Genomic DNA, 278,115 nt, shown 5'->3' with positions numbered 1-278,115 from the left:
AGCAGTATTTCTTGAGAACGTGTGTGCGCGCACGTGCGTGTGTAAATCACCCTGTGAGTCACCCCGGAAGTACCGAGAATAGTTCCTGCTTTATACCACAGCGGAAGAAATGTCCCTGTATTGAAGTCTGCAGATACTTTATTAACCTCCTTTTTCTCGCACCACAGGGCTTGCGGTCCCCATCCTGAGAGGTCTAGTAGGGTAGGTAAGACAAAGCACACAAGCAAGCAGATCTCCAAGGCGGAACATACCACTGCCCCAGCAGATGTAAAAAGAACACGTTGTGGGAGCTGAAAGGTCTTCTGATGGCAGTAATGCGTGACCTGGAGAACTCAGGAAAGCGTTGGTGGCATGTGAGATGTAGAACGTTCCCCTGGGGGCGCCTGGGTGGCTCAGTCGGTTAAGCATCTGCCTTCAGCTCCTGTCGTGATCCTGGGGTCTTGGGATCGAGCTCCCTGTTCAGCAGGGACCCTGCTTCCCCCCCTCTCTCCCTGCTGCTCCCTCTGCTGTTCTCTCTCTCTCTCTCTCTCAAATGAATTAATTAATTAAACACATTAGAATGTTCCCCAGAACTCTGTGAGCTGTGCTCTACACGCCATGTACCACAGACTAGAGAAGCCACACACTGGGTCTACTCTCAGCTTCTCTTCACCACAACAGGGTCCCTGGCTCTGGTCCCATCTGCATTCTTCTTTCCTTGAGTGGGAGCTGCCCCCTAACCACTCTGGGCTGTCCCTCCCTTACTGTGGGAGCCTGGTGGCTGCTGGTGATGGCTCTCGAGGGGTTGCTTGCTGACCCCAGAAGGCGGGGTGATGCTGTAGCTCTCTGTGTCTCCAGTACGGGCTTTGCTCACCAGACCATTGGTTTTCTGCACACCGTGAGGATGACAGGGGTCTGAAGCACCAAGGGAGGAGAGCTATGCCTCCTGGAGTCAGGGCTGAAAACAGACCCATGGTTAGGATTTTTACAGGCGGAGGTGATGGGGGAATAGAGCTATAAGCAGAGAGGCACAGAGGCAGGAACAGATCGCTTTCCGAGAACCCCACCCAGAGGGAGGGCTATAGGGGAAGACAGACCACGGGGATGCATCTGGAGGCAAAGGCTGGGTGCCTGATGAATATCCATAAGTACACGCTGAGGACAAATACAGACAGTGGAGAGCTAATGAAGGGACCTGGCAGAGTTGTCACCGTACCTTAGGAATGTTCCTCTGGCACGGCAAGTATCATGGACTGGGATGGAGGGAACAAACAGAGGCCAGGAGACCCGCTAGAAGGCCCAGGGTGTACACTCTTCTGCTTGCTTATCATGGCCGGGCTAGAACAGGGGCCTCTTGAAATAAGCCGTATCTTGGGAAGTGGGCCTGCACTGCATTCTTTGTTTTCCCAGGGCCTGGCACATAGTAGGTGCTCATTAAATATTTGTGCCTGGCACATAGTAGGTGCTCAATAAATATCTGTTGAAAGAAACAAATGGAGAGGGAGAAGGAATGGAGAGGGGGAAGGAAGGAAGGAAGAAAAAGTCCAAACCCGTGCTATGCTATGAAGATAGCTTGGGGAGAGGCCATGGAGGACTTTCTGCAGCAGTGGAGGAGTTAGAAGTGGGAAGGTGGGGGTTTGGGGGAGCCACAGATATGCCAGTAAGAGCATCTGGGGCCTGGCGAGTGGGAGGAAAGCAAAAAGGAGGAACCTAGGATGACCAGGAGAATGATGGGGCCATTAAGAGAAATAAGACAACCAGGAGAAGAAGCAGGATGGCGGGAAAAGGCAGTAAAAGGATGATTTTTCACTTTGGACACTTGGGAGTTTCAGGCGTCCCCCAAAGCTGTCCCATCTGCATGGAAAGAAAGCTCCAGAAGGAGCTAGGTATGCAAAATACAGGCTGGCGAGGCATCCGCAGAGAGGATCCAGTGGTAACCGTGGGAGTGGGTGAGATCGCGGGGCTGGGAAGGGAGAAGACCAGAGACCCGGGGGCAGAGGCTCAAGGAATGCCAGCACCGCGGGAAGGGAACAAGCAAGTGCTGGAGACACAAAAGGGAAACCGGGAAGTGCAGCTTGTGCTGACGAGGGGGCGTTTCAAGGGGGAGGTGATCAACAGGACCAGATGCTTCAGGGGTCCGGTGGGATGAGGTCTGAAAACCAGCCTGCGGGATTTGGCAACAGGAGGTCACAAGAGCCCTCCTAGGGGCGAGGGTGAGGCGACAATGACGCTGCTGCCATGGGATCCAGATGGCGCCTCATAAGAAGGGAGTAGGCGGTGAGAGCCCGGAGGCGGCCAGCGATAGCGCTCCTGGAAGGGCCCTGGCAGCCAAGGGGAGAAGAAAGGAAGGACCAAGGCGGGGAGGGAGGAGGGCTGGAGGAAGACGGGCTTTGGGAATGGGTGAGATGAGAACAGACTTGTAGGCGGGAGAGAAAGGAGAAGTGAGGTGTACAGGAAGGTGACAGAGGGCATTTGGGGGAGCAGAGCAAAGCCTGAGAGGAGGGGGAAAATCAAGAGAGTTGGTATTTTGAAAAAGACTACCAATCAAAGCAGCACAGAAGTGAAAACGGTAAGTCCTTACACTGAAAAGCAATGAAATGCCATCTACAGAGCATTTTAATGTGTTTTATCTCATTTAATCCTTGTGAGGGGCCTATGATTTTCTCTACTAAAACACGAGGAGGTTAAATGACTCACGTAAGATCACACATCTAATCAACAGAAGAACTCAGGATCAGAAAGGCCACCATGAGACACTTATCGATCAAATATGGGCTGGGCCAACACTGTTTGGTGTCAAAGATCCCAAAGAGAATGCAAAGGGCTCCTGCCCCTCAGGGAGCTCACAACCCAGGAGACTGACCTCCACGTTACTGACCAATATGCTCCATGACGTAACTGTGCTCAGACTGAGAAAAGGAGAGGACCCAAGGGAGGGGTAGGACCCAAGGGGGTCCTTCCCGAATTGGTGATGTTGAGCTGGGCATGGAAGTTTAAACAGGAATGAGCCGGCGCACAAGCAGGCAGGCAAGGGGAAAGACATTCCCAGCAGAGGAGATCAGTCTTGCAAGAGCCTGGAGCCTTTGGAAGCTGAGAGCAATTCACTCTGCAGGAACGCGGAGGTGGTGTGGCAAGGTGGGGGAGCAGGGCATGCTACCTGAGGACGTCTAGTCATACCCTTAAGGTGAGAGCACCTCCAAAGGGTTTTAAGCAAGGGAAGGAGATTAGATTTGCATTCTAACACAATCACTCGGGAAGACCCCTGGAGGCAGCGTGGAGGATGGATTAGAGCAAGATATTATGGGAAGCAGGGACACAGTTAAAATGTACACGTAGTGGGCTAGGCAAGGAAGGATGAAGCCAGCCTGGAAGGGGCTGTGGCACCTTTGTAATGGACTAGAGGGAGGAATATTCCCATGTGTGTGATAAAAAAGCTGGCCAGCCTTAGAGGAGGAAGGGGAGGAGGAAATAAGGAAATGGGAGGGTCTAGGATGACTCCCAGCTTCCAGCTTGAACACAAGCAGGAAGAGAAGCAGATTTTGGTTGGAAGTGGGGAGTTGAGTTCAGGACATACTGGGTTGAGAAGCCCATGGATATCCAGGTGGAGATGCTCCGTAGGTGGTTGGATAGGGGATCCAGGGCTCCTGGGGAGGCTGACCTGAAGATCTAGCTTTGTGCGTCACAACATAAGGGAGTGGTTCAAACCACAGATTGGGGTATTTGGCTGGGGGAGAAAAAATGGTCTCTTACACAGCCAACAGGAACATCGGCACTTAAGGAGTGAGAGGATGAGAAGGGGTCCCTGAGAAGGAGGTCAGAAGGAGAGGCCAGAGAGGTAGCAGAGAACAAAAGGAGAAAAGGATGTTCCAGAAGATGCTGATTTTCCCAGCGGCTATTCTGGGAAAATGCTATGGAGGACTAGAATACCACTGTCATTCCCTTTCAGGGGGAGAGGAGATCCCCCTGGGCTGGTCAGAGAAGCTTTTAGGAAACAGAAGGAGGGCACCTGGGTGGCTCAGTGGGTTAAGTCTCTGCCTTTGGGTCAGGTCATGATCTCAGGGTCCTCGGATCGAGTCCCGCATCGGGCTCCCTGCTCAGCGGGGAGCCTGCTTCCTCCTCTCTCTCTCTCTCTCTCTCTCTCTCTCTGCCTGCCTCTCTCCTTACTTGTGATCTCTCTCTGTCAAATAAATAAATAAATTCTTAAAAAAAAAAAGGAAACAGAAGGAAAGTGAGAAAAAGAAAGTGGAAAGAGAGAGGGTTATGCCATCTCTTCTCCTCTTTAACATGTTTTCTTGACTCCGGCTGCAATAATCAGTGCATTTGTAGAAAATAAAGCACGTTATTTGATGAAAGGTGGAGAATCAGATGTTCAAAATGTTTCAGTGACGTGCTTTGAAACCAGACATGCTAAAAATGGAGACCATCCAATGTGATCATGCTGTCCTTCAAAATATTCCTTTGATAAACATTAAACTGTTCTTTTTACCAGAAACGTTAACAAGGAAAATAAACAACAGGTCTATTTAGGAGTATTTCAAAATTGAACTTGAAACCAAAAAGAAAACAAAAGGAAACAAAAACAAAGCAAAATCCAAAACTGAGTGACCATTTCGGACTTCAGCTGCCCTTAAAATCTTTTTCTCCTTCTAATGCTACCTAATTCTTCATGAGCCCAAGCTATCAGGTTCACATGCTAAAACTCAGGGAGTAGGTGTCATACTCAAAGGACAGGGTATTGAGAGGGGAAAATGATATAGAGATGAGAGAAGGTTTGACACATAAAGGTCTGAGGAACCTTTTCTAGAGGAACTTTAAGAATATTATTGATGCACATTCCACAGAGACCATACTTCAAATTTTGCATTTTTGGGTGTTTTCCCAGGCCAGCAGTGTGCAGTAGGATGCTTTCTCATGAGGCTGGGCAGGGCAAGCAGGCATGGAAACAACGGACAGACTAACAACCATCCCGTACCATACCACCGTCTTACACTTTGAGTTCAGTATTCAGTAAATCATGAGATATTCGACACTTTATTATAAAATAATGGGCTTTGTGTTTTGCCCGGTTGCAGGCTAATGTAAATATTCTGAGTACATTTAAGGTAGGCTAGGCTGAACTATGATGATCTGTAGGTTGGATGTATTAAATGCATTTTCGACTTAATATTTTCAACTTACCAGGGGTTTATCGCGAAGTTTACCCCATTGTAAATCAAGGAAGATCTGGAAATCTCATGCTTCCACCTGGAGGGTTTGCAACCAGAATGGGCTATCTTGGTTCCTGGTATCCCAGGAAAGCAAAACTAACTCTTGAGGATATATACCCCAAGCTAGCCCCCGCACAAGTTCGCAGCCCATGTGAGTGTTAGTTGTTTGGTCAGAAAAGCCTTCAGCAGAAAATTTAATGGAAAGAGGTCCCAAGTGCCTGAAGTGCCGGAAGAAGCAAATGCAGATCCTCTCTAGATGAACTCCCCTTTATCTCAGGGTCCCCCAAAGTCCCACAGGTAAAGTTTTAAGAAATGTAAGCTCCCAGTGAAAATCATAAAACCCAAGGAAACTAGGCAGCACGAGAAAAAAAAAGCTGAAACACAGACAGCAGAATCAGATTTACATATTTAGATGTAAGAATTATCAGAAACCTAGGGGGACCTGGGTGGCTCAGTGGGTTAAAGCCTCTGCCTTCAGCTCAGGTCATGATATCAGGGTCCTGGGATGAGCACCCCCCCACCCCCCCACATTGGGCTCTCTGCTCAGCAGGGAGCCTGCTTCCTCCTCTCTCTTTGCCTGCCTCTCTGCCTACTTGAGATCTCTCTCTGTCAAATTAATAAATGAAATCTAAAAAAAAAAAGTTAAAAAAATTATCAGAAACCTGATATAAAATAACTATTTTAGAGCTTTTAAGAACTAAAAAAGGCATTCAGAGGAGTAAATAATGAGACTGAAAAAATGATAAAGCAGTTTGCAAAAAGCAAATAACATTCTGGAAATGAGGGGCACTTGGGTGGCTCAGTCTCTCTCTCTCTCTCAAATAAATAAGTAAAATCTTTTTTAAAATTCTGGAAGTGAGAAATGTAATAATTAAAACATAAAACTCAGTGGACAGATTTAATAGCAGACAGACACAATGAAGAGGGAATTCGAGAGCTAGAAGACATCTGAAGAAATGATTCAGGCTGAGTACAGTGTGACAAGGAACTGGGAAATGGAAGGATACTCAGGTTCAAGAATCACAGTGAATCTCTACTAGAAATAAAAGGATATTTGCATTCCGACACATCATAATAAAATTGCAGAACACCACATTCAGACTCTAGACCATAAATGCAGAAAGAAAAGTCAGATAACTTCAAAGCTGCAGCAATTAGACTGATAGCTGTTATCCTAAAAGCAACAATAAAAGTAAAGAGATAATGGGGGCGCCTGGGTGACTCAGTGGGTTAAAGCCTCCACCTCCGCCTTCGGCTCAGGTCAGGGTCCCAGGGTCCTGGGATCGAGCCCCGCATCAGGCTCTCTGCTCAGCGGGGAGCCTGTTTCCTCCTCTCTCTCTGCCTGCCTCTCTGCCTACTTGTGATCTCTCTGTCAAATAAATAAATGAAATCTTAAAAAAAAAAAAAAAAGGTAAAGAGATAATGGAATCCACTGTGCTAAGAAGACATTGCAATCAACCTAGAATTCTATACCCACTGAAACCTATAAAGAAAAAAGGTGAAGGGTGCTGGACTAGCTCAGTCAATAAAGCACAGGACTTTTAATCTCTGGGGTCGTGATTTTAGGCCCCATGTTGGGTGTGACCATAGTTTTAAAAAAAAAATGAACAAAAGTGAAAAGAAGGAATTTCAAACAAAAACTAAAAACATTTTCTACCAAAGAGCATCACCTAAGGAAATTTCAAAGTATGTTTTTGGGGTTTTTTTGGGGGGGGTAGTTTTTGGAGAGAGAGAAAAATGTGTGAACAGATGCGTGCAATCTGGTGGGGGGCGAAGGGCAGAGGGAGAAGGAGAGAATCTTAAGCAGGCTCCACGCTCAGCATGGATCCCAAGGTGGGGCTCAGTCTCACCACTCTGAGATCATGACCTGACCTGAGCCAAAATCAAGAGTCAGATGCCCAACAAAATGAGCCTCCTGGGCAGCCCTCAAAATATGTATTTCAAGCAGCAGAAAAGTAATCTCAGATGGAAGGAATGAGATGAAGGAGTGAAAAGAGACAGAAGTGGTAAAACAATGAATCAAATATGGAATGATCTATTTTACCGATCGACCATTGACTGTATAAAACTATAATAAAGCCCCATAACATTGAAAACTTAACAGAAGGCTATCTGCTGTCCTCTGGCCCCCGGGGCTGCAGTATAGGTCCAGCCATGGTTCTGAGCTATTCCACGGCCATGGACCTCCAGCAGGGGCATGAGACAACCAAGAGCATGAGCAAGCCAACACACCGCGGTGGCCTCGGGCGCCTCAAAGGGCATACCACGTTCCCCTGGGACGTCATCCAAGTGCAGTGTTGCTGGAAATAGTACATGAACTGCATGCCATGGAGCTGCCCAAGGTCTCCAGAGACAGGTAGGCCTTCAAGTTCAAGAAAACAGTAGAAGCACATATCTGTGAAAAGGGGAAGCAAGAGACCTGAGCGGTGTCCCGGCTACCAGGAAGAAAACAGCTGCTGACAGGACCAAGCCCACTCCCCGCTGCGCGTGATAAAAACTTTACAGAAAAAACGAAGTGGCAAGAAGGAACTCAAACACACGGCCTAGTAACACAGAAGTCAGAAGATGGGTGATGGAAATTATGGTGTTTTAACATCCTTACAGTGTTTGGAAGAAGGCGAAAGAATGAAGATACACTTTGGATGAGTTAATGAGGCAAGATACATTTTTAGATCAACTACTCGAAGTCTAAGAATAGAATATGTAGCTTCCATCCTAATAGAGGAAGAAACATGAAGTGAACCAAATACAGTTGACCCTTGAACAACACAGGACTTAGGGGTGCTGACCCCCTCCCCATGCAGTCAAAAATCCACGTGTAATTTAAACTCCTCAAAAACTCAACTACTAATAGTCTACTGTTGACTGGAAACCCGAGTGATAACATAAACAGTCGATTAACACTTTTTTTTTTTGACTTGTGTCACTTCTACGCTAGAATATTTAATTTCCAGCGTGAGACCATCCAGTGCTCACTTCTGCTGTGATGGTCGTGGAAGGATGTGTTGAGAAGGAGCCTCTACCTGCCAGGGTCCCTGAGTCACTAAATGAGCAACTGGCATTGGACATATATAATGTGACCAAGAAATAAACTTTTGTTGCTTAAAAAAAAAAAAACAAAACTTATTTTTATATGTATTATATACTGTATTCTTACAATAAAGTAAACTAGAGAAAAGAAAATATTATTAAGAAAATAATGAAGGGTGCCTGGCTCAGTAATTAGGTGTCTGCCTTTGGCTCGGGTCATGGTCCTAGGGTACTGGGATGGAGCCCTGCATCGGGCTCTCTGCTAGCTGGGAAGCCCGCTTCTCCCTCTCCCACTCGCCCTGCTTGTGGTCCCTCTCTTGCTGTGTCTCTCTCTGTCAAATGAATAAATAAAATCTTAAAAAAAGGGAAAGAAAGAGAGAGAGAGAAAGAAAGAAAATAATAAGGAAGAGAAAATAATATTTACAGGACTGTACTGTAAGAAAAAAAATGCGTGTAAGTGGAATCACATAGTTCAAACCCACGTTGTTGGAGGGTCAACTGTAGACAACAATTTAAAAGAGAAAACTAGGGGTACCTGGCAGGCTCGGTCAGGAAAGCATGTGACTCTTGATCTCAGAGTCATGAGTTCGAGCCCCACTTCGGGTGTAGTGATTACATAAATAAACTTTAAAAAATAATAAAATAAAGAAAAAATAATTTATTAGCAATGTGCCATGCAATAGATGCTACAAATTAAAGGATTGTCAGAGTAGAGAAAAACCCAGCTCTATCCAGTTCATTAAAAAACCCACCTAACATAAGGATACAAAAAGACTGAAATCAAAAGAATGGGAAAGACGCACTAGGCAAATGCTAAGTCAAAGAAAGCTGATATAACTCTGTAAGTATCAGACAAAATGTACTTGAAAGGAAAAAATATATATTATTAGGTAAAAATATTATTAGATCACTATACATATAATGATAAAAAAATACATTGCAGAAACTGACAGACCAAAAGTCGAGGCTGAAATCTACCATGATCATGGGAGATAGTAAGTAATACCACCGTTCAATGACCAATGCACCAAGCAGGCAAAAAAAAAAAAAAAATCCATAAGTATTTATGAAATTTGAATAGTGCAATCACCAAGCTTAATTTAATGGACATCCATAGAAAAATGCCAAAGTTGGGGCCCCTGGGTGGCTCAGTGGGTTGAGCCGCTGCCTTCGGCTCGGGTCATGATCTCAGGGTCCTGGGATCGAGTCCCGCGTCGGGCTCTCTGCTCGACAGGGAGCCTGCTTCCCTCTCTCTCTCTCTCTCTCTGCCTGCCTCTCCGTCTACTTGTGATCTCTCTCTGTCAAATAAATAAATAAAATCTTTAAAAAAAAAAAAAAAGAAAAATGCCAAAGCAACATTCCCAAACCGTACAAGGACAGGATGGGGAAAGAATATGATATACCAAGTTCACTCACAAATATAGATGCAAATATGATAAGTGAACTACTAACAAACCGAAGTCAGCAGTGTTTAAAAAGATAATAGGTTATTACCAAGTTGGATTTATCCCAGGAAGGTGGAATAGATTTAATATTAAGAAATCAACTAATTATTTATTTTTTTCAGGTGTGATAATATATTGTGTTTTTGAAGGAAAATGTCCGTACACTTAGGACCTGCATGCTGAAGTATGACATGAGGAACCTATGGTGGTCAAATTCATAGAGAAAGAAAATAGAATGGTGGTTGCCAGGAGCTGAGAGGAGAGGGGAATGGAGAATTAATATTTAATGGGGACAGAGTTTCAGCTGAGAAGACGAAAAAGTTCTGGAGATGGGTAATGGTGACGGTTGCACAACAGTGTGAATGTACTTAATGCAATGGACGCTTACAGATGGTTAAAATGGTAAATGTAATGTATACTCCACCATAATAAAAAATGGTTAACACAAAATTCCAGGTAATACTAGTGTCTGGGATAAAAACAGGAGATGCAGCTGGAGAGGTACACACATGAGTCTTCTGGGACGTGATAATGTTCTTTCTTGGCTTGGAAATAGATTCCCAAGTGTTCATTTTATTGTTGCTTTTTTATTTTTTTTTTGAAGTTTTTTTTTTTTTTATATTTTATTTATTTATTCGACACAGATATCACAAGTAGGCAGAGAGGCAGGCAGAGAGAGAAAGGGGGAAGCAGGCTCCCCGGTGAGCAGAGAGCCCGACATGGGGCTCGATCCCAGGAACATGGGGCTCGATCCCAGGAACATGGGGCTCGATCCCAGGAACATGGGGCTCGATCCCAGGAACCGGGATCATGACCTGAGCCGAAGGCAGAGGCTTAACCCACTGAACCACCCAGGCGCCCCTATTGTTGCTTTTTTAAAGAAACATAGGTTTCCATGCATGATTTTGTACGCATGCCGTATTTCTCTTAAAAGTTTAAGCACATATAAACGCATGCTAAAACAATAATGAAAAGCAAGTAGATATATAAGCACAAATTCAGGATAATGGTTACCTCTGAGGGGGGAGGGAAGGGAGGGGACTTAGAAGGGGATCCTAGGGAACTTCAGAGGTCATGCTGGTTTTTATTTTCTAAAACTGAGTGGTGGGACAGACACAGGAATCCCTTACATCACCATTCTTAACTCCTCACATGTATTTTACAAATATACCTAGTATAGGTGTGGATTTTTAAAGTTCGGCTTTCCGGGGCACCTGAGTGGCTCAGACAGTTAAGCATCTGCCTTCTGCTCGGGTCATGATCCCAGGGTTCTGGGGTCCAGTCCTGCATCAGGCGCCTTGCTCAGCCAAGAGTCTGCTTCTTCTCCCTTTGCTGCTCCCCCTGCTTTCTCTCTCTCACTCTCTCCCTCTGTGTCAAATAAATGAATAAAATCTTTAAAAAAAAAAGAGAGAGAGAGAGAAAATAAAGTTCAGCTTTATTTGTAAATCTGGCATGTGTCAAACCCTGAGGCCAGCTACTTCATTGGGCTATTTGTCTAGGCTATATCTTCCCTAACACCTCTGTGTGCCATGGGATAACCACCGTGGTCTTGTGATGTGATGAACGGACAGCTTCAGAGCTTAATAAATGAGCACTCTCCTTTATGCAGGCGGTTAAAAGGAGAACGCGTCCTCCTTTGGGCTGTATTAAAGTTCTGCTGCAGCTCCAGTTCCTTACAGGGTGGAAACTGGGCCACTATGTCCCTTGGCTGTGTCCAGCCCATTAACTTCCTCTGCCTTTTTCCCAGCACCAACAAAGAAAAAACACGGAAAATACAACCACATAAAAGATCCTGTCATATTTGACAAAGGAAACATTTTTCTAGGATAAAGTACCAAGTATCTCTATTCTATCAGAAAGTGAGTAGGGTTTATCATGGGAGGGTCAGAGGGCTGTTTGGCTGAGCCCTCACAGCCCTAAAAGACCTCAAACTTAGCTCTTTGACCTCGTCTCCCCATGAGATTACAATACAGCCACAAAGACATACAAGAAAGATGGAAACATTTGTTATGCTGTTTTAAATGTGTGTCTCCATATCAGCCTGCACTTCCTGTAGGTGTTCTGAGAATGAACAGTTGTTATGAGTCCTGTCGTTATCTTGGGACCAGCAGTTATATGGCAAAGTGGTTTCTGCTTGGAATTCTAATTTATTAAATATAAGTGTTTAAAAATTGAGTGCAAATTTAACACCGATTTGGCATTTCTTCATTTTGTAATAAATCAGGAGATTTTAAAACTCAGGGCTGCCAGATTTAGCAAGGAAAAATACAGAACACCCAGTTAAATTTTAATTTCAGATAAGTAACGAGTGATTTTTTAGGATGAGTATGTAGCATACAGAATCAGGGACGTATTTACACTAAGAAAAAAAAAGTGTTTATTGTTTATCTGAGATTAAAATATAACTGGTGTCCTGTATTTTATCTGGCAGGCCTAGTAATGACGTAGTCAGTCTTACCATCTCTGTGTACCCTGGCATGGGTAGAAAAAGCAAATAACATTCACTGAATGTTTGCTACAGATCAGCCACATACATTACAAATGAGATCTCATTTAAACCTTGCCACAGTCCTATGGCACAGTCCTGTCTTATTACTTCATTTTATAAGTAAACACAAAGCTCGAGTAATTTACTCAAGGTTAGACGGCAGACATGGGATGGATGAAGAATCAAATTCAAATCTGCTTCCCCAATCTGTGCTTTCTCCCTCTCAGTGCACTTTCTACCAGAAAGCTTTCACATGGCTTTTTAAAAAGATTTTAATCAAAAAGAGATAGAGTTCTCTTGCCATTTGCAACGACACGGATGGAGCTAGAGTGTATAATGTTAAGCCAAATAAGTCAGACAGAGAAAGACAAATACCAAATGATTTCATTCATAGATGGAATTTAAGAAACAAAACAAACAAGCAAAGGAAAAAAATAAGAGAGAGTCAAAGCAAGAAACAGCCTTCTAATCATAGACAGCAATCTAATGGTTATCAGAGGGGAGATGGGTGGGAGGGATGGGTTAGATGGGTGATGGGGATTAAGGACTGCCTTTGGCCTGAGCACAGGGTGTTGTACGGAAGTGTTGGATCACTACATTGCACACCTGAAACTAATGTAATACTGTATGTTAACTAACTGGAATGAAAATAAAAACTTTAAAAAAAAGAGAGTTCTAGAAATATTCCAAAGCCTTTTTTATCAAAAGTTAATATATCATGTGAAATATTTTATTATATCTAATTATATGTGTTTGCATGGCATGGAATGTAATTACAAATGAAATCTGTATAGCCTGACAGGTTTCAAGGAATTTTAATGCAGAGTTTTGCCTTAGGAAGGTCAGATAATCTTTCTGGAGCTCGGTTTCCTCATCTGTGAAAAGAAGGTGTTTTGTGACAACTGACATACCTTTGGGATTTCCAGGCCCGGGGGCGGGGGGCGGGTGGGGGGGGGGGGGGGGGCGGGAGGCGGTAGCGGTGGGAGGAGAGACGTAGTAAAATCTTATACAGCTCTCTGCTGCCACCTGCTGGAAAAATTACAGCGCCCATTTCTGCTTGAAATGCGCTCTGTTCAGTAACCAGCCAGTACCCTTGATCCCAGGCTTGTTTACTTAGTAATTTCAGTCAATTAATGAGAATTATAGTTTTCTGAGTTTTCTCAGCTTCAGTGTTCTCAATTTGTAAAACAGTCCAAATGAGTCAAGCCTGAACTTTGACCATCTGGAAATTAATTTCTTAGGTTTTCCCACAGGGACGTATTTTTTCTACTTGTCCAGTGTTTTGCAATGACTGTCCTGCCAAATCTGCTCACATGGAATTCACTTTAATACTAGCCGTTAGTAAAAACAAAACAAAACATTGCCGTTAGTGTTGCATTCGTGAGGTCTGATAAAAAGTATTTAACAGAACAGAAAAAAGACATTTTTCTTCAAGTATCTTTTAAAGATTTCTGAAACATTTAATTTTTCTGCTCAGGAAGACAGATACAGTTCTCACCTACATTCCTACAAGCACACACAATTCGGAATACATTTTTTTAAAATCTGACTGCTTAACATCTGAAATCTAGTTGTTTCTTCTTTTCTTAAGATTTTATTTGACAGAGATTGAGAGCACAAGCAGCGGGGAGTGGCTGGCAGAGGGAGAAGAAGAAGCAGGCTCCCCTCTGAGCAGGGACCCTGATGTGGGGCTCAATCCCAGGACTCTGGGATCATGACCTGAGCCAAAGGCAGATGCCTAACGAACCAAGCCACCCAGGCACCCCTGGAATCTAGTTTTTTTAACTGGGAAAAAAAATTCCTAAATTAAAGGCTGAGTTGTATATTCACTATACTGGAATTAAAATAAAAAACTTTAAAAAAAAAATAAGGACTCAGTGCTGGCCTTAACATTTTTTTACATATAGACTATTTTTTGGAGCAGTTTTAGGATCCCAGCAAAATTGAGTGGAAGTCATTATGCCCATGTGCCCATGCCCCACCCCCACACAGCCTTCCCCCACCAGAGTGGTACACTTTTTAAAATGGATGGGCTTATACAGCTACATCTTTGCCCCCAAAGCCCACAGTTCACATGAGGTGTTGTACATACTCTCGGTGTTGCACGTTCTACGGGTTTTGACAAATGCATCCTATGTATCCATCATGATAATATCATACGAAATATTTTCAGTACCCTAAAAATCCTTTCTGCCTCTTCCATCCTCCCTCCTTCCCAACCCTTGGCAATCCTTGGTCCTTTCACTGTCTCCATCGCTTTTGCCTTTCCCCCATGTTACATAATTGGAGTCATACAATAGGCTGCCTTTTCAGACTCCCTTCTTTCACTCGGGAGTATGCATTTAAGTTTTCTGTGTCTTTTCACGGTTTGATAGCTCATTTCTTTGTAGCACTGAAAACTACTCCATTGACTAGATGTACCATAGTTTATCTGTTCACCTACCGAAAGACATCTTGGTTGCTTGCAAGCTTTGGCAGTTACGAATAAAGCTGCTATAAACATCGTGTGCAGGTTTTTGCGTGACATAAGCTTTCAGCTCCTTTGGGTAAATACCAGGGAGCATGATTCCTGGATCATCTGGTAAGAATATGTTCGGGTTTGTAAGAAATCACCAAACTGCTTTCCAGGATGGCTGTACCATTTTGCCTTCCCACGAGCAATAAATCACGGGTCCTACTGCTCCACATACCGACCAGCATCTGGTGTTGTCAGAGTTTGGGACTTGGGCCATTCTAATAGGTGTGTCCTGGGAAGGTTGTTGAAATTTGCAATTCCTTGATGACAACACGATGATGTGGAGCGTATTTTCATCTGCTTACTTGCTATTTGTGTATCTTCCTCCATGAGCTCTCTCTTTAGGTCTTGTTGTTCATTGTTCAATCGGGTTGTTAGTATTCTTAGAGTTGAGTTTTAGAAGTTCTTTGTATATTTCAGATAACAGTCTTTTATAAGGTATGTCTTTTGTAGGTATTTGCTCTCAGCCCATGTCTCATTGGTCTTCATTTTTAAAACAAAACTGCTTTCCAGAATTCCCATCATAACGCTAAAAGGGCAGTCTGAATAATTCAATCATAAAATATAAAATATAGGACTAAATATATTGCCAGCTGGGCTTGAGTCAGCTTCACAGGGTGGGAGCTAAAAGCCAGTCCCTTCGTATGTGAATTCACATTATCTCAGGGTTTTGTTGTATACCTGCCAGAAGCTTGATGTAATCTGAAGGGCAAAAAAAGCAGAATCTCACTCCTTTCTAAAAATTAACCTTGAGGTAGGGCTTATTTTGAAAGGAGATCAGGAAAAGATCTGGGGGAAAAAGAGGTGATGCCCATTAATGGTTGTGCCATTTGCTCCTTCTGCCTCGTGACTTCCCAGACAGAACTATCAACAGGCCTAGATAGTTGAATACATTTATTTATGACCATCTTTCAGTTTATGATGATACTCATTAAAACGTTAAAACTCATTAAAACCCAAACTATTGGGATGCCTGGGTGGCTCAGTTGGTTAAACATCTGCCTTCGGCTCAGGTCATGATTCCAGGGTCCTGGGATCGAGTCCCGCATCAGGCTCCTTGCTCAGTGGAGAGTCTGCTGCTTGTCCCTCTCCCTCTGCCTCTACCCTCTGCTCGAGCACGCTCTCTCTCATTCTCTCTCTCTCACTCTGTGCATCTCAAATAAATAAATAGAATCTTTAAAAAAAATAAAATAAAATAAAACCCAAACTATTTTCCAATCCTTCCATTTATGGTAGCGTAATAGACAAGAGTGCATATTATTAATATTTTTTCTAATAAAACAAGTAACACAGGCTCCATATACAGAGCTTGGAAAACTCAGAAATGCAGAAAAGAAAAAATAACTTAATTCCAGCTCCCTTTATATTGCCATGCAAAAATGACTATGGCCAACATATTAATGGACAAGATCCCATGTGATTCCTCTAACTGGCTTCATGCCAGGATGCTGGCATTGAAAATCTTGGGTAAGACAGTTAATTCCTTGGACCTTGGTGTCCTTGTCTGGAAAGTGAAGAATTTCTTGCCATTCTCCTGCCAAAGCCTATTTTGGGGTGATGTTTTATCACTATGACACATCTCGAGGACTCCATATAACAGCCCCCAGTTCCACATATCCTCAGTTTAAATGGAGTTTTATTTTTTGTTAGTCTGTATTTTCAACGGCCCTATGCAAATCATTGGGATGTGCCTTATTATTTTTGCTAGCAATTTTTGTGATTCAGCTGACTAGTCTTTAAAAATAAGTAAAAATAAAATATCCATCTTTTTTTTTTTTTTAAGATTTTTTATTTATTTATTTGACAGACAAAGATCACAGTAGGCAGAGAAGTAGGCAGAGAGAGAGGAAGGGAAGCAGGCTCCCTGCTGAGCAGAGAGCCGGATGCGGGGCTTGATCCCAGAGTCCTGGGATCATGATCTGAGCCGAAGGCAGAGGCTTTAACCCACTGAGCCACCCAGGCGCCCCTAAAATATCCATCTTTTTAATAAAAAAGGATGACAAGGGATGCCTGGGTGGCTCAGTTGGTTGGGCAGCTGCCTTCGGCTCAGGTCATGATCCCGGCGTCCTGGGATCGAGTCCCGCATCGGGCTCCTTGCTCATCGGGGAGCCTGCTTCTCTCTCTCCCTCTGCCTATGCCTGCCGTTCTGTCTGCGTGTGCTTGCTCTCTCTCCCTCTCTCTCTCTGACAAATAAATAAATAAAATCTTTAAAAAAAAAAAAAAAAGGATGACAAAAGCTAAAAAGAATCCATCATTGGGCTTTACTCTTGGTGTATAAAGAAATAAATGTATAAAAGTAGAGGATGAAAATCACTATATTTCGATTCAATTCAGACAAGTATGATTTACTTCTTAGTAAATCTTTTTTCTTTTTTTTTTAAGATTTTATTTATTTATTAGACAGACAGACAGAGATCACAAGTAGGCAGAGAGGCAAGCAGAGAGAGAGGAGGAAGCAGGCTCCCTGCTGAGCAGAAAGCCCGATGCGGGGCTTGATCCCAGGACCTTGGAATCATGACCTGAGCCTTGATCCCAGGACCCTGGAATCATGACCTGAGCCGAAGGCAGAGGCTTCAACCCACTGAGCCACCCAGGCGCCCCTGTAAATCTTTTTTCTTAAAAAGGGTAGAAACTTAGGGACCAAAATAAACCAATGTCAATAGAACACAAAAAATATTTCAGAAGGATGGAATAGGATTTGGAAACTCGAAGGAAATCCAACTAGAAAGGAAAATTACTTACTCTAAGGAAGGGAAGTTAGAGGTGGCTTTAATTACATTCAATTATATAGAAGACATAAGCCAATTATGTGTCTTCTCTATCAAGAACCAACAGGAAATTGGCTTAGGCTGTTGTTAGATTAACTTATATATTAAAAACTGTTGATAAAGGGATGGAAAAGGCGGCGAAAATGTACCAAAAATGGAAAATGTGGGGCGCCTAGGTGGCTCAGTGGGTTAAGCCGCTGCCTTCGGCTCGGGTCATGATCTCAGGGTCCTGGGATCGAGTCCCGCATCGGGCTCTCTGCTCGGCGGGGAGCCTGCTTCCCTCTCTCTCTCTCTCTCTCCCTGCCTCTCTGTCTATTTGTGAGCTCTCTCTGTCAAATAAATAAATAAAATCTTAAAAAAAAAAAGATTTAAAAAAAAATAAATAAATAAATGGAAAATGTGCTAACCTTTTGTACAGGGACTGCTGTTTTTACACTGATATCTGCTCTTTCCTTTTTTATTTATTTATTTTTTTTTACTTCAAGAGATTTTGGGGGGGCAGAGGCAGAGGGAGAGGAGAGAGAAAATTTCCAGCAGATGCCATGCCCAGGATCCTGAGATCATGACCTGAGCAGAAACCAAGGGTCCAACATGCAAACTGACTGAGCCACCCAGATGCTCCCTGCTCTCCCCTTCTTATGTAGTAATGGAATGTCCTATTTTTCATAGGGCACAGGGCCCTGTGAAATATTTTCTTTTCTTTTTTTTTTTTTTAAGATTTTATTTATTTATTTGACAGACAGAGATCACAAGTAGGCAGGGAGGCCGGCAGAGAGAGAGAGGAGGAAGCAGGCTCCCCGCTGAGCAGAGAGCCCGATGCAGGGCTTGATCCCAGGACCCTGAGATCATGACCTGAGCTGGAGGCAGAGGCTTAACCCACTGAGCCACTCAGGTGTCCCTGTGAAATATTTTCCAGTTAAGTATGACCATGTTACTAAGTTTTGGCCAAATGCATGTCAAGGAAAGAGTCTTTAAAGGGTCAAAAAGGGACACCTGGGTGGCTCAGTCAATTAAGCATCTGACTCTTGGTTTCCCCTTAGGTCATGATCTTAGGTGCATTGGATTGAGGCCCATGTCAGGCTCTGTGCTCAGTGAGAAGTCTGCTTCTCTCCCTCTGCCCCTCCCTACACATGCATGTGCTCTCTCTCTCTCAAATAAATAAACTTTAAAAATAATAATAAAATAAAGGGTCGGAGAGAAGTCTCTTCTTCCCCTTTCTTCGTTTCTGCAGGCTGAAATGTGAGTATGATGCTTTGCGTTCAAGCCGCCATCTTGGGCCATGAGGTGGAAGCCACAGGGTGAGGATGGAAAGCAAGAAGACAGAAAGCGCCTGGATTCCAGATGATTGGTAAGTGCCTCGCCAGCCCTGAGTGCTCATCTCTAGACCGACCTTGTTTAGATGAGAAAAACACATTTTATCTTGCTTCAGCTACAGTGGTTAAGAGTTCTCTATCACTTCCAGCCTAACCTAATTTTAAGCGGTATCACTCTTACAGCCAGAAATGAATTTTAAAAATTTTACCCTAAGATGAATATACAAAGTGCTCCTTGCAGCATTAAGTAGCAAAATATTGAAAACAATCTAATGAGGCAGAACCAATTAAGCAAATTTGTATGATATATCTTTGTAGTGAAATACTGTATAACTAGTAAAAAGAAATGATACAGATTTATATTTTTGACCAGGAAAGATCCCCATCAGGAAGGAAATGTACCCAAGTGTCATCAGTAGTTATCACCAGGTAGAAAGATTAGGTTGGTTTTGGTGGTGGGAGTTGGGGTGGGGGAAGAGGTAGAAATTGTGCATATTTTTACTTTTGTTTTTTTGCAGTGAATACTGATTTTTTGTAGGAATTTTCAATTAATATATTTTTAAAATATTTTATTTATTTATTTGACAGACAGAGATCACAAGCAGGCAGAGAGACAGGCAGAGAGAGAGGAGGAAGCAGGCTCCCTGCTGAGCAGAGAGCCCGATGTGGGACTCAATCCCAAGACCCTGAGATCATGACCTGAGCGGAAGGCAGAGGCTTTAACCCACTGAGCCACCCAGGCACCCCTTCAATTAATATTTTTAAGAAGAAAACCAGCATATTGTTTTAACCAATAAAAATTTGGGGGAATTTCCTTCCCCCAAATTTTTATGGAATGTTACAGGTAACCAGCTATTTTGGAATAATTTTGGCCAGCTTTCCACCTACTTTGAAATTCAAGGATGAAGATATAATTTTATCACATGGTATCAATCAAAGGTAAAGGGAATGATATTCAAGACTTTTGTTGGGCGCCTGGGTGGCTCAGGGAGTTGAGACTCTGCCTTCAACTCAGGTCATGGTCTCAGGGTCCTGGGATTGAGCCCCACATGGAGCTCTCTGCTCAGTGGGGAGCCGGCTTCTCCCTCTCCCTCTACTTGCCTCTCTGCCTATTTGTGATCTCTCTCTCTCTCTGTCAAAAAAAAAAAAAAGACTGTCGTGACATACTGGTGAGATGCTCATTTCCTTAATAAAAATAATTGCAAATGATTTCCCTGCCCACACGTGGCATATCTGGGAGTCAATTTATATCTGGATCCTGGCAAAATTCTGAGTATCAAGTAAAACAACATGTAGGTTTGGGTAGGTATACATGTGTATACAGGATGTAGCAGAAGCAGAGAGAGAAATACCGAGGGAACTAACTCATCTCTAAGTGGAGACTCTATTGTTAGTGCTTTCAAAGAGCTCACGGAATTAACATTGACTCAAAGGCAAAATGAAACGCCCAGAGAGGAAAAACATTTCTCATTATAGGGATTTTTTTTTTCAAACTTAAAACTTTTATTTTACCAATGGAAATGATAAAATGAATTAGTGACATTCTTTGGTTTCATATTCTATCTGAGCAGGTTTTCATTTACCCAGATCCTCAATGACTAGAATATCCCTTATGAGGATCAACTCTTCCCTCAGAAATTCTGAGAATTTCTAAGGATTCATTTAATAAAATTCATACTATTATTCTATCAAACACCATGTTCACAAACTAAAAAGCGTCATTTACTCAGAATCTTCACTCCGAATCCCCCAAGTACAAACGCTCCTCTAGCTTGCCGTGGAATGACCGCAGGAGTTTAAAAGGATACAAACAATCTAATACAGTAAGCTCAACTAAACTTTGAAACTTGCTGGCTTAGAATTTTGATCTATGCTGCTCATACATTTTTAAACTATGGGAATTTATAAAATTTCAATAAAAAGTAAAAGATAACACTAGCATTAACTGTTTGTTAACTGCCCAGGGAAATATGCTGAAGATGCAGAAGGGAGCACTGCAGGTTTGGAAGATGTCTATAATGCTCCTAAAGTGCCATCTTTTTGATGGTCTGGATTATTGAATAGGTTTTGGCTGAGCCCACGTAAAGGAATGCTGTCTTCCCTTTTCTTCAGGTATTTGGATTCCAGCCCTACATTTGCACCATTTTCTCATTATAGGGATTTTTAAAGGTTTAAGACACTTAGAGGAAGTAGCCTGAGAAATGGCCAAAGTCCATACATCTCAAACTAGACTGTGGATTCTGTTAAAATGCAGGTTCTGATTCGGGATGCCTGGAGCAGCGTCTGAGAGTCTGCATTTCTAAGAAGCTCTCAGGTCATGCTCTTGGTCCTGGGACTCCTTCCAGAAGCAACTGTCTAAAGTCTATTCTTAGGATGTCAAAAGGTAGAGCTCGAAGATGGAGATTTCTTAGCAGAGAAATCAGCACGAACCATACCACTATGGGGACAGCAAGAGGGTCAGTGTTGGGGAAGTAAGGAGAGTTTGAGGAGTGACCTAGAGACATAAAATTCAGCCTCATTGTGACAGGCCTTGAAGACCAGGTTGAGAAGCTTCTACTTAATTAGAGGCAATAAGGAACCACTGAAGGCTTTTGGGAAAGGGAATGATACAGTCAGTAACTAAAATCTTCATAGAAATCCCAATGAATAAAACAAGCTTAGGAAATCAATAAATATTTGAAGTTAGTTAATTTGGAGTCCATCAGCAAACATGTATTCAATGTTTCTTGCTCTTTATGACTACGAAATCAAGTGCAGGATCTTGGAAGGGGTCTGTGCAAGTAGGAGGCTCATGGTAGATTCATCCCTGTATCCATTGTTCTTCTATATATGAAGGATACAAAAGAGACATAAGGCATCTTAAGGAGTTCACAGTTTCGTTTAGGAGGGAAAGCATACTTACTGAAGAAACAAGCTTCATGCAAGGTGCAAATCTTAAAGTAGGACCAGAGGAAGATTTAGAAAGGAGGGAAATCATTTTTTAAAAGTTTATTTAATTTTTTTTTTTTTTTTTTAGTAATCTCTATACCCAACATAGGCCTGGAACTCACAACCTTGAGATCGAGAGTCACATGCTCTACTGACTGAGCCAGCCGGCCAATGATTTATCCTGGTAAATCTTTTTTTTAAAGATTTTATTTATTTGACAGATATCACAAGTAAGCAGAAAGGTAGGCAGAAGCAGGCTCCCCGCTGAGCAGAGAGCCCGACTCGGAGCTCGATCCCAGAACCCCAGGATCATAACCTGAGCCGAAGGCAGAAGCTTTAACCCACCGAGCCACCTAGGCACCCCTTGATAAATCATGTTTGATGGAAGTTTCAACTCAAGAAGGTGGGGGTAAATCTGCTAAGGACAAACCTCTCCCATCCATTCTCCCCAACCCCTCATCTGCACAGAAGAAGCAGGTCTGTCTCCTTGGGAAGGAGCAGAATACAAGTTAGACCAGGTCAGGTGCTTGTGACCCTTAGCCACTAGAAGGCAGAAACTCTATTTACCCTGCAATTACCAATGGATTTGGCAGAAAGTAGGCTTGGGTCAAATGTAATGAATGAACAAGAAGAGGGAAAGAGATAATAGAGAACACTGAAGAAATGGCAGAGAGTTGAATGTGATGTGGCTGGCAAGGCAAAGTCACTATACATTCTTGAGATAGGAAATGACAACATAGACCCAAAGTACTTCTCCCTCAACTGGACTGCCAATCCAGTGGACACGGGTAGGACTCATCTAACAGACAACTCGTGGAACTCAGCAGCACTCAACACTACCGACCCTGCCTCACTCTTGAAACACTTCATTTCCAGCTTCCATGATTCCATTCTCTCCTGGCTTTCTGCTGTTTACTCTACCAGAGGCTCCTTTTTAACTTCCTCTAAGAACTTGTCCTACTTTTCCCAATCTTTCAATGTCCATAAATGTGTATCCCCAGCCCAGAGTTTTTCTTCCAACCTCCCGATTCGTAAATTCAACGACTTTCTTGATAGCTTTACTTGGATGTTTCCTAGACACATCAAATTTACTATCTGCAAAATTAAGCTCTGAATTTTCTGCTAGAAACACTCCTCTCCACTTGCATATCTCAATAAATGGGATTAACATCTACCCACTCATTAAAATCCAAAGCCTAGGAATCATTCATATCTTCTTCCTTTCTCTCACACAATGTCTAATCCATCAGCAAATTCAGCTACTTCTATGCCCCAAAATATATCTTAAACCTATCTTTCCAGGGCCACTACTCTCTAGTCAGGCATCAACATCCTAACAGATCTCCCCTCTTCTACTTCTACTAGCTTCAGTTATTCTCCACATAAAAGCCAGAGAAATCTTTCAATGATATAAATCAGATTATATCACTCTGATGACTTTCCATGACACTTTGAATAAAATGTAAACTGCTTACCACTCAGAATCTTTATATTCATTAGATGCTCCTGGCTCCTGGGGCTAAGATCTTCATGAACCTATAAAAAATGTTTGAGATGGGGAAAAAAAAGAACTAGCTCCAAAAAACTAAAAAATCAAAAATCAATGTGACTACATGATATAACAATATGTCAACTAATCCTAAATGTAAAGTTAATCATTATGTAGTCATTTATGTATTTTATTTTAATAAATGATGTGGATATAAAGTAGAGTGGGTCCCCCAAAGCTCGAATATATAGAGCCTACAGGGGTTCTAAAATGAGCCTCTTTTAAGGCCTTTATATAAGGTCCTGCATACCCCATCTGTGCCTACCTCTCCATAGTCTCCATGATGCTACTCTCCTACTTACTCACTAAACTCAGCCAGGCAGCCTTACAAATCCCTACAATGTACCAAAATCTTTTCTACTGTTCCCTTTGTCCCAAGCTCTTTCCTGACTGGTTCCTTTTCCTCCACTAGTTCTCGAATTAAGTGTAATCTCCTTAAAGAGACCTTCCCGACCAGTCCATTTAAAGTAGGCACCCCCCCTTCCATACTATCTTTTTCTCTGTTGCCTTATTTCCTCCATAACACTGTGTGTTTTATGCTATCTTTCCCATTAGACTAATAAGCCCCATTAAGGCAGGGAAATACATGCGCCTTGTTCTCTCTTGTGTCCTTAGGGCCCACTCCAGTAGCTGGCCCAGAGCAGGCTTTAATAAATAGCTACTGAATGAATGAATAAATGCGTAAGAACCTCATTTTCAAGGGAAGAGGGCCAAGCTAGCAAGTTCTGTCTTGGAATCCATCTTGGGAGGCTGGAGGTACAAATGCTCGTCTGATTCTAGGAACCCAGATAGGTTTAAAAAAGAATGTTTGGAGGTTTCCTCCAACAGAAGTTTTGATGAAAGCTCTCTAATTTACCCTTCTGGGGTGGGGGCAAGGGGAACTAAAAATGGGCTCAAAACTAGGTTGAAGGGAGAGGAAGTGGTTTGGAGCAGACGCCGGGAGCGTCAAGTACCGGCTCTTCCTTTGCACCCACCCCTCCCCCTAGACTCTAACGGCTCCACCCCTTCCTGTCTTCAACTTGGAGCAAAGGGTCGCGTTCATCTCTGTTTGGGCTCCGAGGACCTCATCCTCGTTCATTATTCATGGTGTAGGAGGGCACTATGGGTGCTCATATTTTTTACTATTCATGAGGAGGCGGGGTCTCTTTCCCGTGTGGATGTGGTGCTCCTGAGAGGGTTCTAAAATATTCATGAGAGAGGAGGGCACTATGGGAGCCGGCGTGGGCGGCTTACTATTTATGAGGGGGCGGGGCTTCCTTCCCGCTGGGGCTCCTGGGAGGATTCTAAAATATTCTTGAGGCCACGGGGACGCTTGGGAGGCGGGAACACAGCTCCGGAGCCGACCGGAGCTGGACCCGCCCTCAACCCGGCGGGAAAACCTTGAGGAGAAATTTTCTTTTTTAAACATTAAGAAATTTGAGGATGGTGGGGCAGAACAGCTAAGTCCCATTTGCCTGTGATTCCTTAGGCGGAAAACTCAAAATCTGTGGTAAAAAGAGATTTTTTTCCCCAGTACTTTCTTGAGATAGTTTCATCTTTTCCTTGACTGAAGGGGGTAAAAAAATGCATCACCATGTGGTTTGATTCTTATATCGGCCAGTTTCTGCTTTATGGTGTCCCTGGTTTAGCTCTTTGGAGGTGTTTGGGGCCAATACCCTAGCAGGAGTGGGTCTCTTCTAGGGTTTTCTTAGGTTGAGACAAAATAGAAATTGCGGTGAATTGCTGTTGGACGGTTTTCTCTGAAAGGGGGGGAAGTTCAGCCAAGAAGGCCTTCAAACCCTTTCCCAGTCAACAACGAATGGGGTGGAACGGAGGCATGGAAACTTTATTAGTATTATTTTGGTCAGTGATTCTCATTCTCTTTGGGGAGGAGGGAGAAAACCGGAAATAGTTTGGGATTACACCTTCGGGATTTTCAGAAAAGCCTGTATTCCCTCCGAAATCGTCCAGCTCTCCTCCAGTGAGAAAAATAAGGAATTGTAAGAGGAGACTTCGGTGTTAAAAGAAGGGGCCCATTGAGTTTTAATCCTCAGAGGTTTAAATATATACGCTTAGTGGTTGACACTGAAGTCCCCGGGGCTCCCAGGGGTCAGTGAGTCTCTGAAGAGCCCAAAGGCCCCATCTAAGTCCCACTTTACATGTTCTTCACAGACCGGACAAATCCTAGGCCCGATTTATAATTTTATCACAATGAAAATGCTTCAAAGTGCCTACTGTGAAAGTTAAAAACCACCTCATGGATCAACATTCTTCCATTTATTTACATGCAGCCTTTAAAATATATATATACTTGCAGAAGTATCTATTGGCATGGAATGAAGTTAGTTTTCCTTATCATTGAAAAAAGCGGATTACAAAATAGTATGAACAGTGATCTTTTTTGTCAGAAGATATATATATATATATATTTTATATATAGTTGTATGTGATATATATAATTCTGGAGTGATATAAACCAAAGTTTCTAAGTGAATTTAAGTGTCTTCTTTTTGTCTTGCTGTACTTTGTAAACTTTTTTGACAATGCAATATGTTACTTGTGTAATTTTTTTTTAATTTTATTTTTTATAAACATATAATATATTTTTATCCCCAGGGGTACAGGTACTTGTGTAATTTTAATGATTATTTTAAAATAGCTTCTAATTGAAGTGCTCATGGAATGCTTAAGCAAAGTGCTATGGTATGGTTTTAAAGGAGGTTCACAGTATGTTTTTCACTAAGAACTAAATTTCTTGGCCATGTTTTCAAAGTATAACTGATTTTAAGTTGATATGTAACGTTTTAGATGAGTAAGTAACAATGTGATTTTAGCAAGTTTGTGACAAAAGGAGAATATGCATTTGGGTCAGATATATTTGTAACTCTTTGATGAAATGTCTTAGTTGTTACTTCAGAAACAAAGGCTTAGAGTTGTTGTTATGTACATGTATGGGTATATGTACAAAAGACAATGTCTTCTGAATTGGCGTAATAGTGACACAAAGTCACCTATTATGAATATTTTTTTAAGAATTATTTTTTGGTGTAAGTAAATTATCAGAGTTTTTAATAAGTTCTAAGAAATGTTCATTTCAAAATCAAGTTGTGTAGGCCCTTCTTAAGAATTGTAAGTGACCAAAAGTGGAATTAGGAGGAAAATTATTGTTCATTTATTTATTCTAATATTTTTAATTTTACAGGACTTTAATTTTGCTGTTTATTTGTGTTATACAGCCCAGCACGTAATTGGTAATAGTAATGCAAGCTTCTTAATCTGTTAGAACTTGTAAATTTTAAATGTTCTAAAGTTAGAATTTCTATTTCTTGTCTCTATTTTTACTGCTTCCAACAAAGAAAATATCAGTACTCAGTTTGAAAGAAATGGAAAAACTTCACTACAAAATTTTAAAGCTACAATGATATTTTGATTTTTTTTAAATGTAAAGATTATAAAAGCAACATACTAATTGACAGATCTTGAATGTTTTGAATTTGTTATATTCGTTTTTTTCTGTCAAATCTTTTACTTTTTAAAGATTTTGCATATTTTCTTAGACTATATCTCATCCAAATACATGTCTCTTATTCTACTAAAATTCTTTTTCTAGAATATTTGGCTAAGAGGGAAAAGACTTAAAACATTTCATATCATTTGAGATGAATAGATACACTCTTAATTGGTGGGAGCTCCGTAAATTAGACATTATATTAAAGGTTTTGTTAATAGAGGTGTTCCTAGTTGACTGAGTCAGTAGAGCATGTGACTCTTGATTTTGGGGTCCTAAGTTTGAGCCCCACGATGTGGGTAGAAATCACTTTAAAAAAAAAGTTTTGTAAATAGATAGATAGCTATTTACCAACAAGGTATCAGTTTCTCCATTTTAAAAAAACAGCTCTTTGTTGTTATAATTTCCTTCTCCTTTGTCTCTTGTATTTTATTTTTCTAACCAGGATAAATTCATGAGATAAGAAAAAGGATGGCATCTAGAATAAATACCAGTTTCACTTTGATTCCCAACCAGAAATATAGACGTAGTAATCGTCGATCCAGCAGCTATTTTTCCAACATCCTTGGCTCAGATTCTCAGCCCTTATCAACGCTTGGAAATTTTAAAGCCTTGCCATTGGAAATATTCCAAATAATCTTAAGATATTTATCAGGTGAGGTCTGGGAACTATGAGTAGGCTATATAGATGCTTGATTTTTTTTTTTTTCCCCCGCAAGAACTACTTTGTCATCTTGGGCCCTGCTAGAATGTTAATGGTATTTACATTATGTTTGTTTTCTGGTTTCATCATTATTAGGTAAGGGATATGATGAAGAAAGTGTGGCATTCAAACTCTTTAAAGTATGCCTCTAATTATAACTTAACTGTTACATCCCTAAGTATTTCCAACTTATTGAACAGGAGATTTAAAACAATTTAAAATTTTCCCCTTTTCCTCCACTTTTTTATATATTTTATTATTTAGTATATTGTTGATGAGCTAACTTATAAATTCATAGATTGTACTAATAATGATGTTCTTGTAATTAAGCTATTTATATATATATGTGTATGTATTTCTTTTGGTAGTGAAGGATATCAGCATGCTAAGCATGGTGTCCAAAACAGTCAGCCAGCACATTATTAATTATATTTCAACCTCGTCAGGAAGCAAAAGACTTTTACTACAGGATTTTCATAACCTTGAGCTGCCTAGCAAGAGACAAGACTCTGCCATACTGGAACATTACAGATCTCTAGGTAATTTATGTAATAAGAATTGTAACAAGTAAAGAACTACACTTAATTAAGGGGATTTTATTAAAGAATTCCGTAGGGCCTGTGGGAAATGGGGGATATTTCTTAAAATGTGCCTATTTCTATGATGCTTTTATTCTTCAGTGTGAAGACTTTTCCATAATAGTCCCTTATACTTATCTTTAAAGATGAGAGAATGCGCTTTAGTGTAAAGAATCAGTCCTTGTGGTTTCATGTGCATACAGTGTCACCTTTCCTTATTGTTTAAGTGACTTTCCAGTGAAATTGATGTACTTCCTATACTTCCTGGGGATCTAAAGATTTTTATTTCTAAACTTCTTTTCTCTTTCAACCATAATCTAGTCCTTAAAATAGAAAAGAAATGTAAACACATTATTGTGGAAGATCACTTATTCTCTTATCAGAAACAATTTTTTAAAAGTACTCCACACATTTATTAATAAATCATTACACTATAATAAATTAATCTTATCAAAGGAAATTCCATATAATCCATTCCCTTGATTTAAAATCATCTATGTCTTTTACCCCATTCATTGATGTACTCAAATAAAATTCTAATTTTGACTTGACTAGTGACACCAATTTAATTATGAAACTACCTTATAATTAACCAAAACATGGCAATAAAGCCTAAAATTAAGGTGATGTTTTCAATTTTTAAATAAAGTCATAATAGTTAAGTTAAATGATTATTACCTTTTAGTAGCGCAAGGAAGCCTAGCTTTAAGATAATAAAATAAGACTATATACATGTATGTAAATACATAAAAGTATATTTAATAAATTAATAAGATTACTATTAATTAGATTTAGTTTCATAAGAGTAAATGAAAGGTGTGTAATATGATTACAGTGTTATGTGTTTCAGTATTTGTAGCTGGACTTAGTAAAGCCTGTAACAGAATATAGCAATGACTTTTTGCTACTTGTCATTGTAAATATCTTTTTTCAAACATCCTTAGTTGTAGAATAAGTGGTACAGTAAAAGAGCTTATTTTATGGTTTTGATCTGAAAGAATTTTTTTTCTCCCTAACCAAGATTCAATCACTTAAAGAAGCAAAAAAACATTAAGATAATTATATGGATAATTCAGTGAAAAATACAAATATGTATTGATCTTAATAGCCAGCTTTTATTTATTTATTTATTTATTTATTTTTAAAGTCAGCATTCCAGCTCTGTTTCTTTCTTTCTTTTTTTTTTTTTAAGATTTATTTATTTATTTATTTGACAGAGATCACAAGTAGGCAGAGAGGCAGGCAGAGAGAGAGAGAGAGGAAGAAGCAGGCTCCCTGCTGAGCAGAGAGCCCCATGAGGGGCTCGATTCCAGGACCCTGGGATCATGACCTGAGCGGAAGGCAGAGGCTTTAACCCACTGAGCCACCCAGACACCCCAATAGCCAGCTTTTAAACACAGTTTTATTCACGTAATGATTTCAACCTTCCACTTAGTTTTGGTGCAGACACCTGGCTTATGACTGATTCTTTTTTTTTTTTTTTTATGACTGATTCTTTAGGTAAATGTTTGATGTACTTACTGTTTTCTCATGTTGCCTTTCTTATCTGATCTGTTCTTGTTTTCAGACATTAAAATAACATTTTCAGAATTCTGTGCTCTGAAGATTATAAATTTTAATTTGCTTCTTCATATAAGACAGAGCAGATGGCCAGTGTGAAAAGAACATTACATCTGACTCTATTTTAGTGGGAAGAAATTTTAAAAGTTAGTCTATAAAGAGTATAGCAGAGCACCTGTGTTAAAAAAATAAATAAGTCAGCCAGTATTGGTTTTTATGGTAAATTGCAATCCTCAAAAATAGGAGTTTTACATTAGAAAAAGCAACCAGCATACAATTATAGCTTACACTTCCCCAGCTATGATCTGCCATGGGACTGGATGCCAGAACATGAAAGGGAAAGAACTCAGCTTAAAAACCAAACATTGAAAATGTCTTTTTATGTACAAAAATACAGAGGGTTTATATTTCAGACTCAGTTCTGGTCATGTGTTGTCCAAACATAGCAACTTCTAAAAATAAATTGGATTCCCATAGATTCTATAGAATTATCTGAAGTAGCTATCATATACGTTAAAAAAAAAAAGTAAATGCAAGGAAGATAAAGATGGAGAAATTCATGATATTCAGGTATTTATTTTCCTACCATATATCTTATTTTTAGTAACATTGCCCTTATAGGAATGTTAACAATTTATTGCCATTTTAGGAAAACAGACACATAAAGTTAGAGGAAACAGATCATACACTTCTGTCACTGTAGTTCAAGTTACATGTCTCACTGGGAAATTGAAGGGTTTTTTTTTTTCTTTTTTAAAATATCTGAACACAAAATTCTATACATTCTTAACATGTAAGCCCCATAAAAGGATATCTTTGAAGGAAGAAATGGATATTTCATCCAAACTGAATACTTTCTGTGAGTGAAAATAACTTCTAACCTCTGAAATTTTAAGTACTTACGATTCAAAAATTTTTTATATGGAGAAGGGAATACAAAATCGCTTTTCTCATTCTTTCCATGTTTTACATTAACAACTCTTAAAGCATTTTCCTTTGTGAACATGTTAATTTCAAGAAATATTGGAATCTGTTTTCTGTAGAATAAAGATACAGTTCCACTAGTGCATCTTTGTGTCTGTTGTTATATCTTTTTTAATCTAAATATTTTCTATATCTATTTTATAATACCAATTTCATCATTTTTATAAGATTTTTATACCACTTAGTAGACATCACAGTTACTTGGTAAACACCATATATTGTAAGTATTTGGTACCCTTGCTTCCAAACTTCCTCTTCAGATGATCATATCAGCTCACAGTCCACTGTGATTTACTGTACTTGACTTTCAAGGAAATGTTATGCTGTGCTTTACAGGTACTTTTACATTAATTGTATCGTTGTCATTTTTTTCATGTGTCTCTTTATGTTTTCAGGTCTGCTGTTTAAAAGATGTACGTTGCTGCTACCCACAAGGGAAAGACTAAAGTATATTCACAAAACACTGGCAGAAGTAAGATCACACTTCTCAACTGGTTCATAATCTTGATTTCTAGTAAAGCTATTTGTTATAGCTTTTTAACAAGCTATGGATGGACCATTTTAGATCCATCTTCAATTAGTAGAATTTTGTGAATTAGTACTAATAACTGATTGATGATAATCTAATACTATATCAAGTATCCAGAGATTATAAAACACCAAAATGTAGTAGTCTTTTACTTATCATAAAATAATTTTTATGTATAACTAAGAATATCATTCAAGTTTATTAGAGTTATCAGAGTATAAAAGTATTTTTTAACCTACATGAGAATCCTGAGGCTGTTTTAAAGTGGTGATTTAGATTTTTATTAAAATGAAATAATTTCTGAATGTTTACTCTTACTGTTTATGAATGTATGAAAACAAGGAAAGTATTTTTTTAAGATTTTATTTATTTATTTGACAGATAGAGATCACAAGTAAGCAGAGAGGCAGGCAGAGAGAGAGAGAGAGGAGGAAGCAGGTTCCCAACTGAGCAGAGAGCCTGATGCGGGGCTCGATCCTAGGACCCTGGGATCATGACCTGAGCCAAAGGCAGAGGTTTTAACCCATTGAGCCACCCAGGTGCCCCAGGAAGTTTTTTTTAATATTAAAATAACAGAACTTCTGAGGGTGCCTGGGTGGCTTAGTTGGTTAAGCGTCCGACTCTTGGTTTCAGCTCAGGTCATAATCTCAGGGTTGTGGGATTGAGCCCCATATTAGGCTCAGGCCTCAATGGGGGATTTTCTTGAGGTTCTCTCTCCCTCTCCCTCTCCCTTTGCCCCTAGCACCCCCTCCCCATGCACACAAGCACACTCTCTCTAACTCTCTCTAAAATAAATAAATCTTTAAAACATTAAAAAAAATAAAACTTTTTATTTTTTTTATTTTTTTATAAACATATGATGTATTTTTATCCCCAGGGGTACAGGTCTGTGAATTGCCAGGTTTACACACTTCACAGCACTCACCATAGCACGTACCCTCCCCAATGTCCATAACCCCACCCCCCTCTTCCAACCCCCCTCCTCCCAGCAACCTAAAAATATAAAACTTTTATGGTAATTTATGACTTGAATGTGTATCCATGTGTTTAGGCATAATCTCTGTATAAGTGTTGATTTTCAATATACAAACTCAAACATACATCCAACACTGATGGTTCAGTTCTACACTCAATAGTATGCAGACTGGGGCGCCTGGGTGGCTCAGTGGGTTAAAGCCTCTGCCTTCGGCTCAGGTCATGATCCCAGGGTCATGGGATCGAGCCCCGCATCGGGCTGTCTGCTCAGCGGGGAACCTGCTTCCTCCTCTCTCTCTCTGCCCACCTCTCCACCTACTTGTGATCTCTCTCTCTGTCAAATGAATAAATAAAATCTTAAAAAAAAAAAAATAGTATGCAGACTGTTTCTGATGCATTTGCTTTTTTTCATGTCAGTATTTGCACTGAGTTCAGGTCTATATTATTAGAGCAGCTTCTCAGATAATCATTCTGCCATCTCTTTCTTTACTTTGCAAGACATTCTGTGTGCTGAATCAAGGTTATTCTTCCCAAAGCATCCCTTTCATTGAGTTAATTTTCTTACTTAAAAATCTTTCAGTGGCTACTTAATTTCGGCAAGATAAGGTCCAAAGTCTGTAGCTGCTATTTAGGGCTCTTCCTGACAGTGCAACCTTACTCCCTGCTACACTGAGCCCGGTTAAGTATGTCATATCTTTCTTCCCACATAAAGCTTTTCATTCCTACCACTGTAAAATGTTATCCTTATTTTTTCCCTCACCTATCTTTCTTATCTTTTTCATTCCTTATATTTGAATCCTACTTTAAGACAATGCTTTTTTCACATGCTTCAGAAGCTGTTTTGATCATTCCCAAATTTCTCTTTTTTGCTTTCACAGTGTCTAATAGAGTGTGTATTTAGTCATTTTCACATCTATGTATATTCTAACCTGAATTATCAAAATAATTTCACATGTGTCTATTTTATTCTTCTAAATAAATTATGAACTCCTTTAAGACACTCGGTTTTATACTTCTTTTGTGACCTTACTTATGTAACACAATGCTAGTTATTTAGCCTTTTCATTATTTTCAATTAATAGTGAAAAATATTCCTGCATATTTCCATTAAATTTGAATGTCCAATCATTGTACAGTTCCATTGTAAAAGAGGAATTAATAGTTGTTCTCTTTACAGGTTTCCTGTTTTAAATTCAATGGCTGTGCAACTCCTATCCAATGTTTAGGATTATCATGTTATGGCATATTTTTACAGGTACATTTTTTTTTAAATGAAAGAGGAAAAGGCATGTTTTTTGAAGTGTTAACAGGTAGAGCATGTAGTCTACATTTCCATAGGTTAATAAAAATAATAATAATCTAAAAAGAGAACAAAATAAAATTATTAAGATTTGGGGCGCCTGGGTGGCTCAGTGGGTTAAGCCGCTGCCTTCGGCTCAGGTCGTGATCTCGGGGTCCTGGGATCGAGTCCCACATCGGGCTCTCTGCTCGGCAGGAAGCCTGCTTCCCTCTCTCTCTCTCTGCCTGCCTCTCCGTCTACTTGTGATCTCTCTCTGTCAAATAAATTTAAAAAAAAATTATTAAGATTTGAGGAAGTGTTAATCTAACAGTGTATTTGCCACCTCAGATTTTTTTCTTGAATTTCTCGAAACATTTATTTGCTCAATACCAATATACTTGAAGTTTTCAGCCAGTTGTAAAGACTAGAAATCTTGTGGGGTGGTGTGCGCGGGTGCGCGCACATGTGTGTGTGTATGTAATGAATTTTTAGTTTTTTGCTAGTTATTTAAGATGTGATTTTTAGAAGTGAAAAAAAATTAAAGCTTTGGAAGATGGTAGATGTGTTAACTAACCTTACTGTGGTAATTATTTTGCAGTATGTATTAATTTTAAAATCACTGCATTATATACTTTAAGTTACACAATGTTATATGTCAATTAGATCTCAAGCTGATAAAAAAGAAATCAACTACCTGATTTTTTAAAAGTTTTTGACTAATCTTTTATTATAAACAAAGAAGATTAATACTATTATTTAGTGTTACTCAATATTAATGGTATATTATTAATCTATTATATTGTTTTAAGCAGTTTAAATGTTAAAGGTAGGGCGCCTGGGTGGCTCAGTGGGTTAAGCCACTGCCTTCGGCTCAGGTCATGATCTCAGGGTCCTGGGATCGAGTCCCGCATCGGGCTCTCTGCTCAGCAGGGAGCCTGCTTCCCTTCCTAGCTCTCTGCCTGCCTCTCTGCCTACTTGTGATCTCTGTCTGTCAAATAAATAAATAAAGTCTTTAAAAAAAAAATAAATGTTAAAGGTATAGTTTACCTTTGAAGAACATGGGTTTGAACTGTCCAGGTTCACTTATACACAGATTTTTTTCAATAAATACAGTACAGTGCTATAAGTGTATTACCTCTTCCTTATGATTTTCTTTTTTTATGATTTTCTTAATAACATTTTCTTTTCTCTCACTTTATTATAAGAATACAGTAGACAATACATATAACATACAAAATATATGTCAATTGACTATGTTATTGGGAAGGCTTGCAGTCAGCAGCAGGCTATTATTAATAGTTAAGTTTTGGGTAAGCCAAAATTGACTGGGGTGGTGTAAGTGCCCTAATCCCTGTCTTTTTCTTTTCTTTTTTTTAAGATTTTTATTAATTTGACAGAGAGAGATAGAGAGAGGGAACACAAGCAGGGGGTGGTGCGAGAGGGAGAAATAGGCTTCCCGCAGAGCAGGGAACCTGATGTGGGACTTGATCCCAGAACCCTGGGATCATGACCTGAGCCAAAGGCAGACGCTTAATGAATGAGCCACCCAGGCGCTCACCCCTGCCTTTCTCAAGGATCAACTGTAAGAACTTATTTAAAACTTAACCTTACAGGGGTGCCTGGGTGGCTCAGTGGGTTAAGCCTCTGCCTTTGGTTCAGGTCCTGATCTTGGGCTCCTGGGATTGAGCCCCACATCGGGCTCTCTGCTCCACGGTGAGCCTCTTCCCCTTCTCTCTCTGCCTGCCTCTCTGCCTACTTATGATCTCTCTCTCTATCAAATAAATAAATAAAATCTTAAAAAAAAAAAAACCTTGCAAAGTTTACAACAATTTTGCTCTATATGCCAGCCTGCCAGCCACCATCTGCATGCCCAGATTCCAGTAGCGTAGGCCCTCCTACCATCTCTCTTCTAAGATATGTTTTTGCTTTTGGGGGAAGAAGGATGGGTAATATAAACACATATATTTATATAAAATTCAAAAGGTGCAAACCTGTATAAAATGAAAAGGAAGTCTACCATCAGGGCCTGTAAGTGGTCCACCGAGTTGCCTTCAACAAAAGTAACTGTTGTTAGCAGTTTCTTCTATGTGCTTGCACAGGGAATGTGATTAATTCATAAACTATTAAAATCCAGTTCAACTTTTTTTTTTTTTAAATATTTTATTTATTTATTTGACAGACAGAGATCACAAGTAGGCAGAGAGGCAGGCAGAGAGAGAGGAGGAAGCAGGCTCCCTGCTGAGCAGAGAGCCTGATATGGGGCTCGATCCCAGGACCCTGGGACCATGACCTGAGCCGAAGGCAAGAGGCTTTAACCCACTGAGCCACCCAGGTGCCCCCAGTTCAACTATTTTAAGAAAAATTGATATGATTAATCAACCTTTTCAAAATCTAACTATAGATTAGCATGCCATTTGAATTTCCTTTTCATGTATGTTTAACTGTACATTCTGGTTGGGTCAAAGATAAGTATTAAACTTTGTCCTAACAAAAAATGTTCGCTCACTCGCATCAGTTATTAGTTATTATCAGTTATTACTAATGTTATTAGTAAGTGCTCATAATTGTCACATTAAGATGAGGTCATTCTCATTTGTAAGCAGTATCATAAATGATAACTAGAGGAAGTCAAAGGGATTCTGTTGAAAACTAAGACACGGTATGGCTGTGCCACGTATCTAATGTTGTGCTCTAGGATTTTGGTCTTTGTTACTTTGCCCATACTGTCAGGGTTCAGGATTCAGCACCATTTGAAAGTGTTCTGAAAGGATACTCCCTTGACAACCAAAAAGAAACTGGGTTTGGGGGCATTTCTAGGATTTGTTTATGTATATTTTCTTATTAATTTGAATCTTCCATTGTGGATAAAAATTGCACATCACTGTGATCATGCTCATAAGCTAGCAGTGACTTATATTTTGATTTGATGGTCAGGACATCTGTAATATTTCCTTCATTTTATTATTCTCAGACCTTAACGGCAGGTTGGGATGGACTCGAGTGCCATCGCGTGTATAACTTCTTATGTGAGCTGACTAATCTCTCCCGCAAGATGCAGGCCGTTGTCTGCAGCAAACCAGGTAAAAAAAACTACAATGCACAGCTAATGTTATACAGATACTAAAATAGAAAAAAAAAAAAATAGCAGAGTTCGAAAGTATGTTTAAAAGAAAATCATGACATCCATATGTAGTAAAAGGACAAAGGAATGTAAGGAGAAGATAAACACTGAATTAGATTGTGAGGCACATGATTACAGAAAGAAGTATTCAGAGGGCTCAACTGTATGAATAATATTTTATTAATTAAGACTGGATGGAGGATACAAAGGTGTTCATTATAGTATTCTTTAAACCTTTATGTATATGAGATATTTCATAGTTTTAAAATTAAGGAATCCTACAGTCTAGCAGTTTCACTCTGAGATACTCCTACAGTGTGCATAAGGAGACCCGTGTAAGAATGAGCATTACAGCACGTAAGCATGAAAAACTGCAAACAATCCAAATGCCCCTCATCAGGAGAATGGAAAAATGAATTACGTATCCATACAGTTGGGGCGCCTGGGTGGCTCAGTGGGTTAAAGCCTCTGCCTTTGGCTCGGGTCATGATCCCAGGGTCCTGGGATCAAGCTCTGCATCGGGCCCTCTGCTCAGCGGGGAGCCTGCTTCCTCCTCTCTCTCTCTCTCTCTCTTTGCCTGCCTCTCTGCTTCCTTGTGATCTCTCTCTCTGCCAAATAAAAAATAAAATCTTAAAAAAAAAAAGTATCCAGGGACGCCTGGGTGGCTCAGTTGGTTAAGCAGCTGCCTTCGGCTCAGGTCATGATCCCAGCGTCCTGGGATCGAGTCCCACATCGGGCTCCTTGCTCGGCAGGGAGCCTGCTTCTCCCTCTGCCTCTGCCTGCCATTCTGTCTGCCTGTGCTCGCTCGCTCTCCCTCTCTCTCTCTGACAAATAAATAAATAAAATCTTAAAAAAAAAAAAAGTATCCATACAGTTAAAACCATTGTAGTTAATATGTATGAACTAAAGCCACATGTATTAATATGGATAAATCTCAAAATGTAAGTTGAGAGAAAGATAACCAAAGGATATTTTGAACATGTTACTATTTATATACAAATTAAAAACATGTAAAATAATTCTATATATTCTTTATGGTAATATACCTGTATTAAATATAAGACCATAGTTAGGAGATGTGATGTTCAGTTTGTATGTCAGCTTGGCTGGGTCAATACCCAGCACTCAGATATTTGGTCAAACATTATTCTAGATGTTTCTCTGAAGTTATTTCTTAGATGAGATTAACATTTAAATCAGTAGACTTTAAGTAAAGCAGATTACCCTCCATAATAAGGGTAGGTCTCATCAATCACTTGAAGGACTTAGTAGAAAAAGACTGACCTCCCAAGCAAGAAAAAATTCTACCAAGCAGACTGCCTTTGGATTTGAACTGAAACTCTTCTCTGGTCTCTAGTCTGCCAGCATACCCTGCAGATTTTGGATTGCCAAACCTCCATAATCTCGTGAGCTAATTCCTCAAAATAAATTATTCTCCATATATATATAAGGAGAAGAATTTATACACACACATCCTGTTTATTCTATTTTTTCTGGAGAACCCTGACTAGTACAAGAGGGTCAATATCCAAATTCAAGGTGGTGATTACCTCTAAGGATGAAGGGGAAGAGGATCGGGAGTGATATACAAGAAGCTGTAACCACACCTATGTTTTATTTATTTTTTAAAAATCTGAAGCAAAATAGGAAAAAGTTAAGCCTTGACAAAGCTAAGTGACCGGTATCCAATATTTGTTATGGTATCTCTGCTTTTCTGATGGCTTGAGATATTTCCTTTTTTTTTTTTTTTTTAAAGATTTTATTTATTTATTTGACAGAGCGATCACAAGTAGGCAGGGAGGCAGACAGAGAGAGGGGAAGCAGGCTCCCTGCTGAGCAGAGAGCCTGATGCGGGGCTTGATTCCAGGACCCTGGGATCATGACCCGAGCTGAAGGCAGAGGCTTTAACCCACTGAGCCACCCAGGCGCCCCGGCTTGAGATATTTCATTATGAAACAAATTATGGATCAAAAAGGCGGATTCGAAGTCTAATGAAACAATAACAAAATTACTTTATCATATTCTCCCTGGACGAAAAACTTTTATTGGCTCCCCAGTGTCATCAAAATAAAGTCCAAACTGTTTATACTGGCTTTCTCATTCTGATCCCAGTCTACTTTTTCAAATTTATTCCCCACTATTCTCTGTATCTGCTTGACATAGAATAGTCTTTACCTCTTCCCTCACTGTCTCGCATATCTCTTACACATTTCTACCTCATATCTTTTATTCATTCTCTCTCTCTCTCTTTTTTTTTCCCTAAAATACCATCTCTCCTCATCTTTTAAGATCCAGTTTGCCAGACTTCCTCTGTAAAGCCTTTCCTGATGCTGTGTTACCTGGCTTAATACATCAAGGGGTACTTATTTCATATGGCCTTAGATCAATAGACTTTTCATTTACTCTTGTCTTATCAACAAGTGAGTAGAACATAAATGGTATAAAAGTGTAAAATGGTGCCACAACTATGGAAAAAACTTAACCATTTCTCAAAAACCTAAACACAGAATTATCATATGGCCAAGCAATTCCACTCCTAGGTATTCCTAAGGGAATTGAGAGCTGGGACTTGGGAGGATACTCATATGCCAGTGTTCACCACAGCGTTATTCACAATAGCCAAAAAGTGGGAACAACCCAGGTGTTCATAAACAGAGGAAGGGATCAACAAACGTTGGCTCTTCATACAATGGAATATTTTTCTGCCATAAAACTAATGAAGTTTTAATGCATGCTAAAATGGATGAACTTGGAAAACGTGCTAAGTGAAATAAGTCAGACACAAAAGGACAAATATTGTGTTTCCACTTAACTGAGGTACCTCAAACAGGCAAATTCATAAAAACAGCAGATTTGCGGTTATCGGGAACTGGGGGCAGAGGGAAATGGAGAGTTATTGCTTAATAACTTAATAACCTCTATTTGAGGTAATAAAGAGTTTTGGAAATAAATAGTTGTGATGGTTGAACCACAAATTGAATGTAAGTGATGCTACTGTATTGTGCATTTTAAAAATGGTTAGGATGGCAAACTTTGTGTTTTATATATTTATATACGTATAAATAAATTTATATTTTTACCACATTTTAAAAAATTAATAATATAATAGGTTTTTTAAAAAGATTTTGTTTGTTTGACAGACAGAGATCACAAGTAGCAGAGAGCAGGCAGAGAGAGATAGGGAAGCAGGCTCCCTTCTGAGCAGAGAGCCCAATGCGGGGCTCAATCTCAGGACCCTAGAATCGTGACCTGATCCAAAGGCAGAAGCTTTAACCCACTGAGCCACCCAGGCACCCCAATATAATAGATTTTTTTAAGTTTAGTTATTTAAGTAATCTCTACATCTAACATGGGGCATGAACCCACAACTTCAACTTCAAGAGTCTCATGCTCTTCCGACTGAGTCAGCCAGGCACCCCAATATTATTATAGATTGTAAACTATTGAATTATACACTTTATTTTTTTAAAGATTTTATTTATTTATTTAATTGACAGAGAGAGAGACAGGGAGAGAGGGAACAGAATTAGGGGAAATGGGAGAGGGAGAAGCAGGCTTCCTGTGGAGCAGGGAGCCCGACGCAGGGCTCAATCCCAGGACCCTGGGATCATGACCTGAGCAGAAGGCAGACGCTTAATGACTGAGCCACCCAGGTGCCCCCGAATTATACACTTTAAATGAGTGAATTTCTTGACATGTAAATCACATATATTTTGATAAGTCTTTTTAAAAAGACAAACCCAAGATACTACTTCATACCCACTAGAACAGCTAGAATCAAAAAGTCATATAACTGGGACGCCTGGGTGGCTCAGTTGGTTGGGCGGCTGCCTTCGGCTCAGGTCATGATCCCAGCGTCCTGGGATCAAGTCCCGCATCGGGCTCCTTGCTCAGCGGGGAGCCTGCTTCTCCCTCTGCCTCTGCCTGCCATTCTCTCTGCCTGCACTCGCTCTCTCTCCCTCTCTCTCTCTCTGACAAATAAATAAAATCTTTAAAAAAAAAAAAGTCATATAACAACAAGTGTTGGTAAGAATATGGAGAGATTGGAACCTTCATACATTGCTTGTCCAGATATAAGATAGTGCAGCCATTTTGGAAAGCAGTCTGGCAATTCCTCAAATGACTAAACTTAGAGTTACTATATGACCCAGAAATTCCACTCCTAGGTATATCCACAAGAGAAATGAAAAACATACGTCCACACAGAAACTGGTACACCAGTGTTAATAGCAGCATTGTTTGTAATAGCCATTTTTTGTAATAGACCTTTGGATACAACCCCAAATGTCCATCAGCAGGTGAATGGATAAACAAAATGAGATATATCTATGCAATGAAATATTATTTGGCCATAAAAATGAAGGAAGTACTGATAGATTCCATAACATGGATGCTTGAAAACATGCTAAAGGAAAGAAGCCAGTCACAAAAGACCACATACTACGTGATTTCACTCCTATGAAGTCCAGAAAAAGCAAATCTTTAGAGACAGAGGATAGATTAAGCGACCAATGTTACTTAAGTCTAGGGGGAGTAAAGAAAGGAGGGATGGGGGTAAGAGCTACAAAAACGGGATTTCTAGGGCGCCTGGGTGGCTCAGTCGTTAAGTGTCTGCCTTCGGCTCAGGTTCTGATCCCAGGGTCCTGGGAATGAGTCCCGTTTTGGTCTCCTAGCTCAGCAGGGAGCCTCCTTATCCCTCTCCCATTCCCCCCACTTGGCTGTCTCTCTCTCTGTCAAATAAATAAAACCTTAAAAAAAAAAAATAAAATCTTTAAAAAAAAAAAAAAAAGAATGGGATTTCTTTTTGACGTGATAAAAATGTTCTAAAATTGACTTGGTGCTGGCTGTATATATCTGTGAATACACTAAAACCACTGAATTTATGATATATAAAGTTTATCTCAATAGAATTGTTTAAAAAATAGTCCCTTGATAACCTAAAATTTTATAAAGGAAAATGAAGTAACACTTCAGTACAAAGTATATTACGGATGTCTATCACTGACCATATCCACTGTGTGCATATCCAATATGCACATCAGCCTTTCTAGGAAGAATGGTTTACAATTTTTTTGTTTTCATAGGAAGTGCCCGAAAACTGGAGTTAAGGATAAGACTGTTCTGTAGGAACGTCCTGCTTGATCATTGGATACATCGGAGTGATTCTGCTTTTTGGTTGACACGTATATTAAAACCATGGCCAATGGTAAATCAGGCAAGATTATTATATATCATCTTCGGACCAGTATCTCCTCAAGATGGTGAGCATCCATTTTTTTAGGGATGTATGTTTCAAAAATGTTAATTACTTCTACTTTAGGAAGCATATCTTTTTATACCTCCTTAGTTTCCTTATTCCTAATGATTAAACTGTGTTTCATGATTTCACAGATATATACTACATTAGCTTATGCATAGCTTAAGCTTCAAGATTACAGGCCATTACCAAATATATTCCTGTCATCTCTGGTGTACCTAAAAATCACTACTTTTCATTTCTAAACATTACCTTACCTCAAGATTATGTTTCTGCTGGAAGGGAATAATACTATCTGTAAAACACAGTAGAAGTTAAATTGATGTTCTATCTAATTTGGGGTGCATAATATGATTATGCACATTTTTTTGCCTTTTTAATTAAGTTTGGCTTAGATTAATGTTAAAATTAGCGTGCAGTTCTTTGGTTCACATTACCTATATCAGGAGGTAACCAGTTTAAAGTAGCAGCAGGAAGCCAATCTGGGATTAAATTTTATGTGTAATTCACAAGGAGAATTGCTCATAGGTAAAGATTCAAAAATTGACTGGATTACTATGTTTTGATATATTTAATGTTTGGAAGACACTCAAGTACAGCATGCTCTCTTTTTGAAGGATATCAGATTTCATTTGATTTTAGTAAGATTACATTAATTGTTTATTATAACTTTTTTGAAGATTTTATTTATTTATTTGACAGAGAGAGAGAAGGCACAAGCAGGGGAAATGGGAGAGGGAGAAGCAGACTCCCCGCTGAGCAAAGAGCCTGATCATGACCTGAGCCGAAGGCAGACACACTTAACCTACTGAGCCACCCAGGCGTCCCATTATAATTTTTGTTATAGGAGTAGCATTATCTTTGAACTAGAAGCACTATTTTCTTGGTGAAACTACCTTTTCTTTACTTCATGTAGCAATTGTTGCTAAACTTCGTCACATCAGTCAGAGACGTTCACACTTATACTGTTGTCAGAATTGACTTTTCATTATGAAAGTAGCATATATAAGCAATGGGATTCTGTAATGCCATCCGATTTCCTTTTTTTTTTTTTTAAAGATTTATTTATTTATTTATTTGACAGACAGAGATCACAAGTAGGCAGAGAGGCAGGCAGAGAGAGAGAGAGAAGATGAAGCAGGTTCCCTGCAGAGCAGACAGCCCGATGCGGGGCTCGATCCCAGAACCCCGGGATCATGACCTGGGCCGAAGGCAGAGGCTTTAACCCACCGAGCCACCGAGGCGCCCCCCAATTTCCTTTTTAAACAATCCATGAATCTTTATCACAAAGCCAACTATTCTGTCATAGCCTAGTTTTTGTTTCAATTATCCAGGACAGGTGGTTTGGCAGAAAATGATAGAAGGACCTACAGATGAATCCAGTCTGAAAGGTTTGGCTGATGCTATTAAATTACTGTATGACACAGGCACCAAAGAGTGGACAGCAGATGATGTTATCAGTCTTGTAGATGAACTATCAGGTAAACGTACATATTTGCCACACAGAGTAGTAGAAATGTATTCTTAGAATACAGTTATAAAATTGTAAGGATAATCCTACAGGTAACAAATGAATTGCCTATTCAAAATCAATAAATGTTCTAAAATATTTGAAGAATTTGGTATATGTTTGAAGAGAATGCATATAATCAATTTCCTTTTCTCCAATTGCCAATAAATATATATTTATTATTATTTGAAAGTTTCATAATTTAATCAGCTCAGTTATTCCCATTTTGCAAATTCCAAATTCTCACAATCTCCTAGGTTGTGTAAGAAGAGAGCCCTCTCCTATTGGCTCAAAAGGAAAACAGTTTTTTCTATTCCTGCAGAATCCTTTAGATTCTAAAGGCTATAAGTTTTCTTTGCTTACACAGAATTAGATCACCTTGCCTTTTGATCTGCGTGTGGGGGAAATGCTTTGACTACATTGCTAGGACATTTGTAAAAGCCACTATAACTTGGCAATAATCTCTGTTTCTGGTTGAATGCAGTAATTGCAAAACTACAGCATTTTTTTTCTATGCTTTTCCCTTGGCTCTAGTTGTATTTCCAAAAAGGTAATATAATATTGCATGTATTTAATGATGTTTACTAGAGCTATTATGTAATTTCTCACTAAATAACTGTTCTTCCTCTAATAAAAGTGGTTCCCCGTGAGTGGCTCCTAGAGAATAATGCACGTCTCCTAATCCTAAGTGGAAACAACATCTGTTTCACTTTCATGGCGAGTAAAGCTGTGAATGGACGGGCCATTGAACTGGCAAAGCTGATAGTCTTTTTGGCTTTGGTAAGTAAAAAACAAGCTTTTCTCTAGCAAGTCATTTAACATTATAGTTGACTTACCAGGGAGCTGCTTGAAGGAACTGAAATATGTTCAGAACATTTTGAATGAATAAGTACTTAAGCATCTTTTTTTTTTTTAAGATTTTATTTATTTATGTGAGAGAGAGAATGAGAGAGAAAGCATGAGAAGGGAGAAGGTCAGAGGGAGAAGCGGACTCCCCATAGAGCTGGGAGCCCTATGGGGGCTCGGGACTCGATCCCGGGACTCCGAGATCATGACTTGAGCTGAAGGCAGCCGCTCAACCAACTGAGCCACCCAGCCGCCCTTAAACATCTATTTTATGTATATTGAAATTTTAAAAAATATATATAATATAATATATTTGGAATCATTCCTTATATTAATCTCACCCCACTTAATGTCCATATTTTCATTATACAGCTCTGCCTGAGTTATATTCTTTTTTAAAGATTCCACTTAAAAACAGCTTTTAGGGGCACCTGGGTGGCTCAGTGGGTTAAACCTCTGCCTTCGGCTCAGGTCATGATCTCACAGTCATGGGATCGAGCCCCACATCGGGCTCTTTGCTCGGCAGGGAGCCTGCTTCCTCTCTCTCTCTCTGCCTGTCTCTCTGCCTACTTGTGATTTCTGTCTGTCAGATAAATAAATAAAATAAAAAAAAAAGCTATAAAAAAATAAAATAAAAACAGCTTTTATGATTTGCTTCAAAATAATCATTGGGGAGCAGGAGAGGATGTGAAAGTAAATGGTAGTAGAGAGGAGACAAGATTGGTAATTGCTGAAGCTAAGGAATGGATATTGGGGGTTCACTATGCTACTATCTCCACTTTTGTATAATTAAAATGTTTTTCAAAATAAAACATTAGGGGTGCTTGAGTGGCTCAGTTGGTTAAGCAGCTGCCTTCAGCTCGGGTCATGATCCTGCGGTCCTGGGATCAAGCCCTGCACTGGGCTCCCTGCTCATCAGGGATTCTGCTTCTCTCTCTCCCTCTGTCTCCCGGCTTGTGCTCTCACTCTCTCTGTGTCAAATAAATAAATAAAATCTTTTTAAAAAGAAAAAAAAACACATTAAAGGGGGCCTCCTGGGTGGCTCAGCCGGTTGAGTATCCAACACTTGATTTTGGCTCATGTCAGGATCTCAGGGTCATGAGATCGAGCCCAGCATCAGGAGTCACACTGGATGTGGAGCCTGTTTAAGATTTTCTCTTTCCTTCTCCCTCTGCCTTGCCCTCCACGCCGCTCTCTCTCTCTCTCAAAAACAAACAAACAAACATTAGATATATTTAATATTCATTCATTTAAACACATTGAATGTTTTACTGTGGGCCTAACACTGTGTGAGATTCTAAGAGTATGGAAATTAATGGAACAAATCTCCGACCAAAAGCTGCTTAAGGTCTTTTTTTTTTTTTAAAGATTTTATTTATTTATTTGACAGACAGAGATCACAAGTAGGCAGAGAGGCAGGCAGAGAGAGAGAGGGGAGGAAGCAGGCTCCCTGCTGAGCAGAGAGCCCGACCTGGGATCATGACCTGAACCGAAGGCAGAGGCTTTAACCCCCTGAGCCACCCAGGTGCCCTCCTTAAGATCTCTTTTGAGATCTATCAAGGTATATATAAATAAATTCAGTGTGATAAGTACAAATATATGTGTGTTAAAAAGATACAAACAGATGTAGCAGAGGGGAGCCAATACTGGGTGAATATAGCACAGACAAGGCTTCCCCAGCCCCAGCAGAAATAGGTTTTTAAAAATGAATGGGAGGAGTTTAGTTTGCAGGGAGATGAGGGGTGGGTGTGTGTGTGCAAATTATTCTAATGTGTACCTGCATACGTTACATAGAAATCTCACTGATTTGCCTACTGTCACAGATGCCACCCCAGCCAGGGCTTCAGAAGCACTAGAATAGTCTTCCAGGTGACTGTTGTGAGGAATGAGTGATGTAATGCATTTCCTATGGAATAGATACAAGAATCTTTACCAAAGCAACAGCTTAAAACATGAATAAAACCTCTGTGGCTTTTCTTAAAATGCGAAACTGAAGAAAGCTATCAAATTAACTACATTCACAGCGTAAATATTTATTTTAGTAATTAAGCAGATTGCCTCTGAGAGAGAGAGAGAGAGAGAGATGGAACTGCATGTGTTTGCAGGACTGTAAGCCGCTCAGTATTATTTCAGGAGTAGAATCTGCAGAGGAGGAGGAGGTGAGGAAGGGTGGTAAGAAGGGAGAGGCTAGGTAAGGAAGGCTTTGCCAGCCATTCTGCGGGTCTTGAACACATCCTCTAATAGGGAGCTGCTGAAACGTTTTAGGAAGATGAGAGCCATGGTAAGTTTTAAGCGTTTGGAAGCTTACTTTGGCGGCACCGTAGCAAGTCACCTTTATTGACTCCCTAGAAAACCTCTGATAAACACCTCAGCGCTGATATTCATTTTCTCTAAGTGGCCTCAGTTTTGTCTTCTCTTCATCTTCAACTACTACTAGTGTTCTTTTTTTTTTTTTTAAGATTTTATTTATTTATTTGACAGATCACAAGCAGGCAGAGAGGCAGGCAGAGAGAGAGGAGGAAGCAGGCTCTCTGCTGAGCAGAGAGCAGGATGCAGGACTCGATCCCAGGACCCTGGGATCATGACCTGAGCTGAAGGCAGAGGCTTTAACCCACTGAGCCCCCCAGGCGCCCCGACTACTAGTGTTCTTAAACCATTTTATGTGTGGGGTAAATCGTCTCCCAGAAGAGACTGAGAGCTCTTTGACATTCAGGACTAGGTGACTTATTTGTTTCATAGTGCCTGGAACAGTGCCTTACACATAATACATAGTCAACAAATCTTTCCTGTTAAGTTTACATTATAACTAAATGTTGCACTACTATATATGGTTTATTTATTTATATATATGGTTTGTTTTCATACTGGATATTATTTGGCTATGTGAATTAAATTGGCCATTTAGAATGTTAGTAAATAAACCTTTTTCCTTTTGGCCAGCTTTAACTATTAACATGTATTCTTTAAATATTTTTATCCTTGGGGTGCCTGGGTGGCTCAGTGGGTTAAAGCCTCTGCCTTCAGCTCAGGTCATGATCTCGGGGTCCTGGGATCGAGCCCCACATCAGGCTCCCTGCTCAGCGGGGAGCCTGCTTCCTCCTCTCTCTCTCTCTGCCTGCCTTTCTGCCTGCTTGTGATTTCTGTCAAATAAATAAATAAAATATTAATAAATAAATAAATATTTCTATCTTTTATTTTTAAAAGATCTTATTTATTTATTTGTGAGAGAGAGTGAGCAAGAGAGAGGAGAGAGAGAGCATGAGCAGTGGGAGAGGCAGAGGGAGAGGGAGAAGCAGATTCCCTGCTGAGCAGAGAGCCCAGACAGAGGGCTCCAACCAAGGATCCTGGGATCGTGACCCAAGCCAAAGGCAGATGCCCAACCGACTGAGCCAACTAGGTGTCCCTTAAATATTTTATCTTTTAAGTAATGGATAAATATTCTGTACAACTCTCAAGGTGGAGAATTGATAAGATCATAGTTCTCTTGCCTATTAAAATTGCCTGTTTGTCATCCTTACTAGATTCCTGGAAAATAGAGGCCCTGTCTTTATGGCTTAACCATTGTATCTCCAGCTCTTAGCATCTGCTCAATAAATAATAACTGCATGAATGAATGAGCAGAAGTCTTATTTTTGGTATGTTTAACAATTATTTGTAATATTAGTTCTCACCTTAATGAATAATATGCTGTGATAATCTTGGACAAAGCTTTTATTTACATCACACTTTTTTCCACTAAAATTGTACCATTTGAAAGGAAAGGAAAATCAAATGTAGGAGCATTTCCCACTTACAAACTCAATATGATGTCATGTGTAATAAATTATATAAAGTCATAAACCATCATTGTCAATACCATTTTCAAATTCCAGTGTTTTCTTCACATGAAGCTTTACCATTACTCTTTTTATATCAAAATCAGGTTTGTGAGAAAGAACTATACTGCATGGATTGGGCAGTTAAAATGATGCAAAAAGTCTGTAAAGTCTTTAGCACTCCCATGGAAAGAAATAACTTCCTGCAGAGTGTGGCGAATGCATTCGCGTGTGTTATAATGGAAATGCTTCAGTCGATTATGTCCGGTGAGTGAGTGTGCTTGTAGACAGTGCACAGGTGTGACTACAATGCATTCTAGTCTCCACTTGAAACAGCGAATTCCATGTAGACTTTCATTTGTAAACCAAGAATAGAATAAGCATTTTTTGTTTATTTTTCCACAAGATATATTTAGCTCTTGGTTTTGCTACTTTTTAAATCTTGCATGGATTTTAATAGAAAACCTAAAGTTGAGGAGTCTGTTCTGAAAGGAGCTAGTTCCAGTTTTGCACAGCAAAACATTCACTTGCTCACTTCCCAACCATCCTAATCATCATAATAATGCCCTATATTGTTTAGTTTCAACACATATGATTATATAGTTCTATTAAGTAGCTAACATGATAATCACCCCTATTTTACAGATGAGAAACTAAGGCTTAGAGAAATTACTTGACTTGCCCAAGGTCATAGAGTTAGAGGCAGTAAAGCATGGAGCAGCATCCTTTTCTTCTGACTCCTTATTCAGTGCTCTTTTTTTTTTTTTTTAAAGATTTTATTTATTTATTTGACAGAGAGAGATCACAAGTAGACGGAGAGGCAGGCAGAGAGAGAGAGAGAGAGAGAGGGAAGCAGGCACCCTGCTGAGCAGAGAGCCCGATGCGGGACTCTATCCCAGGGCCCTGAGATCATGACCTGAGCCGAAGGCAGCGGCTTAATCCACTGAGCCACCCAGGTGCCCCCTTATTCAGTGCTCTTATACAGTTCCCTGACTTAGTAAAGATCACTGACTAGTCCTCTGTTACCTATTATTAGGGAAAATTGGAACATCTTATTCCAAATAAATCATTTATTTAAAAATTTAACTGTCATTTTCTTTTCCCTACTATCCATTCCTGTGTGTGGCATACAGGAGACCGTGACGAAGATGACAGAAGCTTTCTGAATTTGTTCCATCTTGTGCATGCTCAGGCAAACTTCCATAAGGAGGTCTTGTATTTGACCATGAATACTCTTTCTACCTAAATACTCAGGAAGTCTTGCATTTCGAGAATACCTCGCCGAAGAAACAATCAGAAGAGTGCTACTTTTCCACACTCAAAGAATAACATCCATGGGACTTTTTATGGCCTAAGTAACCTAAAAACTTAAGAAAAAAAATTTAGAAGCAACTGCTTGTACCATTATTAGTATAAAAATTACAGGCAAACCCAAGAGTGTATTGAGATTTCTCCAGAAAACAAGCTGTGCCTTTCCAGATTTTGGTAAACATAACCCCCAACTAGATAGAGCATTAGTGCCCAATTGGGGGCCAACCTGTATGTATTGGATGTTGGAAGCAAGGGAAAATTCTATTTTGTAAGTAGAGGTGACTCAAATTCATTAAGTGGCTTCTATATGTTCACTTTGCTTAGGTCGTGTAGACATAACCTAGTATGCTTTATAAAGAACTGTAATATGATGCTTTGGAATGTGCAGATAGAAATCACATTTTTTACCACCTTATGGCATAGAACATATTTCGTTGATGTTTTACATGAACTAACAGATCAAAAACTAAAGGAAGTGTGTGTATATATATATTCATACGTATATACATATGTCTGTATATTTCTATACATACAAACACACACACACACACACACACACACACACATTTCCTTCTTTAAGACAAAAGTCTATAAATAGAGGAAAGTATATGTTGTCTTAATACAATTAAGTCATCTTTTATTCCTTCCTGGAGATTAGAGTAAAATGTTGCAAATAAGGGAGAATATAAAATGAAAGAAAGTACCCATTCTGCTGCCAGAATAATCTTCACAAATAATTTGCACTTCTTCCTAAAGCTTTCCTCTCTCTCTTCAAGAGTGGGGTTTGAGGGAACCTGGAAGCAGTGTGCATGGGGAGGGCAGCCCTGAGAGAGAGGGGTTTCACTCCAGTAAATGCATTCCAAAGATGCTCCAGGACTATTTCAGTCTGACTAGCATTTACCCACCACTTTTACTATTAAAATAGAAACGAACACTGTCTCATGGGGTTGAAATCATGCTGGGGCCCTCGTGGATCTCCCATTTTCTTCTCCTTGGGTTTGACCATTTTATTTCTGCTGAAGATATACTCATTCCTACTGGACTTCTTAGAGGATGGCTTTCTTTTTCTAAGCCTTTGACTTAACTCACCTCTGCAGCTGAGGAAGGAAAGGAACACTAGAAAATACGGAAATTACCCATAGAAGTGGGGTGTAAATTGTGTAATTTGTGGAAAATTCTCAAGTGTTTGGCAAGAGTTTAATAAGATAGAGGAAGAGTGAAAATTTGGGGAAAAATATAAATTGTGATAAAAGATTTTACTATATTTCAGTAACAAAGGTACTTACCTTCATTTTTGAAATATTGGAAGTTAACTACCTTTCTGTGATGAATCGTCCAACTATAATTTCATCAATGGCAGAAATTTTTTTCTCCAGGGTTTAGTATTTGCATATTCATGCAGAAACAAAGTTCGTGCTTTTCTCCTGGTTTCATTTTCTTCCTCTCATTTTAAGAATTCACCCACAACTAAATTATAAGGATTAAAAATTGGCAAAGACCAGAATACAAAATAATACCTTGATTTTTAGCATTTTCTTCCCCCCCTCACTCTTTTTCCTGTACATGCTCTGGAAAGCCTAATCCATATATTTATCAAAACACTGGTGATTCCAAATCGACAGTATACCCATTAGATTATTTGGGGCAGGGAAAGAAGAGTAGAGGAAAAAGTAAAAATTTTAATATATACTGAATATTTTTAGTATTTTACTCAATAGATATTTTCATTCTCTTAGAGAAAGAAATTTGGCTTTGTGAAGTTTCCTTGAATTATCCAAGTCCCCACAGTGGTTTTCGAAAGAAGCATGGTTTAACTTTACATGTTTTGGACCCAGGTTTTAAATCTCCTGTACACTTGAACTGACGTGACTACTACTATAAAATTTTTTTACACGTATTATTATATTATCCTGGATAAATGTGAGATTATTATGTCACCCTCCTCCAAAATTTGGAATATAAAAAAATCGAATTCATCTTTGGGTGCAGTAGATAAATGATATTGTCTCACTACCAATAAAAAGTAAACTGACTTCATTCAGTTATCAATAGATAAAAACACTGAAACCAAACTTGCAATTTCCTCAATTTAGCAGCCTGGTTTTTTTGTTTTGTTTTTGTTTTTGTTTTCCAAGCGGAGTCAGGAATAAAGTGTGATATCAAATGTTTAATTGGGAGGTTGATTTGCAAAAGTGCATGTTGTTGTCACTGGTGTCAATGTTTAATTGACAGAATAGACACTTAGTACCACCAAACAAGGAGTATTAGCAAAACGCGTAGCCTGAAATTACTAAGAACTTGTCCACTTATGACTAACTTTAGAACAGTCATAACGTAACAATGTGAGCTGCTAACAGGTCAGATAATTTATCCTATATCTTTTCCTAAATTAGAAGATGGACCTGAAAAAAAAAAAAAAAAAAGAAGATGGACCTGGTTGTCTAGCTCTTTTATTCCTTTTAAAAGTGATTCCCTCAATCTCCTTTCAGTTGAAGCTGATTTTTACCTCTCTTAGAAAGCGAGCCCATGGCTACATCATTATATTTATCATACTGTTGTTTCTAGACACATACACACCATACTAATAAACTGAGGACACGTCTTTTCTTAGAAACTAATTTAAAGTTTATATCTTGTGATAAATACTCTATGCCTTAAGAAACCATGGAACATCTATCCTTAACACTTTTTTTTTTTTTTTGATAATTCCTTCTCATGCCCTTCTGATCCCTCAACTTTTTTATCATATTCACAATGCAGGCCGTAAATTACTGTATTGGGGAAGCAGCTTAATCATTCCAGAAGTTCAAGTGGTTGCTTATCAGGCTGCTCTCCACAGCATGAACAATAGACACCTGACTTCACACTTTCCCTGTCCTTTGATGACTTAGTTCATGCTTCCCGTTCTTCCAACAAGAACAAAGATTTTTATTGCCAGGATAGTCATCCACCTTAAGTGGAGATTAGAGCAAGCCCACCCTGAGGTGTGCAGGGAAAGATGCAACTGGAAGAACCATCTTATATTAATAAAAACAAACCTTTATCTCTTTGTGTGATTATTACTTGAGAGTCAATCTCTTTAAGTGAATAGGACAGTACTCAATTATATGATTACAGATTTCTTTTCAGTTCTACTAGCAGGTAGCAGTGAAACCTGTAGGAAATCAGGTCATGGACATATGCTCCTTGGTTTATTGAAACATCACTAAGATAGGAAAGATGACCCAAAAGACATCTGTATTTGATAGTCTTCTCTAAATTAAAATAAAAAGTGATGAAGTACCAAGAACACAGTTTTTTTTCCATCAAGAGAGCAAATATAATTCCAGAATATTCTTCAAGTAAACAGAGACCAAAAAAAAAAAAAGTTTAGCTCTCAAAAGGCTTTCTTACAGATATGTATAAAATTGAAAAATATGTATTGTTATTTTTAAAGTATTTATGGCAAAATGTCTTTGATACCTTAATATTTGCTAAATTTTATTTAATTTGTTATTTATTCATATTAATAAAATTTAAATTAGAAACATTCTGACTTGTATAGTGTTTGTTATTATGCCAGTCATTGAGTATAATTCCTTTATTTCTTATGGAGGAAATTTTTTTTTTTAAGATTTTTTAAAACTTATTTATTTCACAGACAGAGATCACAAGTAGGTAGAGAGGCAGGCAGAGAGAGGGAAGGAAGCAGGCTCCCTGCTAAGCAGAGAGCCCAGGGCTGAATCCCACGACCCTGGGATCATGACCTGACTGAAGATAGAGGCTTTAACCCACTGAGCCACCTAGGGGCCCCAGGAACTTATTTTTATTTAAGCTGTTAGTTGTAGCTCTACCATGATCAAAACACAAAACATCCTAATAAAATGTTGCAGGTAGCCATATATCTATGTTTATTTATGCTTAGTATTACAGTACATAAGTTAATTAGTTAAATAATTTCATTTACTAGCAACAACTCGTAAATTGAACAATAATCTATAAGTAGAACAGTGTTTTGTACTATTCTCCTATTTAATTCAGAGACCAAATTCCCAAGCAATTAATGTTCCAAATACTACAGTTACCATTGTTTAACATCAATTTCAAAAAACAAAGTGTGTAGTAAGTATTGTGGATTACCTGCAATTTCCCATGATCACAAGCTCTCTTTTTCTAAGAAAAAAGAAGTTCTTAAATATGTCTAAAGGGGGGGCGCCTGGGTGGCTCAGTGGGTTAAGCCGCTGCCTTCGGCTCAGGTCATGATCCCAGGGTCCTGGGATTGAGTCCCGCGTCGGGCTTTCTGCTCAGCAGGGAGCCTGCTTTGCTTCCCTTCCTCTCTCTCTGCCTGCCTCTCTGCCTACTTGTGATCTCTCTCTGTCAAATAAATAAATAAAATCTTTAAAAAAAAAAATATGTCTAAAGGTATCCGCCTTTGCATCTTTGAGTTCATAATGGAAGTGTGTCAATAGTTTTTTCTGTTTCCTCTTTTATAAATGATTTTGGTTTTTTGTTTAAAATAGATGGGACAAAACTAACTTAGAATAGGTCATTCTAGGTTTAGCAAAATTTGGAGTGTCATAATGCCAAATCATGTAATTTACAATTTTCCACCTCAACTATGCTAAGTCTTTTCTTAAAGGAAATTCCTTTTTTTTGAGTAATTTAAAATTAAAATGATACTTTTAGGGGATTTGAAGTCTGAATAATGCTAATTTTAAGCCCTTTAAAAGCAAACACATTTTCTGGAATTTAATAAATCATGTCATGCCAAGTTGCAAACTCAGAAAGTTTGGATTTGATTCTGTATACCCAGAACAATGAGTCTTAGGTGGCTCAAAACTTAGTAACATTTATCTTTCCATTATTTAAACGTTTCCCAAAATATATCTTCTTTCTCCTGAAATAAAATATGTCACTTCCCCATAAAAATCTCTATTTCTTGTCGGGAAAGCAGGAATTAATGTAATGCCACATTAATTTTTTCTAAGTAACCTACAATTATTCAGAGATGTTTTTATTGCATTGATGTGGGCCAAGTACAATATCTACTCTATAGTACAGGACATATGTACTTGCCATATGACAGATTCGTAAAAACTTCATATTACAGAAGTAACTTTCTTCTGTGTTTTATTATGTATGAGAATGCTAATATACGCCAGTATACAAATAGTTTAAATGTGAAATTTAAAAAAATATCAAAATGATGAACACCATAAAACTCTGTTATAAACTGGCATATTATAGCATGGATATGGGCACAAAGTCCTAAAATTTCTTCCAAAACATAATCACTTACTTTTTTAAACCATAATATTTCACAAGTAATATGGGCACTCTTTCTACGTCCTTTCATTACATGCAATACCAGTGATATGTATCAATGGGGTATAACTGAAACTGCCTGCTTGTTTTCACTGAATGTTTGTTTAGTGGTTTCAGCTATGCATGTGTACAGGCTGAAGAGCCTTGACCTCATAAAAGTCTTCAGAGCGAACTTGGTTAGAGACTAAACCTTGAAGATCCATACTACTATAATTAACTGTGTAACTTGGACCCCTCCAAGACACTGACATTCGCCTTGAAGTAGAGAAAATTTTAGTTTGAAACACGAAGTTACGCCAAAGAGTCAGAGGAATGTTTTAGTGTCATGTCAAGGACTCCCCAGATAACTGGAGATCATCCCTAAATATATATATATATATATTTTTTTAAAGATTTTATTTATTTATTTGACAGACAGAGATCACAAGTAGGCAGAGAGGCAGGCAGAGAGAGGGGGAAGCAGACTCCCCACTGAGCAGAGAGCCTGATGCGGGGCTGGATCCCAGGACCCGGAGATCATGAGCAGAAGGAAGAGGGTCAACCCACTGAGCCACCCAGGTGCCCCCATCCCTGAATATATTAATGTTCAGACCCATGCCTCCTACATCAGTGTAGCGTTTGTCAAATCGCCTCTTGCTGTTACATACCACCACATAGCATTGTTTTTGTTAATATCCCCTAAACAACTTAGGCAAATTGTCACAGCCAAATGTTTGGAATAAGTAAATACTGTCATTTTCTCCTGGCAGTGTGGTTGGTGGTGCCAAAAAAAAAAAGTTTTGCAGTTGAGTTTTTATTATAAAATGTCATGTGGAGAGAGCAGAAAAGCGAACTACTGGTAAACTGTTAAAAGTTTGTTCCATAAGAATTCTGCTCTCAAAGGTGTGGTTTCCAACGATAATGCATCCTAGAATTGTAGAATTTTAAATGGAAAGGGAAATTTCAAAATTAAAACTAAGTTAAAATTTAATAAATAATAGCATAATAAATAAGTAACAATTTTCTAGTCCAACTCTTTCATTTGTCAGAATAAACAGAAGCCCTGAAAGTTAAGTGACTTATTGAAGGTCATTCATAACCAAGACAATGCTTGTAGAGCAGTGTTTTTCCTTGGCCAGAATTTTAAAATGCAAGTTTCCATTTTAATTGGATCATATGTTGTAGTGCCTCCATTTTACTTTTTTTTTAAGACATGGAAATTGAATACAATATCATAAATCAAAACTCTTAAGTTAATCTTTCTCCTTGTTTATTTGTAAGCTAGAAAGGAAAATCAAACGTAGAACAATTATGATGGACTTTTCAAGGGAACAGGAACCACAGATTTGGGGCCCACATCTACTCTGGATTCCAAAATATATGGTTCCTTCAACCCTAATCAGACCCCCTCAAAAAAAAAAAAAAAAAATATATATATATATATATATATTGAAAGTTTTGTGGTTTTTTTTCCCCAGACGAGGAACATTTGACAATATAAAAGACATTTATTTGGGAGTAAGAGACAGATTCCCCCTCCCCAATAACAAATAAGATGAGGTATAGCTATCCTATTTCAACAATTTATAATTCAGCAGTCACAAAGAATGAGGACTATATATATAACCATTTCTCTCTTGAAATGAGAAGCTGGGCCATAAATGGTATGGAGTGGGGAAAAAAAATATGATAAATCTTAAAAATTCAAACGACAATTTCCTTCTTGCTGGGGAGCAAGACAAGGGCCACCACACAAGCTCACACTGCGGTCTTTAAAGACAGTGTCAAAGTGACTACTTCAGAGATGAAGATAGACGATGCGCTCTTGAACTTACAAGGGGCCCCCTGCCTTTGAGAGGGAAAAGAAAGAACATATTTTAGCATCATCTGTTGCATTTACACCTAAAGAAAGGCTGTCACGATGAGTATCTGAGCAGTTCTCCATGGTAACTTTAATGAGTCTACATTTCAGCTCGGTGTCCTCAATACCCTCTATCCACAGCTCGAACGCACACAGCATCTGCCAGGCGTGCCCACGAATTCCTGAGGTCCCCGCGGAGGGCCTCTGCCTCGGAGCTCAAAAAGCCCCTTGCTCGACAGTGGTTAACCATATCCGGAAGGCTCTGGAAGAGGTCTGCCGGGTAGCAGGACCGGTGCTGCTGCTAAGAGGCCTCTGGTTGGACTGGAAACCAGGAGCTGCAGGAAACCCAGAAACAGGGCTCAGATGGGAATACCCAGGACTCTCTCAACAACCCCGTATTGGCTACGGATGAACAAATGGATGCGTTCCTCTCTCCTCGACACCAAACCCCACAGCTGGGAACGAATGGACGTCTTCCCCCAGACCCCACGCCCAAGAACATTTCATTAGCTACTTCATCTTCCGGTGAAAATGAGTCACTAATTAATTAACGCAACTATGAGAGCTTAATTGCAAACCACTCTGCCGACATATAAAGATGTGTTTTACCTTTAATTACCAAGGGGGATGGGGTGGGAACAACAGACAACTTCAAGTCCGAGCACCTACTAGGAGATAATAGTCCCCCCCCCCGCACCCCCCTCCCAACCCATTCTCTCTAAAAATGCTTTGCATTGTGGGCTTTATGTTTCATTGTAAAAGCTCATTATTTTAAATTAGGTCTCAAAGAAAGAAGTTGGCATTTCTTATTCTTTGCAGAGTGGTCTGAGAAAGGCTATAGGAATGCATCGGAGGGGGGGGGGGAATAGGATAACAAGATCTCTTTCAATTTTGTTTTTGAATCAATACCCGGAATAACGACCAGAAGCAAATATCCACCGGTGCGTCAGCAAAGCAGGATGCTCGGGCGGTCAGCTTCATCCTGAGCTGGGTTCAGAGGGCTCTCCGCCGCAGCTGCAGGCCCCTAGAGCAGATAGATAATGTAGGACAGAATGACCAGGCCTATGATGGCAAAGAACATCAGGATGAAAATATCCAGCATTATGGAGTCCTTGGCTGGGGAAGCCTCAGGATTCCGGGCAAACGTGAGCTGTGAGCACGCAGTTTGCAGCCCGGGGAGAGAAATGGCTCCCTCTTCCCTCCACGGCTCCGTCTTTTCCCTTCCCCCTCCCAGGGCCGGAGACTAAGGGATGCTGCCGCTCCATCAGCAGCCCTCCCCCCCCCCCCCCCCCCCCCCCCCCCCCACCCCCCCCCCCCCCCCCCCCCCCCCCCCCCCCCCCGGCTCCGCCAACTCCCCGCCGCCCCCCAGCCAACCAATCACGAAGCCCGGCAGCGGGTAACCAAGGTACTGCTCGATTTAGAGCCGGCAGAAGCGAAGAGGCTCAATTTCTCCCCAGGAACCCAATCCCAGCCCTTCGTATCTAAATGGAGCCGGCATGATAGGGACGGAGGAGGAGATCTGATCTCTATCCGGATCCCCCAGGAATGAATCCTCCTGGCTGCTTTCCTTCTGCCTTTGTCCTCTAACACGTTGGTGGCCAATTATCTCGGAAAAATAATGGCTGGACGTCGGGTGGGCCATGGGCGGGTTGTAAAGGTCGCGGTGTGAAGGGACATAGACAGGGGTCTGGTGGGAGTCCCAGTTGGCCTCTCTGGGATTGGAATCCTTTACCGCACACCGGTTTTAAGTTCAGCCTCCCTACAAGTCTTGTACAGATGAGGCTCAGAGCCGGTCAGGAACTTGCCTGATGTTTCACTGAGTTGGGGGGCGGGGTCCAAGATGGCAAAGGAGGCTTACACACTCTGGAGTCCATATTCCTCTCTCGCCTCCGCCCCCTTCCCGCACTGGCCCACCCTTGGTATCCGAAATGCCCCTCGGCCCTCCCGACACTGCTCAAATCCCTCCGTGCACAGTGGGAGCCCCGGAGTCTCTCCTCCAGATACTCCGTCTCTCTTCATGGTCCTGACCCGCGTTCTTGTTCTCGTCTGTGTCCTTTTCCGAGAGCTCGGAGCAGTGGTCTACCCAAAGAGCGCGGGGGTCGACTCCCAGGCAGGTCCCTGTGCGGGAAGAGAGTCTAGGTAGGCAAATCAAGTGATGCCTTCTGAGGGGAGAGTGGAACGAATGTTTTATTTTTTTTAAACTGGATGGTGGGTACTCAGTTCTGTCTTGTGTTGTTTTTGTCTTTTATATCTTAATTATTCCCTAGTAAATTAAAAACACTCCCCGTGTTATCTCTGAGGCCTGGTGTCCTCAGTTCCACCCTAAAGAGTTGTTTTGAAGGCCCCCGGGGTGGGGTCAGGGGAATGAGGGCATTAGGGACCCCTTTCCACAGGCTCTGCCAAGGGAACTGAGGCCCCTTCTGGAAGGGGATCTAGAAACTGCTCTCACCGGCCCGTGCCCAGAAGGTAGAGTCCAGAGCTTTCTGTGAGCAGGGAGTGGGGTCGCCCCTTCCAGGCAGACTGCCCCCTCCGATGGCTCTGGTGAATGAAGCCTCCTGGAAGGGAGGACTGCAGCTCCGCAGACAAGAGGGGGCAGGCCAACAGGAATCCAGATTTGCCAACTCATGCCCCTCTGCTGGGAGAATATTACTCGGCCTGCTCCTTTGGAGAGGGAGTGGGTGTCCATCTGGTATTTAACTAGCCCACCTCCCCTCCAACGCTCCCTACACCCCTCCAGCCCTGCAGACCCACTTCTGTCCTTCTCCCTGTGACCAAGGCTCAAGAAGGGTCCCTTCCAACTCCGCCATGGCTCTCCCAAAGCCAGAGCACCCTCCTGCGGAGCCCGCAGTGAGAAATGCCCCTCTCCACAAGGTAGCAGGATGGCTTCCTTCTCTACCACGGTCCCCTTCTCAACGCCACAGAAGGGAGGCCACTGGGCCTTCGTCTGATGGGGGGTCAGACCCAGGGCACCTGGAGCAAAGGACAGAATGGTACAAAGGTGTGAGGTGCGAAGGGCAGGGGCGCAAGGCCCACTGTGGCAAGGCAGAATGGAGTGAGGCTGCAGGTCCTGAGACCTCGGGCCCAGCCACGTGCTGGACAACTTATGCCGAATCACAGCCCCCCTGGGCTTCAGAACCCCATCTGTGAGATGGATAGGATGGTTGGTACTCCGCTGATGAATACTGCTTTGTGCTGGTTAAGATGGCTTCATCCCGTCTTATCCCGCCCAGATGGTCCCTCCATCATTTCCATCCTCACAGCACCAAGCTCTTTCCAGATGCCAGGCAGCAGCAGAGGGCACAGTGCTGCAGGGCCGAGCTGCTGCGTTAGGGCACACACAGATTTGTTGAGCAACAATGGGCCTGGCCCAGGACAGACCCTGGGGCTTTAGAGGAATTAGATCCATCCCCTGCCCCAGGAGGGCACTGGCTCGTGCAGAGACAGGTGCGTAACTCAGGAGGTCAGACAGGAAGAGGGAAATAACAGCTCAGAGATGTTTCGGGAGTGTCACCAAGCTGGGCAGAGAGATGCGGCCAGGAGCAGACTGGCTGGAAAATTCTGCACAAGAAGCAAGTGCCAAGTCCCCATCGCAGAACCGACTGCGGCTCCAGGCCGACAGCTTTCAAACCAGTCATCCTCTCCCTGAAGGGCATCAGGGCTGTCAGGAGGGTGCCAGGCTAAGGCCCTGAACACTTGGCACGCGTGCACATGCACACATGCACGCACACACAGCAACACTTCAGAGCCAGAGAGAAAACCAAGTCCACAGGTAAAAATTATACTTTTATTATTTGAGTCACCAGGAGAAAGATTCACTTGTGGTCCAAGTCAAATATTGAGAGTCGTTAACAGGCCAGAAAGAGTTGATCCCAAGCACAAGCCCACAAGGGAGGGGACCAGAACAGACCAAGAAAAGACAACCACCCCATATAAAAAGATGAACGGACGGCTTCACACACATACACACACATACACACACACACACACACACGGATGAAATGTTTGGACAGAGGCAAATTTCACATGGTCATTTGTTTCTTTTTAAATACAGGCTTGTGGGGTGGTATTTTTTTTTTTTTCCAGCTATTAAAAAAAAAAAAAAAAGGCCCAAAAGTGCATATGTGAGAGGATAAAGGCAGAAATGAAGCAATAAAGTCGTTTTCCCTGGAGGGACATGAGGAAGAAAATAGGAAGCAGTATGACAGAATTCACTTTTCTCACCAGTGGACTTCTTGCATTTTCTTATTGGTCCACTACAGTTATAGTCACATTCCAGCTTTGATGCATCTTCTTTCCTGGGATTAGGTTGGCCAAAGACCTTTGGAAACTGTACGAAAAGGCCAGGGACTCGACCCAGCCACCGGCTCTGTGCTCTTGTAGGGATGGATGGTTCTGGAAAGGAGCAAGGATGCCTTAGCAGCCCCTGGGTCCCTCAGCACCAGTATGACAGTCCTTCTCTCTGGGGGTGTATAAGACAAGGTCCCCTATTTTTAGGGCGGGGGGAGCAGGGGGGCCGGCAGCAAGATTCCAGTGGCTGGCCTGCCTTGTGGAAGGAAAACGAAGCGAAGGGAGAACAGGCTCCTTCTTGCTCCTCTAGGCTTTCCTCCCCTCTCTCCCCGCACAGGTCCTCCAACGACAGGACGCGTCTCTGACCTTGGTCCCCAAATCCAAGTTGTGCTTTGAGATCAAGAGGAAAGGTAACGGATGGCTCCCTCATCCCCCAGATCGTCCAACACAGACCCTCCACCTGCCTTCACCTCTGCCGGGGCCAGAGATAGAGAGAAACGGATAAGGCAGGGCTCTCCCCACCCACAATGGTCGTTTCTTCATTCTTCTGATTTGGGGAAGATATTCCAACATCAACCCCCACGCACTGAGGACCTGACGGCTGAAATTTGCCTGTAGGGTCCCCCCTCCCCTGAAGGAACAAGGAGGCAAAGATGTCAACTGTGGAGCCTGAGGGGAAGACAGGAGGGGGAGACCCAGGGTAGGTAGAGCGAGCCCAGAAGAGATGAATGAAGCCAAGCAAGGGTCATCACAGCCGCCAACGAGCGAGAGAAGGGACTTGGAAATAGCACCATCTTTCCCTTCCTCATCCCGGGGTCTGTGCTTCCAGTTTTGAAGCCCTGGGACCTTCTCCTTCTGCTTCAAGGGGGCCTGAGGTTAGTAAGGGGGAGGGCAGGGGGGGTAGCAAGGCACCCCTGGTAGGGGTGACAGAAAGGGGGGGGGAGGAAGAGGCCTAGAGCCATGGAGCCTGCCCCCACCCTCACCCCAGCAAGCTGCTGGCCCCCACATCAGCCCGGCCAATTCCACAACTACCCCCCTCCCTGACCTCTGCCCAGCACACTGGAAAGGGGGCGGGTGGGCTTCTGCCGTTTGGCAACTGAAGGAAAGGAGGAATTTTCATGCCAAAGAAGCCACCAGGGACTTCTCCCCCGCTGGGGTCCTCCCAGAGACTCCCACAGGCCTGGACCCTGACTGCCACAGATACAGAAATGCTCCTTCCCCCACAGGCAGAGTCCTGGAGAGGCTCGAAGGTTCTGTGGCTTTGCACAGTTCCAGTCCACTTGGCTTTGGGCCGAGGAGGGGCGGCTGCGGGGAGGCCTGAGACATCTTCCCATGGGGAGGAGGGGGTAGGACCCACCTAACCCAGAGCTCAGGGGGGCTGGCTCTCGGTGCAGGAGCCAGCCAGGGTGCCTGGGGACTGAGGGGAGGAGGAAGAAAAAGGGCTGTGGGAGAGAACACCCTGTTCCCCTCCTTCCTGCAGCTGTCCCTAAAAGTAAGAAAGGCGAGCACTTGACCCAAGCCATGCTTCCTAGGGAGCTCCTCGCCCACGCCCCGTGCGTGGGCAGGAGAGCAAAATCACAGTGTGAGAAGGAACACATGCAGGGAGGGATGAATGAACCCCGAAGCGGGAACGCTCCCCTCCTCTGTGGTCCTTGAGAGTGGGAGAGGGTGGTGAGGGGCCCCCTCAGAGGGCTGGCAGCCCTGTCTTTGAGAAGCAGAGGCAAAGCCCATCCCAGGGACAAGGGTGGTGGGGTCCCATCTTGGAATGTACGGAGCCCCTCCCCTGGGAGTCCTGGAAAGTTGGGGTGTAGGAGGAGGGCAGGAAGTTCTGGGTGGAGAGGGGGAGGGCAGAAAAGAGAGAAGGCAGAGGCCTGGGAGCCAATGGGTCTGCAATTCCAGACCAGCTCCCCAGGCCTCAACCTCCCCCAGAGAGGTCCACACCTGTTCCGTCCAGAGAGAAAACCAAGAAGTTGGTCAAGGGAAAAACCTGCCAGAGAAGAGCCCGCGAAAGTGGCAGAACAAGGCTTCAGTTGGCAGAAGCTGGAGGAGGGTGGGAATAAACAAGCTGTCGCGGATTTAAAAAAACAGACACTGAAGGGTGGGCAGGTCAGCCCAGGACAGATGATGCGGTGGAATGCACTGAAGACGGGCGGGGGGCGGGGCGGGGCCGGGGCTCAGATGGCCTCCACGTAGTTAGCCGGCAGCATCCCCGTGTCGCCAGTGCGCTCCACGGTCCCGTACATCCAGCCATCGTCGATCTGCTGCACGTTGACGATGGTGTCCCCGTCCTGGAAGGAGACCTCGTCCTCGTCCGCGGCGCTGTAGTCATACACAGCGCGGTACCGCTTCTGCAAGAGTGGGGATGCGGTCAGCCTGGGGCCCGGCCCTTCTTTCTAACCCTATACAGCCCAGGCCTCTGATCTGTTCATCCACTGGGATCTCAGGGGGAACTTTCCAAACTGCAGACCTGATCATGTGACTCTCCGGCTTTAAGTCCTTCAGTGGTGTTCCACCTCCTTCAGCACCAGATTTTTCTTTTTTTAAAGATTTTATTTTTAAGCAATCTCTACACCTAACGTAGACCCCGAGATCTGGAGTCCTATATTCTATGCACCCAGCCAGCCAGCACCAAATTGCAAACTTTCTCTCAAGCTGCAGAAAATAACTCCATCAACCTCGAAGGCTGTGTGTAGGGTAAGAGGTTACACCCCGCCCCACAAAGTGACCTTGGTCTCTTATCACCAACTCTGCCTCTATCTCTTGGGCTGAATTGCCGCCAGCTCCGCCTGAGTCCTGCCAGCTCCGCCTGAGTCCTGCGACAGCCTCCTCCCTAGTCTCCCTGCTTCCGCCCTCAACATGCTGCTGCCACTTCTCAGGAGCCACCCGTGAGCCTTTAAAAACAGAAATCAAAACCGTCACTCTGCATAGCTCACCAATCACAAAGGTCTTCCTGTGGCCTACAAGTCCCTGCATGATCTGACCTTATCTCCTACCTTTTTCCCCTCTAATCGCCTTGGCCTTCCTGCTGGCCCCAGGGCCTTTGCAGTTGCCGCTCTCCCTGAACCACTCACTCTCTCATCTTACTGAGGACTCTGGGGCTCTCCCTCCCAACATCCTGCTTTTTCTTCCTAGCATGTGCCGCTATCCAACCTTATATTATATACCTACTTATTTATTGCCTCCTTATTTGTCTCCCTGACTGAAATACAAGCTCCAAGACAGCAGGAAGGTGGTCTTTTATTCAGTGCCAAATCCCTCTTGTCCAAAACAGGTTTAGCGAGTATTAGAAGGACTGGCTGGTCTATCTGGAATCTTATCCTACAGATGACTTCTCAGTCCTGCCCAGCAGCCCCGTGGCATGGACACTCCCTTGTTTACCCCCTTGTGTCCAGGGCATGAGGCTCCAGGAGGACGGGTATCTCAGGCTATTTCACTTCTCTAAGTATAGTGTCTCCTACTTCTTCCTCCCAGGAACCGAGCACAGAGGAGCTGAACGCAGCCAGGAGCTCAGGCTGGGGGGGCCCAGCAGCCCCCTCAGTGGGACAGGCGGCAGGACTTACAGACCAGGGACTTCAACTTTAAGGACAGTAAGCCTGGTCCTGCCCCAGTTCCTATTTTGCTCATCACTGACCTGGCAGCATCGCTGAGCGCCGGCTCTGCGCCCGGTTCAGAGCCGCTGAACCAAGAGGACGCGGCCCGGCCCGCACTGAGCAGCAAACCCAGCAGGGGAGGCAGACACAAGTTAACAAACAGAACATTCTGAGTTGCCAAAAGTGCTCTGAAGAGAACCAGTGGTGGGGAGTGACAGATGTGTCAGGGGAGACCCATCTGACATTGGGGGGTTTAGGAGGACCCCTTGGAGGCAGGACTGAGATCTAAAGGATGTGGTGAGGCTTGGGGGTCATCCTCATGAGGAGTGGGGAGCAGGAGGCAGGAAACTGAGCAGGGGAGGTGACTTGTGCAACGTACACCCAGAGCTGGAGCGCTGGGCCCCAATCCCAGCCCAGGGCTGGGTGCCTTGACCACACAGGTCTCTTATCACCTGCAGAAGGCAAAAGGAGCTGGGGTCAAAGATCAGGGGAAGCCAGGCCTCCAGGTTGGGTTTCTTAAGGAGAATCTAAGAACTGTGACCACGAAGGCTTTCCCTGGGCCCATCCGCCTCTGGCTTCCCCAGACTTCTGACCCCCATTCCAACTCCCGGCTCCAGGATCTCTCCCACTTGGCCACAGCTACTTACCCCGCCCCCGCCTGGGGCCCTGCATGGTATGGAGACGGGGGCAGCAGGCTCCTTGTAGCCACCATAGGATTGTGCCACCGGCTGCTGCTGGGGCTGCTGGTAAACTGCAAGATGGGAGAGACGAGGCTCAGAAACCCAATCCCTCCCTCAGCCCCCTCCCCAAGAAGCCCCTATCATGCGTTTCCACCCCCCACAACCTTACTCAGCCCCCACTTCTCAAAGGCTCATCTGTCTGCATATGTACATCTGCTGGTGTTGCACACTCTCCAACAGGGGCCGTACCTCTGCCAACATGCTGGCACCCGGCACGGACCCTGACCCGGGTGCTCACTGCCCCACTGGGAGGGGGCCTGAGGGTTTGTAAGAGGGTGTGTGAGGTTGTGTGTGTGTGTGTGTGTACAGAGGGATTCTTGCCAACCTCCTCCCCATCCCAAAGCTGGCCTGGTCTCAGGCCCTCTGCCTAAATAGGGGCACTGGCTTGCTCACCTGGGGCGCTAGCTGGGATGTGGTGGGGCGGCTGCTGCTGCTCTTGGGTGTCTCGGCGCTCAGACTCCATGCCCTCACCCCCGCTGGGGGCCATGCGGCTCTTCTCAAACTCCTCGTGGTATTTTATCTGCAGTGGCAGAGAGCGCTGGGTAAAGGACTCACAGCAAACCAACCAAAGCTCCTTTCCTGTGGCCACTTAAGATCTCCCAGGAGAGGAGAGACTCCCCAAGGGCTACAGGCAGACGGGACCAGATTCCTGTGGCTACTTAACCTTGCTGGGCCTCAGTTTCCACCTCTGTAAAATAGGACATCGGAGCCCACCTCTGGTGTTGCTGCAGGACGACAAGAATGCCCGCTCACTGGTACCTGCTGGGTGCCAGGCACTGTGCTGGGTTATACCTCCCAGGCCCATTTTAGCCTGTCAGCACCTGGGAGGGGGATATATGACAGTCCCTGACTAACCAACAAGAAGGAAACGAAGGCACTGACAAGTTAAATGAGGGAGGAGAGCAAACCCTGCCCTGTTCTCTGGAGCAGAAGGAACCAGTGACTCTGGGCCCCAAGGCCTGATGGGAGCTGTCCTGGCCCAGGGCAGTCCCTTTTGGCCATCCTCTCCCACTTGCTCTGCTCCCTTCTCTCCCACTCAGTGGCATTCGCTTTGCCAGGAGGGCAAGAATTGACACTTAGCCAGGCAGGGCTTACGTTTACTAGACCCGGGCTAAAGGTCTAGAGGTGTGACCAAGGAGAACAGGGCACAGCATCTGTGGCTCGCTGGGAGGCCCGGCTGGGAGGCCCGGCTGGGAGGCCCAGCTGGAAGGACGGGCAGGGCGGGGGTAACACCTCACCTAGGAGTCTGGGTCCTGACGAGCCCCTCCTTTCTCTGCCCCTTCTCTTCGAGCCAGAGCAGGGACTCACCCCCAAATGGTGAGATGGGCTGAGTGTATTATGGGCTGACCATATTACTTAGGGGGAAGCAGCCAGCCCTGGCCAGACTAAAAACTGACAGGCTCCCTCAACTCCTGCTCAGAAGGGCACCCAGGAGGGAAGTTTTCAGACATAAGCCCAGTGCCTTGCTCTAACATTCTGAAGACAAGAGCCAAAGCCGAGTGTCCCCGAGCCCCACTCCCTCAGTGACTCCTGTCCATTGGCTGGAGAGGGGGCGCGGCGACAAGGAGCAAGGCCACCCCTCCTGAAGTCTTGAGGCTCACAAGGCAACTGCCCTTCCGACTTTTGTCCTAGGGGTTAGAAGGGTGAGCTTCCTGTGTTTACTTTCTGTGGAAGAGACGAGACCTGACCCCGGGAGCCAGTGACCAGGGGAGGGAGAGCACATGCGTAGAAGCAAAGGCCTGCACTAGGGGGACAGCTGTCCCTAATGCTGGGGGCCCAGCTTCCCTGCATGGCAGCCACCTCCTCTGGGTGTGAAGGGGTGACAGAGAGCCCTGGGGGAGAGGGTACTTCCGTCCCAGTTCCTCTGCTGTACTCAGGAGCCAACGCCTAGAGCTATTCCCAGTCAGTGTCCTACAGACTCAGTCCCTCAGCACGAGAGTGGTGCCCCTCCCACGCCTCATCCCTGGAAGGTCATCAGCTTTTTGCTTACTCATGTGACCCTGGGAGAGTCCCTACCGGTCTGGGCCTCAGTTTCCTGATCTGTAAACTGTACCAGCTGTTCCCAGGAGGTCCTGAGGCTCCAGACCAGGTCCAGCAACCAAACCAGACTCTAGAGCTGAAAGCAAGTATGGACATGCATGCAGTTCCATGAGCGGCTGCTAGAATCGCTCTTGGTGCTTAGAAAACCACGACCCAGGATAAATATTTCTAAATTAGGGCCAGCTAGCTGCCCCAGGTGGATGGAGTTGTGGCAGCCTGAACATAGCAGAACCCTGCCCACCACCACCGATGTACACACCATCTGTTAGTGTTAATACCAAGAACCTTCCCCTTTGCTTGGCGACTCATACAGAGTGCTTGAAGGCTCTTTCCGTCATCATCTCCCCCGGCCCTGGTGATAATCCCCCCTTCACCCTGGGGCAGGTACACTTTCATTCCTGCTTTACAGAAGACGGACAGGTGCTCAGAATTTCAATGACTTCCCAAGACAGAGCTTTCATTACTCAGGAAGGGCCGAGGTTGGTGACACAGGGACATGGTCACGGGGGACAGGCCTGAGCCCAGGGGCAGGTGCGGAGTGGGGGGGGGGCACGTGCCCAAGGCCACCCCTCACCCCACTTCACGGCTTCGGTTTGGGCATAAATGTGAGTGGTGTACCTCTCACCTGAATGGGGGTGATGACCCCAAGGTCACCCTAACTTTGAGGGGAGACGAGGCAGCGTGGCAGGGAAAGTGGGGTGCAGCCCCTCTGCCTGGGCCCACTGGGAGAAGACGCCACCACTCTCCACATCCTCTCCCTCCCTTCCCCAGCAAATGAGAAAACTGTGTTCTGTCTTTGCCGGCCTACCGAATGGCATGAGAAGCCAACAGGCACGCTAAAGGGAGTTAGCCTATCCGAAAGGGAAAGAAACATTTTCCAGACTCCAGGGGTCTGGCTCGTCCCTGTTCCACATTTGGCAGAGTTGGATCTTCCAAGAGCCCTGAATGGGGGTCACCACAAACCCAGAGATGTCACCTAGGGCCTCAGCTTAAGAACTGTCACAGCCAACAGGGTAGCTCAGTCGGTTAAGCATCCCACTCTTGGTTTTGGGTCAGGTCATGATCTCATGGGTCATTGGATCAAGCCCTGTGTCGGGCTCTGCGCTCAGCATGGAATCTGCTTGAAAGCTTCTCTCCCTCTGCCCTTCCCCCCAACTCTCTCTCTCGATATGTCTCTCTCAAATAAGTAAACCTTTTAAAAAATAAGGAACTGTCATGGGCCCCCAAGCACCCTGTTCTATGCCCAGAAGATCCAAGTGCACGTGGGTTGAGAGGCTAGGACTCGGGGGTGACCAGTGGAGGGTCCATTCCATGGCTAAATATAGAATCCCATTTTCTCTGCTAGCCCACATTCTGTTTTCTGAACCCCTGCTCCTGATTGTGGTGGAAAACGGAGGTCTGACACCGCACGGCACTCTCACATGACTCTACATCATTGGCCACAAGGGAACACAGGCTCTGGATGGAATCATTAACTCACCAGCCAGAGTCTATTATTTTTAATAATTTTTTTTTTTAACGTCTCCCACTCTCTGAGGGCCAATTGTGTGTCCTTACATGGATTACTCATTTCCTTTTCTCAGCCAGTCCTACGACTGTGTATCACTATCATGCCCCCTCCCCACCCCCAGTTTTCTAGATGGGGAAACCAGGTAACGGGCGGAGTTAGCAGAATCCAGCTCTCATATCGCATCCATACTTCACAACTACCATGCAATACTGCTCCCTACTACAGACTAACAGTATTTTGTTTTTAAAACAAATGTGAATCTGTGTTCACCTTCATTAGTCATCAGAGAAATCACTGCAGGTTAAAACCACAGTAAGATTCCACTACACACAATCAAAATGGCTAAAGTGAGCAAGTCAAGGTGAGGAGGCAGAGCAATGGGAACTCATCACTGCTGGCTGGAGGGGAAATCAGTACCCACTTCAAAATTAGATCAGCATTATCTGGCAAGGTGAAGGATCATAAACTCTAAGACCCAGCAGCAATTCCACTCCACAGGAACCCCAAGAAATATGTATGCAGACATCCAGAGCATGTGGAAGCAATCTCAAATCCAACACCAGTATCAATAAAATGTATTAAGCATTAAATGGAATATTATACAGCAACGAAAAAGAATGGCGTGTAGCTACATGCAAGTACATCCATGAATCTTTAAACCCAGTGTTGACCAAAAGAAGAAAGACACAAAAAGAATACCTAGTATATGTTCAGAATCAGGAAAAACAAAACTACAGCATTTAGTAATACACAGTAACATATTAAAATTCGAAAAAAGAGGGGCGCCTGGGTGGTTCGGTCTGTTAAGCTGAGTGTCTGACTTTAGCTTGGGTCATGATCCCAGGGTCCTGGGGATCGAGCCCTACATCGGGCTCCCTGCTCTGCAAGGAGTCTGCTTCTCCCTCTCCTTTCTGCCTGCCGCTCCCCCTGCTTGTGCTCTCTCTGTCAAATAAATAAAATCTTAAGAATAAAATAAAATTTTAACTAGAAAAAATAAATCACAGCACACACTCTCAAAAATTATACACCGGTTGTTCCACGAGCCTGTGTCCAGGTCATCTGACCCTGGGCATGGAATTTCTGTTTGATGTTACTACTTAACTACTGACTAGGCCCAGCCCCTAAAGACTGAAGCCAACTTAACCAGAATATGGGCTGCTCATTATTTTTCTTTTTTTTTTAAGATTTTATTTATTTGACAGAGATCACAAGCAGGCAGAGAGGCAGGCAGAGAGAGAGGAAGGGAAACAGGCTCCCCGCTGAGCAGAGAGCCCGATGTGGGGCTTGATCCCAGGACCCTGGGATCATAACCCGAGCCGAAGGCAGAGGCTTTAACCCACTGAGCCACCCAGGCCCCCTGCTCATTATTTTTCACTGATATAAACGCAAAGCATTTATGCCTGTGTCAAAGATATTCCCAAAGTTTATGGTTTTATGGTCCTGTAGAACACTACCGAGTTCTGCAGATAATCGCAGGGTACCAACCAGTTCCGGTCTCATTGTATCCAGCACTTTCTTTCACTGATTAGGCAGCACATCTGCCTGTCCTAACCTCCAGCATAATTAATTAAGTGAAATATAGGAGAGGTGCTCACTGTATGAGAGCTAGGTTTTTAGCACTTTAAAAACTCTATGCTGGGGCGCCTGGGTGGCTCTGTGGGTTAAACCTCTGCCTTTGGCTCAGGTCATGACCTCAGGGTCCTGGGACCTGTGGGTGGGGAGCCTGTTTCCCCCTTTCTCTCTGCCTCTCTGCCTACTTGTGATCTCTCTCTGTCAAATAAATAAAATCTTAAAAGAAAAAAAAAAAAAACACCACAAAACTCTATTCTAAGAGGAGTTCGGGTTGTGGCGGTGGGCGGGGGCGGGGTTTCAGGAATGTTTCTTGACTTGCACAGTGAGCACAGGTGTTCCCTCGGTGTTACTGGGTGTTAACGTTTCACAGAAAAGACACAGGGTTATATCTAGAAAATCAATATATAAGAAGATACAGAGGTAAACAAAACCAGAACTTCCCCACTGTTTAGCAGGGGCTCAGCCATGAAAATTTCCCAGTGCATTAGAGCCACTGGTGCTTGGGACCAAAGGTCCTTCCAGAAGGATACGCTGCATCCCAGAGCACACAGCCCTGACATCCCAACCCTTCCCATGCCTTTAACTAAGACACAGTTCCCCCAGAAGTACAACTTACTGGACCCCCCTTAAAAGTTTTCACACATTCTCAGTACCAGACAATGGCCTAACTTTTCAACCAAGCTTTATCCCCTGCCTCTTCCTGAGCCACAGTGAGGAAAGTGGACAGGTCTGCCTTTACAGAGATGGTAACTGTACTGACCACACTGATCTGACGGATGACAGACTGCACACATCCAAGGCCTTTAACCATTATTCCTCTGGGGATGCAATCTCATCCCTTCATAAGATGGTCTGACCTCTCCGGGAGCAGCTGGGGGTCACTGGGTGCTAACCTGGGAATCGAGTGACCAGCCACACAGAGGACACTATTTTGGATACTAAGCAAAAGGTGTGGCTCTCTCTAAACACTATCTTTGCCCCCAACTCTTCTGGAGGTTGGGACAACCTCACAGTGGCTCTCACCATGGCTTCGAGCTCCCTGAGAGTTCGGGGATATGGCCGGGCCTGGCAATCCCTGACTTAAGGCTTGAGAAAGCATTTTTTTTTAAGATTTTATTTATTTATTTGACAGAGAGACACAGCGAGAGAGGGAACATAAACAGGGGGAGAGGGAGAGGGAGAAGCAGGCTTCCCGTGGAGCAGGGAGCCTGATGTGGGGCTCGATCCCAGGACTCTGGGATCATGACCTGAGCCGAAGGCAGTCGCTCAATGACTGAGCTACCCAGGCACCCCGAGAAAGTTTTCAAGCTTTTTAAGTAACAGCTCTCAAACTTCACTGAGCATCCTCCGAACGCAGCGAATGTGCTTAAAATGCTGGTTCCTTGACTGCGGCTCAGGTCATGATCTCAGAGTCATGGGATGGAGCCATGTCGGGCTCCCCACTCAGCCAGGAGTCTGCTTGGGATTCTCTCCTTCTCCCTCTGCCCCTCTCCCTGTGCTCTCTCTCAAATAAATAAATCTTAAAAAAATAATAATAAGGGGCGCCTGGGTGGCTCAGCGGGTTAAAGCCTCTGCCTTCAGCTCGGGTCGTGATCCCAGAGTCCTGGGATCGAGTCCCACATCGGGCTCTCTGCTCGGCGGGGAGCCTGCTTCCTCCTCTCTCTCTCTCTCTGCCTGCCTCTCTGCCTGCTTGTGATCTCTGTCTGTCGAATAAATAAATAAAATCTTTAAAAAAAATAATAATAATTAAAAAAAATAAAATGCTGGTTCCTGGGTCGGGCTCCCAGAGATGCGGAGTCAGCAGCCTATGAGGAGCCGGCCTGTGGGCCTGCACTGTCAATAAACCTTCTCACATCGGGACATCTGGGTGGGTTAGCTGGTTAAGTGCCCGACTGTTGGTCTGGGCTCAGGTCATGATCTCAAGATTATGAGATCGAGCCCCACATCGGGCTCTGTGCTCAGTCCGGGACTCTGCCACAGATTCTCTCTCTCTGCTCCTCTTCCCCTGTGCATGCACTCTCTTTCTCAAATAAATAAATAGGGGCGCCTGGGTGGCTCAGTGGGTTAAAGCCTCTGCCTTCGGTTCGGGTCATGATCTCAGGGTCCTGGGATCGAGCCCCGCATTGAGCTCTCTACTCAGCAGGGAGCCTGCTCCCCCCCCACCCCGCCTGCTGCTCTGCCTACTCGTGATCTCTGTTTCTCAAATAAATAAATAAAATCTTTCAAATAAATAAATAAGTAAGTTCTTTAAAACAAAACAAGACCAAAAAAACCTCTCCCATGTGATTTTAGTACAGTCGTTTACTGAGGCCACATCTGACAGACTAACTGCGTTCACTAAAACTGAGAGCCCTCCAGCTTTGTGGTCACACCTCAGACATCCCAGCTAAAGCTGCAAAAAGCAGAACCCCGTCAGGTTCAAGCCACTTCCCCCACCTCGGAGCAGAGGACAATCAGCTAATGGCAGCCCTGTGGTTAATGATAAGATGGTTATCGCCTTAGGTGTAGATGTCTTGGCCATAGTGAGTTCAGTTACCAGAGCTCCTCAGATGTTAACACCTCCAATAACTGGGTATGGAATATTCTGGAAGCCTTCCAGAAAGGGAGGCAGGGATGACTGGGCTCGCTTGTCTTCTGCCTCTAAAAGCCACAGGCTGGAAGCAATGAGTAAATGTGCTGGGGAACTGGGGTTGTAGATGAGAGCACGTGTCCTTGCAATGGAAACACCATAGAGGCCTGGAGAGTCAAGACTCCAGCTTTGCGAGCCATTCCACGTTTTCCCCACTGCCCAAGGCTTTCCCCCTCCCTCCCACTTGTCGTGTGGAGAGCTGCAAGACACAGACCTTCTTTAACCCTCTTTACCCTTCAGAGAGTCTGGGCAACATCCGTGGGGAAGCTCTAGGGTACGAGGCTAGGCCCTGGCTTATAAAGCAACTGAAACAGGTTTTACTTAGAGAGAGAGTGAGAGAGAAAGTATGTGTGTCTGGGTGGGGGGGGTGAATTTGAGCTCTCCTAGCCCAAGGGAAGCTCTCCATTTCCTTAAGCCACAAATTTCAAACCATAGGTCAACGGCCTTGTTGCAAAACCCACTTAGTTACCCATTTAGTTAAGTCTGCAGCAAGCATCTTTATAAGATAAAATAGAACAGAATATAGATATCTAAATCCTCTCCAAGGACTCTTCGAGGAAAGCTCTGATTCGGTTTTCTCTCTAAATAAATAAGCAGGCCTGTTTGGTGGGTCACCATGTGAAATGTATGTCGTATCGTAGGTTGCAAAGTCTAAAAGCCACTGACTTGGGCCTGACTGGTTCTCCTGGCCCTAAGCCCTTGCCCTGGAACCCACACGAGCCACTGCAGAGTCACTCTAAGCACAGTGCCACCAAGGAGGCTGGGGGAGGGCTCTGGAGGCGGGGGGGGGGGTGCCACAGGGGGCCTGCCTGAATCCCAGACCCTCCACCCCAAGTGACCTTGGGTAACCTGCCGACTCCTTTCTGTTCTAGACATAAAGACAACCGTTTGCCCAGGCCTTCATTTGTAGGACTGCCCCCCCCCCCCCCCCCCCCCCCCCGCGGGCCGGGCCCACACTGCCATTCTGTGCCCTAGGACCCTGGGCCACGGGGCCACGGGGCTCGCAGCCCAGGTTCATAGCATGTGCCCCAACCCCCTCCCGCCCCCGCCCCCCGCAGTTTCACTGCAAACTCAGATACACAGGCGGCAGGTCTGTGGCTCTGCAAGGCAGGAAACCAATGCCTATTCCCCGGCCACAGGTGCCACGGCCCCGAGATCAACCACCCACGCTTTATACCCAGCGCCGCCACCTCGACATGCCGACCATCCCTAGCCCAGGGGGACGGGGCCGGCCAGCAAAGCCAGCTGGGGTTTTTACACAGGAAGGAAGAGCAAGCCGAGGTGGGGGTGGAGGCCGAGGGAGGGCGGAAATACTGCAGTATCAGCACCCAGAGACAGACGAAAGGGGGGCCGGCCCCTCCCCACCTAGCCACCCAGTTATGACCTTCGTGCTCTGACAAACAGTCCGTCTGGACCCTGACGCCCACCACAGCCGTGGTCGGGGGGGGCACTTTATTAGAGAGGGTGGGGAGAGCTTTAGCACACGGGCCGTCCCTGTACAAAAGCTGAGTGCTTTTCCAGTAGAAGTGCCATGTAGGCCCAGGGTGGAACGGGGGAATATGGGGGTGCACAGAAAAAAGGCAAGTGGGAAGCCTAGACCCTTCCTTCTTCTTGACAGCTGTCACCCAGGCGGGCCCGGGGAAGTGGGGTAGTGGGGGTCCCACAGCAGGCAAGGGAGCGTACGTTACTGATCTGGTCCTGGGTCTTCTTGATTCTCTGGAGTTCGGGTGTGTCCGCCACCACGCTGAACCCTTTGCCCTTGTTCTTCTCGAACTCCTCCTTGTAGCGCACCTGGAGGACCAAGTTGTGGAGAGGGATTAGCGTCAAGACACGGGTGGCAGAGGGCCCCAGCCCACGGCCACCTCCGACGGAACAACCAGCCAGGATGGAGACCCTGACCAGAAATTCCCTGTAGTGACGTCCACCGTCCCCGCACCCCGAAATCAAAGCAGGAGCCTTAGCCAAAAAGTGTTCGACTACTAACAATAACCCACGGAAATGTATTCAGTGCCTTCCGAGTGCCAAGTGCTTTACATGAATTACCTCAAGTCAGTCTGCTAGCTCCGTTTTGCAGATGAAGAAACTAAGCCAGAGAGAGGCAAAGCCCCCTGCCAAGGTCATACAGCTCGGAAATCAAGTCCAGAATCACCAGGGTGCAAACTCTCGGCTGCCTGACTCCCAACCCTTCCCCGCTGACCTATCCTGTGTGAAAGCTATAGGAAGAAGGTACTTTCCAGAGCTCCAAAGGCTGCCCCAGCCCTCCTCACCCTAGCCAGGATGTGGCCCGACCCACCAAGAACCCAGAGAAGTCTTGAAGCGCCCAGCTGAGCGAAGGCTGTGCCAAGTGACAAAGCCGGCACCCAGAAAGGAGGGCGGAGAGACAGCCACTCGGAAGGACTCCATCAATGAGCCTTTGACGGGCCCGGCGGCTTCCTGGAGCCTGCCAGGCCTGCTTCTAAGGTCAATGCCGCACGAGGAGATGACATCGGTGGGGGCAGACACAGGACTTCGGAACAGGGTTCCAAGCTCCGGGAAAGAACCCTACCCTCCAGCACTGCCTTCCTCTCCTGAGAAATTCACGGAAACTCAAGTACCTGAGGGACTCGAGTCAGACCTAAGAAAGGACTTCCCGAACGCTAATGGAATTGAAATATGAAGAATATCTCATTCTCCCCAGGGGGTTTTAAAGAACGGAATGGAGGCTAGAAACGCTCATGGGACACAGAACAGTTCCTTGGTTTCCAGAGACTTCACCGTCCACTCCTGAGCCACCAGCTGTTCCAGCCCCACCAGCTGCCTGGATTGCCTCCGGGTGTGTGTGTGTTTGTGTGTGTGTGTGCGCGCGCGCGTGTGCGCACTGTCCTAGAAGCAGGTCAGCCCAGGACACGAGGCCTGGGGCCTTGGGAGTTTCCAGGATGGGATGCCCAGGCAGCTCACAGGCGTGGAGTCAGGAGTCACCTGGCCACACCGCTGAGCTGCACCCTGACCCAACCCACGACAACATTCTTGGATTCATCCGGCCACACCCGCCAGTTCCTCTGCACACCGCCCAGGGGTCAGAGGTCCTTGTTCATCCTCTGGAGCCCAGCTTACCCACCCAAGGGGTTCTCAATCCTACAAGGTCTCAGAAGCGCCCTTGTTTATTTATTTATTTTAAACAAGCCCCTTCATTCTGATCCAGACTGAAAACCAAGGCCTGGATGTGCCAGTTCCCATCAGACTGCAAGTTAACACAGTAATACATGGACTGACCCACCCCCAAGGGCCCAGAACTGCCCCCAGCATCAACTCTTCCAGAAAGCCCTGGAACAGCATGGTGACCTTTAGTGCTGAGGGCAGGGAGACCCTTTGGGAAAGGAGCATCAGGGAGAAGGCAGCACTGGAGTCAGAAAAACACAGCTCCTGATGCGGAAGCCCCAAATCCAAGGCCTCTGGCCTCGGTTTCCCCATCCATAAAAGAGCTGTCATGGGAATCAGTTAAAATATGGGGAGGAGGCTTCCCACGCCAAGCATTGGCAAACAGCCAGAGGGAGTTGGTCCTAACGGGTGCTCAGTCTCCTACTTGCCAGGCGATCTTGGGCAAATGACTTCACCTTTCGAGCCTCCATTTGCAATCTGTAAAATGGGGATAGCACCACCCATTCCAGTCAGTGGCACCAACTACAAACAGTGACTTGAACACAGCCAATGCATCCTGGAGCATCCTGGAGCAAGACCGGGCTCCACATCTGCTGCTGAGGGCAAGTGTGGAAGTGCTTTGTCAACATTCAAGTGCTGACCACGTGCCAGACCCCCACTCCCTCCTCCACTTCCTGGCCCTGAAAGGGTCAGGTCCCTAATCCAGGGGAATAATTGCCATGGCGACACTACAATGATGTCAGCTAGTTCCCAGGCTCAGGAACTGCCTCTCCCTCCCTGCTGGGGAAGGAGAATGTGCTTCACTCCTGGCACAGGCCACCAGATAGGGCGGGGCTGGGGTGGAACCGGGATGCAGAAGGGCTGAAGGGAGGTCAGCCTCTCAGGGTTGTGTGTCCCTAGGCAAGCCAGTCCCCCTCTCTGGACTGAGCGGGGCGGGGGGGGGGTGCTGGGGGTAGGGACTGGCCGGCTGATCTCTAAAAACCTACCCAGCTCTGGAGTTTGTGATCATTTTTAAGTACCTGCAGATCTTAACTATGAAGATCAAGGTGAGGAAGATTCTCTGTGAGGCCTTTTGGGGCTGGAGTGGGTGGCAGAAGTGAAAGGCAGACAGCCAGGGGGTGTGGGGGAGGACCCTGCCCAGAGCCCCTCCCTCAGGGTTCTCTGGTCACCCAAGCAGGAGTGTCTGCCTTCACCTGGGATGGCTCAGCAGGATGTTGTGGGGGTTGGTCTCTCAGGGAGGAAACCTGCCTAAGGTCATTCAACCCAGTTGTGGGTAGGGACAGGGGGCAACTCTGCTCTGGGGACAGATGACTCCATGTCTGGGAGCTGCCTGGGCCGCCCATTCTGGAAATTCCCCACGCAGGGCCAGGTCTGAGGCCGAGGCTCCTCCCACCCACCAAACAGGGCCCTGGAGGCTCTACTTTCTCTACACGTGTTTATTAATAACTCCCTGGGTCTATCTTGTTCATTATTTATCCCAGCAAAGTAGGTACGAGTATGTGTTTGTGGCGTGAATGATGGGTGACTTGAATAGACACAAAATATCAAACAGACAGCACAATTTAGAAAGTCACTGTTTTCCTGACCCAACATAAGAGCAAAGATCATGACTTTAACAAAAAATTTTTTCTCCTAAATAAACCAGTATAAAACCAAACAAAACCAGAAAATTTGGGGAGGGGGGATATAGTGCCATTTCTTTTTTGGGAAAAAAAGAAAATACAGTGCTTACTGTGTGTCTACTATGTGCCAGGCCCACATACTGTGTATGTAACTTACCTCCTTCTAACAGAAAAGAAACTAGCTTGAAAATTAAGACACAGATGGGGAGGAGAGCAAATGAAGGAGGTCAGTGTTGGAAGCAAGCATCAAAAGGTCAGTGTCTACTCCCCAGCTTCACTGAGCCCAGGCTCCATTTCCTCCCCTTTCTAAGAAAATAGTTAGAGTGAACATTGATTGAGTCCTGACTCTAGCCAGGAACTGCTCTAAATGCTTACCCTACACTAATATCCTCTATATCCTAATGATGTTGTATGTCCTTCATAACATCTGCTATATCCTCACAACAACTTTTGGAGAAAGATAACCCCCATTTTACAGATGAAGGCACTGAGGCTCGGGAAGGTAAAACAGTTTCCCCAAGGTCACACAGCTAGGGTGGCAGACCCAGGATCTGACCTTTAGCAGGCTCAGGTCAGAATAACACCAACTATGCTTCCTGCGGTGCTGGGACAGACCACACTGTCCAATGCCTGGGACTGTACAGCGCCACAGGGTGGGACGATGGGGGCAAGAAAGAGAGATTTATCCTCCCTGAATTTCTGCCTGGGTTCTGGGGGCCACATGGATGTTGCCTCTACTTAGCTGGAAGCTGGGGGAGGGAGAGCTGCCTTGGGGAGGGGGTGCAGCTGGGGCCCCAGCCTCCACTTCCCTGCCTCAGCCAGGCCTGGGCAGGACCACCCACAGGGTCATTTCTGGTCAGTTCTGTGGTTACCTCCCCCGCAGGGGAGGCTCCAGGTGTCCCAGACACCCAAAGTACCACTTTGGGAACCGATCTAGACACAGGAAAACAAATAAAGTTGAACCAGCACTGGCAGCTTCTAGAGACTGAGGAGGGCTAGGACACACGCATGCAGGTCAGGAAGGGGCCCTGGAAAGAGCCCAAGTGACACCCTGGTGGGGTGGGGCACGGTAGGCAGAGGAGGCTCCCACTTCCCTTCCCGCCAGCCACAAGCTGCTCTAGCCAGCCCTGCCCCCACAGGAGCCACAGGAACCAGAACCTGTCACCACCCCCGGACAGGCCCACTCAGCCCTTCCAAACCTCAGCGCATCAGCCCAGCCCCCAACCGCTAGGCAACTGGGGTTCGCTGTCCCCATTTTACCAGGGAGTTTTGAAAAAAGCTAGGAGAGGAAAGCAGCCAGGCTCAGACCACAGACCCACACTTGCAAAGAAGATAGGGCCCCGGCCTCTATCCTCTCTGCCTACCCCAGCTTCCAGGCCCAGGAGCCCAATGCAGGTTAGAGGCCAACGCAGGTTAGAGCCATGTCCTCAGTGCAGAGCCCTGACTCCCTGGGGCCCCCACCCCTCCGCTCAGAGCAGAAGCAAGGTGAGCCCCAGGCAGTTCCACCCAGCTTCCTGCCTGCCCCTCTCAAGTCCGGCTCTAAGTCTCACAAAGTAAGTCCAAAAGGCTCATGAGAATCACCAGGGCAGTCAAAATGCAGATTCCTGGGCACTGCCCAGAACTGCCAACCAGAGACAGGGGCCTGGAGGCCCAGGAACCAAGCAGCAGGCCAGGCCCCGGGGGAGCAGGGAGCGGAGGTGGGGCAGAGGGGGCCTGAGGAGCACGGGGGAGCCTGAGCTCCGGCTGCTTCCTCCTACATACCCCGCCCCTCAGGGATCTGGTTCCAGGGCCAGAAAGGGCTACAGCCGTGCCTTTGTGGGACTGACAAAAGCTAAGGGAATTAACAGGGTTTGAATTTCTCCTCTTGAGAGTAGGGGTGTGTGTGTGTGTGTCTGTCCTTCCCTCTGCCTTAGTGTGTGCACACACTCTCACACACCTCTGGGAGCTACACCTTTCCAAACACCTGACAGCCCCTCCCACATCTCTTCTTCCGGGTTCCCCTATTGGGGCCCCCACCACTTGGGGTTCTGACTGCCCCTCTCAAGCTGTGGAGTGAGTACAGGTCACCCTAGATGCTGTGGCCTGCACACTCCCCAATGCCCCCTCCACCTCTGGCCCCAGGGGGCCCCTCTCCAGGATAGGGGGGCCCCTCTCCAGGATGGGGGAGTCCCGGGTGGTCGTCAGCAGCCAGCTAGAGTCTGGCCAAAATCTTCCCCGTACAGACCCAGTCCAGGCCCCAGGGCTGCCTCAGCCCCTCTCCCTGCCAGCTGGACCGCCCGTGCCCTCCTCCACGGGCAGAGGTCGGGTGTCCATACCAGCTCCCCGCCAACTGTGGGTTTCACGCCCGGCAGGGTCAGCATCCGGGCTGGCAGCTGCTAGCTGCCGCCTAGGGAAAAACCAGCCTCCCTCCTTGCTCCCGGCTGCTGTGGGACACGCACGAGGCTTACGCCTCACACCTCACCGGGACTGTACATGGTCAAGATCACTGTACTTGGGAGTGGAAAAACCAGAGTCCGGATCCTGAAACTTCATCCACTGTGTGTGTCAACAGGCAAAGCCTGCATTCCCCCATCTGATGGCTCCCAGAGTGCGGTCAAGGATGAATGAGGCAAGAAGTAACTATAAGCACTGTGCTAAGCTATAATTCTCAGCAGTACCAGGAACTAACGTGTTTATTATCAAGGTAGAGATAAGTTCTCCTGAGGGAGCTGGGTGGAACACTGGAAAGAACCCAAGTCTCAGGATTCGACAAACCGGCCTTTAAAGTCCGTAGGATCCCTTCCTTCTTTCTTGGAGTGGGGGTGATCCTGCCAAGGGCTCAGGCTCGTGAGAACCAAGGGCACTCAGATGCCCACGGCATTCGGCACTCAAGACAGGAGCAGTCAACAGTCTTCCCACCCCTGCCGCGACCTTGTATGATCTTAGCAAGTCCTCTCATGTCTCTGGGCTGTTTTCTCATCTGTACCACGGGAGAAACAGCACCTTCCTCCCAGCTGCCAGAGGACACATGCCCTCAGGAACACAGGGCTGGCTCTCTTTCACAGGACCTCCTGGGACACAAGGACCTAGAGAGGTCCTGTAAACGCCAGACAGCAGGAAGCCCACTCCAGGGGGATCAGGAGAGATTCCCCCATGGCCTCAGGGGGATCCTCTGCCTACAACATTTTCCTGGCCCTGGGCACCCTGCCCACTTGGCTAAGTCCCTCAAGGGGTCTTTGTAGAAGCCCCATTCCCCCAAAGTCCAGGCCAGGCTGGTCCCAGAAGCCCTCCCAGACCTCCAGATAGAATGTCCTGTTCAGGGCCCAGGACTCCGGATTCTTTGCTTATTCCTCACTGTCCCCTAAATTCAGAGTCTTGCCTGGACAAGAGCCCATCTCCTCCCCAACACAGCGGCATGTACCCCACTCCCCACAAAGCACGGGCTCCAAAAATCAGGCCCAAGGAGACAAAAGTAGGACAGCCCCCCAGAGGGAGGCCCCCTTTGCAGCCTGCCCTCAGGGGCTTTGGAGACATGGCCATAAAGGGAGGGCGGACCTCCGATGGCATGAGCCTGCAGAGGTGAGTCTCCTCCTTTGAGGGGGGACATGAGTGGAGAGGAGGGAGAAGGGAACAGCTTCTTGGAGGAGGCGGGCTTCAGAGGCCCCACAAGAAATTTCTGGAGCAGAGAGAATCAGACACCCATACCTCTCGAACCCACTTCCTCCACTCCTTTGATAAGGTCAGGAAATATGAAGTAACCAGGAGCAGGGGTGGGGGCAGGGAGACATGGCAAATGCCAGGATTTCAGCACCTCGGCCCTGCTGAGTAACCACAGTGGGGAGGAGGAAGGAGCCCTTGCCAAACCCAGGGGTTACAACACCCCGCTCTCCCCACCAGGCCACAGGGCCTGCCCCGCCCCCTCACCTGACTCTGGAGCTCACTCTGTTGCTTGAGGCGGAGGTTTTCCGGGGTGTCAGCCACCATGGTGAAGGACTGCTTGGGGTAGTGTCTGAGGAATAGAAAGAAAGAGTGAAGGTCACTCTGGGGAAGGGGTAGGAACCTCTGGGCTTCTCACAGGCCTGACTCCCCTAGAAACTTCCTCTTATCCATGGGAAGCCCCTGCCCTGCCCAGCAGCAGGACCACAATGTGTACCAGCCTTGGCTGAGGGGAGGCAAGCATGTCTCGACTTGGCCGGGGCCGAACCAGGAAGACGTATCAGGCCTGAGGGACTGGCTGGCCATGGAGAGCTGTCCTGAGCCAACGGAAGGCCCTGGGGACAGTGTCTGAGGGTTTCAGATCGCCCTTGTTTGGAGAGAATCCATGTCTTAGAATCTAGCATCCAGTGGGGTTGAAAGGCCTGGGCTGCCCAGGACAGCCCCACCAGCCGGCGGCCAGAAGAAAGCGTCCAGCTAAAGGCAGAGATGGAGACCAACCAAGCAGAGGAAGGGCAGGAGGGATGTGGAGACAGAAGTAAAGGAGAAAGGAAATGAAACAGACTGAGCAAAGGGAAAAAAGAGAGAGACAAACCAAGAAACAGACTCTTAACTCCAGAGAACAAACTGATGGCTAACCAGGGGGCAGGTGGTTGGGAGATGGTGAAAAACGTGATGGGGACCAAAGAGTGCCCTTGTGATGAGCACTGGGTGATTAAAATAAAAACTTAGGGGCGCCTGGGTGGCTCAGTGGGTTAAGCCTCTGCCTTCAGCTCAGGTCATGATCTCAGGGTCCTGGGATCGAGCCCCATCCACATCGGGCTCTCTGCTCAGTGGGGAGCCTGCTTTCCCCTCTCTCTGCCTGCCTCTCTGCCTGCTTGTGATCTCTCTGTCAAATAAATAAATAACACCTTTTAAAAAATAAATAATAAAATAAAAACTTTAAAAAAAAAAAAGTAGTAAAGGAGAATGGGACATGCATATCCGGGGTTGGGGGGAAGTGGGGAGCTTCCTGGAGGAGGTGGTAAGAGAGAAAATGCACACAATCCAGAGTGGTGTTGTGAAGGGCTAACGTGGTCTTACTTAACTGGAAGGTAGGTGAGACACTGGCTTGACGTCAGAAAATCAGCTTGAGGCCCTCAAGTGACAGGTAACGCTCTAACAATGGTTGATGTTTGCCCAGTGTCTCAGTTCATCAAATCCCCACAAATGCCCTATTTTCCTGCTTTGACAGAAGGGAGAACTGAGGTTCAGACAAGTTAAACAATGTGGCCAAGGCACGGGGCCAGTAAGTCATGGCGTCTAAATTTGTACCCCGTGTCCCCAGGGCCCAGCATCCTGAACCAAACCCTCCCGACCCCAGACACAGGGCAGACCAGGAGCCTATGCCCCAGAAAGAGGACTGGCTTGGAAGTAACAGGACCCAGGGCAGCCCTCAGAGGGAAACCCACAGGGACCTCCAGGATCAGGCAGGTCGTGTCCCCTCAATTCCCAGAAGAGGAAACAGTGCTGTGATACAAGGCACTTAGCACTTAGCTCATTTCATAATTCATTTATTTATCACACTGGTTTCTTGTCCTCTCTCTACTTCTCTATGATGTGAGGGGTTTCTGGTCTCTTTTGTCCACAGATTTATCCGAAACTCCTTCAAACAGAACCTGGTGTTAACAAACGTGTGTTGGATAAATGAAAGTCCCACCAGGCACTGAAGCTGGGTCAAGACTAGAACTCGAATCTCTCACGTCCCCCTGGGTCATGCCAAAGGTCCCCAGCAAACCAGCTAGAGGAGCGGCAGCCCTGAGTCACTGGTCTGTGGGAATGTGCTGGAATGGGAAATGGCTGCGGGTCCACGTGGGCTCCAGATACCTCAAGGTTTGGTTAGCGGCTTCTCTGAGCAGGAGCTGAGGTCTGGCCATTTGCAGCCCTGGGTGACGGACATCTCACCACGACCATGACCACCTGCAGATCCCCGCGTCACAGACTGTCCTCAGGTAAGTGGTGGAGCGCCTCCTTCCAGGCATGTTCAACCCTGGCTGGCCTGGCCGACAGGCCCTAGAGGTGGACGTGAGCTGCCCTCCTACTGTGTGCTCACCAAAGCTGGAAGGTTCCTGGGTGGGGGGGGGGGGGGGGGAGTCGCCCTGAGCAAGAGCTACCTGTGAACTCATGACTTCCCCAAGCCACCACTTGTGAAGGGCAGGACTGGGGTTTGCGGAACTAAACCAAGGTGGGGGAGGGGTGACTAGACACAGAGCTAGGCTCTGGCCCTGCCACGGACTCGCTGGGCGAGTTCAGCATATCCTTTTCTTCCTGGGCTAGTTTCACTGTCCAGGACCCAGGTGCTCCCAGCTGTGCCCCTCCCCCAGCCTCCACTGCCCCACCTGGGTCCTGCCTCCCAGTTAGGCCGAGCCCTCTGCTCCTCCAGCAGAGCGAGGGAGGGAGAGGACAGAAAAGTAAACACAGGTGCCTACAGCTGACGGGACTAAGGCTACCGCAGGAAAGCTGGGCCACCCACAGCCCAAGTGCTCCATTCAAAATTCCTCCGCAGTTCCAGAAAAAGGGAGGGCCCACTGGGAGTCTGTTACTGGAGATTAGGAAGAGACCGGCAGGAGGGATCCAAGTTAGGATCTCTAGCAGAACTGGCTGGCCCTGAAGGCCTAGGAGGGAAGGCTCGAGACAGGACCCTCCCACCACATCAGGGCCCTTCAGAAGGTGTGAAGGTGTCCGCAGGTGCTGCAGGTGTCCCGGGGTAGGGGGTGTGGAGAGGAGAGCATCACTGGCAGAGAAGGGAGGTGGGCTCCTAAAGCAGGGGGACCAAGGGGAAGACCTCCAGGGCAGCTCTGGCCAGTTTCCAGATGACGCCACTCAGCACCAGGTGGGGAAGGGTGGCGGGCAGCAAACACACGTGCACCCAAGCCAGTCTACACACCTGGGCTTTCCCATCTGCCTGAATGTCCAAGGTTAACATGGAGTGCCAGTTCTGGCGGCCCAAGGACAGCCCGACACAGGTGGCTGACATGCGCCCCCCTCCCCCCCGCTACTCTGCAGTTACTCTGCTCCCTTGTTCCTCACACCCACAGAATACAGAGACGGGCCTCCGCAGCGGCGCGTGTCTCCGAGATGCAGGGGCCAGTGGGTCCCTGTCTCTGTCGCTGCACCAGAGCAGTATCAGGACAGCCCCCCACCCCTGCAACATGCAGCAAGGGGCCTCTGGATGGGACCATCAGGTGTTTCACCTTCACTTTGGAACCACCATGACCCCCAGATCTCAGCCCCCCACAGCCAATCCCATCAGAAGGGAAGGGGAGACCAGCCTAGATGCTCACACAGCTTAATCTGGAGGGAAGGGGGGGAAGAGGGGGAAGATTTTAATCCTGCATCAGATTAAATAGATTAAAGAGGAGCTCCAGAACCTCCAATCTCTTAGCCCGCCGCCTCCTGGACCCCAACCCTGGACCACAGGAGGGCAGGCAGACATCTCTTCCTCCTGCTGGGTCAAACCTGCCCCCTCCCTACAGCCCCGGGCCCCTGGCGAGACAACCCTGCCTTTCCCTTCCCCTGCTCACTACGCTTCAGGTTCCCATGGCAACCCCATCCTCAGCTCCAGGCAGGAGAGCAGAGCAGAAGCAGACAGAGAGAGGCTGTGGGGGTGGGGGGAGAGGCGCAGACACGAGGGTGTCCTCAGCCGCAGAGGAGCCCAGGAGGGCAACACCAGGAGGCTGCGAACTCAGGATCCTCGCAGACAGTGTCAGTAAGGAAGACAGGTGCCACGAGTGTGTTTCGGGGTGGGGGGGGAGGATGCACAAATGTGGGTGCTGTGCCCTTCCCCCACCCACACAACTGCCTTCTGAGAAGCCTGCAACTGAGCTGACCTGCTTCCAGAGATAATTGCTGGGAATTCTACCTTTTCCATCCCTCTCTGTCCTCAGGCTGGAGCTCTCCCCCCCCCATCACCCACAGATCCCAGTTGGGATGAACAGATGTGCGTGGAAGCCAGTGCAGGGCGCTGAGGCCGCTGATCACGAGGGGTTACCACCTCATCTAGTGACCCTGCTGGGACCCCAGCCCCACCAACAGCCCGGGGCCAGGGTGGGAAGAACTGGGTGTTCCAACCCTACCTGGAGCTCGGTGCAGAACACAGCTGTTCTTTGTCCCTTCTGGGGCCAGGCTGCACCCAGCCCCTTGTTTATTTCTCCCAGCAGTGGGCCCTCAGTGATGTCCCTCCCCGCCTCTGACTGCAGCATCAGCTGCTCTGGGGAAGAGAGGGGCATGGAGACAGCCCAAGGCCACTAGGAGGGGAAGCCTTGGGGACAGAGCGGGAGGCCAGGGGAAGGGATCTAGCAGCTATGAGGGCAAGGACAGGGACCAGCAGGTCAATCAGGCAGTGGCTGGCAGCGGCGAGGACCTCTGCGAGAATTTACAGGCACACGAAGTGACTTCTTGATAAGACTATGTCCTGTGCCCCTTCTCTCTTGAAATCCGCCACAAGGCTTTGGGCTAGAAAAGGCAGGCATTATCATCGTGCTCATTTTACAGATAAAGAAACTGATGCTCAGTGTCAAGGACAAAGACCTTGCCCAGTGCACTCCCCCTCCCGACAAGAGCCCCGGCCATCTAGGGGGAGGCTGACATCTCTCTCAGATGGACCCCAGCCCATACTGCTAGCTCCCAGAGCTCTGGGGAAAGATGCACTTGGCAGGGTGGGTCTCGAGCAAAGTTCTTTATCTTTCAAGCCCAACCAGTTCCTAAGCTTGGTCATTATGAGACCTACTGGGAGTCAGAAGGCTGGTGGACAGTCAGAAGCCACTTACACCTTAATACTTTTATAAAGCAGGGGCACCTGGGTGGCTCAGTGGGTTAAGCCTCTGCCTTCAGCTCAGGTCATGATCTCAGAGTCCTTGGATCAAGCCCCGCATTGGGGGGAGCCTGCTTCCCCCTCTCTCTCTGCCTGCCTCTGCCTACTTGTGATCTGTCAAATAAATAAATAAAAATCTTAAAAAAAAAAAAAAACTTTTCTAAAGCAGGTGTCTACAGAGGGGAGAGTGACCTGCATGGATGTAGGAGAAGGGTCCTCTGCCTCTTCTGGGTTTGCCCTAAGGACCTCTGAGTCAGCTTCCTGTTCAGAAGGGCAAGGAGGGCAGGGAGGATGCTGAGAAGCTGTGAGGCTCCCGCTACAGACACACTGGTGACAGGGATAGCTTACAGGACACAGCCCTGCTCCGCTCCTGCCCTCAGCAGCATTCCAGAGGCAGAGCCAGAACCAGAATAGACCAGAGATCCTGAAAGCCCGCTCCCCCTTTCTACAAGCAACCTGGCCCCTTCCAGCCTTAGACCCCTTCAAAAACCACAGCTTTTTGTTCAGGGAGGAACAAAAATACATCAACAAAAGCAACAAGGAGCCTTTGGTTTTACCAAAAGAAAAAGAAAAAAACAAAAAAACAAAAAAAACAGCCCCTACATCCTGCCTGTGGAAGGAGCTGCTGATTCCCCTGCTGGGAAAACTGCCCATGTTGGGGGGGGGGGGCTCCTTTCTAACCCAGTTTCTCACCCGTCCCCCAGGCCTAAGGGGCTGAAATGGTGGGGACAGGAAGCAACAAGGAAGCATTGTTTGACCAGAGGAAAAAAAAAAAGAGCAGCCAGAAAGATCAAGGCCAGACATAAAGAAGAACTTACCAGCCCTCAGGCATGAGAGACAGGATGAAAAATCAAAGCTGGTACCCATCCCTGATGGCAGAGTACATAAAGAGAAATGATTCTGCCAAGGTGGGGAAGGCATGCAAACGCTGGGCCTCAGTTTCCTCAACTCTAAAATGGGCAGTTAGGAAACAAATCCCTGAGGTCCCTTGAGGCCCTGACATCTCTGAGTGTAAGGCTTTAGGGATGAGTGTGGTGGTGGTGGTGGGGTCGGGGGTGGGGGGTACTGGCCCTTTGAGTCTGCCTTCTCCATTCCAAACACACATCACACACACCCCCCTCACTTCGCTCCCAGCCAGCACTGCACCTGCTCCCTGGGACATCTGATCCTACTGTTCCCAATCAGAGGCAGGAAAGAAGGAAGTAGGAAAACTCCAGGCCCTAGTCCCCGATTTACCCACCAATGCCCCATCCCTAAGTGTAGCTGGGATTCGGGACAGTTAGAACCCAGAGACATTCTGAGCCGGCAACCCCAGGAGCACAGGCCCCACCCCACACTCTGACACCTGAGGGAAGGAGCAGGGCGACAGTCCCTTGTTCTCCAGAGTCGGCCATCTCCATCCGCCCTCTTCAACCCCTCACCATACAGCTCAAGGAAACTGAGAGAAGGATCTGGAAGTCTGCAGTCAGTGAAGAAGTGGGGAAGGTGCTTCTGAGTATCCTCCCTTCCTTCCCCGGCCCATGTCCACTTCCATACTCAACACCCCCAAAAGCTGGTTACCCTCTCTGCCTGGCGTGTGCGGCCTCCGTGAACTCCTGGCTCCCAAGGAGGAGGGAAGAGGCCCATTTCTCCCCACTCGCACCCCACCCACCCATGACCTCCACATTCCTGGACTATGTGCATGGAGACAAAGGGACAGGTTTGTGGGTGTGGACACATCAGCCCCACTTTCACAAAATATAGTTTACAAAACAAATAATCGAGGGCATAAATATTCCTCTAACCAAGGGAGCCAGCAGGTTAGAGGGAGCCCCACCTACCTAGAAGTTTCGAGAAAGCATTTGAGGGTGGTTCTTGTACCTCCAACCACTGTGCAAAAGCGGAAAGGCATACCTCTCACAGCAGTGCCAGGGTGGCTGGGCCTGGGAACTGTGAACACACACGATGCCCATTCCATCTGACTCCTTGGCATTTCTCCCCGGCCCCACACCCGAGCATATGCGTCTGGATACACACAAGGCACGTGTTTATTAAGGCCCCATCTGTAGGGGCCCCTGACCGCCCAGCAGGCTGGCTGTAAGCTCTCGCCTGAGTTCTCTTTCCTGTCTTACCCTGAAACAAGTCTGGTGCAAGGAGAGAAACAGAAGAGGCCTTTTTGCTGCTCACAGTCACTTTCTGGAACATTTTAAAATCTCAGTCTTGAGAAGCCACCAGGGAATGACAGCCAGCCTTCTTCTCTCTTGACCACCTCCCCCTGCAAGATTCTGGCTCAGGGACTGGCCAAAAATAGGCACACCACAGAAGCCTCCCTGCACACCAAAGTCACACCCTCACCCACGGAGGGGGACAGTCCCACTCCCTGGTAAAGTGCCAGGAGAGATCACCAGCCCCTCTGGGGAAGACCCAGAGGGGCTGAGAAGGAAGGAAGCCAGGCCTGAGGTCTACAAGGCAAGGCCGGGAGCGGGGTGAGGGCACAGCTACCCCCTGGGAAACCCCAAGATTTAGAAACCTGAATGCCACTGAAGGATGGGGCCAAAGACAGAAAGGAAACAGGAGGGAATGAGAGCCCTGTGAGAGCACAGGGCCTGGCCCGTGGCAGGGGCTTGCCCTCTTTGGTCTAGGGGCCGGCATCCCTAAGATATCCCTAAGACACCCGGCATCCATAACAGGGGAGAAACTGAAGGTCAGACAGGTGCAGAGGGTACTTCCTGCAGGCCAGGCCTACTACATTTGGCTTCTTCTGGACTCACCAGATCAGGTGTGCGGGCCAGACCCACTGCTCAGCAGACGCCCTCCCAGCTGAAGTGAGAAAGGCCTGGGGGAATGAGGGGCCAACCTGCTTCTCAGGCAGGGTGGGGAGGGGGGTGGCAAGAACCTCGGGGAAACAGCACCCAGGAAGAGATGCTTCATCTTCTGTCCCTCCCTGGAGACCCCAACACCTGCAGGAGCCCTCACCCCACTTACTGTGACCTCTCTGGGAGAGGGCCGAACAGCTAAGCTGGGACTCTGGCACAAGACTGAGAAGATATGGAGAAAACAAGGACAAGCCTCTGATTTCTCTCGCCAACTCCCACTGCTCACTGAATTCTAGGCTACTAGAGTCTGAGGCAGAGACATGAGAAAGCATCAATCCCTGCCACCCACGCCAGGCTCGGGGCTCTGCCACACTTCATCCTTGGAGGGGGCAGAGGCTCAGCAGATGCCCCCAAAGGAGCCTTGGGGCCCGGAATCCAGCTTCACGTGGTCCAGCCACGAAGGGGTTAAACTGCCCCTGGCCTCTGGCTTCACTGAACCCCACCCCACTCCCCAACGGAGGGAGGAAGTGGCAGAGAATCAGGGCTTGTGTGAGCCCTTAAGAATTCTAAGAATGTCCCATTTCCCTTGGGGGGTGGGGGGAGTTGGTGGGGGAAGAGGATCCGTGGAAGCTAATAGAAAAGCAGAGGCAGCTGCAGAAGAGCCAGGACCAGGCTGTGACCCTCCTTCTACCCAGGGGCAACCTTCCCAGTGCCCCAGTCTCGCCCAGAAGGGACAATGACCAAGCTGCTTCCTCAGCTGGAGATTTTGGTCAGGAATCTGCTTCTCCAGCACCTGGCACAGGTTGGCATAGAACAGCGGGCAGGCAGTTAAGTGCCTGATGGATGTCCAAACCCCAGGGACAAGACACGGCGAGGTTAAGAGGCGACTGGGGTGCTGTAAGCGAGAGAGAGCCTTTCAAAGGGGTTTCAGCCCCCAAGACCTTTTAGCCAAGTCCCATGGTTCCCCTCCTTGGTGAACTTCAGCTGCGAAGAGCCTCCTGACTGAGAAAAAGCCAGGACTCAAGTCAGATCCTGGCTTTTTCTGAATTTTCATGTTGCCGCTACTTAGTTACTTGACCTTCTAAAGCCCTCATCTGCCAAGAGTGCCGTGAGGTCACACACACATGGCAGCCCCACGCAGAGTTTACACTTGCTACACAGGAGGTGAACTTGAAGCCGGTGAATTTTCTGGAACTGCCCAGGATGGGAAGGGGGTATCCCGGATAGAGTCGCACCCCACCTCTCCCTACCTCCCTGCAACAGGATGGGCAGCAGGTCCCAGTAGGTCCCAGTGCAGCAGGAACAGAGCCCCAGCCAACTCCACTGGGAAGGACAAGGATTCTACAGCCAGGAGGGAAGAGATCTGCCCCTGGGGCCAGGGCCCCCTGCAGGCTGCCCCCAGTTTTCAGGGGGCAAACATCAGGAAGGGCTAGAGCCAGAAGCTCCCAAAGCCTAGGGCGCCGACCCTCTGACAGGGGGCAGGGGAGAAAAAGAAATGAGGGAAGGCAAACACAACAGGGCAGAGCACTGTGTCCTCAAGAGCCACGTAGGGCCCCTCTCTCGCAGTAGGGCGCAGTGGAGGGAACACGCTTGCCTAGCAGAAAGCAGCATGGTTACTGGGTATGACCCAGCCTCTCACTGGCCATGTCATTGCGGGCAAGTCCATTCCCTTCCCCAGCCTCAGTTTCCCTCCCTGTAAAATGAGCCTATGAGCTGCCCTTACTTCATCCTGCCCAGGTGAGGACTAAAGGTGATGAATGCTTATTCCTGCGGCAGTGCTGGGCAACATCCCCAAACAGGAGGGAGGGCAGAGTCTCACACATTGCAGTAGGGGGTAGGAGGGGGGAGGGGGCGGGACTCACGCGTTGCAGTAGGGGGTCTTCTCGTAGCCCTTGTAGTTCTTCATGTTGAGTGTCATCTTGCAGGTCTCGCAGTGGAAGCATGCTTTGTGCCAGAACTGGGGACAGAGGCAGAGGGAGCACAGCTGTGAGACACTGGGACTCAGAGAAGGGGGACTCGGGCCCTAGGAAGGAGCACTCCATCCCACGGACTGGATCACAGCCTCAGGTCACAGGCTCCAGGAGACATGCTGGGTGAGTGGGGGGAAAAGGCCCCCAGAAGGTTGGTTCCGCCTCCCCCAGACCACTTCTGCTGCCCGCACCCCCCCCCAAGCTGGAGAAGCCTCATTGCTGATGCAAAGTTGCACCAGGGTTGCTAAGAAGCCATCACTGCTGAACTTGAAGGGGCAGCTCCGCGGCCTTGACAAGGTCTAGAGAAGCCGACGGAGGCGGGCCCGGTGGCCATGTCCTGGGCAGGAAGCCTGGCACGCCTTACTCCCAATCCAGCCCCACCCCCACCGCAAGGCTGTTCCTGCTGTCACCTCCCACCTCCTTGGGGCTCCCTGTGACCACAGTGGGGTGAGTGCCCCAAGCTCTGGTCACCACACCCATGCCCTTTCTACCTTTCCTCACCCTTCTCCCAGCTCCAGCCAGGGAACTGGTAGGAGAGCCCCCCCCCACAGGGGCTTGCTCTCCCTGGAGGCACTACAGAGCTCTGCTTGGAGGCTTATGCCGCAGTGGGGACATCAAGTCAGGGCCCAGGCCCCTAAGCCATTTCCATGTCTGTAGAGTGAAAAGAGTAACAATGAGGAGTCAATGAGAAATCACCTATACAGGGGCATCTGGGTGGCTCAGTGGGTTAAGCATCTGCCTTTGGCTCAGGTCATGATCTCAGGGTCCTGGGATCGAGCCCCACATCGGGCTCTCTGCTTGACAGGGAGTCTGCTTCCCCCACTCTCTCTGTCTGCCTCTCTGCCTACTTGTGATCACTCCCTCTGTGTCAAATAAATAAATAAAATCTTTTAAAAAAAGAAAGAAAGAAAGAGATCACCTATACAGCACTCAGCACAAGCACTCAGCTTGGCCCCTCTGGAACGTTAGGTGCTGGGCACTGCAAAAGGTATAAACCCACCCCCAGGGGCTCAGCAGCTCCCAGTGGAGGTCTGTGTGTGCTGGGGAGCAGGCAGGGGGTGGGGTGCCTCTACTGGCCCAACCACAGCTAAAGCGCACGTGTGAATGAAGGGAGCAAACCATGGGGTGGGACAATCGAGGGGAACAGGGAAGACCAGGAGGGAAGGGGGACCGGTGCAACAGAAGTGCCCCCATCCTGAGAAATGTTGATCCTCACTGGCAGGCAATCCCCTGCCAGGGAAATAGAGATCCTGCCCCAGGCAGCCCAGAAAGAGATCAACACCAACCTGGAGTCCAGCTTCCAGGATCCCAGAATCTGGGCTATCTGCTGACCTGGCTGGCCCCTCTCTGCCCCATTTCCTAGTGGTCAGAGAAAGGCACTCCTGACCCCTCAGAGAAGGAGGCCGGAAGCCAGGGAAAGGCCTAGGGGGAGACTTCTGGAGGTGCCCAGCACAGAGCTGGCTCTCAGCCCTGTGTCAAGGAATTCCCCTAGTCAGTGCTCTTCCAAATGTGTTGCCCAGCCAAGGGGCGCTCCTGGGTCACTCTGGAGGAGGGGGGCAGAAAAATGGAAGCTGAGAGGCTAGGATACCACCTCCTCAACCTTGGCCCCCCTCAACCAGAGACGAGGGGATAATCTGGGGGTAAGAGCCACTTTCCCTATCAAGGAGACTGGCCCAAGGTGGAGGAGTAAATGAAGTGGTAGGAGATCCACTCTTTAGGGAAGAAGGCCAGCAGGAAGTCTGGAAGCAAAGGCATGGCTGCTGTCAGCTTGGCCTTTACCCCCACCTGGGCCTATCCCAGAGCCCAGCCCGGACTCCTCCCAGTACGAAACCCCTACACACACAACCTGGCTGGAAAAACGAGACCAGGGTAGTCCCGGCCCCCCATCAGTGCCCCCAAGTGACAGCCCCCGTCTCTCCCCCAGTGCCTGGGAGGTGCTGGCAGAGTGCCCCAGCCCTGTCACCACCCAGTCTGCCGGCTTCTGCCTGCCTAGCGGCACAGGCCCCTTGCCTGGGCCTCCACCTCCCCGCCACCCCCTCAGGGGCCTGCCAGGAAAAACATTCTCTGGAATCCGGACCATGACCCACTTTCACACACTCACATACGCAGGAATATGCACTGTCCTAGGACTGGGGACCTCCAAAGCTGCCTCCTGACTGACTTGGGGGAGACACAGGGCAAGAAGGAGATGGCCAGGTCCCCGCACCGGAGGGGCTGGGGGATGGCGAACCCCTCAGGAAGGGGTAGGGCATACTGGAAAGGCTGGGGGTACAAGACTGCCACAAGAAACCTCCCAGCTGCCTTCTGGAGGAAGGGGAGCCCCCAGGAGGGGAAGGCGCCCATTTCCATGGACGGTTCATCCCCCCCCACCCTCAGAGACCCCATACTCCGTCGCGCGAGAAGCAGTGGGGGGCTCAGGAGCAGGATCATGGAAAGGAGAGTGGACTGACGGCCTCCAGCGGCGCTACTGATCTCAGGCTCCCCGTCTACAGAGTGGTCTCACGGAGGTGCGCGGCGGGGGCGTGCAAGGGACAGGGTGACCCAGATGCAGGCTCCAAGCCCGGCAGGGAGAGCCGCTTCCAGTCATTTCCCTCCTCCCTCTAGGGGAGGGCTCCAAGGTTAAAGAAAATCCAGTAGCTCCGACTACTGTGTCCTCTTTGGACAGGGGAGGGGAGGAGTGGAAGGGGGAGCAGACGATGGCCCCTGGGGGCCAAGTTGGGGCTGGGGAACCCAAGGGGATCCCAAGATGAAGGGCACCCCATCCCTGTTTCCATCAGGTCTGGTAAAGGACGCAGGGAAATCAGTCAGTATAGCCCCACAATGACCTGTCTGCTTCCCTCCCCTGCCCCTACCGCTGCCCTGGCCCAGAGCCAGAGATCCCCCACCCTTTCCTGGAGGCCCCAGGTAAGATTTCAGAGAGGCATGCCTGAGACTCTAGCCTCAGGGGAGCAAAGTACACCTCTGGGCACTGCTCTAATCCTTCCTGCTGCCTGCAGGAAGTCCGCTGTTTCCCTTGTCACAAAAACCAGAGCTGGGGGGCCAGTTAGAAGCCTCTCAGCCCCTCTCCAGGCTCCAGAGGTGCCCACGACGCTCCTCCACCTGCACCTCTAAAGCTGCCGTCCACTCCACTGCAGAGCCATTCCACAGGAAGGCAAATGGAGGCTGATGCGGGCAGAAGCCAGATCCCCCACACTGGTGGAGGCTTGGGCCAGCCTCTCTCTGGAAGCACCGTGCGGGGGGGGGGGGGTTCTCACAGCTCTGGGGGAGCGGGATGTGGCAAACCTCAGGTCACTGTGCCTGCAGCCTGGCACCTTGCCCACTGCGCCCAGCCCAGGCTGCCCGGGGTGGCCATGAGTCAGGGTTAGAGGGTGAAGCTGTCCCCTCCCTTCCTGTTGCCAAGGGTTACAGAGCCTCCCTCCTCTGGGAGCAACACCAGCTATACCCTGGCCAGGCTGGGGTCACCACCCTAGCTCTGCTGGCCACCTGGACTACTGGCTTAAAGGCACAGACCCTGGCTGCACCTCCCCAATTCTCGAGGGGGAGATTACCATTCCCAGGGCCGCAGCTCCACACAGGAGCCCAGGCCCAGAACATTCCTCAGGCTGGGGTCAGGAAGTGGACCACCAAGGACATTAGGAGACGGTGTAAATCAAAGTACCTTTTGCGAACACAGAACAGACAGAAAAGCTGAGCACAAAGAACTTTAGATATGAATTCCAGCTCTGGCTGAGGGGGAACAGCCACATGATGTCGGAGCCTCCATGGACGGGGTTCATAATTTACAGGAGCAATCACATCTGTTTTGTGAAGATGGAACCTGGGGCATCAGTCAGTAGTAGCTACTATGAACGGATGGTCACGACGATCGTGGGGTGCGCTGAGCTTCAGCTAGGAAAGTGGGGCACCACGGCTATCCGACTTGTCCTCTCTCACGTCTAGCCCAGCCACCTTCTACCTTGCTGCCCCCTGTGGCGGGGTGGCTCAGACCACCTGAGCACAGCGCCCTCTGGCCAAGGTGTTCCAAGGGGACGGAGCAGTCCACCAATCCTCCACCCCTCCCAAATGTCTCCATCAGTTTTCAGGGTCCTGGCAAAGTAAGCCAGGGTACAGCATCAGATCCCCAGATACAAATGCTTCCCCAGCAGGGTCCGGGACAAAACTCCAACCTTCTCCAAACGTCGAGGAAGTTCTGAGACACAGACTCCCCTCCTCCCCAAAGGCCCCACAGCAACCATTCAGAGAGCCCGGCACAAAGCAGGTGCTCAATAAATATTTGCTGAATGAATGAGTGAATGAGGTCACCCCATTTCTCCCCCAACTCTAAGCCTAGAAGTCCTCTGGGAAAGCACATTCCGACCTCCCTCCTCAAATGCCATCATCAGCAATGCATATTTATTCAGCATGCAAAGCATGCTGGAAGCTGCAGGCTGGGGACAGGTTGGGGGCAGGGTGGCCTTCAGAGGTGACACAGCCTTTACCCACCTAAGCCTTTGAGAGATAAGTCTCAGGGAGAAGAAAAAGCTAACATTTAAGGACGTTGCTTGTGCTCTGGGTCACAAGGTGAGCTATGTACCACAGGGAAATCATAGTGAAATGCGTCTAAGTTGACTCTCTCCTATAGTAAATGGGAGGCCTTGGGAAGTTGGTTAGCAACCACACCTATGAGACGGAATGCTTCCCCCTCCCAGGTCTCGGTCGTCTGGGCACCAGGTCCCTAGTCCAAGCACCTGTCCTTACTGTATAGAGAGAGTTGGGAGGAGGAGTAAGTCTTACACCTGAATATTCTAGGCCTGCTGCTCAGTGGAGGTGGGGGCACAGGTCTCCCCAAGGCCGCCACCTGTAAGGAGGGCTCTAAAAAGGAGGAAGAACCAACTTCCACTTCTCAGGGAAACCCCACCTGAATGTCTTCTTCTAGACAGGGCAAGAGAACCCCTGGAGAAGCACCTTATAGAATCCCTACCCCCTCACCTCTGGCACCCAGCACCAAAAGACTTTATAAGGGAGCTGGATGTGGGGCTGGACCAAGTATCCCAGAAAGACAGGCAGGACAAAGACTGCATGTACCACATTCCCTGCAGGCACTTTAGTACACTGCCCCACCTCCAAGGAAATGACATCATTTATACCCATAAGACAGATGGTGAATACTGAGGCCTAAAGCCATTCATAAAGCTGGTAGGAGCAGACCCGGAACTAAGACCAAGTTTCCCAACTTCTGGCCTAGAGATCCCTCCACCATATATAGCTTCTGCCTTATACAGGTCAAAGAGCCTACAGCCTTCCCAGTTCGTGACTATGGAGAGAATGGTGGGGGGGGGGGATTTGCGGCACATGGAATGCAGAGGCCAAAATGCAAGATGCAGAGGCCAAAACAGGCAAAACCCCAGTGTGCAAGGACAGTTAGCTCTTCAGCCTGTGCCTCCAAGCTCATGTCCTGCCCCCCAGAAGCTGGCAGGGTCTTTGGGAAGCTCAACACCCCCACTGCTTATGCCCACAATATGGCCCTCCTCTTCTGCCCAGCCAAACCCAGGAAAGACAATGAAACAGCAGAAACACATACATATGCCCATGTATCCCATATGCCCATGTATCTCCTTCCTCCAAGAGCAAGTTCAAATTTATTTCAGGACCTGGGAGCCCTACTCCCACTGCCCTGACTCAGAGGCTAAAGATCACAGGGGAAGCTCCAATCCCAAGGGGGAGGGAAGAGACAGAAAGTAGCCAATGAACTATCCTTTCCCAAACAAAACCTGGCTCCAGGTGCTCAATGAAGTTGGCCCCAGGGCTCTGCACCCCTCTTCCATCCCATGCCCCTCAAACCCTACCAGTTCAGACAAATCAGAGGGGTATTTGGATCTGGGGTCAGCTTTGGGAGGTGGGTGAAAGGCCTGCCAAGGAAGGAGATAAAATCACAGAGACTTCTCCTCCAGAGTGGGGAGAAGATGCAAAGAGGAGGCATCGCCTTAGGATCTTAGGGAGCTTACAAGGCCAGATCCTACCCCAAACTGCTGGAAACACCCAGTTCTACTCTTCACCCCCCTCCAAAAGTATAATAGCAACCAGATGAACAAGTCCAACATGGATGGGGGGGGGGGTGGCTACGCGTAAGGGCCCCTAGGGGACAGTGAATTTCTAGAAGGCCACCTTTCCCTCTCCCTAACACCTCCCCCTTTTCTTGGCTTCCCCTGAACTCAGCCACCCCCACCCTCCATTGGGGAAACCTGCTTTGAAAAGTTAGCTCTTTGTTCTACAAGCCCGTCTCAGGCTCCGAGCACAATTTCAGGAGATCTCTGCAAAGCACCCTCCATCCACCCTACTCCAGCACCCGACCCCGCCCCGCTCTGGCTGGGCGGTCCAGCCCCGGGAGTTGGCTTCTAATTTGGGGTGGGGGCTGGGAAGCTATGGAGGAGGTCCGCTAGTCCATTAAGCGCGGAACCACCGAGGGGGGTGCAAGTCGTCCAAAAAAAGGGGGTCTCGCAGTAGGGCTTGGGTCCTTATTCAAAGCCCAGTTCACCAGATGCAACACTCGCCGGCTGATAGCCCCCGCCCCCGGTCTCTAGGCCCTGAAGTCCGGCCATTTGCGGCCAGAGCTGACGGTTTCGCTGGGCCCCCCAGCCTCTGCCCCGCCCCCCCGTCGCCCCCCCCCCCAGCGCCCCGCGCTTCCGCCTACTTGGCGCTCAGCGCCGCGGGGAGAGGGAGCGGCCGTCTCCTCTCACTCTCCCGGCCCTAGGGGGCGGGACTGCACCCCTAACCTTCCCCCCCCCCCCACCCCCCACCACGGGGCCTGGCCACCCTACTCCTCTTCCGTCCTCCCAGCCTCGGGGCACAGAGCTCTACTATTCGCCAGTAGTGGCTGCCGCCACGCGTGGACTCCTTGCCGCGCCGCAGATCTGCCGGTTTCCAGGCTGGGGTCTGTCCCCACACCCCATGACACCGCCCTCCGTCCCTCCTCCCGGGATCGTGGGGATGAGGCGGCACAAACCCGGCCCTTCTCTCCTCCCCTAATCTGAAGCGTTGCTCGGGGATTGCAACGACGTGCCTCCCGATCCCGGGGCTCACCTTATCCAGACAGTTCACCTTCTCCGTGGGGTACACGATCTTGCCGCACCGGGCGCAGTTGGGATTCATGGCTCCGGGAAGGGCTGGGGCGGGGACGCCCGAGCTCGCGCGCGCTCTCTTTCCCCGGAGCGAGCTGGCGGGAGGCGGCCGCGGGTGCAACTACTCAGGCAGCGGCGACGGCGGCTGGAGCTAGGAACTGGCCTCCGCCTCCGCCCTCCTTCCCCTAATAAACACAGCGGGGAGGAGGGGCTGCACCGGGGCGGGGCCGCGCCGCGGGCGCGGGCAGGGGCGCGCACGGGTGGCGCGCTTCCCGGGCGACGTGGGGCTGCGCGGGGGCGGATTCCGGGGAGGGCGGCGGGGCCCGGTGCGCGCGCCTAGGTGCGTCTCGAGGGTCTCCCGTCCGCGGGCGCTCTCTAGCAGAAGATGCCCGCGAGAAGCGCGCCCAGAGGCCAGGGACCCGTTGGCGCTGGAGGCGGCGCGCAGCCGGTTTGGCTGCACATCTGGGGCGCCCGGGCTGCGAGAGGCGGGCCAATCCCTCGCACCCGTCGAGGGTGGGGGCTGGAACCCTTCCGAACGCGGGATTGGATTCACCAGATTCGGGGACTTTCCTTTGTGCTGGTCGATACCTGGCGTGAACCTGCGGACGGAACGGGAAACCCCTACCCCGCCTCTCCTTTAGCCTCCCTTCCCCCACATCCTTTCCCACATTTGTAGGGCGGAACCCGTCCCTACAGCCCGGACGCGGCGCAGGGCAGCCCTGGCCGGTTCTTCCTTCCCTGCGCTCTGCCTTGCAGCTCTCCTGGGGTTCTCCGGGTCCCAACACCTTCTGTTTTCCGCCTGGCCCCCCCTTTCTTCCTTCATCCCTTTCTCCTTGGTCTTCCTCTCTCCTCTCGGGGTAGCAGTGTTTTAGTACCCAAAAGAGCCGTGTCCGGCCGTAGCAGCGACGTGGGGGTATAGCTCAGTGGTAGAGCATTTGACTGCAGATCAAGAGGTCCCTGGTTCAAATCCGGGTGCCCCCTTCGTGGCTTTTCCTTCACCTTGAGATGAGCATTTCGCGAATTGGACTTACTGGTGAATTGGATCCTAGGTTGAAAGAAAACCCAAAGTTGATTTGTTTTACATATGCCTTCCTCACTTTCCTAACCTTAGCAGAAAGCTTTCTGTTTTGCTTTGTACCCAGCTGAAGGAGGAGTGCGTGCGCGCACAAATCAAGTTCAAAACCTGCAACTCCCTATTATCCGCGCCAGGCTTGTCACGATCTCTGCGGCCGCCTCCAGCAGCCTCAAGTGTGTCAGGCAGTTCGAGGCGCCCGGGTCGGAGGACAGGATTACTCCCCCAACTTGGCTTTCCGTTTCCGATGGGGGAGGTGGATGGTCAAAAGAGGGAAACCCGCAAACACAACCTTTCCCCAACCTCAACTTTCTTTCTTAAGTCAGGTGTCATGGACCTGCTGTATTCACCCCTCCCTATTGTTCGTGACACAGGCAGAGGGAACGCGCTTCAAGAATGTTAAAACGGCGAATGCACACCCACCGGCTCATTTTAATTTACAAAAATAAAGTTACGTCCGGATGCAAACGGATATATGCCGATGCGGTGACTCTCAAACTCCAGCGTGCGCCAGAATTACCAGAAGACCTTATTGAGTCCCGTTTCTGAGCCTGGAGGGGAACTTCAAAGAATTTGCATTGGTAACCAGTTCCTGGGGGCTCCCGCCGCTGGTGGTCAGGGGCCACACTTTGAGAACCACTGAACTAGCACTAGGAGACAATGGAGTTTCACAACCTGAAGGTAGGCCAGATATTTCCGTTGGCTTCCTGACTGACAGTTACCATTGTTGGGTCACGGGGGAACGATGTGTGAAAGCAGCAAGGGCGGCCCCCTCGACTAGGTTTTGCCCAAAAAAAGGAAAAATAAAGGAGAAAGGGAGAGACATGCTGCCTGGATCAGGGGGCAGCTGTGATATTTTAAACCCGGAATCTGGTTGTGTCATCCTTGGGAGCCCCTGGGGAATCCTCCGGCGCATTTTTCCCCATGGCTCTCATAACTGTGAGAGGCGTTAAAAAAGCCAGGACATGGAGACTGAGCAGAGCCCAATTCCAAGGAATAGCCAGCTTTTCACCCCTTTTCTGGACACCAGGCCTCAGGCTTACCACCTGCACTTTTGTCAGACCAAAGCCCTCTCTTTGAATAATATAAAGAAGGAGAAAACCATATACTTTTGACCTGTCTTCTCTCTGTGCTGGGACTTAAACTTCTTAAGCATGTAAATAAACCTTCTGAATGTGGATTCTGTTCTCTTAGTCTCCTCCGTCAGAATATGAATAAGGCTAAATAATATTACCTCCCCCACCCGGCACTCCACTGTTACCCCCCCCCCCCAAAAAAACAACCTGTAATTAACATTAAACCAATAGATCTCAGTCTCTGAGATGAAAATAGTTTGATCCCATCTTTCACCCACAAGTGGGCTTCTTGCCACTGCGTTGAGTTATATCATAAGACTGGACAGAGTAATAATCACCGTTCAACCTCTGGGATGTTACTGCTTGCTTCTCAGGTACAAGGAAGAGGTAGCTACTAGGTGAAATCAGCCAAGTGGAAGAGACGGGGATTCCAAACAGTTTTGCATTCAGAACCTGCAGATATTGGGGTCACACAGGTATTCAGAACCTCAGATATTGGGGTCACACCTGAACAACTGTGAAAAACAGTAAAGGTAACCAAGGGGGCACCCGGATTTGAACCGGGGACCTCTTGATCTGCAGTCAAATGCTCTACCACTGAGCTATACCCCCTCTGCTGGCAAGAACTTGTTAAATTCTCTTTACTGCAATCCTAAATTTTTCATCTTGAAAATTCTTTGTTGGAAGTTTGTTTCTTCCCGCTAGGTAATACTGAATTTTCTAGTAAGGAGGAACAGAACTAAAACACCAATTGAAGATGTGACATTTTGAAAACATGTGAAGTCCTGTACCAATCTGCCTTTTCCAAAACAGACTCCATCTCTTTACCCAAAGAAGTCAGAAAACAATCTTTTGCAAAACTAGATAGGGAATCCTTTTCCCTGGTCTCTCTAAGAAGAATACAAACACCAGCTAGCAGGACATCACTGGGAGACGTCCCCTGGCTATACTTTCTAGTGGTCGCTCTCTCTTTTTATGGAGCAACTACTCCCCTTTAGGTGCAGAATATATTTTCTGTTCTCATTTACACCGAATTAAAAATCTGGTGAAGACAAACCAGAAACTAGAGAGTTAGGATCTGAAAGACACGAAAGGGACACTTGGCTACCTGGGAAAACATGCTTTCTAAGTAGCAAGAATGACTAATGCCATGTCCCTAGAGCCAGAGTGGGAGGAGAGGTGGACAAGGGAAGGGCAATTCAAAAGAGCTGGACAGGTAGCCAGGGCCAGTGAGGGCCTTGTAACCCAAGGTAAGGAGTTTGGATTTTATTCCAAATGGATGAAAAGGCAGCCATTGGACGTTTTGAGTGGGGATTTGAAATAATCACCCACACTTCTGAGAGCAGGATGTATAGCGATCCAAGAATGGACATAGAGAATACATACAATGGAATATTACTATGCCTTGAAAAGGCAGGAAATTTTGCAGTATTTGACGACATGGGAATTATGCTAAGTGAAATGAGCCAATCACAGAAGGACAAACACTGAATAATTCACCTAGATGAGGTATCTAGAACAGTCAAACTCATAGAAGCAGAGAGTAGAATGGTGGTGGCCAGGGATGAGGAAAGAAATATGGGGAGTTGCTAAGCAATGGGTATGAAGTTTCAGGTATACAAGAGGAGTAAGTTCTAGAGCTCTGCTCTACAATATTGTGCCTATAGTTAACAATTTTGTATTGTACACTTAAAAATCTGCGAAGGGACATCTGGGTGGCTCAGTCATTGAGCGTCCAGCTCTTGGCTCCATTTCTGCTCAGGTCATGATCTCAGGGTTGCGAGATTGAGCCCCACCTCAGAGTCCATGCTCAGAACAGAGTTTGCTTGAGATTCTCTGGCTCTCCCTCTCCACCTCCCCCTGCTGACACCCACGCACACACACACACTCTCTCTCTCTCTCTCTCGAATAAATAAACAAACAAACAAATAAATAAAATCTTTAAAAAATCTGTGAAGAGGGTAAATCTCATGTTAAGTGTGCTTACCACAAAGGAGAAGAAAAAGATGGACATGGAGAGACAGGTTAGGATTCTCTTGCATAGTGGAGGTGAGAGACGGTGATGGTGTCTTAGACCAACTACAATAGTGTGCTTACTTTCTATTGCCGCTGTAACCAACCACCACAAACTTATTTCCTTAAAACAACACAAAAATAATATCTTACACTTCTGCAGGTCAGAATTCCAAGATCAAATGTACGGGGCTAAACTCAAGGTGTTGACATGTCTGTATTCTTTTGGAGGCTTTAGGAGAGCCTCAGTTCCCTTGGCTTTCACAGCTTCCAGAAGTCACTGGCATTTCTGGGTTCATGGCCCCTTCCTCCATGTCCAAAGCCAGGGTAGTATCTTCTCGCCCTCTGATCTCCGCCCCATCCATCCTTACATCTTCTCTCTGTCTCTGACTCTGATCCTCCTGCTTCTCTCTTAGAAGGACCCTTGTGATTCCATTGAGCTTATCCACATTGCCCAGAATAATCTCCCCAACTCAAGATTCTTAACTGCAACCACATCTGTCTTTTATAAGCTAACAGATGCACAAGGGGTTGGGGACATGGACATATCTGGAGGGCCATTATTTAGCCTACTGCCATGGGAACGGCAGAGCTAGAGAGGAGTGTGGGCCTCCAAATGGGCCACAGAAGGGGAGTTACATGCTTCCTCTACTTTGGATGGCTTGAGGAAGAAGAGCGAAAGAGAAGAATCAAGAGCGACTCTTCTTTTTTGTCCCCCATCTGGGTGGATGGTGGTGTGGTTTCCTGAGATAAAGAACACTGGGAAAGGAGTAAGCTTAGAGGAGAAAAAAAAATTTTCTTTTTAAAACTCTTACACACAGAGTAAGACAGTATAACGCCCTGCCCTCATGGACCTCACATGCTCGTATGGCTCCACATGTTAAGGCTGAGATGCCCCATAGATATCGAAGACAGGATGGTAAGCATGCAGTTGAAGACCCAGTGAATTCTGGGGACCAGAGAGAGGTCTGGGCTGGAAATGTAATTCCGTGAGTTGTCAGTATACAGTGGGGAGTTGAGGAAGAAGGAAGTCAATCCCAGAAGTGTGCTAGACTTGGCTCATGCTGCTTCTGAGAACTGATGACTGGATTTTCAGGAATTTTAAAAGCCAGTTGACTTCCTTGTGGTAGCTTGAAATTGGCAGGTGGGGATATTTGCACCATGGGAATTAGCAAATGCTATAAACCAGGTCCTTTGAAGCCAGTTAGTTGTTAGCCATTTACCAGCACACCACTGCTTCCGACTGATTCCGATTTTCTCCAAAATGGAAGAAAGAGCCAGCTCTTCGGCAAAGCGAGTGAAGAGAGATAAGATGTGGGAGGTTGGAGACAGGAGAAAGTATGTGGAATAGACATTTTGGAGACTGAGAACATGAACCTAGTCAGCCAGTGGTGTAGGAATACTAGACGGGGAAGCCTAGCCTGTTTGAGATTGATGAGTTGATGCGGGCCTTGTGAGCTCTTCTCCAGCAAAATTCAGCGGCTTAGGTGCTAGCTGGGTGTAATGTGATGGTTGAGTTTAATCAGGACTGATTTGGTTTGGCAAGTACCAACTAGGGCGTATAATGAACCAGGCAACAGTGCCAGCTACTCTGGGAAAACAAGGAGGAATGCAAAGTGATCCCTGCCCTCAAGGAATTTACAATCCAGTTGGAGAACCAAGATACGTAGTCCGGGGTGGGGGGGGGGGGGGGGAGGGGGGGATTGCTGACAGGAAGGGAAATGTCGAGTAGCAGAACTGCAGAGATAGGTCGATGAATGTTGAAAGAAATGAAGTCACTGGCTTTCTAAAAAATGAGTAGCGAGAAAGAAGAAATGTGCAGGCGACCACAGCTGTACAAAGCAACGGAAGGGCTTTCCGATGTAGGGGAAACCTGTTGATGTTTGAAGAAACCAAGGGAGAGGAAGTGACTGAAGAAGATGCAGAGAATGGGGACAAGAGATGTTCTTCTGGTTACAGGAGCAGGGAGGGTCTGAAGAAGAACAGGGGAAACATTTTCTCTCTTGCACAAAGCACTGGGCTGGGGATTTAGGACAGCTTGGGATGCAGGCAATGCACGGAAGAATTCCCAGACGCCAGAGGTAAGAAAAGCCTATAGTTGATGGAAAGAAGGAATCCCGTCCACACACACCTACACAGAACCTTCGAGCCTGGGTCAGAGCAGGCCTCACATTCCTCCCCTGCCACTTGGGTCCAGAATCCCTCTGAAATCTCATTTTGGATCTTTGCATCACCCCGGGAAACCTGAAACAGTCAATCACAAATACTAAACTATTATTAATCACTGAAGGACTGGTCAGCAAACACTACAATTAAAGTATAATCCCTTCCCTTCCTGCAGAGGGGGTATAGCTCAGGGGTAGAGCATTTGACTGCAGATCAAGAGGTCCCTGGTTCAAATCCAGGTGCCCCCTACTGTATTCACTTTTAAGCCTTACCACCCTCCAGACCAGGAGAGAAAAGAGATGCGATGGTAACCAAGCAGGCATCCTCCTGTCCATTCTGCAGTGTTCTGTGAGTACAAAAAGTAGTAAGCTGCAGCACCAAGGATTCCAGGTACTGATACCTGAGTCAACCTGAAAACAGAGCAGTTACTCTATAAGGTGAGAATGTCTGCAACCATTCCAGGGTTCTCCGTCCAGGTCAGTTCCCAAATATGGTCTGGGGGGATTTCTTCTGGGGGTCTCCGAGACCCTTTGTAGCAAGAGAAAAGCTAATTTTATAAGACTACATGATCTGTTTCTTGTTTTTTCATGAGTACACAGTACAGCTTTCCTAAGGCTGCCACAGTGTGTGCTATCACGACAGATTAAGTGTGGGAACATGAAAATCCAGGTGTCTTCCATTAAGCCAGACATTAAAGGGATCTCCAAAAGCATATAAAGCAAAGTCACTCTTCTCATTAAATTATTTTTGTTTGGGGGGCACCTGGGTGGCTCAGTTGGTTAAAGCCTCTGCCTTCGGCTCAGGTCATGATCCCAGGGTCCTGGGATCGAGCCCCGCATCGGGCTCTCTGTTTAGCGGGGAGCCTGCTTCCTCCTCTCTCTCTGCCTGCCTCTCTGCCTACTTTTATGATCTCTGTCTGTCAAATGAATGGATAAAATCTTAAAAAAAATTATTTTTGTTTGGAAACATGTATTTTTCATGTTAAGATGTTATGTATTTTTTTAATAGGCAGTGGACTTATTATCCTCAGTGAATTAACAAATACTTAAATATTTCACAGTTTGTTTTTTAAAGGATTTTATTTATTTATTTGACAGACAGAGATCACAAGTAGGCAGAGAGGCAGGCAGAGAAGGGGAAGCAGGATCCCTGCTGAGCAGAGAGCCAGATGCGGACCAGATCCATCCTAGGACCCTGAGATCATGACCTGAGCTGAAGGCAGAGGCTTTAACCCACTGAGCCACCCAGGCGTCCCAACATTTCACAGTTTTCATGGCTAGTCTGGTCAATGTCAGTAGATACAACCTACATAAACAAAACCTCTTTGGGGTTCTCAATAATTTAAGAATGTTAAGGGATCTTCAGATGAAAATTTGAGAACCACTACTCTTAAGTAAAGAGATGGCTCAGGGGAGAGCATCCTGGGGTTGCAAAATGGCACAGGGAAGACATGACATTTGAGTACAATGTTGAAGAACAGAAGGATAAAGCAAGAGTCCTGAAATCCTAAGCAGTTTGGTGTTTCTGGAGAATGAAGTGTAAGAGGAAAGGTGATTGAAGATGAGGCCAGAGAGAAAGTAAGCCATTTCAGGAGGAGATGCCCATACTGTGCTAAGGAGCTTAGACTTTATTCTATAAGCACTAGAAGGCCAGCACGGGGTTTTAAGCAATGGAATGTTATGGTCAGACACTGGTGGTAGCACCAACTGAGAAGACTAATACAGGGGAACCTGGGTGGCTCAGTTGGTAGAGAATACAATCATTGATCTTGGGGTTGTGAGTTTGAGCCCTGTGTGGGGCCCATTGTTTACTCTAAAAGTAAATAAGAAGAAAAAGTAAATAAATACAGTCAGAAGAGCAGATTTCCTGGCAAAATGAGGATTTCTGTTTTGGACATGCCAGGTTTGAAGTGCCTGTGGAGTGGAGGTTTCCCAATCACCATTTCCATACATTGGTGAGAGCTACGCAGAAATGTCTGGGCTGGAGATAGAGACAGGGGAGCGGTTAGCAAAGAGACAACTGAAGCCATCTGGTTGGACATGATCACCCAGGGAAATACAGGAGGAAAGAGCATAGTGGCTTAGAGACTGTGCTTGGGAATCAGCCAAGTTTGGAGTGGCATCCCAGCTCTGCCTTGCACAACCTGGGTGATCTTGGACACATGACTTCACCTTTTCATTTCTCCATTTTCTTATTGGTAAAATGAGAATAATAATAATACCTACATCACAGGTTTGTTGGAGGGATCCAAGAAGTCACATTCATGTAAAATGTTTAACTCCGTGGCTAGGACTCAGTAACATTCCATAAATAGTAACTTCTATTATTTTTTTAAATATTTTTATTTACTTATTTGACAGACAGAGATCACAAGTAGGCAGAGAGGCAGGCAGAGAGAGAGATGGGGAAGCAGGCTCCCTGGCGAGCAGAGAGCCAGATGCGGGGCTCAATCCCAGGACCCTGAGATCATGACCCAAGCCGAAGGCAGAGGCTCTAACCCACTGAGCCACCCAGGCTCCCCGTTACTTCTATTATTAGCAGCATCATGGAAAACATGGGTGAAGAGTGTTAAGAAGGTGGGAATGGTCCCAGCATGGAATGCTGTGGAGGTCAAGTAAGACACTTGGATTTTGAAAATGAGTAGGTCACAGTGACCTTTCTAGTAAAATTTTTCAATATATGTCATTTCTGATATAATTTCAGTCATATAGGGGGGACATAAGCTACAGAGAAGGAATGTGTGCATGCAGGAAATAAGGAAGTAGAGACCAATGATTTCCCATTGAAATGACCAAAAAAACAATAGCGTTGGAAGGATGGGCAGCCAATAAGAGCGCTGTAGGGAACATTTTTAACACCAAAAAAAGATGAAAGAAGATAATTCCAGAATAATAAGCAGTCCTTTAAATTGAGCAAATGTAGCTTTATAAGAAACGCTGTATTTTCCAAATATTTCTAATTTTGCCATAAGCGAATGAAAGCTTCTTCATGAAAGGATGCTGACATATGGAGATGATCAAGATCGATTTCTTAAAAAAAAAAAGATTGATTTCTTCATTTGTTCAGCAACAATTCAACATGTATTTATTGAGCAAGGCCCTGTGCTAAGAGCTAGGGATATACTGTTGAACAAAAAGGATGTGGACCCAACCTTTATGAAGCTTATAGACTAGTTATAAACTATTGGGGGGGGGGTGATTCAACAAACAATCTTCAAATATATATTTATGAACTGTAATAAGTAGTATGAAAGATATGAAAGAAAAATGCAGCGTGTTAAGACTTATGACCTAGGAAGAGAGTCAGGGCAGATTTCCCTAAGAGACAGTTAAGCTGAAATCTAAAAAATCGGTAGACATGTTGTACATGATGAGGGTAGGCAGGGTAGAGTACTCCAATCATGTGTGAGGCCTGTGGGTAGTCAGGAGCATGGGCACCATGCTAAGAAAAGTCGACAAAAAAGTTAACTCACGGGGTGCCTGTGTGGCTCACCAGGTTAAGCCTCTGCCTTTTGGTCTGGTCATGATCTCAGGGTCCTGAGATTGAGCCCCCACATCAGGCTCTCTGCTCAGCAGGGAGTCTTCTCCCCCCCCCCACCACCACCCTGCTTTCTCTGCTTGCTTGTGATCTCTGTCTGTCAAATAAATAAATAAAATCTTTAAAAAAAAAAAGTTAGCTCATGAGAACAAGAGCAAATGTGGTGTAAGGCAAGGCTGACAAGATAGGGCAATACCAGATCAGGGCCTAGCAGGCCATGATATGGATTTTAACTTTGATTTTATGAGCGCTAGAACCACTGGAGGATTTTCAGGAGGGCAACATTGTAATGTTTGTATTTCAGAAAAATTATTCCTGGCCATTGTATGAATAGTCAGTAGGTAGAGGGAGAAACAGAGGTCAGGAGGTATGCTAGAAGGCTTCTGAAGTAGCTTAGGTAAGACATGGACCAGAGCAGTACTAGAGGAGATAGAAGTGGATAGATATGACAGGCTTTTTATTTTTTAAGTAATCTCCATGCCAAACATGGGACTCAACCCTGAGATCAAGAGTCACATCTCTCCCTGCTGAGCCAGCCAGGCAATCTCGTAATGTTTAAGAGACAAACTGAAAAGAACTTGGACAAGAGGCTCCGATGGGACACCTGAATGAATGGCAGTTCCATTTATCAAGAGAGACTAATTTGGTAAAGAAATCACATATTGAGAAACACATGGAATTTGGTTGAGAAGTGAAGGAGCGTGAAAAATTGGTAGCTAGAGAAGCTGGCATGATCAAGTGAAGGCATGTTAAAGTGGTAAGGGAGATTGATAAATGTACAGATTTATAGACTTCTTAATGTTGAGGTGCCCCAGAGCTTAGCTCATGGTCTTTATTTGCCCTTACTTGTTTTCTTTTTTAGATTTTTAATTTTTTTTATTTTTTAAAAATATTTTTCAGTGTTTTTTTTTTGTCTTGCATTTAAAAAAAAAGTTTACTTATTTATTTGTCAGAAAGAGAGAAAGAGCGAGTGAGCACAAGCGGGGAGAGCGGCAGGCAGAGGGAGAAGTAGGCTCCTTGATGAGCCGGGAGTCTGATGTGGGACTCGATCCCAGAATCCTGGGATCATGACCCGAGCCAAAGGCACCCGCTTAATTGACTGAGCCACCCAGGCATCCCTAGAATTTTTTTAAAAGGTTTTTTTTTTTAATTTACTTATTTTACAGAGAGAGAGAGATCACATGTAGGCAGAGAGGCAGGCAGAGAGAGAGGGTAACAGGCTCCCTGCCTAGCAGAGAGCCCAATGTGGGGCTCGATCCCAGGATCCTGATATCATGGCCCGAGCTGAAGGCAGAGGCCTAACCCACTGAGCCACCCAGGTGCCACTAGATTTTTTATTTTTAATTTCTACACCCAACGTTGGACTCAACCCACAACCCTGCGATTAAGAGTTCCACCCTCCACATAGGGGTGCCAGCCAAGCACCCCTACCCTTACTTCTTTATGATCTCATCCACTGTCATGGTTGCAAACAGGGTTCACCCTTCAAAAATGTGGGTTTGAACTGAAATCCCATTTTTTTAATCCCATTTTGTAAAAAATGCTGTACAATACTGTAAATGTATTTTTTCTTCCTCTTGCTTTTCTTTTTTTTTAAGATTTTATTTGTTTATTTGACGGGGGTGGGGAGCGCACTAGAGAGCACAAGCAGAAAGAACAGCAAAGGGAGAGAAAGAAGAGGCTTTCCACTGAGCAGGGAGCCTGACGTGAGACTTGATCCCAGCACCCTGGGATTATTACTTGAACCCAAGGCAGACACCTAACAACTGAGCCACCCAGGTGCCCCCCCTTTTGATTTTCTTAATAACATTTTCTTTTCTCTCTTACTTATGTTGTAAGAATACAGTATTAATACACATAACATATACAATATGTTATTTGACTGTTTATGTTATTGGTAAGGCTTCTGGTCAAAGTAGGCTATTAATAGTTAAGTTTTAGGGGAGTCAAAAGTTATACATGGATTTTTTTTTTAAGATTTTATCTATCTGTTGGACAGAGACATACCGAGAGAGGGAACACAAGCAGGAGGAGTGGGAGAGGGAGAAGCAGGCTTTTTGCTGAGCAGGGAGCCCAATGCGGGGCTTGATCCCTGGATCCTGGGATCATGACCAGAGCTGAAGGCAGACACTTAATGAATGAGCCACCCAGGTGCCTGTATACATGGATTTTTGCATGCACAGAGGGGTCGGTGCCCCTAACCCCAGAATTGTTCAAGGATCAACTGTACTCCTATATGCTGACAACTCCCAATTTATAGCCCCTTCTCTTCAGAACTCCAGGCTAATATGTCCAACTTATTATTTGAATCTTGTTCGGTTGTCTAATAAACATTTAACTTATGTCCTATTCTTTTTTTTTTTTAAGATTTTATTTATTTATTTGTCAGAGAGAGTGAGCACAGGCAGAGGCAGAGGGAGAAGCAGGCTCCCTGGCTGAGCAAGGAGCCTGATGTGGGACTCGATCCTGGGATCATGACCTGAGCCGAAGGCAGCCGTTTAACCAACTGAGCCACCCAAGGGTCCCACTTATGTCCTATTCTTAACCACAAATCTGTTCCTCCCATAGTTTTCCCTATCCCAGTTGATGGCAATGACATCTTCAACTTGCTCAGACCTAAAACCTTGGAGACATTTGACTCCTTACTTTTTTTCCACACCTTGCCTTTTGTTGGCTCTACTTCTAAAACATATCCAGAATCTGACCACATCACATTTCCTCTACTGCTACCACTGTAGTCTGAATCACCATCATTCCTTTCCTGGGTATTTCAAGAGCTTCCTAACACATCTCCTTATTTGCAACTTTGCATCCCTCCCACACTCTAGTCTCAATTAGAGTGACCCTTCTGATATATTAGATCATGTCCCTCTGCTTACCATGGGGCAATGGTTCTCCATTCCAGTCCCAAAATGCTGAAGTCCATAGTGGTGTACAAAGCCATACACAATCTCATTCCATTACTTCTGACCTTCTCTCCTACGACTCTTCCCTTCTTCCCTTACTCTGTCCGGTCACATCCACTTCCTTGCTGGTCTTCATATTGCTTAGGCACACTTCCACCTTGGGCCCGATAGTTGGCTGACTGCTTTCTCCCCTGTTCTTCCCAGACATTCATATTGCTAACTTCCTCACCTAAAGTCTTTGCTTTAATATCGACTTCGTCCATGAAGTCCACCCTGACCATATTGTTTCAAATTGCAATTTGCCCCTATTCCGACTTCCTGATACCTGATACTTTTACTTTTCCATAGTACACATCATCATCTTACGTGATACACTGCAGTTATTGTATCTATTTCGTGTGGAATATCCACTATCATTGCCATCCTTGCAGAATCCTTAAGGGCAGAAATGTTGATCTGGCGTTTATCCCTGATGCAGTCTAATGTATACCCATGATGGTACCTGGCATCATCAGGCGCTCAATAAATGTTTGAATGAATGCATCGGCAAAAGCAAAGAAGCCAGAAGAGGAGGTTGAAGCCGTGAAAGGGGTAACTGATAAACAAAGATATCTGAAATACAAATGAGTCTGGAACCAAACACACATAAATGGAATTATCTGTAGTGCTAAAATGGCACTTACTCAAAACCACATCCTTTTTTGGGGTGGGGGATGGGGGTTGTTTATTTTTATTCTTAATCTTTTTTTAACACAATTTTTTTTCAATACCACATCCTAAAGATACCATTCAGAGCTCTTTCTCGCTCGATACTCCACTCTCTTGTGTTCTTTGGGGCTCCTACACAGGCCCTTTTAATCATTTCTAAATTTCGAGTGTCCAGTGAAGTTCCTGACACATACTACATGCTCAGTAGACGTTGTTGGGTAAGTTAACCAATGTTTCTGTATCCCCAACAACTTTAGAGCTCGTAAAGAAGAGACTCCGGGCGTCATTCTCTCCAGCAGCCCTCAACACCCACACCTCCCACTTCCCAACGAGAACTCAATCCGACGTCCACGATTTATTACGTGATAAGACAGCGTGCTTGCGGAGGGCGGGGCGGGGGGGGGGGGAAGAAGAGGAGGATTGCGCAAACTCCCGGTCACGTGACGAGACTGGGCGGGGCATCAAAGTTCATATCCCAGAATCCCTTGCACTTACTTCCTTTTTGTCCTTTTCCGGCGTTCAAGATGTCGAAGCGAGGTGAGGGTTTGACTTTTGAGTATCCTTTTCCATCTGTCGCGAGGTGACTGCTGGCCTCTCCCGGAGCGGTGGCCATGGGCAGCTGGGGCGCTTTGCTCTTCTCTGGGGCGGAGAGGGAGAGGAGGGCCCCGTTGGAGCACTGGAAGGGCCGCCGAAAGTGGCGGCGGGGGGGTGCTTGTAGAGTTGAGTTGGCAGGATCCGGACAGGAGTTTAGACCAAACCGACGGGATCCCTCTGCGCCTAGCACTCCAGTAATGGTGTTGAAGTGAGACTGGCTGAGGCCCCAGAGTGGACGACTTGTGCGATCTCCCGCCTTGCAGGGAGAACTACGTGGTGCAAAAGGTGGAGTGAGGGTTGAGTAGCTCAGGCCCCTTAACCGTAACGTAAGGGCGGTAACAGTGAGGAATTGGCTGTTTGCTATGGGGAGCCGGGTGACTCGTGGGTAGGGGTAGGCGGAGTCCCAGAGAAAGGGACTAGAGGATACCGTTGCCCAAAGCATGTGCGAGTGTGAGGGGAAACTCGGAACCATGGCTAGTCAGTGACCCCTATCCTGTTTCCCTTCCTACCCACAGGACGTGGTGGGTCCTCTGGTGCGAAATTCCGGATTTCCCTGGGTCTTCCGGTGGGCGCCGTGATCAACTGTGCTGACAACACAGGTGAGACCTTCAGCTGCACTCCGCCAGGCTCCCCCTTTTAAAAGCACTCGTTGGGCCTTGACTAATGACCCACTGAGCCGTCAAGAAAGGGCAGAGTAAAAACACTGCTTTTGGGTGAAGCAGCAGCGTGCTGTGTTGTTTTGCTTCAATCGGTGGTGTGACAAGGTGTTCCGCCTTGGTTGGGGGGGTACTAACTGGGAGTGTGAGCTGAGGGAGAGGCTCTGGAAGTGCCCGGGAAACGTTACACAAGCCAAAAAAAAAAAAAAAAAAAAAAAAATCACTTGTTTACATTCTCGATAGGAGCCAAAAATCTGTATATCATCTCTGTGAAGGGGATCAAGGGACGATTGAACAGACTTCCTGCTGCGGGTGTGGGTGACATGGTGATGGCCACAGTGAAGAAAGGCAAACCAGAGCTCAGAAAGAAGGGTGAGTAGAAACGCTGAATCTTCCTTGACTGGTGCACTGTTGAAGGATTTTTCCCTTTATTGGAAAATGGAATCATAATTTTACCATTCTGAAGGCTTAATTTCCTTTGAGGAGCAGTGTGAAGATAAGTAACCTGCAATCAAAGTTCTGCTGCTTTTGCTGTCTTAAGAGACTGTGCTCTCCACTGCCGGGTGTTGCTGTATTTGTTTCCTTTTTTGAGTAATTTCTAAGTCCAAGGAGGGACTTGAACTCATTACCCTGAGATCAAGAGTCACATGCTCTACTGACTGGTCCACCAGGCATCCCAGTAAAAAATTTTTTTTTGGTAGGCATTTAGAGCTTGACCAGGTGTCAGGCAAGTTTCCTTTTCTGGAACTACTGATTTGAAGAGGAAGAATGATCCTTGAATACGTTCTCAAGTGGTTGTTAGATTCAGGTAATAAACTGAGCATGTAGAGCATTTGGCCTGTGACCTAACACTTTGTAAGTACAGAAAAACATATGCTTCCTGATTTAAGGGAAAAAATAATTAAGGCTGTATGGTTTATTTGACAGAGAGCACAAGTGGGGGGAGTGGCAGGCAGAGGCAGACAGAGAAGCAGGCTCCTTGCCAAGAAAGGAGCCCAATGTGGGCCTCTATCCAGAGACCCTGACAGTGGGACTCAAGCTGAAGGGAGCAGCTTAACCAACTCAGGCGTCCCTAAGAATGGTTTTTGTTTGTTTTTATAGAAAAGATTAACTCAAAATTGTGACTTGTCAAAAGTTAAGCATGGTTGCTTCCAAATGTCTTCTGGTAGAAACTAAAATAGGGAGCTGCTCATTGCTTAATCCCCTTAGGTGTATGAGTTGATGGGGAGGGTTTCAGGCTCTTTGACTTGTCTGTCTGGTTTTAGAGCTCCTGATACTCCATGCACTAAACTTCAGCTCCTGAACATCCCTCCTGTACCTAAGTAGTCTGTCTCTGATCTAGGGTATCTTGCTCTTCTGAGAAGTCCTAGCCATCTCTTGATGGACAGTGCAAATACAGGTCTTGGCTACATACTGCAGTCTCTCCTTCTAGGCCTGTACAAGCACCCCTCCCACCCCCTGATGATTTGGTGGGGGTGATCAGAAATCTTTGTTTACATTTAATACCGACTTGAGGGCGTGGAGTACCAAGCATTGTGGTTAAGCATTGATTAATCTATGTGTAGATTGGGATGTGCATGCAACTGGACAGGCTTTCCTCTTAGAACACTTGCTGGGTCTGGTCTGTGGCTTGGGAAGCTGTCAGAGAAGGGCAGAGCAATCCACTGTCACTGTTGGTGAGATGGCAGCAGTGTGTGTTGTTGGTCTCAATCAGGTTGTGGTGGGACAGACCAGAGAACACTTTATAGTTTTAAAAATAGTGAATTGCCAGCTCTTAATTAATCTTACTTGTCCTTGTGTTTGCTGAATGAATACGTTCCCTCACCTTAGACTTCCGTATAACAGACAGAAATGTGGAAAGGAGCAATTCTGGAAGTCCAGAGTCTTGGATTTGTGTGTGGCCATATTCATCTGCTAGATTGGTCATTTGTGAGAATTTAAATGATTATGAGTAAGGGCTCCTGGCTGGCTCAGTCATTAGAGCATGTGACTCTTGATCTCCAAGTCATGAGTTCAGGTCCCACATTGGGCATAGAGTTTACATTAAAAAAATTTTTTTCTAGTTAAAAAAATAAATGGTTATGAGTAGATGAGGGTCCAACAGAGAAGGCTCTCTGTAAATACCAGTTACCCCTCAATGTGTATTTCATTCTTAAAAACCTGATCAGGTGGAGCTGCCTGGCTAGCTCAAGTCAGTGGAGCATGCAGCTTGATCTCAGGCGGATCGTGAGTTTGAACCCCATGTTGGATGTGGAGATTTCTTCTAAGGGGGAAAAAAAAACCCTGATCAGAGGCCATCTTACATATAGAAATAATATTGGCCTCAAGGATAGCCAGGATCCCTGTCCTTGTTTAAAAAAAAAAAAAATTCTTGTATTTGCAGTGTCTGATGTTGAATGTGGAAATATAACTGTTATCCCTATTTACAAAAGGAACACTTGAATGTCAGAAGTTTAAGTAACTTGTTCAGAGTCTCTAAGCTAATGATGGTCATGGTTTCCATGCAGGTGATGTCTGACTTCAGTTCTTTTAAGTGTTGTAGATGAAGGTCTGGAAAGGGTTCATTTTAGTGCTGGTAGGTTTTTTTTTTTTAAAGTTTAACTTAAGACCCTAGAAAACTGTTCCTCAAAAGTTAAACACAATTTTTTTTTTAATTTTAGTATTTGACAGAGAAAGATCACAAGTAGGCAGAGAGGCAGGCGGGGGGGGGGGAAGCGGGCTCCTTGCTCGAGCTGAAGGCAGAGGCTTAACCCACTGAGCCATCGAGGCGTCCCTAAACATAATTAATTACATAGGAAATAGAAATTAAATTTCTATTACCCAACCTTCAGACTTCCAAGAGATGACCACTGTTAATATTTTGTTGTGTGTCTTTTTTTTTTTTTTTTAAGATTTTATTTTATTTATTTGAGAACAAACAAGCATACAAGCCCAGGGAAGGGGCAGAGGGAGAAGCATACTCCTCACTTAGCAGGGAGCCTGATGCAGGGCTCAATCCCAGGACCCCAAGATCATGACCTGAGTCAAGGCAGATGCTTAACCGACCGAGCCACCAGGTGCCCCGTCCTTTCTTTTTGAGTTACATGCAAAAAATTAGCTTGTAAACTACTGTTTGAATGGGACCACAGCCTTCCCGTAACTCGTTGCTTCACAGATGATTGTCCTACATATGAAAAATTACAGATAGACATAATCATTTTTAAGTGGTTCTATTTTGTGTATTTGCCATGAAATACATAGGTTAATTCTAGCTTTTTGCTCTAATACAACAACACATGTGCCCGCAGTTAGGCATTTGAGATAAGGTATAGAGTGTGTGGTCAATATCTTGGATGTACTTCTGGGGTTCAAGGAGTGTGTAGACATATACGCACACCTTGTTGTAGGTTTTCTTTGGTTAAATTGGTGTGTAAATGAACTTCTATTGTAAAATCTAACACGGTGCATATTTAATGCCAGTAAACTCTGAAAAGCAGTAATTTTTAGATCAAGGTATGTACTTTCTTGGAGGTTTTGATATATACTGGGATGGAATATACCTAATGAGTTCATTAATAGCTGGGCCTCTACTTACTCCATCCAAAAGGGGGTCCCATTTTGTGATACTAGGATCTTAACAGCATCCACCTGTTGGGCGAAGAGGGAACAAGTATAGAACATGCTTAGCAAGTTTCGTGCTAGTGTTGCTGATTGTTGTAAGAAGAATACAGATTTACATTTGCAGGAAGTGCAGGCAGTTTTGCCTTGGAGTAAGGTCTTTCCTTAAGGGGTGAATGGTATTTGCACTGTCTCTCACACTTGCTTTTAGGAAATGAAAAGCAAATGGTGAGTCTACATTCTGTTGAAGTGGGAAATGTTGGGAAACTAGGTGAGATGTAAACTGCTTTCTTGTGGTGGCACTGGGACCTGACAGGTTAGTGACTACTGTCCTGTTTTCTCTCTCAGTACATCCAGCAGTGGTAATTCGACAACGAAAGTCATACCGGAGAAAAGATGGTGTGTTTCTCTATTTTGAAGATAATGCGGGGGTCATAGTAAACAATAAAGGTGAAATGAAAGGTAAGAAAGAAACCACAGTGTTGCCTAAGTCTTCCAGATGGGATGATTTAACCTCTGGGTCTATCTGATGTTATCTGTCATCTCACTCTTTTTTTATGTAGGGTCTGCTATCACAGGACCAGTCGCAAAGGAGTGTGCAGACTTGTGGCCCAGGATTGCATCCAATGCTGGCAGCATTGCATGATTCTTTGGTGTAATTGTTTAAAAAAAATTAAAAATTATTTGCTCCCGAAATTTGCCTTCCTGTTCTTTTCTACCTGTCACTCTTCTTGACAACCCTGAACCTTTTGTAAAATGAAATTGCTTAGTGCAGTACTTGGTTTTGTGACTCTACAGAAACTTACGGACTTTCCCATTTCTGCTGTAAAAACTAGTTATTTGTGTTCAGAGTTCTTAAAGTAAATTGCAGGTAGTAGTTACTGTTCGAGAGGTTACCCCAGGTAACTGCACTGCGCTTAGTTTGAGAAAAGGGATAGTGAATGGTCAGATGGTGGACACACACGGAGTTCACTGAGTGATGTGGGGAAGGCCCAGGTGTGTGTGTCTGTGTGCACATTTGGAGTTACAGGTGTCCTTCCTGTAAACCAGCACAAAAAGGACTGTATTTGTTGTTTTGTTTTTTTAAGATTTTTATATTATTTTATTTATTTGACAGAGATCACAAGCAGGCAGAGAGAGGAGGAAGCAGGCTCCCTGCCAAGCAAAGAGCCGGATGCAGGGCTCGATCCCAGGACCCTGGGATCATGACCCGAGCCGAAGGCAGAGGCTTTAACCCACTGTGCCACCCAGGCGCCCCATAAAGGGCTGTATTTGTAAAACCTAACACATGATTGCCATGTTAATTTGCTCTTGTGGAAGGCAATTGAGTTACTAAAAGTATCTGCATGGTTTGCTACCAAAACATTTTGATAGGATAGCTGTATGTACCTGCAAAACCGTAGTTCAGGAGTGAAAGGTAATGAACCAGCACAGTGGGTGTAAACCTTGGCAAATTGTGCCTGAAAGCATTGGACATTGTGCTTTTCTAACCCATGAGAAGTGATGTATGTGGAATTTGGAGTCTGATGAAAAAAAATGAGCGCTCAGCAGGTTTGGGTCAATAGTCTGGCCTAAAGATGTTGGAACAGGCTTTTCAGCCTAGATTCGTGTTCACACATCTAGTATCTGAATATACTCTACCTTATGTGTTCTTTGTAAGGCTGAAGATTAGACTATGTGTGGACCCTAGCACATGGTAAGAGAACTACCCTTTTGTCCAAGATTCAGAATGGAATGTACTAATCTAATCAGTGGTTCTCAGCCAGAGAGTGTCCAGGCAATATCCCAGACCCAGTTAAGTCAGATTGTGGAGGTAGGACCCAGGCATCAGTACTTTCTAAAGACCCCCCAGGAAATTTCAAGGTGCAGCCAGGATGGAGAACCAGGGCTGTCTAGACAGCCTATCTTGGTTTTAGGACCAGGAATCTAAAACAGACCTGTTGTCCTACCCTGTTCTCCATCCTGGTGAATTTGAAGTTTTTAATGTGACATGAAGCCCTAGGGTCCTCCATTTAAAATTAGTCCTTTTTGGGGGGTGCTTGGGTGGCTTGGTGGGTTAAGCCTCTGCCTTTGGCTCAGGTCCTCATCTCAGGGTCCTGGGATCGAGCCCCACATTGGGCTCTCTGCTCAGCAGGAAGCCTGCTTCCTCCTCTCTCTCTGCCTGCCTCTCTACCTACTTGTGATCTCTGTCAAATAAAAATCTTTAAAAAAAAATCCTTTTTGGGGTGCCTGGGTGGTTCAGTGGTTTAAGTATCTGCCTTCAGCTCAGGTTATGATGCCAGCGCCCTGGCTTGAGCCTGACCTCTGGCTCCCTGCTCTTCCCCAACCCCCCACCCCCAGCTGTGCTTGCTTTTTTCACTCTCAAAATCTTTTAAAAAGTTAATCATTCTTACCCCTTGTGTGAACTCTATATATGAAATTTCTCCCAAGAGGTATGAGGGCTGAGCCTCCCCCCCTCCCCGCGTCTTCTGTCTTCCAGGCTCTGTCCAGGTTCTTTCCAGATTTTAATAGAATGGGCTCAAACTATAGACTTAATTTTCTGTAATTTCAGATTCCTAGGAATTTACCTGTTAATGGTATAGAAACATGCTCAGCATTAACTTGCTAGAATTAGTGGGGTTTGTGTATACATACAAGCAACCTTTTTCTAATTAATACACGTGCCTTTGGGGCATCTGGGTGGCTCCATCGGTTAACTGCCTGGCTTTGCTGGGGTCATGATTTCAGGGTCCTGGGATCAAGCCCCACATTGGGCTCCATGTTTATGGAGAGTCTGCTCCATCTCCCTCTGTCCCTGCTCCTGTGCTCTTTCTCACAGTCTCTCTCAAATCTTTAAAAAACAAACGTGTGCCTTCATATAATAGTGAATATAAAAGATTTCCTTGATCCTTTTGTCTCATGTTAGGATGATAATAGCACCTCGTAGAGTTGGTGTGAGGAGCACTGAGTAAGGCACCTTGATGTGTAAAGCATCTATGTAAGGTTATTCAAGGGGGGAAAATTTGGAAATAAAAAGTAAAAATCACCTGTAACTAGTGACTAGAAATTATTGTTCATGGTTTGCTGTGTCCTGACAATTATAAAAAGAGCTAGAGGATGGGGCACCTGGGTGGCTCAGTGGGTTAAAGCCTCTGCCTGCGACTCAGGTCATGATCCCAGGGTCCTGGGATCGAGCCCCACATCGGGCTCTCTGCTTGGCGGGGAGCCTGCTTCCTCCTCTCCCTCTGCCTGCCTGTCTGCCTACTTGAGATCTCTGTCTGTTAAATAAATAAAATCTTTAAAAAAAAAAAAAAAAAGAGCTAGAGGAAAGTAATATGGTAATGTGTTAACCTGCTGGGTTTTGTTTTTGTTTTTTTAAAGACTATTAGAGCATGAGCTGTGGGAAGGGCAGAGGGAGAAGCAGACCCCCTGAGCACAGAGCCCCACTGGGGGCTCTGTCCCAGGACCCTGGAATCATGACCTGAGCCTGAGGGAGACGCTTAATGACTGAGCTACCCAGGTGACCCTGTTCTGTTGAAAGATTTTATTTTTTTATTTTTATTATTATTTTTAACAGGAGGAGGAATGCTGGCTGTTGAAAATAATTAGGTGGGGAGAAGTACTTTAAGCAGACTTAGTGGTAGGCCTGAATTCTTGTTCTGGATCTGCCACTAAATGGATTTAGGGAATATCTCAGTGTTTCTGAGCTTCAACTTAAAATTACTAAAAATGAGAGTTGGAAGTAGATGGTCTCTGAACTCTTCTGATCCATCCTGGGTACAAGCTTTTCAACGGAGCTGAGTTTGGGAAGTGTATGTAGTACGGTGGGGAGGAGGAGGAGGAGGCTGGCCCTGCGTGCACACCACCTGAGTTCAGTAATACCTTCTCCAGTCTCCAGTTCCTCGCTTGGTGTCTTAAGTCATCCTTCGCCCCAGGGCCTTGAGAGCAACTTAACCAGGCAGCCCTAAGAGCCTACCCTGTTTAGACACAATACGGTTTGTGTCACCGGAGTCTTTGACAACGTACCACCACGTAACAATGCGACTAATGCGCAGGGGAGCCCCTGCGTCGTCCCTCCAGTCCCAGCAGAAAGGCCCTTGAGGGCTGCAGTGGTGGGGATGTCGCACTACTGCGAGTGTCCTCTGCGGCTGGAGAAGAGCTTCATCTTGGATGGCGTGGCGGTGAGCTCTGTGGCCCGCGCCCATGAGCGCCTGAGGCCCAAGCTCTGGTCGGCGATTCCGCCCTACAACGCCCAGCAGGACTACCACGCCCACCGCTACTTCCAGAGCCACGTGGTTCCGCCCATTCTGCGGAAAACCCAACAGGTTATTAGCTAGGGCCCCGATCCCACGGGCTGCCCGGCAGAGCTTGACCCTGATGGCGGGGCCTGACTTCCCAAATCCGGGCATCTTACCCCTAGGGAGGGCTCCCCACTCCCACCCACCCTCGGCTTTCTTAATCAAAGCCCAGAACTGGTGCAGGCAGGTGACAGGGACTGAGCTCCCTGAGCTCACGGAATCACTTTCCAGCCCTGCGTTTGAGAACGATCTCATTTTGGGTCTCTGCAAGCCTTAGGTAATGGGGCTGGAAGCCCGCCTCTGCCAAACCAGTTTCATTGTCCTTTTTGACGTCACGGACCCACCCTTTGGGGTGATCGCATGCCACAGATTCTCTAAAAGCTCGAAAATCCTTGTGACTTAAGCAAACGAAACAAAGCGACGCCTAGAACCCCCAGGCGTGACGTCCTCTTTTGGTGATATCGCAATGACAGAGGGGCTCAATCCATGGGACTGCCTGTGAGCTGGTGGGAAGGAAACTTCCCAGACCTCCGCAGACCTCACTTCTCTCCCGGCCTTTTCCCTCGTGGGTGTTGCCTCTCCTCCGCAGAGTCCTACCCACGATGGGAGATCCTGTCCATGTTTGCTGGTGGCTGCAACTTTTTCCAGCACTTTTGCCTCCAGTGTTTGTGTACATTTGTCACAGTGGTATGGGGAGGGGACAGGTGGGGTTAATGGGGGTTGTTCTGAGAACAAATCTTGGGTTTTTGTATTTGTGTGTGTGTGTGTGTGTGTGTGTGTGGCCTTGGTGTTTGTGTGTGTGCCTGGGTGTGCATCGCATGTGCGTGGACATGTCTGTATGTCCCATGCCCATGCTGGAGTGTGTGTGGGCGCTCTGCTCGCATAGTTTTTATGACGGAAGGATCCAGAGTGTGGGAGGAAGAAAGAAAAACTTGAGTATTTAAAAGCTTGAAAATAATATGTTATGCACACTTTTGAAACTATGTTCCCTTTTATAAGGGTTTAATCATCACAGCTGTTGGTGGTGGGTATTTTCATTTACATAAAGATAATGGTTTTTTGTTTTTGTTTTTAAGTAAACTCTGCCTCAGCATGGTGCTTGAGCTCAAGACCCCAAGATCAAGAGTGGCATGCTCTGAGGACTGAGTCAGCCAGCTGCTCCATGATATAGCTTTTTTTTTTTTTAAGATTTTATTTATTTATTTGACACAGAGAGATCACAAGTAGGCAGAGCAGCAGGCTGAGACAGAGGAAAAGCAGGCTCCCCGCTGAGCAGAGAGCCGGATGTGGGGCTCCATCCCAGGACCCTGAGAACGTGACCTGAGCTGAAGGCAGAGGCTTTAACCCACTGAACCACCCAGGTGCCCTGATATTGCTTATTTTTAAAGTAAATTAGGCACCTGAGTAGCTCAGTTGGTTGAGCACCTGCCTTCAGCTCAGGTCATGATCTTTGGGTCCTGGGATTGAGCCCTACATCAGGCTCTCTGCTCAGCGGGGAGTCTGCTTCTCCCCGTGCTCCCCCTCCCCCTGCTCATTCTCTTAAATAAATAAAATCTTAAAAAAAAAAAAAAGAATCTTTACTATGCCAGGCCCTTCATTTGTCTCAAATCTTACAGCAACACTCCTTTCACTGATGAGGAAATAGAGGTCCAGAAAAGCTGTGCCATTGGCCCAGGGGTCACACAGCTCGTTAGCGGCAGAGCTGGAATTGTAACCAGTCTGGCAGCAGACACTGAGCCTTGAACTGCCCGCCTACGCTGCCCCTCTCTGAGAGACAATGGGTCAATCCGTGTTTCATATTTAATCTGGCCTGGTGACCCCTGGTCTCTCTCCCCCTGCAACAAACCCAAAGGGAGTTTTGAGTGTGCCCCTCTTAGCACGGTCGCTGACCGTCTTCCGTGTTTTCTCTCTCACTCTCAGGATCATGGCGGCACAGGAAGAGACGGCTGGATAGTGGATTATTTCCACATCTTTGGGGAAGGACAGAGATATCTGAACAGGAGGAACTGGGCTGGGGCAGGCAAGTGCCCCTGGCTTTCCAGCCTCAGCATGGACCCCGTGGAAGAGTGGTGTGCAGTCCCTGGTTCAGGGAGAGAAATCAGGCCACAGAGACCCTTGGCTTGGGGGGCAGGGGAGAGGCCTCGGGACTGCGTCCCCAGCTTTGCTTCTCAGACGTGCGCCGATGGCATCACCATGCTCCTATGTAGTGACTAAGCTAACCGGCTGTAGGTCAGATGGTTTTTATGCCCACGCTCCCGCTGCGCTCCAGCTGGGCAAATCAGTGTAGGGAGGTGAAGTGACTGGCCAAGGAGGGCTTGGCGGGGATTGGAATTGCGCTCTTTCCAACTCTAAAGCCCATATTCCCCTCCCTGCTCCCTGAACAGGCTGTGTCGTCCTTTTCCAGGCCCTGTTGAGCAACAGGAAAGGAAGGGTGGAGAGAGGTTTTTCTGACAGTGTGAACCCTCCTCCCACCCCAATTCCATCACCCTTTGGCCACTCTCTAGCCATGTGACCCTTTGTACCATTTGGCCAAATTGAGCTCATCCATTTCTAACACATGGGTCAGAAGCGAGGGTGAAATGTTTTCAGTCTTCCTGGGAGTGAGGCAAGTTCAGCCAAGCCCAGAAGGTTTTGGCCCCTCCTGTCTTAGCACATAGCATTCACGCTCCTCCTGGGTGCTACTCCTGGTATACAGTTTGGTTTCCAGAAAGCTATCTGTCTCCTGGACTTTATCAACCCTTGGCTTTTAATCGAGAGGCTTGAGACGTTTGAAGATGGGTTCAGCTGGGACATGGGGAGTACATTATATACCAGCCCTGTGGGAGCAGGGGAAAAGCAAGAGGGGGCTGAATGGGGGCTCAGGCCTCTCTCTCTACCCCCCAAGGGCATTCCCTCCAGCAGGTGACCGGCCATGACCACTACAATGCTGAACTGAAAACGATCAAGGGGTTCAACGGTCGATTTGGCTATCGCCGGAACACGCCAGCCCTCCGCCAGCACCCGTCTGTCTTTGGAGAGGTCACCCCATTCCCTCTCTTCTAACAGCATCTCTTCCCTTCCCACCCCTTGACCTGAATAGAAGACAGATGTTTAGATGAACTCTTAATGCTATTTTTATATAAGCAGTGATGTTATTTGTGCCTCCGAGTGTGTTTCTTCCCTGAGGTTGGGAGGGGGCTGGCTAGTTTCTCTACCTCAGCTTCTCTAGCCTTTGGAGAGGAGGTGGGAGGAGAGAGGGCGTCCTCAGGCCTGCTTCCTTACACTCCTTGCCCACCAGTGCCACGCTTGGAAGGAGGCCTCCATTCCCCCCTGCCCCTGCCAGAAGAAGGACGGCACTGCACACCTTGGCCTCCACAGAGCTCTGCCCCGGGCAGCACCCAGGCTAGAAGCTGACTATGTTTGCCCATCAAGAATGGAGCGGGCGGGTTGGTCCAAAGAGATTGTGCTTGGTTACCCTGAGAAGGATTTCCTGATTTTCCTAAGTCATCCCATTCAAAATAACTGACATCTTCCTTCTCCTTCCCATCCTACAGTCCATCAAGAGTCAGGGAGTGAACAAGGGGATATCTGGGGTTGCTTTTTAGCCTCTGGATTCTGCCATAGTACTTCTGACACGATACTTGTGGACATTTTCCCTGTTGGCGCTCTGTCAATTTCCTTTTCAGCTAGTTTCCAGGATGTCATTTTTCAAGTGTCCCCACCCAGTTTATTGGTGGCTAAGAGAAAAGCCAAAGCAGATGATGGATATAAAAGAAGGTGGAGCTTTAGAATACAAAGCTCGCCAGAGCTCTAGCACGGGTGGAACCTGATGGTACTGAGTCACCTCAAGTGGACAAGGAAGAGAAGGACACTAGGGTGTTGGGGGTATAGCTCAGGGGTAGAGCATTTGACTGCAGATCAAGAGGTCCCCGGTTCAAATCCGGGTGCCCCCTTCCTCCTCCCTTTTGATTTTGCTTCCATTGAATAGAAGCAAGGAAATGCACTGTACCTCTTAATTCCCAGCCAGAGTTACTAGAGAGGATAAGGAACTCTCAACTCATTCTTGTACTGAAACACTACTAGTTTCCCCTACATTTCAAATGACCCTTAGCTGAGATCCCTGGAGGACCCAGCTGGGCTTCAATGAAGCCAAAATCCCTAAAGAAACTCTAAATCTAAAATTAGGTGTGGGGTGCCTGGGTGGCTCAGTCATTAATTGTCTGCCTTCAGCTCGGGTCATGATCCCAGGGTCCTGGGATCAAGTCCCACATCAGGCTCCCCACTCTGCAGGAAGCCTGCTTCTCCCACTCCCCCTAGTTGTGTTCCCTCTCTTTCTGTGTCTCTGTCAAATAAAATCTTTTTAAAAAATTAGGTGTGAGAGGGGGATCTGGGTGGCTCAGTTGGTTAAGCTTCTGCCTTTGGCTCAGGTCATGATCCCAGAGTCCTGGGATTGAGTCTGCTCAGTGGGAAGTCTGCTTCTCCCTCTCCCTCGGTCCCTCATCCCTGCTTGTGCTCTCTCAAACTCTTTAATAATGAAATAAAATTAAAAATTAGGTGTCAGAGCTATGAACCCAAATTTAGCAATCTGATGTTTGAGAGTACAGATAAAGAGGTTCATACAACATGTATTTTTGAGAACTTAGTATAATACAAGGCAGCTGTGAATGAAAACCCAAAACCAGGCCCCTGTCCTCAGGGAGTTCTGTGTCCGCTGGAAATTGGCATGTTCACACACAGCAGTCAGGGAGAGACATGTTTGTAGCTTGAGGAAGAAATGTCTTTTAAAAATACATACTCACCTTTTCTAGACTAATTTCTAACTGAAGCTTTCCTACAATTTGAAGGGACATGTCTGCCTGACCTGAAGAATTTATTATGACACTGAGCAATTCTCTCTCTCGAAGGTTAGGGGCACTTTTTTTTCCTCTTAGTATTTTTTTTTTATTATTTATTTATTTTTTATTTTTAAAGATTTTATTTGAGAGAGAGAGAAGCAGATTCCCGGCTGAACAAGGTGCCCGATGCAGGACTTGATCAGAGGACCCCGAGATCATGACCTGAGCTGAAGGTAGACACCTAACGGACTGAGCCACCCAGGCGTGTCACTCCTCTTAGTAGTTTATGGTGCAAGTCAGGGTTCTTGGAATGGAACCGATATCCTCTCTGGCCAGGCAAAGCAGGAATGCGGGTATGGTGGACACTTGCAGAGCTGATAGAAGGTTGGAGAACCTAACTCACAAAGCAGTTAACTATGAAGGGCGGCTGAGGAGGGAAATCCAGCTCAGGTCTCATCTCGGGAGCGTCCACCGCTGGTGCCACCAGCTCAGGGCACTCATCACCAGACGTGACTATTGTTCCAGCTGCACCTGCATCTCAAGGACAGTTCCTCCGCTTTCCCAACGCCAAGTGGAGGAGGCATCTGATTGGCTGAGCTGTGGTCTGACGCATGTGCAGTGTTCCACCAGGATGGGGAGGGGGTCGCTTTGCCTCACCGCGTTTGAAGACCCAAGATACTCCCCCAGAACTGGAGGGGTGTTTGGGTGCAAAAATTTCCAGTTCTAGTTGTTGAGGATTTGCCTTGTCACACCCCTTGACTTCCCATTTGCTAAAATTAGATCAAAATGTTGTATTAAATCAGTTATGTCCATATTATGTCACATTATTATGTTCATGATCAGGCAAATACTATTTAGAATTGAGTTTATATATACTACGATAGCATTGGTTTCTTGAAAACTTTTTTTCTCTGGAAGATAATTACCTCATTTTTTCACGTGTATATTTTTCTTTCTGTTCAATCCTTTAACAGCCTCACAGCACAATTGTTCCCCTGGTCCAAACTTTTCAAATGAATTTTTTTTATTTTTATTTTTTTAAAGATTTTATTTATTTATTTGACAGACAGATCACAAGTAGGCAGAGAGGGGGTGGGAAGCAGGCTCCCCACTGAGCAGAGAGCCCGATGCGGGGCTCGATCCCGGGACCCCGGAATCATTACCCGAGCGGAAGGCAGAGGCTTTAACCCACTGAGCCACCCAGGCGCCCTGAAATGAGTTTTTTCAAGGCAGTCTTCCCGACACCCTCCCTGCTTCCGCTTCAGACAGGCTGTTGAGACCTGCCACCCACCTGTTGCCTTGGGAATTTGCTTTCCCTCTCCTTGGTGTGGGATTCCAGGTTTCCTGGGTAACGTCTCCCTTTCTCTTGGTTTCCTCCTTTATATGGTGGAGAATAACCCTGAGATGCTTCCCGAGAAAAAATATATGGCAGGTAAGATGCTTGAGTTCTGGCAGATCTGAAAATACATTTTGTCTGAACACTTGAGAGATAGTTTGAGAACATAATTTTTGCTGAGAATTTTGTTTTCAGAAGTTTGAAAATCATGGTCTTCTAGCTTCTCTTGGTAAGTTTGATGTCACTCTTAATCCTGTACGTGATCTGTTTCTCTCTGTAAAATCTTAGGTTCTTTGTTCCTGGTGTTCTGGTTTTGTTTTTGTTTTTGTTTTTGTTTTTCATGACTTACTCGGTGATCTCTTCCAATCTAGAGATTCATTTCCTACCTTAAGTTTTATTATGTCTGATAATTTCTTCTCCGTCATTTGCTCATGTAAGGACTTATCTTTTCCCTCCTCCTGTTCATTTGTCTTTTTGTTGTACTTCCAAGATTTCCTCACACTATCTTCCCACTTAAAAAAAAAAAGATTTTATTTATTTATTCATGAGAGACAGAGAGAAGCAGAGGCAGAGGGAGAAGCAGGCTCCCTGCTGAGCAAGGAGCCTGATGCCAGCACTCGATCCCAGGACCCTGGGACCACAACCTGAGCCAAAGGCAGATGCCCAACCGAGTCTTTCCACTTTTTTTGTTTTTAAAGATTTTATTTATTTATTTGACAGAGAGAGAGATCACAAGTAGGCAGAGAGACAGAGAGAGATGAGGAGAAGCAGGCTCCCTGCTGAGCAGAGAGTCCGATGCTGGACTCGATCCCACGCCCCTGGGATCATGACCTGAGCGCAAGGCAGAGTCTTAACCCACTCAGCCACCCAGGCACCCCATTTTTTTTTTAAGATTTTATTTATTTATTTGACAGAGAGATCACAAGTAGGCAGAGAGACAGAGTCTTTCCACTTTTTTATTGGCTTTTGGATTTCCATTTTCTCGTGTGCCCCAATTACTTTTTTTTTTTAAATTACATCCTGTTATAGTTTTATGGATAACATTTTTCCTCTTGTTTCTTTAAAATTGTGGTTGTTTCTGAAGTGTTCTAATGCAAGTGTTGCCTTTTCCCCCTTCTTTTTGCCACTGTCTCCTTTGGTTTTGGACTGGTGAGGGCATTCACCAAAAAACTGGACCTCCAATAGGTTAAGGCCTTTGGAAGCTCTGTTCTTAGGGCTTGTTGACTGGTGAACTCCCTTGTAGGTTCTCCAACAGTGAGCTAGCCTTTTCATTTAGGAACTTCCCAATGTCTATATCTGTGGGTCACCATCCTTCCTGACTCCTTGGGCCATTTAGTTTCTCCATAGGAAAATGCTGAGATCTGGGGCACCGGGTGGCTCAGTCGTTAACAGTCTGCCTTCAGCTCAGGTCATGATCCCAGGGTCTTGGGATTGAGTCCTGTGAGTCCTGCCAAATCCCGCATCAGGCTCCTTGCTCAGCGGGGAGCCTGCTTCTCCCTCTCCCACTCCTGCTTGTGTTCCCTCTCTTGCTGCATGTCTCTCTCTGTCAAATAAATAAAATCTTAAAAAAACAAAAAACAAAAAACCCTGAGGTCTACTGCCTGGGATATCTCCTTGATGCTGGCATTTTGGGAGCAAGACAAGGAAAAAGAAGGGAATTGGTGACTTCACTTTTCAATATGCAGACTTACATTGAATCCCCACTGCTATTCTTTTTTTTTTTTTAAAGATTTTATTTTTATTTATTTGACAGAGAGAGATCACAAGGAGGCAGAGAGGCAGGCAGAGAGAGAGAGGAGGAAGCAGGCTCCCCGCTGAGCAGAGATCCCGATGCGGGGCTCGATCCCAGGACCCCGAGATCATGACCTGAGCCGAAGGCAGAGGCTTTAACCCACTGAGCCACCCAGGTGCCCCCCCACTGCTATTCTGAAAGCCCCTGGCTATCCAGTTAAAAGTAGAGGGGCCTCACAGATCCAGTCTCTCTAACGGATCTTTCACCCATAGGGCTGGAGATAAAGATTGAGGATCTTAACTGTTCAGTATACAGATTTTTACCAAAATTCCTTATTTGCGGAACGCCTGGGTGTCTCGGTGAGTTAAGGCCTCTGCCTTCGGCTCAGGTCGTGATCCTGGGGTCCTGGGATCGAGCCCCAGATCGAGCTCTCTGCTCAGCGGGGAGCCTGCTTTCTCCTCTCTCTCTGTCTGCCTCTCTGCCTACTTGTGATCTCTGTCAAATAAATAAATCTTTAAAAAAAAATTCCTTTTGCTCCCCACTCCTCTGCCCTTCCTGGTGATGCCAAATTTTCTTCTCAGGAAGTCCACTTCCCCAGGATTCCTCACGCATAAATCAGTTCTCTTCTGTGTTCCTTTCCACAGCTCTCACTGTTGAAAACCAACCACTTTCTATGAATTTGACTACTCTAGGTACCTCATGTAAGTAGAATCCTACAATATTTGGTTTTTGTGTCTGGCTTATTTTACTTATAAAGTTTTCCAAGTTCCTAGTGGGGAAGCACGTCAGAATCTCCTTCCTTGTTATGACTGAATAATGTTCCGTTGTATGGATATATCCCATTTTGTTTATCCATCCATTGATGGACCCTTGGGTTGCTTCTTCCTTGGCTATTGTGAATAATGTTGCTGGAAACACAGGTATACAAATAACTTTTGTGTCTCTACTTTAAATTCTTTGGGGTGTATACCCAGAAGTGGAACTGTTGGGTCATATGTAATTCTTATGTTTAATTTTTTTGAGGACTACCATATATCTGAGAAATTTCTTAAAAAGATTTATTTATTGGGACACCTGGGTGGCTCAGTCAGGTGGGTGTCTGCCTACAGCTCAGGTCATGATCCTGGAGTCATGGGATCAAGTCCTGCATCAGGATCCCTGCTCAGTGGGGAGTCTGCTTCTCCCTCTGCACCCCTGCCACCTCACTCTCTCTCTCTCTCTCAAAAATAAAGATTTTATTTATTTATTTGAGGGGGGAGGGGTCGAGGGAGAGGGAGAGAAATCCTCAAGCAGATACTGAGCAAGGACTTGATCCACGGAGATCATGACCTGAGCCAAAATATCTGGAGAGATTTTTATTTTTTTAAAGATTTTATTTGTTTATTTGACACAGAGAGAATGAGCACAAGTAGGGGGAGCAGTAGGCAGAGGGAGTGGGAGAAGTAGGCTCCCCTGAGCAGGGATCCCAGTGTGGGTCTCAATCCCAGGACCCTGGGACCAAGACCTGAGCCGAAGGCAGACACTTAACAACTGAGCCACTTAGGCACCCTGTCAGGAGGCATTTTTTAAACTACTGATGCCTAGTGGGACCTAAACCTTCTGATTTGTTTCTCTCCCAGGTGACATTAATGTGCACCTGGGATTGGGAACCCTGCCTCAGCTAACACTTGGGTTTCAGCTTCCTCTGCTCTGCTAAAGTCACCCACCACCCCGCCTTTCCATCTTTGAAAACTGTTGGGCATTCTCCTTCTGTTCCCTCTTCAGTCTTCTCTTTATCTTTAAGAGTTACACACTTTAAGAGTTTTGGGAGGGAGTGGAGATAAATACCTAATGATCCATAGAGACTCGTTTCTCTGTGAGAATTATTTATATATGAATTTTCAAATGTGTATGCATGTAGCTTATCTCTTGGGCTGAAATTTCTTAGGAGCGAGCACTTTGGCATATATGTGCTTTCTTTACAGTAGCCAGGAAAGAATTTTCTTGCATTCTTGTATTCCTTCACTCATTTGTCCATAGTAGCTGAAATACGGGATGCCTACCACGTGCTTGACGCACACCGGGAGCTCCATCTAGGGTGGCAGTTGTCTGGGATGCTTGGGGGGCTCCATCGGTTAAGCATCCAACTCTTGATTTCGGCTCAGGTCATGATCTCAGGGTTGTGACATCAAGCCTGGCACATCACTCCGTGCTCAGTGGGGAGTCTGCTGGAGATTCTCTCCCTCTGTTTCTCCCTAGCACTTTCTCACTCTCAAATAATAAATACATAAATTTTCTAAAAAAAGGTTGGCAGTTGTCAGCGACACAGGAGACATAATTCTACCAACACACACATTTGGTCAAATGAAATCTGTCTTCAGTTTCTTGCCCTCTTTATGGTGTCTCTGTTTTGACAAACACACGCCCGGACGATATTTGACGTTGCTTTTTTTTTTTTTTTAAGATTTTATTTATCCATTTGACAGAGATGACAAGGAGGCAGAGAGGAAGGCAGAGAGAGAGGAAGAGAAGCAGGCTCCCCGCTGAGCACAGAGCCTGATACGGGGCTCGATCCCAGGATCCTGGGACCAGGACCCGAGCTGAAGGCAGAGGCTTTAACCCACTGAGCCACTCAGGCACCCCTTGACGTTGCTTTTAACACATCTAGCCACTGCCGCCTTCTCACTCTTGTAATTAAAAGGCCATGTTTTAAAGTTAGTATTGCAACAGTGAACACAAGGTGGCCTTTTTAGAGCAGGAGTAGAAGTTTTCGTCGCTCGGCAGGTAACTCCGGTTAAGCCTGCAGCGGACTATGACTGCAGGGACATCCTGAAGCCTATACTATTAAAGGCTCTTTAGAATATAGGAAGGCTCATTTCTTAGTAACCAGGGAACCAGCCAGATGCTCTGGGCTAATGACCCAGACACAGAAAGTGCAGGTCAGTGAATGGGAGGCTAGCATGCTCTGCAGCTCCCTCTTTGTTTCCTAAGTGTTTTGATTGGCATGACAGCCTCTTCCTGGTTGTGTGTGGCCTGGAGTAGAGTTGCTATGAGTACTGACGCCTGTGACAACCACATACACACATGTGTACCGACAGGTTTCCCCTTTTCAAATGGCCTTGCCCTGCCCAATACTTAAATGATTGTCTCAACACAATTCAAGAAGGATCACGAACGAGCTGTTAAAGGAAAACATAGGAAAACTTTCTGTCTCAAGGATTGGCAAAGGCATCTTAGTGAGTGACCAAGAGATTCTCTCCACGATCAAACTTTGGACGAGCTCTCCTGAGCTCTTTTTCAATTAGACCCTGACTTTAGGACTTCCTGAGTTCCTGTCTGCTTTGTCCATTTTTTTTTTTTTTCCGTTAACAAAGATAGCAGAAGAGATGAGTTATTGTACCCATGTTACATTCAGCCACAAATGAAAGCAGTAAGTCCCGAAAGTCACAGGTCCAGGACAAAGGACCAAAAGGGACTTGTTCTGGTTCCAATTTTAGTATATGTTGCTGTGGAGACCAGCACAGAATGTTTTGGAATGAGCAAGGTGGGTCTCTCAAAGGTGGTCGTTGAGATCAGATGTCGAAGGATGGTCTCTACCCATTGGGTCAAGCTCTAGAAAGTAGGCGTATAGTCCATCAATTGATGGACTGTTTCTGGCCTCTTGCTTTCCTTATTTCTGCTCCTATGGCTCCATGGGTGTGCAAGTGAGCAGTCTCCTGGACCTCTGCCTCCTCATCTCCTATGCTTCAGCTCATTTGCTTCTTCCTCCAGTTGGCTCTCATGGCGCAGAGGTTTCCAAGAAGATGGTGATGAGGCCAAGGGCTGCGTTGTCCAATGTTTGCAGGAATCTTGCTAAGTCAGTTCAGCCAGGATCAGATCTGATCATGCTCAGTATCTGATCCAGTTCCTTATACCTCAACGTGCTGTAGGCGAAGTCTGATCGTCCTGGCCTGCCGTCAGTCACTAGCCTGTAAAGTCACTTTAGCCAGAAATCCCCTCCCTTTGCCCCTGATGTTTCCTCTGAGTAATTTTCCACCCACCCCACCCAATCCCTCTGCCCTGCTGCTTGGCTATAAATGGCCATGCTGTTCTCAGAGTTGAAGTCCCTCTCTCCCCTCCCAGTAAGGCCCCACTGGTACTTATGCAATACTCTCCCCCAGCAACTTAAATAAAGTCTTCCTTACCCTGTTCTTTAACTAGTGTTATGTGTAGTTTTTTTCTTTAGTAAGAGCATGCAAAAAGCATAAAAGAATATATTAATGAATGAGACTTCACTAAGTCTGCTTGTCAAAAGACCCAGGCCACAGACTGAGAGAAATGATTTGGAAAACACAGATCTGGCAGAGAACTGGTGTCCAGAATATATAAAGAAGTCTTGCAACTCAAAAGTAAAAAGTCTGTAAACAACCCAGTTAAGAAATGGGGTAAAGGCGGGGTGCCTGGGTGGCTCAGTGGGTTAAGCCTCTGCCTTCCGCTCAGGTCATGATCCCAGAGTCCTGGGATGGAGCCCTGCGTCGGGCTCTCTGCTCAGCAGGGAGCCTGCTTCCCCCTCCTCTCTCTGCCTACTTGAGATCCCTGTCAAATAAATAAATAAAATCTTTAAAAAAAGAAAGAAATGGGCTAAAGGCCCCGCACACAGGGGTGGTAGGGCGGCCTTTTCCGGTCTCCCTCACAGATGGACTCTGTGGTCCAGCTTCCCTGGCACCCGGGATCACGCACCGAGGCCTGTGAAGGTTCCCTGCAGAGGTTTCCACCAGCCCACAAGGTACAGCATGGCAGCCATCCCCTCCAGCGGCTTGCTTGTGGCCACCCACGACTGTTCCCTATGACATCCAGGGCTCCACTTCCAGTAACAGGTCCTATGCGAGTGCAGACGATCCCGGGGAAGCCATACCCCACCACGCAGGTCTCTCCAAGGTGCACCCAGGGCAATGGGATGCTGGCTTCTTTTGCAGGAAGTCCACTCTCCCATCCATGGCCACCATGTTGGAGTTCCCAGAATGGTGTGTCCACCCTCCTGGGGGCCAGTGTGGGTGATGGGGGCAGGGGGAAGCAACCTCTGACCACAAGCTTTCCCCCAGCAGGGACTCTCCCTAGGCCTCCAGTGGCGGGGTCACCTGTAACTTGGCTCTGGAGACCCTGAGGAAGCTTGGTGGCCAACCTGGCAAAGCCAACAGTGGGCCCCAGTCCTGAGCAGCCACCGCCATGCTTCAGGGGTTGCTGGGCTCATCAGAGATCCTCCCCTCCCATAGAATCCAGGCTGCAGCAAGTGGAACCAGCTGGGTTCTTTTAGAGCAAGACAGCAAAACACCAAAAAGGAAGTTGAGAGAACCCCCATCCCTTTACTATCCAAGCCACACGTAAGTCTTTGTGACACCCTGTAACCATGTGCCTTGCACCAAGTGGAAAACAAACTCCAAGTAGCCAATAAGAAAGAAAGAGAAGGAAAAAGAGGAAATGGAGTAAAGATTTGAGGAGACATTTTACAAAGGAAGAGATACAAAGGAAGAGATACAAATATCCATTAATAATAATCATGGATAAACCCATGAAAAAGTATTTGACATCATTAGTCATCAGAGAAATGCAAACTGAAATCACATTGTTACACACATGCATCAGCATGACTAAAACCAGACAACACCAGACTCTTAATTGGTGGGAATGTGTATTGGTATACCATTTTGGGAAAAGATCTGGCAGTTTGTACAAAACTAAAGTAGACTGACCTTCCGGCCCAGCAATTCCATTCCCAGGATTTTACTCAGGATAAACGAAAACACATGCTTACCAAAAGACGTATATAGAAATGTTCATGGAGACTTTATTCATAATAGGCAAAACTAAAAACAGACAAGGGCCCATCATTAGGAAAATGATTTTTTAAATCTGTGGTTTATCCATACAATGAAATATTGCCCATCCATAACAAGGAATGAATTACTGATAGAAGATGAATGAATGTCACAAACATTATGCTGATAAAAACCTTATAGAAAAGAGTGTAGGGGCACCTGGGGTGCTCTAGAACAGTGAATAAGGGGTAGGAAGTCTTTTTTTTTTTTCTTTAAAGTTTAGTCTTTTTTTTTTTTCTTTAAAGGTTTTATATATTTGTCAGAGAGAGGGCCTGAGTGCACAAGCAAGGGGAGCAGCAGGCAGAGGAGGAACAGGCTCCCTGCCAAAGAAGAAACCTGATGTAGGGCTTGAACCCAGGACCCCAGGACCATGCCTTAAGCCAAAGGCAGATACTTAACCAACTGAGCCACCCAGGAACTCTAGGGGTAGGGAATCTTATGAAGCTGGAGAGTTAAGAAGGGTCAGGTCCTGAAGGGCTAGATATGTTAAAATGTGGTCTTTATAGTATGAATAATGGGGAATTATTAAGGGTTTTAGGGCATGGGGATTGATACATCACATTTGCATTTTAGAGAGATCACTCTTAGCTATAAAGGAGTACATAGATGGGTAAGGGATTCACCTGAAAGTGAGGAAATGACACTTCGCAGAGAAGGGATGATGGAACCTGAACCAGGCTCATGGTGAATAGTAACAGAGATGTGGATAGGCATGAGAGACGTTTAGCAGCGAGGATCTTGTTGACTGATTGGATGTTGGAGGAGAGGGAGAGGTTTTGCATGACGTTGAAATGGAGAAACAGTGGTTACAGGGGAGAAAAGAGCTGGATTGGGGGAATACGGTTAGGTTAGGCAATGAGTTCAGTTTCTGTGCCTCCCAGATGTCCAACTGGAAACATCTACTAGTCAGGTTTAAAACCCTGGAGATTGAGAGAGAAATATGACTGGAGATAATGAATTTGGGATCCATTAGTATATAGATGGTAACTGAAGCCCTATGAGTAGGTGAGATCACCCAGGGAGAGCATTTAGTGTGAAAAGACCCAAGACAGAACCTAGAGCAAGATGAAGAGGCAAAAAGAAGTAGAAACAAAATGTTCCCTGAGAAGGGACTAGAGAATAAAACAATAATCTAAAGAGTGGTACAGAGAAGTCACGTGTAAAATGTTTTGAAGAGGGGAGTGTGGTACTCAATACCTTCAAAGGTTAGGGGAAGTCAAATGAGTATGCAATGTGGCTTTTGATTTAAGTATGGGGGGGTTACTGAAGATCATGGGGGGAAAATAGCTGAATGGAGGCCTGAGGTTAAGCAGAAGATGAAGTGGAGGGAGGCATCTTGTCTCGTCTCCTGAGTGGAGGCAGCCCATTTAGAGTTTGGTTAAGAGAGAGAGTGGAGTAGCTGGGGGAAAGACATGGTTGTTTAACCATTTTTTTTTTTTTTTAAAGGGTCAGTTGAGTGCATCTAAAATGCTGAAAACAGGGGCGCCTGAGCGGTTCAGTTGGTTAAGCTACTGTCTTCGGCTTGGGTTGTGATCCTGGAGTCCTGGGATCCAGTCCTACATTGGGCTCCCTGCTCAAGAGGGAGTCTGCTTCTCTCTCGAACCTCTCCCCTCTCACACTTTCTCTCTCTCAAATAAATATAATCTTTAAAAAAAAAATGCTGAAAACAGGGACTCCTGGGTGGCCAAGATGATTGAGCAGCCCACTTGGTTTCAGCTCAGGTTATGATCTCAAGAGTCCTGAGATCCAGCCCCATGCTGGGCAGCTCAGGGTCTGCTTGTCCCTCTCCGCCTCCTCGAGCTCACTCTCTCTTTCTCTAAAAAATAAATGAAATCTTGGGGCGCCTGGGTGGCTCAGTGGGCTGAGCCGCTGCCTTCGGCTCGGGTCGTGATCTCGGGGTCCTAGGATCGAGTCCCGCGTCGGGCTCTCTGCTCGGCGGGGAGCCTGCTTCCCTCTCTCTCTCTCTCTCTCTCTGCCTGCCTCTCTGTCTACTTGTGATCTCTGTCAAATAGATGAATAAAATCTTTAAAAAAAAAATAAATGAAATCTTAAAAAAAAAAAATGCTGATGACAAAGGGCCAGTCCTGAAGGCGCCACGGGATAGAGGAAGGTATCTGTAATCCCAGATGGAGGGGTCCAGAGCTGATGAACCGTCAGGACTTAAGAAGGACGCCTCTTCCAGCATAAATGAAGGGAAAGGAAAAGGAGAAGCTGGCAGATTCTAAAGGTTTGGTGCAGGAAGGAGCGCCTGGCTGGTTCAGTGGGTAGAGCAGGCTCTTGATCTCAGGGTCGCGAGTTTGAGCCCCGCCTTTTGGGTAGAAAGCCTAATGTGGGTGGGCCTCAGCCAATAAAAAAATAATAAAGGTTTGGTGCCGGGACGCCGATGGAATGTCTGCGGGACGCTTTCTACTTCCCTCGATAAGGCTGGGAGTAAGAGCGGACGCTGAGTGGAGCTGGCAGAGGAGTGTGGGTTTGAAAAGCGTTTCTTACAGGCCGGTGTGGGCGGGAAGGGCTGGGTGGAGGCGAACTAGGCAAATTGGCAGTGACGCCTAGGGGGTGCGGGGTGAATGTCCTGGCGCGCTGCCATGGCAACAGGCCGGCGGGGCGGGGCCCCAGCCGACTCTAAGTGGCCGGAGCAGCGCGGTTTCAACACAGGGTTCGGGAAACCCGGTGAGGTGCCAACAGAGGTGGCCAAAACCGGACCGCAGGCGCCGCGAGATCTGGGCCCCACGCTGTGAGACTGCCCGTGACGCTAACACCGCACTGCGCGACAAAGTGCTGAACGTCATCGTCCTGCGACTCCGACGCAGTAATAGGACGCCCTCCCGGAAGTGGGCTCTGGATCGGGCAGTAAAAGTGGTAGCCAGGTCGCAGCTGAGCTGTTTCTCTGCGTTTCCTCTCGATCCCTCCTGAGCCCTGCAGGTCCGCGTAGAGACGAAACTTCTCCGCTGTCATGGGGGGCGGAGATCTGGTAAGTGAGGGAGACCTGGGCGGGGGAGGACGGAACCGGGGACCGACCCGGATTGGGGACGGAAATTGGAGGGTGTGGAAGTGGGTGACCATGGCTACACGGCCGTGCTTTCGTACGAAGGGAGCTGTAGCCTCGGAGAGGGGACCGATCTCTGGGGTCACGGAGGGGCCAGGCAGGGACCTGGAAACGTGTGCGACGTGTGTCGCCAACCGTGGCGACTGGTGTTTATGTGTTTGTTGCTGGGGCCTTTCCCGGCTGGAAATTCTAGGAAGGCCCGGGAGAGGGTGGTGGTGGTGGAACCATGCCTCTGAAAGGAGGCAGATAACAAGTCACGCGGGCTTTATTTTGTATATCTTGTCTTGGGCACTTCTCTCTTCCTCAGCTGGGAGTTTAGTCATGTTTTGGGCTGTAGTAGGAGTGGTCTTACCCCGTTGTCTTCGCCCCTGAGCCATATCTGTTTTAAACCTGAAGTTATCTTTTCACATCCACGTCTTTGGCTTCCACTCCTCCTTCAGTGCTATATTCTGATCTGTAGTGACAGAGCTGTATTCTGAATTATTGCACTTAATATAAGTTACGTGGGAATTTCTCTTGAACTGTATAGTTCATCTGTAGGGTGCTGAGCTCCAGATAGGGCAAAGGAGCCATAAGAGCATGGTGCAAGATCAGAAAAACGCTAACCCCTTTAAAGTGTTGCTGACTGAATCAGCAAACAGATTTTGCCACCTGTCCAGGATCTGTATTGGAATTTGTCAGGTGTTGTTGATTAGAATGCTTTCCAAGACTCCAGGATTCATACAGCTTAGTGTATTCTTTTTATTTATTTATTTATGAGAGAGAGAGAAAAAGAGATTGAGTGAGCACGAGTAGAGGTGGGGCAAAGGGAAAGGGGGAAGCAGACCCCCCCCCCCCCCGCCCAGTAGGGAGTTCGAAAACTCTATCCCAGGACCCTGAGATCATGACCTGAGCCAAAGGCAGACGCTTGACTGACTGAGCCACCCAGGTGCCCCAGTTTAGTGTATTCTTCAGGTAATGGCAGTCAGGGACAGGAAAGCTCTAGTTCAGGGTTTCTCAGCCTTGGTGCTGTTGACATTTTGGGTGGGATAACTCTTTGTTCTGCTTTTGGGTGGTGGGTGGGTGGGGGTCCTGCGCGTTGTAGGATGTTTAGCAGCGTCCTTGGCCACTAGCCACTGGATGCCACTAGCGCCTTTCTCCTTCATTTGGGACAACCAAAAATCTCTCTGAACACTGCCAAATGTTTCCTGGGGGGCAAAATCACCTGTGTTGAAGGAGGGAGAGGGAGACCAGTAGGACAAGGCCAGAGACGGGGAGAGATAGTGGACTGAGCAACCTGATGAAGGGAAAAGAAGGATAAGGTGGAAAAGAAAAAAGGCCAGCCCTCTTTGCCTGAATACCTTTTATACCCCAGGAACTTTGTGTAGGTTTTCTCATTTAGGCCTCTTAACTGGTCTCCTGGTCCTCAGTCTCTGCCCTCTCCAGTGCATACTGTTTTGTTTTTTTTTCTCTTAAAGATTTTATTTATTTATTTGTCAGAGAGAGAGAGAGAGAGAGAGCACAAGCAGGGGGAGTGGCAGAGGAAAAGGGAGAAGCACGCTCTCTGCTGAGCAAGGAGCCTGATGTAGGACTCGATCCCAGGACTCTGGGATCATGACCTGAGCCAAAGGCAGACGCTTAACTGACAGGGCCACCCAGGCGCCCCTCTCCAGTGCATTCTTTTTTTTTTTTTTTTTAAGATTTTATTTATTTATTTGACAGAGAGAGAGATCACAAGTAGGCAGAGAAGCAGGCAGAGAGAGAGAGGGAAGCAGGCTCCCTGCTGAGCAGAGAGCCTGATGTGGGGCTCGATCCTAGGACTCTGGGATCATGACCTGAGCCGAAGGCAGAGGCTTTAACCCACTGAGCCACCCAGGCGCCCCTCTCCAGTGCATTCTAAACACGATAGCTAGTCATGCCTGTCACCTGCATATGACTGTTTAGTGTTTCTTACTGTCCACAGGATAAAGCCCACTCCCTTAACATGCTTTATAAGGCTCTTAGTCTGTTTCTTTCTTAGTTGGCTTAGTTGGCTTCATCGGCTTCATCTTGGACTCCCCTCCTCACCAGCTTGCATGCCTTCTTTAGCCCCACAGAATCACTTGTGCTATGTTCTTTCTCACCACTGGGCCTGTAGTTGTGTGTGCTCTTCTCTCTGGAAACCTACCCCTGCTCATCCCTGCTTCCTACATCACTGGGCTAAATCGTAATTATCATGAGATGTCACTTCTTCCAGGAAACCTTCCCTGGTTGGCAGCTGAACCAGAACAGTGGCTTATGGGGAGAGGGGAGAGGAGAAGCATTCTTGAGGTGCTTCAGGGTGCCCCGTGAAGGGGAGATTGGAACTGAGGGGAGATTCCTGGGAAGGGAGGTTGAAAGAGGTACTTGATGGGGATGTAAACCACATAAGGTGAAGGCCGGCTAACTGGACTCAAGGAGCAGAAGATGTGTTCATAAAAAAGAATGTCTCCTGCCAAACGCACTAGAGTTCTGTTGCCTTTCAGAGTTTACCTTCCCACCTCTCCGCCCATTCCCCCTGTCATCACCACCCCTTATTTCAGGCATGGCCAGTGGAAGTCTGATCCATAAGCATTTCAAGCTGAAAGTGTTCAAAGGGAATCCAGAAAAGGCCTGTTCTATCCTGAAGCTTTATTTTTTTTTTTAAGATTTTATTTATTTGACTTAGAGAGATAAGTGAGAGAGGGAACACAAGCAGGGGGAGTGGGAGAAGGAGAAGTGGGCCCCTCGCCGAGCAGGGAGCCCAGTGTGGGGCTTGATCACAGGACCCTGGGATCATGACCTGAGCTATAGGCAGACGCTTAACGACTGAGCCACCCAGGAGCCCCTATCTTGAAGCTTTATATACTTGAACAAACCTCCCCCAGATGTGTGAGATTATCGGGTGTCAACCTTGCCATTGTGCAGGACATCTTGCCCTTAGATGTGTGCTTGGGCATGAGCAGGGAATGGGGGGCGGCATACCCACCCACGCACCCACCGCCTGTGTTGTTTTCTCCCCCCTTTCGTCCACCACAGAATCTGAAGAAGAGCTGGCACCCACAGACCCTCCGCAATGTGGAGAAGGTGTGGAAGGCCGAGCAGAAGCATGAGGCTGAGCGGAAGAAGATCGAGGAGCTGCAGCGGGAGCTGCGGGAGGAGCGGGCCCGGGAGGAGATGCAGCGCTACGCTGAGGACGTCGGGGCTGTCAAGTGAGTGAGAGGCTGAGGCCGCAGTGGGGCGGCGGGGCTGAGGCTGGCCTGCATCCCTTGCTTAGAGCTGCTGGCTGGGAGCTTGGGTTTTGGAGTCAGCCCGACCTGGGCTCAGTCAGTCCGACCTCAGGCTGGCTTTGCGTGTATTAGCCTAACTGTGTCCCCTGGGAGCAAGTTTGGGGGCTCAGTTATCTCAGAGGAACCAGCGGAGCGAGAGTACCTGATTCCCAAGATTTGTGGGGGAAACAGATGAGAGAGCGTGGAAAGGGCTTAGTGTAGGCCTGGCACATGCCTGGTACTTAATAAGCAGGCCTGAGGACGATTGCTTCCACCCTACCTCTCCGAGTGTGCCTCGGCCTCAGTCCTGCTTCTGTTTGTTCATGGACTCACGGGAGGGGGATAGTGAGGCCTCGTGGAAGCTGGTGCATCGTGTCTGTCAGGAAAAGTTGTGTGACAGTGGACAGTCCCACTCCATTTCACCCTACTTCAGTTTCCTCATGTAGAATATAGGCTAGGGGCAGCAGGGGACCGTCATCCTGTCCATCTCCTACAATAAGGTGGTAGCAGATGTATTCTGAGAAAGATGAAAAGTATAAAATGTATATATAGTGCATTTTTAAAAAAAGATTTTATTAATTTATTTTACAGAGAGAGAGAAAGAGCACACAAGTTGGGGGAGAGGGAGAAGGAGGATCCCTGCTCAATAGGGAGCCTGACATGGGGCTTCATCCCAGGACCCTGGGATCATGACCTGAGCCGAAGGCAGACGCTTAACTGACCGAGTCGCCCAGGTGCCCCATACGGTGCATTCTTAAATTTAGTGAAAACAACACACACACTAAAATCAAAGTAATCGATATTGTCCTTCTCTTTGTTCATGTCCTTGTGGGTAAGTCTCCTGGGTGGTGTGTGGCATACTGTCCCCATTGGGCATCTAGGGCTTTTCCTTAATACTTAACGACAGGAGAATCGGTGGCATTCAGGGTGGTGTGTGTATGTGCAACTTACACATGGAAGTGACATTATGGAACTTAGGCATGGTGACAGTCACATTCTTTCAGGACACCGGATTGGGGAGAAGGCTACTCTGACTCAAGTGTGAAACTTGGAATGTTTTAAAATAGTTTTAGGATTGGAGCGCCTGGGTGGCTCAGTGGGTTAAGCCTCTGCCTTTGGCTCAGGTCATGATCTCAGGGTCCTAGAATCGAGCCCCGCATCGGGCTGCTCAATGGGGAGCCTGCTTCCTCCTCTCTCTCTCTGCCTGCCTCTCCACCTACTTGAGATCTCTGTCTGTCAAATAAATAAATAAAATCCTTAAAAAAAAAATAACAGGGCGCCTGGGTGGCTCGGTGGATTGGGCCTCTGCCTTCGGCTCAGGTCATGATCTCAGGGTCCTGGGATCGAGGCCCGCATCGGGCTCTCTGCTCAGCGGGGAGCCCACTTTCTCCTCTCTCTCTCTATGCCTGCCTCTCTACATACTTGTGATCTCTTTCTCTCTGTTTCAAATAAATAAATAAAATCTTTAAAAAAACAAAAAAACAAAAAAAATAGTTTTAGGATTTTTATTTTTATTTTTTAAAATATTTTATTTATATCTATATTTGTTTATTTATATCTGCCTGATATTACACAGCATGCCTGATGTATCAGAAATGTGGGCTTTGCAGATTCTAGTTAATGAGGTGGGACTATAGACAAACAGCTTAAGAGCTGAGAGTTAAACATTTATCCTTTGCTGACCCTCAGGCCTGCTTATCTGTTGTGAATAGGAGGAAGTTTATTTTATTTTTTAAAATATTTTACTTATTTATTTGACAGAGAGAGACACAGCGAGAAGGGAGTGGGAGAGGGACAAGCAGGCTTCCTGCTGGGCGGGGAGCCCAATGTGAGGCTCGATCCCAGGATGCTGGGATCATGACCTGAGCTGAAGGCAGACGCTTAATGACTGAGCCACCCAGGCGCCGGAAGTTGATTTTATATTCTCTTTTTTTTTTTTTTTTTTGGCCCCCTCACATACCCTCCAACATAAAACACAAAGGTCAGCATGGATGTCCTTTTTTTTGGGTATTTACTTGCAGATGTCTTTAATCATCTGTTTGTCTGTCTCATGCTTGTATAGGTCTTTGCACAGTGGGATGCTTTTAATTTATCCTATAAAATGCCAGTAGAATCCTTTTACTATGTAATGATTCACTTTCATGGGTTAGATCATCTTTTCTATGTTTATAACACATCACTCGGAACAAATAGAAACCTCAGTACACCTATTATCCTGGTTGTCCAAATTGCTCTTCGCAATAGAGTGTTGCTTTTGTATTTACTGAAATGCTAGAAAATTACATGTTCTAGACTGCGGTCTATACCAGTGTTTCTCAACCTTTGCAGTTTAGAATGTTCTTGGAAGATTAAAGACTGGAGTGGTTCCCTAAGAATAGCGGGGGGTGGGGGGGGTCGCGCGCCTGGGTGGCTCAGTGGGTTAAGCCACTGCCTTCGGCTCCGGTCATGATCTCAGGGTCCTGGGATCGAGCCCCACATTGGGCTCTCTGCTCAGCAGGGAGCCTGCTTCCTCCTTTCTCTCTGCCTGCCTCTCTGCCTGCTTGTGATCTCTCTGTCAAAAAAAAAAAAAAAAAAAAAAAAAAAGAATAGCAGGGGGTACAGAAGGCAAGGACATCTGTATCTTTTAAGAGCTCTTGGTGATCCTAATGGGCAGCCTCCATTGAGAACCGGGTCCATATCTTTAATGATAGCAACAATAAAAATTCTATAGATCATCTTGCCTTGTTTTTCCCCCTAAGATTTGATTTATTTATTTGAGAGAGAGAGACAGCATGAGTGGTAGGGGCAGGGGGCGGGGGGGGGGAGAGAGAGAGAGAGAAAGAATATCTCAAGCAGACTCCACGCTGAGCCTGGAGCCCAATGTGGGGCTTGATCCCAGGACCCGGAGATCATGATCTGAGCCAAAACCAAGAGTCGTTTGCTCAACTGACTGTGCCACCCAGACACCCCAAGATCATTTTGATTTTACGTGGCTTTCCCCCCAAGTATCTTCTCATCTAAAAACTCAGAGTTGGGGTGCCCAAGTGGCTCAGTTCATTGAGTGTCTCTGCCTTTAGCTCAGGTCATGATCCCAGGATCCTGGGATCAAGTCCTGCATCAGGCTCCCTGCTCCATGAGCCTGCTTCTCCCTCTCCTTCTGCTATTCCGCCTGCTGTGCTCTCTCTCTCTCTGTCAAATAAATAAAATCTGTAAAAATAAAAATTAAGGGCGCTTGGGTGGCTCAGTGGGTTAGAACCTCTGCCTTCGGTTCAGGTCATGATCTTGGGGTCCTGGGATTGAGGCCTGTGTCAGGCTCTCTGCTCAGCGGGGGGGCCTGCTTCCCCCTCTCTCTGCCTGCCTCTCTGCCTACTTGTGATCTCTCTCTCTGTCAAATAAATAAAATTTTTTTTTTAAAAGATTTCATTTATTTAGGGGCGCCTGGGTGGCTCAGTGGGTTAAGCCTCTGCCTTCGGCTCAGGTCATGATCTCAGGGTCCTGGGATCGAGCCCCACATTGGGCTCTCTGCTCAGCAGGGAGCCTGTTTCCCCCTCTCTCTCTGCCTGCCTCTCTGCCTACTTGTGATCTCTCTGTTAAATAAAGAAATAAAAGGGGCGCCTGGGTGGCTCAGTGGGTTAAAGCCTCTGCCTTTGGCTTGGGTCATGATCCCAGGGTTCTGGGATCGAGCCCCGCATTGGGCTCTCTGCTCGACGGGGAGTCTGCTTCCTCCTCTCTCTCTGCCTGCGTCTCTGCCTACTTGTGATCTCTGTCTGTCAAATAAAAAAAAATAAAAATAAAAAATCTAAAAAATATATATATAAAAAAAGATTTATTTATTTGACAGAGATCACAAGTAGGTAGAGAAGCAGGCAGAGAGAGAGGAGGAAGCAGGCTCTCCGCCGAGCAGAGAGCCCAATGCGGGGCTCGATCCCAGGACCCTGAGATCATGACCTGAGCCAAAGGCAGATGCTTTAACCCACTGAGCCACCCAGGCGCCCCAAATAAATAAATTTTAAAAAAATATTTAAAAATAAAAATTAAAAAAAATCTCAGAGTTAACAGTGAGAGATGGTGGTTACTAGCTCTATTTTAGACATGGGATAGGAAAGTAACTTGCATGCACAGAAATAGTTACCCAGCTGGGTAGTGGTGGAACCAGACCAAGTCCTGCAGCCCTGGAGCTCGGCAATTCAGTGTGTTCTCTTACTAGAGGGCCTGAGTAGGACTGGTACTTGTTGGGTCCCTTCAAGACTCAACAGAGCCATGAAAATACTACTTTATAAAATTATCTGTCTTTGGTTTTTGTTTTTGTTTTTGGTTGTTTGTAAGATTGATTCTATGTATGTATGTATGTATGCATTTATTTATTTCTCTGTTTAAGAGAGAGAGTGCACGTGCATGAGTGAGGGGAGGGGCAGAGGGAGAGAATCTCAAGCAGACTCCAGCATGAAGCCTGACTCGGGGCTTGATCCCACGGCCCTGAGATCAGGACCTGAGCTGAAATCAAGAGTCAGACGCTCAACCTACTGAGCCTCCCAGGCACCCCTGTCTTCATTTTTTAATATCCTTTCCTCTATATTTGACCCAGTTAGCCTTCCCCAGAGACGTCTTTGCTCCCTGGCCTACAGGTAGATCATCCTTCTACGTCTTCCAGTCAGGTCTTCTCTTTCCTTCACTTACTTAGCTTCTCCCTCATCTCCCAGCTGCTCCTTTCCTTTTATGCTCTGTCACATTGTCTTCATTCCTGCAGTGCCGCTTGTCACCTTCATGTGGTGACTCTCTGAGTCCCCTCAGGACATGCTTAGCTCTTGTCAGCACCGCTTGGCAATGCGCAGACGTCTGTGCCTCATCCAGAAGCTTATGAGTGGCTTGGCTGCCTGAATCTTTGTCATCCTCTGCCCTTCCTCAACTGTCTGGCTCCTCGGACGTAGCAGAGTAAATGTTTACAAATGGATACGTGCATCATCTTTCCTCAGCTTCCCCGTCCCTGTTAGTGGCAGGCATGCAAAGGCATGGTCCTTCCGATCGTCTTTGACATGTCCTTTGAAAGTTCCTCTGACCCAATCCCCAAGACCTCCTTTCCTTTCAAAAAGGACCGCCCTGCTCAAGATCCGTTGACCCTAAGTCAGCACACATGGAACATACGATCATTAGGCAGTTGTCTGGGATTCATAGGTGAGTACACTATGGTCCCAGCTACCTAGGAGTTTAAGGAAACCTGGTAGGAGAGAGAAACACCTACACAGCTAATAGAAGGACCAGATAGTGCTGATTTAGTACTTAACTTTGTGCCATGCACTCTTCTGATGCCTTGGTCTTCCCAAATCCTTCTTGAACTACAACTTATCCTGTTCAAGAAATCCTGGGAAAGAAGTCCTGTTGGCATTGTCCATAGTCTCCAATGGTGAGGATGGTAACTGGGTTGAAGGCAGCTGGGGGAGGGGTCTTCAGCAGACTGAGGACCCCTGGGAAACTGCACAAAGGCAAGTCTTGTCCACCAGATACCAGCTCCTCCAGTTAAACCTTAGAGCGCCCATCACAGCTGACCCAACAGCCATGGCCTCTGGTCCATTTCTTGCTGCCAGTGTGGCTCCTGTTAAGGCAGCACCTGTGATGGAGTTCCAGAGATCTTCCTGCCCCTCGCTTGAACCCTTCAACAGTTAGTGGTGGAAAACAGACCTCCCTCAACTGTAAAGCTACTGCCCAGCTGTGGAGGCCTGATTTTAATAGCTCTCAAACTCCCTTGAAGTCTCTGGTTTATTCCACCTGGAGAATGGTGAGAACCTTTAATTGCCTGAAAGATACCAGTATCTATGATACTCATCATAAAGGCCCCCCACAGGGCATGGCCCTCACTCTACTCCTCCATCTTGACTCCAGTGATGTGAATGAGGCCACACAAGCTGGGTGGAGCCCGACAGCAGTGGCCCACAATCAGTTCTTAATTCTATAGTGTTTTTCAAACCGATCGTTTTAATAGGAAAAAAAAAAAAAAACAACAAACTAAAACTAAAGGGTTATGCCCCTCCGTTATTGGTTTAAAATACTATTTTTTTTAAGATTTTATTTATTTATTTATTTTAGAGAGCGTGAGTGTGGGGAGGGAAGGAGGGAGAGAGAGAGTCTCCAGCAGACTCTCTGCTGAGTGCAGAGCCTGATGCAGGGCTTGATCCCACAACCCTGAGATCATGACCTGAGCCAAAATGAAGAGTCGGACACTTAACCAACGGAGCCACTGAGGCACCCCTGGACATTTTTATTAAGAATGTTTTAAACCAGGGCACCTGGGTGGCTCCGTCAATTAGTGTCTGTCTTTCAGGTCAGGTCATGATCTCCGAGTCCTGGGATCAAGGCCCATGTAGCTCTCCCTGCTCAGTGGGGAGTCTGCTTCTCCTATCTCTGTTCCTCCCCTATCCTGTCCCCTGCCCCATGTGCACTCTTTCTCTCTCAAATAAATAAAATCTTAAGAAAAAATGTCCAGGGGCGCCTTGGTGGCTCAGAGGGTTAAAGCTCTGCCTTTGGCTCAGGTCATGATCCCAGGGTCCTGGGATCGAGCCCCATGTTGGGCTCTCTGCTCAGCTGGGAGCCTGCTTCCCCCTCTCTCTCTGCCTGTCTGTCTACTTGTGATCTCTGTCAAATAAATAAATAAAATACTTAAAAAAAGAAAAAATGTCCAAAAGACATAACTTAGGAAGACATTCTTTATGCTTACAGTTGTTGTAGAATTCTAAGTGAAAATACACAACTGTTAAGAAGCCATATTCGAAAAACATTGAAGTTAATGTTACAGATAATACTGTTTTGATGAAACTACTTTGCCTCTTGCAGCGTGAGTGTGGTTTCGGCCCTTCCACACAGGCACTTGTCAGTCAGTCAGCCACAGTCAGTCAGCTTTTACTGTCTGTTGTGTGAGGTTTGTTCGATTTTCCATTCTTTTTTCTCTCAGAACCTCAGGGCAATATTTGTTTGGCAAACATTGGACATAAGTTGGCTCCCCCTCTTTTGGCTTGAAAGCATAATTAACTTATTCAGTCACCTCTGGTCTTTTCTCATGATCTTCCCAAGTGAAGAATTGCTGCTTATGCCCATGTGACAACCCACAGCCAAACACACCCCGCACAACTGCGTATGCGGTCATTGATATCATTCTAGGTAATGAGATGATCCAGAATCTGTGTATGGTTTCCGGTTTGCCTCAGAATAAAAGCATAACCTACAGGCTGGGTAAAGGAGGCTTGAGAAGCCCTGAGCAAATGTCCACGCCCCAGGTTGAGGGATAATTTTCTCCACAGAAATGGCATCAAATGTGTGGAAACGATCTCCACTGAATGGTGAGCTCCATGCCGACCAGCCCCGGGTCTTTCCGTGCGCCACATGGAGCTCAGGGTGTAGCCCTGCGAGGCACCTGGAGAGCCGGTCCGGCTCCGACCAGCTGGAGTCCTCTGTCCCTCATCCTCAGTGGTATGTGTAGGTCTGTAAGAGTTGACATTTCCTGATTGTGTTTTTTTGTCTTGAACCAGGAAAAAAGAGGAAAAACTGGACTGGATGTATCAGGGTCCTGGCGGGATGGTGAACCGCGATGAGTACTTGCTGGGGCGCCCCATTGACAAGTACGTTTTTGAGAAGATGGAGGAGAAGGAGGCAGGCTGTTCTTCGGAGACTGGACTACTCCCAGGCTCCATTTTTGCCCCTTCCGGTGCCAATTCCCTTCTTGACATGGCCAGCAAAATCCGGGAGGACCCACTCTTCATCATCAGGTACTGATGACGGGCTAGGAAGGGTTTGCTTTTTTTTTTTCCAGAGTTGCTTGGCTTTGCAATTGGTTTCCTCTTGGCTTTTTCCTGCCCTGTAAAACGCTTTGTCTCCATTTGGTTCCCCTGATGTTGGGAAGGAGGATCCATCAAGGGCTTCTTATGTAGGCCATGTGATAAGAGATGGCAGGTGGACCAGACCAGACCAGATTATTCATTTACCCTTGGCCTTTGAACAAAATAGGAGTTAGAAGCATGGTGAGAAAGGCTGGCAGCTTCTTGGGAATTTGGGGCTATGTACAGAGCAGGATAGGTGGGTGAGCAGGCCTTCTAACTCCCCAACCCCTTTTTTTGGCTCAGTGGGTTAAAGCCTCTGCCTTCGGCTTGGGTCATGATCCCAGAGTTCTGGGATCGAGCCCCACATTGGGCTCTCTGCTCAGCAGGGAGCCTGCTTCTTCCTCTCTCTCTGCCTGCTTCTCTGCCTACTTGTGATCTCCGTCTGTCAAATAAATAAATAAAAATCTTAAAAAAAAAAAAAAGAAGAAGAAACCTTAGAATCTTCCTTAAAACTCTAATATGTAACATATCGAAGTAGAGTTGTGTTTTGGGAGCCAACTCATGCTGTGCCTCTTAATTTTTTTGGTTTAATTTGCAGCATTTTATTTCAGGTGTATAAGGTTGAACATCGAAAAACATTTGTCATTTATATTTCTAATTTTGAAAAAATTTTAAAGGTATTTACATGGTAAAAATATCACATAGATGTATGTAATGATACTGTGTATGTATGTGCAAATTTTTTCTCCCATTTTGTTAGCTTCTTAATTAGTTAAATCGTGGTTCATAAAGTCTAACATAAAATATACAGTTGTTTTTTTTTTAAAGATTTTGTTTATTTATCTGAAAGAGAGAGAATGAGAGCGAGAGCACGAGATGGGGAGGGTCAGAGGGAGAAGCAGACACCCTGCTGAGTGGGGAGCCCGATGCGGGACTCCAACCCGGGACTCCAGGATTATGACCTGAACCGAAGGCAGTCGCTTAACCAACTGAGCCACCCAGGCACCCTGTAAAATTTACAGTCTTAACCACCTGTAAGTGTACAGCCCAGTGGCAATAAGTACATTCACCCTATTGGGCAGCCATCAGGACCAACCATCTTCAGGAGTTTTTCACCTTGCAAAACTGAAAACTCTTTACCCATGAAACAAGAAGTCCATGTTTCCCCTCCCCCCAGCCCCTGGGAACCACCATACCACTTCCTGTGTCTGTGAGCTTGACTCTTCTAGGAATCTCACATGAGGGAAATCGCACAGTAATTATATTTTTGTGGGACTGGCTTATTCACTCAGCATAAGGTCTTCACAGGTTCATCCGCCTTATAGCATGTGTCAGAATTTCTTCCACCCCTCCTTTTTTTTTTTTTGAGACTTTATGTGTTTTAGAGAGTGCAGGAGAGCAGGGCCAGGGCCAGAGGGGGAGAGAGAACCTCAAGCAGACTCCCTGCTGAGCGGGGAGCCCTGCGAAGAGCCCGAACCCACAACCCGAGACGAAGTCTATAGTCAGTCACTCAGCCGACTGAGCCACCCAGGCGCCCTCCTCCCTTCTTAAGGCCGAATAATACTCTGTCATACAGATTCTGTTTGTCTCTTCATCTGTCAATGGACGTTTGGGTTTTTCCCCCTTTTTGGCTGTTGTGAATAATGTTTGTTCTGAACATTGATGTACAGATATTATGCGTATTATTTTATAAACTCCTTTTTTTCACCACGTTAAATATAGGAGACATCTTTCTATGTCATTAACTGTGCTTTTATAGTACTGTTCTTTTTATGTCTGCGTTATGTGGATATACCATAATTTATTGATTAATATTCTCTTATTGGGCCCTAACTTGTTTCCAAATTTTCATTGTTATAATGTGGACAGCTTTGTAGAGACCTTCCTAGATTATATCCTTACAGTAACAAATTCTTTTTCTTTTTTTTTTTTTTAAGATTTTATTTATTTAATTGACAGAGATCATAAGTAGGCAGAGAGGCAGGCAGAGAGAGAAGGGGAAACAGGCTCCCTGCTGAGCAGAGAGCCTGATGCAGGGCTCCATCCCAGGACCCTGGGATCATGACCTGAGCCGAAGGAAGAGGCTTTAACTCACTGAGCCACCCAGGCGCCCCACAAATTCTTAAGAATTTATAGGATTAAAGAGCACACAGGCTGTGATAAGTGTTGCCAAATTATCTTCCATGGAGGCTGACCAGTTTACCCTCATGAGCAATAAATGAGAGTAAGAACTTTTTTTTTAAGGATTTTATTTATTTATTTGACAGAAAGAGAGAGAGCACACAGGCAGGGGGAGTGACAGGCAGAGGGAGAAGCAGGTTTCCCTGGGATCATGACCTGAGCCAAAGGCTGACATGTAACCTACTGAGCCACTCAGGGGCCTGAATTTTTTTTTCTTTTTCTTTTTTTTTTTTTTTAATTTGACAGGAAGAGATTACAGGTAGGCAGAGAGGCAGGCAGAGAGAGAGGAAGGGAAGCAGGCCCCCCGCCGAGCAGGGAGCCCAATGCGGGGCTCGATCCTAGGACCCTAGGACCGAGACCCAAGCCAAAGGCAGAGGCTTTAACCCACTGAGCCACCCAGGCGCCCCTTTTTTTTCTTTTTTAAAGATTGATTTTATTTATTTTAGAGAGGTGGGAAAGGGGCAGAGGGAGAGAGAGAATCTCAAGCAGATTCCCCACTGAGTGTGGAGCTAGATGCAAGGCACTCTCTCATGACGCTGAGATCCCAACCTGAGCTGAGATCAAGAGTCGGACACTCAACCGACTGAGCTGCCCCGGCGCCCCTAGAGTAAGACTTCTTGAAAGAGGAATCTATTCTCTTTGTTTCCCAGCTGGTTGTCGTGCTAAGTAGTGCAGGTGGCATTGAAATGCTGCAGCCAGTTGATACACAGGATGCCCTCCCCCCCATTTACTCAACCAGCTGGGAAGCCCTGAGCATAAAGCCTACCAAGGAACAGCCCACACATGCTCTTCTCTACCACAGGGACGTAGTGTGGCCTTGCCCCCCAGCATTCAGTCCCTTCTGTAGGTTTGAGGAATAAACCCGAAGGCTTCCACAACACCATGCAGCTTTCCACCCAGAGCCTTTCCGTGTGCATTTGGAAAAAAAGATCGCTGTGTAGACTTGGTGGAGAGTAGAGTGAATGACTTAATCCCCTTGCCAAAAGAGAGAGTCATGATTTTTTATCATTTCCTTTTTTTTTTTTTTTTTTTTTTTTTTTTAGGAAGAAGGAGGAGGAGAAAAAAAGAGAGGTGTTGAATAATCCTGTGAAAATGAAGAAAATCAAAGAATTGGTAAGTAGTGTGTCAAATAAGCACTAGTAGGATCCTGTAGGTACCTAACCTGAGAACTTCTCGCATTTCACTCTCACTTCATGAGCGGGAAAGCAGAATGATTCCCTCCTTTATGTTACTTGGTTGGAAAAGCAGCATGTGAGGTCAGTTTTTTAAGAAATGAGGTGTATGGGACATGCTGTGGAAATCTTGGTCATACGGTGTGTTCAAGAGATCACGTGATGTCAACCCCCTAGGGCCCATTTATCATTCACGGGACGGACCGTGTGATTGTGTTTTGGGTTAGTTGGTAAGGAAAATGTAAAAATTGATCTTGCAGTCCCTGATGGCTTTCAGTGGAGTTGGAGTTCTTCTGACCAATTGGAAATTTTGAGGCCTGGGCTCTGGGGATGGTTTACGAAGAGATCCTTAGCCCCGCCCCTGAGATTCCGCTCCAGGGTCCAGGGGGTGCTTGTGCACTGCTGGGTTAGCACTTGCCCTCCTCCTGTTGACAGGAAGCTCTGCTAGCATCTCAGACCGCTGTAAAGCCAGAGGTACAGAGTCAGGTAGTGTGGGCGTGAACCAGGCCCCTCAGGGCCCTCCCTGATCTTGCCTGTCTATGTTTTGCCTATTTTCTAGTTGCAGATGAGTCTGGAAAAAAAGGAGAAGAAGAAAAAGAAGGAGAAGAAAAAGAAGCACAAGAAACATAAGCACAGAAGCTCCAGTAGTGATGGTTGCAGTAGCGAGGAGGAGCGCAGCCGGGGGAGGTGAGCACGTGGAGGCAGGCCCCCCACCATGACTCATTGACTCATTCATTCTCCGGATAGTCACGGACTGTGCTTTGTGTGGGGAGCTGCCAGGCACTGGGGTTTCAGGGGTGAGCACTCTCATGTGGGCCCCCTGGCCCACAGAACTCATCACCCAGCACCCACGCCGATTGGAGGTCTGGGTGAAGCCCCTTTCGGAGCTGATCATGTAGGTCTCAGCACAGCCCTCCTAGATGTGACTTTCATTTCGGCTGGTGACTTTTCCAAGATGGAAGTGGATTTTATGTAGCCTTCTTTTCTTTCCTTTTTTTTAAAAAAATGCATTAATGGGCCCATCTGGGCCCATTCTGTGTGTCTTCTCTGTGGGAGCAGTGAGCACTGTCGCTGCTGACTCACTCTTAGTCCCCAGAATAGCAGCACGAGGCCAGAGGAGAACGTGTTCAGGCGTTGGGGCTGAAAAGCCAGGCCCACGGATTTTCACAGGAAAAACATGGCTGTGCTGACACGTCCTCCAGCAGACAGTGCACATAGACAGCCACGCTGCCGGGCGACTGCACCAGCGGGAAAGGTCATGTCCAGAGCAGGAAGCACGCTTCAGCGTGAGATTGAAACTGGGCCTTGAGGTGTTTTCTGCTTCAGTGACTATGTGTTTGAATCATTTAGATCTCAAAAGAAGGTGGCAGATTCTTCCCCTTTGCTGTCCAGAGCCCCGGGATATGGCTTACAGGTAAGGCTGTGAGCATCTCGGGGGGTGACCATGGGCTGTAGAATGTGTTTGCTTGAGAGCCTGTTTGGACAGAGAGCATCTCCCGCAGCCCGCCCGACATCATGAGGGAAGGCGGGAGTTTGGGCCGCCAGGGTGGGGGCTGCCGGGGAGCTGGCCCATTCTTTATCCCTGAGCCTCTGGCTGGGGCTCAGGGTCCTCTGAGCAGAGACCCTACACCACCAGTGGGGCCTTAGGCATTCGGCCTCTCCCTCTGCCGATAATTTCCACGAAACGCAGGCATTTTAGGCTTCTAGGTTGATGGCTTTTGACAGGTGGACGTCCCTCTAGATTCCTCTTCTCTTTAGTAGGTTTAACCTTAGGTCCCGGTCTCCGTGCTGTCTCTTGCGGCTGCCCGGGCCGTGGTGAAGAGTCAGGCAGTGCAGGTGGCTGCTGGGACGCATGCTCTGAGGGGATTCTGCAGAGAACTTTGCTAAGTTTGAGTGCTTCTCTGGGGTAACTGTGTGGTGGGCGCAGTACGCCCGCTTGGCTTCTTACAGAACCACAGTGCTCATTGATTTCCTTGTTTCACTGCGTTTTCTCCGGAGCTACAGATGCCTCTATGAATACCTTCTCTTCCTTTCCTTGATGCTACAGATCAGGGACTCCTACCATAGCCAGGGAGCGCAGAGTTCTCCGATGGCCAAGCAAAAGGGAACGCACGGGTTGAAGAATTATTCCAGGTCCAGAAGCTCCTCCCACTCACCTCCCAGACATGCCAACAAGAAGAGCACCCGAGAAGCAGGGGCCCGGGACAGGAGTTCTCGATCCCCAGGCAGAAGGTCACGGTCCCCGAGGCCAAGCAAAGCGTGAGTGTGGGAATTCACTGGGAAATGGCCTATAAATGTGGGGCTGGTCACAGCAGGTATTTGCTTTTGCTGATGTCTGCTCATTAATTTTTCCAAATGTCTTTGCTTTATCTCCTTTATAATGTGTGTCTGTCCACCCCTGCCCTCCTGCCACCAGCCACCTCAATGTAAATCTCAGGCCCCTAGAACTACAGATTGATCTATGTAGAATCTTCGGAGTGAGTCTAATATCAAATCTTATGTATCTTTATGTGTTTGCTTTTCTTCTACTTCTGCCCTCTGTTCTCTTCAGTTTGGATTATAATTCTAAGACCGTTAGCTTTTCTCCCATTATTTGAGGGACATGATAAAAGCCCCTGTGTTGAAAAGGCTTTTCTCCTGTCTGCCCTCTGTGCGTCTGTCACAGGCACAACTCTAAGGTCAACAGAAGAGAGAGAGGCCGAACTAAGAGCCCATCACCTAAAAAGGAGGTCTACCAAAGGCGGCACGCCCCTGGATACACCAGGTGAGTCAGGAGGCCCGGACCTGAACTGCAGACTCCCTGGGCCCGAGTCTAGGAGTGGCTTAAACCAGGGCAGGTGGATAATCAACTTTTATTCTTCTTGTCATAACAGTCTGTCCCACCTCCCTTCCCTGCAAGGCACATTGGAAGGACAAAGTAATAGTTTTACCTTGATGAACAATTGATTAAGTGACTGTCTCTGAACATCTGTAAACGTGTTGATTCTCACAAGAGATTTCCACAGAGAAGCTTTTCCCTAGAGAGTGTTCCTTTCCTGAGGCATCAGCTAAGGGGGAAGCAGGGTGCTGTCCTTGAGGGCAGACACCCTAAGATGGACTCTGTGTTGGAGCTGGGTGTGGAGTGGGTCAGACAGAACAGGGGCCTGCGGCCCTGGGCCCTGCGGCCCTGGGACCTGAGGGGAGTTGGCTCTGCCCACGAAAGACTGTCTGTAGGAGTCTTGCTCTTTATAGAAGTCTAGAGGAGCCGGGCAACTTTTGTGAACTTCCTTTTACTGCCCAAACAAGTTGGCTACATAGTAGAATTATCTGGGCAGCTTAAAAAAAGTTCCATTACCTGGCTACAGCCCAGCCCTATAACATCATGATCTTGGGTGGTGGGGGCAGACATCAGTATTTTTAAGGCTCCCCGGTGACTTCAACAGGCAGCCAATGTTGAGGACAGCTGGGAGTCTGCACCACCTCTTGTATTCACTATGTTAAAAATAGTGCAGACTCTACAGGTCCCTTTTAACTCTTGATTGCCTGATTCCCAAAGTTTAGTTTCTTTTTCTTTTTTTTTTTTTTTAATTTTATTTATTTATTTATTTATTTATTTGACAGAGAGACACAGCGAGAGAGGGAACACAAGCAGGGGGAGAAAGAATAGCATGAGAGAGGGAGAAACAGGCTTTCCACTGAGCAGGGAGCCCGATGCAGGGCTCGATCCCAGGACCCTGGGATCACCTGAGCTAAAGGTCGACGCTTAACGACTGAGCCATCCAGGCGCCCCTGATTCCTGAAGTTTCTAAGAAACAGAAACTTTCTTAAACGTTTTCATCTTGACTGACAACTTTCTAAAATATGTTATATGTTTCCTTTCCTCACCAGAGTATGTTTTGTAGAATTTGTAGAATTTGTAGAATTTCATCTTTCTCTGGTGACAGTTTTTCAGCTGGGCTGGAGGTCATTCTGCTCCTCCAGTCAATGCTCATGAACATATGTATTTGTTTCTGTGTTTTAAGGCTCTCGGTCAGCGTGTGACTATGCTTTTTCAGATCCTGGTCGTTCTGTCCCTTTTGCCATCTGTCATCACTTTAGTTGGTCATACTTTATCAGCCTTTTTTTATCCCCCTTAGAATTTGTGTTGAATTTTGTGATTTATTTTTTTTTTTACGATTTTTTTTTTTTAATTTATTTGACAGACAGATCACAAGTAGGCAGAGAGGCAGGCAGAGAGAGAGAGGAGGAGGCAGGCTCCCTGCTGAGCAGAGAGCCTGATGCGGGACTCGATCCCAGGACCCTGAGATCATGACCTGAGCCGAAGGCAGAGGATTTAACCACTGAGCCACCCAGGCGCCCCGAATTTTGTGATTTAAATGGGTTAGAACCCTCAAGACCTCTCTCTCCCATCAGTAAAAGCACAGAAACTTTAGTACATAGATTTTGTGATCTCATTGTCCATTTTGGTTTGGTGTTCCAGGTGGTTGAGGTTGCTTTATGTAATTAAGATGATGGTGAATTAAGATAAAAAGAGAAAAATTATGGCTGTAATGGGGAATTTTGTCAGAATTTTTAAATGCATGTGTTTTCTTTTGTGTGTATGTTTTCTTTTAATTGGTGGTCGAAAACGGCTCTAAACAGCTGAAAAGATGAAGCTTCTCTTTTGTGCTAAGGTGCTCGATTTAAAGCAGTTTTGGGGCCACCAAAATTTGATGGGGTGGCTCAGTTGGTTAAGTGTCCAACTCTTGATTTCAGCTCAGGTCATGGTCTCACAGTCCTGGGATTGAGCCCCAGATAGGGCTTCATGCTCAGTGGGGAGTCCTTGAGGTTCTCACTTTTGCCCTCTGCCCTGCTCCCTGCTTGTGAGCTCTCTTTCTCTCAAAATGATTAAATAAAGGGGCACCTGGGTGGCTCAGTGGTTTAAGTCTCTGCCTTCGGCTCAGGGTCCTGAGATCAAGCCCTGCATCGGGCTCTCAGCTCTGCAGGGAGCCTGCCCCCCACAACATCTGCCTGCCTCTCTGCCTACTTGTGATCTCTCTCTCTGTCAAATAAATAAAATGAAATAAAATGATTAAATAAGACCTTTTTTTTAAAAAAAAGCAATTTTTACAGGATAAGACTATTTTTTTCTTGTAAAATTTTTTTGGGGTCTTGTGGGATTCCCATTTAATATTTTCCATTGCTTTTGAAATTACAAATTTTTTTACAGGCAACACAGCACTTTTATAATTTTTGAAATATTTTATTTACTTATTTTAGAGAAATTTATTTATTTTGGGGGCGGGGGTCAGAGGGAGAGAATCTCCAGCAGATTCCCTGCTTAGCCAGAGCCCGCAAGCTGATCACTTGAAACCAAGAGTCAGGCAGGCACTCAATGGACTAAGCCACCCAGGTGCCCCTTCCCTAATGTCTGAGAGCTCTTTTATGTTTGATTGTTCCATTTTAAAAACCTTTCTCGGGCACCTGGGTGGCTCATTTGGCTAAGCGACTGCCTTTGGGTTAGGTTGGAAACCCAGGGTTCAGGGATCAAGTCCCACACCGGGCTGCCTGCTCAGCGGGGTGTCTGCTTCCCCCTCTCCCTCTGCCACTCCCCCTGCTTGTACTTTCCCTGTCAAATAAATAAAATCTTTAAAAAATAAATAAAAATAAAAAATAAAAACCTTTCTTGGGACGCCTAGGTGGCTCAGTTGGTTAAGCAGCTGCCTTCGGCTCAGGTCATGATCCCAGCGTCCTGGGATGGAGTCCCACATCTGGCTCCTTGCTCGGCAGGGAGCCTGCTTCTCCCTCTGCCTCTGTCTGCCATTCTGTCTGCCTGTGCTCGCTCTCTCTCCCTCTCTCTCCCTCTCTCTCTCTCTGACAAATAAATAAAATCTTAAAAAAAATAAAATAAAAACCTTTCTCATTTTATCATTGTAATATCTTTCATTTACATATACTTTCGTTTACTTTTCCTTTGGTCTCTTTCCTGTGGGAGGCTTTTCTGAAATGTTTGGCGGTACTTCACTGTCTATTCATATGTAAGAGTAAGGAATTAAAGCTGAGATCACTGTATTGTGTGTGGGCAGCACTTATCTACTGGTGGGAGTTTGGGTTTGAACTGGTTTTTAGCTGGGGATACGCATATCAGTATCTTTGGTTTTCTTGCCAGGAACCAATAAATTTCTTCTCCTTTTTTCTTTTTTTAAACATCTTATTTATTTGACAAAGAGAGAGAGAGCACAAGCAGGGGGAGCAGCAGGCAGAGGGAGAGGGAGCAGCAGACGCCCTGCTGAGCGGGGAGCCCGACACAAGGCTCCATCCCAGGATCCTGGGATCATGACCTGAGCTAAAGGTATATGCTTAACTGACTGAGCCACCCAGGCCCCCAAGAACCATTAAATTTCTATAGAAGGGGGGTGCCTGGGTGACTCAGTTGAATGCCTGACTCTTGGTTATGCTCATGGGGTTGTGGGATCTAGCCTCATGTTGGGCTCCACACTCAGTGAGGTATCTGTGGGAGATTCTCTCTTTCTTTCCTTACCCCTGTTGCATTCTCTCTCTCTCTCAAATAAATAAATACATCCTAAAAATTTTTTTGTGGGGCTCTGGGGTGGTTCAGTGGGTTAAAGCGTCTGTCTTTGGCTCAGGTCATGATCACAGAGTCCTGGGATCGAGCCTACATTGGGCTCTCTGCTCAGCGGGGAGCCTGCTTCCTCCTCTCTCTCTCTGCCTGCCTCTCTGCTTACTTGTGATCTCTCTCTGTCAAATAAATAAATAAAATCTTAAAAAAAATTTTTTTTTTTTCTATAGAAGGAAAAAACCCTCTGGCTCCCTGACCAATGGCTCTAACTCTGGCTTCTGGCATTTTAGGAGACATTCTTTTCACCCCTGGTGGCCCGGCCAGCTTCCTTTGCTGTGCCCGATGTGCCTGCAGCTCCTGATTTCCTGTTTGGCTTAGTTCTTCAGAAATTACCAGAAGGGTCTCCTTTCTGGAGGACCTCCTGTCTTGTTTGGGAGAACAATCTCTGGCTTCCCCAAGTTAGGCATGAGGACCCAGGGTGTCTTGATTGCTCCTCATATAGACTTTAGATCAGTCCCTTTGTTTTCAACTTTACCGCCATCTGCTACTTGGTGCCTGCAGTCTCTGAACCTTTCCTGGATTTTGCTTCTGATTAGTATTGGGCACTTAAAGAGACTGAGTTTTCTCTAATCTCTGAAAAGTAGTTGCTACCCCTTCATCTGCTTCCCTCTTCCGACAATTTTTTTTTTAAAGAGTTTTAAATTTATTTCAGAGAGAGAAAACAAGTAGGCAGAGAGGCAGGCGGCAGGGGGTGGGGGGAGGGAGCAGGCTCCTTGCTGAGCAGAGAGCCCGATGTGGGGCTGTATCCCAGGACCCTGAGATCATGACCTGAGCCGAAGGCAGAGGCTTTAACCCACTGAGCCACCCAGGCACCTCTCCAACAATTTTTAGACCTCTTTTATCCAATGTCCTCTCTTCTCCCATTCTCTTTGTGGTTTTATATATTTTATTTAATGGGTTTTTTTAAATGAAGCATTGTCATTTCACTATAGACAACTAAATGTTAAGTTTTAGTGTCTTAAGTTTCTGTCTCAAAATTGAGCTCCACTCCCTAATGAGACTCCACCAAATATTTTTCCTCTTAAAAGGGGATCTTTTAAATGGGCTTATCACATCCATTTGACAATCAATGGATTTGAATTTCTGACCTTGTTAAATAGTGATTGAGCTGGTTCACCACCTCCTCTTCTTCCTCTGACTTCATTTGCCATGAGTGTCAGGAAAGAAGACTTATCTACTCTGAGATTAAGTTGAATTGACTTGAATTCTTCTGGCATCTGCATTCTTTTTTTTTTTTTTTTTTAAAGATTTTATTTATTTATTTGACAGAGATCACAAGTAGACAGAGAGGCAGGCAGAGAGAGAGAGAGAGAGAGGGAAGCAGGCTCCCTGCTGAGCAGAGAGCCCGATGCGGGACTCGATCCCAGGACCCTGAGATCATGACCTGAGCCGAAGGCAGCGGCTTAACCCACTGAGCCACCCAGGCGCCCCTGGCATCTGCATTCTAACTTATGCCTAAAGTGGTGTATTCCTGGGCTATGTCCATGGATTTCTAAGCATATCCAGTAGGTAGATGGTAGATGTCAGCAGTCACATGGCTAACTTAGTCCTGTGTTCTTCAATAAGTTGTTGAGCAAACAATCGGAATATTTTGTATTTTATGTTTAGAAATACCACTCCAGAGATTACTGAGAGAGAGAGTATGAAAGTCTTTGAAATTTGGATGAAACCACCTGCCCAAGGTATTAGGAAAGAAGGAGACTCGTGCTGAGGGTGGCCCTGGGTTGAGCATTTCCATAGAGAGAGCAGGGCGGTGGAGAGCCTGGGGTCCTACCTAATTTGTTGTCCCTGTACTGTATGGGTGTTTTTGCTGGGAGAGAAGTAGACCTGATAGGATGGTTTTTGTGTTCAACAGAAAGCTCTCATCGGAGGAACTAGAGCGAAAACGTCAAGAGATGATGGAAAATGCCAAGTGGCGGGAGGAAGAGAGGCTGACCATCCTCAAGAGGCACGCCAAGGATCATGAACGGGAGCAGAGGCTGGAGAAGCTGGGCTCCAGGGATGGGAAGTTTATCCAGTGAGTGCATCTTCTTTTTTTTTTTTTTTTTTTTTTAAGATTTCATTTATTTATTTGACAGAGATCACAAGCAGGCAGAGAGGCAGGCAGAGAGAGAGGAGAAAGCAGGCTCCCCACTGAGCAGAGAGCCCGATGCACAGCTTGATCCCAGGACCCTGGGATCATGACTTGAGCTGAAGGCAGAGGCTTTAACCCACTGAGCCATCCAGGCGCCCCCAGTGAGTGCATCTTCTTGCTGCCTGATGGCTTTCATGGCTGTGGTCCCAAGGAGGCAACTGGGCAGCGGATTCATTCATTGTGTTCCTGGTGTTTCGATGTCTGTGCAGTGAGAATGGGGAGATCAGCCTCCAGGCCACCTTTGTTACTACTCCCAGCATCTAGCTAGACAGTGGGGTATTTCTGATTTGAAGGAAGGAGAAGTGAATTGGTATTTTCATTGGATCTCCTTGCTTTCCATTTAAGTAAGAATTCATGGCTCAGGAGGCCTTTTTCCAATGAGGCTTTACCTGGTTTTTCAAAACAGATAACTTTTCCCTGTTGGACGTTGGTTTAAAAAAATTGAGTTCCAGTTGGAGTCCACTCCAAAGTTACCTATATGAGCTTAAAAGAGCTTAGGTTTCTACATCTGCTTTATGGTTGGCAACCTGTTTCTTCTAAGTCTGCCAGATAGGTGACCACTTGACAAATATGTTACTCACAGATATTCTCCTGTCTTCCTAGCCGCATGAAGCTGGAGAGTGCATCTTCCTCCTCCCTGGAGGATAGGGTGAAACGGAACATCTACTCTCTACAGAGAACCTCAATAGCTCTGGAGAAGAACTTTATGAAAAGATAAAAGCTATCCCCTCTCTTGCTGGCTTTCCTGAATTTTCCAGGGAGGCTATTGATCCCTTAAAAATTCTCTTTATAAGAGTTCAAGTGACTTCTTGCACAGTTGTCAAAGCACCACTGTTCAAAGTGACTCTCTTCCGGTGATTCCTGAAACAGCTTACTTCCTTTGAGAACCAGTGCAACGCACTTTATGGGACACTCAGTAACTTTTGCTGAGTGCCTTGTAGGTTTTAATGGGTGGGCACTGGACACTCTAGGTGTGAGCACTCACCCTGCTCTGGAAGGCTGTTTCCTGTGGTCATGATACTTCTTATGCCACTTTATTCCCCGCTGTGAGAACTGTGTGCCTCAGTGTAGACCAGACCTTGCAGAAACCTCTCTCCGGAGTTGCCCAGATAGACTGTGCTTGGTGGGATAAATGAACATCTTTCTTGATTTAGAAGATCATGTGACAGAATGCTGTCAGCTTAGGGCAGAGCCAAGGAGAGACAAAGAATCTGGAAGGGGACACAATCCAAAAAAGCACTAAATGAGCTGTTGAACTATTTGGACTGTCTTTTGAACTGTAAAAAGTATAGTGTGTATGTGTACAAATGTATAATTTTTACATGCTTTTTAAAAAAGTTAGCTTTGTGAGAACATCTTGTTTGGTAAGTGACTTTACTATATAATGGAACCATATTGTATCTTGTTACCGAGTAATACAGTAATGCAGGTCAGCTTTTTTTCCCCTCTGAATCCAGCTAGTTTAGGAGGAGCCTGGGTTTGTAGATAGGATCCAGGGGATCTATCCTGTTACACTGCTTACAGGCTCCCATGTGGGCAGTGCAGCCGTGAAGTCAAATGATTTTAGGAGTTAGGACCAAATTACCAGTGTGCTCCCACCCTGGCTCTTAAAATAAAATGGAAGCTGTTTTATTTCATGGCTTCCTTTTAATCATGTAGTAATCTTATTACAATTCTATATTTCCAGGAGTTTGCTACTATTTTTTAGTCAGGTATTAAAAACCCCCAAAACTCATGGAACCAGTCTCCTGCCTTTACTCCTTTCCCTTTTCTATTCTTTTACCAGAAGCCCTCATTTGACCCATGAACTCCTCAGGCCCTCTTGACCCACATATTAGCGGGGCTAGTTCCTTGTTCTGCTAATTCCTAATTCTGCTTAAAACGAATTTGGGTTTATATATATGTGCACTTAGATGCTAGGCACTGTAATACTTAAAACCCAGTCTCTCCCCAGAGAGAAAGTAACACTCACTTGTTATTCATTTAATCACCTCATCCTGCTTCTCTATGCTAATTATGTCTTTTATTTTATTACTTGGTAATAAAGGCTACATTTATTTTTGTAACTGTTTAAAGAACAACCACGTGCTGAGTACTGAATTTACGAATTCCCATACAGAACAATACTGACCCGCAATTTGTGTCAAATCTTTGGAGATCCGAATCTTTGGAGATCCTTCTTCCGAGAGGAATTACATAACAAAGCGTGGGCAGTTCACTCACAGATGTCGTGAAGTGTGCCAGAGAATAAGACGATTACAATTTTCTGCTGCAGGATAGGTGTCTTAAGGTGCCGCAGGTCTCTTAACTCGACCCTTTGAAGGGAAGAGGCCAATCGGCAGCTGGGTGGGTGCGGGGCCCATTCATAAAACCCAGGGCTCCGGGCCCGCGGCTCTCATTGGCCCCGGGGGAAAGGGGCGTGACCCGTAGGTGGAGCCCGCGCCAGGCCCAGGGGAGTGGGAAGATCCACACTTGGGTGGAGCGAGGGGGCGTTCCTTGGTTTTCCCGGCAGGACTTCCTTTTCCCCTCGCTGGGTTCTCCTCTCTCCCCCGGGATGGGATGGTACGTCCCACCCTCCTCGCATTCCCGCCCCTCCTCCCCTTCGGAGCCTGGGCGCCGCCGCCATCTTGGCACGTCAGGTTGAGGGGAAGAGCCAAACCCTGGCTTTGGGAGGGGGCGGACAGAGGGACCCTCCCGCGGTGGACGGCGAGCCCTACCCCAGCCCACCTCCCCTTTCCGTTCCGGTGCGGGACTCTGAGTTGTCCTGAGGCCAGCCCGGTTCCCATCAGGCCCGGGGAGGAGGGGCGGGAAGGGCGGCCGCTACCTCCCCGGGACGGACGCTACCACCTGGGCGGGGAGGAGAGCGCCTGGTGACTGCGGGGCGGTGGCTGCGGCGCTCGGGGGCGGGGTTCGGAGCGAGCCGGCTGGCTCGCGGGAGCGGGGCGGGGCGGGGCGGGGCGTGGGGGCGGGGCGTGGGGCGGACGGAACCACCGGGGCGGGGTGGGGAGGTAACGGGACGGGCGCGACCATGGCGCGTTGAGGTAGCGGGGGTGGGGATCGGTCCCGGGGAGGCCTGGGGCCGCTGGCTTGTGCGCCGTCTCGGCCGCCCCCCCCTTTCGCCGCCGCCGCCGCCGCCGCCGCCCCGGGCATGTCGTCCAACTGCACCAGCACCACGGCGGTGGCGGTGGCGCCGCTCAGCGCCAGCAAGACCAAGACCAAGAAGAAGCATTTCGTGTGCCAGAAAGTGAAGCTATTCCGGGCCAGCGAGCCGATCCTCAGCGTCCTGATGTGGGGGGTGAACCACACGGTAACCAGCTCCCCCGCGCGCGCCCCTCGGAGCGCGGCCCCGCGCGCTCCCACGCCCCCCCGCAGGCCCGGCCCTCACCCCGCGGGTCCTGCTGAGGACGCCCGCAGCCTCTCGCCAAACCACTTGCACGCCCACCCCACCCTTGCACGCCGTCCCGGCCGGGTGTGCACTCCCCGCGCGCCAAGCGAGGCCTGGTGTCTCCGACGGTGGTATGCCGACGCCCCCTCCCTCTCCTCCAGCCCCTCTGGTCGGGCTTCCTGCGTGGGGCTTGCTCGCTTCGGGCAGTCCCTGGAGCGCTGGGGGAAGGCCTGGGTGCGGCAGAATCGCTCTCATCCCCTCTCTCTGTTTGTTGCATGTGTTTACCCCCTTGTTCCTTCAACCGGCTGCCAGCTCCCTGTCCAGTTGACAGGGCAAGTGGCCTTGGCCTGCCTGAATATTCCTCTATTTCTGGTTATTTGGTTGGTGCGACTGCTTAAAGTTTCCCATCCTCCAGACCTCCTCACCCCTGACTATGGAAATCCTCCCTGGGTTTCCTTTTCTTCTTCATGAACAAGATGTAACAACTGGAGAAGCACAGGCTTCCTTGAACCACAGACACTTTACCAGGGTCTTCCTCGTTTAGGGAGAAGAGAGAATGTAACCATTTGAGAGAAGGTGAGGCCTGATTATAAGGAAGACTATTCATAGTAGAAATAATGTGCCTTCCTACATTCTCCTATGGTGTTCATCTCAAAGACGCTGAGTTCTCTTTTATTGAGCTTTCTGTTGTAAGGTCGTGAAAGGGGTGATAATGGTCGGAGGTTAGGATGAGAGGGTGGTCCCCTGGACCCTTGGGGTGCTTTGAGATTGTCCTATCAGGAATTTGGAGCCCAGCTTTGGTGCTTAAGCTGGAGGACTTTGTGCCCTGTTTGTTTAGGGTCTTTCTTTTTTCTTTTCCAACCACCTGTTCCTTGCCTTCTGACCATTTGCACTGTGAGTCCCTACACCAGGAATGATGAGAGGAAGTAAAAGGACCTGAAACACCCAACTTCACCAACTACAAGTTTGGAATGAGGAAGATGAAACTATTGGCTTGGGTTGCCTGTGAATTTCAGTTCTTCAGGCACGCTGATTTTTCAGAGCATTTGAAATAGCCCACAAGACCAAATGATAACAGAGGGGCCTGGGGCCAGCAAGGCTTTTTGTTTTCCTTTGTAGAGGAGCAAACCTCTGGAGAGGGTTGGCTGGAGATCCATGAACCTTAGTCTGAGCCAGAGTGTTAAGAGCTTCAATCTAATACGGAAAAGTGCATGCTTATGGTGAGGTCTTTGTTGGTGTTTTGGTCTCGGACAGGTTACTGTTTTCAGGAACCTCCCTCAGGTGAGAGTCCTGGCCAGGGTAAGGGAGTAGCGTGGGTTTAGTGCCCAGACCCCTGGAAGCAGCTTTGGGGCAGTAGTCCAGTAGACTTTGTTTCTTCTGCTTCCTGCTGCCTCAGGGGTCATCTGACAACATTTCGAGGGAAACTGGGTCATCAAAATGTGGACCTTGTATCCCTGCCTGGAAGTCAATCCTTGATTTTGTCCTGCAGCCTGCTTCTCACTAGAAAGCATCCTGTCTATATAGAGAATTGGTGGAGAATCTTACAGCTCCTGCCTTGGAATATTGCCACTAACTACCTAAGGTCCCTGATTCTATACACGGAGAAATGGAGGCCCCAGCTGGAGGATTAGCTCCCCCATGCCCACAGCAGAAGAGGCAGCTCACAGTCTGGGACTGCGGGCTGTGTGATTCAGTGGTGGTGCTTGAATGGCAGGTGTTGCTTTCTGTGCCTCCTGGTCCCTAGTCTGTTTCTCAGCCAGGTGCCATGATAGTGGGGATGATGGTCTTGTTATGTACGCTCGGGTGTGTGTGCCTGTGCTTGTGGGCTCCTGGGAATGTGTGTGTTGGTGGGTGTTCTGATAGGCCGGCGGTGAACCTGCCCAGATAAGGGCCTCTGCATGGAGATGGATAGGCATCTGGGAGTCTTTCTTGGGTTAGGCTGTCACCTTCTCTCTTTGCTAACTTGAAGAAAAGTTTGAGGGCTAGCCGAAGAGGCGTTAACGTTAAGCGAGACCCACGGTTTGGGGCATGATGTGTGAGTGCCTCGGGGGACAGGCACAGGCACCGCTCCCTGGACACAGCTCAGTTGGCCCCAAGCGTTAGTACTTCATCGGGGCCCGGTGTAAGGTCTGGTACTTTAGGGTCCCCCATTTGGGAAATGGAGGCATGTCCCTGAAAGAAGAGTGGTATAAAATCTTGCAGTCCCCAAGGGGGTCAGGACTACATCGTTCTTGGTGTATCGGCAGCCTTCCTGGGAGGTTGCCTTCCCTCAGAAGCCCACTTTTGCTACTTTTTTGCAGTCTGAGGCTTCAGATAGCACATTTCTTTGATTCTGTAGTTTCTCACCCCTTTAGGTGTTTAGGGCATGATAGTCTATGGCTGATGGCAGATGGATATGTCTTTATGGAGGGCAGAAGTCAGTGACTCTCCTGACATGGTTGACTGACCACAGTGTCGTCCCAGGAGCTCCTCTTGTGGCCAAGAGGTGCAGCCGGTGGACTTTGTGGAGGGAGACTGCAGGAAACAGGCGAAAATGTCAGAAGACTTTGGGTCGGGGCGCCTGGCTGGCTCAATCAGAGTAGCACGCAGCTCTTGGTCTCTGGGTGGTGAGTTTGAGCCCCATGTTGGGTGTAGAGCTTACTTAAACAAATAAAACTAAAAAAAAGAAGAAGAAGAAGAAGAAGACTTTAGATCTGTCAGGGGAGAACTAGTAAAGAGAGAACATCAGTGTTTTAGTGGATGAAATACAGTTTAGGGGCTCTGGAGTTAGAGAAGAGATAGCCTCTGAGAGGGGTGTGAAGACCAGAGGAGGCCAACCGGGCTTGCTGACCTGTTGGCGGGGTTAGGAACCAGGTATGCGTGAACCTTCGCTCAGGTGATCACCAGGATTAGGAGCAGCTGGCAGTAACTGTATTTAACCAATAGGAACCTGCTCGACTGTTCTTCAAAGTAACTACACTATTGTACATTTCCATCAGCAGCAGGGTGCTGGTTCCATGCTTATGCCCCTAGCACAATGACTGCCATAGAGTAGGTACACGGTGAATGTTGGCTAGAGGGACAGATGGCTAGAAAATGGGACTGAAGTATGGCTAACACCAGGATAAACACCAGGTTCCATTTTTTCCACATTCTTGTCAACACTTGGAATTGTCTGTCTTTGTCATAGCCTCCCTAGTGGGTGCGAAGTGTTACCTCCTTGTGGTTATGATTTGTGTTTCCTTGATAACAAATGGTTTTGAGTACCTTTTCATGTGCTTATTGGCCATTTATATATTTTCTTTTTTAAAAAAATATTTTATTTATTTATTTGATTGAGAGTGAGAGCATGAGCAGGGGGTAGGACAGAGGTAGGAGAAGCAGGCTTCCTGCGGAGCAGGGAGCCACACATGGGGCTCAGTCCCAGGACCCACAGATCATGACCTGAGGCAAAGGCTGATGCTCAACGGACTGAGCCACCCAGGCGCTCCGGTCAATTATATATTTTCATCATAGAAATGTCTGTCAAGATCTTTGTCCAATTTTTTAAAAACATTTTTTGCTCATTTTTAATTGGGTTGACTTTTCGTTATTGAGTTACAAGAGTTCTTTTTTAGAGAGAGAGAGCTTGAGCACGGATGGAGGGGGCAGGGTGAAGGGTAGAAGGAGAAGGAGGTGGAGAAGCAGACTCCCCACTGAGCAGGGAGGCTGGGAGTGTGATGCAGGGCTTGATCCCTGGACCCTGAAATCATGACCTGAGCTGAAGGCAGATGCTTAACTGACTGAGCCACCCAGATGCTCCTTGATTTAGGAATTCTTTGTGTATTTTAGGTACAAGTCCCTTATGAGATATGATTTGTAAGTATTTTCTCCCATTTTTTGGATTATCTTTTACATTTTCTTGACGGTATCTTTTGAAGCTCAGCTTCTAATTTTGACAAAGTCCAATTTGTGTATTTTCTTTGTTTGCTTGCTTTTTTGGTGTCATATCTAAGAAGACTTTGCCTCACGCAAGGTCATGAAAATTTACTCCTGTATTTTCTTCTAAGAAAAACTCTCATAGTTTTTGCTTTTTAAAGATTTTATTTATTTATTTGAAAGAGAATGAGAGAGAGAGAGCGATCAGGAGAGGGGGGAAGGTCAGAGGGAAAAGCAGATTCCCCTCTGAGCAGGGAACCCGATGCGGGACTCAATCCCAGGACTCCAGGATCATGACCTGAGCTGTCAGATGCTTAACCAACTGAGCCCCCCAGGTGCCCTAGTTTTTTGTTGTTTTTTTTTGTTTGTATGTTTGTTTGTTTTTTTAAAGATTTTATTGATTTATGGAGAGAGAGAGCCTGGGGTATGGGGAACCTGATGCGGGGCTCTGTCCCAGGACCCTGAAATCATGACCTGAGCCAAAGGCAGACATTTAATCAATTGAGCCACCCAGGCGTCCCAAACTCACAGTTTTAGTGCTTACAATTAGGTGTGTAATCCATTTTGAACTAATTTTTGTGTATGGTGTAAGGAACAGATTCATTCTTAAGTCTGTTCACTTCTCTCCCACACTCCACCCCCCATGCTGTCCATGCATTTTCTTTGCATAGTGCAGACCCAGAACCTCTTTTACCTGCCTTTTTCTCTTGCTCTGCGACTTGAGAAATCTTCAGTAAATATTCCTGCTCTAGTGGGCCGCCCCTCACCAGGCCTTTCCACCTCACGGAGAACAGGAAGAGAAGAAAAACTATGGCGTTTAAAAGGAGGAATAAACGCAGGACTGAATTTGTTGGCACCCGTGGCTCTGTTCTTGCCCTTTTCCTGTCTAGTTTGAGGTCTTACTTGGACTTCTTGGGTCTTGGGGATTTTCAAGACATCGTGTTTCCTGATGGGGGCAGGTAACACCTGACTGTCAGTGCTAGCTGGCCTGGCCTGCCGCTGAGCCGCCCACAGAACCGTAGGACAAGTCAGGGAACCTGCATGCCTGGCCCACGCCTCCTGGGTGCCTATGAAGGTCATACACGGAAGTAGAGGTTTCTGGAATCAGAAGTTCAGCAGACTAGAACTAGTGACTGAATTTTCATCTCTAGTAGGATCAGCATAGAGTGAAGTCGGGGCTCCTAAATTTCTCACTCAGCTTGGTCAGCCTCCTTATTACTTATGCTGATGGCTCCTGGAATTAATCATGTGGATAATCCAAAAACCACTTACGTGATGTGAAACCGAACAGATTTCCCATCCGAATATGTTGTATTTAACGTGATCCTTGGATGAATATGCATTCCACAAGGGCACTGTACTGAAGGGGAGAGGGGTTGGCCCAGGATTGTGCTAGATAGTAGAGGACAGGCACGTCTTCCTGGAACATTGCTTTAGTCATGAACTTTCAAGCTTCGAAACTCTTAGTTACTCCCCTTTGTCTACCAAATAAAGTTTCTTCTTTCTCCCTGCTGTTTCAGACTCTTTCTAGGGCACCTGGGTTGGCTCAATCGGCTAAGTGCCTGCTTTTGGCTCAGGTCATGATCCCTGGGTCCTGGGATTGAGCCCACCGTCGGGCTCCCTGCTCAGCGGAGAGCCTGCTTCTCCCTGTTCCTCTCCCCCTGCTTGTGTTCCTGCTCTCGTGGTCCCTCTCTCTGTCAAATAAATAAGTAAAATCTTTTAAAAAAAAAAAAGCCAGGTCTTAGCCTCCACAGCCAACTTTAACCTTTGTTCTCACCCTTCAGAGCATGAGTCTTTGGCATGGTCACAACAGCTTTGCTGTCTCTTTTCTCTTTATTCTGGTGTTAGCCATACTTCAGTCCCATTTTTCTAGCCATCTGTCCCTCTAGCCAACATTTATTATGCACCTACTATGTGCCAGTCATTGTGTTAGGGGCATAAGCATGGATAAGATCGTCTCTTCTTTCTAGAGGCTCACAGCCCCGTGCAAAAGTGAAATAATGTGAGCAAACCGTTACCCCAGTGAATGTGCTATTTGGGATATAAAGATGCACAGAGGAAGACAGGGTCGCTGTGACAGAGGAAGTGTTGTTTAGCCAGATCTTGAAGGATTCTCTTAGCTTTATCCTTTCTTCTGTCCCTGCTGCCACAGTCTGTCACCTTAGCTATTATAATGGCTGCATAAATGGTTACCGCTTCTTCTTTTGCCTTGTCCAATCCTTGCTTGATTTGGATTCCAGGATGCCTTTCTATAGCATCCGTTTGATCATGTGAGGTCCCAGATTTGAACCTGAGAGCACTTCCCATTTCTTGTGCAGTCAAGTCTAGATTTTTATAGTGGACAGATCTAAGTTCACATCCAGGCTCTGCCCCTTCTTGTAGCTTTGGAACTTCATTTTCATGTTCTATAAAATGAGCAAAACCACTTTCCTTGCAGATTATTAGGAGAGAGGCAAGAAAGGGGGAACACTTCCTTAGTCAAGGTAGCTATCCAGAAGAAGGCTCACACAGCAGAGTATGCAGAGCCAAGCTGTGGGTACCAGACAGACCCGGGAGCAAACCCTGACTCAGCACATCCTGTCTGTGTGACCTTGAGCAAGGTATCCTAAACTTCTTTTGCAAAATCAGATTAATAACAGTTTGTGTGGCAATTAAGCTTTAGAAATAATAGCACAGAATATGTGTTCTCTGTGATATATATAGTAATGTGAAAGCCCCAGCCACTTCTAGGTATTCAATAAAGAGAAGCAGCTCTTATTTATTAATATTGATAGTAGACTAGGCCATTCACCTCTCTTCCTGTGTCCTCTCCGTCCACCCCCTAGCACTTCTGTCCTGCCCTGCCACCCCCCAGACTGCCCCCACACACTGTACTTAAGCTGGGCAGTATACTTTTACAGCTGTGAGGCTTGGTTCTGACTGTTCCCACTGCTTGGGATTCCCTTCATGTCTTTTTTTTTTTTTTTTTGAGAACTACCATCCTAGGCCTTTCTCACGTATATTTATTTTTCTTCAGCTTCCTCTAGCAAGCGGCTCTCTGACTCCCACCCCCCAGCAGCACCAATTTCTTCATCTGTTTTTCCCCCTTCCTGTACTCTAACTCCATAGCACTCATTGCACTGTATTTTTTGCCGTTTTCCCAGCTGAACAGAGCCCATGTCTTCTTGTTTCTGGATCCCCAGCCCTGGCACCGTCCCGGGATGTATAGAGTAAGGCCCTCACTACCCTGAGTAGAAGTAAACTGAATAGAGTTCGGCTGTGCCTGAGCCAGGTCAGGAGGGGCCTTCCATGCCAGGCTTAGGAGGTAAAACTTTACCCCAAGGTTGATGACTTGAGCCACGGCAGCCTTAAGTGGGGGTGTAACATGATCTTGTTGTAGATTCGTCCAGTGTCAAGTGCTCTTGGCAATACCAGGAGAGGCATGAGGTGCCCTGTTTCTAGCCTGACGTGTGAGGGCCAGGAGTCTGTGTGACTCTGTTAACCTCACCACCTGAGCCTCTGCTGTTCTGGATGTGTCTGTCCCCGTGTTCGCACTACATGTTTACCACTTGACTTTGAGTTTCTTTGTTGTCATGGGTTTGTCTCATCTTCCCGTTAAGAGGATAAGCCTCCTATTCCTCTTGTGTGCACCGCCCCCCATGCACCCCCTCCTCCCTAACATGAACTAAAGCCTGTGGTAGGTATCTCAGTAAGTGCTTGTTCAATTAAAATCGAATAAAACTCTTTGGGGCTATAAAATTTAGCACAACTAAAAAAAAAAATAGTACAGCTAATCCTTAGAGTGAATCATCTGCATGGGGCCCCGTAGAAAGGAGGGGCGAGGCTACATAGTTCATATATATATGGATTGTTCACCAAAAATTCTCTCAGAAATTTCCTGCTGTTGGGCTGTGTAGTCAAGAAGAGAGATGACGGGAGATCTAAAAACCTGCCATCTTATAACCATTCGAACTAGGCTGAACCAGAAGTTACCAGAATGGGGCATTCTTGAATAGGTGCCATTAGAAAAATTCACCCTGGCCTGGCAAAGCTGACCCTATCAGGCAAGGGCTTCGGTCTTTCCTGGACATCCCAGCTTTTGGTACCTTTGGCCTTGGCACCAAATCTGGATTATAGACTCATGCAGAATCAATGAGTAGTACATCCTGGAACGTTCTGGTATAAAACCATGCACTTCGAGCCAGTGTGGTGTGTTCTTTCTAGTGTGGAGGTGTGAACTGGCAAAGTGGGATAATGACACAAGAGCCGTGAACTTCTTAACTTCTTCAGCTGTCCGAGCCAAGCAAGATATGCCAGGAAAATGGAAACGGGACAGCTCCTGTGAATTGTTTCTGTTGGCAGGAAAACCAGGAAGTGGAATGGTTTCCTCCACAGGCACGCACTTCGCAGTCGGGTTCCCCTGTAAGCACCCCCTGGAACGGGAGATGGTGTGGCTTTTGTCCTGTGGCCAGTAAGCCAGTGTGGTGGTTGCCACAGACCTGGGTGCTGGGGATTTTCAGTGTCCAGTTGGATGAGTTTCAACACACGTATATATGATCATGTAATGGTCACCCCAAACAATACATAGAACACTTCTGTCACCCCAGAATCGTACCTCTCGTGTGGATCAATGGCCCCCAGCCAATCTAGGCAGCTTCTTCCCGGATTGCTCTCACTGGAGATCCCTCTTTGAGGAATTCATATACAGGATATACTCTGGTGTCTGTGCCCATCAGTTTTTGCCAGCAGTTTATTGAGTCCCTGCCCCACTGGCAGCTTCTGCCGATACCCTGCCGCCCCCCTCCCCAGACGTCTACACTCCTGTGCCTGCCTTCATTTCCATGGGAGCAAGTTAGGTTTTTCACCAGTTCTAGGAAAGTGTGGTTCCCCAGCCCAGATCCTGCATTAACTTCCAACTTCTTCCACCCTCTGACATTTCTACATTAAAAAAAAAAAAAAAAAAAAAGTTTGGAGCATGAAAGGGGCAGCAAATTAAATGCTGTTTTCCCCCATTTATGCTCCTGTGAGTCTCGGTTATTCCCTCCCTGCCACATGGGCCTCATTGAGATAATAGGATTTGCAAGGAAAGTCTCCGGGAGACATAAGGCTGTGCGTCCCCTCCCCCCCCATCCATTAAGGCAGACCTAGGGTTTCCTCTGTAAATCCTGAATGCATTAGTGGCCGCTGGGTTGAGGGGTCAAATGTCAAATACTCCGCTGTGAAGGGAGAGGACATCTGCGGCTAATTAGACCACTAATTGGCTAAGCTAGGGACAGGGAAGGGCAGGAGACACGCTCTCAGCTCTGTGCCAATGGGAAGCCAGCTCCCTGCCAGCCTCCAGCTCCCCGAAGGGGGATGAAAGCCAATGGGAAGGTTTGTTTGTGGTGGGGCAAGGCACCCTACCCCATCTCGTGCAGTCAGCCTAAGGCAGGACATGGCTTGAGGAGCTGGCCCTGTTTTAATCAGGAGGGGAAGAATGAGCCAGTGGCCAGATGCCTACCTCTCCTTCTCACTTTAAATTTAATCCTTTACTTTGGAGATGAGTTATACACCCACACAAACTCATCCAGCTTTTTTCCTACCCCAGCCCAACATCTTGAGTGACCCACAATTGGTAGGAAAATGTTAAAGGCCTCAGTACCCACATAGGTTGTGTGATATTTATTCATTGATCCACTTACTGCTACGTTTAGCAAATATTTATATAATACTTGCCATATGCAGACCATGGGGCCAAGCACCATGGAGCCTCCAGAGATCAGTTAGATGACCTTGGCTTACAAGGATCAGTAAGTAATACAATCTTGGCCTCACTTAGAGTCTAGCAAGCTTGTGAGGTTGATAAGCATTAATACCACAATGTGAGGGAGGCTGTGCGATGGCCAAAGGATGGAGACAAACACGACTTCAGGAATCTCAGGGTCAGAGAGAACATTTATGGTCTAGACAATCATGGAAAGCTTCATGGAGTAGGTGCCTTTTGAGCCGGAGTTTATCAGGTGGGGAGAATCTCTATAATAGGTGGAGATGAGATTGGGAACTTCTCTGAAGAGAAGAGCAGAAATAAAGACAAGGAGGGAATCCACGGACATACTTTTGGTGAGATGGTGGCGTTCGCATTGTAGCATCTCGTGTCTCTGAGGCAGGTGGCCTCCCGGCTGAGAAGCTCTCACTTTTCCCTTGCTTCGCAGATCAATGAGCTGAGCAATGTCCCTGTGCCTGTCATGCTAATGCCAGATGACTTCAAAGCATACAGCAAGATCAAGGTGGACAATCATCTCTTCAATAAGTAAGTGGCCTCCTGAGTGGGCTCAGGTTCTGTGGACAGCCCTTTCCCTCAAGGCGGAGAGCTTCTGAGAACCTACTCGTGGCCGTGCCAAGCTGGCACCTGGCAGGGTGTGACAGCGACACCTGGCTCTCCTGGCAGACACACTGGCTGGGAAGATCCATTCATTATGTGCCTCTTCCCTTTGTGTCATTCTGTCATTCTACTTTATCCGCCTACCTCCAGGGTCCCTCTGGGCGTGTGGCCCGACCCAGGGTGATTCATCTGGGGCCAGGTTAGGGAGCGGCGAGCTGGTGTCTAGTGGGAGGCTGACAGTGGTGGCCCTGTCTTGATCTTTGTCTGTGGCAAGAAGCTGCCAGACATGTTCCTGGCCAGGGTCACAGGCTGAGCACAGTGCCCAGGGGCGCCTTCCAAAGTAATTCCTCCCACTTTTGTTCACTGTGGCTTCTGGGACTAACACTGGTGTCTGGAGGGCGTCTCTGGGCTGGAGCAGCCCTTTTGCCTGGAGCAGGTGGGTCCTGCCCTAAGGCCTTGGGAGGCCTTGCTCTGGAAGCCCACTGCAGGCCACCCCGGGGGGGCGCATGCTGCGCACGCCCTCCTTTCTGTGCTCGCATCCCGGCGCCACCTTCCCTGGCCTCATAGTCCCCGGCACCCCTTCAGCTGGGCTCTGTCACCCCACCACTTCAAACTGTTAGTCTGAAGGGGAAGCTCGGTTTGAAAACACCCCTTAGTGGCCTCTCCCTGCCATAGTATGTAATAATAACATCGTATTCTAGAAGCCCTCTGTCCTCAGAGCTAAGCAGCCAGCCACCCTTGTAGAAGAAAGACTCCTGGGTTTGTGCTCTGCTCTCATGCCTCTCGCTACCACGTCGCACTTCCCTGGATTTTCCACACGTGGAGCAGTTGTGTGGGATGGCGGGGTGTCCTGGGCGGGGAGCCGATACTGTGGCTGGACTCAGCGTTGGGCCCCACAGGCTCAGCCCCACAAAGCTCCCCCTCCCCCAACGTCTTCAGATGCCAATCACAGGTTGAGGTGGTCACCTGGGTCAGTGACCAGCCTGCAGTGGGTCCCGCATTCCCTCAACCTTCCCCCTTGGGTTTGGTTAGTTTGCTACAGCGGCTCACAGAACTTGGAAAAACAGTTTATTTACTTGCTTACTGGTTTATTATAAAGGCTACAGCTCAGGAACGCCCTCTCTGGGTGCACTCCCGTCCCCACGCTTGCACCTGTTGGCAGTCCGCAAGTTCCCAGAGCCCTGCCTTCATTGCGAAGGTGTGATTGATGGGTCATTGGCAATTGGTAATGGGTTCATCCTCCAGCCCCTCTCCCCTCCCTTGCAAGTCAGGGGAGTAGGACTGAATGTTCCAACCAGCACCGAACCTTTGAAGCTTTCCAAAAGTCACCTTTTTTTAAAAAGTAGGTTCCATACTCATTGTGGAGCCCAACACAGGGTTTGAACTCATGACCCTGAGATCAAGACCTGAGCTGAGATCAAGAGGCGGATGCTTAACTGACCGAGCCACCCAAGCGCCCTTCCCCTCCGCCAAAAGTCACCTTATTCACATAAACTCAGATGTGGTTGAAAGGGGCTTGTTAGGAATTAAAAAAGACATGTTTATTGCTCTTATGACTTCAGAAATTCGGTTTTAGTTGCTCTGTACCTCAGACAGGAACAGAGACCAAACACATCACAGTATCGCACCCCCCAAGGAAAGAGAGGCAGCCCTTGGGCCTGAGGCAAGAAAGGAGGGGGCTCTGTCCCAGGGCTCAGGGCCCTGGGAGGGGACATCGCACCACCACCTGTTCCAGGGTTCACAGCTTCTGGTGAGGCTCCACCTTGACATCCTGGCCTAAAGCAGAGCATCCTGTCTCTTCTCCGTCTTTCTTTATTCCTTTTGTCCTCCCAACGGCTGTTGATGTGCTAATTATTAGACCACAGTGCCAGTGCCAAGGGGAGGCAGAGGAGGCCCCTGCCTTCAGGAGAAGCTGCGGCTGTTTATTCCCTCCAAGTGTGTCATCCTGGAGTATAGTCCCTGGAGGGTGTCCCTGAGCAAGGGAACCGTTGTAAAGACAGAGGATTTGGAGCAGGCCACCCTTCAGGGCTATCCTCTCCCCTCCTGGGAGTCTGGCTTACTGACTAAGGAGCAGGAAGGGTGGCAGTTGGTGCCAGCAGCCCACAGACAGGCTTCTGGAAAAGCTGGGATCCCAGTCAGCTGACTGAGGACCTCTTCAATCCAAAGCGCTCTCGTCCTCCATCCGGAGGGAAGCCTGGGGCTTCGTGGGTGTAACCATCTTCAGGCCATGTTGGTAGAATCTTCCTCAGAGGAGAAAATTGGTTGAGAAAAGGCGCTCCTTTTAGCCGTCAGACTGCCGGCTGCCTCACAGCAGCTGTGCACACGCAGCCACTCCCGTGTGTAAGCTCGGCCCTTGGGCAGTGGGGCCCATGCTCCATCTCACTTCTCAGCAGATGAGGTTTTTCCCCTTTCATGTAAATTTTGTCAGAAGAGAACATACACTCAGAAAAAGTACTCAAATCCTAAGGATACAGGTCGACTCATTTTTTACAAAATGAACACAGGGATGTAAAAATTTAAAACTCAACACACTCAGCATCACCAGGAATGTTTGTTAAAAGTACCGATTTCCAGATTCCTCTCCAGAATTTCTGGGGCCTAGAAACCTACATTCTGAGCACCGCAGACTGTTCCGATCCCGGTGACCTGTGGCCCAAACCCAGAGAAGTTCGGATGAAGAATCAGGTGGACGAGGAGGGGCGGGGATCACAAAGACATTTCTCCGCTCTGCCCTAGGGAGAACCTCCCCAGCCGCTTTAAGTTCAAGGAGTACTGCCCCATGGTGTTCCGGAATCTCCGGGAGAGGTTTGGGATTGATGATCAGGATTACCAGGTACGGGGTGTCTTTGTGGTCGGAGGGGTCAGGGAGTGCAGTGGGGTCTGGAGGCCACAGGACAAGGAGAGGGAAGTCCCCCGTTCTCGTGCTCTGTCTTCCTGTCCTGTCCCGCTCTAGCCTGGGGGTCTCCCCCTGGTACCATCGGGCTCCTGGAGGGGTTGGGGCCCAGAAGTGCTCTGTCTCCTCTCCCCAGGAGGGAGAGCAGAGGGAGGGGGATGGGCTGTGGAAGCTGCCTCATCTCAGTCTGACATTCCCCATCTAGGCCCAGGAACCCTTCTTAAAAGAGAGAATTGTTGCCAGCAGATGATGAGGCCTCTTAAAGCAGATAAGACAGAGTAGAAAAGGAAGACTTGGAGGGGAGTGTGACCTTGGCAGGCATGCACGCTGCCTCCCCTGGGGCCCGTGCAGCCGGCGACTGCCCCCTCTCAGGGCTGATGATGCGGCCTTTGGCCTGCTTGGAGCGCTCCTCCCACCCAGTCTTGGGGACATTACCGTCTGACTCCTAGGCTGTGGTTTCTGTCACTGCCCCACCTAGCACCTTCTGTGGACCTTCTTCCCCTGGCAGAAAGCCTGCTGGTGACGGTGGGAGAATTCTCCACTTCACCTTGCTAGCAGTGAGAAGTTCAGCTGACCTGCTGTGGTCTGGGGAGGGGGGTGCGGGGGAAGGACCATACGGCCTAGTGTGGTCTAAGACGGGTATCCAAATCTGCAGTACCATAACCCCTCCCGGCCGGGTCCTAGCAAGCCTTTCACGGAGTAGGTCCCGAGGAGCAAGAGGAACCTGGGTGAGACCCCTCTCCTCTCCCGTCCACTCTGGAGGGAGGCCCCAAAGATGCTCTCACCAAGAGGAGGGCACAGGGATGCAGAGGCCGGAAAGCTCAAGAACAGCTGTGCCTGAGAGGTACTGGGAGGTGCCTCCAGTCCCCTCTGTTGGGACCGAACCCGGAGCTAAACCATGACCTGATTGGAGCTGGAGGTTTTCTGATAACCTGCCACTGTTGCAACCTGAGGCTGCTCAGCCGTCTTCCGCTGTGGCTCCTTCCCTTCCCTCCGCGCTCTCACCACATCCTCTCCGTGTCTGCATTTTTTTCTCTAATAACCTTGTGGGCAAGTGACTGTGCTCCCGACTAAAAGAGGCAGGGCGTGTGGTGTTCGGGGAGGGGACTCTGACCACGTGGAGTGCCAGAGCCCGCTGCCTGGAAACGAGGCAGGGATGGGAGCATGCTTCCCCGCGAGGCTGGGGGCCTGCTCTGCTTTGTGGAAGGAGGACCAGGCTGGGGGAGTGAGGCCCTCCGCTATAGCTCCTACTCGACCTTTTTGGATAGGGGAACACTCTGTTTTGGGGGTGCCCTTTTATTTTTATTTATTTATTTTTTAAAAGATTTATTTATTTGTCAGAAAGAGAGAGAGAGAAAGCGCACAAGCAGGGAGAGAGGCAGGCAGAGGCTGAGAGAGAGGCAGGCTCCCTGCTGAGCAAGGAGCCGGATGTGGGACTCAATCCAAGGACCCTGGGATCATGACCTGAGCCGAAGGCAGCAGCTTAACCCACTGAGCCACCCAGGCATCCCTGGGGGTGCCCTTTTAGGGAGCATCTCCCCACTTCAGACTTGAGTCTTCCCTGTGAGGGTGGCGCTCCCTCCTTCCCCCAGGGTCTCCTGAGGAGGCACCAGGGGAGGGCAGAGTGTCCGACCCTAGGTAAGAGCCGAGGGAAGGGCTCAGAGAGGAGGCCTTTCTGCGAGCAGATCCCCACATGTGTCTGCTTGGGAAGAGGGACAGCTGGGGCTTCCTCTCTGCCTTGCCTTTCAAAGGTCTTCTCCCGGCGTCTGCTTGGTGAACACATCCCTTTGGTTGACTCACACCTCCCCCTCCACCCCCTCTAGAGGCTTCTACTGCTCTCTGAGCCCAGTGGGAATGGGGCCTCGAGGAGGAGCAGTGGCAGAGCCAGAAAAGCTCCCCAGAACTGCCTCATAGCTCTGCACAGACAAGCAGGAGTGTGAGGTGAGGGGAGAGGGGCTGGGCAGAGAGGCGAGCAGCACCTGTCTGCTGTGGGAAGGGTTTTCCAGGACCAGGGTATGTCCAAGAAAAAGAGATTACTGTCCATTGCTGCTTTATGCTGGACATCTTGACTAGTCCCTAAGCTTTGTCTTTGTCACCCCAGGAAACTGGGAAAACCATCTTGGACTGCCTCCTTGTGTTCCAGGTCAGGAAATTCAGGAGTGGAGAAGTGAAATGGCTCATGCAAGGTCAGGTTACCTGTGGGCTTCAGGTCAGGGCAGGGATCCCTGAGGCAGGGATCTTGTGGACAGGGTCATTCTCAGGGGTCAGAAGGAAAGGAAGTGTTGGTGCAGCCAGCCCGCTGCCCCTCCGATCAGGGATCAGGAGCAGGTGGTTAGGAGCAACTCTTGTCACTCTTCAGGAAGTCCTGTGGGAGAGAAGTGAACTTCCCATGACACCAGGGGAGGGTCAGGGCCTGCCTGTCCCAGCGTGGTTGGCCCAAGTAAAGGTCAGAGCCCTCGTTCCTCTCCCAAGACCAGCCCGCTTTTGTCTCCGTCCCTCAGAACTCAGTGACGCGCAGTGCCCCCATCAACAGTGACAGCCAGGGCCGCTGTGGCACGCGCTTCCTCACCACCTACGACCGACGCTTTGTCATCAAGACCGTGTCAAGTGAGGACGTGGCCGAGATGCACAACATCCTAAAGAAATACCACCAGGTATGGTGAGTCCCGAGCCTGGGTGGGAGAGGATGGGTGGCAGGGGGAGGACAGAGGCCCTGGGCGGCTTCCTGGGGAGGGATCAGGCCCCTTGCCATGGTCCCTGCCTCCTGAGAATCAAGCACTTGGCCTTCCCCCGGGGCTGGGTGTGGAGCTGAAATGCCTGCTTGCAAAAAGGGAAAAAGCAAGAGTGAAGGCACGTTCCCCACTCACTCAGATCCCGTGGAACAGCTGTTTCTTGTCAGAGTGGGGAAGTGGCTCCCCGTAGCACCTGCCGCATTTCTTCTAAAAGAGGTCCCCGGGGGCTGGGCAGGGTCACTTCCTTTCCCAGGCAGGCTCTCCGCACGCCCTGGGCCTAGTACCTGGGCCTTCGGGGAATGTTGCCTTCTCTCTGGGGCGCCAGGAGGTGGTGAAAGGGACTTCTGGTCTTCGGGGCTACAGCGGAACCTCTGGGGTGCCGCATGGCTAAGAACTACTGGCAGAGGGGGAGCCGCTCCTCTTTCCCCTGCAGCCCGCTCACAGGCCTGCCTCAGTTTATCTCCGGCAATAGAATCTGGTTTCACACGGATGTTTCAGTGGCGGCCCAGGAACAGGAGACCCAAAGCTCTCACTTGGCGGGGCCGGCTGGGGGCGGGAGTGGCTGTGGAGCCTGGGCAGAGCCTGGGCAGAGCCCTGGCCGTCCGGCGCCTTCCATCGTTCCTTAGCCGCCCGTCCATCCTCCCTTTGCTCTAGTTCATAGTGGAGTGTCACGGCAACACGCTCTTGCCACAGTTCCTGGGCATGTACCGCTTGACCGTGGACGGCGTGGAGACCTACATGGTGGTCACCAGGAACGTGTTCAGCCACCGCCTCACTGTACACCGCAAGTACGACCTCAAGGTAACGGGCTCTGCCCTCCTGCGCTTTGGCGCGCCCCCCCTCCCGCCCCCGCAGGCTTCCTCATAATGGGAAAGCCTGGGAGCAGGGGTTTCAGCACAGGCAGGTTACCCTGGAGTTGATGTGGCCAGTTCCTCTGGGTCAGAGGCTGTTGGAAGTCCAAGTGACAGGGACAAGAGGTTATTTAACATGCCTTATTTATGTCACCATCGATGTTCTTCAGCTCCCGTCGGGGGCGTGTGCTCTCCGAGGGCAGCCGCCAGGAGACAGGCCCTGTGGACTGACAGCACACGCACATTTCTAGACACGGAAAGGAACACGCCTGTGCCTGGGAGCCACAGCGCTCCACTGTTCTCGAAGACGGCTTCCTGACTTGTCACCTCATGTCCCTGTCTCTCTCCCCACTGCAGCCATAGTGTTGTCCTTTCCATTCCTTCCTGGTCTGTGCTCTGTGCCTCCCCAGCCCCTCTCACGGCCGCCTGGCCTCTTCCCTCCCTATTCTTTTGTCCGTCTCTGCCTTCTGCCACCTGATTTCTTCCTGCTCGGCTCAGACGTCACTTCCTGCCGGAAGCCAGCCTGGACCGCTGTCCTTCCCTAGCCCAGACCCACCCCTGTGCCACCTGCTCTCGGCATGTCCTCCCGTGTTCCACCTCTCACCAGTGTGATTAATGGATTAGTTAATCATGTAACCACTTGTTAATGCCGCTCTCCCCTGTTGGAAGGGAAGTCTCTAAGGGTAGGGACTGAGTCTTGGTACAGTCCTGTTTGCAGAGCGCGAGCCTCGGGCCTAATCAGAGCTCTGTCAGTGGTCTGTGGCGGAGGGCGTGAACAGCTGCTGCCTCCTGGCCCCTCTAGGATTCTAACCAGCCTCCTTCAGTTCACCTGCTGCCTCTCCCCAAAGACCGGTGCATGTTTTCCGCCCAGCGGAGTTTGCCTCAGCTGGATCTCTCCTGACGGCTCTTGTCCTTGCAGGGCTCCACTGTCGCCAGAGAAGCCAGCGACAAAGAAAAGGTATGCTGGGACCGGTACTGATCAAGTGTGGCCTGGGTCGCTTGGAATCAGAAATACCTTCTGTCAGTCTTCTTGGCCCTTCCTCCATCACAGCCCCTATCCTGGTTCCCACACGTGCCCTCTGTCGGGGCTGTGTCACTGGGCACCCGCCTGGCCTTGGCCTCGAGCTCCAGCTTTGCCTTGTGTCCACAGTCCTGCAGACCTGGCGGTTTCTGTCTCGTTGGCCAGCCTCACTTGGGGTGTGGCTGCCTGGGCCCCAAGGTAGTTCAGGCTCAGCAGGAAGACCTGCTTTGGTCTGTCCTCTCTGCCTGACGTTTGCCACCTAGTTGCCATCCCTGCCTGCCCGAGGCCTGGGACTGGGGCCTCTTGTGCTGACCCCGTTGATGGGACAGGCCGCCCCTCTGTGCTCTGAGGACCCTTCCTCTTTTACCTCATGGGGTGAGTGTCTTCGGCCGCCCGGCCTCACACTGCTGTTGCTCTCCCAGGCCAAGGACTTGCCAACGTTCAAAGACAATGACTTCCTCAATGAAGGACAGAAGCTGCATGTGGGAGAGGAAAGTAAAAAGAACTTCCTGGAAAAACTGAAACGGGACGTAGAGGTACTTACCCTCATTTTCACCTTGGTTGAGGAGGGCCCCCTCTTGTCCCCAGAGCAGGAGCCTCTCTAACCTTAAGAAAAATTGAATTCATGGGGCGACTGGCTGACTCAGACGGCAGAGCATGTGACTCTTGATCTTGGGGGTTGTAAGTTCAAGCCCTGCGTTGGGTATAGAGATTACTTAAAAATGAGATCTTTAGGGGCTGCCTGGGTGGCTCAGTGGGTTAAGCCTCTGCCTTCGGCTCAGGTCCTGATCTCAGGGTTCTGGGATCGAGTCCCACATCGGGCTCTCTGCTAGGCAGGGAGCCTGCTTCCTCCTCCCTCTCTCTCTCTCTGCTTGTGATCTCTCTCTCTGTCAAATAAATAAAATCTTTAAAAAAAAAAAAATGAGATCTTTAAAAAAAAGAAAAGAAAAATTGAATTCACTACTTTCCACACTCCTGGAAAGGAAGGCTGGTGATTTGAACAGTGTGGGTGTAAATGAGGGTTCCATCACGGGCAGCATGTTCATGACAGTAGTCTTTGTAGCTCAAGTTGGAACGTTTTCCTTGATCCCTCACTATTCTATTCCAACGCCTTTTTCAAACACCCCTAAACTTCCTTTCTGGAGGTGTTCCCATCGTTGGGGGGTGGGGATGTTGGTCATCAGAGCAAAGGGAAGCCAGCTGTGAGCGCCACCAACCAGGCCTTTCTCTGGCTCCAGTTCTTCCCTCACCCAGTGGCCTCCTGGTGGAGCGGGACTCGAGGCAGAGAAGTTCTTCTGGGGAGGACAGGTGCTAGATAGCGGATGTGTTACCTGACCACTTGATAACTCGGTATCTCCTGTTTCCATAAGTTGGGAGCCTGTTCATTAAGACCAAATCCTACAAACTTTTAGAAGTGTTTTCTTATTTATTCTTATTGGGGTGAAATACACATAACATAAAATTTACCATCTTAACCATTTTTAAATGCACAGCTCAGTGGCATGGAGTACAGTCACTGTGTTGTGCAGTTGTCCCAGCCATCCCTCTCCAGAAACTTTTGTCTTCCCATACTGAACCTCTGTCCCCATTACACACTGATTCCCCACTTCCCCTTCTCCCTAAACCCTGCCAAGCACCATGCTACTTTTCATCTCTGTGAACCGGACTATTCTAGTACTTTATATGTAAGTGGAATCACACAGTACTTGTCTTTTGTGTCAGGCTTTTGCACTTACCGTAATGTCTGCAAGGTTCATGCGTGTTGTAGCACCTGTCAGAATGGCCGTCCCTTTAAGGCTGAATAATATTCCATCATATGTGTACCCGTTCATCCATCAAAGGGGAACTGGTGTAATAGGTAAGATTTTCTAAAGAAACAGAACGAGTAGATGGTGCCAGTGGATGGATGGGTAAATAGTTAGGCAGCCCCGTGTTTAGTATAAAGAATTGGCCCCCACAGTTATGGAGGCTGACAGTCCCCCAGAGCTGCAATTGGTGGGCTGGAGAGACCCAGGAGAGCAGACGGTGTGGTTTCGGTCTGGAGGCCAGCAGGCTTAAGATCTCGGACGGGCCAATGTTTAGTCTGTATCTGAAGGCAGGAGAAAACTAATGTTCCAGCTCCAAGGGACTCAGGCAGGAGGAGTCCCTTTCACTCACAGGAAGTCACCCTTTTCTTTCTACGCAGGCCTTCAACTGATTGGGTGAGGCCCACCCACACTGGGGAGAACAATCTGCTTTACTTAGTTTGCTGAGTCACATGTTAATCTCATCTACAGACACCCTCACAGATGCACCTAGAATAATATCTGACCAAATGCGCACCAAAATTTAACTGTCACACTTGGACCCATTCACTGTGAATGTTGCTGCTGTGTGCGTAGGTTTTGCGAACGGCTTTCTTTTCTAGGAAGCTTTTCCTTCGTCACCGCCTGCTCTGTCTGTGCCTTTATTCTGCCTCTCAGTTTGTTCAGAGTCTTTCTCCTCCCTGTCCTCCCTTTCTCCCTACACTCCTGAGAGGAAGTTAAGGCAGTTTACACATTTCATTTGTTTTCCCTTGCCTGTTGCTTCCTGAGTGTTCTCAGGTGGATAGGAGCGGGTGTGGGTCATAGCCTTTCTCTCTTCTGGGACCTCAGGCCCCTCTCCTTGGACCTTGAGAGGGGCTCATCTGGAGGTGCTTGGCATGGTGCTCCCCAACTTTCTCTCTAGAGGAGAGGCTGCAGATCTTCTCCCATCAGGGCTGCTTGTGCTTTTAGAACCCCAGGGGCCTGTGTGTGGGGCTGTGCTGGTCACCGTGGTCTGTCTGACAGTCTCCCGGTGACCATGGCAGAGTGCCTAGCATGTGTTGCATGGCGGCCGCAGGCCGCTTCACTGAGGATTTGACCAGTGACTGCAGCCTCAGTATTCGCTGAGCTGGATTTCTGGCTGGCTGGCTCCATCTGATCAGCCCCATACTTTCTCGTTCTTCAAGTCACAGAGTCCTAGCCTGGGAATCACAAGACATCATCCCGCTCACTGACCCTCATGCATGTGTGAACACTGCGCCACAGCCGCTTCGGACCTTCGGGAAGAGGTTCGAGTGTTGCTTGGGTCTTCTCAGGGCTGTTCCCTTTCCTTTTTGTTTTTCTCTCTGTTCTTATCCTGACTGGTAAAGGAAGCTGAGTTAGTGGCATTTCGGACTGTGCCTGTGGCCCTCAGTGAGAAGTACGTGTTACCTCCTAGCCTAGCACACACACACAACTGAACTACTGTCTACCTACTTCACGTGACGACCTCTCACATTTTCTGTTCTATTTCCCACTTCATCATAAAAAAATATCCCGGCTCCAGGCTACTAGACCGGATCTCGGGCCCCCAGTGGGTGTGATTTATGGCCTGAAGGCCACGGGCCTCTGTGTACTGCAGCCTCCCGTTCCTCACTCAGACTCGCCACAGCCTCCCTCATTCCCAGACCCCATGGGCCTCTTCCCTTGGCCTTCCTGCTGCCTTTCCTCCTGCAGCTCCTGCCTGCCGGACGGCTCCTCATTGTCAGGCGAGCTCACCTCCTCTCCCCAGGGAGAGCCCTCCCCCTGCTGCCCTGGGATCCCACAGCTCCTTGCCCTCGGGAGTGGCTGTCCGCCCCGCCGGACACTGAGCCCACGCAAGGCAGAGACTCTGATGGCTTGTTCTCACCTGTGTTTCAGAATTGGAGAATGGACTTGAAGGAAGTGCCTTTTCTCCCCTTTCCAGGAGCCCCAGGGATGCCCAGTGTAACCTCTCCTCCCATCTCTCCTTCCGCACCTTCCCTAGTTCCTGGCCCAGCTGAAGATCATGGACTACAGCCTACTGGTGGGCATCCACGATGTGGACCGGGCGGAGCAGGAGGAGATGGAGGTGGAGGAGCGGGCCGAGGACGAGGAGTGCGAGAACGACGGGCTGGGGGGCAACCTGCTCTGCTCCTACGGCACGCCCCCCGACAGCCCGGGCAACCTCCTCAGCTTCCCCCGCTTCTTCGGCCCTGGGGAGTTCGACCCCTCTGTTGACGTCTATGCCATGAAAAGCCATGAAAGTAAGTAGGGGCCCACGTCTGCCCTGCCTAGCCCTGGCCCCCATGCGATCCCTTCAGGCCCGTTGTTTAGCTGCCTCCCAGGGTGTCTGGACCCCTGCCTCGTTCACTGCTGACTTTGGCCTTTTTCTGCCCGCAGGCTCTCCTCCTGAGCCACCGCCAGTCACTCTGGCTCCTGGGGCCCTGGGGTCCTTCCCTGTCAGGCTTTCCTTCCCCTCTCTGCTTGTCCTGGATGTCTGAGGCTGGGTTTGGCCCCGATTCATGGTTCTAAACACTTAGAAAGACTGTCCACAAACAAGAGAAGAGCTCTGAAGGCTCTGAGAAGGGCCGCAGTAGCATTCCTCTCCTCAGGTCTGGAACGCTTGGGATGGGTCTGGGTCTCAGGTCTGCAGGCTTCTGAAGCCGTCTTCTTTCTGTTGTTCCCCCACCCCCTCCTCCTCCTACCCTGCTCCCCCTCCCCTGCAGGTGCCCCCAAGAAGGAGGTCTATTTCATGGCCATCATCGATATTCTCACGCCGTACGACGCGAAGAAGAAAGCTGCCCATGCCGCCAAGACAGTGAAGCATGGGGTGAGTCCCCCCTGCTGCCCCACACCCCCCACTCCTGGACACCCCTGGGCACCCCTGCTGCTCTCCCTGCCAGCTGGTCCGCCCCGTCCATTTCCCCCGGTCTGCCGGCTCCTCTCCCCGGGGCTGCTGGGTGTCACTGCAGCTAGCGGCTTTGTTCGCGCCCGCACTGCTCCCCGAGGAACCCTTCTCCCCTTGGACTTGAAGCTCCTGTCTCCAAATAGGGACCCTGCCCAGAGATTCCGAGTCTCTCCACCACCTCCCCACCACCTTGCTGCTCCTTCAGTGGGCGCAGGCTTGGAGTTGTGAATCAGGAGTCAGGCCACGGCCTCTCTGAGACGGACCCGTTCCTCCGGGCAGCCTGCCAGGCTGGGCTGTAGCGTTGTTCTCACTCCAAGCCAGAGGGTCCTGATTCCCCAGGCCCCTCCCTGCTGGAGCCTCCCAGTAGCCTCCCAGTTAGGGCGGGGAGCTCAACCTGGACCTGAGTCAGCCTCTATGTGTTACAGGCGGGGGCCGAGATCTCGACCGTGAACCCTGAGCAGTACTCCAAACGCTTCAACGAGTTCATGTCCAACATCCTCACGTAGTTACCTTCTACCTTCAGCCAGAGCCAGAGAGCCGGATGTGGGGTCGGGGTCGGAAAAGGGAGAGGGCGTATTTGGGCTGGATGGGAGGGTGGGGAGCAGAGGGGAGGGTGGGGAGCAGAGGGGAGGGCTTTGTTGAGGAGCCAGCACCCAGGACAGAAAGACCAGTGGGGGTGGGGAGGGGAGGTGCTGCGTGGACACGTGCTCCCGCGGTGCACCTCACCTTCCGCTCACCCTTGATTTTACCCCCTTCTGACCCAGGTCGAAGAGGGGTTTCTTTTTTGTTCCCTTGTAACCTTTTACAGTACCTTGGGGCTAGAGAGGACTTTGTGGGTTTCTGTGGGTTCCGTCTCTGCGATCTCATTGCTCCAGGTTTGGTGTTTATAATGATGTGTGTCATCACCCCGTCACCCTCCCCATCCCTGCCCTGCTCTGGGTTCCCTTCGGTTAAAAGGGCGCCCCACGGGCCCGGCCAAGGGTCCACATGCTCCGTTGCCAGAGGACAGGAGGTCAGACACCTCAGCCCTGCTGCATTGGATCTTGTCTGGATTAACTTTTGAATGTTACGGAGTATCGTGCACAATGTCCTCCTCCTTTTTGCCTCGGATCCAAGTGAAATGTTACCGGATTCCTCCATGTAAATGCTGTCCTCCTGAAGGAAGGCTCCAGATTAGCACCAGGCATCTTGGATGAGGAGAGATCTCCCAGGGGCGTGAGTTCATCCTCGTGGGATGGTTGGGGGTGGGGGTCGCAGCCGGGCTGTCGGACAGCAGGTTCTCACAGAACCCCGTGAACATCGTCCATGCCCCTGGCCCCTGGCCTTCCCTCATCCTGTCCATAAGGCCTGCCTTCCGCTGGGTCAAGAGGAACTAGGAAGCATCTTTACGGATAGCAGGACCCCCAGTTGCCACTGGGTGTCAGATGAGACCTCGTGTCCTCCATCCATTTACTTCCCTCTGACCTTGGCCCTGGGCACCCTCCCTCATAGCTGAGCTTCTCGCTGGGCCACATCTCTGCCTGCCTGGGCCCCTCCCTGCAGAGAAGCCTCTTCAAACGCCAGGGTCGCAGTGTAGACGATCTGAGGCCCGTGCCTGTGGGTCTGTCGCCTGGACAGTCATGGCCAGCAGGGGTGCACCCCACCAGCACCTTGGAGGGCGACGTCCAAGCCTGAGGTTATTTCGGGGTCACTTGAGTAGGGGACCCACGAAATCCAGTTTGGAGGCTTGATTTGGGGATCGCCTGCCCCGGGCTTTGGGGGCATTTTCCTTCGCAAACCTGCCTCCCCTGGCCTTCCTCAGGAGTGGCGTCCTGAGCGTCCTTCAGGGCCTCTGCCCAGCTGCTGAGTGACCCAGGACCGAGCCACGTGTCCTCCTGTGACGCCGTCAGAGCAGTCTGGTCTGGCTAGGACGGCAGCAGCCCTGGGTCGGAACTGGGGACTTAGGATGAGATATGATGGAACTTGTACATAACCCCGCACATGCGAAGCGAGTCTGTGGAAGCATTTGGAACAAATGGATTGGTTTCCTGTGGCTCCCTCCAAACCTGGCCGGGCTCAGCTCCTGGAGCAGGAACCAGTGCCGTGTCGGGGCCCTACCCACAGCTTTCAGGTCAGGGAGGAAGGGAGGCCACATTCTTGGAGCCCACTGGGACTGCTGGAACCTTTCTGGAAGAGGCAGACAGATCAGACAGCCCCGGCCCCGCAAAGGGGCGAGACCACCAAGTGACTTGGGGAAGAACTTGGAACCAAGTGGCTCATGGAGAAAACCAGTCAGACTTAGGAAGAGATTATGTAGGAATAATGTCTGGACTTGATTTCCCCACCTCCTAATCAAGAATGAAAATTTGGATCTGCCCCTCAGGAGGCCCAGCGTCTTCAGAGCCTGGTGGCCTGTCCCCCCTCCCCCTGCTGCGGCCACAGCCTTGGGCTCCCGGCGGCTTCCTGCGCTGGGTCTGCTGATCATGTTGCCATCATGTGTATGAAAAGTGTAACACGATCCTTCAGTTAAAGATGAGCTACCCGGTATCTAGCTTCTTTAACATTGAGTTTTTGTGTTTTCGTGGGTTTCTTTTTTTTTTTTTTTTTCCTGGTATATTGTTTACATTTTGAGAGTAGCATTCTGTTTCAAATGCTCTTTTTGTTTTTCTGACAGTATTGTTGTTTGGGTAAAAAATCTGAGCTGTGGTTGGGTGGATTTGAGGTGGGGTTTTTTTTGTTTTTTGTTTTTAAGGTCATTCTCTGTGCTATCTTCAAAACCTTGGGTTTGGCCCTCTAATTCCTTTGGCATTCAAGTGTTCAAAAACTGTTTATTTTGGTTTATACCAGTTTTCTTTCTCTTTTTGTAATGATGCAGGTATATTTGGGTTGTGGTCTGAATGTGGAGAAAGTGAACTGGTCCCCAAGCTTTCGTCTGCCCCCATTCCTTTCTCCGAGCCCCACCGTTCCCTCTGTGGGCTGTAGAAGGCATCCGAGGGCAAGGGACTAGGCTCAGCCTTCCTCTCTGGAGCCCCGAAGAAAAGCTCCAACAGTCTCCCAGCACCCCGGAATAGTTTGGGGTTTCCCAAGAACAAGGGTGTAAGAATAGGACAGGACTGCTGGAGTGGAGCCTGGATGGGGAAGCCCGTGTGCAGTTCCTCTCCGTTCCCCACTCTAACCACCTAGCCGCTCACAGCTTCTCCCGTCCTGAAGCCTACGGCTGAGAAACCCATTTCCCAGGCCTCCCAGCCCAAGCGAGGGTTCTCTGGAAATTCCACTTAGACCACTAGATGAAGGCCTCTGGCCCTTGTTCCTTTTAATGAACCACTGAGTCTTTGTCCCCCAGTGCAAGCTCCTTCCCTGTGCCCTGCGTTTTGGGGGTCCCGGGCAGAAGCCAGCAGTTCCAGGAGCAGCTGAAGCAGCACTCCGTCTCTCCTTATCTAGCTCAGGGGTTACTGGTCTGTGGCGGGTGCCACGAGTCGCCCCTGTGGCTGTTCTCAGTGACACCCCCTAAGTTTCCACCACAGGCAGCTCTTCCTTCCCTCTCCCTTCCTCCTCTTCCTTTCTCTTGCCTGTGCTTTAGGCCTCAAACTGGTCCCCTGGTCGTGCTCAGGCCTGGGGACTACAGACTCCTACCCTAATGACGTTCCCCTCTTCAGTCTGCCAGGACCTGCCCCGGGGAGGTGGACCAAAGACCCGGGACTTTTCTCAGCAGCCAATCCCACCCCTCCACCCCCTGTTGTCTTTTTACTAATTCAGGTTGGGAGGGAAAAAACTTCAGCACTCCCTAGCATTTGAGCTACTCAAGCGTTAGGGGCAGAAGGGACCGTGTGTTTCAGCAGCCTTTACAGCTCTGGCCTTAGAGCTGTGGCTCCCCCGAGTCTAGGGACCTCAATTCCTTTTGACAGAAATGTGGGGAGGGTGGGTCCAGCCTGAGCACAGGAATCATAGGGAAAACCCATTGGAACAACTGCCCCCAAATCCACCAGCTGTCTGCAGGGGGCAGGGACATGGCCCACCCTCCCTCAAGAGACATGCCATGGAGGAATAGTGCCTCCAAAGGGAAGAGGAGACTCAGCTGTCCCCAGTGGGTCGTGCTGAGATCCTTGGGAGGCAGGAGAGGAAACTTCCAGAGGACCCCCCTTCCCCTGCACAGAGCTGTTCCGTGAGTTGTGAACCAGCAGCCTTTAGCGGGGGGGGGCGGAGCTGCTCGGCACACCCGAACATCAGGTCAGATTACTGTCATCAAAAAGTGTGAATGAAGCTTAGACTGACTTCGTGGGGGAGCGGGATACACTAGCACCCGTCATATGTCCGTGACTTCTTGGTTTCCTCACTGCGACCTCCATTTTTTTAAAATAGGAATTTTCAGCCCCTTGTGCTTGTCTAATGTCTGCTCGGAACAGTTCGAGACCCTGTTACTGTTTTAAAATGCATGCATGTTAAGACGAATCTCCAGCCCAAGGAACAAATAAAACTCAAAAGGCTTTGTGTACACATCTGTCATGGGTGAGTCCTTTAGAAATGAGCCTTCATTTTTTTTTTTTTTCAGAGTTAAAAGGTTGGGGTCCCAGTTTCATAGGTTGCTTGGACAAAATCCATGTGTGACTTGAGTTTGGAGAAAGCATATAGGCTAGGACGTTGGCCGCCTACTTCCAGATTGGCCTGGTGAGCAAGGAGCACGGGCACCAGAGCAGAGCGGGTCCGCCATCAAGATCTTACTGCGCATATCGAGAAGTGGACAAACCGCTTGCCCCTCACTTCTCCAGCTGGGTAAGACCAACAGTGGCGAGGAGCTACATGCCTACGACAACTGTCCCAGCTCTCCCCTAAGTAGCTACATAGTCACTTCTGTGTATCTCCTGTTCTCTAGGTAAACGCTTAGCTCAGAAGCCGGGGGTTCTCCCATGTGGTCCTCGACCAGCAGTATCAGCAGCAGCTGCGAATCAGAAATAGAAACTCCCCAGTCCCTCTGCAGGTCTGAATCAGAAACGGTTCTAACAGGCCCTCCAGGTGGTTCTGATGGAGGCTCAAGTTTGGGAGCCACCACCCCAGCTTGCAAGCTGGAATCATTTGGGAAGCTTTTAGGAGAGACAGGTGCCCAGGCCTTTAAAAGCTAGTTAGGTCAGAATCTTGAGGGAGGGAATCAAAGTATCTGTGACTAACATGCGGCCAAGGTTAAGAAACGCTGAACCACAAGGATATTACTTGTGGCTACTTGGCCCAGTTTCTTCCTGAAACAATGAAAGATTTAAGTTTTCAAGCAGAGTACGGTGAAAAGGATTCTAGGCTTCGGGGTCAAATGGAATATGGGTTTTCATCGTTGCTCCTAAAGTGGCCTTGAGCAAATTAACTGCTGTAAGTCATCATGATGATTGAATTCTAGGATGTGTAAAGCATTGCCAGGCCTAGCACCCAGCAGGCACTCAGCGAGGTGTACCAGCAGAGGGCGCTGCAAGTCCGCAAGAAAACCCAAGGGCTGCGCGGGGCCCTGAGGAGCTCTTTGTAACTCTCCAGCTGGGGACAAAGATCTCTGGTAGGAGACCCAAACACAAAGAAGCAGAAGTGAAAGAAAAGCTATTTATTTATTTAAAAAAAAAAAAAAAAAAAAAAGAGGGTTAGTCCATGCGGGCCTTCAGTGTCCTGGTGGTGATTTTGTCCTTCTCACTGCAGGGGGAGAAAGTCACAAAACATCTACATGATTCTAGAATGCAGAACAAAGAGCTGTGCTGCCAACTCTAGGTTTAACTGTTTTGCTCCTGTTACATTAACAGCCTGTCTGCTAAGCCTGGGATGAGAAAGGGGAGGAAGGAGAGGAAGGCGAAACAGGGAGTCGAGTGAAGGAACCCCACAGCGGGACGCAACCAGAGCCTAGGTGACTTGGGGCTTGACGCGCAGCCCTCCAGGGAAGGGCAGGAGCCCCCGCCCCCCAAGCCCAGAGAAAAAGTCACAGGACACAGGAAGGAGGTGTGTTGCGTTTCATCCCAAGGAACACAAAGGACCCCAGTGGTCAATTCTCCGTATCAGCCGCGGTCTGTTTGTCACGATAATTAAGCAAGCTCTCCCACCACAAGAGGTCCAAAAGCTTATTTTGGGATGTGCCCCAGAAGAGCTGTTGGGAGGACTTCTACTTCATCGGATCAGGTTCCCGGAGGCAGCTCCAGACAAGTGAGGGGCTATGGGGGATGGCAGGGAGGGAACTGGCTGGGTTGGAAACTTTGTTCCGGGAGCTCAGAGTATCACCCTGTTGGGGCTCAGGATGTCACCCAGAAACAGGAGCTGGGAGGGGAGGGAGTCGCCTGGAGCTCCCAACAATGTGCAGTCGCTCTGCTGTGGCTCACCCCCACGCAGGCCCCTGAGACTTCAGGGATACTTAAGAAAGCAGTGTCCACTGTGAGCAGGTGGGGTGGAGGGCGGAGGACTCAGGGTCATGGAGCCTCACCTACCGAGCCCAAGGGAACCGGGTGGATTTCTACTATCCCAAGCCTGCTACAAGTGCCTTCCCTCCCTCACACCTGCTCAGGGGGATGGAAAGAAGAGGTATTTGTCTGGGAAGGGAAAGGCAGGGGTCTGCAAAGCTTCTCTGCTCTTCCCAACTCTACTCACATGATGTGCACGATGACGCCCATGCCCGACACTGCGTCCCGGTCCACGGCATTCAGCATGGCTTGCGAGATGGTTTCAAACAGGTGTTCTGGATCCTGCCCCCAAAACAGAAGCCTTGGCCCCAGAGCCTTGGACCCTAACTTGGCTTGACCCCTTAACTCTTTTTTTTCTGGGCTCAAGGTCCCCAACTCTGGCTATACCCATGCCTGAAGTGAGGGGTGGTTCCCAGGCTCCCCCGGAGGAAGCAGGGTGTGTGAGGCAAAGTGAAGAAGAACGTAAGCCCTGAGCTTCCTTCACTAACCAGCAGTGACCTTGGGCAAGTTACACATGCCTCTACTAAGCTCAATCCCTTCTTCTGTAAAATGAGGCGAATCCCTGTTTGACTTCCACGTGCTTTACACTGAGCAGAGAGCCCGATGCGGGACTCGATCCCAGGACCCTGAGATCATGACCTGAGCCGAAGGCAGCGGCTTAACCCACTGAGCCACCCAGGCGCCCCTGGCATCTGCATTCTAACTTATGCCTAAAGTGGTGTATTCCTGGGCTATGTCCATGGATTTCTAAGCATATCCAGTAGGTAGATGGTAGATGTCAGCAGTCACATGGCTAACTTAGTCCTGTGTTCTTCAATAAGTTGTTGAGCAAACAATCGGAATATTTTGTATTTTATGTTTAGAAATACCACTCCAGAGATTACTGAGAGAGAGAGTATGAAAGTCTTTGAAATTTGGATGAAACCACCTGCCCAAGGTATTAGGAAAGAAGGAGACTCGTGCTGAGGGTGGCCCTGGGTTGAGCATTTCCATAGAGAGAGCAGGGCGGTGGAGAGCCTGGGGTCCTACCTAATTTGTTGTCCCTGTACTGTATGGGTGTTTTTGCTGGGAGAGAAGTAGACCTGATAGGATGGTTTTTGTGTTCAACAGAAAGCTCTCATCGGAGGAACTAGAGCGAAAACGTCAAGAGATGATGGAAAATGCCAAGTGGCGGGAGGAAGAGAGGCTGACCATCCTCAAGAGGCACGCCAAGGATCATGAACGGGAGCAGAGGCTGGAGAAGCTGGGCTCCAGGGATGGGAAGTTTATCCAGTGAGTGCATCTTCTTTTTTTTTTTTTTTTTTTTTTAAGATTTCATTTATTTATTTGACAGAGATCACAAGCAGGCAGAGAGGCAGGCAGAGAGAGAGGAGAAAGCAGGCTCCCCACTGAGCAGAGAGCCCGATGCACAGCTTGATCCCAGGACCCTGGGATCATGACTTGAGCTGAAGGCAGAGGCTTTAACCCACTGAGCCATCCAGGCGCCCCCAGTGAGTGCATCTTCTTGCTGCCTGATGGCTTTCATGGCTGTGGTCCCAAGGAGGCAACTGGGCAGCGGATTCATTCATTGTGTTCCTGGTGTTTCGATGTCTGTGCAGTGAGAATGGGGAGATCAGCCTCCAGGCCACCTTTGTTACTACTCCCAGCATCTAGCTAGACAGTGGGGTATTTCTGATTTGAAGGAAGGAGAAGTGAATTGGTATTTTCATTGGATCTCCTTGCTTTCCATTTAAGTAAGAATTCATGGCTCAGGAGGCCTTTTTCCAATGAGGCTTTACCTGGTTTTTCAAAACAGATAACTTTTCCCTGTTGGACGTTGGTTTAAAAAAATTGAGTTCCAGTTGGAGTCCACTCCAAAGTTACCTATATGAGCTTAAAAGAGCTTAGGTTTCTACATCTGCTTTATGGTTGGCAACCTGTTTCTTCTAAGTCTGCCAGATAGGTGACCACTTGACAAATATGTTACTCACAGATATTCTCCTGTCTTCCTAGCCGCATGAAGCTGGAGAGTGCATCTTCCTCCTCCCTGGAGGATAGGGTGAAACGGAACATCTACTCTCTACAGAGAACCTCAATAGCTCTGGAGAAGAACTTTATGAAAAGATAAAAGCTATCCCCTCTCTTGCTGGCTTTCCTGAATTTTCCAGGGAGGCTATTGATCCCTTAAAAATTCTCTTTATAAGAGTTCAAGTGACTTCTTGCACAGTTGTCAAAGCACCACTGTTCAAAGTGACTCTCTTCCGGTGATTCCTGAAACAGCTTACTTCCTTTGAGAACCAGTGCAACGCACTTTATGGGACACTCAGTAACTTTTGCTGAGTGCCTTGTAGGTTTTAATGGGTGGGCACTGGACACTCTAGGTGTGAGCACTCACCCTGCTCTGGAAGGCTGTTTCCTGTGGTCATGATACTTCTTATGCCACTTTATTCCCCGCTGTGAGAACTGTGTGCCTCAGTGTAGACCAGACCTTGCAGAAACCTCTCTCCGGAGTTGCCCAGATAGACTGTGCTTGGTGGGATAAATGAACATCTTTCTTGATTTAGAAGATCATGTGACAGAATGCTGTCAGCTTAGGGCAGAGCCAAGGAGAGACAAAGAATCTGGAAGGGGACACAATCCAAAAAAGCACTAAATGAGCTGTTGAACTATTTGGACTGTCTTTTGAACTGTAAAAAGTATAGTGTGTATGTGTACAAATGTATAATTTTTACATGCTTTTTAAAAAAGTTAGCTTTGTGAGAACATCTTGTTTGGTAAGTGACTTTACTATATAATGGAACCATATTGTATCTTGTTACCGAGTAATACAGTAATGCAGGTCAGCTTTTTTTCCCCTCTGAATCCAGCTAGTTTAGGAGGAGCCTGGGTTTGTAGATAGGATCCAGGGGATCTATCCTGTTACACTGCTTACAGGCTCCCATGTGGGCAGTGCAGCCGTGAAGTCAAATGATTTTAGGAGTTAGGACCAAATTACCAGTGTGCTCCCACCCTGGCTCTTAAAATAAAATGGAAGCTGTTTTATTTCATGGCTTCCTTTTAATCATGTAGTAATCTTATTACAATTCTATATTTCCAGGAGTTTGCTACTATTTTTTAGTCAGGTATTAAAAACCCCCAAAACTCATGGAACCAGTCTCCTGCCTTTACTCCTTTCCCTTTTCTATTCTTTTACCAGAAGCCCTCATTTGACCCATGAACTCCTCAGGCCCTCTTGACCCACATATTAGCGGGGCTAGTTCCTTGTTCTGCTAATTCCTAATTCTGCTTAAAACGAATTTGGGTTTATATATATGTGCACTTAGATGCTAGGCACTGTAATACTTAAAACCCAGTCTCTCCCCAGAGAGAAAGTAACACTCACTTGTTATTCATTTAATCACCTCATCCTGCTTCTCTATGCTAATTATGTCTTTTATTTTATTACTTGGTAATAAAGGCTACATTTATTTTTGTAACTGTTTAAAGAACAACCACGTGCTGAGTACTGAATTTACGAATTCCCATACAGAACAATACTGACCCGCAATTTGTGTCAAATCTTTGGAGATCCGAATCTTTGGAGATCCTTCTTCCGAGAGGAATTACATAACAAAGCGTGGGCAGTTCACTCACAGATGTCGTGAAGTGTGCCAGAGAATAAGACGATTACAATTTTCTGCTGCAGGATAGGTGTCTTAAGGTGCCGCAGGTCTCTTAACTCGACCCTTTGAAGGGAAGAGGCCAATCGGCAGCTGGGTGGGTGCGGGGCCCATTCATAAAACCCAGGGCTCCGGGCCCGCGGCTCTCATTGGCCCCGGGGGAAAGGGGCGTGACCCGTAGGTGGAGCCCGCGCCAGGCCCAGGGGAGTGGGAAGATCCACACTTGGGTGGAGCGAGGGGGCGTTCCTTGGTTTTCCCGGCAGGACTTCCTTTTCCCCTCGCTGGGTTCTCCTCTCTCCCCCGGGATGGGATGGTACGTCCCACCCTCCTCGCATTCCCGCCCCTCCTCCCCTTCGGAGCCTGGGCGCCGCCGCCATCTTGGCACGTCAGGTTGAGGGGAAGAGCCAAACCCTGGCTTTGGGAGGGGGCGGACAGAGGGACCCTCCCGCGGTGGACGGCGAGCCCTACCCCAGCCCACCTCCCCTTTCCGTTCCGGTGCGGGACTCTGAGTTGTCCTGAGGCCAGCCCGGTTCCCATCAGGCCCGGGGAGGAGGGGCGGGAAGGGCGGCCGCTACCTCCCCGGGACGGACGCTACCACCTGGGCGGGGAGGAGAGCGCCTGGTGACTGCGGGGCGGTGGCTGCGGCGCTCGGGGGCGGGGTTCGGAGCGAGCCGGCTGGCTCGCGGGAGCGGGGCGGGGCGGGGCGGGGCGTGGGGGCGGGGCGTGGGGCGGACGGAACCACCGGGGCGGGGTGGGGAGGTAACGGGACGGGCGCGACCATGGCGCGTTGAGGTAGCGGGGGTGGGGATCGGTCCCGGGGAGGCCTGGGGCCGCTGGCTTGTGCGCCGTCTCGGCCGCCCCCCCCCTTTCGCCGCCGCCGCCGCCGCCGCCGCCCCGGGCATGTCGTCCAACTGCACCAGCACCACGGCGGTGGCGGTGGCGCCGCTCAGCGCCAGCAAGACCAAGACCAAGAAGAAGCATTTCGTGTGCCAGAAAGTGAAGCTATTCCGGGCCAGCGAGCCGATCCTCAGCGTCCTGATGTGGGGGGTGAACCACACGGTAACCAGCTCCCCCGCGCGCGCCCCTCGGAGCGCGGCCCCGCGCGCTCCCACGCCCCCCCGCAGGCCCGGCCCTCACCCCGCGGGTCCTGCTGAGGACGCCCGCAGCCTCTCGCCAAACCACTTGCACGCCCACCCCACCCTTGCACGCCGTCCCGGCCGGGTGTGCACTCCCCGCGCGCCAAGCGAGGCCTGGTGTCTCCGACGGTGGTATGCCGACGCCCCCTCCCTCTCCTCCAGCCCCTCTGGTCGGGCTTCCTGCGTGGGGCTTGCTCGCTTCGGGCAGTCCCTGGAGCGCTGGGGGAAGGCCTGGGTGCGGCAGAATCGCTCTCATCCCCTCTCTCTGTTTGTTGCATGTGTTTACCCCCTTGTTCCTTCAACCGGCTGCCAGCTCCCTGTCCAGTTGACAGGGCAAGTGGCCTTGGCCTGCCTGAATATTCCTCTATTTCTGGTTATTTGGTTGGTGCGACTGCTTAAAGTTTCCCATCCTCCAGACCTCCTCACCCCTGACTATGGAAATCCTCCCTGGGTTTCCTTTTCTTCTTCATGAACAAGATGTAACAACTGGAGAAGCACAGGCTTCCTTGAACCACAGACACTTTACCAGGGTCTTCCTCGTTTAGGGAGAAGAGAGAATGTAACCATTTGAGAGAAGGTGAGGCCTGATTATAAGGAAGACTATTCATAGTAGAAATAATGTGCCTTCCTACATTCTCCTATGGTGTTCATCTCAAAGACGCTGAGTTCTCTTTTATTGAGCTTTCTGTTGTAAGGTCGTGAAAGGGGTGATAATGGTCGGAGGTTAGGATGAGAGGGTGGTCCCCTGGACCCTTGGGGTGCTTTGAGATTGTCCTATCAGGAATTTGGAGCCCAGCTTTGGTGCTTAAGCTGGAGGACTTTGTGCCCTGTTTGTTTAGGGTCTTTCTTTTTTCTTTTCCAACCACCTGTTCCTTGCCTTCTGACCATTTGCACTGTGAGTCCCTACACCAGGAATGATGAGAGGAAGTAAAAGGACCTGAAACACCCAACTTCACCAACTACAAGTTTGGAATGAGGAAGATGAAACTATTGGCTTGGGTTGCCTGTGAATTTCAGTTCTTCAGGCACGCTGATTTTTCAGAGCATTTGAAATAGCCCACAAGACCAAATGATAACAGAGGGGCCTGGGGCCAGCAAGGCTTTTTGTTTTCCTTTGTAGAGGAGCAAACCTCTGGAGAGGGTTGGCTGGAGATCCATGAACCTTAGTCTGAGCCAGAGTGTTAAGAGCTTCAATCTAATACGGAAAAGTGCATGCTTATGGTGAGGTCTTTGTTGGTGTTTTGGTCTCGGACAGGTTACTGTTTTCAGGAACCTCCCTCAGGTGAGAGTCCTGGCCAGGGTAAGGGAGTAGCGTGGGTTTAGTGCCCAGACCCCTGGAAGCAGCTTTGGGGCAGTAGTCCAGTAGACTTTGTTTCTTCTGCTTCCTGCTGCCTCAGGGGTCATCTGACAACATTTCGAGGGAAACTGGGTCATCAAAATGTGGACCTTGTATCCCTGCCTGGAAGTCAATCCTTGATTTTGTCCTGCAGCCTGCTTCTCACTAGAAAGCATCCTGTCTATATAGAGAATTGGTGGAGAATCTTACAGCTCCTGCCTTGGAATATTGCCACTAACTACCTAAGGTCCCTGATTCTATACACGGAGAAATGGAGGCCCCAGCTGGAGGATTAGCTCCCCCATGCCCACAGCAGAAGAGGCAGCTCACAGTCTGGGACTGCGGGCTGTGTGATTCAGTGGTGGTGCTTGAATGGCAGGTGTTGCTTTCTGTGCCTCCTGGTCCCTAGTCTGTTTCTCAGCCAGGTGCCATGATAGTGGGGATGATGGTCTTGTTATGTACGCTCGGGTGTGTGTGCCTGTGCTTGTGGGCTCCTGGGAATGTGTGTGTTGGTGGGTGTTCTGATAGGCCGGCGGTGAACCTGCCCAGATAAGGGCCTCTGCATGGAGATGGATAGGCATCTGGGAGTCTTTCTTGGGTTAGGCTGTCACCTTCTCTCTTTGCTAACTTGAAGAAAAGTTTGAGGGCTAGCCGAAGAGGCGTTAACGTTAAGCGAGACCCACGGTTTGGGGCATGATGTGTGAGTGCCTCGGGGGACAGGCACAGGCACCGCTCCCTGGACACAGCTCAGTTGGCCCCAAGCGTTAGTACTTCATCGGGGCCCGGTGTAAGGTCTGGTACTTTAGGGTCCCCCATTTGGGAAATGGAGGCATGTCCCTGAAAGAAGAGTGGTATAAAATCTTGCAGTCCCCAAGGGGGTCAGGACTACATCGTTCTTGGTGTATCGGCAGCCTTCCTGGGAGGTTGCCTTCCCTCAGAAGCCCACTTTTGCTACTTTTTTGCAGTCTGAGGCTTCAGATAGCACATTTCTTTGATTCTGTAGTTTCTCACCCCTTTAGGTGTTTAGGGCATGATAGTCTATGGCTGATGGCAGATGGATATGTCTTTATGGAGGGCAGAAGTCAGTGACTCTCCTGACATGGTTGACTGACCACAGTGTCGTCCCAGGAGCTCCTCTTGTGGCCAAGAGGTGCAGCCGGTGGACTTTGTGGAGGGAGACTGCAGGAAACAGGCGAAAATGTCAGAAGACTTTGGGTCGGGGCGCCTGGCTGGCTCAATCAGAGTAGCACGCAGCTCTTGGTCTCTGGGTGGTGAGTTTGAGCCCCATGTTGGGTGTAGAGCTTACTTAAACAAATAAAACTAAAAAAAAGAAGAAGAAGAAGAAGAAGACTTTAGATCTGTCAGGGGAGAACTAGTAAAGAGAGAACATCAGTGTTTTAGTGGATGAAATACAGTTTAGGGGCTCTGGAGTTAGAGAAGAGATAGCCTCTGAGAGGGGTGTGAAGACCAGAGGAGGCCAACCGGGCTTGCTGACCTGTTGGCGGGGTTAGGAACCAGGTATGCGTGAACCTTCGCTCAGGTGATCACCAGGATTAGGAGCAGCTGGCAGTAACTGTATTTAACCAATAGGAACCTGCTCGACTGTTCTTCAAAGTAACTACACTATTGTACATTTCCATCAGCAGCAGGGTGCTGGTTCCATGCTTATGCCCCTAGCACAATGACTGCCATAGAGTAGGTACACGGTGAATGTTGGCTAGAGGGACAGATGGCTAGAAAATGGGACTGAAGTATGGCTAACACCAGGATAAACACCAGGTTCCATTTTTTCCACATTCTTGTCAACACTTGGAATTGTCTGTCTTTGTCATAGCCTCCCTAGTGGGTGCGAAGTGTTACCTCCTTGTGGTTATGATTTGTGTTTCCTTGATAACAAATGGTTTTGAGTACCTTTTCATGTGCTTATTGGCCATTTATATATTTTCTTTTTTAAAAAAATATTTTATTTATTTATTTGATTGAGAGTGAGAGCATGAGCAGGGGGTAGGACAGAGGTAGGAGAAGCAGGCTTCCTGCGGAGCAGGGAGCCACACATGGGGCTCAGTCCCAGGACCCACAGATCATGACCTGAGGCAAAGGCTGATGCTCAACGGACTGAGCCACCCAGGCGCTCCGGTCAATTATATATTTTCATCATAGAAATGTCTGTCAAGATCTTTGTCCAATTTTTTAAAAACATTTTTTGCTCATTTTTAATTGGGTTGACTTTTCGTTATTGAGTTACAAGAGTTCTTTTTTAGAGAGAGAGAGCTTGAGCACGGATGGAGGGGGCAGGGTGAAGGGTAGAAGGAGAAGGAGGTGGAGAAGCAGACTCCCCACTGAGCAGGGAGGCTGGGAGTGTGATGCAGGGCTTGATCCCTGGACCCTGAAATCATGACCTGAGCTGAAGGCAGATGCTTAACTGACTGAGCCACCCAGATGCTCCTTGATTTAGGAATTCTTTGTGTATTTTAGGTACAAGTCCCTTATGAGATATGATTTGTAAGTATTTTCTCCCATTTTTTGGATTATCTTTTACATTTTCTTGACGGTATCTTTTGAAGCTCAGCTTCTAATTTTGACAAAGTCCAATTTGTGTATTTTCTTTGTTTGCTTGCTTTTTTGGTGTCATATCTAAGAAGACTTTGCCTCACGCAAGGTCATGAAAATTTACTCCTGTATTTTCTTCTAAGAAAAACTCTCATAGTTTTTGCTTTTTAAAGATTTTATTTATTTATTTGAAAGAGAATGAGAGAGAGAGAGCGATCAGGAGAGGGGGGAAGGTCAGAGGGAAAAGCAGATTCCCCTCTGAGCAGGGAACCCGATGCGGGACTCAATCCCAGGACTCCAGGATCATGACCTGAGCTGTCAGATGCTTAACCAACTGAGCCCCCCAGGTGCCCTAGTTTTTTGTTGTTTTTTTTTGTTTGTATGTTTGTTTGTTTTTTTAAAGATTTTATTGATTTATGGAGAGAGAGAGCCTGGGGTATGGGGAACCTGATGCGGGGCTCTGTCCCAGGACCCTGAAATCATGACCTGAGCCAAAGGCAGACATTTAATCAATTGAGCCACCCAGGCGTCCCAAACTCACAGTTTTAGTGCTTACAATTAGGTGTGTAATCCATTTTGAACTAATTTTTGTGTATGGTGTAAGGAACAGATTCATTCTTAAGTCTGTTCACTTCTCTCCCACACTCCACCCCCCATGCTGTCCATGCATTTTCTTTGCATAGTGCAGACCCAGAACCTCTTTTACCTGCCTTTTTCTCTTGCTCTGCGACTTGAGAAATCTTCAGTAAATATTCCTGCTCTAGTGGGCCGCCCCTCACCAGGCCTTTCCACCTCACGGAGAACAGGAAGAGAAGAAAAACTATGGCGTTTAAAAGGAGGAATAAACGCAGGACTGAATTTGTTGGCACCCGTGGCTCTGTTCTTGCCCTTTTCCTGTCTAGTTTGAGGTCTTACTTGGACTTCTTGGGTCTTGGGGATTTTCAAGACATCGTGTTTCCTGATGGGGGCAGGTAACACCTGACTGTCAGTGCTAGCTGGCCTGGCCTGCCGCTGAGCCGCCCACAGAACCGTAGGACAAGTCAGGGAACCTGCATGCCTGGCCCACGCCTCCTGGGTGCCTATGAAGGTCATACACGGAAGTAGAGGTTTCTGGAATCAGAAGTTCAGCAGACTAGAACTAGTGACTGAATTTTCATCTCTAGTAGGATCAGCATAGAGTGAAGTCGGGGCTCCTAAATTTCTCACTCAGCTTGGTCAGCCTCCTTATTACTTATGCTGATGGCTCCTGGAATTAATCATGTGGATAATCCAAAAACCACTTACGTGATGTGAAACCGAACAGATTTCCCATCCGAATATGTTGTATTTAACGTGATCCTTGGATGAATATGCATTCCACAAGGGCACTGTACTGAAGGGGAGAGGGGTTGGCCCAGGATTGTGCTAGATAGTAGAGGACAGGCACGTCTTCCTGGAACATTGCTTTAGTCATGAACTTTCAAGCTTCGAAACTCTTAGTTACTCCCCTTTGTCTACCAAATAAAGTTTCTTCTTTCTCCCTGCTGTTTCAGACTCTTTCTAGGGCACCTGGGTTGGCTCAATCGGCTAAGTGCCTGCTTTTGGCTCAGGTCATGATCCCTGGGTCCTGGGATTGAGCCCACCGTCGGGCTCCCTGCTCAGCGGAGAGCCTGCTTCTCCCTGTTCCTCTCCCCCTGCTTGTGTTCCTGCTCTCGTGGTCCCTCTCTCTGTCAAATAAATAAGTAAAATCTTTTAAAAAAAAAAAAGCCAGGTCTTAGCCTCCACAGCCAACTTTAACCTTTGTTCTCACCCTTCAGAGCATGAGTCTTTGGCATGGTCACAACAGCTTTGCTGTCTCTTTTCTCTTTATTCTGGTGTTAGCCATACTTCAGTCCCATTTTTCTAGCCATCTGTCCCTCTAGCCAACATTTATTATGCACCTACTATGTGCCAGTCATTGTGTTAGGGGCATAAGCATGGATAAGATCGTCTCTTCTTTCTAGAGGCTCACAGCCCCGTGCAAAAGTGAAATAATGTGAGCAAACCGTTACCCCAGTGAATGTGCTATTTGGGATATAAAGATGCACAGAGGAAGACAGGGTCGCTGTGACAGAGGAAGTGTTGTTTAGCCAGATCTTGAAGGATTCTCTTAGCTTTATCCTTTCTTCTGTCCCTGCTGCCACAGTCTGTCACCTTAGCTATTATAATGGCTGCATAAATGGTTACCGCTTCTTCTTTTGCCTTGTCCAATCCTTGCTTGATTTGGATTCCAGGATGCCTTTCTATAGCATCCGTTTGATCATGTGAGGTCCCAGATTTGAACCTGAGAGCACTTCCCATTTCTTGTGCAGTCAAGTCTAGATTTTTATAGTGGACAGATCTAAGTTCACATCCAGGCTCTGCCCCTTCTTGTAGCTTTGGAACTTCATTTTCATGTTCTATAAAATGAGCAAAACCACTTTCCTTGCAGATTATTAGGAGAGAGGCAAGAAAGGGGGAACACTTCCTTAGTCAAGGTAGCTATCCAGAAGAAGGCTCACACAGCAGAGTATGCAGAGCCAAGCTGTGGGTACCAGACAGACCCGGGAGCAAACCCTGACTCAGCACATCCTGTCTGTGTGACCTTGAGCAAGGTATCCTAAACTTCTTTTGCAAAATCAGATTAATAACAGTTTGTGTGGCAATTAAGCTTTAGAAATAATAGCACAGAATATGTGTTCTCTGTGATATATATAGTAATGTGAAAGCCCCAGCCACTTCTAGGTATTCAATAAAGAGAAGCAGCTCTTATTTATTAATATTGATAGTAGACTAGGCCATTCACCTCTCTTCCTGTGTCCTCTCCGTCCACCCCCTAGCACTTCTGTCCTGCCCTGCCACCCCCCAGACTGCCCCCACACACTGTACTTAAGCTGGGCAGTATACTTTTACAGCTGTGAGGCTTGGTTCTGACTGTTCCCACTGCTTGGGATTCCCTTCATGTCTTTTTTTTTTTTTTTTTGAGAACTACCATCCTAGGCCTTTCTCACGTATATTTATTTTTCTTCAGCTTCCTCTAGCAAGCGGCTCTCTGACTCCCACCCCCCAGCAGCACCAATTTCTTCATCTGTTTTTCCCCCTTCCTGTACTCTAACTCCATAGCACTCATTGCACTGTATTTTTTGCCGTTTTCCCAGCTGAACAGAGCCCATGTCTTCTTGTTTCTGGATCCCCAGCCCTGGCACCGTCCCGGGATGTATAGAGTAAGGCCCTCACTACCCTGAGTAGAAGTAAACTGAATAGAGTTCGGCTGTGCCTGAGCCAGGTCAGGAGGGGCCTTCCATGCCAGGCTTAGGAGGTAAAACTTTACCCCAAGGTTGATGACTTGAGCCACGGCAGCCTTAAGTGGGGGTGTAACATGATCTTGTTGTAGATTCGTCCAGTGTCAAGTGCTCTTGGCAATACCAGGAGAGGCATGAGGTGCCCTGTTTCTAGCCTGACGTGTGAGGGCCAGGAGTCTGTGTGACTCTGTTAACCTCACCACCTGAGCCTCTGCTGTTCTGGATGTGTCTGTCCCCGTGTTCGCACTACATGTTTACCACTTGACTTTGAGTTTCTTTGTTGTCATGGGTTTGTCTCATCTTCCCGTTAAGAGGATAAGCCTCCTATTCCTCTTGTGTGCACCGCCCCCCATGCACCCCCTCCTCCCTAACATGAACTAAAGCCTGTGGTAGGTATCTCAGTAAGTGCTTGTTCAATTAAAATCGAATAAAACTCTTTGGGGCTATAAAATTTAGCACAACTAAAAAAAAAAATAGTACAGCTAATCCTTAGAGTGAATCATCTGCATGGGGCCCCGTAGAAAGGAGGGGCGAGGCTACATAGTTCATATATATATGGATTGTTCACCAAAAATTCTCTCAGAAATTTCCTGCTGTTGGGCTGTGTAGTCAAGAAGAGAGATGACGGGAGATCTAAAAACCTGCCATCTTATAACCATTCGAACTAGGCTGAACCAGAAGTTACCAGAATGGGGCATTCTTGAATAGGTGCCATTAGAAAAATTCACCCTGGCCTGGCAAAGCTGACCCTATCAGGCAAGGGCTTCGGTCTTTCCTGGACATCCCAGCTTTTGGTACCTTTGGCCTTGGCACCAAATCTGGATTATAGACTCATGCAGAATCAATGAGTAGTACATCCTGGAACGTTCTGGTATAAAACCATGCACTTCGAGCCAGTGTGGTGTGTTCTTTCTAGTGTGGAGGTGTGAACTGGCAAAGTGGGATAATGACACAAGAGCCGTGAACTTCTTAACTTCTTCAGCTGTCCGAGCCAAGCAAGATATGCCAGGAAAATGGAAACGGGACAGCTCCTGTGAATTGTTTCTGTTGGCAGGAAAACCAGGAAGTGGAATGGTTTCCTCCACAGGCACGCACTTCGCAGTCGGGTTCCCCTGTAAGCACCCCCTGGAACGGGAGATGGTGTGGCTTTTGTCCTGTGGCCAGTAAGCCAGTGTGGTGGTTGCCACAGACCTGGGTGCTGGGGATTTTCAGTGTCCAGTTGGATGAGTTTCAACACACGTATATATGATCATGTAATGGTCACCCCAAACAATACATAGAACACTTCTGTCACCCCAGAATCGTACCTCTCGTGTGGATCAATGGCCCCCAGCCAATCTAGGCAGCTTCTTCCCGGATTGCTCTCACTGGAGATCCCTCTTTGAGGAATTCATATACAGGATATACTCTGGTGTCTGTGCCCATCAGTTTTTGCCAGCAGTTTATTGAGTCCCTGCCCCACTGGCAGCTTCTGCCGATACCCTGCCGCCCCCCTCCCCAGACGTCTACACTCCTGTGCCTGCCTTCATTTCCATGGGAGCAAGTTAGGTTTTTCACCAGTTCTAGGAAAGTGTGGTTCCCCAGCCCAGATCCTGCATTAACTTCCAACTTCTTCCACCCTCTGACATTTCTACATTAAAAAAAAAAAAAAAAAAAAAGTTTGGAGCATGAAAGGGGCAGCAAATTAAATGCTGTTTTCCCCCATTTATGCTCCTGTGAGTCTCGGTTATTCCCTCCCTGCCACATGGGCCTCATTGAGATAATAGGATTTGCAAGGAAAGTCTCCGGGAGACATAAGGCTGTGCGTCCCCTCCCCCCCCATCCATTAAGGCAGACCTAGGGTTTCCTCTGTAAATCCTGAATGCATTAGTGGCCGCTGGGTTGAGGGGTCAAATGTCAAATACTCCGCTGTGAAGGGAGAGGACATCTGCGGCTAATTAGACCACTAATTGGCTAAGCTAGGGACAGGGAAGGGCAGGAGACACGCTCTCAGCTCTGTGCCAATGGGAAGCCAGCTCCCTGCCAGCCTCCAGCTCCCCGAAGGGGGATGAAAGCCAATGGGAAGGTTTGTTTGTGGTGGGGCAAGGCACCCTACCCCATCTCGTGCAGTCAGCCTAAGGCAGGACATGGCTTGAGGAGCTGGCCCTGTTTTAATCAGGAGGGGAAGAATGAGCCAGTGGCCAGATGCCTACCTCTCCTTCTCACTTTAAATTTAATCCTTTACTTTGGAGATGAGTTATACACCCACACAAACTCATCCAGCTTTTTTCCTACCCCAGCCCAACATCTTGAGTGACCCACAATTGGTAGGAAAATGTTAAAGGCCTCAGTACCCACATAGGTTGTGTGATATTTATTCATTGATCCACTTACTGCTACGTTTAGCAAATATTTATATAATACTTGCCATATGCAGACCATGGGGCCAAGCACCATGGAGCCTCCAGAGATCAGTTAGATGACCTTGGCTTACAAGGATCAGTAAGTAATACAATCTTGGCCTCACTTAGAGTCTAGCAAGCTTGTGAGGTTGATAAGCATTAATACCACAATGTGAGGGAGGCTGTGCGATGGCCAAAGGATGGAGACAAACACGACTTCAGGAATCTCAGGGTCAGAGAGAACATTTATGGTCTAGACAATCATGGAAAGCTTCATGGAGTAGGTGCCTTTTGAGCCGGAGTTTATCAGGTGGGGAGAATCTCTATAATAGGTGGAGATGAGATTGGGAACTTCTCTGAAGAGAAGAGCAGAAATAAAGACAAGGAGGGAATCCACGGACATACTTTTGGTGAGATGGTGGCGTTCGCATTGTAGCATCTCGTGTCTCTGAGGCAGGTGGCCTCCCGGCTGAGAAGCTCTCACTTTTCCCTTGCTTCGCAGATCAATGAGCTGAGCAATGTCCCTGTGCCTGTCATGCTAATGCCAGATGACTTCAAAGCATACAGCAAGATCAAGGTGGACAATCATCTCTTCAATAAGTAAGTGGCCTCCTGAGTGGGCTCAGGTTCTGTGGACAGCCCTTTCCCTCAAGGCGGAGAGCTTCTGAGAACCTACTCGTGGCCGTGCCAAGCTGGCACCTGGCAGGGTGTGACAGCGACACCTGGCTCTCCTGGCAGACACACTGGCTGGGAAGATCCATTCATTATGTGCCTCTTCCCTTTGTGTCATTCTGTCATTCTACTTTATCCGCCTACCTCCAGGGTCCCTCTGGGCGTGTGGCCCGACCCAGGGTGATTCATCTGGGGCCAGGTTAGGGAGCGGCGAGCTGGTGTCTAGTGGGAGGCTGACAGTGGTGGCCCTGTCTTGATCTTTGTCTGTGGCAAGAAGCTGCCAGACATGTTCCTGGCCAGGGTCACAGGCTGAGCACAGTGCCCAGGGGCGCCTTCCAAAGTAATTCCTCCCACTTTTGTTCACTGTGGCTTCTGGGACTAACACTGGTGTCTGGAGGGCGTCTCTGGGCTGGAGCAGCCCTTTTGCCTGGAGCAGGTGGGTCCTGCCCTAAGGCCTTGGGAGGCCTTGCTCTGGAAGCCCACTGCAGGCCACCCCGGGGGGGCGCATGCTGCGCACGCCCTCCTTTCTGTGCTCGCATCCCGGCGCCACCTTCCCTGGCCTCATAGTCCCCGGCACCCCTTCAGCTGGGCTCTGTCACCCCACCACTTCAAACTGTTAGTCTGAAGGGGAAGCTCGGTTTGAAAACACCCCTTAGTGGCCTCTCCCTGCCATAGTATGTAATAATAACATCGTATTCTAGAAGCCCTCTGTCCTCAGAGCTAAGCAGCCAGCCACCCTTGTAGAAGAAAGACTCCTGGGTTTGTGCTCTGCTCTCATGCCTCTCGCTACCACGTCGCACTTCCCTGGATTTTCCACACGTGGAGCAGTTGTGTGGGATGGCGGGGTGTCCTGGGCGGGGAGCCGATACTGTGGCTGGACTCAGCGTTGGGCCCCACAGGCTCAGCCCCACAAAGCTCCCCCTCCCCCAACGTCTTCAGATGCCAATCACAGGTTGAGGTGGTCACCTGGGTCAGTGACCAGCCTGCAGTGGGTCCCGCATTCCCTCAACCTTCCCCCTTGGGTTTGGTTAGTTTGCTACAGCGGCTCACAGAACTTGGAAAAACAGTTTATTTACTTGCTTACTGGTTTATTATAAAGGCTACAGCTCAGGAACGCCCTCTCTGGGTGCACTCCCGTCCCCACGCTTGCACCTGTTGGCAGTCCGCAAGTTCCCAGAGCCCTGCCTTCATTGCGAAGGTGTGATTGATGGGTCATTGGCAATTGGTAATGGGTTCATCCTCCAGCCCCTCTCCCCTCCCTTGCAAGTCAGGGGAGTAGGACTGAATGTTCCAACCAGCACCGAACCTTTGAAGCTTTCCAAAAGTCACCTTTTTTTAAAAAGTAGGTTCCATACTCATTGTGGAGCCCAACACAGGGTTTGAACTCATGACCCTGAGATCAAGACCTGAGCTGAGATCAAGAGGCGGATGCTTAACTGACCGAGCCACCCAAGCGCCCTTCCCCTCCGCCAAAAGTCACCTTATTCACATAAACTCAGATGTGGTTGAAAGGGGCTTGTTAGGAATTAAAAAAGACATGTTTATTGCTCTTATGACTTCAGAAATTCGGTTTTAGTTGCTCTGTACCTCAGACAGGAACAGAGACCAAACACATCACAGTATCGCACCCCCCAAGGAAAGAGAGGCAGCCCTTGGGCCTGAGGCAAGAAAGGAGGGGGCTCTGTCCCAGGGCTCAGGGCCCTGGGAGGGGACATCGCACCACCACCTGTTCCAGGGTTCACAGCTTCTGGTGAGGCTCCACCTTGACATCCTGGCCTAAAGCAGAGCATCCTGTCTCTTCTCCGTCTTTCTTTATTCCTTTTGTCCTCCCAACGGCTGTTGATGTGCTAATTATTAGACCACAGTGCCAGTGCCAAGGGGAGGCAGAGGAGGCCCCTGCCTTCAGGAGAAGCTGCGGCTGTTTATTCCCTCCAAGTGTGTCATCCTGGAGTATAGTCCCTGGAGGGTGTCCCTGAGCAAGGGAACCGTTGTAAAGACAGAGGATTTGGAGCAGGCCACCCTTCAGGGCTATCCTCTCCCCTCCTGGGAGTCTGGCTTACTGACTAAGGAGCAGGAAGGGTGGCAGTTGGTGCCAGCAGCCCACAGACAGGCTTCTGGAAAAGCTGGGATCCCAGTCAGCTGACTGAGGACCTCTTCAATCCAAAGCGCTCTCGTCCTCCATCCGGAGGGAAGCCTGGGGCTTCGTGGGTGTAACCATCTTCAGGCCATGTTGGTAGAATCTTCCTCAGAGGAGAAAATTGGTTGAGAAAAGGCGCTCCTTTTAGCCGTCAGACTGCCGGCTGCCTCACAGCAGCTGTGCACACGCAGCCACTCCCGTGTGTAAGCTCGGCCCTTGGGCAGTGGGGCCCATGCTCCATCTCACTTCTCAGCAGATGAGGTTTTTCCCCTTTCATGTAAATTTTGTCAGAAGAGAACATACACTCAGAAAAAGTACTCAAATCCTAAGGATACAGGTCGACTCATTTTTTACAAAATGAACACAGGGATGTAAAAATTTAAAACTCAACACACTCAGCATCACCAGGAATGTTTGTTAAAAGTACCGATTTCCAGATTCCTCTCCAGAATTTCTGGGGCCTAGAAACCTACATTCTGAGCACCGCAGACTGTTCCGATCCCGGTGACCTGTGGCCCAAACCCAGAGAAGTTCGGATGAAGAATCAGGTGGACGAGGAGGGGCGGGGATCACAAAGACATTTCTCCGCTCTGCCCTAGGGAGAACCTCCCCAGCCGCTTTAAGTTCAAGGAGTACTGCCCCATGGTGTTCCGGAATCTCCGGGAGAGGTTTGGGATTGATGATCAGGATTACCAGGTACGGGGTGTCTTTGTGGTCGGAGGGGTCAGGGAGTGCAGTGGGGTCTGGAGGCCACAGGACAAGGAGAGGGAAGTCCCCCGTTCTCGTGCTCTGTCTTCCTGTCCTGTCCCGCTCTAGCCTGGGGGTCTCCCCCTGGTACCATCGGGCTCCTGGAGGGGTTGGGGCCCAGAAGTGCTCTGTCTCCTCTCCCCAGGAGGGAGAGCAGAGGGAGGGGGATGGGCTGTGGAAGCTGCCTCATCTCAGTCTGACATTCCCCATCTAGGCCCAGGAACCCTTCTTAAAAGAGAGAATTGTTGCCAGCAGATGATGAGGCCTCTTAAAGCAGATAAGACAGAGTAGAAAAGGAAGACTTGGAGGGGAGTGTGACCTTGGCAGGCATGCACGCTGCCTCCCCTGGGGCCCGTGCAGCCGGCGACTGCCCCCTCTCAGGGCTGATGATGCGGCCTTTGGCCTGCTTGGAGCGCTCCTCCCACCCAGTCTTGGGGACATTACCGTCTGACTCCTAGGCTGTGGTTTCTGTCACTGCCCCACCTAGCACCTTCTGTGGACCTTCTTCCCCTGGCAGAAAGCCTGCTGGTGACGGTGGGAGAATTCTCCACTTCACCTTGCTAGCAGTGAGAAGTTCAGCTGACCTGCTGTGGTCTGGGGAGGGGGGTGCGGGGGAAGGACCATACGGCCTAGTGTGGTCTAAGACGGGTATCCAAATCTGCAGTACCATAACCCCTCCCGGCCGGGTCCTAGCAAGCCTTTCACGGAGTAGGTCCCGAGGAGCAAGAGGAACCTGGGTGAGACCCCTCTCCTCTCCCGTCCACTCTGGAGGGAGGCCCCAAAGATGCTCTCACCAAGAGGAGGGCACAGGGATGCAGAGGCCGGAAAGCTCAAGAACAGCTGTGCCTGAGAGGTACTGGGAGGTGCCTCCAGTCCCCTCTGTTGGGACCGAACCCGGAGCTAAACCATGACCTGATTGGAGCTGGAGGTTTTCTGATAACCTGCCACTGTTGCAACCTGAGGCTGCTCAGCCGTCTTCCGCTGTGGCTCCTTCCCTTCCCTCCGCGCTCTCACCACATCCTCTCCGTGTCTGCATTTTTTTCTCTAATAACCTTGTGGGCAAGTGACTGTGCTCCCGACTAAAAGAGGCAGGGCGTGTGGTGTTCGGGGAGGGGACTCTGACCACGTGGAGTGCCAGAGCCCGCTGCCTGGAAACGAGGCAGGGATGGGAGCATGCTTCCCCGCGAGGCTGGGGGCCTGCTCTGCTTTGTGGAAGGAGGACCAGGCTGGGGGAGTGAGGCCCTCCGCTATAGCTCCTACTCGACCTTTTTGGATAGGGGAACACTCTGTTTTGGGGGTGCCCTTTTATTTTTATTTATTTATTTTTTAAAAGATTTATTTATTTGTCAGAAAGAGAGAGAGAGAAAGCGCACAAGCAGGGAGAGAGGCAGGCAGAGGCTGAGAGAGAGGCAGGCTCCCTGCTGAGCAAGGAGCCGGATGTGGGACTCAATCCAAGGACCCTGGGATCATGACCTGAGCCGAAGGCAGCAGCTTAACCCACTGAGCCACCCAGGCATCCCTGGGGGTGCCCTTTTAGGGAGCATCTCCCCACTTCAGACTTGAGTCTTCCCTGTGAGGGTGGCGCTCCCTCCTTCCCCCAGGGTCTCCTGAGGAGGCACCAGGGGAGGGCAGAGTGTCCGACCCTAGGTAAGAGCCGAGGGAAGGGCTCAGAGAGGAGGCCTTTCTGCGAGCAGATCCCCACATGTGTCTGCTTGGGAAGAGGGACAGCTGGGGCTTCCTCTCTGCCTTGCCTTTCAAAGGTCTTCTCCCGGCGTCTGCTTGGTGAACACATCCCTTTGGTTGACTCACACCTCCCCCTCCACCCCCTCTAGAGGCTTCTACTGCTCTCTGAGCCCAGTGGGAATGGGGCCTCGAGGAGGAGCAGTGGCAGAGCCAGAAAAGCTCCCCAGAACTGCCTCATAGCTCTGCACAGACAAGCAGGAGTGTGAGGTGAGGGGAGAGGGGCTGGGCAGAGAGGCGAGCAGCACCTGTCTGCTGTGGGAAGGGTTTTCCAGGACCAGGGTATGTCCAAGAAAAAGAGATTACTGTCCATTGCTGCTTTATGCTGGACATCTTGACTAGTCCCTAAGCTTTGTCTTTGTCACCCCAGGAAACTGGGAAAACCATCTTGGACTGCCTCCTTGTGTTCCAGGTCAGGAAATTCAGGAGTGGAGAAGTGAAATGGCTCATGCAAGGTCAGGTTACCTGTGGGCTTCAGGTCAGGGCAGGGATCCCTGAGGCAGGGATCTTGTGGACAGGGTCATTCTCAGGGGTCAGAAGGAAAGGAAGTGTTGGTGCAGCCAGCCCGCTGCCCCTCCGATCAGGGATCAGGAGCAGGTGGTTAGGAGCAACTCTTGTCACTCTTCAGGAAGTCCTGTGGGAGAGAAGTGAACTTCCCATGACACCAGGGGAGGGTCAGGGCCTGCCTGTCCCAGCGTGGTTGGCCCAAGTAAAGGTCAGAGCCCTCGTTCCTCTCCCAAGACCAGCCCGCTTTTGTCTCCGTCCCTCAGAACTCAGTGACGCGCAGTGCCCCCATCAACAGTGACAGCCAGGGCCGCTGTGGCACGCGCTTCCTCACCACCTACGACCGACGCTTTGTCATCAAGACCGTGTCAAGTGAGGACGTGGCCGAGATGCACAACATCCTAAAGAAATACCACCAGGTATGGTGAGTCCCGAGCCTGGGTGGGAGAGGATGGGTGGCAGGGGGAGGACAGAGGCCCTGGGCGGCTTCCTGGGGAGGGATCAGGCCCCTTGCCATGGTCCCTGCCTCCTGAGAATCAAGCACTTGGCCTTCCCCCGGGGCTGGGTGTGGAGCTGAAATGCCTGCTTGCAAAAAGGGAAAAAGCAAGAGTGAAGGCACGTTCCCCACTCACTCAGATCCCGTGGAACAGCTGTTTCTTGTCAGAGTGGGGAAGTGGCTCCCCGTAGCACCTGCCGCATTTCTTCTAAAAGAGGTCCCCGGGGGCTGGGCAGGGTCACTTCCTTTCCCAGGCAGGCTCTCCGCACGCCCTGGGCCTAGTACCTGGGCCTTCGGGGAATGTTGCCTTCTCTCTGGGGCGCCAGGAGGTGGTGAAAGGGACTTCTGGTCTTCGGGGCTACAGCGGAACCTCTGGGGTGCCGCATGGCTAAGAACTACTGGCAGAGGGGGAGCCGCTCCTCTTTCCCCTGCAGCCCGCTCACAGGCCTGCCTCAGTTTATCTCCGGCAATAGAATCTGGTTTCACACGGATGTTTCAGTGGCGGCCCAGGAACAGGAGACCCAAAGCTCTCACTTGGCGGGGCCGGCTGGGGGCGGGAGTGGCTGTGGAGCCTGGGCAGAGCCTGGGCAGAGCCCTGGCCGTCCGGCGCCTTCCATCGTTCCTTAGCCGCCCGTCCATCCTCCCTTTGCTCTAGTTCATAGTGGAGTGTCACGGCAACACGCTCTTGCCACAGTTCCTGGGCATGTACCGCTTGACCGTGGACGGCGTGGAGACCTACATGGTGGTCACCAGGAACGTGTTCAGCCACCGCCTCACTGTACACCGCAAGTACGACCTCAAGGTAACGGGCTCTGCCCTCCTGCGCTTTGGCGCGCCCCCCCTCCCGCCCCCGCAGGCTTCCTCATAATGGGAAAGCCTGGGAGCAGGGGTTTCAGCACAGGCAGGTTACCCTGGAGTTGATGTGGCCAGTTCCTCTGGGTCAGAGGCTGTTGGAAGTCCAAGTGACAGGGACAAGAGGTTATTTAACATGCCTTATTTATGTCACCATCGATGTTCTTCAGCTCCCGTCGGGGGCGTGTGCTCTCCGAGGGCAGCCGCCAGGAGACAGGCCCTGTGGACTGACAGCACACGCACATTTCTAGACACGGAAAGGAACACGCCTGTGCCTGGGAGCCACAGCGCTCCACTGTTCTCGAAGACGGCTTCCTGACTTGTCACCTCATGTCCCTGTCTCTCTCCCCACTGCAGCCATAGTGTTGTCCTTTCCATTCCTTCCTGGTCTGTGCTCTGTGCCTCCCCAGCCCCTCTCACGGCCGCCTGGCCTCTTCCCTCCCTATTCTTTTGTCCGTCTCTGCCTTCTGCCACCTGATTTCTTCCTGCTCGGCTCAGACGTCACTTCCTGCCGGAAGCCAGCCTGGACCGCTGTCCTTCCCTAGCCCAGACCCACCCCTGTGCCACCTGCTCTCGGCATGTCCTCCCGTGTTCCACCTCTCACCAGTGTGATTAATGGATTAGTTAATCATGTAACCACTTGTTAATGCCGCTCTCCCCTGTTGGAAGGGAAGTCTCTAAGGGTAGGGACTGAGTCTTGGTACAGTCCTGTTTGCAGAGCGCGAGCCTCGGGCCTAATCAGAGCTCTGTCAGTGGTCTGTGGCGGAGGGCGTGAACAGCTGCTGCCTCCTGGCCCCTCTAGGATTCTAACCAGCCTCCTTCAGTTCACCTGCTGCCTCTCCCCAAAGACCGGTGCATGTTTTCCGCCCAGCGGAGTTTGCCTCAGCTGGATCTCTCCTGACGGCTCTTGTCCTTGCAGGGCTCCACTGTCGCCAGAGAAGCCAGCGACAAAGAAAAGGTATGCTGGGACCGGTACTGATCAAGTGTGGCCTGGGTCGCTTGGAATCAGAAATACCTTCTGTCAGTCTTCTTGGCCCTTCCTCCATCACAGCCCCTATCCTGGTTCCCACACGTGCCCTCTGTCGGGGCTGTGTCACTGGGCACCCGCCTGGCCTTGGCCTCGAGCTCCAGCTTTGCCTTGTGTCCACAGTCCTGCAGACCTGGCGGTTTCTGTCTCGTTGGCCAGCCTCACTTGGGGTGTGGCTGCCTGGGCCCCAAGGTAGTTCAGGCTCAGCAGGAAGACCTGCTTTGGTCTGTCCTCTCTGCCTGACGTTTGCCACCTAGTTGCCATCCCTGCCTGCCCGAGGCCTGGGACTGGGGCCTCTTGTGCTGACCCCGTTGATGGGACAGGCCGCCCCTCTGTGCTCTGAGGACCCTTCCTCTTTTACCTCATGGGGTGAGTGTCTTCGGCCGCCCGGCCTCACACTGCTGTTGCTCTCCCAGGCCAAGGACTTGCCAACGTTCAAAGACAATGACTTCCTCAATGAAGGACAGAAGCTGCATGTGGGAGAGGAAAGTAAAAAGAACTTCCTGGAAAAACTGAAACGGGACGTAGAGGTACTTACCCTCATTTTCACCTTGGTTGAGGAGGGCCCCCTCTTGTCCCCAGAGCAGGAGCCTCTCTAACCTTAAGAAAAATTGAATTCATGGGGCGACTGGCTGACTCAGACGGCAGAGCATGTGACTCTTGATCTTGGGGGTTGTAAGTTCAAGCCCTGCGTTGGGTATAGAGATTACTTAAAAATGAGATCTTTAGGGGCTGCCTGGGTGGCTCAGTGGGTTAAGCCTCTGCCTTCGGCTCAGGTCCTGATCTCAGGGTTCTGGGATCGAGTCCCACATCGGGCTCTCTGCTAGGCAGGGAGCCTGCTTCCTCCTCCCTCTCTCTCTCTCTGCTTGTGATCTCTCTCTCTGTCAAATAAATAAAATCTTTAAAAAAAAAAAAATGAGATCTTTAAAAAAAAGAAAAGAAAAATTGAATTCACTACTTTCCACACTCCTGGAAAGGAAGGCTGGTGATTTGAACAGTGTGGGTGTAAATGAGGGTTCCATCACGGGCAGCATGTTCATGACAGTAGTCTTTGTAGCTCAAGTTGGAACGTTTTCCTTGATCCCTCACTATTCTATTCCAACGCCTTTTTCAAACACCCCTAAACTTCCTTTCTGGAGGTGTTCCCATCGTTGGGGGGTGGGGATGTTGGTCATCAGAGCAAAGGGAAGCCAGCTGTGAGCGCCACCAACCAGGCCTTTCTCTGGCTCCAGTTCTTCCCTCACCCAGTGGCCTCCTGGTGGAGCGGGACTCGAGGCAGAGAAGTTCTTCTGGGGAGGACAGGTGCTAGATAGCGGATGTGTTACCTGACCACTTGATAACTCGGTATCTCCTGTTTCCATAAGTTGGGAGCCTGTTCATTAAGACCAAATCCTACAAACTTTTAGAAGTGTTTTCTTATTTATTCTTATTGGGGTGAAATACACATAACATAAAATTTACCATCTTAACCATTTTTAAATGCACAGCTCAGTGGCATGGAGTACAGTCACTGTGTTGTGCAGTTGTCCCAGCCATCCCTCTCCAGAAACTTTTGTCTTCCCATACTGAACCTCTGTCCCCATTACACACTGATTCCCCACTTCCCCTTCTCCCTAAACCCTGCCAAGCACCATGCTACTTTTCATCTCTGTGAACCGGACTATTCTAGTACTTTATATGTAAGTGGAATCACACAGTACTTGTCTTTTGTGTCAGGCTTTTGCACTTACCGTAATGTCTGCAAGGTTCATGCGTGTTGTAGCACCTGTCAGAATGGCCGTCCCTTTAAGGCTGAATAATATTCCATCATATGTGTACCCGTTCATCCATCAAAGGGGAACTGGTGTAATAGGTAAGATTTTCTAAAGAAACAGAACGAGTAGATGGTGCCAGTGGATGGATGGGTAAATAGTTAGGCAGCCCCGTGTTTAGTATAAAGAATTGGCCCCCACAGTTATGGAGGCTGACAGTCCCCCAGAGCTGCAATTGGTGGGCTGGAGAGACCCAGGAGAGCAGACGGTGTGGTTTCGGTCTGGAGGCCAGCAGGCTTAAGATCTCGGACGGGCCAATGTTTAGTCTGTATCTGAAGGCAGGAGAAAACTAATGTTCCAGCTCCAAGGGACTCAGGCAGGAGGAGTCCCTTTCACTCACAGGAAGTCACCCTTTTCTTTCTACGCAGGCCTTCAACTGATTGGGTGAGGCCCACCCACACTGGGGAGAACAATCTGCTTTACTTAGTTTGCTGAGTCACATGTTAATCTCATCTACAGACACCCTCACAGATGCACCTAGAATAATATCTGACCAAATGCGCACCAAAATTTAACTGTCACACTTGGACCCATTCACTGTGAATGTTGCTGCTGTGTGCGTAGGTTTTGCGAACGGCTTTCTTTTCTAGGAAGCTTTTCCTTCGTCACCGCCTGCTCTGTCTGTGCCTTTATTCTGCCTCTCAGTTTGTTCAGAGTCTTTCTCCTCCCTGTCCTCCCTTTCTCCCTACACTCCTGAGAGGAAGTTAAGGCAGTTTACACATTTCATTTGTTTTCCCTTGCCTGTTGCTTCCTGAGTGTTCTCAGGTGGATAGGAGCGGGTGTGGGTCATAGCCTTTCTCTCTTCTGGGACCTCAGGCCCCTCTCCTTGGACCTTGAGAGGGGCTCATCTGGAGGTGCTTGGCATGGTGCTCCCCAACTTTCTCTCTAGAGGAGAGGCTGCAGATCTTCTCCCATCAGGGCTGCTTGTGCTTTTAGAACCCCAGGGGCCTGTGTGTGGGGCTGTGCTGGTCACCGTGGTCTGTCTGACAGTCTCCCGGTGACCATGGCAGAGTGCCTAGCATGTGTTGCATGGCGGCCGCAGGCCGCTTCACTGAGGATTTGACCAGTGACTGCAGCCTCAGTATTCGCTGAGCTGGATTTCTGGCTGGCTGGCTCCATCTGATCAGCCCCATACTTTCTCGTTCTTCAAGTCACAGAGTCCTAGCCTGGGAATCACAAGACATCATCCCGCTCACTGACCCTCATGCATGTGTGAACACTGCGCCACAGCCGCTTCGGACCTTCGGGAAGAGGTTCGAGTGTTGCTTGGGTCTTCTCAGGGCTGTTCCCTTTCCTTTTTGTTTTTCTCTCTGTTCTTATCCTGACTGGTAAAGGAAGCTGAGTTAGTGGCATTTCGGACTGTGCCTGTGGCCCTCAGTGAGAAGTACGTGTTACCTCCTAGCCTAGCACACACACACAACTGAACTACTGTCTACCTACTTCACGTGACGACCTCTCACATTTTCTGTTCTATTTCCCACTTCATCATAAAAAAATATCCCGGCTCCAGGCTACTAGACCGGATCTCGGGCCCCCAGTGGGTGTGATTTATGGCCTGAAGGCCACGGGCCTCTGTGTACTGCAGCCTCCCGTTCCTCACTCAGACTCGCCACAGCCTCCCTCATTCCCAGACCCCATGGGCCTCTTCCCTTGGCCTTCCTGCTGCCTTTCCTCCTGCAGCTCCTGCCTGCCGGACGGCTCCTCATTGTCAGGCGAGCTCACCTCCTCTCCCCAGGGAGAGCCCTCCCCCTGCTGCCCTGGGATCCCACAGCTCCTTGCCCTCGGGAGTGGCTGTCCGCCCCGCCGGACACTGAGCCCACGCAAGGCAGAGACTCTGATGGCTTGTTCTCACCTGTGTTTCAGAATTGGAGAATGGACTTGAAGGAAGTGCCTTTTCTCCCCTTTCCAGGAGCCCCAGGGATGCCCAGTGTAACCTCTCCTCCCATCTCTCCTTCCGCACCTTCCCTAGTTCCTGGCCCAGCTGAAGATCATGGACTACAGCCTACTGGTGGGCATCCACGATGTGGACCGGGCGGAGCAGGAGGAGATGGAGGTGGAGGAGCGGGCCGAGGACGAGGAGTGCGAGAACGACGGGCTGGGGGGCAACCTGCTCTGCTCCTACGGCACGCCCCCCGACAGCCCGGGCAACCTCCTCAGCTTCCCCCGCTTCTTCGGCCCTGGGGAGTTCGACCCCTCTGTTGACGTCTATGCCATGAAAAGCCATGAAAGTAAGTAGGGGCCCACGTCTGCCCTGCCTAGCCCTGGCCCCCATGCGATCCCTTCAGGCCCGTTGTTTAGCTGCCTCCCAGGGTGTCTGGACCCCTGCCTCGTTCACTGCTGACTTTGGCCTTTTTCTGCCCGCAGGCTCTCCTCCTGAGCCACCGCCAGTCACTCTGGCTCCTGGGGCCCTGGGGTCCTTCCCTGTCAGGCTTTCCTTCCCCTCTCTGCTTGTCCTGGATGTCTGAGGCTGGGTTTGGCCCCGATTCATGGTTCTAAACACTTAGAAAGACTGTCCACAAACAAGAGAAGAGCTCTGAAGGCTCTGAGAAGGGCCGCAGTAGCATTCCTCTCCTCAGGTCTGGAACGCTTGGGATGGGTCTGGGTCTCAGGTCTGCAGGCTTCTGAAGCCGTCTTCTTTCTGTTGTTCCCCCACCCCCTCCTCCTCCTACCCTGCTCCCCCTCCCCTGCAGGTGCCCCCAAGAAGGAGGTCTATTTCATGGCCATCATCGATATTCTCACGCCGTACGACGCGAAGAAGAAAGCTGCCCATGCCGCCAAGACAGTGAAGCATGGGGTGAGTCCCCCCTGCTGCCCCACACCCCCCACTCCTGGACACCCCTGGGCACCCCTGCTGCTCTCCCTGCCAGCTGGTCCGCCCCGTCCATTTCCCCCGGTCTGCCGGCTCCTCTCCCCGGGGCTGCTGGGTGTCACTGCAGCTAGCGGCTTTGTTCGCGCCCGCACTGCTCCCCGAGGAACCCTTCTCCCCTTGGACTTGAAGCTCCTGTCTCCAAATAGGGACCCTGCCCAGAGATTCCGAGTCTCTCCACCACCTCCCCACCACCTTGCTGCTCCTTCAGTGGGCGCAGGCTTGGAGTTGTGAATCAGGAGTCAGGCCACGGCCTCTCTGAGACGGACCCGTTCCTCCGGGCAGCCTGCCAGGCTGGGCTGTAGCGTTGTTCTCACTCCAAGCCAGAGGGTCCTGATTCCCCAGGCCCCTCCCTGCTGGAGCCTCCCAGTAGCCTCCCAGTTAGGGCGGGGAGCTCAACCTGGACCTGAGTCAGCCTCTATGTGTTACAGGCGGGGGCCGAGATCTCGACCGTGAACCCTGAGCAGTACTCCAAACGCTTCAACGAGTTCATGTCCAACATCCTCACGTAGTTACCTTCTACCTTCAGCCAGAGCCAGAGAGCCGGATGTGGGGTCGGGGTCGGAAAAGGGAGAGGGCGTATTTGGGCTGGATGGGAGGGTGGGGAGCAGAGGGGAGGGTGGGGAGCAGAGGGGAGGGCTTTGTTGAGGAGCCAGCACCCAGGACAGAAAGACCAGTGGGGGTGGGGAGGGGAGGTGCTGCGTGGACACGTGCTCCCGCGGTGCACCTCACCTTCCGCTCACCCTTGATTTTACCCCCTTCTGACCCAGGTCGAAGAGGGGTTTCTTTTTTGTTCCCTTGTAACCTTTTACAGTACCTTGGGGCTAGAGAGGACTTTGTGGGTTTCTGTGGGTTCCGTCTCTGCGATCTCATTGCTCCAGGTTTGGTGTTTATAATGATGTGTGTCATCACCCCGTCACCCTCCCCATCCCTGCCCTGCTCTGGGTTCCCTTCGGTTAAAAGGGCGCCCCACGGGCCCGGCCAAGGGTCCACATGCTCCGTTGCCAGAGGACAGGAGGTCAGACACCTCAGCCCTGCTGCATTGGATCTTGTCTGGATTAACTTTTGAATGTTACGGAGTATCGTGCACAATGTCCTCCTCCTTTTTGCCTCGGATCCAAGTGAAATGTTACCGGATTCCTCCATGTAAATGCTGTCCTCCTGAAGGAAGGCTCCAGATTAGCACCAGGCATCTTGGATGAGGAGAGATCTCCCAGGGGCGTGAGTTCATCCTCGTGGGATGGTTGGGGGTGGGGGTCGCAGCCGGGCTGTCGGACAGCAGGTTCTCACAGAACCCCGTGAACATCGTCCATGCCCCTGGCCCCTGGCCTTCCCTCATCCTGTCCATAAGGCCTGCCTTCCGCTGGGTCAAGAGGAACTAGGAAGCATCTTTACGGATAGCAGGACCCCCAGTTGCCACTGGGTGTCAGATGAGACCTCGTGTCCTCCATCCATTTACTTCCCTCTGACCTTGGCCCTGGGCACCCTCCCTCATAGCTGAGCTTCTCGCTGGGCCACATCTCTGCCTGCCTGGGCCCCTCCCTGCAGAGAAGCCTCTTCAAACGCCAGGGTCGCAGTGTAGACGATCTGAGGCCCGTGCCTGTGGGTCTGTCGCCTGGACAGTCATGGCCAGCAGGGGTGCACCCCACCAGCACCTTGGAGGGCGACGTCCAAGCCTGAGGTTATTTCGGGGTCACTTGAGTAGGGGACCCACGAAATCCAGTTTGGAGGCTTGATTTGGGGATCGCCTGCCCCGGGCTTTGGGGGCATTTTCCTTCGCAAACCTGCCTCCCCTGGCCTTCCTCAGGAGTGGCGTCCTGAGCGTCCTTCAGGGCCTCTGCCCAGCTGCTGAGTGACCCAGGACCGAGCCACGTGTCCTCCTGTGACGCCGTCAGAGCAGTCTGGTCTGGCTAGGACGGCAGCAGCCCTGGGTCGGAACTGGGGACTTAGGATGAGATATGATGGAACTTGTACATAACCCCGCACATGCGAAGCGAGTCTGTGGAAGCATTTGGAACAAATGGATTGGTTTCCTGTGGCTCCCTCCAAACCTGGCCGGGCTCAGCTCCTGGAGCAGGAACCAGTGCCGTGTCGGGGCCCTACCCACAGCTTTCAGGTCAGGGAGGAAGGGAGGCCACATTCTTGGAGCCCACTGGGACTGCTGGAACCTTTCTGGAAGAGGCAGACAGATCAGACAGCCCCGGCCCCGCAAAGGGGCGAGACCACCAAGTGACTTGGGGAAGAACTTGGAACCAAGTGGCTCATGGAGAAAACCAGTCAGACTTAGGAAGAGATTATGTAGGAATAATGTCTGGACTTGATTTCCCCACCTCCTAATCAAGAATGAAAATTTGGATCTGCCCCTCAGGAGGCCCAGCGTCTTCAGAGCCTGGTGGCCTGTCCCCCCTCCCCCTGCTGCGGCCACAGCCTTGGGCTCCCGGCGGCTTCCTGCGCTGGGTCTGCTGATCATGTTGCCATCATGTGTATGAAAAGTGTAACACGATCCTTCAGTTAAAGATGAGCTACCCGGTATCTAGCTTCTTTAACATTGAGTTTTTGTGTTTTCGTGGGTTTCTTTTTTTTTTTTTTTTTCCTGGTATATTGTTTACATTTTGAGAGTAGCATTCTGTTTCAAATGCTCTTTTTGTTTTTCTGACAGTATTGTTGTTTGGGTAAAAAATCTGAGCTGTGGTTGGGTGGATTTGAGGTGGGGTTTTTTTTGTTTTTTGTTTTTAAGGTCATTCTCTGTGCTATCTTCAAAACCTTGGGTTTGGCCCTCTAATTCCTTTGGCATTCAAGTGTTCAAAAACTGTTTATTTTGGTTTATACCAGTTTTCTTTCTCTTTTTGTAATGATGCAGGTATATTTGGGTTGTGGTCTGAATGTGGAGAAAGTGAACTGGTCCCCAAGCTTTCGTCTGCCCCCATTCCTTTCTCCGAGCCCCACCGTTCCCTCTGTGGGCTGTAGAAGGCATCCGAGGGCAAGGGACTAGGCTCAGCCTTCCTCTCTGGAGCCCCGAAGAAAAGCTCCAACAGTCTCCCAGCACCCCGGAATAGTTTGGGGTTTCCCAAGAACAAGGGTGTAAGAATAGGACAGGACTGCTGGAGTGGAGCCTGGATGGGGAAGCCCGTGTGCAGTTCCTCTCCGTTCCCCACTCTAACCACCTAGCCGCTCACAGCTTCTCCCGTCCTGAAGCCTACGGCTGAGAAACCCATTTCCCAGGCCTCCCAGCCCAAGCGAGGGTTCTCTGGAAATTCCACTTAGACCACTAGATGAAGGCCTCTGGCCCTTGTTCCTTTTAATGAACCACTGAGTCTTTGTCCCCCAGTGCAAGCTCCTTCCCTGTGCCCTGCGTTTTGGGGGTCCCGGGCAGAAGCCAGCAGTTCCAGGAGCAGCTGAAGCAGCACTCCGTCTCTCCTTATCTAGCTCAGGGGTTACTGGTCTGTGGCGGGTGCCACGAGTCGCCCCTGTGGCTGTTCTCAGTGACACCCCCTAAGTTTCCACCACAGGCAGCTCTTCCTTCCCTCTCCCTTCCTCCTCTTCCTTTCTCTTGCCTGTGCTTTAGGCCTCAAACTGGTCCCCTGGTCGTGCTCAGGCCTGGGGACTACAGACTCCTACCCTAATGACGTTCCCCTCTTCAGTCTGCCAGGACCTGCCCCGGGGAGGTGGACCAAAGACCCGGGACTTTTCTCAGCAGCCAATCCCACCCCTCCACCCCCTGTTGTCTTTTTACTAATTCAGGTTGGGAGGGAAAAAACTTCAGCACTCCCTAGCATTTGAGCTACTCAAGCGTTAGGGGCAGAAGGGACCGTGTGTTTCAGCAGCCTTTACAGCTCTGGCCTTAGAGCTGTGGCTCCCCCGAGTCTAGGGACCTCAATTCCTTTTGACAGAAATGTGGGGAGGGTGGGTCCAGCCTGAGCACAGGAATCATAGGGAAAACCCATTGGAACAACTGCCCCCAAATCCACCAGCTGTCTGCAGGGGGCAGGGACATGGCCCACCCTCCCTCAAGAGACATGCCATGGAGGAATAGTGCCTCCAAAGGGAAGAGGAGACTCAGCTGTCCCCAGTGGGTCGTGCTGAGATCCTTGGGAGGCAGGAGAGGAAACTTCCAGAGGACCCCCCTTCCCCTGCACAGAGCTGTTCCGTGAGTTGTGAACCAGCAGCCTTTAGCGGGGGGGGCGGAGCTGCTCGGCACACCCGAACATCAGGTCAGATTACTGTCATCAAAAAGTGTGAATGAAGCTTAGACTGACTTCGTGGGGGAGCGGGATACACTAGCACCCGTCATATGTCCGTGACTTCTTGGTTTCCTCACTGCGACCTCCATTTTTTTAAAATAGGAATTTTCAGCCCCTTGTGCTTGTCTAATGTCTGCTCGGAACAGTTCGAGACCCTGTTACTGTTTTAAAATGCATGCATGTTAAGACGAATCTCCAGCCCAAGGAACAAATAAAACTCAAAAGGCTTTGTGTACACATCTGTCATGGGTGAGTCCTTTAGAAATGAGCCTTCATTTTTTTTTTTTTCAGAGTTAAAAGGTTGGGGTCCCAGTTTCATAGGTTGCTTGGACAAAATCCATGTGTGACTTGAGTTTGGAGAAAGCATATAGGCTAGGACGTTGGCCGCCTACTTCCAGATTGGCCTGGTGAGCAAGGAGCACGGGCACCAGAGCAGAGCGGGTCCGCCATCAAGATCTTACTGCGCATATCGAGAAGTGGACAAACCGCTTGCCCCTCACTTCTCCAGCTGGGTAAGACCAACAGTGGCGAGGAGCTACATGCCTACGACAACTGTCCCAGCTCTCCCCTAAGTAGCTACATAGTCACTTCTGTGTATCTCCTGTTCTCTAGGTAAACGCTTAGCTCAGAAGCCGGGGGTTCTCCCATGTGGTCCTCGACCAGCAGTATCAGCAGCAGCTGCGAATCAGAAATAGAAACTCCCCAGTCCCTCTGCAGGTCTGAATCAGAAACGGTTCTAACAGGCCCTCCAGGTGGTTCTGATGGAGGCTCAAGTTTGGGAGCCACCACCCCAGCTTGCAAGCTGGAATCATTTGGGAAGCTTTTAGGAGAGACAGGTGCCCAGGCCTTTAAAAGCTAGTTAGGTCAGAATCTTGAGGGAGGGAATCAAAGTATCTGTGACTAACATGCGGCCAAGGTTAAGAAACGCTGAACCACAAGGATATTACTTGTGGCTACTTGGCCCAGTTTCTTCCTGAAACAATGAAAGATTTAAGTTTTCAAGCAGAGTACGGTGAAAAGGATTCTAGGCTTCGGGGTCAAATGGAATATGGGTTTTCATCGTTGCTCCTAAAGTGGCCTTGAGCAAATTAACTGCTGTAAGTCATCATGATGATTGAATTCTAGGATGTGTAAAGCATTGCCAGGCCTAGCACCCAGCAGGCACTCAGCGAGGTGTACCAGCAGAGGGCGCTGCAAGTCCGCAAGAAAACCCAAGGGCTGCGCGGGGCCCTGAGGAGCTCTTTGTAACTCTCCAGCTGGGGACAAAGATCTCTGGTAGGAGACCCAAACACAAAGAAGCAGAAGTGAAAGAAAAGCTATTTATTTATTTAAAAAAAAAAAAAAAAAAAAAGAGGGTTAGTCCATGCGGGCCTTCAGTGTCCTGGTGGTGATTTTGTCCTTCTCACTGCAGGGGGAGAAAGTCACAAAACATCTACATGATTCTAGAATGCAGAACAAAGAGCTGTGCTGCCAACTCTAGGTTTAACTGTTTTGCTCCTGTTACATTAACAGCCTGTCTGCTAAGCCTGGGATGAGAAAGGGGAGGAAGGAGAGGAAGGCGAAACAGGGAGTCGAGTGAAGGAACCCCACAGCGGGACGCAACCAGAGCCTAGGTGACTTGGGGCTTGACGCGCAGCCCTCCAGGGAAGGGCAGGAGCCCCCGCCCCCCAAGCCCAGAGAAAAAGTCACAGGACACAGGAAGGAGGTGTGTTGCGTTTCATCCCAAGGAACACAAAGGACCCCAGTGGTCAATTCTCCGTATCAGCCGCGGTCTGTTTGTCACGATAATTAAGCAAGCTCTCCCACCACAAGAGGTCCAAAAGCTTATTTTGGGATGTGCCCCAGAAGAGCTGTTGGGAGGACTTCTACTTCATCGGATCAGGTTCCCGGAGGCAGCTCCAGACAAGTGAGGGGCTATGGGGGATGGCAGGGAGGGAACTGGCTGGGTTGGAAACTTTGTTCCGGGAGCTCAGAGTATCACCCTGTTGGGGCTCAGGATGTCACCCAGAAACAGGAGCTGGGAGGGGAGGGAGTCGCCTGGAGCTCCCAACAATGTGCAGTCGCTCTGCTGTGGCTCACCCCCACGCAGGCCCCTGAGACTTCAGGGATACTTAAGAAAGCAGTGTCCACTGTGAGCAGGTGGGGTGGAGGGCGGAGGACTCAGGGTCATGGAGCCTCACCTACCGAGCCCAAGGGAACCGGGTGGATTTCTACTATCCCAAGCCTGCTACAAGTGCCTTCCCTCCCTCACACCTGCTCAGGGGGATGGAAAGAAGAGGTATTTGTCTGGGAAGGGAAAGGCAGGGGTCTGCAAAGCTTCTCTGCTCTTCCCAACTCTACTCACATGATGTGCACGATGACGCCCATGCCCGACACTGCGTCCCGGTCCACGGCATTCAGCATGGCTTGCGAGATGGTTTCAAACAGGTGTTCTGGATCCTGCCCCCAAAACAGAAGCCTTGGCCCCAGAGCCTTGGACCCTAACTTGGCTTGACCCCTTAACTCTTTTTTTTCTGGGCTCAAGGTCCCCAACTCTGGCTATACCCATGCCTGAAGTGAGGGGTGGTTCCCAGGCTCCCCCGGAGGAAGCAGGGTGTGTGAGGCAAAGTGAAGAAGAACGTAAGCCCTGAGCTTCCTTCACTAACCAGCAGTGACCTTGGGCAAGTTACACATGCCTCTACTAAGCTCAATCCCTTCTTCTGTAAAATGAGGCGAATCCCTGTTTGACTTCCACGTGCTTTACAAGCTGTCTATGGGCTCTCCTCCCGGGGGTCACCAGGTACATCAAAACTTACCTGTCCAACCATCCACGTGCTTTACGAGCTGTCTATGGGCTCTCCTCCCGGGGGTCACCAGGTACATCAAAACTTACCTGTCCAACCATGGGCCCACTCCTTCCAAACCTGTTCCTCCTACATCCTCCATCTTAGCTGGCTTGGCCAGAAAACTCATATCCACATTGTCTCCACCTCCCTCACTTCTGTTTGAAGCAACCCAATCCTCCAGACCAGCTGCTACACCCACCCCCCCCACCCCACAACCATCTTCGCTCAGGCATCACTCAGCGCCTCCTCAGGTGACCACAATCAGCCTGCGGCATCTACCCAGGGCTCTGCATCCTGACTGCCTTTGACTTCGGGTACTAAGGAGAAGTTCAAGCTCTCTGGCACGGCATTCAAGGCCTTTGAAGTCTCAGCCCACCCGTGCTCTCCACCATGATCTCACCCACACTCGGCCCACCTTCCAGCAGCCACGCAAACGCTCTCTCACCACTCAACACACCTGACTCCTCGCACACCTTCGCAGAGGCTGCTGCTTCTGCCAGCCAGGCCTTCCGCTTCCCCGCTTCCTGACAGACTGCATTCTGACACGCACTCGGGAGTCTGTCCTGCTTCGTGAGACTGCCCTAAGCCGGTGACAACAGACTGCCCGGTCTCCCAGGGCCCAGCGGAGCTGGCAGAACGGCCAGTCCCCACTGTGGGGCACCGATCGGTCTTCACGCGTTTTCTTCCCACTGCCCCTCCTGAGCTGGGCCACATTATTATCCCCCCCTTCCAGCTGGGCCAGTGGGGGCACAAGAAGGTGAAATGTCTGACCTAAGAACAGAACTAAGTGACAGGTGGATCCAGGTTTCCGACCCAGATAGCCAGCGCCAGAGCCCTTTCTGTGGAGCTGCCTCTAACTCTACGAACGCCTTGTTCAATGTTCGCTCTGTGAACGGAGGCGAGAACCCTGTAAAGCCAAGGGGAGAACTCTCTGTCGTTAGCAAGTATCTGGTGGGGTCTCCTAACAGAAGGTGAAGTGAGGGGTGGTTCCCTGGATGTGGGAAGCCCCCTCAGCTCCTCCGAAGGAAGCGGGGTGTGTAAGGGGAAGTGAAGTCAAGCTCTGAACTTCCTCCACTAACCAGCAGCGACACCGAGGCCCACACCAAGGCCTGGCAGGCAGTTTCTGGAAACCCTCCTGAGGCCCAGCAGCTGTGGCTTTCTCTCCTACCTGCGTCTCCTCACTCTCCTTACACGCCACGGAAACATATTTCTCCCTGATAGCCAAGGTGGGGGGACACCTCAGAGCCCAGTCCCACTCCGTGCCGCTGACTCACCATGTTGGGCTCCCAGAGGGACTCGCACATGCCGTACATTTGTTCAGAGCAGGTGCCGCTGACCACAAAGTCATCAGTCACCATGGGGCAGCCGATGAGGTCTAGAGAGCAAATGAAGGGCTTAAAGGTCTTCGGGTCCAACCCGGCGATGACGGGCTCCGTGTAGTAGGGGCCAAACCTGTGCAGACCAGGAGCAAAAAGAAACCACAACTCAAGAACGTCCGCTTTCCTGCTGAGGCCTGGCTCAGAGCCGGGGAGGAGCACAGGGGACCTGTTTGGGAAGACCCGCTTCCCCAAGGCCAGCTATTTTGAAGCCCTATGCCCTAGGGCTCGACCTCAATGGCCATAATATTAGGAGTCACATGCTCTATAGACCAAGCCAGCTTTGATTCACCCTTCCCCACCTCCTGGCATCTGACAATACTGAAGACTTCTTTTCTCTGTCACTTGCCTTCCTATGTCCCTCACCCTGACTCTCTCTTCCATTTCCTTTTTATTGGGAATTCTGATTTCTTCTAATCTTCCCTATCCTAACCAAAGTCCTACTACCATTCAATTCTCTATTCATATACCTAGCTATACTTCCACTCCTTTTGAGAACTGCTTTGAAGCAGTTTGTAAGAAAAATACTGAAAAATAAAACGAAACCATTAAAACAGAACATAAGACACTCAGACGGAACACAAAGTTTTGTTGTGAGTCTCCCAGCAGGCAAGGCAAAAAAGGATATCAGTGACATGGCTATTTTCATGTCTGCCTCCAGGAAATAGGAGATTCTCCAGCCTGTTTTAGACCCTGAGCTTGAGGGTCTAGCTTAAGAATTAAGAGTAATTAATCTCGGGAATTTCTATATATTAAATACTCAAAAACTAATGACCACTATTCTCAACAGAAACAATAAGATGTGGGGCGCCTGGGTGGCTCAGTTGGTTAAGGATCTGCCTTCAGTTCACGTCATGATCCCGGGGTCCTGGGAACGAGTCCCACATCAGGCTCTGTGCTCAGCAAGAGTCTGCTTCCCCCCTCTTTCTGCCAAAATTGTACATGCGCAGGCGTGCGCTCTCTCTCAAAAAAAAAAACAAAACAAAAAAAAAACCCAGAATCTTGAAAAAACAAGCAACGAGTAAGATGTCTTGCCTTTACTTATCCATGTCTTATACTGGCTCTCAATAATTAGGAATAAACATAAGAATATTCTAGATTATCTGGGTAACAACCTTAAGACTAAATACAACACAGTTCAAGATCTGCATTTGTGGGGCGCCTGGGTGGCTCAGTGAGTTAAGCCTCTGCCTTAGGCTCCGGTCATGATCCCAGGATCCTGGGATCTCTCTGTCAAATATATAAACAATACCTTAAAAAAAGAGAGAGAGAGAGATCTGCATTTGCATCTCCAGCCACACTGATGCCAAGATCCCACATGAAGGTTGTAACTTTTACTAGCAGTATTTCACAAAGAAAGGTACCTGGATGGATTCTCCGGAATTCATGAGAAGCTTTTTCTTTTGAAAAGCCTCCTAACAGGGGCGCCTGAGTGGCTCAGTTGGTTAAGCATCTGCCTTCAGCTCGGGTCATGATCCCAGGGTCCTGGGATTGAGTCCCATGTCCAACTCCCTGCTCGGGGGAACCTGCTTCTGCCTTTCTCTGTCCCTCTCTGCACTAGTTCTCTCTCTCTCAAATAATAAATAAATAGAATTAAAAATAATAATAAAATAAAAAGACTTTGTACATTGCTCAAGTTTGCAAATCATAGCATTAGCCCCTGATATCCTACCGGAAAATCACTGACTTCAATTGGTCTTGCAGAGAAAGCTCCTGCCTAGGTAAGAACTTAGAATTTTCCAAATCAGCCTCAGTGTTCTGTATTTTTCTTTTAATATTTTATTTATTTATTTAAGAGAGACAGAGATAGTGAGAGAGAGCACGATCGGGAAGGAGGGGGAGAAGCAGACTCCCAGTTGAGCAGGGAGCCTGATGCCAAGCTTGATCCCAGGAGCCCGGGATCATGACCTGAGCCAAAGGCAGACACCTAACTCACTGAGCCACATAGGCACCCCATTCTGTATTTTTCTTATTTTTAGTAGACATGGTGGAGTGCTGGCTGAGTCAGTAGAACATGCAACTCTGTTTGAAGTTTGTTTATTGAATCTCTGCACCAACTTGTAAGCTCAAGCCACACATTGGGTATAGAGTTTACTTAAAACAAAAACAAAAACAGGAACCATTACACATATACCTAAATATGACTTAATTTTTACAAGTGTGTAAGACATTTCTCCCCTTCTATAAATCAGTTAAAAAAATCATTTACGCCTTTCTCAATTCAGGATTTTCATAAACATGGTTACCACACATGGCAGACAGTTCACAGCTGAGGATATTAACATACACCTAGAAAAAGGCAACCCTTTTATGGTTTTTAGATTACGATACAGTATTGCTCCAGACATGGAAATGTCAAAGACTTTTAGTTGTGAGAACAACAAAGTACGTAACTTTTCCACAAAGTCTGAAATTATTTCAAAATAAAAAGTTTAAAAAGAGGGGGAGCCTGGGTGGCTCAGTAGGATAAGCCTCTGCCTTCAGCTCAGGTCATGATCTCAGGGTCCTGCGATTGAGCCCCTCTGCTCAGTGGGGAGCCTGCTTCCCCCTCTCTCTCTGCCTGCCTCTCTGCCTACTTGTGATCTCTGTCTCTGTCAAATAAATAAATAAAATCTTAAAAAAAAAAAAAGTTTAAAAAGAAAAAAAGAGGAAACAAAGAACTCCACTTGTCTTTCCTCCACCCAGTTTAGCCCAGAGCTGAGTGGAAGTTCCCGTGGGGCTCTCCTTCAATCCCAGCTTCTGCAATGGATTCTGCAGCTGGGCATCTGCCTTCCTCGTCATGAAGTTTTCAAGTAAAACAGACAAAAATTCACACACCCAATTCCTAGGTCCCGAGAATTTAGTGCCAGCAGAATTTCCTCTGACTACAGGTGGCTCCTGGTTGCGAGACTCCAGGAACCTTTGGAGGGGTTAATTCTTTTTTTTTTTAAAAAAGATGTTATTCATTTATTTGACAGACAGAGATCACAAGTAGGCAGAGAGGCAGGCAGAGAAAGGGGAGGAAGCAGGCTCCCCACCGAGCAGAGAGCCCGATGTGGGCCTCGATCCCAGGACCCAGAGATCATGACCTGAACCGAATGCAGAGGCTTAACCCACTGAGCCACCCAGGCGCCCCTGGAGGGGTTAATTCTGTTGCCTGGAAGCACATCTGTCTGCTATTTGCTTTCCCTGCCTCCTGAAGCAACCCTTTCTGTCCTATTTGGTTGTCCAGACAGGCCCACAGAAAACAGACGCAAAGAGGTTATCACCCTGCAATAAGCAACGGCAGAAGGAGGAGGAACGGGCATCCCTCCATACTATGTACCTACTCGGCCAGAGGTTTCTGCCTGTCCCAAGTCGCTAGTCCCAGGCTACACTGCCACTCACCGCTTCTCATACAGGAGGTTGGCCACCATGCTCATGAGCGTGTAGGGCTTGATCTGCCGGCCTTCCTTCAGCTCATACAGGTTCAGCCGGAACTTGAGGCGCTGGGCACTGTGATAAAAGAAAAATGAGGGAGTAAGTCACTGCTGAATGTCCCCTGGTGTCCACCCTGCAGAGGTCAGGAGGTGTGGAGGGAGACACATAATCCCCACCCCTGCCAAGACTCCTGTCTTCCCCTCCCAGTGATTTTCTTGCCGGAAATCCAGCCTTACATTCATGTTTCGGACTTGTCCAACACCGACCACCTGTAAACACACCGCTCTGTGAACACTGCTTTTCTCATACTCCTCGAGGTGAGAAAAGGGGAACTAAGAAGTGGATTTTGCCTCTCTTTCTTAAGGAACAATTTACGTACCATAAAATGCATAGCTCCTTGGCACTCCCTGCGGGAGTCCACCTGCACACACAATGACAGGAGTAGAGAGCAGAAAGAGCAGTGGGGGGAAAAAAAAGAAAGAAAAAGAAAAAGAGAAAGAAAAAAGAAAGGAAGGAAGGAAGGAAAGGAAAGGAAGAAAGGAAGGAAAGGAAGAAAGGAAGGAAAGAAAGGAAGGAAGGCAGGAAGGAAAGAAAGGGAGGAAGGAAGGAAAGGAAGGAAGGAAGGAAGGAAAGGAAGAAAGAAAGAAAGAAAAGAAAAGAAAGGGCAATGGACTGCGAGGGCTGACCTAAGCCTTTATCCTCCCAATTAATTTTTCCACCCATACGATGAGGGACACAACAAATCACCAGGCAGTAAGACAACATATGGGGGCCAACCAGGTGCTTGGAAAACTACAAAATCTTCTGCAAGTTAAGAAGGAGCAGCTGCTGTACTAATGGCCTGGAAGGTGCCTAAGCAAAAAGGCCACACCTCCCCCAGCGCCACAACTCAGAGCCCAGGACAGGGCCCTGCAGGGGGCAGACCAATGCCACAGCTGCCAGAAGCAAAGCAGTGACTCAAAGGACACAGAACAAAGCCTCAGACTGAGCTTCCTCTTACAGGTAAAGAAACTGAGGCCTAACAAAATTAGCTATTACTGCCCCCAAACATACACACTTGGTGAGAAATGCTCCTGAAGAAAAGGAAATGGTGTGAAGGGACCAGCTGTGACTTGAGAGAGGATGGCTGATGGGGACCTTTGCAGGGAAGGGAACTCAAGGCTGTCACCTTGATTCCACTAGAATGTGGCTGGGTTAGATCTAGGAAGAATTTCCAAGTCATGTGCTCTTGAGACTGAGGGAGCTTCGAGGGAAATGAGAGAGAAAATTCTCTGACAAGCTTTTCACCCTCAACAGTGAACTGTTCTCTTGATCTTCTAAGAACTAAGTCTAGAACTGTTGTTCGTTGGGCCACCAGCTTCCTGCAGGACCTGCCACCTGTGACCACAGCATCCCTCTTAAAACCCTATCCTGATTCTTTCCCTCTGGCCTCTCTTCTTCCCTTCACCGCTAAATACAGTTCGGCTGTCGACAGCAGCTAATTTTTCTCCTCTACATATTCTGTCTCTCCAAAATCTGTTCCCATAGATTTAAAAGATCATCAGTGCCTCGCCAGCCCTGAGATATGTAATTTCAAGATCCCAACTGCTTGAAAGATGTTTCTTTTTTTTTAATTTTTTAAAAAAGATTTTATTTATTTATTTAAAAGATTTTATTTATTTATTTGACAGAGAGATCACAAGTAGGCAGAGAGGCAGGCAGAGAGAGGAGGAAGCAGGCTCCCTGCTGAGCAGAGAGCCCGATGCGGGCCTCGATCCCAGGACTCTGAGATCATGACCTGAGCCGAAGGCAGCGGCTTAACCCACTGAGCCACCCAGGCGCCCTTTATTTATTTATTTGACAGAGATCTCAAGTAGGTGGAACGGCAGGCAGAGAGAGAGAGGAGGAAGCGGGCTCCCCGCTGAACGGAGAGCCCGACGCAGGGCTTGATCCCAGGACCCTGAGATCATGACCTAAGCCGAAGGCAGAGGCTTTAACCCACTGAGCCACCCAGGCACCCCTTGAAAGACGTTTCTACTTGGCTTGACTCGTCCCTTTAAAATTAGGCCATCACCTTTCCCCTAAAACTAGCCCTCCCAATTTCTATATTTCAGTCAACATGCTCAAAACAGAAATCATCTTTAAAACATTTCTGGAGGGCGCCTGGGTGGCTCAGTGGGTTAAAGCCTCTGCCTTCGGCTCAGGTCATGATCTCAGGATCCTGGGATCAAGCCCTGCATCGGGATCTCTGCTCAGCAGGGAGCCTGCTTCCCTCTCTCTCTGCCTGCCTCTGCCTACTTGTGATCTCTGTCAAGTAAATAAATAAAATCTTTAAAACATTTCTGGATTACTCACATGCCATCTACCGAGCTAGATCCTAGTAGGAGATAAAAAAGACACAGACTCAGCCTCAATGCATGACTAATTTTAGTCTCACAATATCCAAGTAGCCACTAAAGCAGGTCAGCAACAACTCTCAGAAATGCCTTCCTTGGGGCACCTGGGTGGCTCAGAGTCCTGGGATCGAGCCCCACAACGCGTCGGGCTCTCTGCTCAGCAGGGAACCTGCTTCCTCCTCTCTCTCCGCCTGCCTCTCTGCCTACTTGTGATCTCTGTCAAATAAATAAATAAAATCTTAAAAAAAAAAAAAAAAAGAAATGCCTTCCTTTCCTTTCCCACCACTACCACCCCATCAGGACAATAACCCTCATACCTGGACCAAAACAAGAGCTCTCAAATTACAAAGCCTCTGTCCACTAGATGACAAATCTAGCAGCTACTATGCACCAGCTCGTCATGGGTTAGTTATCTTTCTGAATGCCTTTCCCAACTAAACCTGGAGTTATTTAGGAACTGAGCACAAGCCTGAGAGAGACCAGCACTGAAATCCTGGATGACATTGATAAGTTGCACACTGAGCAAGAAACTCTAAGACTCTCAGTATCCTGGTCTGCAAAACAGGACAGCAACTTGGTAATGTAGCTAAGAGGATTAAAGGAGGCCGTGCATATAAGGTACTTTGCGAGTCTGACACTGGATAAATGCTGGTGTAAGTTGGTTAGGATACAAATCTGTACGGCTTACGGTGTCCGGTCTCTGATTCACTGGGGCTGCTTGGTAGATGACTGATACCTGGGCCACTCAAGACGCCAGGCCAAGAAGAGGCCTGCGCGTGGGCGAGGACTCACGACACTTACACAGTCTGCACATCGGTGGCGAGCCCAGCCAGGCCTATGTACAGCCGATCGCCCATGGGAAAGATCTTCTGGAAGTCCGTGGTCACCATCTGGGCCTGGATCCCGAAGCGCCTGTCGGCAGCGATGGCCACACAGTTCTTCCCCTTCATGGCCATGACGGCCCCTCCATTATAGGACATAATAGACTGCGGTAGACAGAGCGGAGGGGCTCAACGCCAGGGGCCAAATACGGCCAGAGCCCCCGGCGCGGCCCCCGATTCCCGAGGCTCCTGCCCTCACGTCCTCCACTCCCGAGGCGCCTGCATACTCCGAACTCCAGCTCTAACATTAGCGCAGTGTAGCTGCGAGGAGCCGCCTTCAACCCCTTGGTCCCCACTGTGGTCAGCTTCCCTTCAAACTTCGAACGACCACTTGGCCCTCTCCGCTTCCCAAGCGTCCCATGCCGCCCTCCCCCTACCTCAATCCCTACCCCGCACCCCTCCCCTTCGCTCCCCATCTCACCATGACTGCGGTGTTGTGAGACCTCCGACCACCACAACCCCACTCAACCGGCTACAGCCCGCACCGCGCAGCCACTCCAGCTGCTTCCTGTGTGTGCGCCGAAAGGCCGACCCTTCCGGGACCCTTTGACTTCCTACTGGCTGTGCCTCTCTGTCAGTCATCAGCACCGGAGTTTGGTTGAGAAGCCAAAACCGAGGCTGGGAAAGCGGAAAGTGAAAAGTCACTGTGAGTGCGGAAGGGCCTGGCGCCGCGGTGCAAGCTGGGATCGCGGCGGACCCGTAATCCCGGACGCCAAATCCCGGGGCCAGGACCTGTGTGCACGTGGGCAAGTGAAGCCCGAAATAGGGGCCGCGATCCCTGCTGAAGGGCAGTGGTGTAGCTTATGAACGTGTGCATGGGGCGTATGACTCATGCTAGCTTCTTTCATTTATTCACACCAGAAATCCCTACATCTCTTACGTGCCAGGTACTATGCTAGGCTCTGGACATTAACTGGCCTAGAACGGTGCCTGGTATTTGGGAGGAGCGCATTCAACACTTAATGTTTTGAGGAGGAGGAGCAGGAGGAGGAGCAGGAGAAGGGCGTCACGGGTGTACTGCGGAGCTGCGGGGCCTCAGCTATAAAGGGAGAGGTTTGGAGACCAAAGGTAGTTATGCTTTTTGGGACTCTCAGGAGGTCGACTTCGTGTATCCCCAAGACTCAGGTCACCCTAAAAAAGGACGTTTCGGGCGTCCCCATCTTATCTTCTAAGAGAGATCCAGAGGAAGTCGGCGACTACCCCTTCCAAAACCAGTGGAGGAGAGACGTGAAGGTCCCTCCTCCCCTCCCTCGATCGGGACCCTTTTCTTTCTCCTCGGGTCCTGACTTCTTTCGCCTGATTGCAGGCTTTCGGTTGCATTCCTGCGCCGTCGTAGGCTCTCTCCCATTGACTCGGCTCGCCACCACGCTGTCGGCTGTCGCAGTCTCTGTGGCGCAATCGGTTAGCGCGTTCGGCTGTTAACCGAAAGGTTGGTGGTTCGAGCCCACCCAGGGACGCGATCCTTTTCTGTAGAAAGAAAAACCTAAGCGTTATCCTCCCAACCTGTAAAGTGCTAAATTTCGCTTTGAAATGGGAGAGAATCCTTTTCTATAGCGAACCAGCGGATCATTGTGATTGAAAATTCGTTTTTGTTCAGTCAATGATGGGGTAATTTCTTCAGCACTTTCCTCCATCGCCTGCTTCCCACCCCACCCCCAGGCTGGATTTCAGGAAAGGCGAAGACAGAGGTTTTTGTCTCACCGTGTATACGTTTCAGGTTGCATTTTTCGTAGGATTAAGAATGAATTTACAGTGGAGGTTGGACAGTTTTTCCATTGTCTGCCTCAATCGATGTTACAGTCTCGAAATACTGTGTTTGGAAGGGAAGAAAGTAGCGAGAGAGACAAAGGCAGGGAGAAACTGGGGGATGAAGCGAAAAGGTGAAAAAGGGAGAATGTAGCTGTGATATACAGAGACGGAAAAGGGACACGATAGAAAAATAGGCGGGGTGAGCTGAAGGAAGAAAATGGAGGGAAAAGAGATGCAGTTAATATGAGAAGCTTCCAAAAAAGGAAAACAACAACAAAACTATTTTTTTCTAGATGTACAGGCAGAGAAGTAGGGCAGAGGATGGAGAAATACAAACAGAAACTGACAAAGGACATTATCTTGGGGAGAGAGGAGCCACAGACACGGGGAAAGATGGCCAAAAAATCACTAGAGGGACTGCCCTCTCTTACCATCGTCACCATCTTCAAGGACATCTTATCTTCACAGTAGCTCTTGGCATGTGCCAGAAATCACTGATTAGATTTCCCAAGTTCCTACCCTCTGGAAGCTTCCAGTCTGTGACAGACAAGGTGATTCTTCAGCTAGAGGACTATGTGAGACACTACAACTAGCACAGAATGCAGGGGAAGCATTGGTGTCTAAGGCAGCCAGGGCACATCCCAGCACCAGGAGCTAAGCAAAGGACTCTCAAGCTACCTGGCTTCTCCTCAAGATTGGGTTCAGAAGACACCTGTTCTGAAAACCTTCCCCAGGGCTCGCCGCCCCCCACCCACTTACCAGGCGCTCACAGGGGTAGTGGGGACAAACCAGGGGTATACACAGTGCCATGGGAGTTAATGGGACATGCTAGATAGCCCCCACTATCTGGCCTGTGAGCTCCTTATAGGCAAAAATCCGGCTCATCAGCTTTAGGTCCCTGGTGCTAGTGCAGTATTCCACATTGGCACAGGACAGGTGCTTTTTTGCAGGGAAATCAAAGAACTTCTGATGTGAGAAAGGTTGAGTCTTAGAAGGTTTTCTTGACAAGGCAGAAAGGCCAGGGATGTGGAGACCTGCAGCCCAGGATGGGAATGATTAAATGAAGTTTTAGTGGGTAATGGGGTCTTCATCCCTCTGTCTTGTGGTTTGCTAGTGACTAGCGCTAGTAACTGAGGAACGAGTGAATGGATGCCCGGGCGGCACAGTGGGCCCCCTCGCTGCAACACTCCAGTATAAAGGACCAAAGTGGGGACTCATCAACCCTCTTCCAAGTAGCTGATATGCACCCCCCATACACACACCCTGGGTGCCCATATGGGTCGCGTGTCAGAGATCTTCAGGAAGCCCCTACAGGTTTGCCTTGCCCCAGGATCATCTAGTTGGAAAGGAGTGACAGCCCAGGAGTTCCTGCTGTGCTGCCTCCCCGCAGGGCAACTGGGGGACAGTAGAGGATGCACAAGTCTTCCCTGGAAGAGTCCGGATGCTGGCAACAGTCTTGCCCTAGGGACAGTTGGTGTGTCCACCCAAGAGCCCTCTTTCCGGGGGGGCGGCAAAATCCTAGTCTTCGCATGCAAGGACAGAGGTGTAGGTGACCAGGTTCCACCCCGGACCTTCTCCCGCGCCTTCTCAGACACCCCCATCCCCGGAGGAAATCTCTTCCGCCCATCCTCTTCCTCCCTGCCCCCATTCGGCCGGTGTGGGCTGAAGGCTGAAGCTAGGGTCACTTGGCGGCCAGTGTCCGCAGGTCTCCTGGTCGCTGGCCAAAGGGTGAAAGCATTCAGTCTGGGGGGCCCGGCTTCGGGTCTGCCTGAGCTGCGAGTGCGGAGGGAAGAGGAAGAGGCAGGCACTCCGAAGCTCGCGGATTTGTCTCCTAATTTCCTAACTCGAGCCACCCACCGTCAGTGCGCTTAATGGCCCGTCTGGCCGGATAATCGAGCTCTCTGGAGGGACAGAGCCAGTGACCATCTCTAATAAATCTTGAATAACGAATAAGCGAATCGACCGTCCTAATGAGGCAGGGCCCAGTCGTCGCCGTAACGTAGTATCGATTGGCTCCCCCGGCGCCAGCCTCGGCCGCTACTCCCCGCCTTCCCAAGCCTCCCTCCCTGTTTTTCCCTCCCGGCGGGAGCCACTAGGGACGGGAGCCCGAGCGCTGGGAGGAGTCGCGAGCGACTGTCGGAGGCGGACTGGCACCAGCCGCCTCTGCGCTCGCCCGGCTCCTCCCGCCGCCGGGGCGAGGGAGGCGCACCAACCGCGCAGAGCTCCCAGCGCGATCCGCGCCGCGGAGAAAAATGCGGGAACCAGCGCAAGGCAGGAGGAAAAGCGCGGGCCCACTTCCGAGCCCTGGCGCCTGATTTTCTAGTCCAGCCGGACCTCTCGCATTCGACCGGGTTATTGTGTCCCGGACCCGGAACCTGAGTCCCCGTCTTCAGCTTGTCCCCCGGCCCAGGTTGCATTGCATTCTTCTCTGCGCGAGCACGCGAGGGGCGCCAGCCTCCACCCCAGCAAACCGACACCCCCCCAACGCCTCCCGGAGGCGTGGGACCTCTCGCCTCTGCCGACTGGGTCCCAGGGGACTGCCTTTTAGAGCCGGTGATCGGGCCGCTGAGCGGGGCCGGGGGGAGTGGGGAGGACACGATTTCTCCCACGGTTGCAGTTATTAATTTTAAGGGAGTGTCACTTAGAGTGAATGAAAATACCCTGGACGCGTGGCCGGAGGCGTCGTGTCCCCCACCCGAGCCATCGTCCTTCGGTCCAGGCCGCGGCGGGTAGGACTGCAGAACGAACCACATTTCAGCCTAGTCCTCATTTCACCATTTTCCAGACGCCCCAGCTTAGGGGCGGGGATCGCAGGGTCAGGGGGTGGGGGGCGCACACACATTTTTTTGTGGGGCGGTAGGGTTAATTGCGGAGGTTAACCGAGAAGAGGATACATCTTCCAGGGTCAGGGGCTGTTTGGGAAGAGTGAGTTCGCGTCCCAGTTTAGGGGGCCCGGCACCCGGTGTGGGGGTAGCCGAGTTAGCCTCTCCCCCTCCTCCTCTTCCCCGCTCCGCAAACACCCTGAAGGAATGAGGTCACGTGGGTGAGTAGTGGGCGGGACCTACTCTTGTCTGGAGGAAAAAAGCCATTTTGTACCCCCCCCAGCCCCGGTCCCTCCCCTCCCCCCGTCGTCCCCTCCCCTCCCCTCTCTCCCTCCCACCCCAAGCCGCTTTCACAAACTCCTTTCTTACCGTAGGTTTCTCCCCTCCCGCCGCCGGAGCGAGCGACACGGCTGCGGCCCCCCTCCCCTCCCTTCCCTCCCTCCCTCCCATCCCCCCCTCCCCGAGACCCACCGGACCCCGAACCCAGGTAAGTGGAGGCAGACTCCCTGTCCTTTCCCTCTCCTACCCCGCCACCAGAATGGGGTGGGGGGGCCGGTCCATCCCTCTTTACACACCCCTGTGGGAGGGGGAGACTCTGAGCAGGGCCTGCAGCTCGCGTCCCCGCCCCACCCCGCCAGCCCCTGTCCTAGCTCGCCCCGTCCGCCTTTCTTTCTCCCTTTTCTCTCCCCTTTTCCCTTTCCTCCCTTCCAAGATGGCCGAAACGGATTCCCCCTTTTAGGGATTTGGCGTCTCCCTCGACCACCACCTCTTTGTGCCGCAGCCCCCTCGCAGACCTGCTCCCGAGGTAGCGAGGGGGAGGGTCCGAGGCAGCCACGGGGACTGTGGGCTGCGCGCTGGGCCGGATCTCTGCCCCCTTCGCCCGCTCCACGGGCCAGAGCGGCCCCTGGCTCTGCCCCACTACCCCCTTCGGTTTGGGGAGGGGTCGCTCTCCGCTTCTTCCGTGGGCTCCGGGGCGTCGTGGACGCGCAGGGACTTGAGGCCGGGAGCAAGGCGACGTGCCTTTCTGATTGCTGCGGGGCCGGGGGAGGGCGCTCCTCCTCGCCCGGGTCCCCGGCCTCCCGGTCACCTCCCCCCATTGGGTCGCCCCCCCACCGGCCCAGGACCGGGCGCCCCGCCCCCTCCCCGAACCACCTCGGCAGAGCCTCTTTCTCTGGAACACCCCTTCTTGGGCCCCGCCGAAAGTTTGACTCTAGGGAAGGTAGGAGCGGCCACCGGGTAACTGGAGTCCCTGATCCTTTGACCCAGGTTCCGGGGGAAGCCCGGGAGGAGGGAGTAGAATGGAGGTTGTCGGGGCCTGGGGGGAGAGTTATCGCGATATTTTCCATCGCGGGCAGAGGCCGGAGGGGTCTGATCGATTGGCTCCCTCTTTTGCTGGATAGCCGGGCCGCCCCCTCCGTGCCTGGCCCTCCTGTCTCTGGCTCTGAGGGGGTGGGACCTCTCGTCCGGCAGACACCCCTGCCCCTCCAGTCACCACAGTGGGCCCAGGCATGCGTCTCCCCCTCCCCCACTGCCCCCATCTGCCCAGAATTGCTTCGGATGGCTTGAGGTGGGGAAGGAAGAGACCTGGGGGTGGTGAATTTGCCTGTAAATATTGTGGAAGTGTTACTCCGCGCTTCTCCTTGGTCTTTGTCTCTTAGAGTAACCCCTCTCCCCGAACATATACATGCCTCAGTCTCTCCTGGGCTCCTTGCCGCTTGGGGAGGGGAAGGAGGGGGTTGGTCTCCGGGTTGTCTCCCGCTCTGCTCTGATGCCTCCTTCTCTGGGCCTCTTGCAGTTTGTATCTGTTCCTGAAACTCTAATTTCTCTTCCTCCCGTCTCCACTCTGTTCCAAGGTGTTAGTACTTGGAGAAGGAGCATAAAGCCAGCTCTGTTGCAGCTTTTGGGTAGGGAGGTTTTCCCAGGGGTTCCCTGGTTTGGAGTTGGGGGTTGAGGTCTTTCAGCTGTCTTTGGAAGGAGGCCAGAAACAGACCCCAGGTGACCCCTGGGACCCAGGATCAAGACCCTGCGGTAGCTATTCTCTTTCCTGGTGTCTGGGTCAAGGGTGGGGTTCAAGTTGAAGTCTTTGAGGGTGGGCAGGAAGGGGGGCGGTGCTCTCTGCTGCCCCTGGCCTTGCCAGAGAAATCTTGGTTGATGGAGCTGTTGCCATGGGAATGGAGAGAGCCTGAGCAGGAAGAGGCTACATCTTCGTTCAGGTCAGATGCCCACCCTGTGCCTTCAGCCTCTGGCCCCCAGAGTGGAGGTCGGAGCTGCACTGCCTTTGTTGCTGGAGGACTTATGTTATCATTTACCCTGGGTGGACTAGGGATGCACAAAAGGTTAGTGTGGATTTGCGGCTCTGGTTTCAGGCAGGCATGTCAGACTGTGTGGTTCTGGGGTGGGTGGGGATGGCTTGTGCATCTGGCGAGTGTGGGCCTGGCTCTGGTCAGGCTGTGTGTGTGAGCCTGGTGTGTATATAAGTGTGTGTGTGTCTGTGTGTGTGTGTCTGGCCAAGTGTCTGTCTGGCTTTGTGTGAGAGATGGAGGGGGTGTGTCTGGCTTTGTGTGCATCTGTGTGTATTCGGCAGTGTGTAGCTCTGTATGTATATTTTGGGGGTTTTGTCTTTGTTTGGTCTTAGGAAGCTGAGGGGGGAAAGACAGAGAGGGGACAATAAGCCCAGTTTCAGGAGACTAGAGGATGTTTTGATGCTGCTGGCGGGAGGGGCAGGTCCCAGGTTCAAGGATCAGGGAACACGGAGAGGTTGACATTGTCCCCGGGCAGACCCCTAATCTTCCCCTTCCACACACAAATGCGCGTTGCTCATGCAGTTGGATGCACGAAGCTAGGAGAGGAATGGACCCAGTATATTCCATAGAGCCTCAGTTTTCCTACCTGTTCCATGGAAATGGGGTAAGGTGATTAGTTTCTGCCCCTCTCTCTACTTCAAAGTGAGAATGTGTGCTGAAGGTCATGTTTGGGCCAGACTCTGACCGCTCCCAGAAGGCTCACTGAGTGGTCTTCTAGGGTACCCTGGAGTTCTTCTGCCTTCTACCTGCCTGGATGGAGTCAGGCCAGGCTTACTAATTTCTTAAGTGAGTGGGGAGTCTGGCCTGGGTGCCAGTGTGTAAAGAGTACTGGAATGGGAGAAAGGCAGTTTCTGCCACTGTGTTACTGGGTGGCCTTAGCCAAGTCATTTCTTTCTGAATTTCTTCATCTGGAGAGTGAAAAGACTGGACAAGATGCATGCTTGCTTTTCGTTCTTTCTTGCTTTCTTCAGATTTTATTTATTTATATGAGTGAGAGACAGAGCACAAGTAGGGAAAGGGGCAGAGGGAGAGGGACAAGCAGACTCCCCACCGAGCAGGGGAGCTCTATGCGGGTTTGAGCCCAGGACCCTGAGATCATGACCTGAGCCAAAGGTAGATGCTTCAGTCATGAAGTTAACTGAGCTACCCAAGTACCCTTTTTTTTTTTTTTAAATTTATGTATTTATTATTTTAGAGAGAGCAGGGATGAGGGTAGGGGAAGGAGCAGAGGTAAAGGAAGGGAGAATCTCAAGCAGACTCCAAGCTGAGCGTGGAGCCCAATGTGGGTCTCGATCTCACTACCCCAAGATTATGTCCTGAGCTGAAATCAAGATTTGGACGACTAACCCACTGAACCACCCAGATGCCCCAGATAAGAGGCTTTCTAAGAACCCTTCTACTTCTTCAGTTCTAGGTGTCCAGAAGTGACCCTGAGTGACTTTTCCCAAGACCTGGTGATTTTCTAGTGGGGGAGTGGGGCTAATTTCATGTGGAGGAAAGCAGAGCAGAGAATCCTGTCTTAGGGCATCTGAAGGAGCAAAGACCTCTGGGTTATCAGAGACAGACTATTTCTGCAGAGGAAAATGAAAAAAAAAGAAGAAAAAAAACTGACAATGGGAGAGGCCTAAATTGTGGGGAACTTCCAGAAAAAGATAAGCTAGAACAGAGAGATGGGTGATGGTTTCTAATTCGTAGGGGCTTTGAGGCAGGGCAAAGAAAAATGCCAGGCTTGACAGGCCAGGAGGAGCTGGCATGGGTGCTGACCCAAGGTCCCTTGCTGCCACTGTCGCCGAGACCTGGATGCCTGGGGACCAGCAATCATGCTCTTGCCAAGATAGTGGTTTGGGGACAAAAGGTGTTAAAGGACTTGGCTGCCAGCAGTGCTCAGGTCCCTGTGGTGAGATCCTTGGGAGTGACCCGGTACACCCCCCCGCAGAACTCCATGGAAGTCACTTCAGAATGGCCCATGTCCTCTTTGAGGATTTTGTCTCTTTCTCCCTGGCTGTTTCCCATCTCCCAACCTCTTCCCTAAAGTGATGACAGCTGGAGGTCCAGCCCTCTCCCCTCTTCCCTGTCTTTCCCACAATACACCTGGCCAGTTGCAGCTGGAGAGGACCTGGGTGTCAGGTGTAGGGCCCTGAGGCCTGGGGTGCGGGGTGTGCAGTGGGGGATCTGAGCTCCTGTTTACCCTTGCTCTTGGCACCTGCTGGCAGGGCCCTGCCGGTAACCATGGCAATCAGGTAAAGAACCAATCAGGGCTTCTCCCCGCCCCCAGCCCCAGAGGTAGCAGTCTGAGGCCCCTGGGGATAGGGTGGGGGGAGAGGGAGCACAGCCAGGGGGCCTGTTCCTGTACCGGAGGAGGAGGAAGATTTCACTCCCTAAGCAACACAGCTCCTTCCTTTACCCCTGCATCTAGAAAGGAGCCCAGGGGATAATGTTGGTCTGAGTTCTCCCACTTGCTAAGGGAAGTGAGAGGGTAAAGGTCACGGCCACTTGCCTGGGAACTACTGTGTGTGGAGGCCACAGTCTGCCTGGCGGGAGCTGGATGGGAGTTCTTCAGAGGAAGTGTCTTGTTTTGAAAATGCACCCAGTGTGTGAATGAAGTGACTTAGGCAGGGGAAGCACCTACGTGTGTGTGTGTGTGTGTGTGTGTGTGTGTGTGTGTGTGTGTGTGTAGGTACTTGTGTGCACATGTGAGAGGGAGAGATGGGGGTGTGAGATGCACCGGTGGCAGTGTGGACACCCAGCGTCAACCAAAATGTGTCATTCCTGGTTGTGTGTGAGCACGTAGATTCCGTGGAACCCAGACACGCACAGGAAGCCGGTCGCACACAGGACCTGTGCGCGCCCAGATGTCACGGCCACGGCCAATGGTTATTGCACACACTCTGCTAGACACTTGGAGTTTGCTCTCTCTTCTGGATGCTTGTAATAATATTTGGGCATCTTGCCAAGGACAGGGTTACTATGGAAACAACCAAACAGTGGAGTAGCCAGCAAGCCTGCAGGATTGTGAAGGGGGAACCCTTGCGAGGGGGGCAGGGGCCACCCTCCATGGGACAGGCACCCCTTTCCTTCCTTAGGCCAGGTCTACACTTCCTGACCGCGGTGTCTCCCCTGGCTCTGTGGGCTCCCTCATTTCCCTCTGTCTGCCCTGCAGACTTGCTGTCTCTCCCACATGTGGCCTTTGTGTCTCTCCATCTCTTTCGGTCTCTGGCCAGACTCTGTTGGCTGTTTGGGTCCTGGCCAAACTCATCCTGGGGTCTCTATAGAAACTGTTGATCCTGGCTGTGAATTTCTGGTCCTAGAAAACCCAGTGTGGTGGCTTTAGAAATCTTTCTGGAAAGGAGAGAAGGGTGTGTGTTGTGAAGGAGTCCTTGGGGCTTGGCCACCCTCCCGAGCCCCACCTCTTGGGCTTTTCCTCTGGGAAAGAGGGGCTGGGGGGGGGGGCTTCCTTTTTAGGTGCAGGTAAGATTTCTATACCAAGAACTTAAGCATGTCACTCAGTTCCGAGTTGGGCCTTAACTGACCTCCCTGGACCCTGCCAAGGCCTGGCTGCGTGCTCAGGGCTGCCGTGGAGAGAGCTTTCTGCCCAGTCTTGGCAGGTATCTCAGAGCCTGAGGTCTGAGAGCCTGGGGTCTGTCACTGGACAGCCTGTGGACAGGCTGCAGCCCGTGGAGATGGTGCTGGTGCCCATGTGGGTCCCTGCGTGTGCGTGGGACGGAGGTCCTGGAATGTGTGTGGGATCCGGGGGACGTGTGCAGGGGCCTTCAGGCCGGGAAAGGTGATAGTCCTTTTTGCCCAGGCTCTTGGCCATGACCTGCCGGGGGCCGGGCTCCAGGGGCCGGCTGGGGCTGTGTGTTCCCCGCTGCAGGCATGGCAAGACCATCCTCGGTACTTCCTGCCTGAGCACCAGGCCTAGAACCTGCATGGCCAGCGTGCGGTGGATTCCCTGGGGAGCTGCTCCGGGGCCAGCCTGGACACCAAGCTAGGAGGACAGGCACTGGGGTGCTCCCTCTAAACTTAAGGGCAGCCCGTGCCTGCCGTGTTTCCAGGGCTGCTTTCCTGCGGGGAGAGTGATGAGCTGGCAGGCGGGTGGGCTGGAGTAGAGACGACAGGCAGGCCAGGGCTGGCACCTGGGTAGAGGGGAATCTGATTTCCTCAGCTCCGAGGACTCGCTTGGGAGAATATGGACGGGGACCAGGGATGTTTTTAAAAACCATTCTCTCCCACTTTCTCGCTTCCCTATGTCTTCTGGAGACTTGGGCTAACTTCAGTCTTTGCTCCTGCCCTTGAGATGAAGGAGCCTGACCTTGTTGTTCAAGGTCGCCTAACTCTCCAGAGCCCCCCTCTTCCCCCGCTCCCAGTGAACACTCGGGGGCCAGGACGAGTCAGCCCCCATGCGTGTGGCCAGGCAGACAGAGCAAGCACCTCGGGCTCAGGGACAGATGTCGGGTGGCGTGGAATGGAATGTAGGAGGCGCTGTTGGGTCTCTGGGTTTCTGATTCTATTCTCCTTTCTCAAGGTGACGCCCCCCAGGCCCCCGCCCCCCGCCCCGTCATCATGCATCGGGCCACACGGATCAAAATCACGGAGCTGAACCCTCACCTCATGTGTGCCCTCTGCGGGGGATATTTCATCGACGCCACCACCATCGTGGAGTGCCTGCATTCCTGTGAGTGGTGGGGGCACAGCCCCAAAGAGCCCCTCTGTTCACTGGTGGCGGTCCCTGGTCGCAGAAAGACTCCCTGGGGTGGGGAGACTTGGAGGGCGCAGCCTAGAGGTCCGTTTCAGTTTTCACCTGTGGGCTCAGGGGTCCCCCGGAGCCCCTGGCCGCCCCAGAAGGTGCAGTGCCCCTGACGTGCACTCTGGACTTGGTGGCGAGGGGTCGAGGGCCCTGGGAGGTGTCCTGCACGCCAGCTTTGTGCTGTGCTCCCTCAGACTCAGGGCTCACTTTCTGCTGGGTGCAGGACACCGGCCTGACACAGACACGCACATGCTCCCCCGGGGACAGAGACGGGGTGGTTGCTGACTGTGCAAAGCAGGACCACGCTGAGCCTCTGAAGGGGCTGAGCAGTGGGGACAAGGTGGAGAGGAGGGGCGACTTGAATGTGAGCAGAGGCCGTTGGGGTGTGGGGAGCTGGTTCTGGATTACTAAAGGGGCTCTGACTCTGCTTTCTCTCTCTGCACACCGCCCCCAAGTCTGCAAAACCTGCATCGTGCGCTACCTGGAGACCAACAAGTACTGTCCCATGTGTGACGTGCAGGTCCATAAAACCAGGCCGCTGCTGAGCATCAGGTGGGCCGGGCACTGTCCCTTCTGCCACACTGGTCCTCTGTCCCTCGGCCCTCCTTGCATCCCGTAGCTGTGGTGGCAGTTTGAAGAGAAGCACAGGGTGTCAGCCCAAGGCCCTTCCCCTCCCTCTGTTTTGTCTAGGCTGAGAAATACCAGAAGGGTAAAGACCACGCCCATGGGGACCTTGATACCTGGGCCTTGGATCAAGGAAAGGAGGCGGTAGTAGGGGTTCCTGGCTGGGGAAATTAGGGTGAGGTGGTCACGGACAAGACTCTATGTGTTTTTTTCCAGATCTGACAAAACCCTTCAAGACATCGTCTATAAACTGGTCCCTGGGCTTTTTAAAGGTATCCATGCAGCCTTTTTCCTGCTCCCTGCGCCCCCCACTCCCCTGCCTGGCGCTCCGTCCTCACACTTCCTCCCTCTTCCAGATGAGATGAAACGGCGGCGGGATTTCTATGCAGCATACCCCTTGACTGAAGGTGAGTGTGTTCACTTGTCCGTTCACAGGAGTACACGAGGCTGCCACAGGCACGCGGGCTGGGTGCACTGGGATATTTGTCCCGTATGTCCCAGCTCTCTGCCGCCCCAGCCCACGGGTAGGCTGGGCTCACCCCACTGAGCTCCGAGATCCTGGGGTCCTTGCTGGGCCTCCTTTCCTGGTCCTAGGCCAACCCCTCAGAGCCCTCTCCTTCCACAGTCCCCAACGGTTCCAATGAGGACCGCGGTGAGGTCTTGGAGCAGGAGAAGGGGTCTCTGAGTGACAATGAGATTGTCAGCCTCTCCATCGAGTTCTACGAAGGTGTCAGGCAAGTCAGACCCACGCCTGGTCTTTTGGGGGTCCTAGGTTGGGTCGCCCCTTCTCTCCCACCCTGGCCCCCTTCTGGATGTGTGTGTTAGGGGATCCTGCCTGTTCCAGGGTCTCCCTAGCATCATTCTTCGTTCTCCCCCAGGGACCGGGAGGAGAAGAAGGGTCCTCTGGAGAATGGGGATGGGGACAAGGAGAAGGTGAGTGCTGGGGACCTGCTTAGGAGTGGGCTGTGGACTGGAAGAGAGTGCCTGGTGTGGACCCCAGCCCTTGGGTGCCTCTCCTCCGGCAGACGGGGGTGCGATTCCTGCAATGCCCAGCGGCCATGACTGTCATGCATCTCGCCAAGTTTCTTCGCAACAAGATGGATGTGCCCAGCAAGTACAAGGTGAGTCCCCAAGACCTTTCAGAAACTCAGTGTCCGTGTGTGGCCGTGTCTGACAGTCTGGGTGTCCCAGCCGTTTCTCTGAGCTGGCTGGGTGTCGTCAAGGGCCTACGTGGTTGTGTGACTGAGCTGAGTAGAAGAGTAGTTGAAACCAAGATTAGGGTGGGGCCATCTTCATCGTTGAAGCCAGCGTGCAGAGGCATATGGGACCAAGATGGAGGGTGCGTGCGCGCACGCGTGCACACTGCGTGCTTACATGCTCATAACTGTGGCAGAGGTATGTGTGCAAAAATATGGGCTCTTACCTGGGGCGAGCTGGCTGAAAGAAGGCCAGTCTGAAATTCTAACGGTGCTCTCGGACGTTGCTTCTCAAATTGGAATTTGTCGGTGATTCTCTAAAGATCTTGTTAAAGCATAGATTCTGATTGGTAGATTCTGCAGGTCTAGCCAGCTCCCTAGTGCTGCCAATACTACTGGTCTGTGAACCACACTTCGGGGGTCAAGGCCCTAGGACAGTGGATCCCAAACTTTGCCCCAGATCAGAATCACACAGGGAGCTTTAAAACCCAACTTATGTCCCGCCGTTTGAATCAAAATCTCTGGTGAGATCCAAGCGTTGGTATTTCTTTTAAAACTGCCTGGGTGAGAGCCAGTGCTGGGCGAGATCTTTCTCACCGGGGCTTTTTCTTTGCACCCATGATCTCTGGAGGACCGGCCAGAGATGTAAGGGGCCTCAGACAGCTGTGTGGCTGGACTGTCGGCCAGGGCTGTTAATGACCTGGGTGCTTTCTCTGGATCCTTTCCCATCTGGTGGGCAGGAGTTCTGTTGGGACAAGTCCGGGAAGGAAGCCAAACCCACCATGAAACCCCAGGGAAATAAGGGAACACCTGCTAGTCCCTCCTTCCCAGTGTCCTACCTCCCACCCCTAGCTTTGAGCCTCATTGCCAAATGGGTGGAGCCTTGAACCTGACTGGGGTTCATGGCGTCCTCTGTCTCCTCATCCAGGTGGAGGTTCTCTACGAGGATGAACCACTGAAGGAATACTACACCCTCATGGATATCGCCTACATCTATCCATGGCGGCGGGTGAGCTGAGCGGGTCGGGGCTGGGTGGGGACAGGGCGGGAGGGGAGCTGTGTAGGGTCTGGCGTCCATCTGTGGCCATAGGGGCCGCACAGTGACCAGTAATCCCCATTTGGGCCTCGTCCTGTAAGCTGGGCCTGTCCAGGGTGGCTTGCCACAGCCGGCCAGCCTCCAGGCCATATTTCGTGATGACCTGCCACTCTCTGAAAAAGAGGGTCCTTTGGCAGATGACATGCCCTGATTTGGGTCAGGAAGGAGGGTCGGGTGGCTATTGATGGGGAAATGTCACCCCTCACTTTTTCGGCCTCCCTCTCTCCTGTCCAGCCTCTGGCCTTGCGCATTCTTTCTGTCTCTGTGGGTCTCTGTGGGCTGCTGTACCTCTGGCCTCACTCGGTCAGTCTGTCCCCTTCTCTCCAAGGCCTGGACCCCTTTCTTCCTGTTTGGGCACCAGGGGATGAGGGTTGGTTAGCCCCTTTCTCCTGACACCCTCCCTTTCCCCTGCCTCTCTCTGGCCCCTCTCCCTGCAGAACGGCCCTCTCCCCCTCAAGTATCGGGTCCAGCCGGCCTGCAAGCGGCTCACCTTGCCTACAGCGCCCACCCCCTCGGAGGGCACCAATACCAGCGGGGCATCTGAGTGTGAGTCAGTCAGCGACAAGGCTCCCAGCCCTGCCACCCTGCCGGCCACCTCCTCCTCCCTGCCCAGCCCAGCCACCCCCTGCCATGGCTCTCCCAGCTCCCATGGGCCCCCGGCCACCCACCCTACCTCCCCCACCCCCCCTGCGTCTGCCAGTGGGGCCACCACAGCTGCCAACGGGGGGTCCTCGAACTGCCTGCAGACACCATCTTCCACCAGCAGGGGGCGCAAGATGACTGTCAACGGAGCTCCTGTGCCCCCCTTAACTTGAGGAAAGGGACCCTCTCCCTCCTTTTCCAGCCATGCCTCTCCACCCCTCCACTTTTTCTGGGCCCCTTTTCCACCTCTTCTACTTTCCCCAGCTCCTCCCGCCTTAGGGGTGGGGGGCGGGTTTTATAAATAAATCTATATATATATGTACATAGGAAAAGCCAAATATACATACTTATTTTCTATGGGCCAACCAGATTAATTTAAATGCCACAGGAAACAAACTTTATGTGTGTGTGTATGTGTGGGGGGTGGAGTGTTCATTTTTTTAGGGGGTCTTGTGTAATTTGCCCTGCTCTCATTTTGGGGGTGCCTGGAGGTGGACTCGAGGGGCAGTCAAGCTCTACTCCATCCTCCTTTCGTTTCCCAAGGCAGGTGGGGTGTTCTGGGAGCCCTGCCGGCCCCCAAAGCTTTAGGCACAATTCCAACTGGCTGTGTATGGGGTCTAGCCTCTCTCCCTCCACCTTGACTGCTGTCCTGCCCCTGCCAGTGCCCCCCGCCCCCACTGTTGAATGTCCAGAGAATCGCTAAGACAGTGCCTTTTACAAATACAGTTTATCCCCTGGTTCTGAGGAGCGAGTCATGGTAGAGATGTCATCTCCCTTACCTCCTCCTCTTGCAGTGGAAACTTTGTGCAAAGAATAGATAGTTCTGCCCCCCCCCCCAACAACGTGCATGTGGCCTTTGCATCATTTATCTTGTGGAAGAGAAGCTTTGGGCCACGGGAGGCCTCAGCTCTTGAAATCCCACTGTGGCTCGCACTGTGGCTTTAGCCGGGTGAATGCTTGGCCCGGTTCTGCCCCTGCCTGCACCCCGGAGCCCCCGACCGGCCAGGCTGGTTTTTGGCCAAGTCCCACCTAGGGGCCTAGAGTGCAGTGGAGCGTCTCCCACAAGCACAGACCCCAGATTGTGCTGAAGGCCGGCAGCCCTCCAGTCCCCTCCCCACCCCCAGCTGAGGCCGAGTCAGGACGCAGCCACAGAGGCAGCGAAAAGCACAAGAAGATGGAGACCTGTAAGCTCTGACCTTGGCTCTGTCCCAAGAGGTCCGTGGACTGTCCCCTGCGAAGGGCGGACCCCAGCAGATCCCTGGCTACCTGTTTTTCCTCCAGTGTACATAGATCCTATGGGGGAGGAGGCAAGACTCCCTTGCAACCTAGGTGGTTGGGGTCGGCACCACCCCCCATCAGGTTTGTCTGTGTTTGCACCTTGTCCTGTGTCTGAGGTGCTGTGATTGTACCCTCCTCCCACCCTGGGACATTTGTATCTCCTGGCTTTGTAATAAATGCTGCATACTCTCCAGAAGCTGTAATTCTTTGGGGGACGGGGGACAGGGAGCGGGGGGTGGGGGGGTGCGGCCTTCAGCTTCCACCTCATGTCTCTTGTCTCTGAGCTCGACCTGCCTCAGGAAGGCCCATAAGGAATGAATGTGAACTGCCCCCTCCCTGTGGCCAGTCGGATGTCCCACCCCAGGTTAGGGCCCCGAGCAGGGGCAGACCGTGTGCCCCCCACCAGTGACCACAAGAGCACTGTGCTGGGTGGGTACAGCGTTTAATGCCACTTTCACCAGCAGGTGTTGAGCCAGGGGTGGGGTCCCCAGCTGCCTGAGAGACCTCAGGTCTTGGGAGTAAGCCCTTCACAACCAGCAGATGGGACTGGGGTCCCTGGGTGGTCCCTTCTTGGCCTCAGCACTCCGTTTCCTTCCCCACAAAAGGGGTGCCCACCAGAGGCCTGGGGCTGGTCCCTCAGAGCGGGGAACCCACTTCTGCCTTCTGCACCCGCTCACTCCGGTGGGTGCCATCGCAGTACGGGGCCTTCTGGGTAGCCTTACAGGTGCAGAGGGCCACTGTGCGGGTCTCCTGGGCCTTGAACTTGAGTGGGGATAGACCGGTGCGTTGGAAGAAGTGAGAGCCGTCACAGAAGGGCTGGTGAGGAAAAGAGACGTTAGAGACCCAACCCCACCTGCTGGGGTGGGGCAGGTCTGGAAGGAAGGCCACTGAGTCTAGGGACTGGGTTCTCGAGTGAGACTGCCTGGGTCCCTAGTTGACCACTCTCATCTGAGAGTGAGAGTGTGTGAGAGTGAGAGGAATTTATGAAATAAATTGTGGTTCTTATGCACTTTGCCCACAGATAGTGTTCAGTAAGTAGGAGTCCTTACAATATTTGTCCCTGGGGACCCCAGAAGACCGGGATAGAATTTTCAAGAAGTGGAACTTTTGGTATCAGCTGTGTTTACACTGATAGTTTTTGTTTTTGTTTTTTTCCTTAATGTCTCTGAGTCTCTACTGGCTCATGCAATTCATTTCCTTCCACATACTCTCAGGGTAAAAACTTCGCTGCGTGGGAGAGAACCTACATGCCTCACAATGCTTTGCGAATTGGGGTATCAATTTTGTTTGGCTCCGGGGAAACAAGTGGGCTTGTTATAGGGAGTGGATGTCGCAGGGAGGAAGGGTGAACCAGTGCTGGAGAACATTCCCCCATCCTCGATGGAAGCTGTTCCAGCAGAGACTGGGTCATGGAAACTGAGGCCTGCCTTGACTTGCTAGTTAGCGGCAGAGCTGGAGAGGAGGCCTCTTGCCTTTGAGGTCAGGGTAGGGGAGGAGGAGAGATGAGAGAAGTCGACAAATAAAACCCAGCAACCTGCCCCAGAGGGCAAGAGGCAGGAAGGCAGAGTGCCAGCCCGCGCTAAGGCCACAGGGTGGCTGGCACTCCCGGAGCGCTGCTCCACCCCCAGGACTGTTCCCAGCCAAGTCAGTGGCAAAGCAGGACTTGGGACCTGGGCTGTTGACATCACACCGCGCCGCTCAGAGGCACACAGTTCAGAGCCCAGCTCAGGAAGGAAAGGGGCCCTGGAGGCTGGGAATACGGGTCAGGTTCCGGCTGAAAGGAAGGCTCCTGAGGCAGAAGGGAGAGGGAGGCGGAAGCCCGCAGCCCAGAGAGGGAGGGTCTGCAGGAGACAGTGGCAAGGTGCACTTGGGAGCAGGAGAGCCTGCGGTCTCCCCAGTGTTGGGGTCCAAGACCTGGGAACTTACTGCTCAGGTGCTTCCTGGAAAGAGGGAGAGAAGAGGGGAGAGAAACAATTCGGCCTCTTTGGGCTTCGAGCAGAGGGCTCCAAGGAGGGCACACCTGAAGGGGGCGCAGAACCCCGGGACTCCAGCAGCCTGGCTGTGAGACTGAGTTTGTCTCCCTGGCCTCACCTCAGAGGGTGGATGCTGAAAACAGGGAGCTCAGGGCTGTGGATGGCGCTGGCCTGAGTGTTCATTCATCCCCAGCCTCCCTTTGTAGTCCTTCAGGTACGTGTGGGAAAAGAGGAGGGTCTTGGCCAGGAGCTCTCAGGAAAGACCTACTGTCCCAGCCAGGGGTGTCCCATGTCACTGAGAGGTGGGTAGGGGTCTCTCACCTGCTTCTTGCTGCGGCCACACACACACCATCTGTAGGTTTTTCCAGCTACCAACTCCACCTTGATGGGCGTTTTCTGGGCCACCACGGACTTGGCTGGGGTCTTGGGGAACCATCGGGTCTGCAGCAAGGAAGACAAAGGGCTTGGGGTCAGCTCGTCCCCTGGAAGCACTTTCCTGCCTATGGCCTTGTTCCCAGGTTCCTAGTGGCCCTGGCCTATGGCAGGCGTCCTCTGCAGGAGGCTGGTCTGATGCCACCCGACAAGGACATGTCCCCAGGACCCTGAGCTCTAGACAGGGAAAAGATTTCAAGCCCACACAGGCACTCTGATTTCTGGGCCCAGCGGCCTTCCTTTCACACCTGGACTCCCACCCCCAGGGATAGGAAGGGGAGGGCCAGGATCCTGCCACCCTAAGTGGCACCCTAAGTCACCTGCACCTGGGGCTGTGTTTATCAGGCACTACTATTCCCAGCAGAGACGCCTGGCTCCCTGCCCTGTGCCCTCTGTTCACCCCACCTCCCCTGAGCCACCAGGAAGGGGGCTACAGGCAGGGGCCTTCTGACGTTGGAGTCTGGGAAGTGGGGCTGACCCTTCTGGTTCATTCTCTGGTTTCTACCTTTGGCATCTCGGGGCCTGGCAGAGGGAAGTGGAAACGGGGTACTCACCAGCCAGGAGGAGATGTCCCGCCTCTGGTTGAGCTTCTGAAAGGTATGCAGGCATGACTAGACGGTGGTTTGGAAGCAGAGGGGACAAAAAAAAGTCAGTGGAAAGCTTTGGATTTCCAGAGGGAATCCCTCTGGAAGGGACGAGACGCCAGGGATTCGGGGGGTGTAGGAGAAACAGGAGGGTAAGAAAAAGGGGTCACAAGACAGGAAGTGGAGGTGCTGGGAGGCGCTGGCTGCACACAGCCGGCGCTCAGCGAGGAAGGGCGGCCAGGCGGCAGGCGAAGCGGGAGCTGGGGACGCTCAGCCGCGGGGGGGCAGCGGGGACGGGGACGGGGGCGGGGGCGGCCGGCCGGCGGGGGGCGTACTGGCGGCGGGCGCCGCGGGGTCGGGGTGCTCACCCAGGCGGCAGGCCGCAAGGGCGCCCCCACGCCACCGCGCATGCCGGTCCCCGCAGCTGCGCCGCGCCGCGCCGGCTCCGCCCCGCGCCCGGGTCACCTCCCGCTCCCGCCCAACCGGCCGGCCCAACCCGCCGCCGCCCGGAAGACGCGGAGGGGCTCGGCGCGGGTGGGGGCGGGGGCCTGCGCGGTTCGGGTCCTCTCCCTGCCACACCCGGCCGCCGCCGCCGGAATCCCGACCGTGACCGCCCCCCTCCCCTGCAGCCAGTTCGGAGACCCTCTGGGGGAGGCGTGCGGAGGGGGCCGTCCGGCGCCCGCTCCGGTACCATGGCCTCGGCGTTCCCGGCCCGGGCCTTCTCGTGTGGGCGGGGACCTCCCGGGAGCCCGCGGCTCAGGCCGAGGTTCACGGGGAGCGATGCGGCTCCAGCTCATCGCCCAGGGAGGTTGCTTTTTTAACGGCTTGTCGCCCGGCCCGGGCACCCGCATCACCTCCTTGCGGGTGGGCACAGGTATCTGAGTTTTCAACAGGAACTTCGGTGCCTTGGGCTTACTGGTATGTGAACTACTATTCTAAGTGCTTAAAGAAATGTAACAGACCCCCCCCATCCCCTCCCAGGCTCCCACAGTTGGCATCCCCTCCCTTTCCCTTCAGTAAAGCCAGACAAAGCAGAGCACTTTGGATTTTTTTTTTTTTTTTTGTAAAACATTCTTTTATTAAAAGAACAAGTGCTGTTTACGAACTGCCCTTCGTACAAATAACATCCGTTATACAAAGATACAAGATCAGGGTTATGCACAATTCCAGGCTTGGAAGTGAAAGGAGGGGGGCATTGCCTTTTGGGCTGAGGATATAAAGGAGGTTCTAGAAAGAATGTAAAAGGAGCCCCTGGGTTTGCAAACTCTGGCTTCCCCTCCCTGCTCCCCTAAGGAAGGGTCTGCTACATTGAGACAGGCTGGGGTGGATAGGGGGGAGACTGGGGCTGGGAGTCCGGGTTTGGGTCTCCAGTCCTGCCACCTGAGTCCCAAGTTGGGCTGGAGGAAGTGAACAGAGGGCAATGAAGGCACCCCTCAGTCCCCAACTTTTCAGTAGATCAAGTCAAAGCGGTCAGGAGCTAGACACACTTTGAATCCGGATTGACATGACCAGAAGGAGCCAGGGAATTGCATCCCACTGCCTCCACATTCCCCACTGAAATGACCTTAATCCCTCTGGGCATCTCTCCCCAAGAAAAAGAAATTAAGATAAGGGAGAATTGGGAGCAAGCTGCCTACTCCTAACTTTGGCCCACCACACCCCAAGGAAGATGCTGGACGTTGGCAAGGGGAGCCTGTGCCTTTGAAAAGCTTGTCTGCATTTCCAGTTCAGGGAAAGGGAAATGTGGAGGTTTCCCTTTCTCAGAGCTGGTCCCTGGCTCTGGCTCCCCTCACTTGCCGAGGTCCTTCCCTGGAGCGCTTCCCTAAAACTCACTAAAAGAATGGGTGGGGACCTCAAGGTTAGGGCAGCGGTAGACCCAGGAGCCTGAGGGGAAAGACACACAAACAAATAGGAAAAACTTAAAAAAAACAAAAAAAGCAATCTTTAAAGTGTCATTGTCTATGGAGAGGATCCATCAGCTCTGAGCTAAGACAATCAGTGCTACATAGATGCCCTCCCACCCCGGGGCCCAGCCCAGCACTCACACACACAGGGACAGACAGACAGCCACATGGAGGTGCCGCAGTGGGGGGCAAGAGAGCCCAGGACCAGGAGGCCAGGGTCCTGAGGGCTGGTCCTGGCTCTGCCCCGAGCCCCTGCCCCTCCTAGGCTTGGAGCTATCACCTGTGAAGCAAGCAACTGGCTCCAACCATCCCTAAAGATAGGTGCCTTCCAGCTCTGACACTCATGCACCAGTCGTGACCTCAAAGCTGGACAAGGGTTCTGCACACACAGCCCTCACACCTCCACGCTGAGTGTGATGACACACGAAGCTCCTCTCATGCATTTTCAGACTCCATTTCCGCCCTGCAAACCACATCCCTTCTCTCTGCTAGGCAGAGAGAGACCTACGAATCTGTGTCTCTTCCCACTCCTCATCCAAATTCACCCTGGAAAAAGGGACAGAGGCTGGGAAAGGAGGGTGAGGTCGGTAATGCCATTCCCCCTGCACTGGGATCCTGAAGATCTCTAGAACTTTCCTATTATAAAGCTCCCTCTGAAGAAGGAAATGCACAGCCTCACTCATGCCCCATCCCCCGCCCCAACTGAGGGACAGCAGCAACCCATACCCAGCCTGGGTCCCTTCTTCGAACCTCACCTGCCTGCACCCCAGCCTGGGGAAAGCTGGAAAAACATAGGCTCTTGGAGATGAGAACCCCAGGCTCTGGGGTGCTGGGAGGGAAGGAGGGGGGAGGTCTTGGTTCCAGTGCACTAAATCCTAGGGATCTCTCTCTCTCTCTCTCTCTGCCACAGCAGCCTCTGAGCAGACCGGCTTCCCTCAGCATCCAAAACAGACGTTGATTTAGGCTCTTAATGGGCCAGCCTTGGGCAAGGGTGTGAGTGTGAATGAGCGACTCTTCTAAGAACCTCTGAAGGTAATTTTTTTCAGTGGTTTGGGGGCAGGGAATTAGCTTAATAGATGAAGATGAGTAAGATGCTGAGTCCTACCGTTTCTAATTGATATTTAACATTAATAAAAAGTGAGTATTTCTGAGGTCATCACAACTGCCTTCCCCCCACCCCCAAGCCCTTGCAAGTGCCTAAGAAATTGCCTCGGAAAGATTCCCGCCCACCCCCTCCTTTATCAGCTCCCTAACATCTTACAAAGTCTTATCAACAGGAATATTAATATTATTTTCAGTATCAGAAAAAAACCAGTTGAGCAGCACAGGCAAAAATATATCTGCACTACGTTTCTGTCATTGCCAAAAATATACACATCTTCTTTTCTTTATTTAAAAAAAAAAAAACCAACAATAACAAAAACCCAAACAGAAACACACACAAAAAATCCACACATGCAAAGACTGACGAGACACGAGCATCAGGGAAAGCTGGCAACGCCTTCTCCTGGCTCCAACCCCAGTGCAACTGAAACAGGCTTCACCCTCGCCCCTCTCCTGGCTGCCCTGCCCGCCCTTCCGCCTTTGCCATCAAAGGCTCTGGGCAGGTGGGGGCTCTTTAAGGTGAGAGTTGCCCCCTCCACCCCGGGGAAATAGCTGGTGGGTGAAGGGACAGTTGTCAGGTCAGCTGAGGGCTCCCCTGGTTGGTGGGGGGTAGGGGTGGGGTGCGGGGAAGCAAGCTGGCTAATTCTGGGAGGGAGGTTTTCTCCAAAGGAAGTGGCATTTCACCCCCCCCTTTGCCCCATGCCCCCCAGATCCCTGGGACTCCCCCTGGGCCAGGGAAGCAGGGCCAGCAATCAGTGGGAGAAGGGGAGCTCTGAGGGGGCAGTGAAACCATGTGGAGGTCTGGGGGAGGGAAGGCAGGACATTACCCTGATTCAAAGCCCCCAGCCCCCAGTTACTCTCCAATACTGGAGTACTGTTCTGGTTTTTGCTAACCATTCACAGCCCAGAAAGGGACCAAAGTTGGTGAGGTGGGAGGGTGCAAACAAAAGCTGGGAGCCCCCCTTCTGGTGCTGCCTCATCTGAGCACTGCTCCTATCCCTGCCCTCGGCTGCCCCAGGTCCAGGGGGAGTCAGACAGACAGACAGACACACGCACAGACACACATGCACACGCGCACAGGCACACACGCTCTCTGAGTCAGGCAGCTCCATCTTCCCACCCTCCGCACTCCTAAATCCAATAGTGCAAACAAGGGGGAGGGCACCAAGGGGGCTGAGCCATGCCCCCCTGCCCTCCCCCATCCTGTCGCGGGGGGGGGGGGGGGGGGGCAGGGGGTGGCTCCCGAGAGGTGGGGAAGCATGGGCTGAGTTTGGTGCCATCCTGCCCCTTCCTCAGCTCCCTCATCTGCGGGGCCGTTCACAAGCTCAGCCTGTAACCCTCGCTTGGGGGGCAGGGGCAGGGGAGCGGGGAGAGACAGTCCAAGAGATCTCTTCCACCCTCTGCCCAAGTCGGGGAGAAACTGCAGGTAAAGCAGGGCCGCCCTTTCTTTTGTAAGGGATTTCCGCGCGTGGGCAGGCCCAGGGCCTGTCCCCCCACTTCTCCCCACTCAAGTGCTGATCCATTTTATGTGGGGGGGTCCAAACAAACCCCCACTTATGCCATGGCCCATGTGGCTCTTGGAGGACCTCAAAACATTGCTGAGAGTGGGGGCTCCTAGGTGGGTTTGGAGCCTGTCCTCCCTCTGAGCCCCTCACAAAGGGGCTGGGGAGAGGGAGAGGGGGCCAGTGGTGGGGGCATCCCTCTCCGGCTCAGTCCTTGGCACCAGGAGCACCCCACACTCCCCAGGCCTCAGCACGAGCTCTGAGCTGGGGCTCTCCAGTGTCTGGGTGCGGTGCCCGCTCCAGGCTAGGTAGGACCCCTCAGGCCAAGATCTGCCCCCTCCATTTGGGGGTCAGGAGGGGCTGGGTGGATTTAGCCTTTTTCCTGGTTGGCTGAGGTTCCTTTGTCAGCGGTCTGGAAAGAGAGGGAGGGAGGCTGGGGCTTTAGGAGATGTCTGGTTCTAATACCCGGTTGAGGTCAGCCACCAGGGGCAAGGCCGCTGCTGCAGGATACAGCGAGGGAGCCCTGCTGAAGCCCCTGCCCTGGGGTCTTGGGCTAAGGGTGTGTGTGTGTGTGTGTGTGTGTGTGTGTGTGTGTGTGTTGGGGGTGGGCGGTGAGGGCAAGGTGCCCTGTGCAAGCTGAGCAAGGTCGGCTCCCTGGGCGACGACTATATGCCCTCAGAGGAAGTGGGGGGTGGGGCTTTCCCCAAAAGGCCCACCCAGAGCATCAGCTTCTTCTAACTGGACCACTCAGAGAGGAAACAGACTTCTCTAACTGGTCTTCCCAGAGGAGCACTGTTTTCGAACTGGTCTTTTGCTGTTAGCCCACACTGGGAGTTTATCTCTGGCAGAGCAAGCAGAGGCCCCCGGGCCTGGGGTAGGGTGCCTGGCTGACCTCAGGGTTGCTTCCTTCCTCCTTAGGATGCTCCCCTCCCCACCCAACCTGGAAGAGAAGGCGGACAGGACAGCTGAGGGGGGGGGGCTACTCACCCCTCCTTTGGGGCCACTGCTGTCCGCCCCCGCCAGGCTGAGGAAGGGGTTGGTCTGGGCCGTGAGGACTGGAGGTCCGCCTGCTGCTGCTACTGCTGCAGCAGCCGCCGCTGCGGCCATGAGACTCGTGTTGCCCAGTGAGGGAGCCACCAGGGCCCCGGCAGGCAGCAGCGGGGGGGCGGATGCTGCGGGCAGCAGGCCAGGGGTGCCCGCGGACAGCAGCGGGGTGGAGCTTCCTGCCAGCAGACTGGCCATGGGCAGCTGGGAGCCCCCAGCCATCTGCAGCCTCTGCAGCTCCCGCTTCTGCTGGATCTGCTGGATCATCTGGTAGACAACGGTCTGGTGTTCCTGCAAGGGGGCCAGACGGCTCAGGGGCCAGTGGTCCCCACAGCCAGCATGCCCTGCTCGGCCCAGGGCCCCAGCCCGTCTCACTGGAGCCCTGACGGAAGAGGCCTGGGGGACAGTCAAGGTCCTGTCTCCAATTCCCCACTCGGGGCCTCAGTCTCCCCATGTGGATAAGAAAGGGGCACCTGGTTGGCTCAGGGAGTTAAGCCTCTGCCTTTGGCTTAGGTCATGATCTCAGGGTCCTGGGATCAAGCCCCCATTAGGCTCTTTGCTCAGCAGGGAGCCTGCTTCCCCCTCTCTCTCTGCCTGCCTCTCTGCCTACTTGTGATTCTCTCTGTGTCAAATAAATAAATAAAATCTTTAAAAAAAGAAAGAAAGAAAGAAAGAAAGAAAGAAAAAGGAAGGAAGGAAGGGAGGGAGGGAGGGAGGGAGGGAGGAAGGAAGGAAGGAAGGAAGGGAGGAAGGAAGCGGTTGTGGCCCTTAGTGTCAGTCAACCCTGGTCGACAGGGCACTCCTGGCCCGAGTGCAGGGAGGACCTCTGCCAGCCCTGGCCCCACCCCCTGGCTGCATCAGTTCCTCCGTTGCTATGACAACCACAAATGCCCCCAGGGGTGGTATGACCCCAAGTTGAGAGACAACTAGGCTGGGTCAATAGTATTCAACTCCCCCTCTTTCTGTTTTGTTTCTTTTAAGATTCATTTATTTTTGCTTTGAACAGGCAAGGCATTGTCGGTGTTCCAAACACCAACAAAATGATTTCAAGGTTTACCTTAAGAAATCTTGCTCCTACCCCTGTTCCCATCTAGCCCCTGTAGGTAACCAACTGAATTGGTTTCTAGTGTTTCTTTTTAGGGAGACGATGATGTTTTCTGTGTTTTTAAATTCCCTCCTTTCAAAAAGGTAGAACTCCTTTTCTCCAAGAGGAAGTCTTCACAGAACCCAACATACAGCGCAGACCCAAAAGGGGCTGCTCTGGGTGAGGGGATGTCCACTTGCTCGGCCACAGACCCTGCAGCTCCCCTTGAAGATCCTTGGGGCTGGGATCAGAAACGCCCGGAACTGGGGATTCACCACCCTCCAGACCATCTCACTAGGCGGTGAGCATCCCTTCTGCAATGCCTGGGCCTGAGAGCAACCCTGATCGCCTCCGTGCAAACCGCCCCCCCCCCCCCCGCCCGCAACATGTCCCGCGGGGGGTCCAGCCTGGGGTGGCCCTCCCTCCCTTCTGAGCTGGGCCCTGGCCCCCCAGGAGCTGGAGCTGCCAGGAAGGGAGGGCATTACCGGAGTCAGCTGCGGGGAGGCCAGAAGCTGCTGGAGCTGCTGGAGCTGCTGCTCTTGCTGCTGCAGGAGATGCCTCTGCTGCTCCGTGAGGCTGAGGCAGGGGGACAAGACACAGACTATGGGAAGAGGCAGGGAAACATTCCTCCCCTACCCTGGCCCCTCCCAAGTTCCCAGACTCCCTCGGTCCCAGGAGGAGAAAGTGGGCTATGCGGTTTTAGGGCAGGACTATGGAGAAACAGAGCAAGCTCAGAGACCACCCGGAAGGAGACAAGTTCGATGGAAGAACTTTCCCAGAAGGGAAATCAAGACTGGGGGTGCAAGAAAGAAACAGGATTTTGTCCCAGGAGAGCACACCCAGAGGGCACTCACATCTCACATGTAGGGAGTACCTGGGGCTGAGAGGTGACTAGATTCTACACCCTGTAAGACTGGAGAACATTCTTCCTTTTGGGGGGACTGTGGGTGTTGGGGGGAGCCCCTCCCAGAGCCAGCCTCCCCATCCCCTTCCCCAGGCTGAGCTCTCCCTCACCTGTTCAGACAACCCGGCAGCTGCAGTGCGGGGGCCCCGCCAGCCTGGCTCAAGCCTGCAGGGTTGGGGGCGGCAGCCCCATTCAACCCCCCCAGGAGCCCATTGAGGGGCAGGGCCCCGCTGCCCGCCAGCCCTCCCAACAGCCCCTCAGCCATAGGCATGGCCCCCAGCCCCGCCGCCCCCGGTGCCCGCCCCAGCCCATTCTGTGGCTGGGGCGGGAGCGGGGCAGGGGCCCCAGGCAGGGCCAGGGGCAGAGTGGCAGGGCTCTGCTGGAGCAGGGGCAGCGGTGGGGGCGTGCTGTGGAAGGACAGCGACGAGCTGCTGCGGCTGGGGCAGCCTGAGTGTGGGTCCTGGGGAGGGAGGGGGAAGGGAGGGGTCAGAGGGGCAGGGGGCCAGCGTGACCTTTCTGGCCCCCGGCCCAGCACCCACCAGCATCTTCACAGAGCCCGGCCACCCCCACCTCACCCAGGCAGAGCCACCCAGGAGGGAGAAGCAAGGCCCAAGGATAAAGGCTAAGAATCCAAATGGTCTTCATAAATCACATTTACAGATCACTTCCTGGGGGCCCAGCACCCCTCGCACTCCTTGTTAATCACCAACAGGAAAGGTGGTGGTGGCCAGCTAGTGAACTAGACCCAGGCTATGCCGCTTGCCCCGAACTACCTAGTCACAAATTTGGGTAAAGCCACTGATTCTTAAAAAGGCTAAGTAACTCTGCAGGCAGGAGAACAGCAAGCAGCTGGAGGGGAAAGCTCAGGTTCAGATTCCGTGTTCATAGTTCACTGGCTTCTGGGTCTTACTTTACTCACTCATAATGTGGGGGGGAATAGTGGTACCTATTCTATAAGCTCATTGGAGAACTAAACAAACCGATGCTTTGAAAGTATCAGCACAGGACACAATCTCAGAGGGCAAGTGTGCAATTAATGCTCATCAGTGCAACGATTATTGTTGCTCAAATATAAGCCACCTTGTTTGATTTCAACAGTAACCACGACCTAACAATAGACTGCTCCCTAGTAACACCGCCAATCACAGTGGGGTTACTAGGTGCCTTTTGGTGTAATAAACCCTTCCCAAACACTTCTCAAAGTGGCCTTCCCTAACCACCTCCTAACCCCAGAAGAATCCCACCCCCATCCTGCCTCACAAATTATCCTGACCTCAAATTATTTCCATTTCCACACTTTCCCTGATTTGTAACGATTATTTTCTCGGATGGCTAGTCTAGCTTCAGGAGCAGGCCGTTTTGCTCACTGATTGCTTGGCCAGTGCCCGGCATTAAGTAGGCACCTATAATTATCATTTAATAAAAGAAGGAATGAACTGGTCAACCAATTGCTCAGCCAATCACTTCACTGCCCAGCCTCCAATCGCTGCAGGGTGGAGATGAGACCGGGAGGCCCTGGCGCTTCCCTTCCTGCCCCTCCCTTGCCCGCCCCCCCCCCCCCCCCGCCCCCCCCCCCCTCCGCGGCGCCCACCTCGGAAGACGTGGACAGAGAGTTGTCCAGGCCAAGACTGTTCTTCCCCGGGGGGCTCTTGCTGGTGCTTAAGGAATCGCTGCTGCCGGCTGCGGAGGGGATCAGGGAAGGAGGTCAAGGGCTGGAGTCGGGGCCCTGTCGTGGCACCGCCCGGCAGAGGCTCCCACTCCCTCACTGGGCGGCAGTCCCCTTACCTTGGGGAGGCAGGCCATAGGGCCCAGGGACTGGGCCGTTGGCGGCAGGCAGGGCGGCAGGCAGGGCGGGGAAGGGCACAGAAAGCTGCACGTTGAGAATCTGCAACCGCTCCTTCTTGGCCGTCAGGCTCAGGATCTGTTCCTGAAGCCGCTGGTTTTCCTTCTGCAGCGCGTGCAGGGCCTTCAGCATCTCCACGACTGCGGAGATAGGGTGAGAGCGCCTGAGCCCCGCATGCCTGGAGAGGCGGGGCGATGGCAGTGGGCGGGGCGAGAGAGCCGGAGGCGGGGCCTGGAGGGCGGGGCCTGGCGGAGGAAATCAGACTCTGACCTAAAAGAGAAGGCGCCTGCTAGCCAGAGACTCAGGTGAGCTGGGAGAGGCGGGACCCCGGGGAGCCAGAGGTGTGAGGACTAGGGGCGGGGCCTGAGGCTGGGGGGTCGAGGCTCTGACTGGAAGCGCAAAGGCGGGAGGAAGTTGGAGCTCAATAATGTAAGGGCCAGGAGGCCGCGGAGGCCGAAGGCGGGGTGCACAAGTGGCGGGTCCAGCAGCCTGGCCTAGCAGAGGTTAGAGGTAAGGCTTGCGGTAGCCAAGAGTTGAGACTGGGGCGAGGCCAAGGGACGGAACCTTAAAGAAGTTTGGGGACCTCGGAGAGAAAGGTGACCGAGTCTGGGGGTCCTGGGGAACGTCTCCCAGCCCGGTCCCACCCCTCCTCACTGTTGACACCGGCCTCGCCGTCGCCCTGCTTCTCCAACAGCTGCTCCATATTAGTCGTTCCCGGGGCCGCTGGGTCTAACTGGCCACCCCCACAGGGTGCAGAGGCTGTCTGGTCAAAGAGTGCGGGGAGGCTGCTGATGGGGGACCTGGGGTCGGGAGAAAAAATCGGGCTCAGGCTTACCTCCCGTCCCCACTCCTGTGTCCCTCCTCCCCCCCTTAGGGGTTCCAGTCGTCCCCTCTTGGACCCCACCCTCTCCTGGCGCCCGATTCTCCGTCCCCTCCTCCCCTAGCGTCCCTCCAGCCCCGCTCCCTGCCCCTCCCCCAAGCCGCCGCCCCCTCCCTCACATGGAAGACAGACTCTCCTGGGGGGAGGTCCCCCGACACCGGAAGCTGCAGTCCTCCAGGTCTGGCTCTTGGAAGGAGAAGGGGAGCAGGGATCAGCGGGGAAGGGGTGCCGTCGGCCTCACGGTCCCCGCCTGGGAAGTGGGTGCAGGATCTGGGACCTCATCGCAGATCCCTTTTCCTCAGGACCTCCCCCAACCCCAGACTGGCAGTTCTAGCTTGGAAGGCGCTGGGAGCCCGGGCTTGGAAACCTGGCCCCTTGGGAGGCACAGCCATGGGATCTGGTCTCTTTCCCTCTCTCTAGGCCGAAGGGCGGCCGCTGCCTGGCTTCTTTCAGAACCACCTCCCAGTCTCTTTCCTGGCCGATTCAGGGTTATAGGGATTCAGGGTCTAGACAGTCCTCGGTTGAACATGGATCTGATACTTGCTATGTGACCTTGGGCTGGAAACTAAATCTCACTAAAATGACTGTTAGGAGGATTACAAACAAGGTAATAAATGTGGAGTGTCAGCGGTCCTGCAACATGCCCTTATTGACTGCAGCTTTTGTAATCAGTCCTGTGCAACTTCTCATACTCATAAACTCACGAGTTAGACTGCAAAACCTTGTTGAGCCACAGAATTCCAATTTGGGTTTTGGAAAAGATAGTCACCCTGAGCTGTCAGGTCATTAACTCTGGAGTCGGATTCCGCCCCTTTAAGGAGGTTTACCTGAACTGGCGGCCGGGGCGTGAGGCCCGCCCCCTAACCGGCCAGGTGGTGTCTCTGCACCAATCAGCTCTCTGGGGCTGGGTTGGCTCTCTAGGGAGGGGGAGGGGCGCCTGTGATCCTCCCCCTTAACTCCGAAATACCCGAAATACCCGGAGCGCAGGTGTCCTAGCTGGTGCACCCAAAGGCCCCATTCTGAAGACTAAGAGGCCAGCCGGGAACTATGCAAGTGACCAGAGAACTGGGCTTGGGGTGAGGACCAGAATTTGAGCCGTGGTTCTCAACTGCTTTGAGCAGATCATTAAGCCTTTTTCTTCTGTGAGATGGAGCCGTAGTAATTCTGCCGGTCCTGTCCTCTCCACGATTTTTTTTTTTTTAACGTGAAAGTGTACCCTGGCTTGTTATGCGTGGATTTTTCCCCCCCAGGGCGGGAAATGGCCAGAGGGAGGGGGCAGCCAGAAAACCCTCCCATCTTTCTGGGGTGACATGCAGGTGATGGGTGCCCCTCAGGTCTTTGGAAAGAAAGAGGAATGGGGTCAGAGACACGTACCTGTGTGGCTGCTCTCGGCTTGGGTGAGGAGGGGGTTAACGGCACCCATGGGGGTTCCAAAGATGTGGGTAGAAGGGAGGCTAAAGGTAGAGCCAGCCAGAGAAAACACCTGAGGGAAAGGAGGGATAGTCCAGCCTGGTGGTTATTCTGGGATCTAGGGCACAACCATGTATACATAGAGGGGGAGGGGGGGATCAGGTGTGCTGGGGAGGACAGGGCCAGAGAGAGGGTGATATTCTGGTGGCCACCAAGCCCAATCTCTCAGTCTCTCCCATGGATAGCTGGCATCCCCAGCAGTCTGTCCCCCACCTGCCCAGGGATGGAGGAGCCCAGGGGTAAGGCCTCACCTGAGTGGTGGAGATAGAAGCAGAGGAGGAGGGGAGGGTGCTGGTGAATGGGGAACGGCTGAGGCGGGGCAGGGCCGAGGTCCCTGGGGGCCCCAGCAGGCTGGAGGAGAGGGGGGTGCTGCAGACAGCACGCAGCATTCCACTACTGCCACCATGGGAGATGGGGTCCTTATTACTGGTGTAGATGCCTACAGGCACAAGAAGGACACAGAGGGATGCTTACAGTTACCATTCCCCCCAGGACCCTCCCTCAGTCAGGTGGCTGGGGCAGCCCCTCCCCAGAGAGAATGCTCCCCTGGATCAGTCTAACCCTCTTAGCTGCAAAGATGTCACCTCTTGCCTGTGTGTGACATTTGTTTGACATGCCTGCTTATTAGACTGCCCTGCCCAGACCAGGAGGATTCCAGGCTTTTCTAATAGGTGAGTCCTATTGGCAGTCTACTCCAATCTCTCCCACTACAACCCCGCAGAAGATGGGTACCACGGAGTGTCTTAGAGGCGACTGGTTCTTCCATCCTTTATCTCTGTCCTTTGGAGCAGTTTCTATCACATTTCCCTTGGATTGCATGCTTATGCCTCTGTTCCCTCACTAGACTGGCTGGGGCCTGAGACACCCAAGGGTCACTAACCTGCCCCTAGCAGGGGGGACTCCAGGCTCAGGCTGGGAAGGCTTCCTGAAGGCCCAAACGTGCGGGAGGCCAGACCCCCCAGGCCAGAGCTGACCAGGGAACCTCCAGAGAAGGGTGAGGCAGCAGTGGCCGTAAAGCCAGCCAGCTGGGCATTGGGCAGGGAGGGGGCAGCTGGGCCCCCAGTCCCCTCCTTGTTCCGGCTGCCCTTGGGACGACCTGGTCCATGTCGGCTCCTCTTGCTAGCCTTGTGCTTCTTCTCCTTCAGGCCTGTCTCAGGGGTTTCCTCAGCAGGCACAGGGGCGGCACTCAGTGTGGGCATCCGCTTGTGGGTGCCTGCTGAGGCCCCGGACCCGGAGACGTGAGGAGACTTGTAGTCTCCGGGGGATGGGGCCCGGGCCCGGCCCGAGCTGGAGGTGGTGGTGGTGAAGCGCATGATGGGCCCAAAGCCAGAGAAGACCACCTTCTGCTCAAAGAGATCAGCCTTGGGGGGCTCGGGGGCTGAGGGAGAGGGGGGTGCTGAAGGGGTAGGGGCTGCAGGCTTGGAGTACTTGTCCTCCTCTGGCTGCTCCAGCTTGGGGAACGTCGAGAAGTCGGGGGAGCTCTGCAGGGACGAGACTGCACAGAGGGGAAAATGGAATTACAGCTGGGCCCCAGATCTGCGCCACCCCCACCCCCCCACCTCCCCACCCTCGCAACTGCACTAGCTGGAGAGAGCTCTGGTGGGGGGCTGGGGAAGACTGGGTTCCTGTCCCAGCTCTGCCACTGTCTCTATGTCTTGGGATGAGCATCTCCCCCGCCCACACACACAGCTTTCCCATGTGTGATAAAGGGGAAAGAGAACTCCTGCCCAGCTGACCTCACCGGACTGTAGAGATTACAGGAGCTATCATTAGTGTTGGTACTTTAACAATGGCCCCTCAAGGCCCAAGTGCAGGGGATGGCAAATACTGTCAGGGCAGTGGAGGGGTGGGGCCTGAGAGGGAGGGGCTGGAGAGGCTTCGCTTGGTGGGGAGCCCCCATCTTTAACCAATTTAAGAAGCAAACGAGATGCAAAGCAGTGTGCAGAGGCCCTGGCTGGGCCAAAGGCTGTCCCGCCCCCAGCTTCCTCCAGGATGCCCACACTCACCTGCAGGCTGGAAGGGCCCCCCAGAGGAGGAGGAAGAGGAGGAGGAGGAGGAGGAGGAGGAGGAGGCCGAGGTGAAACTGCTCACACCTTTCCCACTGCTCAGTTTCTTCCCCTTGTGACTCAGGCTATGGCTGGAAGACTTTTTCCCCTTCGAGTCCCTGCTGCTCTCAGAGGTCTCCTGAGTGCTGGCCTCATGGTGGGAGGACGAGGAAGCTGAGGAGGGGACCTGAGGGAAGGAGGAGAGGGGAAGGCTCAAGGCCAGCTGTCTGGGCTCACTCTGATCTGGGTGTGTGGCAGATGCAAACGGGGCTGTCTACTACGGGGAGAGTCCAAGTTTGCTTAGGGAAGGACCTGTGGGTGGAGACCCCAGATCAGGGAGGTGGGTGTGAGGAGAGGGGAGTCTGTCTGTCCTTCACCTGAGGCAGAGGGGAGTGAAAACAGTCCCTGAGCTCGTACACATGTGCCCATCTGTTCAGTCATCCACTGAAGAAACACTCAGTGGGCCCCAGAAGCCCAGACGTGCTGACCGTGACATGCGCAAGGGAGAGGCACCACTGCCCGGGCCCCATCCTCGAGCCCCCCAGTCACCACTCCTTCACCTGAAACCCCCTCCCCTGGCCACTCTGGGCTCTTCAGCAGTGCCAAGCTTCTGTCAGGACAGTCTCTCCTTACTCTTCCTGGGAAACTTCTCGTCCTTCCAAATCCAGCTTGGAAGTCTGTGAGGCCTTAATCCACGAGGCCACCTAAATCCCTGGGGTGGACCTGGTTGCTCTGTCCTCTTACATCCAGAGCACCATGTCCTCACAGAGGCCATGTCCACAGTTGCCACACCACCCTGAAATACTAGTCCCCACATCTGAGGCCTCCAGCGAGCCCCAGAGGGCAGCATGGGCTCTGGGGTCAGGCAGAGCAGGCGGGCGGCCTGGGGGGCTCTACCATCCACGGCTGTGCTATGCTGTGCGGCCTCTCAGCCTTGCTGAGCTTCAGGGTTCTTAGAGGACCAATGAGGCCTCTTTGGAATGGCACGAGGAGCACAGGGCCAGATACAGAGTGGGGGGTCAACCAAGTCAGGTGCTGGCAGCCGCTGTGAATATACTGCCGAGAGACCATGGCCTGTGCGAAAGTATGGGCCTTCAGGCCAGATTGCCTGTGTTCAAATCTCCACTCCCTCGCCTACCTACAAGCTGTGTACTTCTAAGGTAGGTTACTTAACCTCTCTGTGCCTGGGCTTCTGCGTTTACTAGACTGGGTTAATATAATACCTACTTCACTGGATTATTTTAAGGATGAAATGAGCTAATCCCCACAGACCCCTTCCATCTTCCTGTTCAAGAAGGGACCCTGGCATGTGGTGAGGGAGCGAGTGAGGGCTTTGTGGTACCACCAGGGACAGCGCTCTTCCTCCCGGAGGAGGCCATGTACTCTGTAACCGGACAAATGCTAGAGGAAGGTTGGATCAGGGGATGAGAATCACCCTGCGCTGCCCTTCCCTGGGCAAAGTCCTGGTCTCTGTCTTCCTCTTTGTTCTTTTCAACAGCTGGAGTTCTGAAGGGAGCCAGATGTGGTTCTGAGAGCAAGGGAGGAAAGGGCCAAGGGGGAGGGGTAGCTGAAAGACAGGGATGGGTGGAGGGGGATGGATAGAAGTCTCCTACATGTCCAAGGGGACACCTGGCCGCTAGGAACTCCCATATCTCCGGCCCTATTTCCACCTGCCTGCAGGCCCCAGGGAAAGGTCAGAGGGCATGAATGACAAGCTTTTCCAGGTGAGCCCTGGGAAGCAGGCCGGGAGAGGGTTACTGGGATGGTTGCCACAACATCACCCCGGAAACCCGATACCCGAGCCTCCTGCAAAGATGATGCCCAGAGCTCTGCCTGCCTCTGAAGGCGGTGGAGGTGAGTGGGGTGGTAAAGGCAACAGGAAGAAGCAGTTTTTCCAGGCCCCCATGCTCCTTCTGCAAGGGGGTGGGGAGGCGGGCTGGCAGGAGGGGAAGGCAGGGGCCCGCTCTGGCTTGGATTAGCAGCTCCCTGGCCTCGGGGAGGGCCTGCCGGTTGCTCCTCCAGATGTTGCCCATTTCTGGAGACAGGCCTGACAGAGCAGGCCTGGGAAGGGTGGGATGAGTGGGGGTTTCGGGGTGCTGTTTGTGGGCCTGCCCCATGCCACCATGGCATTTGCTTGGGAGACAGGCTCTTGGCAGTGTCCTTATGTGGGGGGCAGAGGTGGGAGCTAAAGGGTCCTCTCTGCCTATCTCCGGGGCAATGGGCCCCAGAACTTGGGAGAACCAGCCTGAGTGCTATACCCGCGGACAAGAGCCTGGTGCCGGGGCTCTCTGTCTGGACAGAGGCAGATGGAAACATCTGGCAGCCAGCAGGCAGGGCAGCAGCACCTCCCCACCCTGACCCTCCTGGTTGGTCAGTGATTGGTGGGGCTGAGGAGCACAGGGTAGAAGCAGGGAGTGGAGGGCGGGGTAGGGAACACAGGCACAGTGACCTGAAGCTGCTGGGGGGTACCCAGAGTTCCTGGCTCACTTCCACCCCTCAGGACTTGCCTCCCTCCCCTGCCTTAACCGCCCCCCCAGGTGTGGGCAGCAGTACCTTGTCAGCAGTGGGGACCACAGGCGGGGCGAGGATGCTGGGGGGTGACTCAGGCCGCTTCTTGTGCTTCTGTTTAAGGCGTTCTTTGTCCTTTCGACTCTGGGGAGGGAGAAGTGACCAGGTCTGGATTGTGAGGGACAGTCTGGGTGAGGCTACACATGCTGCAAGCATGCAGGCGGTAGGCCCCTCTCAGGGAGGGGCTTTGTGGGCATTCCCCCCCAACCCCCGTGAAGAGACTGGGGGACTTAGGCTGGACAAGAATGGTTTGGGCAGGTCGCTCTGGGAGCCAACAGCTCCTCCCCGTCCTCCACATGGCTCACTAAAAATAGCCTGTCCCATTAGCACTCCAGGGACACAGAGTACCACACACAGGAGCCCACACCTGCGAGGATGTCCACCTGGGACACGGAGCTGTGTGTGGAGCTGGGCTGAGAACCAGGCACACAGGGGTGTACGGCATGAGGGATGGAGACAATTAGGTTGCTGCGTGTCTAGACGGTGGGGGTGTCTCCAAATGTGCAGGGCCATGTGTCGAGGGCTTGGGAGATGTTGTCATGTCATGTCATGAGGAAGACTCAGAGGAACCTATCTCCGAGAGCTCCAGGAAGCCAGACCCTCATCTTACCCTCCCTGATCCTCATGTGTCACTTCCTCAGTCCCCTGCTGGCCCTTAGTGGTCTCAGAGGAAGGACGGGGGCAGGCCCCAAGGCCTCAGGGGCACCTTGTGGTGGTTTCTTGAGTTGTGTTGGGGTGTCTGGGTGGCTCAGTCAGTTGAGCGTCTGCCTTTGGCTCAGGTCATGATCCCAGGATCCTGGGATGGAGCCCTGCATCCCCAGCTCCCTGCTCAGTGGGGGGCCTGCTTCTCCCTCTCCCTGCTGCTTGTGTTCTCTCTCAAATAAATAAGTAAAATCTTAAGGAAGGAAGAAAGGAAGAAAGAAAAAGAGAAAGAAAGAAAGAAATGAAGGAAAGAAGGAAGGAAGGAAGGAAGGAAGGAAGGAAGGAAGGAAGGAAAAAAAAGAGTTCTGTGTGTGTGGGTGTGGGCAGGAGAAGGAAAGGGAGAAGGCACTTACCTTCTTCTGGCCCCTTTCATGGTGGGAAGGGTGCTTCTCCTGCTGAGTGGATGGAGAGGCTGACCGGCTTCTCCGGCCAGCAATAAAGCCACTGCCACCGCCCCCTGTACCCCCTCCTCCTCCTGTTCCTCCGCCTCCCCCGCTGGTATGCCGGGATGTCTTCTGGGGAAAGAAGAGAGAAGAACTGCCAAACCATCCTTTCGCTAGGTTCAGAAAGGATTCCTGAAAGTCAAATGATCCTGGGGGGCCAGGCCCTCCCACCCTGCTTGTCACTAAAAGGACCTTGTGTCTTCAGTGATGCTCTGCCCGGCAGAAGGCATTCTCTAGTCTTAAATCCTGGAGCCTCCTGGGTTGGCTTATCCAATGCACAGATTCAGCAACTGAGGCCCAGAAAAGCTAGAGGCATCTTGGCCCTAGCAAGGAACCACTGAAGGTAGGACAAGGCCTCCTGGCCCATCTCAGGCAGCCTGAGCCACAGCCCAGTTCCGCCTTTCACTGGGGTAGAGGCTACATGGGGGACCTCCGAGGAGTCCCTGCTCCCCTGTACTCCGCCCCATGCTCCCCTCCAGATACTTCGTTCCAGCCATTCTCTCTTGATCCTGGCCCTCCCCCTCCATCAAACCCACAGCGGGTCCTTCTGTCCCAAAGGACCTGATGTCCTTAAGTGGAGGGAAGTAAACATGCATGGCAGCAAAACCACAAATGATCCTTGTTCTGCCTCTCCTCCCAGCCAGGGCCTTCCCCCTCCTTCCCTTCACTGCTGAGGACTGCTCCCTGCCTGATAGCTTCACCTGTCCCAGACTTGCAGGTATCCCCTCTGAGGTCACCCACTGCCTCCCAGTTGCCACATCCAAGGACTAATTTCAAGCCCCATCCAAGCCAGTTGCTCCCCAGTGGTGGGTACTGCTCCTATCTTGCCAAGCACAAGACTCTCCCCTTCATGGTCCCCCTCACACCTTGCCCCACCGAATCCTGGTGGGCACCTGAGGATTCCAGCCCAGCCTTCTCTCCTTAGGGCTGCCACCACCACCCTGCCTGGGGGGCTGACAGCCACCAAACCTGAACATCCCCACGTGGCCCCTCCCGTTGGCCCCACAGAGCTCCCTACCTTGTCCTAAATTGTCATCAAACCCTGAAACCAAGGTGACCATATAATTTATGATCCAAACCAGGACACGTTTGAAAACAAAAGGGGGAACTATTAATAATTACACCAGGGTGACAGGTATGAACTGGAACTATCCAGGGCAGAACAGGACATAGGGCACTGCTACAGAAGCCCATTGTACCCGCCCTGTTCATAGCAGGCTGAGGTGCCCGAGCACTGAGAGCCCGGATGCTCCGTCCCACCCTTAAATCCTCCTTCTCAGCCACCCCCACACGCAGGCCTGTCTACCTAGAAACGTTCAAGAGTCCAGCCTTATCCCTCCAGCAACCCCCCGCCCCCTCGCAGCTGTCTCCCAGCCGCCAGCCTCGGCCCTTCGGATCTAGCCTCACAGTGCCTGCCAGGGTAATCTTCCTAAAAAACAAATCTATCATGTTACCCTCTTGCTTACGAGCCTGTGGCCCGGGGGGTGAGGTCCAAGCCGCACCCCTCAGTCAGGTGAAGCCTCCCTCTCCAGGGTAGTCCCAGAGTTTCCATAGCAGGTGGGTCTCCCCACAACCATGGAGTAGAACCCCTCCTCCAGCCTCTCCTGAGACCCCAGAAGCCTAGGCCAGAAGCCAGCCCTGCTTTGGCCCTGCCTGAGTATTCTGGTCATCTCCTGCCTCATTCTCCCCCAGCACCCGGTTCTGTTCCCAAGTTCTTATTCACCTCAGGACTTGGCCCATGCCAGTCCCTCTACCTAGGACTTCTTTCTTTCTGTCTTTGCTTGGCATGTCCCCAAGGAGCTTTCAGATCAAACTGTGTGTTCTGAATCCCGCCACCAGCTGTGGGATAAGTTACACGACCTCAGGGGGTCTTCGTTTACTAATCTGTAACATGGAAAATACAGTATACCCAGTTCTTAGGGTTGCGGGGAGGACACCATAAACCGACACACGTAAAGAGCTTCTTACAGAGGCCAGAGCACAGTCATCCCCACAAACGTTGGCTCTTAAGGCTTCCACTTCTACTCCACTTAAATGCCACCTCTTCCTTGAAGCCTCCCAGACTCTGACAGGCAGGGTCTGAGCTCTGTCTTCTGGAATGGACCACCTGACTCAGCCCTCATTCACCTCCCATGGGCTCTACTTCAACCCATTCCTTATCCAGTGGCAAAGCTCCTCACGGCAGGGCCTGGGCTCCGTCCACCTCTGTCCTCCCAGCACCCGGCTCCAGCCTGGCCCAGAACCTGTGCCCTCTCGAAAGCAGGACTGACTGACCCCCTCACGGCCTGGTGGACAAGACTCACCATTTTGCTGAAGTGGTATTTGCAATAGCCACAGTACTTGACGTTGTCCACCTCCAGCACTTCCTCCTCACACAGCAGGCCTGCCATTTGGGCGCTAAGCAAAAGAGTCAGTCTGAGAAGCGTGTGGCCGCATACCAGAGCGGGCCACCTTCTTCCCACCCTCCCGGACTGTGGCTTGCGGGAGGCCAAGACCGTCCAAGGGAATCGCTGCCATCACCGCCAACGAGACAGCTGTCCATGGCAGAACTCCGAGGGCCAGCTGGCGGGGGATCCCAGGGAACCCTGGAGGGGGCGGGGACAGGCAGGGGTCTCACCAGGTGACATGGAAAGCTTGCCGACATCCGTGGCGGTTACAGGTCATGCAGGCTCCTGAGGCCGCCTTGCTCTCCCGGCCCTGCTCCTCACAGATGTAGCATGTCTGCAGGACACGGTAGAGTCGTCCCCTCCTCCCTCCTACCCGAGGGATCCCTTGGCCTTCTCAGCTCTGTCCTCTCCCCAGAATCCTAGGCCAGTGCTATCCAATCAAAGCTTCTGTGGTGATGGAAATTTTCCATACCGCGCTGTCCAGTACAGTAGCCATAAACCACACGGGTTACTGAACACCTGAAATGTGGCTCTTGTGACTGAGGAACTAAACTTTAAATCGTGTTTCATTGTAATTAATGCTGGTAGCTACAAGGCAGGACAGTAGTCTTTGGAAGGTGAGCCCTATAATGCTGAGGACTCTGTCTGCCTTACTCGCAGTCAGCTTCCCCCACCGCTGGGCCTTTGCTCATGCTGTTCCTTCTCCCTGGATCCAGAAACCCCCCACCAAGGCTGGCTTCAGCCTACATGTCTCTTTACTTGACCACTTTATCTAACGTCAGGCCCCCAGGAGGTAGTCTGTATTTTTGTACCTTGTTTCTTTTCTTCACAGCACTGACCACAAACTGCATTTATTTTATTTGCCTGTTTACTGGCATTTACAGTCTTCCCACACAAAACTATGCATTCCACAGGGCAGGGAACACAACTGTTTTGATAAGTGACCCCATGTGCCTGGTACCTCAGCCCAGGCCTGGCACACGGTAGGCATTCCATACAACATGTTCAGTGAATGAGTAGGTGACAAGCTTGCTCAGGTCCACGACCTGGCATTACTACTGCCATGGGGCCCGCTCGTCCACACAAGTTCCAGAGCACAGGCGTGTGTCTGGCAGTGGAAAGCGCTGACCCACCTCTTGAGTCCCCCTTTGGCTGGACAGACTCCAATTACACTGGATGGAGAGAGAGCTGGAGGGACCCCAGGACCACTGGCTGGGGGGTGGGGTGGGGGTTGGGGCAGGGGCTGGTACAGGCCAGGCTGGGCCCACTGACCTTGTTGAAGCGGTCATGAGGCACGTACTGCAGCACGATGGGCTCCATGGTGAGCACGTTGGCGAACTGCACCTCCGGGATGTAGAGGGCACACACCACGTGGGCCCAGCCTGGGGCAGTGGGGGGCCGGCCTGAGACCCTGGCACCTCACCACCCCACACAGTACACAGTTCCCCCCCCCAACAGCCTTCCCATCAGATTCTAGTGCCAGCAAGGGAAGGAAAACCCAACCTCCAGCCCCACCCCGGCCACCCCAAAATAGTCCACTCCTCCTTCCCAGTTCTCACTCAGGGGCTCTGCTGACCTCGACCGATGAGCTCTTGGGCTCAGGGCCCCCCTCACCTCCATTATCAGTCCTCTTCAATGCCCCGTCTTTGTGTGGGCACAGCTCACACCTCTGCCAATGCAAGGGGGCACAGGGATTTTGGGGGGGGCTTTCCAAGAGGGGATGGGGGGATCTGCTGAGCTGGGCCCCTCCTGAACACATTCACAGGGCCCCAGGATGAAGTGAGCAGTTAAGGGGGATGTGTGGGGCATGGAAGGAACTGGGTTGGCCATGAGTGATAATTGTCAGAGATGAGTGATGGGGACACGAGGTTCATTATAGTATTCCCTCTACTTCTGTACATTTTGAAAACTTTCCATAATAAAAAGTTCAAACAACAAACAAACAAAATAAAAGGCCCAGTGCTGGGGGTTGGGGAGGAGTAAAGGATAAGCTGAGGGAGAGATGGGTTGGTGAGAGATGTGCAGGAAACAGGAAGTCCTGTGTGACAGTCCCACCCTAGCCTCCGCCTCTCTGAGTCCCCGAGTTCAACTGGGAGGAGATGCTCAGGTGTACAGGACCAGGGAGGGAGTCAGACTCACCACCCTGGCTGCTCGCTCCTGAGATTCACATTTCCGGCAGAACCAGGGTCCCGTTGGCACCTGGACGATGCCATAGCAAGCTGGGGGTGGAAGAATCATCAAGGAAATCTGTCAGCAGCGGCTCCTCTCAGAGCAAACGGGGAAGGGGGTGACTCTAAAGGAGAGGGGGGCTGTTCCCATCTGGAGTTGCTCACTAGACAGCAGGATCACAAGGAATGCCTAACAGCACATGGCCAGCCTTCGACCACACAACCAAGCAGTCCAAACCAGGATAAGAAGTCTGAGTACTTGACCTTAAACTTCTAGAAGACCCCCACTCCCACCCTATGCTCTTTTTGGACCTGTTCCCCAAAGCCTGCCTGGAAACTGTCCTCATCATCAGGGATAGAGGAAACCAGAGGGACAACATTTACTACAGTCAAACACGTTTTGTTGTTATGGGGGGGGGGGGGCATTTCTTAAAGGGCCAGTCAGGGAAGAGGTGGGGAAGTAGGGGGTCCAGGGACCTCATCTCAAGCCTCTGACTATAATAGGTACAGGTCAAAAGTCAAGGCCGGAGGGCAGGTGCAGTGCAGGTAACCAAGAGGAGAACGGTGGGAAGCCTGGACAGCCATAGCATTAAGGGTTGTCCCAGGAAGGGGTTAGGGGGAAGCTGGCTGAGCCAGACAGGCGGGAGATGCCAGCCTGCGCCCTCGGCAAGACTCCTCAAGGAGTTAACTCCGAACCATGTGCTGTTGGGGGAAACTCCAAACCTCCCTCTTCTCCATTCCCGGCCCCCTGCACAACCTCTCTCCTATTCGCAGCTCTTCCCGGAGGATTTTAGGAGTCCCCTCTCCCCTGGGACCCTTCTCCTCCCTTCCCAATTCCGCTCCTCCCAGTATCCGGAAGTGGGAGGGGGGATGACCCCCCCTTGACCTCTCCCTCCCGGAGCTGGGACCAAAATAACCGAGCGGGAGGGGACACCTCGCAGGTAAACATTCCCCCAGCAGCCCCGACACCGGCCGTGTGGGGCGCGGAGAGTGCACTCACTGCCCCCTAGTCTGTCCCCAAACTCCCTCAACTTGGGGTGGGGGGCGCGGGACTGGAACAATAGGCAAGAAAACAATGCCTGACCCGGTCCTCCAGGACCGGGCGGGAGGACCCCCCCGACGCCTCCCTTCCCTTCAGGTGGGGTGGGGGAGGGGCGCCCGAGCCCCAGGAGGTCTCCGGAGGGCGCGGCCCGGGGCTCCCCGCGCGCGCCGCCCCCGGGGTCCCGCCGCCCCCCGCGGGCCACCCCCGTACCTTGGTGGACAGCCACGCTGCACGCGTGCCCATCACAGTAGACCAGCGGGTTCTCGGCCCAGCCCCTCTCGTCCGAACATACGCAGCAGCCTCCTACCATCTCCTTCATACTCCCATGAGCTCCCTCCGGGGCTGGGGCGGGGGGCCGGCCGGCGGGGGTCGGGGGTCAGGGGGGGAGGGAGGGAGCGGGGAGCCGCGCGCCTCCTCGCTCCCTCCTCCTCCTCCTCCGCCGCCGCCGCTTCTTTTCTTTGCCTCCTCCTTCCTCCTCCTCGGCGTCCTCCTCCTCCTCCTCCTCCTCGCTCGCTCTGTCTGGCCGCCCCCCCC

The 278,115-nt window shown here is 49.8% G+C and overlaps 12 protein-coding genes and 5 non-coding genes across 25 annotated transcripts; 12 read left to right on the top strand and 5 right to left on the bottom strand.

The window, feature by feature from the left end:
* The first annotated feature begins 27,180 nt into the window (after positions 1-27,180).
* LOC111151783 (F-box protein 47) lies at positions 27,181-49,112 on the top strand. Its single transcript, XM_022509981.1, has 10 exons — positions 27,181-27,364; positions 27,781-27,951; positions 30,930-31,006; positions 33,216-33,293; positions 36,289-36,397; positions 41,523-41,699; positions 43,030-43,176; positions 43,843-43,985; positions 47,974-48,133; positions 49,000-49,112. Exons 1-10 carry the CDS (start codon positions 27,181-27,183, stop codon positions 49,110-49,112), a joined length of 1,359 nt encoding a protein of 452 aa, XP_022365689.1.
* Positions 49,113-60,085: 10,973 nt separating this feature from the next.
* Positions 60,086-98,242, bottom strand: LOC111151315 (LIM and SH3 protein 1). The gene is made up of 7 exons (XM_022509223.1): positions 98,038-98,242; positions 90,871-90,965; positions 81,353-81,437; positions 74,373-74,480; positions 65,332-65,458; positions 64,846-64,949; positions 60,086-62,956 (listed from the first exon to the last, which is right to left on the bottom strand). Exons 1-7 carry the CDS (start codon positions 98,104-98,106, stop codon positions 62,783-62,785), a joined length of 762 nt encoding a protein of 253 aa, XP_022364931.1. The 5' UTR covers positions 98,107-98,242; the 3' UTR covers positions 60,086-62,782.
* A 742-nt stretch (positions 98,243-98,984) lies between these two features.
* On the top strand, positions 98,985-99,056 carry TRNAC-GCA. The gene has a single exon. It is a non-coding gene; the product is annotated as a tRNA-Cys (tRNA).
* Positions 99,057-100,763: 1,707 nt separating this feature from the next.
* Positions 100,764-100,835, bottom strand: TRNAC-GCA. The gene has a single exon. It is a non-coding gene; the product is annotated as a tRNA-Cys (tRNA).
* A 3,743-nt stretch (positions 100,836-104,578) lies between these two features.
* TRNAC-GCA lies at positions 104,579-104,650 on the top strand. Its single transcript has one exon. It is a non-coding gene; the product is annotated as a tRNA-Cys (tRNA).
* A 7,317-nt stretch (positions 104,651-111,967) lies between these two features.
* LOC111151337 (ribosomal protein L23) lies at positions 111,968-117,096 on the top strand. Its single transcript, XM_022509276.1, has 5 exons — positions 111,968-112,090; positions 112,663-112,746; positions 113,047-113,175; positions 116,749-116,862; positions 116,964-117,096. The coding sequence occupies exons 1-5, from the start codon at positions 112,078-112,080 to the stop codon at positions 117,044-117,046; spliced, it is 423 nt and encodes a 140-aa protein (XP_022364984.1). The 5' UTR covers positions 111,968-112,077; the 3' UTR covers positions 117,047-117,096.
* Positions 117,097-120,269: 3,173 nt separating this feature from the next.
* Positions 120,270-123,820, top strand: LOC111151626 (chromosome unknown C17orf98 homolog). Its single transcript, XM_022509738.1, has 3 exons — positions 120,270-120,704; positions 122,598-122,697; positions 123,562-123,820. The coding sequence occupies exons 1-3, from the start codon at positions 120,498-120,500 to the stop codon at positions 123,717-123,719; spliced, it is 465 nt and encodes a 154-aa protein (XP_022365446.1). The 5' UTR covers positions 120,270-120,497; the 3' UTR covers positions 123,720-123,820.
* Positions 123,821-124,537: 717 nt separating this feature from the next.
* TRNAC-GCA lies at positions 124,538-124,609 on the top strand. Its single transcript has one exon. It is a non-coding gene; the product is annotated as a tRNA-Cys (tRNA).
* Positions 124,610-137,013: 12,404 nt separating this feature from the next.
* LOC111151677 (pre-mRNA-splicing factor CWC25 homolog) lies at positions 137,014-162,697 on the top strand. Its single transcript, XM_022509811.1, has 10 exons — positions 137,014-137,364; positions 140,455-140,627; positions 148,181-148,417; positions 151,693-151,762; positions 152,381-152,508; positions 153,172-153,235; positions 153,869-154,080; positions 154,487-154,585; positions 160,275-160,436; positions 161,157-162,697. Exons 1-10 carry the CDS (start codon positions 137,347-137,349, stop codon positions 161,269-161,271), a joined length of 1,278 nt encoding a protein of 425 aa, XP_022365519.1. The 5' UTR covers positions 137,014-137,346; the 3' UTR covers positions 161,272-162,697.
* A 999-nt stretch (positions 162,698-163,696) lies between these two features.
* Positions 163,697-186,964, top strand: LOC111151518 (phosphatidylinositol 5-phosphate 4-kinase type-2 beta). Of its 4 annotated transcripts, none has more exons than XM_022509559.1 (10): positions 163,697-163,860; positions 174,006-174,080; positions 176,943-177,015; positions 179,577-179,722; positions 180,455-180,601; positions 181,571-181,609; positions 182,095-182,208; positions 185,459-185,717; positions 186,180-186,283; positions 186,787-186,964. In XM_022509559.1, the coding sequence occupies exons 1-10, from the start codon at positions 163,702-163,704 to the stop codon at positions 186,865-186,867; spliced, it is 1,197 nt and encodes a 398-aa protein (XP_022365267.1). In that variant the 5' UTR covers positions 163,697-163,701; the 3' UTR covers positions 186,868-186,964. The 4 variants fall into 4 exon arrangements, with proteins under 4 accessions (XP_022365267.1, XP_022365265.1, XP_022365266.1 ...); XM_022509557.1 differs by having other exon boundaries at positions 174,006-174,103; positions 176,912-177,008; positions 179,570-179,722; XM_022509558.1 differs by having other exon boundaries at positions 174,006-174,103; positions 176,912-177,015.
* Positions 186,965-193,671: 6,707 nt separating this feature from the next.
* LOC111151536 (pre-mRNA-splicing factor CWC25 homolog) lies at positions 193,672-196,190 on the top strand. The gene is made up of 2 exons (XM_022509597.1): positions 193,672-194,028; positions 194,749-196,190. The coding sequence occupies exons 1-2, from the start codon at positions 193,847-193,849 to the stop codon at positions 194,861-194,863; spliced, it is 297 nt and encodes a 98-aa protein (XP_022365305.1). The 5' UTR covers positions 193,672-193,846; the 3' UTR covers positions 194,864-196,190.
* Positions 196,191-197,285: 1,095 nt separating this feature from the next.
* Positions 197,286-220,557, top strand: LOC111151390 (phosphatidylinositol-5-phosphate 4-kinase type 2 beta). 4 transcript variants are annotated; one of them, XM_022509378.1, is made up of 10 exons: positions 197,286-197,453; positions 207,599-207,673; positions 210,536-210,608; positions 213,170-213,315; positions 214,048-214,194; positions 215,164-215,202; positions 215,688-215,801; positions 219,052-219,310; positions 219,773-219,876; positions 220,380-220,557. In XM_022509378.1, the coding sequence occupies exons 1-10, from the start codon at positions 197,295-197,297 to the stop codon at positions 220,458-220,460; spliced, it is 1,197 nt and encodes a 398-aa protein (XP_022365086.1). In that variant the 5' UTR covers positions 197,286-197,294; the 3' UTR covers positions 220,461-220,557. The 4 variants fall into 4 exon arrangements, with proteins under 4 accessions (XP_022365086.1, XP_022365084.1, XP_022365085.1 ...); XM_022509376.1 differs by having other exon boundaries at positions 207,599-207,696; positions 210,505-210,601; positions 213,163-213,315; XM_022509377.1 differs by having other exon boundaries at positions 207,599-207,696; positions 210,505-210,608.
* A 4,937-nt stretch (positions 220,558-225,494) lies between these two features.
* Positions 225,495-235,558, bottom strand: LOC111151691 (proteasome subunit beta 3). The gene is made up of 6 exons (XM_022509829.1): positions 235,467-235,558; positions 234,966-235,150; positions 231,757-231,864; positions 228,289-228,466; positions 226,534-226,628; positions 225,495-225,594 (listed from the first exon to the last, which is right to left on the bottom strand). The coding sequence occupies exons 1-6, from the start codon at positions 235,467-235,469 to the stop codon at positions 225,546-225,548; spliced, it is 618 nt and encodes a 205-aa protein (XP_022365537.1). The 5' UTR covers positions 235,470-235,558; the 3' UTR covers positions 225,495-225,545.
* An 870-nt stretch (positions 235,559-236,428) lies between these two features.
* TRNAN-GUU lies at positions 236,429-236,502 on the top strand. Its single transcript has one exon. It is a non-coding gene; the product is annotated as a tRNA-Asn (tRNA).
* Positions 236,503-246,458: 9,956 nt separating this feature from the next.
* LOC111151438 (polycomb group ring finger 2) lies at positions 246,459-251,688 on the top strand. Its single transcript, XM_022509443.1, has 9 exons — positions 246,459-246,594; positions 247,122-247,218; positions 247,507-247,562; positions 247,647-247,697; positions 247,916-248,024; positions 248,169-248,223; positions 248,316-248,411; positions 249,415-249,495; positions 250,020-251,688. The coding sequence occupies exons 1-9, from the start codon at positions 246,483-246,485 to the stop codon at positions 250,395-250,397; spliced, it is 1,035 nt and encodes a 344-aa protein (XP_022365151.1). The 5' UTR covers positions 246,459-246,482; the 3' UTR covers positions 250,398-251,688.
* Positions 251,689-251,923: 235 nt separating this feature from the next.
* Positions 251,924-254,922, bottom strand: LOC111151530 (CDGSH iron sulfur domain 3). The gene is made up of 4 exons (XM_022509584.1): positions 254,860-254,922; positions 254,462-254,518; positions 253,797-253,916; positions 251,924-252,318 (listed from the first exon to the last, which is right to left on the bottom strand). Exons 1-4 carry the CDS (start codon positions 254,899-254,901, stop codon positions 252,139-252,141), a joined length of 399 nt encoding a protein of 132 aa, XP_022365292.1. The 5' UTR covers positions 254,902-254,922; the 3' UTR covers positions 251,924-252,138.
* Positions 254,923-258,719: 3,797 nt separating this feature from the next.
* Positions 258,720-277,944, bottom strand: LOC111151312 (MLLT6, PHD finger containing). 3 transcript variants are annotated; one of them, XM_022509216.1, is made up of 20 exons: positions 277,792-277,944; positions 276,511-276,590; positions 275,986-276,040; positions 275,644-275,753; positions 274,602-274,705; positions 274,288-274,381; positions 271,895-272,056; positions 270,825-270,923; positions 268,233-268,458; positions 267,107-267,721; positions 266,478-266,665; positions 266,131-266,239; positions 264,876-264,942; positions 264,531-264,676; positions 263,819-264,016; positions 263,625-263,713; positions 262,144-262,493; positions 261,615-261,705; positions 259,989-260,336; positions 258,720-259,413 (listed from the first exon to the last, which is right to left on the bottom strand). In XM_022509216.1, exons 1-20 carry the CDS (start codon positions 277,898-277,900, stop codon positions 259,372-259,374), a joined length of 3,282 nt encoding a protein of 1,093 aa, XP_022364924.1. In that variant the 5' UTR covers positions 277,901-277,944; the 3' UTR covers positions 258,720-259,371. The 3 variants fall into 3 exon arrangements, with proteins under 3 accessions (XP_022364924.1, XP_022364925.1, XP_022364926.1); XM_022509217.1 differs by having other exon boundaries at positions 271,895-272,053; XM_022509218.1 differs by having other exon boundaries at positions 271,895-271,933.
* Between the last annotated feature and the right edge of the window lie 171 nt (positions 277,945-278,115).

Source organism: Enhydra lutris, unplaced genomic scaffold (genome assembly GCF_002288905.1).
Source record: "Enhydra lutris kenyoni isolate GAN:26980312 unplaced genomic scaffold, ASM228890v2 scaffoldscaffold26, whole genome shotgun sequence".
In the NCBI taxonomy this organism is placed as follows: domain Eukaryota; kingdom Metazoa; phylum Chordata; class Mammalia; order Carnivora; family Mustelidae; genus Enhydra; species Enhydra lutris.
Note: the sequence above shows the minus strand (reverse complement) of the source record. Positions and strands in the feature narration are given on the sequence as shown.

What these genes read in the sequence shown, in the direction of transcription:
- LOC111151691 (XM_022509829.1), bottom strand. An exon ending in GCCACCGATGTGCAGACTGT is followed by an intron (nt 231,865 to 234,965) that starts GTAAGTGTCGTG and finishes CTTTTATCACAG; the next exon opens with TGCCCAGCGCCTCAAGTTCC. An exon ending in GGCGTCATCGTGCACATCAT is followed by an intron (nt 225,595 to 226,533) that starts GTGAGTAGAGTT and finishes CTCCCCCTGCAG; the next exon opens with TGAGAAGGACAAAATCACCA.
- LOC111151337 (XM_022509276.1), top strand. An exon ending in CAACTGTGCTGACAACACAG is followed by an intron (nt 112,747 to 113,046) that starts GTGAGACCTTCA and finishes CATTCTCGATAG; the next exon opens with GAGCCAAAAATCTGTATATC. An exon ending in ACCAGAGCTCAGAAAGAAGG is followed by an intron (nt 113,176 to 116,748) that starts GTGAGTAGAAAC and finishes TTTCTCTCTCAG; the next exon opens with TACATCCAGCAGTGGTAATT.
- LOC111151315 (XM_022509223.1), bottom strand. Translation starts at nt 98,106, where the DNA reads ATGAATCCCAACTGCGCCCGGTGCGGCAAGATCGTGTACCCCACGGAG. An exon ending in CCCAGGACCAGATCAGTAAC is followed by an intron (nt 65,459 to 74,372) that starts GTACGCTCCCTT and finishes CTGCCACTGCAG; the next exon opens with ATAAAATACCACGAGGAGTT. An exon ending in CATCCCAGCTAGCGCCCCAG is followed by an intron (nt 64,950 to 65,331) that starts GTGAGCAAGCCA and finishes CCCATCTTGCAG; the next exon opens with TTTACCAGCAGCCCCAGCAG.
- LOC111151530 (XM_022509584.1), bottom strand. Translation starts at nt 254,901, where the DNA reads ATGCGCGGTGGCGTGGGGGCGCCCTTGCGGCCTGCCGCCTGG. An exon ending in CCTTGCGGCCTGCCGCCTGG is followed by an intron (nt 254,519 to 254,859) that starts GTGAGCACCCCG and finishes ACCACCGTCTAG; the next exon opens with TCATGCCTGCATACCTTTCA. An exon ending in GTGGCCGCAGCAAGAAGCAG is followed by an intron (nt 252,319 to 253,796) that starts GTGAGAGACCCC and finishes TTTCCTCACCAG; the next exon opens with CCCTTCTGTGACGGCTCTCA.
- LOC111151783 (XM_022509981.1), top strand. Translation starts at nt 27,181, where the DNA reads ATGGCATCTAGAATAAATACCAGTTTCACTTTGATTCCCAACCAGAAA. An exon ending in AATCTTAAGATATTTATCAG is followed by an intron (nt 27,365 to 27,780) that starts GTGAGGTCTGGG and finishes TTCTTTTGGTAG; the next exon opens with TGAAGGATATCAGCATGCTA. An exon ending in CGTTGTCTGCAGCAAACCAG is followed by an intron (nt 36,398 to 41,522) that starts GTAAAAAAAACT and finishes TTGTTTTCATAG; the next exon opens with GAAGTGCCCGAAAACTGGAG.
- LOC111151677 (XM_022509811.1), top strand. An exon ending in TCCCCGAGGCCAAGCAAAGC is followed by an intron (nt 154,081 to 154,486) that starts GTGAGTGTGGGA and finishes CGTCTGTCACAG; the next exon opens with GCACAACTCTAAGGTCAACA. An exon ending in AGGGATGGGAAGTTTATCCA is followed by an intron (nt 160,437 to 161,156) that starts GTGAGTGCATCT and finishes CTGTCTTCCTAG; the next exon opens with CCGCATGAAGCTGGAGAGTG.
- LOC111151438 (XM_022509443.1), top strand. Translation starts at nt 246,483, where the DNA reads ATGCATCGGGCCACACGGATCAAAATCACGGAGCTGAACCCTCACCTC. An exon ending in GGTCCCTGGGCTTTTTAAAG is followed by an intron (nt 247,563 to 247,646) that starts GTATCCATGCAG and finishes TCCCTCTTCCAG; the next exon opens with ATGAGATGAAACGGCGGCGG. An exon ending in ACATCTATCCATGGCGGCGG is followed by an intron (nt 249,496 to 250,019) that starts GTGAGCTGAGCG and finishes CTCTCCCTGCAG; the next exon opens with AACGGCCCTCTCCCCCTCAA.
- LOC111151390 (XM_022509376.1), top strand. Translation starts at nt 197,295, where the DNA reads ATGTCGTCCAACTGCACCAGCACCACGGCGGTGGCGGTGGCGCCGCTC. An exon ending in GACAATCATCTCTTCAATAA is followed by an intron (nt 207,697 to 210,504) that starts GTAAGTGGCCTC and finishes GCTCTGCCCTAG; the next exon opens with GGAGAACCTCCCCAGCCGCT. An exon ending in TTGATGATCAGGATTACCAG is followed by an intron (nt 210,602 to 213,162) that starts GTACGGGGTGTC and finishes TCCGTCCCTCAG; the next exon opens with AACTCAGTGACGCGCAGTGC.
- LOC111151536 (XM_022509597.1), top strand. Translation starts at nt 193,847, where the DNA reads ATGGTTTTTGTGTTCAACAGAAAGCTCTCATCGGAGGAACTAGAGCGA. An exon ending in AGGGATGGGAAGTTTATCCA is followed by an intron (nt 194,029 to 194,748) that starts GTGAGTGCATCT and finishes CTGTCTTCCTAG; the next exon opens with CCGCATGAAGCTGGAGAGTG.
- LOC111151518 (XM_022509557.1), top strand. Translation starts at nt 163,702, where the DNA reads ATGTCGTCCAACTGCACCAGCACCACGGCGGTGGCGGTGGCGCCGCTC. An exon ending in TGTGGGGGGTGAACCACACG is followed by an intron (nt 163,861 to 174,005) that starts GTAACCAGCTCC and finishes CTTGCTTCGCAG; the next exon opens with ATCAATGAGCTGAGCAATGT. An exon ending in TGCCATGAAAAGCCATGAAA is followed by an intron (nt 185,718 to 186,179) that starts GTAAGTAGGGGC and finishes CCTCCCCTGCAG; the next exon opens with GTGCCCCCAAGAAGGAGGTC.
- LOC111151626 (XM_022509738.1), top strand. Translation starts at nt 120,498, where the DNA reads ATGTCGCACTACTGCGAGTGTCCTCTGCGGCTGGAGAAGAGCTTCATC. An exon ending in TTCTGCGGAAAACCCAACAG is followed by an intron (nt 120,705 to 122,597) that starts GTTATTAGCTAG and finishes TCTCACTCTCAG; the next exon opens with GATCATGGCGGCACAGGAAG. An exon ending in GAGGAACTGGGCTGGGGCAG is followed by an intron (nt 122,698 to 123,561) that starts GCAAGTGCCCCT and finishes CTACCCCCCAAG; the next exon opens with GGCATTCCCTCCAGCAGGTG.
- LOC111151312 (XM_022509216.1), bottom strand. Translation starts at nt 277,900, where the DNA reads ATGAAGGAGATGGTAGGAGGCTGCTGCGTATGTTCGGACGAGAGGGGC. An exon ending in CGGCGAGGCCGGTGTCAACA is followed by an intron (nt 264,017 to 264,530) that starts GTGAGGAGGGGT and finishes CTATCTCCGCAG; the next exon opens with TCGTGGAGATGCTGAAGGCC. An exon ending in CTCTGTCCACGTCTTCCGAG is followed by an intron (nt 262,494 to 263,624) that starts GTGGGCGCCGCG and finishes CTCCCTCCCCAG; the next exon opens with GACCCACACTCAGGCTGCCC.